The 246,240-nt window shown below is 45.4% G+C and overlaps 3 protein-coding genes and 2 long non-coding RNA genes across 10 annotated transcripts; 4 read left to right on the top strand and 1 right to left on the bottom strand.

Moving 5' to 3' along the window:
* Positions 1-1,176: 1,176 nt before the first annotated feature.
* On the top strand, positions 1,177-31,479 carry LOC119124062 (1-phosphatidylinositol 4,5-bisphosphate phosphodiesterase gamma-2-like). The gene is made up of 7 exons (XM_037253701.1): positions 1,177-1,406; positions 7,841-7,980; positions 16,045-16,153; positions 16,248-16,409; positions 24,171-24,259; positions 24,332-24,504; positions 30,819-31,479. Exons 1-7 carry the CDS (start codon positions 1,268-1,270, stop codon positions 30,859-30,861), a joined length of 855 nt encoding a protein of 284 aa, XP_037109596.1. The 5' UTR covers positions 1,177-1,267; the 3' UTR covers positions 30,862-31,479.
* Positions 31,480-45,893: 14,414 nt separating this feature from the next.
* LOC119123992 (anoctamin-1) lies at positions 45,894-151,396 on the bottom strand. 4 transcript variants are annotated; one of them, XR_005098155.1, is made up of 26 exons: positions 150,967-151,396; positions 145,202-145,567; positions 132,676-132,774; positions 131,135-131,286; positions 123,247-123,301; positions 122,466-122,514; positions 121,305-121,360; positions 120,845-120,886; positions 115,341-115,405; positions 96,560-96,694; positions 94,484-94,644; positions 92,821-92,903; positions 77,460-77,471; positions 76,780-76,854; positions 73,229-73,297; positions 72,919-73,120; positions 62,325-62,436; positions 62,111-62,168; positions 60,889-60,989; positions 54,164-54,306; positions 53,240-53,392; positions 52,453-52,505; positions 50,074-50,143; positions 49,959-50,014; positions 48,244-48,349; positions 47,960-47,978 (listed from the first exon to the last, which is right to left on the bottom strand). XR_005098155.1 is itself a non-coding variant. In XM_037253526.1 (25 exons), exons 1-25 carry the CDS (start codon positions 151,060-151,062, stop codon positions 47,751-47,753), a joined length of 2,856 nt encoding a protein of 951 aa, XP_037109421.1. In that variant the 5' UTR covers positions 151,063-151,394; the 3' UTR covers positions 45,894-47,750. The 4 variants fall into 4 exon arrangements, 3 of the variants coding, with proteins under 3 accessions (XP_037109421.1, XP_037109422.1, XP_037109423.1); XM_037253526.1 differs by having other exon boundaries at positions 45,894-47,978; positions 49,959-50,143; positions 150,967-151,394; XM_037253527.1 differs by lacking the exon at positions 77,460-77,471 and having other exon boundaries at positions 45,894-47,978; positions 49,959-50,143; positions 150,967-151,394.
* Positions 75,125-96,319, top strand: LOC119124104. The gene is made up of 3 exons (XR_005098168.1): positions 75,125-75,509; positions 87,158-87,160; positions 96,309-96,319. It is a non-coding gene; the product is annotated as an uncharacterized LOC119124104 (long non-coding RNA).
* On the top strand, positions 140,627-148,898 carry LOC119124128. 2 transcript variants are annotated; one of them, XR_005098193.1, is made up of 4 exons: positions 145,655-146,066; positions 147,271-147,338; positions 147,441-147,519; positions 148,566-148,898. It is a non-coding gene; the product is annotated as an uncharacterized LOC119124128 (long non-coding RNA). The 2 variants fall into 2 exon arrangements; XR_005098194.1 differs by lacking the exons at positions 145,655-146,066; positions 147,271-147,338 and adding an exon at positions 140,627-140,846 and having other exon boundaries at positions 148,566-148,897.
* A 42,622-nt stretch (positions 151,397-194,018) lies between the features above and the next one.
* LOC119124023 (kelch-like protein 25) lies at positions 194,019-246,012 on the top strand. Of its 2 annotated transcripts, none has more exons than XM_037253606.1 (10): positions 194,019-194,123; positions 199,028-199,132; positions 208,156-208,401; positions 208,860-208,949; positions 216,793-216,956; positions 217,067-217,214; positions 228,292-228,488; positions 229,287-229,392; positions 229,533-229,676; positions 245,326-246,012. In XM_037253606.1, the coding sequence occupies exons 1-10, from the start codon at positions 194,034-194,036 to the stop codon at positions 245,710-245,712; spliced, it is 1,677 nt and encodes a 558-aa protein (XP_037109501.1). In that variant the 5' UTR covers positions 194,019-194,033; the 3' UTR covers positions 245,713-246,012. The 2 variants fall into 2 exon arrangements, with proteins under 2 accessions (XP_037109501.1, XP_037109500.1); XM_037253605.1 differs by having other exon boundaries at positions 194,019-194,215; positions 199,027-199,132.
* The last annotated feature ends 228 nt before the right edge of the window (positions 246,013-246,240 follow it).

Raw genomic sequence — 246,240 nt, 5'->3', positions numbered from 1 at the left:
GCTTTAGAGCGTCTTGTGTTTTAGGATGGCTTTACTGCTCCCACTTGCTTTCTTTGGAGGCTTGATTAGGGGTTAATACAATCCTCAAAGTAACGAGAATACAATAACAACGAAGTCAGTCGGCATCCGGGCCGCGCGGTCGGGTTTTCTCGGGTCCTCCCGGCTCATCTCGCGAGGTTTGACCTCCGAATTTTGTTCGACAACCGAAGCAAAAAAATCTCGAATTTTTTGTTTGAATTCCGATTTGTTCGAGAACCAGGACGTTCGAAAACAGAGATTTGACTGTAGAATAAATAGATGCAGCTCACTGACAAGTGCCGCTATTTGAGCTAATTTTAGAACAGTCCTGTGGGCGACTCATGCGGTCCTCACGGGCGACCTGGTGCACGCAGGCACCGTGTTGGTGACCCCTGATTTAATGGATGCCAGAAAGATCAAGACACGTTCGTGGAGCCTTTTCTGCGAGGTTGTGGAAGAAGTTCCAACCCCCACCTCCAGTATTCCTACTCTTATATTCTTGGCCCACCACTTTGCCTAGCCCATGTGACAATGTGTAGTTCGACAGCCGTAACTGAAATCAACTAAGCATACCAAGGGTATCATAGATCAACTGGTCCCAAAACGTATGCGGGTATCTCTACTTAGGCCCACTTTAACTTATGAAAACATCACAAAACACTCAGCCTTCCCATGGCCGATTTAAAAAAGCAAGAAATGAGCAGCCAATGTGCAGTTTATGAGCCGTTTCTGTCACATCTGTCTGTTTTCTTTGCAAACACAAAGAGGCTTTTTTAAGCTCAATTATTCATATGTTGTTGTATTATACTAAAATCTGTAAGGGTTCATTTGAATTACATGGTGCTTCGGTTCAGAAGTCGAAAATTGGTCCGTAAGTAGATGAAAAAAAAATCACGAGGCTCCGGTTCGTATCTCGAAAAGTTTGTAATTATAGGCATTTGTAAGTAGAGGTACCACTGTATTTATGTCCATATCTGTTTCATGGTTTCTTTTTCAAAATAATAGCTGAACCACACTTCAAATGTGTTTATTGTTTATTTTTCTATTTTCCTTTCATCAAGAGAGGTACCAACAATTTGTCCATGTGCACAGCTCACAAAAAACACAGCTTCTTAAAATGTATTCTTTTATGACTCTCATGTATCGTGCGAACCTCACAAGCTTCCCTTTCTCTGTTTTTGCAGACTGCTACACCTGCAAAGAGGTCCGTTCTTTCGTAGAGAATAAGACACCAGGAAAGAGCCTTTCCATGGACTTTCTGCAGTACAATCACAAAGCTCTGAGTCGAATTTACCCAAAAGGCCAGCGTGTGGAGTCTTCCAACTATGACCCTTACCCACTATGGACAGTTGGCTGTCACATGGTGGCTCTTAACTTTCAGACGGCAGGTACTAATTATCTGGGTTGAGCTACAAATGCGATCATTTTAGAGTTGTGTTTAAAGACCTTTTCAGAACCAAGATATACTGACATGTCAGATATAAAGCAATAATCAACCACACCTTACAGGAACCTCTGAGGATACATTTTTTAATAATTTTCATCATGGTGCTAGTCAGTCCTGGGCCTGGGACACTCTCCACAGGCTTTCCCATTGTGTTCTATTTTGATCCAGGCTTTTGAGCATCCTTGCGTTTTATGGATCTTGTCGCTTCGTGCTTGACAACTGTTCTGTTTTTGGCTCTTGTCCCAGTCTCCTGTCACACCTTGCATCTGCACTGGTGTGCAACCAACATCCAGAACCTTCAGCTGTAGAAACAAGAAGGCTCCACTGATGGGATTGGCCTGGTGATTGCTGGGTCCCTAGCAAATAACCCCTCAGTCTTAGGCCCCTATCCCACTGAGTGGTGAACAATTGTGTTTTCAAAGGCAGCAAATGTTACACTCATGTCAGAGTTTGTTGGGGTTCGTACAAGGTCGCAATATTCCCAAAACATTCGCCAGACGTGCAACAATTTTTGTGATTTTCTTGTCGCAAATTTTACACATATTCGAAATTCATCGGAATGACAAAAAAGTATAAGCGAATGTTTAGCAAATATCTGCCGACTGTTTGGCGAACCTTTACAACCTGAAACAAACCCTGAGAAACCTTGTTGAGAATGCAACATTTGCTTGCAATTGCTCGCCGCTCATTAGAATCCCTGACTTTGCATTTCTTCTTAATAACAGAGACCTGGGCGTACACCAGTAACTCTGCTTTCCTCTCCAAGTTTTTACCACGTGACTGTAATTACAATTCCCCAAACATATTGGGCAGAGGAGACTGTTTTTAAAAATGTGAAACGTAAGCAGCTGTTTCTACTAGTTAATTTAAATAGCTTTTGTCAGGAACGAGGCAAGGCAACCAAGTGCAACTGTCACGGATGGAATGGAGCCAGGGCGACCAAATCCAGCTTGGAACAGGGTTTATTGAGGAAGAAGGGAGTTGGAGGGGAGGACGAAGGGGAACCGACAGAGACACAGGTGGGATAGAGACTCACATCCAGCAGACAGACAGACAGAAGTCCATTGGACACCGAAACAGATTCTGACCGCGAGCCACCAGACAAGACCGGGGGGAAACATACGAGCAGGACAGGTACACTAGGCGTGGACACGGACGGGAAGCAACAGAAACAGACAGAGACTAGACAGGACAGAAAGACGAGCGCCTAAAACGGCGAGAGACGAGAACAATCCGACAGGGTAGTGAGAGGCAGACAGGATTTAAATACAAGACAGGTAACGAGAGGCAGGTGACTGTAATTGATGTGTGAGTAGACACAGGAGGGGAGGGACGAGTACTCAGAGACGCAGACAGAAACCATGACAAAATATAGAGAGACACAAGGAAATTACCGGGAACGAGTCGTGACAGCAATACGAACAATAATTTATTTGATAAGGGGAAAAGGGGAAGTGGGAGAATGTAACGAGCAACAGATCAGTTCGAATCGCAGTCAACAGTGCGAGCCAATGGACCGTGGTTGTGAATCGTTAAAACATCACAAAACAGGCAAACGTTTGAGCAGGGTCCTGGGCACTCAGTCCGGGCAGATGGTGCGCCTAACTAAAACAAACGGTTGTATTGTATCGCTATCAGCCAATCACACTCATGGATGATCAGAATTGATATCGCCAGTGTTAAATCCTGATCGTAACATGCAAAATGTGCATTTTCGTAATAACTTTTTGGCGAATTTTATGATTTCTTTTGTAGCGTTTCCATTCAGGTTTATTTTCCACAATTCTTGAAATTTCTAATTAAAATAGGTAGAGGGAATTCCTGTGACCACCTCAGGTGGCACTGCATTAAAAATTGCCATCACAGTGTTAATGATGTTACGTTGGCTCAGTAAACATTGTTAACATGGTTCATCCCTACATACACAAATGCAAATTAAAACCATCCTCCATCTTCTTCCGCTTATCCGGGGTCGGGTCGCGGGGGCAGCAGCTGTAGGAAGGACTCCCAGACTTCCCTCTCCCCAGCCACTTCATCCAGCTCATCCCGGGGGATCCCAAGACGTTCCCAGGCCAGCTGAGAGACGTAGTCTCTCCAGCGCGTCCTGGGTCATCCACGGGGTCTCCTACCGGTGGAACATGCCCGGAACACCTCCCCAGGGAGGTGTCCAGGAGGCATCCTGATGAGATGCCCGAGCCACCTCATCTGGCTCCTCTCAACGTGGAGGAGCAGCGACTCTACTCCGAGTCTCTCCCGGATGACCGAGCTTCTCACCCTATCTCTAATGGAGAGCCTGTACATCCTGCGGAGGAAACTCATTTCGGCCGCTTGTATCCGGGACCTCGTTCTTTCTGTCATGACCCATAGCTCGTGACCATAGGTGAGGGTGGGAGCGTAAATCGACCGGTAAATTAAGAGCTTTGCCTTTTAGCTCAGCTCTCTCTTTACCACGACAAACCGATACAGAGTCCGCATTACTGCCGACGCTGCACCGATCCGCCTGTCTATCTCGCGCTCCATCCTCCCCTCACTCGTGAACAAGACCCAAAGATACTTGAACTCCTCCACTTGGGGCAGGATCTCATCCCCGATCTGGCGAAGGCATTCCACCCTTTTCTGACCGAGGACCATGGACTGGAGTTGCTGACCCTCATCCCGACCACTTCACACTCGGCTGCGAACCACTCCAGTGGGAGCTGGAGATCACGGCTTGAAGAAGCCAACAGCACCACGTCGTCTGCAAAAAGCAGAGACGCGATGCTGAAGTCCCCAAACCGGACACCCTCAACGCCTCGGCTGCGCCTAGAAATTCTGTCCATAAACATGAACAGAATCGGTGACAAAGGGCAGCCTTGGCGGAGTCCAACCCTCACTGGGAACGAATCCGACTTACTGCCGGAAATGCGGACCAAACTCTGGCATCGGTGATACAGGGACCGAACCACCCTTATCAGTTGGCTCGGCACCCCGTACTCCCGAAGCACCCTCCACAGAACCTCCTGAGGGACACGGTTCGAACACCTTCTCCAAGTCCACAAAACAAGTGTGGACTGGTTGGGCGAACTCCCATGCCCCCTTGAGGATCCTGCCGAGGGTGTAGAGCTGGTCCACTGTTCCACGGCCAGGACGAAAGCCACACTGCTCCTCCTGTATCCGAGGTTCGACCTCCCGACGGACCCTCCTCTCCAGCACCCCTGAATAGACCTTACCAGGGAGGCTGAGTGTGATTCACCTGTAATTGGAACACACCCTCCGGTCCCCCTTCTTAAAGAGGGGAACCACCACCCCAGTCTGCCAATCCAGAGGCACTGTCCCCGATGTCCACGCAATGTTGTAGAGGCGTGTCAGCCAGGACAGCCCCACAACATCCAGAGCCTTTAAGAACTCCGGGTGGATGTCATCCACCCCCGGGGCCTTGAGGAGTTTTTTAACTACTCAGTGACTTCGACCCCAGAGATTGGAGAGTCCGCCTCAGAGTCTCCAGGCCCTGCTTCCACAATGCAAGGCGTGTCGGTGGAATTGAGGAGGTCTTCGAAGTATTCTCCCCACCGACTCACGATGTCCCGAGTCGAGGTCCAGCACGCCATCTCCACTGTACACAGTGTTGACAGTGCACTGCTTCCCCCTCCTGAGACGCCGGATGGTGGACCAGAATTTCCTCGAAGCCGTCCGGAAGTCATTCTCCATGGCCTCGCCAAACTCCTCCCACGCCCGGGTTTTTGCCTCAGCAACCCCCGAAGCCGCGTTCCGCTTGGCCATCCGGGAGCTGTCAACTGCCTCCGGAGTCGCGTAGGCCAAAACGGCCCGATAGGACTCCTTCTTCAGCTTGACGGCATCGCTTACCGCCAGTGTCCACCAGCGGGTTCGGGGATTGCCGCCATGACAGGCACCAACGACCTTACGGCCACCGCTCCGGTCGGCTGCCTCAACAATGGAGGCGGGGAACATGGTCCACTCGGACTCAATGTCCCCCGCCTCCCTCGGGACGTGGGAAAAGCTCTGCCGGAGGTGGGAGTTGAAGCTCTTCCTGACAGGGGATTCTGCCAGACGTTCCCTGCAGACCCTCACAGAGCGTTTGGGTCTGCCAGGTCGGACCGGCATCTTCCCCTACCATCAGAGCCAACCCACCACCAGGTGGTGATCAGTTGACAGCTCCGCCCCTCTCTTCACCCGAGTGTCCAGAACATGCGGCCGCAAATCCGATGACACGACTACAAAATCGATCATCAAACTGCGGCCTAGGGTGTTCTGGTGCCAAGTGCACACATGGACACCCTTATGCTTGAACATGGTGTTCATTATTGACAATCGAGCACAGAATTCCAATAATAGAACACCGCTCGGGTTCAGATCGGGGGTGCCGTTCCTCCCAATCACGCCCTTCCAGGTCTCACTGTTATTGCCCACGTGAGCATTGAAGCCACCCAGTAGAACAACGGAGTCCCCAGAAGGAGCGCTCTCCAGCACCTCCTCCAGGGACTCCAAGAAGGGCGGGTACTCTGAGCTGCCGTTTGGTGCATAGACACAAACAACAGTCAGGACCCGTCCCCCCACCCGAAGGCGGAGGGAGGCTACCCTCTTGTTCACCGGGGTGAACCCCAATGTGCAGGCGCCCAGCCGGGGGGCAATAAGTATACCCACACCTGCTTGACGCCTCTCACCGTGGGCAACTCCAAAGTGGAAGAGAGTCCAGCCCCTCTCGAGAGGGCTTGTACCAGAATCCAAACTGTGTGTGAAGGCAAGTCCGACTACTTTTCTGCCTCGCACACCAGCTAGGGCTCCTTTCCAGCCAGAGAGGTGACATTCCATGTCCCAAGAGCCAGCTTCTGCAGCCGGGGATCGGACTGCCAAGGTCCCTGCCTTTGGCCGCCGCCCAGCTCACAATGCACCCGACCCCTTTGGCCCCTCCCACAGGTGGTGAGCCCATGGAAAGGGCGACCCACGTTTCCTTTTCTGCCTGTGCCCGTCCGGGCCCCATGGGCGAAGGCCCGGCCACCAGACGCTCGCCTTCGAGCCCCACCTCCAGGCTTGGCCAAATTAAAACCCTACGATGCAAAGCAAAAGCCATTGCCTTTTTCAACTACAACCAGAAGTCCCGGCGTCTTTAGGCCTAACCCAGATATGGGCAAACAACGGCCCGCGGGGCCATTTAATCCGCTCGCCAACCCTAAATAAATTGTATTATTAAACATGTTTTTTGGTCATTTTCCCTGCAATGACTGCGTTTCCCCAGTTGATGGGGAACCGCCGCCCGCGCATTTACTACCGGAGGCCGTGTCAGAAAGCTCGGTGCACACTCTCAAGTGCGTGTAGGTACTCAGTAGTACGGACAGGCCGCTCTCCGTGCTCTATTTCTATCAGTGCCGAATTTAGAGTGTGGGCTGTGACATCAGCATTCTCGTAATTTGCGCGCTGAGCTTTCAGATACAGTTTTACGCTGAAGCCACCCACAAACCTTCCCCTGGAATCCTTCCATTAAAATGAGTGGCCCAAGGAAAAGAAAGATGGACACTGAGTGCCGAGTGTTTAAAACAGAGTGGACAATTTGGCTCGATCTATGCGACGTGACGTTCAGCCACATGAACAGCAACATCAACCCATCACAGATCTAGGTTAACGGACCAACACCTTGGCTCTATCCTAAGAATTGCCACAACAATTTTTAATCCAGACTATGATGCACTAGCAAAAAAAGGGAGACCAACAACACTGTTCCCACTGAAAATGAAGGGGAGTTTCTCAAGTTTGTTGTAAAAAAAAATGCATTTTGAATATAATTTGTACAAATAGCAGGGATTGAAACTAGCGACCATTCTCATTTTCAAACAATGCAGGATGCTCAAGGACATTGATGCACCACCTGTTTGCGACTAATCTTAACTTTCAAAGTTCTTGAGGCCAACTTTAAGAAAGTGTTTCCCGTTTCCTCACCTCTGTCACCAGGTGTTTGAGTTAAAGCTCTGCTCTGATTTTCAGATATTCGTCACACTATTGCCATTTTGATTTCTTTATTACTTTATTTAGATGTATTCTTTCAGTGATTCTTCAAGATGATGTATTTGGAGCAAGACAAAATATGTTAGTATAGTCTCCGGAGCAAGACAAAATGCTTAAGCCTATGCGATAATGTGTGCACTGACAGTTTTGTCAGGGAACACCCCGATTTCATGGTGTCTCCACTCAGAGTGTGTTCATTTCATGATGGTGAGCAAGTGACACAATTAAGTCTATCGGAGGATCTGTGCAGCAAGAAAAAAATGGTCAGCAGTGTGCCTTGTCTGACTTAAACACATGCTTAATACGTAAAGTCACCTGAAAATGGAAATAAATTACTCTATCATTGAATAAATATTCTATGATCGTGTGTTCCCCCAGATAAATACATGCAGCTGAACCATGCCCTCTTCAGCTTGAACGGACACGCTGGTTACGTTCTACAGCCAGAGCTCATGCGCTCTGATAGTTATGACCCTCACCAAGAGAAGAAAGTCGTCAAGTACAGCATTGCTATTAGGGTAGGTTGGATCACACGTACTGTAAATACATGCACTCAACTAAATAATAATTTATTTCTATCCATCCATCAAGCCACATACCGTATTTTATATATACGTCGCATTAGCCATAAAATGCACAATAACGTGAAAAAAAACATATAAGTCGCTCTGGAGTATAAGTCGCATTTTAGGGGAAATGTATTCGACAAAATCCAACACCAAGAAAAGACATGAACGAGCAACAACAGGCTAAACGATAGGTATACTAACGTGACATAAACACAAACGAAGAGCTGAGAACGGGCCTGACGTAACATTCAGAGTTATTCAAATAACTATTACTTAAATAACACGTTTATAAAACGATCTGTGTCACTCCAATTCATTAAATCCATCGATCGTCCTTTATGTCAACAATGGGTGCGCGCCGCTGACGGCGCTTGCACTTCAAAATATTCCACAGGCCCATATAACGATATATAAATTATATATCAAATAACTATTATATAAGCAATAATATTATCAAACCATCTGTGTCACTCCAAATCATTAAATCCATCGATCAAATTCCTCGTCCTTTGTCAACAACGCCGCGCGTGCGCCGCTGACGTCAGCCTCGTCGTTATTCCACAGATCTAGTATATAACTAACTATATTGTAGCGTTAACAAAGTACCAGGAAAGACGTGGGTTTGGTAAACGGCTCTTTATTTAACAAAACAGAAGTTCAACGAGCCAACAACTACTGAACTGTAACGATAAAAACATATACAAGTTGCTACACGAAATAAAATATATCAAATAACTATAACATAAATAGTTCACCGCCACACCCCCCAGGCACCGGCGTCGACTTCCAGGCGTTGACTTCCAGCCACGGAGGTGGCACTTCCAGCCACGGAGGTGGAAGAGAGCTCCATAGAATAGGACCGGGCGTGCGTAAAACCCATGTCTGAGCCCCATCCATCGTCCCCGGCCAGCCACCGGGCCGAGCGCCGGCCCCCGACTTCCATCCACGGAGGTGAAAGAGAGCTCCGTAGAGTAGGACAGGGTGTGCGTAAAAGCCATAATAATTTTTCAAACCTTCTGTGTCACTCCAAATCATTAAATCCTTCAAACTCTTCGTCCTCCGTGTCACTTACAAACAAAGCCGCTCATGATGCCGGTCGTACGTGGGGCCCTTCGTCATCTTCGTCATCCCGTAATCGAATCTTTGTCCTTTATGTAAACAACCGCCGCGCCGCTGACGTCATTTGAAATTCAAATTACAGTAATCCCTTGCTACATCGCGGTTTCACTTTTTTTTTTTGTATTTTGAAAATTTGTGAAAAAATTCACATATAAGTCGCTCCTCAGAAAAGTCGTCCCCCCACCCAAACTATGAAAAAAAACGCGACTTATAGTCCGAAACATTCGGTACTCTGGTGTGAGTACCGTATTTTCCGCCCTAAAAGGCGCACCTAAAAACCTAAACTTTTCTCAAAAGCCGACAGTGCGCCTTATAGGCCAGTGCGCCTTATATGGATCAACTGATGAATTTGTTGATCCATACTGGTTGTACACAGTGCTCTGCCAAAATGTTTCAGTACGTTTTAGTACGACTAGTAAATTACAAGGTCGCATCGCTTCCCAGCATTACGGCAACTGTAGTCAGGGGGCGTCACCGAATAGCTGTTGTACCCGCGAGGCTATTTCATTTCAAAATAGGCTGCTCTGTTAATGTTTCGAGTAAATTTACGGATTGATATGGAAGGGAAACATAGGTAAGTAGTACCAATGCGTTAGATCGAACTTTAGTCAGTTCCGATCATTTTATAGGAGATCGTTTGAGAAACGCGATTGTTTACACTTTGCTGAGGCTCATGGAGATTGCGAGCTGAGGCTCGTGAGACTTTGCGGATGGCTAATGCTATTGCGATAGCTGCTATACGTACCAGGCTATTTCATGTCAAAATAGGCTGCTCTGTTAATGTTTCGAGTAAATCTACGGATCGATATGGAAGGGAAACATAGGTAAGTAGTACCAATGCGTTAGATCGAACTTTAGTCAGTTCCGATCATTTTATAGGAGATCGTTTGAGAAACGCGATTGTTTACACTTCGCTGAGGCTCATGGGAGATTGCGAGCTGAGGCTCGTGAGACTTTGCGGATGGCTAATGCTATTGCGATAGCTGCTATACGTACCAGGCTATTTCATGTCAAAATAGGCTGCTCTGTTAATGTTTCGAGTAAATCTACGGATCGATATGGAAGGGAAACATAGGTAAGTAGTACCAATGCGTTAGATCGAACTTTAGTCAGTTCCGATCATTTTATAGGAGATCGTTTGAGAAACGCGATTGTTTACACTTTGCTGAGGCTCATGGGAGATTGCGAGCTGAGGCTCGTGAGACTTTGCAGATGGCTAATGCTATTGCGATAGCTGCTATACGTACCAGGCTATTTCATGTCAAAATAGGCTGCTCTGTTAATGTTTCGAGTAAATCTACGGATCGATATGGAAGGGAAACATAGGTAAGTAGTACCAATGCGTTAGATCGAACTTTAGTCAGTTCCGATCATTTTATAGGAGATCGTTTGAGAAACGCGATTGTTTACACTTTGCTGAGGCTCATGGGAGATTGCGAGCTGAGGCTCGTGAGACTTTGCGGATGGCTAATGCTATTGCGATAGCTGCTATACGTACCAGGCTATTTCATGTCAAAATAGGCTGCTCTGTTAATGTTTCGAGTAAATCTACGGATCGATATGGAAGGGAAACATAGGTAAGTAGTACCAATGCGTTAGATCGAACTTTAGTCAGTTCTGATCATTTTATAGGAGATCGTTTGAGAAACGCGATTGTTTACAGAGGGCTCGTTGGTTATTGGCTAGTGGATGCATACCGCAACCCTAGTCAACCTCAGTTTGATGCAGTATAGCTTCTATTTTATGCGCCTTATAATCCGGTGCGCCTTATATATGGACAAAGTTTTAAAATGGGCCGTTCATTGAAGGTGCGCCTTATAACCCGGTGCGCCTTTTAGGGCGGAAAATACGGTAAGCTGATATCAGCAGTGATGCCCAAACTTTGCTGTCATTCTATTTTTATTTTTTATTATCCTCATTATTGTGTAATGAGCATTTATTATGCTCATTATGCTCATTATAGTCCCTCGAGGGAAAATTCAACTCACAATCCGTATATGATGTACTGTATATCATGTTGCACTATAGACACTTAACCATATCACACAAATGCAAGGGGAGATTCAGAATGAAAGAGCTGTGCAAAAAGTGCTGCACCACTTGGTAATGGGGACGATGGCTTACTCAAAGGTACTTGAATGGTAGCCAGCAAGAAATCTCTCTAACGACCGGTCTCCATTTTAATATTATTGTACACAGTAGGACATGAACCCATGCCCTGTGACAAAGCTCAAGGTCTGACAGACTAAGGTACTGACACCTAGCTCTCATCATGTCTCATTCGTGAGACGTAGTTCCTCCAGTAATGCTTTTTTTTCATCAGACATACTCAGAAAAACTCACACACCTGACTAAACTCACACTGGGCCATTAAAACCATGTCGGTCTTTTACATCGGGCTTGGTCGCTCCTCCCATTTTTGTCCCCCAATGGAGTGCTGCTACAATACTCTTTAACCATTTGGGCTTCAGCTTGTTTAGGTGTGCCATCAGGTTTTTGTACTACAACGTGGTGGTTGTCCTCAGACGAGCTTCCATAGTAGAAGCTATACATTGCGCATTAGTAATGACTGTGGGCGCAGCTCCTCACGGCATCCCCAATCCAACCCTTAATGCTGAGTGTCAAGCAGGGAGGCATCGGGTTCCATTTTTTTTAGTCTTTTTGGTATGACTCGGCCGGGGATCGAACCCACGACCTCCCAGTCTCAGGGCGGACACTCATACCACAAGGCCACTGAGCTGGTAGTTCATTAATAACTGGAAAGAGCAGTGCTTTCATAATCATTTGACACAGCCAAGTGGATTTTAAAAGTCTACATCTCATAAAATGTCAAGTTTGGAATTTAGCTCCTCACGAAGGCTTATTGAAAAAGGGAACCAAATGGATGTGATAACTGAAACTATTGTGATGATACTAGGTTTATTCCTGGGATAAATGATTCACAGCAATATGTGCAATGGTTGTATTGGATAAGCTGCAAAGTTAGGGGCTTGATTTGGACTACATTATGGGTCATTAACCTTCTAGAAATTTAGTGATACTTCTAAGGAATGAATTCATTCGAAGGGCTACCAGTTTTATACAGGCTTCATAAAATATCATTTCTCAAGTTACTGGTAGTTATAATGATGTGATTAATTGGTAATGATACTAATATCCGTCAAGATGAAAACCGTGATAAAATGTTCTCACACAAACAATATTGATACCTAGAAATAAGGCATTAGAATGAGTATCGTAATTTTCGGACTAAGTCGCGTTTTTTTTCATAATTTGGGTGGGGGACTTATAATAAGGAGCGACATATATGTTTTTTTTTCAAAGATTTCCCCCCCCAAAAAAAGTGAAACCGCGATAAACGAACCGCGATGTAGCAAGGGATTACTGTAATTTGAATTTCAAGTGACGTCAGAAGCGCGACGCGGCGTGGCGCGGCGGTTGTTTACATAAAGGACAAAGATTGATCACGGGATGACGAAGATGACGAAGGGCCCCACATACTACCGGCATCATTAGCGGCTTTGTTTCTAAGTGACACGGCGGACGAAGAGTTTGAAGGATTTAAGGATTTGGAGTGACACAGAAGGTTTGAAAAACTATTATGGCTTTTACCCACGCCCGGTCCTACTCTAAGGAGCTCTCTTTCACCTCCGTGGTTTGAAGTCGGGGGCCGGCGCTCGGGGGTGGCTGTCCAGGGACGGTGGATGGGGCTCGGACATGGCTTTTACGCACGCCCGGTCCTACTCTAGGGAGCTCTCTTTCACCTCCGTGGATGGAAGTCGAGGGCCGGCGCTCGGCCGGGTGGCTGTCCGGGGACGGTGGATGGGGCTCGGTCATGGCTTTTACGCACGCCCGGTCCTATTCTATGGATCTCTCTTCCACTTCCGTGGCTGGAAGTCCACGCCGCCACACGCCTGGAAGTTTGTTTCGTTAAATAAAGAGCCGTTTACCAAACCCACGTCTTTCCTTGTACTTTGTTAAGGCTACAATATAGTTATATACTAGATCTGTGGAATAACGACGAGGCTGACGTCAGGGCTCACGCGCGGCATTGTTGTCAAAGGACGAGGAATTTGATCGATGGATTTAATGATTTAGAGTGCACAGATGGTTTGATAATATTATTGCTTCTATAATAGTTATTTGATTTCTAATTTCTATATCGTTATATAGGTCTATGGAATATTTTGAAGTGCAAGCGCCGTCAGCGGCGCGCACACATTGTTGACAAAGGACGATCGATGGATTTAATGAATTAGAGTGACACAAATGGTTTTATAACGTGTTATTTATGTAATAGTTTTTTTTAAATAACTGAATGTTACGTCAGGGGCGGCACTGGGTAGCACGTCCGCCTCACAGTTAGGAGGGTGCGGGTTCGATTCCACCTCCGGCCCTCCCTGTGTGGAGTTTGCATGTCTCCCCGGGCCCGGTGGGTTTTCTCCGGGCACTCCGGTTTCCTCCCACATCCCAAAAACATGCTTGGTAGGCCGATTGAGCACTCCAAATTGTCCCTAGGTGTGAGTGCGCTTGCGTGTGGTTGTTTGTCTCTGTGTGCCCTGCGATTGGCTGGCAACCGGTTCAGGGTGTCCCCCGCCTACTGCCCGATGACGGCTGAGATAGGCTCCAGCACGCCCGCGACCCCCATGGGGACTAAGCGGTACAGAAAATGGATGGATGGATGTTACGTCAGGGCCGTTCTCAGCTCTTCGTTTGTGTTTATGTCACGTTAGCATACCTATCGTTTAGCCTGTTGTTGCTCGTTCATGACTGTTCTTGGTGTTGGATTTTGTCGAATAAATTGCCCCCCAAAATGCGACTTATACTCCGGAGCGACTTATATATGTTTTTTTTTCACTTTTTTGGGCATTTTATGGCTGATGCGACTTGTACTCCGGAGCCACTTATAGTCTGAAAATTACGGTAATAAAAACTACCATTGACCATGAAGTTGTTGATATATGTAGGAAAGCTTATGATTGGAAAAAAATTGCAAAATAATGTCAGATCTATACACACGTTTAATGTCATGTTGAAAGTTCCTACCTCTTTATACTATGTAAACAGGTAAAAGAAGTGAGAGTTAATGTAAAAAAGTAAACAGGACACATCCACTGGATTCAGGATCTGGATAAAATTTAATGTGTAACCATGGATGTCGCACATTGAGGTCTTGCTGGGGAAAGGAAGCAATAATGTAAAGTTTGGTCAATATCTGGTGACCCTATTTTGTGTCTGGTCTTGTATTTGGCAAAATAATCCCTCTCTCTACCTTAAATGGACAGCACCATGTTGGAACCGGAGTAACGTCATATCATTTACCCACCACCTGCGACTGTATGGATAGCCAGATTGCTTGCCTATGGATGGAAATCGTTTCTTTTTCACTAGGTGACTTTAATAAACTGCCACATGAGAGAAAAAAAGTTCACTGTATGCCAGGCAGGCCGCTAAGCAATCACTTTGACACTGCCGCGGCCTCACCGCTGCTGCCAGCAACATCTGCTTCCTTGTTCATCTTGAGATGTCAACAACATCCACACGGCCTGGGCAGTAGACATCACACGTTTCTAACAAATCAGAGTAATTCTCCTAATTTTGCAGCACCAATTTTGACGAAAGGTTCGTCACTGTGCCATTGAAAAGCCGCCACATGAAAGATAAAAAAAAGCTGACTGCCTGCATGCTCATAGGCGCCATGCAGCGCCACCACTTGTTTTCTTGTTCGGCATGTTGTCTACTTTACCCGAATCTGAGTTATCCTCATAATTTTGTCCGAATTGAAAAAAATGTCTGTCAATCTGTCACTGATGACATTCTCTCTCTGTCACGAGTGGGGTTGAGACGTTCAACGAGGATTCTGATTGATTTACAGGTTTAATGAAATGCTTTGACCTGTTTGAAGAAAGTGGGAACATCTCAGTCTTCATCATCACCATTTTAGCAGAGCAGAAGACACCTCATGCAAATGGTTAACCCATTCTCATTGGATTGACAGTTTTCCCACCCTTTTGGAAAACAGTTAACACAGATGGCATTCAAGATGTAAAAACTCCATTGTTTTAGCTGTGGTTACAGAACAGAAACCATATGCTCCGAACTCTTAGAAACTCCCTGATCAGTATGCAATCACTAAAAGCACCTTTCTGACACTTGACAAAATTTTTCAATTTGCAATTAGTCTTCAGACCTGTGTTCTTTGCAAGCATGGATCAAGGAGGTATAAGGCAGATGAGGGGTAGAGTGAGAGGAACAGGTAGAGGAATCAGAGGAAGAGGAGTCCGTGTGCGACATGGATGTATAGCTGGAAGGGCTCCGAATTAGAGACAGAAGCGTATCACACGTGGCTGGCTATCTCTTATACTCTTATAGTTTAGGCCTACTATAGATTTTTTTATTTTCCTAATTTCTCACACAGCAATAGATTTTATTTGTATTTCTATGTATTCTCTGTGTGAACATTTCATTTGTCAGCCACAGTCTGAAAAAAATAATGTAATCAATAAAATGTGCATCAAACATATTTGATTCTGGATGCATTTTTTTGTAAGAGGACAAAGTTGACTACAAACGGCACTGGCATGTAAGCTACGTAGAGTCATAGGCTGCAATGACAAGCAATAGGTGCACTGATTCACACGTGCTGTATTTTGTTGCACATTGTGTAATGATTGATAGGTGGCGCTCATACACTTGTGTCAAAGTTGAGTTGTTTGAAGGCAAAATTTACACACGCACACACACACACGCATGACCAAGCAGACACACACACACACGCATGATCAAGCAGACGCAAGCCTACCATGGTCATGCGTGTGACATACTAAGTACGTTCTTGACCCCGACCAAATACAAAACAAATTTGTTCAAAATTAATTCATCTGTCTTTTGCAGGTGATTGCTGCCAGACACCTGCCGAAGCTAGGCCGCTCAATTTCTAGTCCTTTTGTGGAGATTGAACTGTGCGGTCACACTGAAGTAAAGTCCAAGACCACTGTCTATCGTATGCAAGATAATTTTAACGTTTTCATAACCACAAACAAAATGTGACACCACGAGTTCAATAATATCGAATGTCTGTCTTCTGCTGACTGTAGGAGATAACGGTCTGAACCCAGTGTGGAAAACTCAGCCTGTGTGCTTCAAAGTGTATGAGCCCGAGCTCACCTTTCTGCGCTTTGTAGTCAATGAGGAAGACATGTTTTCAGATCCGAACTTCCTCGCTCAGGCCACGTTTCCTGTCAAAGGTATATGTTCAGGTAAGAACAAGCTGCACATCTGCTTTTCACACAAATCTCTATTTCCTAGTAATTACATACTTTAATTCATTAACTCTGATGACTTAATTATCTTAAACTCTTTTGAAACAATCCAGATTACATTGTGCACATGCGTGTGTGCATGCGTGTGTATCTAAAAATTAAGTTTTTGATTTGTGGGGAAAGACCAGACCTTAGGGAATAAAATGATGGATGTCATGTAAGTCAGTAAAATTCTGCAAAATGGCATTATGATGCTATGAGGGACCCTACCTACCGAAATTACCAAATGTAATTTTTTTAGAGGATCCGGTACCAAAATTTGTGAGTTCACAAAACCCTGAGAATCCATCTTGTCCCAACTCCCGCAGAGTCCGAGCCATACCACTGGTGGTGTTGAGCAATCACAAAGGATCAATGTGTTTTGGGGTGTGATATGTGGCTGTTGCAAAAACAAGAAAATGCAGAGGCCAGGACAAATGAACAAACCAAACATGGCGACACGGGTGGATGCTGGAACTGATACTGTTCTCGCACAATCAGTTTTCTTTTGAAACAGCCAGAGGTGATTTGTTCAATTTTAGCTGGTACGATTATTATTATTAGCACATCTGCTTCACAGTTAGGAGGGTGCGGGTTCGATTCCACCTCTGGCCCTCCCTGTGTGGAAATTGCATGTTCTCCCCGTGCCTGCGTGGGTTTCCTCCGGGAACTCCGGTTTCCTCCCACATCCAAAAAAAACATGCATGGTAGGCTGATTGAGCACTCCAAATTGCCCATAGGTATGAGTGCGAGTGTAAATGGTTGGTTGACCTGCAATTGGTTGGCAACCATTCAGGGTGTCACCCGCCTACTGCCCGATGACTGCTGGGATAGGCTCCAGCACGTCCGTGACCCCCGTGGGGCCAAGTGGTACAGAAAATGGATTGATGGATGGACTATTTTATTATTACGATCATTATTATTACTACCGTATTTTTCGGACTATAAGTCGCGTTATTTTCATAGTTTGGGTGGGGGGGCGACTTATGGAAGTCCACGCCGCCACATGCCTGGAAGTCGACGTCGGTGCTTTGGGCCGTGTGGCGGTGAACTATTTATGTTATAGTTATTTAATATATTTTATTTCGTGTAACAACTTGTATATTTTTATCGTTACAGTTCAGTAGTTGTTGGCTCGTTGAACTCTTGTTTTGTTAAATAAAGAGCCGTTTACCAAACCCACGTTTTTCCTGGTACTTTGTTAACGCTACAATATAGTTATATACTAGATCTGTGGAATAACGACAAGACTGACGTCAGGGCGCACGTGCGGCGTTGTTGACAAAGGACGAGGAATTTGATCGATGGATTTAATGATTTGGAGTGACACAGATGGTTTGATTATAGTATTGCTTATATAATAGTTATTTGATATATAATTTATATATCGTTATATGGGCCTGTGGAATATTTAGAAGTGCAAGCACCGTCAGCAGCGCACACTAATTAAGTTCGGCATTGTTTACATAAAGGACGATCGATGGATTTAATGATTTGGAGTGACACAGATGGTTTGATAATATTATTGCTTGTATAATAGTTATTTGATATATAATTTATATATCGTTATATGGGCCTGTGGAATATTTTAAAGTGCAACCGCCGTCAGTGGCACGCACCCGGCCGGCATTGTTGACAAAAAGGACGATTGATGAATTGGAGTGACACAGATGGTTTTATAAACGTGTTATTTATGTAATAGTTATTTGAAGGACTCTGAATGTTACGTCAGGCCCGTTCTCAGCTCTTCGTTTGTGTTTATGTCACGTTAGCATACCTATCGTTTAGCCTGTTGTTGCTTGTTCATGTCTGTTCTTGGTGTTGGATTTTGTCGAATAAATTTCCCCCAAAATGCGACTTATACTCCGGAGCGACTTATATATGTTTTTTTCACGTATTGTGCATTTTATGGCTAACGCGACCTATATTCTGGAGCGACATTTAGGCTGAAAAATACGGCCTTATTATTATTAGTGATTTTAGCTGGTATTATCATCTGTCACCGTCAAAACAAAAATTTGGTCGGCGTGCACAAGTTGCCGCATTACCCAAACAGCTCAGCTATTGTACTGTATGTCCCATCTTTCCCAACAGGTCACAGTGAACCTGTCCTGGATTAATACTGTGGAGAATTCCCTTGAGTGATTTATGTATATTTGGCTCTTGCCAGGTTGAGAATACACTGTGGCAGTATGAAATACAAGCACCTGACTTTCCAAACACATCTTTATTCCGAGACTGCCAACAAGATACTGACATGAAAGATAAAAGTCACACTTTTTGACCTATTACTCTGTGTAAAGCACACAGAAAACCAAAACAACGGTTTTATTTTTGCTTTTTCAACCCTTTATAACAAAATACATGTCACTTTATTCTTGATCTCCTAACTTTGCTTGGGGAAGGGGGAAACCTGTTCTAATTTTCTATACTTGCTAAGAAATACCCCCGAGAAGACACAGAAAAAGTTAGGCTAATAAATTATTGTATTTGTCCACGTACTCCCTACAACGTGTTCATGTGTTCTTACTTGTCATTACTTTTTGGTGCAATTAATGAGTTTTCCGACTGTGTCAGTGGTCACTGAACGCAGAATGCGAGTGAAAACTTAAAAAAAAAAAGGAACTTAACTTCTAAACAGTGAGATTGACAAACACAGAACTGTGTTCTTCATGTTTTTAATGAAAACAAGCTAGTACTGTATGCCGCACAGCAACGGCTTCCGCCTTTCACTCAATGCGGGAGCGCTCCTGCAGCAGGTTATACCTACTTTGGCACCACTCCCACCACCATACACCGTTGCAAGCTCGACGATACGCATGCATTCACCAGTCATGTCGATAGTCTTAGGAGACATACTCGACTCTACTAATTGTATTTTACACTGCTAACACGCCGAGACGAACAAGGAATGGCAAAGCAAAGGAGACAATCCAGCAGTGGAGGGGTGGTTGTGATGTCGGTTCGGAAGTTGAAAACTGGTTCGTAAGTACTGTAAGTTTCCATGTATAATACGCCCCCATGCATAATACGCACCCTAAACATGGCATGTCGCTGCTGGAAAAAGCCTGTACCCATGTATAATACGCACCCAAATTTGGACTCTTACTTAAGTCCGTAAACGTAAAATTATTTCAGAAAAAGATCATCTTTGGGAACAACAGCAGAGAAGAAAGGAACAAGGCAAAGTGTTGTGAATAAAATATTACCTGTAATACGCATTTTGTTATTTGCTGATTGAAACTGCTAATTAAACTGTGAATTGAAACTAATAGGTAGAGAACTGAACTCTCGCTCTTTATATAGCTGACGTGTCTTGCGCATCCGTTCTGCGCATACTGTCATGGCGGCCTCCGTATGATATCCGGTCTGCGATGGAGATTAAAAAACAAACAATATTTGACAATAACACACCATCAAGGATTGCACCATCGCAATCAAACGATGTGTCGTCAATTATGAATTTTACTGACTAAGTGTGTTGGGCAGGATGGCTGAATGCGATGCGCGATTGACGTGTCTTGCGCATCCGTTCTGCGCATACTGTCATGGCGGCCTCCGTATGATATCCGGTCTGCGATGGAGATTAAAAAACAACAATATTTGACAATAACACACCATCAAGGATTGCACCATCGCATCAACGATGTGTCGTCAATTATGAATTTTACTGACTAAGTGTGTTGGGCAGGATGGCTGAATGCGATGCGCGATTGACGTGTCTTGCGCATCCGTTCTGCGCATACTGTCATGGCGGCCTCCGTATGATATCCGGTCTGCGATGGAGATTAAAAAACAAACAATATTTGACAATAACACACCATCAAGGATTGCAACCATCGCATCAAACGATGTGTCGTCAATTATGAATTTTACTGACTAAGTGTGTTGGGCAGGATGGCTGAATGCGATGCGCGATTGACGTGTCTTGCGCATCCGTTCTGCGCATACTGTCATGGCGGCCTCCGTATGATATCCGGTCTGCGATGGAGATTAAAAAACAAACAGTATTTGACAATAACACACCATCAAGGATTGCACCATCGCATCAAACGATGTGTCGTCAATTATGAATTTTACTGACTGTGTTGGGCAGGATGGCTGAATGCGATGCGCGATTGACAACAAACAAGAAGAAAGGTGATTTCAAGTTTTATTTCGAGGGAGATTTTCTTCAAAAATTGTTGTACCCATGCATAATGCGCACCCCAGATTTTAGGACAGTAAATTAGTTAAATTTTGCGCATTATGCATGGAAAATCACGGTAGATGCAAAATAATTGCGAGACTCCGGTTCGTATCTCAATCTTATCTTTCTTACCGTATTTTTCAGACTAAAAGTCGCTCCGGAATATAAGTCGCATTAGCCATAAAATGCACAATAACGTGAAAAAAAAAACATACGTATAAGTCGCTCCGGAGTATACGTCGCATTTTGGGGGAAATTTATTCGACAAAATCCAACACCAAGAACAGACATGAACGAGCAACAACAGGCTAAACGATAGGTATGCTGAGAACGGGCCTGGCGTAACATTCAGAGTTATTCAAATAACTATTACATAAATAAAACGTTTATAAAACCATCTGTGTCACTCCAATTAATTAAATCCATCGATCGTCCTTTATGTCAACAATGGGTGCGCGCCGCTGACGGCGCTTGCACTTCAAAATATTCCACAGGCCCATATAACGATATATAAATTATATATCAAATAACTATTATATAAGCAATAATAATATCAAACCATCTGTGTCACTCCAAATGATTAAATCCATCGATCAAATTCCTCGTCCTTTGTCAACAACGCCGCGCGTGCACCCTGACGTCAGCCTCGTCGTTATTCCACAGATCTAGTATATAACTATATTGTAGCGTTAACAAAGTACAAGGAAAGACGTGGGTTTGGTAAACGGCTCTTTATTTAACAAAACAAGAGTTCAATGAGCCAACAGCCACTGAACTGTAACGATAAAAACATATACAAGTTGCTACACGAAATAAAATATATCAAATAACTATAACATAAATAGTTCACCACCACACGGCCCCAAGCACCGGCGTCAACTTCCAGCCGTGTGGCGGTGTGGACTTCCATCCCCGGAGGTGGCACTTCCAGCCACGGAGGTGGAAGAGAGCTCCATAGAATAGGACCGGGCGTGCGTAAAAGCCATGTCCGAGCCCCATCCACCGTCCCCGGACAGCCACCCAGCCAAGCACCGGCCCCCGACTTTCATCCACGGAGGTGAAAGAGAGCTCCGTAGAGTAGGACCGGGCGTGCGTAAAAGCCATGTCCGAGCCCCATCCACCGTCCCCGGACAGCCACCCGGCCGAAGCGCCGGCCCCCGACTTCCATCCACGGAGGTGAAAGAGAGCTTTGTGGAGTAGGACCGGGCGTGCATAAAAGCCATAATAGTTTTTCAAACCTTCTGTGTCACTCCAAATCATTAAATCCTTCAAATTCTTCGTCCTCCGTGTCACTTACAAACAAAGCCGCGCTGCTGACGTCACTTGAAATTCAAATTACAGTAATCCCTTGCTACATCGTGGTTCGTTTATCACCTTTTTTTTTTTTTTTTTTTTTAATTTTGAAAATTCCCTGAAAAGATTCACATATAACACATATAATTCACATATTATTGGTGCTTCACTCCCCTCCTTGAAGGACATTTACACCTCCCATCTCACCCGCAAGGTGACCACGATTGTGAGTGATGTGAGTCACCCCGCTCACTCTTTGTTCGATCTTCTGCCCTCTGGGAAGAGGTACAGGAGCCTGCGCTCCCGCACCACCAGACTCACCAACAGCTTCATACTCCAGGCTGTTAGGATCCTGAACTCTCTCCCCCCTTCTGCGTAGCGTCCTGTACTTTTGCGCTATATTCTGACTGTCTGCTGTATGCACACTTGCTCCGTTTTGCTCCTCTTATTTATTGTGTTATTTGTTTATTTATTATTTATTCATCACTCTTATTATTCATTGTTTGTGCCTTCTTGTTTTTATTTTGTGTTGTTTGCATGTATGTACGTCGTGTACTATGTCTTGTCACCGTGGGATAGTGGAAACGTAATTTCGATTTCTTTGTGTGTCTTGGCATGTGAAGAGATTGACAATAAAGCAGACTTTGACTTTGACTTTGATATAAGTCGCTCCTCAGTATAAGTCGCCCCCCCCACCCAAACTATGAAAAAAACTGCGATTTATAGTCCGAAAAGTACGGTATCTTCGTAAGTATAGGCGTTTGTAAGTAGATGTATCACTGTACTCGTGTTGTTTCTCTTGCAGCCTGTAACTAAAAAACGCAAGGAGCTGTCACACACTGGCTACCAGCTGCTCAATTACCGTACTAACAGCAACATCAGACGTGTCGGTCGTTAAAGCCATCACCGCCGTAGACATTAGGTGGGTGAAGAGATCTGTATTTGCGAGGGCGTCCTTACCCTGTTGAAAAGCTCGTCCCCGCTGCGGAAACCACTCGACCGGGTCAGTAGCCTTTCTTTTTTTCAAAGCACCGTATAGAGGCTGCAGAAGGTGGGCTGCGTGGGGAAGGAAGCATCCATTCATCCATTTTCTATACCGCTTGTCCCCACGGGGGTTGCGGGCGTGCTGGAGCCTATTCCAGCGGTCATCGGGCAGTAGGCGGGGGACACCCTGAACCGGTTGCCAGTCAATTGCAGGGGGAAGGAACCAGTTATGAAAATTAGCCATCTCCAAAAACTCCTGCAGCACCTAAACTGAGGCAGGACGGGAAAGTCCACCACTGCCTGCACTTTAGCGGACAACAGGACCGCACCCTAGGCTGACATTCAGTGGCCCAAAAAGTTGATTACACATTACAGGCAGACCAAAGTGACACTTGGCTGGGATTACAATAAGGCTGTGTGGATCAAGGTGCTTGAAAACTTGCATTAAGTGTGACAGATGTTCCTCTGGTGAGGGACTGGGCTACAGAATGTTGTTGAGATAGACAAATACAAAGTTGAGATCATGTAACACAGAGTCCATCAACCTTGAAAAAGTATGTGGCACCCTCTTTAGTCCAAAAGGCATGCACAGTAATTCAAAAAGCGTAAATGAGTTTATCACATCACGTCGGGGTCACCAATGAGGCAGTATGAAACACACACATCTGAATTTGTAAACATTTTTAATCCAAGACTGCCAACAAGATAATGAACAACATGAAAGTTAAAAGCACATATTGTGTCACAAAAAACATAAATAGAAACATGCCCCCACCATGTGCCTGCAGGGTGAGAGGCCTGTTCTAATGTCTGCCACAACACTACTTAAAATGAAGAAGACTTTTACTCACCATACCTTTGACTTAAAGCAACCTAGACATATTTAGTGTGTATGGAATAACACATTCTTGAGATTCTTGTACAAGGCTTCCTTTCCGGAGCAGGTTTGCGAATCAATGACTTCTTTTGAAAAGGAACTTCCTAACTTTTTAGAGCAATCTCCACCCTGACCCGCCCTGGGTTTTGGTGGGTCTTTGTGGGAGATCGGGGGTCTCAGGATGAGACCAGTGAGAACGCTCCTCTATTAGTGTTTTCAATTATTTACACTGCCTTTGTTTGAACAACTGACTGTACCTAAATCTGTGGGACACTGTTTAAAAACAAACAAAAAAACTCAGTTTTTAAGTTTTAGGAACTCAAAGTGTGTATCTGAAGGTTTTATCAAATCTGATTTAACGTTTTTCTTTTTTAAGGTTACCGCTCTGTGCCTCTAAAGAACGGCTACAATGAAAACTTAGAATTAGCCTCTCTTTTAGTTGACATACAAGTACTACAGCCAGAGGTGAGTACACAAATGATATCAGAGTACACAAACCTACTTGAAATACTGTCTTTATCCTTTCATGTTTCTCAGAACACAGAAGAAGAACTGTATTTCTCCTCCAATCAACTGAGAAAAAAACAAGCAGAGTTCAGCTCAGAAGGACTCCTGTACAATACACACACAAACATTAAACTTTCCCCCGCCCCTTACGAACCTTCCACATCAAATCATTTTGTTAGAGAATGCAGCACAAGTGAGAACAGGTAAGCCTTTTTCATATCAAAGGAAAATTTACAGTGCAGTGAAAAAGTATTCTCCCCATCCTGATTTCTTTGTTTTGTTTTTGGTGCATATTTCTCACATTTCTTTGTTTTGTTTTTTATGCATATTTATTACACTTAAATGTTCACGTCATGATGCCAATTTTGATATCTCACAAAAACAACCTTAGTATAATTTCTGTTGACTAATTTACTCATAAAGGGCCTTACATGCAAAAATGATTGCCCCTCTTGAGTTAAAATGATACCACAGATTTTAGAAAGCTGAGTCCAATTTCCCTGGCACTACCCAAATCTGATTACCATCATATTTGTTAAATTATGAAATTACTCAAATAGTAGCTGTCTGATAAAGTTAATTAAGATGATGATGATGATGATAGAACTTTATTCATCCCACAGCGGGGAAATTTACTTGTCACAGCAGCATACAAGAGCGCAAGAATACAAGTGCCAAATTTAAAAAAGGATAAATAACAGACAAGGACAAAGACAAGTGCCACTAGTAGTGGTAGAGACGAAACACAATTTTATCAGGCGCCACGCATGTTGTAGAGTCTGACAGCAGTGGGAATGAAGGACCTGCGGAATCTTTCCTTCCTACACCATGGGTGTAATAGTCTACTGCTAAAGAAGATGCTCAGGGACCGCACAATGTCATGGAGGGGGTGAGAGGTGTTGTCCATGATGGATTTCAGCTTAATTAATTACAAAATATCAATATTAAACCATAATCTAAATAAATTATGAATGAAAGAACAGCAGATGAACAGAGTGATTGAAATCTATTTTAAGAGTGTAATGAGACGGTGATCACAAACGTACCAAGAACATTTAAATAACTGCCAGTCTCATTGGCTTATGTTACTTCTTGTGTGCACTGAACATTCAATGCCTTTCTTCACTTCTTGCCCACGCATTTCAGCAAGAAGTACAAAGTTACTTGTTCTAATGGTGAAATCATTTAACATTATTGGATTGAAAATAAAATAAAGATTAAAGATTAAAGTCCCAATGATCGTCACACACACACCTGGGTGTGGTGAAATTTGTCCTCTGCATTTAACCCATCCCCGTGTGATTTTAATCCATCCCCTGGGGGAGAGGGGAGCAGTGAGCAGCAGCGGTGCCGCGCTCGGGAATCAGTTGGTGATCTAACCCCCCAATTCCAACCCTTAATGCTGAGTGCCAAGCAGGGAGGCAATGGGTCCCATTTTTATAGTCTTTGGTATGACCCGGCCGGGGTTTGAACCCACAACCTTCCAGTCTCAGGGCGGACACTCTACCACTAGGCCACTGAGCTGGTAAAATGTAAAGCATTGACCTTAGAACTAAGTTATTAACGTCAGAAGCATTAATACGTATGCATATACATATTAATGAGGCAACACTTCATACCTGTCAGCTTTGACAATACTTGTCGCAGACTTCCCTCTCCCAAGCCAATTTGTCCAGTTCATCTCGGAGAAGCCCAAGGCGTGCCCAGGCCGGAAGGCAGACATAGCCTCTCTAGCGTGTCCTGGGTCGTCCTCTGGGTCTCCTGCCACTGAGACATTCCTGGAACAAGTTCAGCAAGGTGTCCAGGAAGCATCCTAATAAGATGCCTAAACCACCTAATCTGGCCCCTCTCTACGCAATGGAACAGCAGCTCAGGTCCAAGCCCCTCCCAGATTACTGAGTTTATCACCCTATCTCTAAGGGTGAGCCCAGACATCCTGCGGAGAGAACTCATTTTGGCCGCTTGTATCTGGGATCATGTTCTTTCGGTCATGACCCATAGCTCCTGACCATAGCTGAGGGCAGGAAAGAAGATTGACCGGTAAATCGAGAGCTTTGCAATTTGGCTAAGCTCTTTCTACACCACGACAGACCAGTACAGCGTCCGCTGTGTACACTGTTTCATGACCGGGATGAATGCCACTATTCCACCTGAATTTGAGATTTGAACTCCAGATGGGCCCTCTTCAATACTGAATAGACCTTACCAGGGAGGCCGCAGAGTGTGAGTCTCCTGTAACTTGAACACACCATCTGGTCCCACTTCTTAAAACGGAACCACCACCCCGGTCTGCCAATCTAGAAGTACTGTCCCTGATATCTGTCCCTGATGTCCATGCAATGTTGTAGAAGCCTTTCAACCAGGACAGCCACACAACATACAGAAACTTTAGAAACTCTGGGCAAATCACATCCACCCCCTGGGGCTTTGCCACCAATGAGTTTTTTAACCACCTCAGTGACTTCAACCCCAGAGATTGGAAAGCCCAACTCAGAGTCTCCAGGCTCTGCTTCCCCAAGGAAAGCATTTGTGTGGAATTGAGGAGGTCTTTGAAGTAATCTTCTCGCAACACACAACAGCCAGAGCCTTTAGGAACTCCGGGCGTGTCTCATCCACCCCCGGGGCCCTGTCACGGAGGAAAATTTTAACTGCCTTGATGACTTCAACCCCAGAGATAGACGAGTCTAGCTCAGAGTCTCCAGGCTCTGCTTTCTCAATCGAAGGCGACACACAATTCACCGACTTGGAGGAATTGCGGATGTCTTCAAAGTATTCTCCCCATTGACTCACGACTTCCCGAGTCGAGGTCAGCAGTATCCCATACACAGTGTTAAAGGTACAATGCTTTCCCCGCCTGAGATGCCAGATTGTGGACGGACCAGAATTTCCACAAAGTCATCTAACGCTTCCCATGCCCGACTTTTTGCCTCTGCTACTACCGAAGCTGAGTCGTCACCTTATCGTGGTGGAGGGGTTTGCGTGCCCCTATGATCCTAGGAGCCATGTTGTCTGGGGCTTTATGCTCCTGGTAGGGTCACCCGTGGCAAAATGGTCCTAGGTGAGGGGCCGGACAAAGCACGGCTCAGAAGACCTCTTATGATGAATGAAATATATGGACCTAGTTTTCCCTCGCCCGGACGCGGGTCACCGGGGCCCTCCTCTGGAGCCAGGCCTGGAGGTGGGGCTCGAAGGCGAGCGTCTGGTGGCCGGGCCTTCGCCCATGGGGCCCGGGCGAGCACAGCCCGAAAAGAAATCGTGGGTCCCCCTTCCCATGGGCTCACCACCTGTAGAAGGGGCCAAAGGGGTCGGGTGCAAAGCAAGCTGGGCGGCGGCCAAAGGCGGGGACCTTGGTGGTCCGATCCCCGGCTGCAGAAGCTGGCTCTTGGGACATGGATTGTCACCTCTCTGGCTGGAAAGGAGCCCGAGCTGGTTTGTGAGGCAGAAAAGTTCTGAATAGACATAGTCGGACTTGCCTCCACACATAGTTTGGGCTCTGGTACAAGACCTCTCGAGAGGGGCTGGACTCTCTTCCACTCTGGAGTTACCCACGGTGAGAGGCGTCGAGCAGGTGTGGGCATACTTATTGCCCCCGGCTGGGCGCCTGCACATTGTGGTTCACCCCGGTGAACAAGAGAGTAGCCTCCCTCCGCCTTCGGGTGGGGGGACGGGTCCTGACTGTTTTTTGTTTCTATGCACCGAACAGCAGCTCAGAGTACCCACCCTTTTTGGGATCCTTAGAAGAAGTACTGGAGAGCGCTCCTTCTTATTCTTATTCTGGAGACTCTATCGTTCTACTGGGTGACTTCAATGCTCACATGGACAATGACAGTGAGACCTGGAAGAGCGTGATTGGAAGGAACGCCCCCCCCGACCTGAACCCGAGCGGTGTTCTATTGTTGGACTTCTGTGCTCGACAGGGATTGTCAATAATGAACACCATGTTCAAACATAAGGGTGTCCATGTGTGCACTTGGCACCGGGACACCCTAGGCTGCAGTTCGATGAGCGACTTTGTAGTCGTGTCATCGCATTTGCGGCCGCATGTTTTGGACACTTGGGTGAAGAGAGGGGCGGAGCTGTCTACTGATCACCACCTGGTGGTGGGTTGGCTCCGATGGTGGGGGAAGATGCCGGTCCGACCTGGCAGACCCAAACGCACTGTGAGGGTCTGCTGGGAACGTCTGGCAGAATCCCCTGTCTCCGGAAGAGCTTCAACTCCCACCTCTGGCAGAGCTTTTCCCACGTCCCGGAGGAGGCGGGGGACATTGAGTCCGAGTGGACCATGTTCCGTCCCTCCATTGTTGAGGCAGCCGACCGGAGCTGTGGCTGTAAAGGAGTCGGTGCCTGTCGTGGCGGCAATCCCCGAACCCGCTGTTGGACACTGGCGGTAAGGGATGCCGTCAAGCTGAAGAAGGAGTCCTATCAGGCCGTTTTGGCCTGTGGGACTCCGGAGGCAGCCGACAGGTACCGGATGGGCAAGCGGAATGCGGCTTCGGCGATTGATGAGGCAAAAACCCGGGTGTGGGAGGAGTTTGGCGAGGCCATGGAGGATGACTTCCGGATGCTTTTGAGGATATTCTGGTCCACCATCCAGCGTCTCAGGAGGGGGAAGCAGTGCACCGTCAACACTGTTTACAATGGAGATGGCGTGCTGCTGACCTCGACTCGGGACGTCGTGAGTCGGTGGGAAAAATACTTCGAAGACCTCCTCAATTCCACCAACACGTCTTCCATTGTGGAAGCAGGGCCTGGAGACTCTGAGGTGGACTCTCCAATCTCTGGGGTTGAAGTCACTGAGGCAGCTAAAAAACTCCTCGGGGGCAAGGCCCCAGGGGTGGATGAGATCCGCCCGGAATTCTTAAAGGCTCTGGATGTTGTGGGACATCAGGGATGGTGCCTCTGGATTGGCAGACTGGGGTGGTGGTTCAAACTACAGAGGAATCACACTCCTCAGCCTCCCTCCTCAGGTCTATTCAGGGGTGCTGGAGAGGAGGGTCCGTCGGGAGGTCGAATCTCGGATTCAGGAGGAGCAGTGTGGCTTTCGTCCTGGCCGTGGAACAGTAGACCAGCTCTACACCCTTGGCAGGATCCTTGAGGGGGCATGGCAGTTCGCTCAACCAGTCCACATGTGTTTTGTGGACTTGGGGAAAGCGTTCGACCATGTCCCTTGGGAAGTTCTGTGGAGGGTGCTTCGGGAGTACAGGGTGCCGAGCCAACTGATAAAGGGCGGTTCGGTCCCTGTATCACCGATGCCAGAGTTTGGTCCGCATTTCCGGCAGTAAGTCGGATTTGTTCCCAGTGAGGGTTGGGCTCCGCCAAGGCTGCCCTTTGTCACCGATTCTGTTCATAACTTTTATGGACAGAATTTCTAGGCGCAGCCGAGGCGATGAGAGTGTCGGGTTTGGGGACCTCAGCATTGCGTCTCTGCTTTTTGCAGACGACGTAGTGCTGTTGGCTTCCTCAAGCCGTGGTCTCCTGCTCTCACTGGAGCAGTTCGCAGCCGAGTGTGAAGTGGTCAGGATGAGGGTCAACAGCTCCAAATCCGAGTCCATGGTCCTCGGTCGGAAAAGGGTGGAATGCCCTCTCCGGATCGAGGATGAGATCCTGCCCCAAGTGGAGGAGTTCAAGTATCTTGGGGTCTTGTTCACGAGCGAGGGCAGAATGGAACGTGAGATCGACAGGCGGCTCGGTGCAGCGTCGGCTGTAATGCGGACTCTGTACCAGTTTGTCGTGGTGAAGAGAGAGCTGAGCCAAAAGGCAAAGCTCTCAATTTACCGGTCGATCTCGGCTCCTACCCTCACCTATGGTCACGAGCTATGGGTCGTGACCGAAACAACGAGATCCCGGATACAAGCGGCCGAAATGGGTTTTCTCCGTCGGGTGTCCGGGCTCTCCCTTAGAGATAGGGTGAGAAGCTCGGTCATCCGGTAGAGACTCGGAGTAGAGTCGCTGCTCCTCCACGTTGAGAGGAGCCAGATGAGGTGGCTCGGGCATCTCATCAGGATGCCTCCTGGGCGCCTCCCTGGGGAGGTCTTCCAGGCATGTCCCACTAGTAGGAGACCCCGTCGACGACCCAGGACGCGCTGGAGAGACTATGTCTCTCAGCTGGCCTGAGAACGCCTTGGGATCCCCCGAGATGAGCTAGATGAAGTGGCTGGGGAGAGGGAAGTCTGTGAGTCCCTCCTAAAGCTGCTGCCCCCGCGACCCGACCCCGGATAAGCGGAAGAAGATGGATGGATGGATGGATGGATGGATGGATGGATGGATGGATGGATGGATGGATGGATGGATGGATGGATGGATGGATGGACTACCAAAGCTGCATCCCACTTGGCCAGCAGGCAAAGAATTTCTCCGCATTAGAAAGTTTTCAGAGGGTAGAAAAACTGCTCCACAAAAAAAAAAATTGTTACGAGCCTTGATCAGTTATGGGTCAAACATGTTTTCACAGCACTGTATATGGTTGAATAATAGCATATCTTTTCTATATGTTTAAATCCATATTTTTATCTTCTAGAGCAAAACAAAAGAAGCTAAAAAGCAGTACATTCTATTCCTGAGAATGGAGCAAACCTCACTTCCTCCTGCTGCATAACAAGAAGACACACTGACAATAAAAGAAATTGCAATGAGTCCCACGAAATCTCAATCCAAACATCTGTGCCTTGCCTTTAATTTCCAAAGCTTACCGATTCAGACACACTGTTATTGTTGTTTATTTTTCTATCTTATTTTCTCTTATCAAGTCAGTGTCAGGTTCTCGTTTTTTCCTACTTTATTTTTTGTTTTTAGAGTTTGTTAGTAATTTCGATATGTAAAACCATTAAATAATGCTAATTGTGCAAAGTCACTTAAAGAAGATCATAAATTTGTTGTCATTCTTGCTGTCATTCTTGCTTTCTTATGTGCAATTTGGCCAAAGCATGTCACAGACAAGAGACTGGAAACTTTCAATTTTTTATTTAAATTTTTTTATTAATTTGAGTTAATGCATAGTCTCCTTAAATGTTGTATGTTGACGTGATAGTGTACATCTCCACTGAGAGACTAAGATATTCAAATTTTGGATAAAGCTGCAATTAGCCTTGGTTGTTAGTGGAAGTTACAGAAAGTCATTTCTGCATATATATGTTTTTGCTCCATTGAGTGGCCATTAAACATCTCACGCTATCAAAGTATGAAGCTATCTAATTGCTTCACTCTTGCTGCAGTAGTTCCTCTACAAACGCCTGTACTCACGAACTTTTCGAGATACGAACCGGAGCCTCGCGAATTTTTGCATCTTCATCAGAACATCCGAAGCAAAGCATCCACAAATATTACAAATATGTAAACCAAAGTGCAATCACATTTGTAAATGAATGACTTCTGGTTTTTGAAATGTAAATAAACCAATCTACTGTGATAAAACTGTTAGGGTTTGCAGAACATCTTCATCGTATGATTATGTTGGAATGTAACCTGTAATAATTTACCTAGCTTGTCCTGTCTTACCAAAGTAGTAGACCAAAGTGCTAAGATATTTTCACCTGATTGACTAGCTGCAGAGGAAGCAATCAAAGTTGCTTTGTTTCCACAAAGTCGTAAAAGGCCCCCTGCTATGCTTTGATCAGCAGGGGAGCGTCTTCACCCCTTCCTGGGTTCTCACACCCCCACTTTCAACCCCACTGTGTTTCTTCTCAATAAATATGCACCTGATGAGGCCTGACTTCAGACTTCATTCGACCATCGCTGTAAGCACAGCGACGAGTGAACTCTCCGCCTGCAGGTGTTTGAAACGACTAACTTGTCTCCAGTGTGGTTCTTGCAAAATAAGTTAGAGTGAACACTACCCTAACATTTTGGTGCCGAAACCCGGGACCCTCATACCCGCCATCTGGCCGACGGAGGACGACGCGCTGTACACCGTCGACGGGCCAGCGTCCATTAGGAGGACCTGGTAAAGAAAGACCTGGGAAGGAAATTCTTCACTGGGCCAGCATCTTAGGTCTGCCTTCGTCTGACAGAGGTGGATTGACGGGACCCGGCAGTGCAACGAACCAGGGGACAAGTAAGTTAACGCCCTAAAGTTGTGTGATTGTGTTGTTGTGAAACGCGTAAAAGGTAGAGGTGCACGGAATATAGCTTGGGTTCGAGTCCCAGGGGAAGTAACAGACTAAGAAAAGCAGAGCTTCTTTTTCGTTCATCGAAGAAGTGCGTAGATTCTTCTTTGTCTGTTCTTCCAAGCTGAGGGATCTGGCTTGGGTTAGAGTCCCAGTGGAAGGAACGTGCTAAGAAACACGGAGCTTCTTTTTTGTTAATCAAAGAAGGGTGTAGATATTTCTTTGTACGTTTCTCCGGCCAAAGAACAGCTTGGGTTCAAGTCCCAGTGGAAGGAACGGGCTAAGAAAGAACAGAGTTTCTTTTTCCTAATTGAAGAAGGGCGTAGATTCTTTTTTCTGTCCGTTCCTCCAAGCTGTGTTGTAGGGTTTTACACCCATCCTGGATAGGCCTAAAAATAAAAAGCGCTGGTGTTTGTGTGGTTGAGAGTGCGACTGGTAGGATAAATTGACTGCAAAGAGAATTTGGTGGAAGGTCGTTTTAAACCTGCATTGAGGATCCTCAAAGAAAATAAAAATAAAAATAAATTGTATAAACCTAAAATACCGAATTAAGATGGGAAACAAAACCGGTAAATCCCTAGCTCTTGAAGGAGATGAGAAGTACATGGCGAGTAAATTTCTTAATTGTATGCAATACATGCCAAAGTGGAAGAAAAAGTATGGAGTAGAAGGGAAGTTGAAAGTTGAAGTGTGGAAGGTAGTGGTTGATGTTTTGGAGGAGAGTGTGAATAGGAAGTCAAAGGGACTGAAAAAGAAAAGTAAAGAGAAAGAATTGATTTGTGCTAGAATGTGGTTGAATGCTTCACAAGAGAGAAGAGAACAAATCCAAAAGACAAAAGACAGAAAGTTGAAAAGTGATGAGGCAGCGACTATGTTTGTCAGGCCGGAAGACAATGAGGCCACAGTGCGCAGGCGCACTGTCCCGGCCACGGCTCCAGCCGCAGCTGGGAATGCAGCTCAAGCGGAGCAAGCGGGATCATCCGCTTGTATGCAAAACTTGTATCCGGGTTTAACAGACCTGCATCCTCCCCCATATAACAGAAAAAAAAATCAGGGTCACATTACTAGAAGTCCTGTACAAACACGAAGTTTGACCACTGCTGCTAGATTTTCCCAAAATTTGGACAATGTTGATGTGTGCCCAATGATACAGGTGCCAAACCCTATTGTAGGGGAAGGCCAACCTCCACATACGTATGTTTTTCGGCCATGGACTTTGGAAGAGGCAAGAAAAGCAGTTGAAGGGGTTACCCCTGTTGCCGAAGACCCAGATAAATGGGCTGAAGACATGGCTGGAATCATACATTCCTATAGACTGAATGGGCATGAAGCAGGCGAAGCTGCAATGTCTTCCTTGGGAAAGGACTGGGCAAAAGTTAGAGGTCATTATACGGGTAGAAATAATCAAGGGCCCTTTCCCTATCCCGTTGAGGGAAATCAATTGGTAGGAGAGTATGCAGCACAATGGAATGATCTTGTGCAAAGAGTGCGAACTGTATTTCGAAAACGAGCGAATTATGGTCATTTGGCAGGAATTAAACAGAAGCCTGGGGAAGATACTGATGATTTTCGCTTAAGATTTGAAAAAGAATTCAGGGTGCATAGCGGCATCCCATTCAATGATGCAGCTGAGAGTGCTTATCAGCAACAGCTTAAAAATGCGCTCCTTACTAACTTCCGCCCTGAAATTGGCAACTGGGTGAGGAAACATTTGGTGGAAGTAGATATTGCAAGTGTGACAACAACTATGCAATGGGCCAGACATGCTGAAAAAGTGATCAAAAGAGGCAAAAGTTCTGATGTATTTCATCTAGGCGATGATGATGATGTTGACCTAGATGAAGATACAACAGTCTTCTTTCATGGGTCCCAGCAGGCCAGAGGAAGAGGTCGAGGCCAGCAAGGTCGCAGGCCGCCGTATAATTCAAAACCCCCATCAGATTCAGAGACCTGTTGGAACTGTGGGAGACGGGGACACTTCGCAAGAGAGTGTCGTCAGGCAAAACGACACCTATCAAAGGGTGGAGGAAGGGGCAGAGGAAAAGCCAGATTGTCAGCATGACTAGACTCCCCCCATGTGATCTCTTGTGCTCCCACAGAGGAAGAGATAGTAGACGTCCATGCAGCATGGGACATTTTGAATGCATTAAAAGAAAAACCATATGTTACCTTAAACATTGGAGGAAGCGAAGTAGAGTTTTTGTGTGATACCGGAGCGTGTAAAACCGTAATAAAAACTAAAGTCCCAACTCTAAAGGCCTCCCTGAATACTATTTGGGTAAAGTCTGCTGATGGGCAGGTACACAAGGAGAGTATCTCCAATCCAGTTGTAGTGAGAGATGATGAAACGGGAGTCATAGCTTCAGTCTCGATTGTGCTATCCCCAAAATGTCCCATAAACCTTCTGGGACGAGATCTGATGACTAGATTGGGAATTGCAATAATCCCAGTAAAGGATGGCATGCGAGCATGTAGAGTGAGAGATGTAGACTCATATGCTGCGCAGGCAGGTGAGCGGATTTGCTGTTCCTATGACATCTCTGCTGAACAGAATCCCGAGCTACCAGGCAATTTGCTGAGGGAAGCCCGGAAACAATTGACGCGACCGGAATCAGTCATGACTTGTAATGAATTACATGTCTCCATGAACATCCTCACTGATCCACAAGATGACTATATTAAAAGCTTTCTCAGTGACACAGACGTAACTTTAACAATCACTGCTCTGTACACTGATCGCAGGTCATTTGCAGCTGCTGCTGTGCTCCTGCCCGCTCCTCAGGATGACAAATACAAGTTGTCGGCTGTACCCCACGTTTCATTGTTTAAACCTCACAGTATAACATGGGCAGATGTGGGTTGCCGGATTAAACTTGCGGATTCTGTCACAGACTATGAGGACAAAGGCGATGGGTGGAGCTACAGCACCAGTTGTGACGTGTGGAAGCAAACTGTGTGTGAAGTAGCTGTCGGTAGGGCATGCGCTTATGCGCGTCCCTGACTAGTTAACATTTGTTTGAGTGAAAAGGAGGAGGGGGAATTGGCTGGGCTTCCTGACAAACTGTGGACAAAGGGGCCATCTGATGTAGGACTGTTAACATCCATTCCGCCAGTGCAAATCAAACCAAGATCAGAGTGGCGTCCAAGAGTTAAGCAATATCCTTTAAAACAGGAGGCAATAAACGGGATTGCCCCTGTTATAAATGATCTTTTGTCAGGAGGAATCATTAGGAAGTGCTCGGATTCTCCTTGCAACACACCTATTTTCCCAGTCCAAAAGGCCAATAAAATTGATTGGCGAATGATACAAGATTTACGAGCGGTGAATGATGCAGTGCAGACAAGAGCACCTAATGTGCCTGACCCACACACACTTCTGAACACTTTGAAACCTAACCATAAGTTCTTCACAGTAATTGATCTTAGCAATGCGTTTTTCTCAGTGCCAATTCACCCAGACTCACAGTCTTGGTTTGCGTTTACCTTTAAAGGGCAAAGTTATGCGTACACCAGATTGCCACAGGGATTCGCTGATAGTCCAACTATTTTCACGCAAGCTATCATGGCTTGTTTGGCTGATTTCCAGATGTCAAACAAGAGCCAGCTTCTAGTTTATGTAGACGATCTCCTGGTGGCCTCTGAAACCGAAGCTGCTTGCAAGGAAGACTCCTTAGCATTGTTGCACTATCTCTGCAAAACAGGGAACAAAGTGAACAAGAACAAACTCCAATGGGTCAGACGGGAAGTGAACTATTTAGGACACACGTTGACAGCTTCTGGAAGACAGATACAGAAAACCAGAAAGCAGATCATTGCAGATGCACCAAAACCGGAGACAAAGAAACAAATTATGTCATTTTTGGGGCTCTGCAATTACTGCAGAGCGTGGATCCCACATTATGCGGAAAAGACGCAACCGCTGTTGGATATTGCGCATGGAGTCCCCATGGCAATGACAGAAAAAATAATGTGGACACCAGCAGCAGATGATGCTTTTGTAGTGCTGAAACAGGCTCTGATGGAAACCACATCTCTTATCTTGCCAGATTACAATAAGACCTTTGTACAAACAGCAGACTGCAGGAATGGGTTTATGACCTCAGTGTTGCTGCAGAGCCATGGCAGCAAACTACGACCAATTGCATTTTATTCAAAAAAATTGGATCCAGTGGCTCAGTCCTTGCCAGACTGTGTCCAAGCAGTATGCGCGGCAGCGCTTGCAGTGAGACAATCTGCAGATGTGGTGCTCTTTCACAGAATGGAGCTACTAGTTCCACATGCTGTAGATGTGTTGCTACTACAAAGCAAGATGAACTTTTTGTCACCTGCCAGACACCTATCCTACACTGCTACACTCCTGTCACAACCACACATTCTGATAAAGAGGTGCACAGTCCTTAACCCGGCGACGCTGATCCCGTTGCCAGGGGATGGCACCCCACATAACTGTTTGGAAGCTACAGAACATCTACAGCTGCCCAGACAAGATTTAATTGACACACCACTTGACAAAGGGGAAAAGTGGTTTGTGGATGGGTCGTGTTCGAAGGATCATAAGGGGAACAATCAAAGTGGGTATGCAATTGTGAAATTGCCGAACCAGATTGTTGAAGCAGAGAAGCTTCCATACAACAGGTCAGCGCAGGCTGCTGAGCTAATTGCACTAACAAGAGCTTGTGAATTGGCGGAAGATAAGGAAGTCACTGTCTACACAGACAGTCAGTATGCGTTTTCTACTCTGTTCTATTTTGCAAAACAATGGGAGCGCAGGGGGTTGACAACATCAACTGGTAGGCCAGTTACCCACGCCTCCTTGTTGAAAGACTTGTTGCAGGCCATTCATTTACCTGCTAAACTGGCTGTGTGTAAATGTGCTGCTCACACCACAGGCACAGACGAAGCCTCGAATGGAAACAGACTAGCGGACAGAATTGCTAAAGAAGCGGCAGCGGGGAAACATGGCCATGAATTTTTTTTAATAGATTCAGAGGACACGCAACTCATAGATAAGACTATACTGACAGATATGCAGGGCAATGCTCCAATGGTGGAAAAACGAATGTGGACGACAAAAGGAGCGATAGCGGACACAGATAATATCCTCCGCGTCGATGACAAACCTGTTTTGCCTAAGTCACTCTTTAAAGCAGCGGCAATTGCGACGCATGGGCCTTGCCATGTGTCGACAGGGGGGATGAGGTCCATCATACATCAACAATTCACTACCTTTGGTTTGGATGTTTACTTAAAAAATTTTTGTAAAGCATGTCCCGTTTGTGTGAAACATAATCCACAAGGAAACATGAGACCTAAGAGAGGCTCATTTCCAAAACCGTCTTACCCATTTCAAATCATGCACATGGATTTTATTGAGCTCACACAAAGTGGACCTCACAAATACTGCCTAGTGATGATTGATGCATTTTCCAAATGGGTGGAAATAGTTCCGTCTAAACGTGCGGATGCCTTAACAGTGGCAAAGGCCATTTGCAAAGCCATCATACCGACTCATGGCATCCCCCAAACCATTTACAGTGACAATGGTCCACACTTTGTGAACCAAGTTGTACAGAACATGGCTGTACACCTTGGGGTAACGTTAAAAAACCACTGCGGCTACCACCCGTCCAGCGCTGGCCTGGTTGAACGAGCAAACTATACTATCAAAAGCAGGTTGAAAAAATGCATGGAAACAACAGGCAGATCTTGGCCGGAGTGCCTAGACTTAGTGAAGCTCTATATGAGAATCACTCCCACTTCAGAAGGGCTAACACCTTTTGAAATCATCCACGGGAGGCCATATAGACTACCTGTGTTCCATGCAGATTTACAAAAGGCAGATGAAGAACAGTCTTTGGCAGACTACATGATTAGAACGCTCAGACTGACAGAGGTGTCAAATGCAAATTTACTGCCGCCTGATCTTTCATCCTCACAGGTCGACAACAGCGTCAAGCCAGGAGACTGGGTCTACATCAAAGTCATCAAAAGAAAGAACTGGGCCAGCCCACGGTGGGAGGGACCATTCCAAGTCCTGCTGACTACCCCCACCGCAGTAAAGATAGCTGAACGGCCAAGCTGGATTCACCTCAGCCACTGCAAGTTGCAGAGAGTGCTGGACCCCTAATTCGGAGTGGTGGGGAAGGCTAACTTCAAAGGAGTCCTATCGTTTAGGGTGGGACGTCTCAATGTTGGTGAAGAAAACAACGATCCCCACTCCGCTAGGCGAGGGGATGTCCCGGTGTCTCTGCCATCCTAGTAGCAACGGGGCTCCATATGCCAGATGGATCCTCTGCTGCGTTGTGGTTGGAGCGTGCTATGGTCTATGGACTCAACTGAACAGACCAAGTGACAATGTTGACCGTGGAAAACGATGGTCACACGATGAGAACTTTGAGGACTGGTCATGGGACCCGAGAAACCCATACGAAACCAACACGTGGTACCGCTACGTCAAATTCACTGTGAGATCGCACACACAGGAGGGCTGCTATGTGTGTTCCAAACTCCCGCCGTCCTCCACACAAGTTCACTTGGAGGCCAGAGCAATGAATGTCACTGAAGCGAAATGCATGGCATCCATGGGAGGAGTTGGATATCAACACCGTGCTGTCACAGTCAGTGATGCCGACCCGTCCCGCCCTGGACTTGCGGAAGGTACCTGTGATCAGCTTTTCTGGACAAATCTCAATGTGACTGTTAAAGGACGAACACTGCCGCAGGTGGCCTTCACAGACCGGCCACCTGGAGTGAACTATACGTGTTACGTCCAAGGAAGTGAGACCCACAAATGCATTGACAGAGACTGCTCTCCAGGAGGGAACTGGATGGGAGCTTTGGACATCGCCACTGAGTGTCAAGATAAGAGAGCCATTTCAGGTGGTGAGGGCTCTCCGACCAACATGGCTGCACCATCAAACGGAACATACTTCATACAGAACGGCTGGTGGCTTTGTGGTCACAAGGTTTATCCGATGCTGCCCGCCAACTGGACAGGAGTGTGTGCACCAGTGTGGGTGACAGACCACACCTACAGGATTCAACATCGTCAGCTGACGACAGCACACAACTCTTCTGGACGTCGCCGCAGGGCGATTACAACCTTTGACCCCCATGACCCTGTCTGGGGTGCAAATGTTCCGGACGACCATAAAATATGGCCTGTCGGAAACAAAGTTGTTCATGCGCTTTTTCCTTGGATCGGAGTTGGAAAACAATCTCTCTTCATCGAGACACTGAACTATCGTTTTCAATCCTTTGTGAACCTCTCACTGCAAGTCGATGATGGACAAAATAGAGAGATCCAGGCTATTAGACTAATGGTCTTGCAAAACAGGATGGTTCTGGACTTGTTGACGGCAGCACAAGGTGGTGTGTGCCACATCATTGGGACTTCCTGTTGCACATACATTCCAGGAGATAACGACACGCACATCAAGGAAGCCATGAACTCACTGAGGAATTTACAGCAGGCCATGTCGGAGGATAACATCCCACATCAATGGGATTTCTTTTCATGGCTATTCTCTGGCGCGTGGTGGCAGTTGCTGTTGAAACTTGTGACTCCTGTGCTTGCTGTGCTGGTATTGTTGTGCTTGTTTACGACCTGTGTTATCCCGTGTTTGAAGTCTGCTGTGACAAGGTTTGTGTCTTCTACCGTGGCACAAGTGCATATACAACTCCTTAGAGATGACGGATGTGATGACTATGATGTGCTGCGAGACGTGGATTGCGTAGATGCTGTTTAGCTCAGCATTCTTTTACAGAAACTTGATGATTTGACCATCGAAAATGCCTTGCAAGTGATGGGTACAATGATGTACTGTTTCTGTGTTTTTCTTTTTCTTTTTTTATTGATAACATTCTGGTCGCCTAAGGCAAAGGGGCCGTGTAACTCTTTTCCTGCATTTAATCTGCCGCAGGTTTTTCAGTTGCACACAAAATTTGGACTGGAGGATTGAGGGGAATGCCTCGTCTTCACTGGAAATTATTGCTGTCATTGTATTTTCTTTCTTATGTTTGAGTGATCGGGTTTGACATACTCATATGATAAAACAGGGGGGATATGTTAGGGTTTGCAGAACATCTTCATCGTATGATTATGTTGGAATGTAACCTGTAATAATTTACCTAGCTTGTCCTGTCTTACCAAAGTAGTAGACCAAAGTGCTAAGATATTTTCACCTGATTGACTAGCTGCAGAGGAAGCAATCAAAGTTGCTTTGTTTCCACAAAGTCGTAAAAGGCCCCCTGCTATGCTTTGATCAGCAGGGGAGCGTCTTCACCCCTTCCTGGGTTCTCACACCCCCACTTTCAACCCCACTGTGTTTCTTCTCAATAAATATGCACCTGATGAGGCCTGACTTCAGACTTCATTCGACCATCGCTGTAAGCACAGCGACGAGTGAACTCTCCGCCTGCAGGTGTTTGAAACGACTAACTTGTCTCCAGTGTGGTTCTTGCAAAATAAGTTAGAGTGAACACTACCCTAACAAAAACAACAAAATTGCAATAACTGCATTAACCATCAAAGTGAAGTCTAATTGTAACTGTAGTCATGAAGCAAATCTGAATAAGGAAAAACATTGCAATAAAGTAATGCAAACTGCTACCGCTATTGTTGGGGAGCCTGAGGACTGTATAGGGGGTTGGCACGGATGGTTATGCTCTTTTCGTCCCCGGGTGCCGGTCAGAACACCGGAGGGAAGACGTGGTTCAGTTTTGATTGCTTTACTGAATTATTGGCAAAAAAGTAACAGGCACTGTGGCTCATAGGGGCAAACTGGCAAAAGGGTATTGTGTGAAGGGTGTGTGTGGTTCTGCAACAGACAGAACTACAGCACGTCAACCCTCATCTTCTGACGTCACACAACACTCGTAGACGGCACACATTACATAACTAACTGCGCGTAACGGTTCCGCTATACTAAATAACCATAAATGAAATACTCTTTGCAACACACCAAACATAAGTCATCGAGATAACAAAATAAATTTGCTGGCGACCGTTAGTCGCCGTGCCGCTGCGTAACGGCTACTCGTACGATGCGAGGCAAACTAAAAGGAGCGCGCCGAAGCTGTCAATCAAACGGCGCGCACACGAAGCAAACCGCGATCGGACAAACAGCACAACAGTGGACAGTAGTAACAATGAAATGTATATACTCACTTTGTGTCAAAGACGCACACGATCACAGCAACATACTCAGTCTATCGACTGCAACCTTTAACTTACCGCTGCGCACAAGCTCCAACAATCGCGATAAGCTGAGCTAACTCACGCGAGACGTAAGTTAAAGTTAAAATTAAGGTCCCAATGATCGTCACACACTCATCTGGGTGTGGTGAAATTTGTCCTCTGCATTTAACCCATCCCCGTGTGATTTTGATCCATCCCCTGGGGGAGAGGGGGGCAGTGAGCAGCAGCGGTGCCGCGCTCGGGAATCATTTGGTGATCTAACCCCCCAATTCCAACCTTTAATGCTGTAAGACGCGGTGACGTAACGTCACTTTAAAGGTATCTGGCGCCATTTAGTGTTGTGAATGGTTATATTGTCTAGACCCCGAATGTAAGGCGACCCCCACTTTTTTAGTCTTATTTCAATGCAAAAAACATCGTCTTATATTCAGGCCAATACAGTACATCATTTACATTATTTAGGCCTCTCACCAAAATGCCCTGCTGTTACCTTTTTCTTTTGTTTTTGTCTTTGTTGCTTTGCTTTGATGACTTGTATCTTTCGCACTTATCGGTTTCCTTTGTGGTGCCGTTGTGAGTGGCAGCCTTTATTAGAAGCCTATTGAGTTGCACACATGTCATCAGTATGTCTTTTATATCCCCACTTTTTGGTATAAATGCTGCTGGAAACCTGAATTTTCCCCCAGGAATCAATAACGTATCTATCGACCGACCGATCCACCGACCAATGTACCTACCTATCACACAAAATATACTTTCTCATGGTAGAAGAGCTAAAGTCCCGAAATAATGTCCCAAAAGTGTATCAATGTGAGCGAAAGGATGGCAATTGTTTACAAATAGCTCGGTGGTTATCGTGTGAACTCAACTCTTCATCGTGCACCCCTTCCCCCCCATGATTTTGTGATATCCATCCAACCACCCAAACAACCGGCAATCAACTATGAACTTTTCGTTTTTGGAACAATGAACTTAGTTAAAAAATATATATAATTTTGATTACTGTATTTTTCGGACTATAAGTCGGGTTTTTTTCATAGTTTGGATGGGGGGGCGATTTATAATAAGGAGCGATATGTGAATTTTTTCACAAATTTCCAAAATTAAAAAAAAAAAAAAGTGAAACCGCGATAAACAAACCGCGTTGTAGCAAGGGATTACTGTAATGTGAACTTCAAATGACGTCAGCGGCATGGCGCAGCGGTTGTTTACATAAAGGACAAAGATTGATCACGGGATGACAAAGATGACGAAGGGCCCCACGTACTACCGGCATCATTAGCGGCTTTGTTTGTAAGTGACACGGAGGACGAAAAGTTTGAAGGATTTAATGATTTGGAGTTACACAGAAGGTTTGAAAAAGCTCTCTTTCACCTCCGTGGATGGAAGCCAGGGGCCGGCGCTCGGCCGGGTGGCTGTCCGGGGACAGCGTTAACAAAGTACCAGGAAAGACGTGGGTTTGGTAAACGGCTCTTTATTTAACAAAACAAGAGTTCAACGAGCCAACAACTACTGAACTGTAACGATAAACACATATACAAGTTTTTTACATGAAATAAAATATATCAAATAACTATAACATGAATAGTTCACCGCCACACGGCCCCAAGCACCGGCGTCGACTTCCAGGCGTGTGGCGGCGTGGACTTCCATCCCCGGAGGTGGCACTTCCAGCCACGGAGGTGGAAGAGAGCTCCATAGAATAGGACCGGGCGTGCGTAAACGCCATGTCCGAGCCCCATCCACCGTCCCCGGACAGCCACCCGGCCGAGTGCCGGCCCCAGACTTCCATCCACGGAGGTTAAAGAGAGCTCCGTAGAGTAGGACCAGGCGTGCGTAAAAGCCATCATAGTTTTTCAAACCTTCTGTGTCACTCCAAGTCATTAATTCCTTCAAACTCTTCGTCCTCCGTGTCACTTACAAACAAAGCCGCTAATGATGCCGGTAGTACGTGGGCCCCTTCGTCATCTTTGTCATCCCGTGATCAATCTTTGTCCTTTTTGTAAACAACCGCCGCGCCACGCCGCGCTGCTGACGTCACTTGAAATTCAAATTACAGTAATCCCTTGCTACATCGCGGTTCGTTTATTGCGGTTTCAGGGTTTTTTTTTGAAAAGTTTTGAAAAAATTCACATATAAGTCGCTCCTCAGTATAAGTCGCCCCCCTCACCCAAACTATGAAAAATAAACGCGACTTATAGTCCGAAAATTACGGTACATTGTTTTATCTTCCAATATTCAAGGTCAACACGTTTATTTTCAGTTTCAAGTTTTATTTTTTCAAATACAAAACTTCTGACCCAATCTGACTCCATAGGGATGGCCTTTTAATATGTGAATATTTGAGATCTGTGTGTTTGTGGAGCTCTTAAAATGACATTACATTTGTGTAAAAAATAAATGCACGTGTCCACTGATCCACAAATGATCATTTGGCAATTCACATGCAAAAATTAATGTTTACAAATGATAAGTCGTTACAAATGTACACACAATAAAAAAATGTTTAAAAAAAATGAAAATTGCGCAAATATTTAACTGTCCGGGATGGACTGTTGTGAGGCTGTCAGACTATCAGTTTTATGGTGTTGGTGATTAAAAATGAACAGCTCCCATTTCTCCTGGTTTGCATTCACTTTTGTTTCTCAGATGCTTCTATTTCTGGACTAGTAAGAGGCCATTTCAACAACAAAAATCTTGTCTCGAACACTCAAGTGAAGGTAGGGGCAGAGATATATAAACTGATTCTATGGTGTGTGTTGGATTGCAGGGATTTTCCCACACTGTTATTGTTATGAATGAAATCTGATGACTTTCACTATACACATCCACCGAGTGCAAAATCTGTTTGCCTGTGCCTCCATTAAATAACCAAAATTGCATTTTGTCACCTTCGCAGAGTTGAACGAGGTTTCACTGAGACTAGTTTACACTTTGTAACCAAATTTGCTACATGATCGCTGCACTGGGGGGTGCAAGCAGGAATGCCCAGTAAGGTGTTTACCAAATTCACAAACACACTGAACTAAACCGGTGGCCCGGCCCAAAAATAATGATGGTCTGGTTTTTACGACAGTCAGAGACTACTTTCTGTTACCAAATTGTCGGATGAGTCGGGGCCGAGGCAACACTGTGTGCTTGAATGCTCAGAAAACCACAACTTGGCCCCAGATATGGCAGACTAGACTTGCTATGGCACAAAAATGAAGTTACGCCCATTTTCACATGAGCCCAGGATTAGCGGGTCTACCAAAATAGGACCCTATGTGCGCAGTTTATGCAAGTCCAAGCAATAGGCAAACCAGTCCAGGACACACTCGAATCTGGGAAAAATTGTAATTCTAATTAGTTACTGTATTTGTTATTAGTTACTGTTATTGTCTGTACAAGTTGTGAAACTTAAGGTTAGATTCATCTCAAATCAGGGAAAAATTGTAATTCTAATTAGTTACTGTATTTGTTATTAGTTACTGTTATTGTCTGTACAAGTTGTGGAACTTAAGGTTAGAACCATCTAAATTGAATTAATGAATATAATGAACAAAATTAATAATATTGTAGATGATCATATTATATATTCAAACAAATGATTACATAGAAGATTAACTTTGATTAGGGTTAGGGTTAAATATGACAACAAAAATATTTGTGTAGCAGGCATTCGTGGTTGAAGAGTCCATCCATCCATTTTCTGTACTGCTTTGTCCCCATGGAGGTCGCGGGTGTGCTGGAGCCTATTCCAGTGGTCATCGGGCAGTCGGCAAGGTACACCCTGAACCGGTTGCCAGCCAATTGCAGGCAGGGCACACAGAGACGAACAACCATCTGCACTCATACCTAGGGGCAATTTGGAGTGCTCAATTGCTCTACTATGCATGTTTTTGGGATGTGGGAGGAAACCGGAGTGCCCGGAAAAAAGCCATGCGAGCACGGGGAGAACATGCAAACGCCACACAGGGAGGGTCGGAGGTGGAATCGAACCCACACCCTCCTAACTGTGAGGTGGACGTGCTAACCAGTGTCCCACCGAGCCGCCCTGGTTGAAGAGTCATCAGAGTAAAATTGCAATATGGTAATTTTGTCACATGCTGTGCCATCTGTCACTCAGCTGGTGACTTTCCACCAGCCACTCACTCACAGCCCCCGCCCCATCTACTCAATCAACACCTGTCAGCCGCTCATCAGCCTTCCTATTTAAACCCCGCTATCCCGTCACTTCCTTGCCAGTCTGTCCTGTGATGCCACTCTCAAGCTCACTGCACGCTCTCCCGTTGCAGACCTTGTCTGTTCACTGACCTGTCTTGCCTTGCCTGCCGTTGGTCCTGGCCCATTGCTCGTTTATGACCACGCTCTGATCGCCACCCGTCCCGACTTTCTGCCTGCCCCTGACCACGATCATACCCAGCGCCCCATCCTGCTGCGAGCTCGGTCTGCTGCTCTCTCCACCAGGTCGACTCCTGTCCATCACCACCCCAGCATAACGTAGCGAGTGTCCCACGGCGCCGCCGCCGATTCCGGCCGCCAGTCACGCTCCGATTACACCATCACCTCAACCCAGCTAGAGCTCCAGCACTACACCTCCCCTTTCCCTATCCTCAATAAAGTCTGTCGCTCTGTACTTGGTTGCCCAGTCTGATACAGTTCTAAAGGTGTACACAAAAACACAGCACCATTCACCTGAAGAGTTTTGCCCAAAAATAATTCTACGATTTGAAGATCAACTGAAAAATTGTTTTCCCACCACTGCGAAGGACTGGAATCCAGTTCAGGGTGTCCCTCGCCTACTGCCCGCAGTCAGCTCAGATAGGTTGCAGCACGCCCGCGACCCTCATGAGGAGAAGCAATTAAGAAAATGGATGTATGAATGGACGTCCCCTACCAAGTTTCTCAAAACTATATCCTTTGGACGTATTCATAACTGATGCTTCCCGACCAAGTTTCTCAAAACCAAAACTGCCCGCAGTCAGCTCAGATAGGTTGCAGCACACCCGCGACCCTTGTGAGGAGAACCAATTAAGAAAATGGATGTATGGATGGACGTCCCCTACCAAGTTTCTCAAAACTATATCCTTCTTTGGACATATTCATAACTGATGTTTCCCGACCAAGTTTCTCAAAACATATCCTTCTTTGGCTATATTTAAACTGATGTTTCTTCGATCGCTGTTAAAATCATATTGAGAAAAACTTGCCAACTGGTTGTGGATTTGATGCAAAAGTGATGTACAGTACATAGATGACATTAATGACATTAAATGGAATGTTACATACTCAAATACATTTCTTAGGCACATTCTCAAAACAGCATATGCTTTAGTATTGAGAATGTCCACACAATTTTAATATGACATCTTTCGATTTATATTGCTCACACAGCTCTCTTAACCATTGGAATGTTTAGAATTATTTTGGCAATTAAGGCCCGGTACACACAATTCTTTTTTCAAATCTTACAAGATTGTTTATCTGTTAGACTTCAAACGTAAAGATTAAAAAAATCTGACACTTTGGTCATATCGTGTGTGGTAAGCACTGATAATTCTACACAGAGCACCACATGTTAAGATTCTCTTCCACCACCGGTTTAGAAAGAAACAGAACTCTAGCTTGTTCACAAGGGATTTCACCAAAACAAAGAACAGACACTCCCGGATATGCACCATTTCTACCTGCGTGTTACCAGAAAGGACCTGAGGCGGAAGCTATTTAAAATGGCTATGTTGTCAAGAAACAAATTGCTTTGGAAAATACTTCTTGCTGTCTGGGAAGCTCACTGCTATGCAAGTATATGGTCGGACACATTTTGTTTTATTTATTGTAGCTTCTTTCATTGGATACATTCTGTTCACGTCACAGTTCATGGACTCAGTGACTCTAGAAAATGTTTGCTTTTTCCATTCGCGGGAAGATTTTCGGTTGCAATTATTGAAAACGTTTATTATTTAAGATTGTCAAACTGACCCAATGTGGACCCTATTATTGGGACAAATCTACTTGCAAACAGAAGAATAATCTTTTGGGACAATCTTATAACACCCAAGACACTAAGACGTACTTGGTTGGGAATGGGCAAAATTTTGACAAAAACAGCCTGATTCTCTATGTGTGTACCCAGCCTTAGACGCCAATAATTTCATTGCAAATTGTGTCATGTGTGAATTTGTGAGAAAAAATAGATCTGTTGTGTTGTGTTGTTGTTCCTGCTGTGCTTGCTCGTGGCAGAGGCACTGTTCTCAAGGTTGATGCTCTTCACTTGCTCTTCTTTCATGAATAGATCGACCAATAAAATCTTCTCCTTGTGGATCTGGAGGCTGATGTCTTTTGGGATGTCTGGTATTAGCCAGTCCACAAGGTCATTCATCAACATGACAACATTCTGAAAACAAAGAGAAGATCAGATGTGTTTGTTGTCTGTCATAATCAGTCCGACTGACAATTAGTCTTTTAACACTGCAGTAGTGTCGCAAAAATGTGTTGGAAAAGTTCCAGTACCAGTGTCACGAAAGATATACAATATTTAATATACCAGCGGGTTCGCGGGTTGCCCGAAAAGTCTGGTCCCGGAGTGACAATCCCAGCCCCATCCAGCACAACTTTGTACACGTAAACCTACAGTAAATCTCCACATAAACACACGTTACCTGGAAAATAATTACAAAGGCCAGCCGAATAGCTAGTACTGCCCAGAATTCCTTTGAAATCTCATACGGAGTTGTTGACCAAGGTGGTTCTCTGTAGTCCTTGTATCTATAAAAATAAACAGAACTTATTGTGTTATGATACTGGTAATATTAGATCATTAATCATTTCTCACACTTGTGGTGGTGGTATGCTGTGGAGAAAGTCTGCCTCAGAAAAACATTTCGAGCATAAGCGTTTATACAACATATTAATGATTGATTATATTGTTAATGGAAGTAAAAACTGAAAATAATGATTGTCATTTGTTTATTTTTGATTTTACAATTTAGAATACATATTAACAATAGGGTTGGTTATCTTTGTGACCCTTGCACTACGTATACACAGGTCACAATATGATATGTACCTCGATATTATTCGATTCAATTTTACACAATGCGATACCATACAATAATATACAGCATGGCCTTAATACTCCTTAGTTTATGTTGGACACATCCATATACCCAACAAAATAGAAATGTGCATTCAATATATTGAGGAAAGAAAAATCCTCAACTTTCCTCATTCAGATTGTTGGAGAGCCCTGAATGTACAGGTGACCATATAGGTGTGTTGGCTCAATTGCTCCACTCTACTCTGCTGCCCACAAACAGTGCCACTCCCCAGCCTCCTACTACCCGGGAGCCCCTCCTCACCTCGCGAGTGACATCATGTTACAGCTACTATCGCTCACGTGTAACGCACGCACGCAAGCACACACAATGGAGAGCGCGATGGATTGTTGCAATTGCTGCTTGTTTTGTGGCTAATCATTTCAACCAGAGGACAGACAGACAAATAAATGAGTCCATCAAAGGAAGGTTATGGAAGTGAAAGAAAACATGCTTATGAAGTACCACAGACTTTTTTTTGTTCATTTGTGTAACATGGAACAATCACCGTGTGTAGGTTTGGCTATTATGAACATTACATCAAACCCAATTACAGACGCGACCGTGGGAGTGCACACTGCCCAACTCACAGTAGAAATGATGCGCCAAACAAGCACAAAACATGCTAATAAGTGCACGGGTCTTAACTGCAGCTCTCTCCCTTTCCCTGACAGAGAAAAGATCTGGTGAACATTCACTTGTCGTGTTTAAGACACTAAAATAGATACGTGGTGAATTTCAAAGCTAAATAGGTCACAGAAACTGCAATACACACAGCAGCGCAACAAATCCAAATATAATCTATCTATCTATCTATCTATCTATCTATCTATCTATCTATCTATCTATCTATCTATCTATCTATCTATCTATCTATCTATCTATCTATCTATCTATCTATCTATCTCCCTCTCCATCTGTCTCTCGCTCTCTCTCACCCTCCCTCTCTCTCTCTCTCTCTCTCTCTCTCTATCTATATCTATGTCACTGTTTAGTGTACTCACGTTGGTTCAGAAACGCACACGATCACCAGAGATATCTGATGATGGTGGCGTCAAAATCTAAACTGCACAATACTGCCGCACAACAGTATTGATATTAAAACATTGATATGATGTTAATATCAGTACATATCTAGGTATATTTTGAATTAACAACAATGGTTATTCTCCAAAACTTGTTTTTCTGGCTGGAAAATTTTAAACCTTGGCTGTCGTGATACATTTGATCTCCTATTGTTTTTATCTTGCCGCAACTGTGAAGTGAAATTGAGTTCCCACCTGCATATCTCAACTGCATAGCCAAGTTGCATGAGATCCATGGGCTCTTTCCCATCCTGGAAGTTGCTGACATTAAAATATGAGAGGGTATGATTGACAAATCCATGCATGGTACCATCGGGGCTGTACATGTACTGGTACACCATCCGAGGGATGAAGTCTGAGGTGAAGGAGATGACAAATGCCTGGGAATTGTAGGTGAGTAGGTATTGTTATAGGTGGTATTCAAAGATTATATGATTAATACTGTTAATGTTTGATAAACAGTGCATTTTGCACGCATATGAAAATGGGCATGTATCATAAAAAAATACACACAATGACTATCTCTGTCCTGTCTGTCGATCCATCAATGCAGCCACCCCAACCATCCACCCATATCCATCCATCCATCCATCCATCCATCCATCCATCCATCCATCCATCCATCCATCCACCCTATCCCTTCCTCCCTCCATCCATCGTGGTCCAGTACACAATATTAAAGCTTTTTAATTCATCCCCAATACTTTTACGCTCCATAAACCTTTCCAATTCCCTGAATAACCATTCCCACACTGTTCTGTGCATGTATTGTACCTTTACAGCAAATAAAAGAACAAACGAGTCCCGACTTTTTCTTTTTTTGTCCGTTCGGTGCTTGTTCCCTCGCATATGGCGGAATGCTGCCTCCTGCGCTTGAACTCAGTCACGTCTGCAGTGACGCACATTGCTCAGAGGCACGCCCCGCGCTATCAGCGCTCATGGCCGCTGTCCCGACTCCTGAACGGCAGTGCTTTTTTCCTACCCAGCGCTTGACCTCAGTGAAGGACATTGCTCAGAGGCACGCCCCATGCATATTCGCTGTCCCGACTCTTTCTGCACGGCGGTGTAATTTTCCTTCATGTGCAGCTGTGTTATGTCTCCACTTTCGCCCTGCTGGCCGGTTGATGCGCCTTTCGATCTCTCGGGGGTGCTCGTCGCCAATACGGAACTGGCCGTGCTAATCCGCGCTGATCGCCACCACCTGTCCGGTGTTACCCGCTGATTAGGGCATGTATATAGACACCATTTGTCGCCAGTGTTGTCAGTCCTCGCTGTTTCATCTGCTTTGATACATGCACGCCTGCCACCTTATTCGCTGTTGCCTGATCCGCTGTGTAGTGGTACGCCTGGCTGGTTGTCTTCCTTGACACACGCACGCCTTCCACCTGATCCGCTGTGTAATGAGATGCCACCACGACGCGAGCTCGCTGACCGACTCGTCAGTCGCCTCGTGCGCCCGCTGTGCTGGCGTTCTAGCCTCCCTTTTCCCCTCAGTGGCATAGTGGTAGAGTGTCCGCCCTGAGACTGGAAGGTTGTGGGTTCAAACCCCGGCCGGGTCATACCAAAGACTATAAAAATGGGACCCATTGCCTCCCTGCTTGGCACTCAGCATCAAGGGTTGGAATTGGGGGGTTAGATCACCAAATGATTCCCGAGCGCGGCACCGCTGCTGCTCACTGCTCCCCTCTCCCCCAGGGGATGGATTAAAATCACACGGGGATGGGTTAAATGCAGAGGACACATTTCACCACACCCAGATGTGTGTGTGACGATCATTGGGACTTTGACTTGACTTTAACATTTCGCATACCCTAAATAAACAGTCCGTATTGTACATAGTTGTCCTGCCTCGTTCGTGGCTGGCTGCTGCGCTTCCCGCAATGCACGTTGTTCAGAGGCAAGCCCCACGGTATCCGCGTGTGTTTAAATGCCGTTCTCCCATCACGAAGTAGCGCATTCGCGAAAAATGAAGCTCGAAGTGGCGAGGGATCACGGTATATAAAGTCCGTATATGTGCATGTTCAAGTGAGACAGGGGGCATAAACTTCAAGAAAGTTCTGATCCCATCAACAAATTCATCTGTCGTGGGCATCAAAACCGATGTACCCTGTGCATCTAGCATCGCACTGGTTGTACTTCACAGATGGAAAGAACAAATTAAATTGAAAATTCTATTGCTAGAACTTTTTCAATACAGGAATTACATTACCCAATAAAATACTATGAAAAGTCCTAATACTTGAATTCTACTTGATTATAATGAGTGTTGTGGTTTAAAATACAATTTTATCATATTTGAATGATGGCGGCACGGTGACGCACTGGTTAGCACGTCCGCCTCAGTTCAGAGGGCGCTGGTTTAATTCCACCTCTGGCCCTCCCTGTGTGGAGTTTGCATGTTCTCCCCGTGCCTGTGTGGGTTTTCCTCAAGAACTCCGGTTTCCTCCCACATCCCAAAAACACGCATTACCATGCATGGTAGGGCGACTGAGCACTCCAAATTGCCTGTGTGAGTGCGGATGGTTGTTCGTCTCTGTGTACCCTGCGATTGGCTGGCAACTGGTTCAGGGTGTCCGATAACTGCTAGGATAGGCTCCAGCACGCCTGTGACCCCGTGGGGACAAGCGGTACAGATAATGGATAGATGGATGGATGTTAAAGTGAAGTAAGAAAGTTTGCTTTAACTTACGTTGATAATGACAGCCACTTTGGCAACTCCTCTTAGGATATTGTACCATATACCTAAAGAGAAAATGTAAAATATATTTTAAAAATGTAATACGTGGATTTCTGCAGAGTCTGCAAGTCACTGCAATATGTTTGTATGTTCTTAAGGAACGTAATATGATACCATTGGTGCGGGATGAAAAAAGGATGTGAGTCTTTAGATGTGCTAATTTGTTGAACCTCATTTGGCAGCAATAACCTCAACCAAAAGTTTCCCAGAGTTGCAGATCAGCCCTGCATAGTGGTCACAGGGAATATTCCATTTCTCTTTACAAAGCTGTTATTCTTAAAATGTCTTGTGTAAATTGTTCTGTTGACGTAATGACAATTTACTGATTGATCGATTGATAATAGAAACACTCTGAGATCGGCATCATTTTTCTTTTTAGAGTTTTGAATTATTTTTAGAAGGGTGATGAGGATGGAGCTGCCAGGTGAGGTTGAAAGATGTAGTAAGGGAAGACATGTGGGCACTTGGTGTTACAGAGAAGGAAAAGGATGACAAGCTGTTTAACAGGACAGAGAGAGAGAGAGAGAGAGCGAGAGAGAGAGAGAGAGAGAGAGAGAGAGAGAGAGAGAGAGAGAGAGAGAGAGAGAGAGAGAGAGAGAGAGAGAGAGAGAGAGAGAGAGAGAGAGAGAGAGAGAGAGAGAGAGAGAGAGAGAGAGAGAGAGAGAGAGAGAGAGAGAGAGAGAGAGAGAGAAAGATAGATAATCAAACGATTATTAGGTACTGTATATAGTTGACCAACCAATGTCTTTGGCTCTTGCCGCCACTGGTCTTCGCAACTCAGTCACAAACTTCTTTGCATCAAGTCGTATTTCAATTATGTTGTTGAGCAGAGCAAACAATGGAGCCAATGGGAAGGATGCCACAAATAATGTGACAAAACCAAACTGGATTACTGGGGAAAACAGAGACAAAATATATCTTAATGAATGAATCAAACTTGACTATATTCCTGAGGGTTTTGTGAGCATTAACTAGAAGACACCCTGTGAAGGAAAATAATTTCCACAGCTTGTCTTTTTGACCTTATCCTTTTGAGAACAACACAGAGCTTGTCACCCCATAGGTGACAATGGGCACATACTAGAGAGCAAGGGGTAAATTGAGAGCTACATGTTTTGGCTCAACTCTTTTGAAATACCGCACAGATCCATCAGCTCTTTTTTATAAATAAATAATGAAAATACAAACCCCAATGCCAGTGAAATTGGGACATCCTTTTCGACCTATATTCATATGAATACATCACAACGGCAACATATTTAATGCTCAAATTGACAATTCTATTGGGGTTTTTTTTCGTTTGTTTTATGTTTGTTTCTTTGTTTGTTTTGCAAATATTTATTGATTTTGAGGTTGATGCCTCATTGCCTGCAACATGTTTTGATGTACTCACACCACTAGTAGAGTCTCAGAGACATCACTGGGCAATAATATCCTGTTCTTGCCACCTAAATGTTGTTAGTCACCTGAATGTTGTTAGTCACTTATATGTTGTACAGAGGCTGAGATCAACCGGAGTCAAATTCCTTGTTTGGCATGCACAAACTTGGCCAATGAAGCTGGTTCTGATTCTGATGTTTTAAAAAAGCTGGGCATGCTTACCAAAGTGTTCCATTACTTTTCCTTTAACAAAGAAAATTAGATTTTGATATGTGATACTCACTCATTTCCATATATTCAGGTGTTAACCCTGAAAATGGCTCCAGGAAGCGGTCCATTTCATATCTCTGCAACTTCTTCTGCCTTTCTTCCTCTTGAAAAGTGCCTTGCTTTGACTGGATGTAGCGAATAAGCTTCTTTAGCTTGCTGAGGAATGTACAAATACACACTAAGATTGAGATAATTTGATGATTTCAATGCTTTGAATTTAGAAAGGATATTGTTTCGTGTTTATCTATAAAATACCATGGTTTTTTTTCTATAAAATACATGGATTTGTATCTATAAAATACATTTATTCACACAATTTTCATCTGATCTTCCTTAAAGGACCTCTTAAGTGAACAAAAAATGTCAAGCCACAAAGAAGAGTGCTGTGAACCAGAAGTAGGCATTTCATTGGTCTGTCCATACCTCCCGGATGGTTGCACATTTTAAGAGACCAAAGTTGAAGAGTTGAGGCATTTCAGACCATTATTCATAATTTTACTTATCTATTGATCACTTCAGAGTATGTGGCCATGGATAAACATTGCCCACTGGAATACATTTGTTTATCCAAAGTAAACTATGCACACCACAATATATTTGCAAATGCATGCTTATTTAAACTGTTTTAAAGGATCAGGTCAGGTGATCTTGATCTGTTTATTAATAAGAACGGTGTGACTGGAGGAGGCTGCAGAGATGACCAATCAACAGTTGAACTCAAATGGCATGATCAACCGAACCCTGAACCTGGCCTGAGCATGTTATTGAAGGATATCTGGACATATGCAAACATCTGCTACCTTTAAATGTACATACTGGAAAAAAGACAATGCTCCTTCTCCCCCATCTGCACAGCTGGTGTTAGCACGAAGGGAGAGGCCAGATATCTGTAACTTTTACTCTAAAGATAAAAGACAGAATAAAATGGAATTCTGTGTTGAATTTCTTATTGGTGACTCTTTGGAGAAAAGCGCACACTCATTTGTGAGTGAGGCAAGAGTGTACTAATTTGGGCATTAGTGTGATCATTGGGCTTTGGGTAAAAAAAGATGAAGATGCCACACCGCCATACGACAATGAGAACATTAAAAATAGGACTGACTGAAGACGGACGGGAGTGGATTGTCGTCTGTCTCTGTAATTGTCGCTATCCGGGTCAAGTGCCGACTAAACTCTTTGTCTGTTCGACAGACCATTTTGACACACTAATATGGAATCTGCCAAAAATAGTTTTCTGTTCCCGCTATGTCTCGCGTGTGTGATCTGTACGTTCAGACCAAATGTGAAGTTTAAAAAGAAAAAAGATAACCTTGACAGAAATAGATTAAACTCTTTTCAGTTACAGTCAACCAAATGTATCTAGTGGTTGTTTTGTGTCACTGCAGTGTCTTCTTTGTCATCAAATAAAGTTTTCATCTATCCATCCATTTTCTGAACTGCTTTATCCTCATGAAGGTTGCGGATGGGCTGGAGCCTAACCCAGCAGTCTTTGGACGTAGGCCGGGGTACACCCTGAACTGGTTGCTGCCCAATCACAGGGCACATATAGAGACAAACAACAGCGTCATTCACTTTGACAAACACACCTACGGAGAATTTGGAGTGGTTAGTCAGCCTACCATGGAACGTGGGAGGAAATGGAGTACCCGGAGAAAACCCACGCAGATACGGGGAGCTGATGAATGAAGAAAATGTGAGAGATAAATGGTGGGATGATGTGGAGAGACTAAATAAGGATGAGGTGAGGACAGCTATTAAGAGGATGAAAAGTGGAAAGGCAGTTGGCCCAAATGACATTCCATTGGAGGCACGGAAATGTCTAGGAGAGATGGCAGTGGACGTTCTAACCTGATTGTTTAATAAAATCATTAAGCGGATGCCTGAGGAGCAGAGACAAAGTGTGCTGTTTTTTATTTTTTTAGAACAGAGGTGATGTGCAAAACTGCAGTAACTACAGAGGCATAAAGTTGATCAGCCACAGCATGAAGTTAAGGGAAAGAGTCATAGAAGTGATGCTTAGAAAACAGGTTAAGATCTGTGAGCAGCAATATGCTTTCATGCCAAGAAAGAGCCCTACTGATTAATTGTTTGCTCTGAGAATACTGATGGAGAAGTATAAAGAAGGCCAGAAGTAGTTGCCCTGTGTGTTTGTGGATTGAGAAAAAGCTTATGACGGGTTTCCGGTTTCCTCCCACATCCAAAAAAAAAACATGCATGGTAGGCTGATTGAGCACTCCAAATTGCCCATAGGTATGAGTGCGAGTGTAGATGGCTGGTTGACTCTCTGTGCCCTGCAATTGGTTGGCAACCATTCAGGGTGTCACCCGCCTACTGCCCGATGACTGCTGGGATAGGCTCCAGCACGTCCGTGACCCCCGTGGGGACAAGTGGTACAGAAAATGGATTGATGGATGGACTATTATTATTATTACGATCATTATTATTACTACCGTAATTTTCGGACTATAAGTTGCGTTTTTTTTCATAGTTTGGGTGGGCGATTTATACTGAGGAGCGACTTATATGTGAATTCTTTCACAAATTTTCTAAATTAAAAAAAAAAAAAAAAAAAAAAGTGAAACCGCGATAAACGGACCGCGATGCAGCAAGGGATTACTGTAATTTGAATTTCAAGTGGCGTCCGCGGCGCGGCAGTTGTTTACATAAAGGACATAGATTCGATCACGGGATGACGAAGATGACGAAGGGCCCCACGTACTACCGGCATCATTAGCGGCTTTGTTTGTAAATGACACGGAGGACGAAGAGTTTGAAGGATTTAAGGATTTGGAGTGACACAGAAGGTTTGAAAAACTATTATGGCTTTTACGCACGCCCGGTCCTACTCTACGGAGCTCTCTTTCACCTCCGTGGATGGAAGTCGGGGGCCGGCGCTCGGCCGGGTGGCTGCCCGGGGACGGTGGATGGGGCTCGGACATGGCTTTTACGCATGCCCTGTCCTACTCTACGGAGCTCTCTTTCACCTCCGTGGATGGAAGTCGCAGGCCGGTACTCGGCCGGGTGGCTGTCCGGGGATGGTGGATGGGGCTCGGACATGGCTTTTACGCACGCCCGGTCCTATTCTATGGAGCTCTCTTCCACCTTCATGGCTGGAAGTGCCACCTCCGGGGATGGAAGTCCACGCCGCCACACGCCTGGAAGTCGACACCGGTGCTTGGGTCCTTGTACTTTGTTAACGCTACAATATAGTTATATACTAGATCTGTGGAATAACGACGAGGCTGACGTCAGCGGCGCACGCGCGGCGTTGTTGACAAGGGACGAAGAATTTGATCGATGGATTTAATGATTTGGAGTGACACAGATGGTTTGATAATATTATTGCTTATATAATAGTTATTTGATATATAATTTATATATCGTTATATGGGCCTGTGGAATATTTTGAAGTGCAAGCGCCGTCAGCGGCCCGCACCCATTGTTGACATAAAGGACGATCAATGGATTTAATGAATTGGAGTGACAGATGGTTTTATAAACGTGTTATTTATGTAATAGTTATTTGAATAACTCTGAATGTTACGCCAGGCCCATTCTCAGCTCTTCATTTCTGTTTATGTCACGTTAGCATACCTATCGTTTAGCCTGTTGTTGCTCGTTTATGTCTGTTCTTGGTGTTGGATTTTGTCGAATAAATTTCCCCCAAAATGCGATTTATACTCCGGAGTGACTTATATATGTTTTTTTTCACGTTATTGTGCATTTTATGGCTAATGCAACCTATATTCCGGAGCGACTTTTAGTCCGAAAAATACGGTACAAGTCTCGATTGTTGTTGTCGATTGAACAAACAACAATAATTCCACTCACCAATCTCAATAGAGCAAAAATTATTCAGTCTCGAAGTTCTCTCGATTGAAAACTCAAAATCAGATCGGTTCTCCTTGTTCCAAAAATCCGAATTCTGTTTAAAAGGACAGGCTGGCCTAACGGAGGGAGAGGACAACGCCTTAAAAATGGCTCCTTTCTGCTGCACCGAGGTCCACATCTCCTAGCCTGTCTTCACGCTTAAAATTTGACAAAGTCCAATTCGAAGACTCTAGAAATTAATTTTAGTAGATTTTGGTCTAATCTCAAAAAGAACGAAAAATCTATCTTCGTCTAATCGGCGTTCTTGGCCCACGGGCAGCCCGCAGGGGCAAAGCCCTGACGGGGAGCGCGAGCGAACCAGCGAGCGACCAGTCCTGTTCTTTGTCAAGACGACCTCTTTATAGGCCTCCGTATGTGGGTCCTACGCCAGCTTGGTCACGTACCAGTTTTTCCATTACGTCATATACCTGTGTTTCCCAGGACTGATTCTAGAATAGACTGCAGCTGCATCTCCAACCTCAACCGGATGAGCTAACCTCTGGGTCAGGCTCATGAGTCATCCGCAGTACTCCACCAAGTAGCATCACTGTTAACGTTACATCTGCAATCATCAATCGGATGAACGTGACCTCGGGTCACGCTCATGCGTGGGACCCAAGCCTTTCCACCACACAGTATCACTATTAACCCCTGCCTCCTTCCTTTGCTCACATTTATACATCCATCCATCCATTTTCTGAACCGCTTAGTCCCCACGGGGGTCGCGGGTGTGCTGGAGCCTATCCCAGCCGTCATCGGGCAGTAGGCGGGGGACACCCTGAACCGGTTGCCAGCCAATCGCAGGGCACACAGAGACAAACAACCATTTGCACTCGCACTCACACCGAGGGACAATTTGGAGTCTTCAATCGGCCTACCAAGCATGTTTTTGGGATGTGGGAGGAAACCGGAGTGCCCGGAGAAAACCCACGCGGGCCCGGGGAGAACATGCAAACTCCACACAGGGAGGGCCGGAGGTGGAATCGAACCCGCACCCTCCTAACTGTGAGGCGGACGTGCTACCCAGTGCGCCACCGAGCCGCCCCACATTTATACATTCATGTGTAAATGGAACATCAATGTTGAATACATGTTGATTAAACATTGCAACAATAAAACATGTTTTCACAATAGTCTCTTTAACACATAATTGTAACCATGATCATGGGTTCTCCTAGTTAGCAGATTAAAATACTCAAGCTGTTTCAAAGTACCGTTTTTTTCCGTGTATAATGCGCCCCCATGTATAATACGCACTCTAAAAATGGCATGTTGATGCTGGAAAAAAGCCTGTACCCATGTATAAAACGCACCCAATTTTTTTTTTTTTTTTTTTTTAAGTCCCAATGATCGTCACACACGCAGGGAGGCAATGGGTCCCATTTTTATAGTCTTTGGTATGGTCTTAACTAGGCTGGATGTATTTTTTTTTGTTGGCGTTGATTTCTCCGACTGCCCGTAAAGGCACCACCGCGATCAGATGAAAAGAGAGGAAAGTGACGTGCGGACATGTGAAAAAGGCGGCTCTGTATGGGAGAGACGTTGAAGAGGAATAAAAACACCCTTGGAAACCAAAACTTGCCCCTCGTCGTGACTCGGAGCCGCAACAAATGTTTCGGATTTGTGTAGGGTACATTGTGACACCAAACGAGCAGGTGATCGAGCAAGCGTCTGATACGAGAGCATTGCGTTCGTATGGAGCGTGTTTGAAGTGAACAGCAGAGACGAAAGGAACAAGGCAAAGTGTTGTGAAATAAAATATTACCTGTAATACGCATTTTGTTATTTGCTGATTGTATTAAACTATCACATTCATTGTCAGTCAAGAAGAGAAGAGGACTATTATCCCTTCTTTGACGAAATGACCAGAGCACAGTACAAACACACTATTGTTCTTGTAACGTGTTTTGTATTTAAGTCCTGTCTGCCCCTCGCTCACCGTCGGATCATTGCATGTGTTACTGTCATGATGTCTGTTTGGTTTCTGTTCCTGTCTTTGGTAATGTCACCCTGTCTTTTTGTTCCACGTCTTTGTCGGTCAGTCCTGTTGTTGGTTTTGTTGTACCATGATTTTCTTAAAAAAATATATATAAAAATTAAAAAAAAAAAAAAAATTAAAAGAAATTTGTACCCATGTATAATGCGCACCCCAGATTTTAGGACAATAAATTAGTTAAATTTTGCGTATTATACACGGAAAAAAACGGTATATTATAGCAAAACAAAATAATATAAAATAATCCAAAATTGTGTGATGCTATGCGTAATTCAGACAGGTCGTGTTTCTCTAGTCACTAACAATTTAACAATTTAACTTATCTACTAGTTTCCATCAGGTTACCCCTATGTCAAGTCAATCTAACTTTGGCACCATCTTCTGGTGAAATTTGGAACGGCAATGGAGGTTGACTGGTTCAACCAACAAACTTTACCAGTTTACCAATAGTTAATTTTGATGAACTTGAAGAACTAACTTTTAAGTAAGCCTTACTCGGGCCCCCTCCTTCAGGTCTCCCATGTCAAGCTTTGTCACCATCTTCTGGTGAAATTTGGAATTTCATCTGAGCCAATTCGTCTGGGCCAAATCCAATACACATTCACGCACCATCTTGTACCATCCTAACCACCATGTAATTTGACAGTTTTCAAGACTTTTGCTGTGGTTGAGATCTGTGTTAGGTAAGCACATTTTTATTGCATGATTGCTTGGCAGCGACTGCTTACTTTCGTCACAACCATATTCTTGTGATTTACAGTTCGTTGAAGCATTCCTCCCTGAATAAATATATTCAGGAGAAATTTCAGTACATAAAATTTTTAAAATGGAAATGTATTTTATATTACAATTAGTATCTGATGAAAACTTACGGTATTCCAATCTCAAAAAGGTTGTTCTGAATTAGCTGCTTCCCCAACATGGTGATACTCAGCTGAATGCACAACTCCATCAGACAGCCTCCATGAGTACACTATGAATTCAGAATAAAGTTGTGAAATAATGTCAACTCTTAAAAGAAAAAACTGTCACACAACAATCATGGCACCCACTGAAAAAGAAACTATTTTACTGCTACTAACGATTATTTTAAGAATCGATTATTTGATGAATCAGATGAAAAACGCTTCGATTCCAATTTTCATCTTTTTACTAAAAAAAATTGTTTAAATTAATAGTTCAGAAAACATAAATTACTGGTTTGGTCTGGAATATTTCAAAGAATAGGCAAAAATGTTTTCCTTGTTTTCCAAAGAACTCACAGAAAGTTTTATTTTGATTAAACGCAAAGATAATCAGTCTGCTATCATGGATTCTTTACTGTTTAGAGGAGGGGTGTCAAACTCATTTCTTTCGCGGGCCGCATTGTAGTCATAGCTTCTTTCGGAGGGCCATTATGACTGTCAACCCAAATAAATGTATGAGCACCTCATATTATATACAGTAAAAGCTACAAAACAAACCGACAAATAACTCGTTTTCAAATCAGACGAGTAAAAACTGGTCAAATATAAAAAAAAAAGATATTAAAAGTGAAGACAATTTGCAATTCTAGTAATGACACCAATTTGATACACAATTTGTCTTCGCGGGCCACATAAAAGGATGTGGCGAGCCGTATCTGGCCCCCGGGCCTTGAGTTTGACATCTGTGGTTTAGAGGCTGGAATTCAGAGCATCTGAGGAACTTCTAAATTAAAAATGGTAACTACACCATTGATTATAAAAAATATCAATTAATTTGACAATTGATGAGTTGTCGATTAGTTAATTGAATAATCGTTGCACCTCTATCTGTAATTAATTTGAAACAATATACATCTCAGAAAATTAACAGGAAAAAGAAATCACGAATGTTGTTTTCAACACAATCGATTACACGTCCATTGCTTTGGGCATAGAGCTTGAAAGTTGTAAGTGGGATATTTCCTACTTCCCAGGACTCTGGAATGGTGCATCAGTCAGTACATTTGTACATACAAGCTGGGAAAGTCAAAGCTACCAGGGGTCAATTGATTCAATACCATTATTTATAATAGAGTGCAACAATATTTTCAGTCACAACTTTTGTTTTCAACAGAATTGCACGACTTACCTCTTCCATTCTGTAGGATTCAAACACATACAAATAGTTGCCTGGTCGGCCAACCAGCCTGATAAGACAATGAAAGGATTCGATTATTATGTTTAATGGTAATGCATTCTTTTATCATTTGTTTTTTTTAACATTCAGTCTTTAGTGCTACTAAGTGAAATAAACATGAAAAACATGAAATGAAATAAACCAAAATTGCAGTGAGACAACTAACCTTCCCCTGAAGAAAGCAATGTAGATAATTGGTGTGAAAGCATTGACAAACTTCAGAATGAAAGTCTTGAATATGAGTCTCTCCTCAAAATTCTTGTCAGTTTTTGGAACCTCTAAAATAGAAAACACATTTTGGTTTGCAAGGTTTACACTTCCTTCACTCAATTTGTGTCAATTGTGACTTCCAGTTTACCTAAATGAGTGAAAAGGCACACAGTATGATGTGTGTAGGTTATTAAGGTGCCTAAAATGTATCACACAGCAACGTGCGCTGTTGTAAAGTTTCACTTGCTCTAATACAGTATATAACTGTGCTTAAATCCAATGCAATGGACTTGACTAAATGCATTATACTGCAATTAAAGATGGTAGATCATGATAGCTAACAAAAAAGACAATTTTATTAACTCCCTAAACTGAAAACAAAGGGCAAGATTTATCTGTCCGTTAATAGTCAACTGTGAGTTTGCCATTTGTGCCTGTTTTCTCAAAACTCGTACACATTTATTATGAAATTCGTATTTATGTAATTATGTATTTCTGAATTTGGTAGACAGGCTAAGCCTCACCGGGCATCCCTGCGCTTCCTGGCAAACTTGTTTACAAAAAGTAAACCAGATTTTAGACTCAATAAAAACAGGTTTAACTTGTGGTGCAGATACTGTAACACAATTTTAGTGTATTTGACTGAGGCGAAGGCAAACAATTTGGCGCTCCTCAGACGTACGTGGTGGATGTTATCTATTTCGTAAATATGACACCAGTGAGGTACAATCACTCTGAATCATTGTAGAATCAATTCCTTCAATGAATTACAATCTTTATCACAATAGGGTTATGTTATGAGTTATTTACTGTGTTGATTACTAAGGAAAATAAACCTGCAAGTACAGCAATCCCTCGTTTATTGCGGATAATTGGTTCCAAGACCACCCGCGATTGGTGAGAATCCGCGATGTGGTGTAGCCCTCTAATTTTTAACATACATATAATTTTTGTGTATCAGTAAATGTATATTAAACCATATATAAGTACATATGTTATCATTAAAACATTAAATAATAGTTTCAAACATGTAAATACTATATCAATACGTAGTATAAATGACATACAGAAAATAATGTATAAATAGTATAAATATGATACGTATGTGTGTGTGTGTGTGTGTGTGTGTGTGTGTGTGTGTGTGTGTGTGTGTGTGTGTGTGTGTGTGTGTGTGTGTGCAACATGTAGATGTAGCTAAAGTATACATACTGTAAATATGTTTTTAGAACTCTTATTATTATAACAACTTTTTTATAACAAGGTACAAGTGTACATACTGTAAATATGTGTTTAGAACTCTTTTATTATTATAACAATTTAAACAAGGTACAATAACAATACTGTAAATATGTTTTTAGAACTCATTATTATAAGAACTTTTTTATAACTTAGACTTAGACTTAGACAGAACTTTATTGTCATTTTGTCAACACTAGGTGTGTACAAAACGAAATTTCGTTGCATACGGCTTTCAGCAATGTAGAGGTATTTCGGCTGGTTAAAAAAAGTGACATTCTATATAAAAATATGAAATAAGATAATTATAAAGTACAAAGTGCAGCAGTGATAAAGTATGTGAACAGTGCAGGAGACAAAAGCAGTATTTACAAGTGTGCAGAGGAATGCTACGTTTGAATGTTCAACAGTCTGACGACAGCAGGGAAAAAACTATTGCAGAACCTGGTGGACCTGCAGCGGATGCTGCGAAACCTCTTCCCAGAGGGCAGCAGGGAGAACAGTCCATGGTGGGGGTGTGATGGGTCACTGATAATATTTCGGGCTCGGGACACGCAGCGCTGGGATGACAAGTCCTGAATGGAGGGAAGAGGAGCCCCGATGATCCTCTCTGCTGTCCTCACCACTCTCCTCAGGTTCTTCCAATCGGAGGCGCTGCAACCTCCACACCACACCGAGAGACAGCTTGTCAGAATGCTCTCTATGGTGCTTCGGTAGAACGTCCTCATGATGGGTGGGGGCAGGTGGGCTCTCCTCATCCTCCGCAGGAAGTACAAGCGCTTCTGTGCCCTCTTGACCAGTGTTGTGGTGTTCACAGTCCAGGTGAGGTCGTCTGTGATGTGGACTCCCAGGAATTTAGTGCTGCTGACCACCTCCACAGCTGAGCTGTTGATGATCAGTGGAGCGTGGTGAGGCTGGTTCTTCCTGAAGTCGACGATGATCTCCTTCGTCTTCTCCACATTCAGGATCAGGCTATTTTCTCTGCACCAGCCCACCAACTGCTCCACCTCCTCTCTGTAGTCCAGGTCGTTGTTGTCCCTGATGAGGCCCACCACCGTTGTGTCGTCTGCAAACTTCACGATGTGATTGGTGGTGAACCTGGGGGCGCAGTCGTGTGTCATCAGGGTGAACAGCAGGGGGCTCAGGACGCAGCCCTGAGGGGAGCCTGTGCTGAGGGTGATGACATCTGAGGTGTTCTGTCCGACCCGGACTGACTGAGGTCTGTTGGTGAGGAAGTCTAGCAGCCAGTTCCGAAGGGGGGTGCTGAAGCCCAGGTGTTCCAGTTTTTTCCACCAGATGTTGTGGAATGATGGTGTTAAACGCTGAGCTGAAGTCCAGGAACAGCAACCGCACGTGGGTGTTCCTCTCCTCCAGGTGAGCCAGGCTCAGGTGAAGAACGGAGGAGATGGCATCCTCAGTGGAGCGGTTCTGCCGGTAGGCAAACTGGAACGGATCGAATGTTGGGGGGAGTCTGGAGACGATGTGATCTTTGAGCAGCCTTTCGAAGCACTTCATCATGATGGGAGTCAGTGCCACAGGTCTGTAGTCATTCCATGAGGTGATTTGAGGTTTCTTCGGCACCGGAATGATGGAGGCAGCCTTGAAGCACACTGGCACTTTGGCTTGGTCCAGCGAGATGTTAAAAATGTCTGTGATGACACCAGCCAGCTGGCCTGCACATTCCTTGAACACCCGCCCAGGTATGTTGTCGGGGTCTGGGGCCTTACGTGGGTTGACTCTTCTCAGAGTCTTCCACACGTCGGCTGAGTCAAGGCAGAGGACCTCCTCTTCCTGGTGGGGAACAGTTTTAACTGCCGGAGTGCTGTTTAGTGCCTCAAAACGCCCAAAGAAGTTATTTAGACCATTTAGGAAGTCAGCATCAACCTCACCCACCGGGGGGGAGGGTGAGTTGTAGTCCGTGATCGCCCGTATGCCTTGCCACATACTCCTGGTGTTATTGGCGTCGTGGAAAAAATCCTGAATTTTCCGACTGTGGCTTCGCTTCGCTAGCCTGATGGCACGGTTCAAGTTGGCTCTCGCTGTCCTCAGTGCCTCCTTGTCGCCAGACTTGAAGGCTGAGTTCCGTGCTCGTAGCCTATGACGTACATCCTCAGTCATCCAGGGTCGTTGGTTGGCTCGGGTGATGATGTTCTTAGTGGTGCTGACGTCCTCGGAGCATTTGTTGATGTAGGCTGACACAGTCATGGCGTACTCATCAATGTTGATCTGATTGTCATATGTTGCTGCTGATTTGAACATGTCCCAGTCAGAGCACTCAAAGCAGTCCTGGAGTGCCTCCATGGCCCCCTCAGACCACACCCTCACCTGCTTCACTGTGGGTTTTGCTCTGATCAGCAGGGGCCTGTATGCAGGGGTTAGCATAACAGATAGGTGGTCTGAAGAGCCGAGGTGGGGGCGGGGGGCTGCTCTGAATGCATCCTTTATATTTGTGTAAACCAAGTCCAGAGTGTTCTCTCCCCGAGTTGGAAAATCCACGTGTTGGTAAAAATGAGGGAGAATAGTCTTCATGCTAGCCTGGTTGAAGTCCCCAGCAATGATGAAAACCCCCTCTGTGTGCGTGGATTGCAGCTCACTGATTGTCCGATAGAGAACCCTCATGGCCTCTTTAGTGTTAGCGCTAGGAGGCACGTACACAGCCGTGATGCTAACAACAGTAAACTCTCTGGGCAGGTAGAAGGGTCTGCAGTTAACAGTCAAAAACTCGATGTCCGAAGAGCAGAAGCTGGCGACAGATCTAGCATTTTTGCACCAGTTGTTGTTGATGTAGACACACAGCCCACCTCCTCGGGATTTACCGCTTAGCTCGCTGTTTCTGTCGGCGCGGAATGTAGCGAGCCCCTCCAGGCTAACGGCGTTGTCCGGCATTGATGAGTTCAGCCATGTCTCCGTCAGGATGAGAGCGCAGCAGTTTCTAACTTCCCTCTTTGAAGAGAGTTCCAGTTTTAGATGGTCCATTTTATTATCCAGTGAGCGGACGTTGGAGAGGAAGATGGATGGAAGCGGCGGTTTGTAGGGGTTAGCTCTCAGCTTAGCCGTTAGCCCACCTCGACAGCCGCGCTTTCGCCGCCGGTCACACCGCCTACGCTTACTCCTCCTCCGGCGTGTGCTGCCCGGCGAGCCCGCTGCGTCGTGAGCTCCTGGGGCTAGCGCCCTAAGCACTCCGAGGCTACGCAAACAGACTAGGGTAGTTGTGGCTACGAGTCCGAAAACACTCGATGACCGTACCTCCAGCAGGCGCTGGCGATCGTACACTACTCTACTGGATGGATAAACTAAACTTTGTGTTGTTTGTAGTGTCCTAGGCGACATATTTTGTGAATATCCTCGTCGATTGCTGAGACGCGTAGCGGCCGCGGCCAGCTGGGGCGCCGCCATCTTGGAAAACAAGGTACAAGTGTACGTACTGCAATTGTGTGGGCACTCCCTGCCTTCTGCTGGTGTGCGGGCAACTTGTGTGCCATAATTCCTCAATGTAGAATTTTTATTTTGAATTTTTGAAAAAATCCGCGATGTACTGAAGCCGCGATAAGTGAACCGTGACGTAGCGGGGGATTACTGTATTCGTAACACCTTCACCAACAGAACTCTTCGTCTGTTTACGTTCGTATTTTCAAGTGCAAGGCACACATCCCAACACTCCATTTATCAGTCCCGGGAAGCGACTACATAAGGTTTAGTCACTTCAGACGCAAAAAAACATTACACCCAATTCTACCTGTACAACGTCTAGACCAGGGGTCACCAACCTTTCTTAAACCGAGAGCTACTTCCTGGGCACTGATTAAGGCAAAGGTCTACCAGTTTGACACACACTTCTGAAATAGCCAATTTGCTCAATTTGGCTTTCACTATGAGTTATTATTGTCATTTCCAGTTCACATGTAAGTGTGATTTTAACAAGAATAGCAAAAATACAGTCAAACCTTGTTTTTTGACCACAATCCGTTCCAGAAGTCGAATTCGGTCGAATTCCGAATCTATTTTTCCCCTTACAAATAATGGAAAAAAATGTCATCCGTTTCAAGACAAAGAAACCCCGCCTTCTTTAAGCATTTTTTCATTTGCGCATATTTGTCCGATCGCGCAACTGCAGCGCACCGCCAAACGCGCAACCGTAGCGCGTTGCCCACCGCGCAACTGCACCGCGCTGGTTGCATTATTGTGACAGAGCCTTCGCTGAAATTTAGAAAACATTTTTAAAGTCCTGATGTGCTTTCCAAAATTTAAGTGGACCTAAGTGCGCAGGGAGCTTAATTTTGTCCCATCGCGCAACTGCAGCGCACCGCCGAACGCGCAACAGTAGAGCGTCGCCGACCGCGCAACTGCACCGCGCTGGTCGCATTATTGTGACAGAGCCGTCGCTAAAATTTAGAAAATGTTTTTAAAGTCCTGATGTAAGTGGACCTCAGTGCGCAGGGAGCTTAATTTGGTCCAATCGCGCAACCGCAGCGCGCCAGGCGCTTACTGTCGCATTGCTTTAAGAGCGTCTTTGTGTTTTAGGATGGCTTTACTGCTCCCACTTGCTTTCTTTGGAGGCATGTTTAGGGGTTAATACAATCCTCAAAGTAACGAAAATACAATAACAACGGAATCAGTCGGCATCCGGGCCGCGCGGTCGGGTTTTCTCGGGTCCTCCCGGCTCATCTCGCAAGGTTTGACCTCCGATGTTTTGTTCGACAACCGAGGCAAAAAAATCTAGAATTTTTTGTTCGAATTCCGATTTGTTCGAGAACCAGGACGTTCGAAAACCGAGGTTTGACTGTAAAATAAATAGATGCAGCTCACTGACAAGTGCCGCTATTTGAGCTAATTTTAGAACAGTCCTGTGGGCGACTCATGCGGTCCTCACGGGCGACCTGGTGCCCGCGGGCACCGTGTTGGTGACCCCTGGTCTAGACAAAAAAATGAAAAGAAAGAAAACATAAGAGCACAGTTTAAGATGCTTGGAACGGAAAGAGGGCCCATACAGTCAAATCTCAGTTCTACAATTTCTTTTGTTAATGAGCCTAGTCCTCCTTCTAATCCAGTGGTTCTTAACCTTTTTCCTTGTTCGCACCCCATTCAATTCACCAACCAGTTCTCGCACCCCTAACCCGAAATAATTATTATAATAATAATTGGTTTACTTTACAGCTATAAGGCTTAATTAGCATTATCCTTAATGCCAATTAACACAGTGACTTCTTGATTTCCAGAATTTTTCACTTTTTTCGGTTACCCGACCATTATCCCCGAAAAATTGTAAATTTCCCCCAGGGTATCCTCGCACCCCCTAGGAAGCATTCTCGCACCCCTAGGGGGTGAACATTTATTCAGAGTATCCATCCATCCATCCATCCATCCATCTTCTTCCGCTTATCCGGGGTCGGGTCGCGGGGGCAGCAGCTTCAGGAGGGACTCCCAGACTTCCCTCTCCCCAGCCACTTCATCTAGCTCATCCCGGGGGATCCCAAGGCGTTCCCAGGCCAGCTGAGAGACATAGTCTCTCCAGCGCGTCCTGGGTCGTCCCCGGGGTCTCCTACCGGTGGGACATGCCCGGAACACCTCCCCAGGGAGGCGTCCAGGAGGCATCCTGATGAGATGCCCGAGCCACCTCATCTGGCTCCTCTCAACGTGGAGGAGTAGCGACTCTACTCCGAGTCTCTCCCGGATGACCGAACTTCTCACCCTATCTCTAAGGGAGAATACTCATTTCGGCCGCTTGTATCCGGGATCTCGTTCTTTCGGTCTTTCGGACCCATAGCTCGTGACCATAGGTGAGGGTAGGAGCCTAGATCGACCGGTAAATTGAGAGCTTTGCCTTTTGGCTCAGCTCTCTCTTCACCACGACAAACTGGTACAGAGTCCGCATTACAGCCGACGCTGCACCGAGCCGCCTGTCGATCTCACGTTCCATTCTGCCCTCGCTCGTGAACAAGACCCCAAGATACTTGAACTCCTCCACTTGGGGCAGGATCTCATCCCAGATCCGGAGAGGGCATTCCACCCTTTTCCGATCGAGGACCATGGACTCGGATTTGGAGGTGTTGACCCTCATCCCGACCGCTTCACACTCGGCTGCGAACCGCTCCAGTGAGAGCTGGAGATCACGGCCTGAAGAAGCCAACAGCACCACGTCGTCTGCAAAAAGCAGAGACACGATGCTGAGGTCCCCAAACTGGACACCCTCAACGCCTCGGCTGCGCCTAGAAATTCTGTCCATAAAAATTATGAACAGAATCGGTGACAAAGGGCAGCCTTGGCGGAGTCCAACCCTCACTGGGAACGAATCCGACTTACTGCCGGAAATGCGGACCAAACTCTGGCATCGGTGATACAGGGACCGAACCGCCCTTATCGGTTGGCTCGGTACCCCGTACCCCCGAAGCACCCCCCACAGAACTTCCCGAGGGACACGGTCGAACGCCTTCTCCAAGTCCACAAAACACATGTGGACTATAACCGCATAGTTATATGCCGCGAACTCCCATGCACCCTCGAGGATCCTGCTGAGGGTGAAGAGCTGGTCCACTGTTCCACGGCCAGGACGAAAGCCACACTGTTCCTCCTGAATCCGAGGTTCGACCTCCCGACGGACCCTCCTCTCCAGCACCCCTGAATAGACCTTAACAGGGAGGCTGAGGAGTGTAATTCCCCTGTAATTGGAACACACCCTCCGGTCCCCCTTCTTAAAGAGGGGAACCACCACCCCAGTCTGCCAATCCAGAGGCACTGTCCCCGATGTCCACGCGATGTTGTAGAGACGTGTCAGCCATGACAGCCCCACAACATCCAGAGCCCTTAAGAAATCCGGGCGGATCTCATCCACCCCCGGGGCCCTGCCACCGAGGAGTTTTTTAACTACCTCAGTGACTTCGACCCCAGAGATTGGAGAGTCCGCCTCAGAGTCCCCAGGCCCTGCTTCCACAATGGAAGGCGTGTCGGTGGAATTGAGGAGGTCTTCGAAGTATTCTCCCCACCGACACACGACGTCCCGAGTCGAGGTCAGCAGCATGCCATCTCCACTGTAAACAGTGTTGACGTTGCACTGCTTCCCCCTCCTGAGACGCCGGATGGTGGACCAGAATTTCCTCGAAGCCGTCCGGAAGTCATTCTCCATGGCCTCGCCAAACTCCTCCCACGCCCGGGTTTTTGCCTCAGCAACCGCCAAAGCCGCGTTCCGCTTGGCCATCCGGTACCTGTCAGCTGCCTCCGGAGTCCCGCAGGCCAAAACGGCCCGATAGGACTCCTTCTTCAGCTTGACGGCATCCCTTACCGCCGGTGTCCACCAGCGGGTTCGGGGATTGCCGCCACGACAGGCACCAATGACCTTACGGCCACAGCTCCGGTCGACCGCCTCAACAATGGAGGCGCGGAACAAGGTCCACTCGGACTCAATGTCCCCCGCCTCCCCCGGGACGTGGGAAAAGCTCTGCCGGAGGTGGGAGTTGATGCTCTTCCTGATAGGGGATTCCGCCAGACGTTCCCAGCAGACCCTCACAGAGCGTTTGGGTCTGCCAGGTCGGACCGGCATCTTCCCCCACCATCGGAGCCAACCCACCACCAGGTGGTGATCAGTTGACAGCTCCGCCCCTCTCTTCGCCCGAGTGTCCAAAACATGCGGCCGCAAATCCGATGACACGACTACAAAGTCGATCATCGAACTGCGGCCTAGGGTGTCCTGGTGCCAAGTGCACACATGGACACCCTTATGTTTGAACATGGTGTTCATTATAGAAAATCCGTGTCGAGCACAGAAGTCCAATAATAGAACACCGCTCGGGTTCAGATCGGGGGGGGCCGTTCCTCCCAATCACGCCCTTCCAGGTCCCACTGTCATTGCCCATGTGAGCATTGAAGTCACCCAGTAGAACGATGGAGTCCCCAGAAGGAGCGCTCTCCAGCACTTCCTCCAGGGACTCCAAGAAGGGTGGGTACTGAGCTGCCGCTTGGTGCATAGACACAAACAACAGTCAGGACACGTCCCCCCACCCGAAGGCGGAGGGAGGCTACCCTCTCGTTCACCGGGGTGAACCCCAATGTGCAGGCGCCCAGCCGGGGGGCAATAAGTATACCCACACCTGCTCGACGCCTCTCACCGTGGGCAACTCCAGAGTGGAAGAGAGTCCAGCCCCTCTCGAGAGGGCTTGTACCGGAACCCAAACTGTGCGTGGAGGCAAGTCCGACTATATCTAGTCTGAACTTTTCTGCCTCGCACACCAGCTCGGGCTCCTTTCCAGCCAGAGAGGTGACATTCCATGTCCCAAGAGCCAGCTTCTGCAGCCGGGGATCAGACCGCCAAGGTCCCTGCCTTTGGCTGCCGCCCAGCTTGCACTGCACCCGACCCCTTTGGCCCCTCCCACAGGTGGTGAGCCCATGGGAAGTTATTCAGAGTAATTAAATCAAAAGTGGGATATACTTTGCCAGGAAATCTGTCATTGCTTAAACTGCTCTTAAATATGCGTGATGATATGCACACTGGAACACAACACTGTTCATGTTATTGTTTGTGTAATGTTTGGAATGGCAAAAACATATCTTTTAAGAGGCTATAACTTTTGTTTTTACTCGAGTCTTTGCATAGACTGCTGTGGATTTTCCCTAAACCCAGTGTTTTGTGCAAAGATACACTTTTGAATACAAAATCAAAAAAAAAAAAAAAAGGATGCTGGTTTGAATCTCGTACAGGTTGAGTCTTGTATATTTTTTATGATTTAACTTGACCCTGCCAGATGTATTAGTATTGCGTCACCCCTCAGAGAATGCCGTCCTGGGTGGCTGCCTGTCACGTCTCCGCTCCCCGGTCGCGCCAATCGCCCCGCAGATGGGCGTTTCTGCTGCACTCTCTCCTGCTAGTCCCGCATGTGTCGCACCCACGTGTTTGTTGTGCTCTCACCCCTTCCTGCCTGTGCATCTCCCGTAATCACCGCAATCACTGTCACCTGCTCCTTGTTAATTGTTGTGCATTTAAGATTAAAGATTAAAGTCCCAATGATCGTCACACACACACCTGGGTGTGGTGAAATTTGTCCTCTGCATTTAACCCATCCCCGTGTGATTTTAATCCATCCCCTGGGGGAGAGGGGAGCAGTGAGCAGCAGCGGTGCCGCGCTCGGGAATCAGTTGGTGATCTAACCCCCCAATTCCAACCCTTAATGCTGAGTGCCAAGCAGGGAGGCAATGGGTCCCATTTTTATAGTCTTTGGTATGACCCGGCCGGGGTTTGAACCCACAACCTTCCAGTCTCAGGGCGGACACTCTACCACTAGGCCACTGAGCTGGTGTAAATGGTTCATATATTTAATTACACTTACCTAAAACAGTAAGCCATCGTGCCACAGCTCCATACACCTCATCTAGTATAAGGATGACCACAAGGTTGATAATGGCTGCTGTTGTTTTGACTGTAAGTTGTACATGGTTCCGTGTCACTGGATTGGAGCTCATATGAAGAGCAGCTTTTGTGGAGATCCGGTATATGATCACACCAAAAACAATGGCAAACGTAACACCCATCTAACAACACAAAAATGCACAGTTACACAGATACAATGTACATCATATCATACTATATGTACAAGACTATCACAACCAATTACAAAGATACATGTAGTAACGCCTTACCATCAACAACATTGTGACAACATTTGTCATGTAGGCAGGAAGGCGATCTCGACATGTCAGCTTTTCCATCTGAGGAAATATAAGGGCTTTTGAAAATGCAGATTTTAATAAGTGCACTATCATTAAAGGTGGTCAGTGGTCAGCGAAGGACATAATGGCCACGAAGTAAAATGTATTCAAGAATGTTCAGAAAAAACAAACTAAATAAACGGACAAAAATGTTACCCCAAAAAGTTTTTTTCAAACTAAAATTATGAAAAGAATGAACACTGTCAGTTGTAGTTCTTTGTTTTCAAATGTTTGTAAAGGCTTTTGACTGTTCTACTTTAAATAATGTATGCGCTGCATGTTCTTAATAGGAGAGGAAAGGCACTATTTGTATAGCACAAGGTAACTTTGTATAGCACAAGGTAACTCAGTGCTCTTTACATCCTTAAAAGAAAGAACTGTGTGTTTTTTAACAAGTGTTTCTTTGTATAACTGCCATGCATTCTACTATGGAACACTGTTGGCTGGTAACCAATTCAGGATGTATGCCACCTACCGTCCTAAAACAGCTAGGATAAGTTTCAGCATGCTCGCAACCCCCGTGAGGATAAACGGTTCAGAAAACGGATGGATGGATGGATGGATGGATGGATGGATGGATGGATGGATGGATGGATGGATGATGGAGGGAGGTAGGGAGGGATGTAAGGACGGACAAACAGATGGATGGTTTCTGAGTAGTTCCAAGATCATCAAATTGCTTACGATTAAACTGTTCGTTTGTTTGGTCATTCATCTTCTGAACCGCTTATCCTCGCGAGCGTCGCAGAGGTGCTGAAGCCTATCCCAGGTGTTTTAGGACGGTAGGCGCGGTATACGCTCCTAGTTTACAACCGCACACATTTCATCCTCCAGGACGCTTCTTCACGCACATGCACATTTTACATACAGACGTCACAAATACATACACAGCCGTCAAGTCTCACACAAGCTGTCACAATCATACCTTAAACATTTTTTTAAATGACATATTTTAACTCGGATTGCATTCTACATTGTAGCCTAAGGTAATATGAAATCCAAGTCAGTTATTGCAATGTCATACAAAATATTATTTCGCGGCCATCAGTGGCATCCTAAAAATAAGAAGACATTCATACTGGGGTAAGCGGCTTTCATTTTTTGCCATGTCCGACAATGCGAGAGAGGCTAAGGGCAGAGGTTTCACAACAAATTTAAGATCAGGTTGCTAATGTAAAGCTCAATACGTAGCTGGCTAATTTACGATTCACATCCACTTCGGGCATCCACTTCTGGGTTAACATTCAAATTCAGTCTGAACATACTGAATTGGCATATTACACAAGTGAGATAAAGAACAGAAACCCTTGTCTTTGGCAGACTTCCATATTGGTGTGCCAAAACTGTCTGTCAGACCAACTGAAAGGTTAGTTGACATTTGACCCGGATAGGGGACGATTACAGACGCCCAAAAAAACCTCAGTTCATTCTCAGTCAAACGCACTGTTCCAACCTTGAGACAGAATGCCCACCTCTGACTAAATGGGGGGTAACACTAATATCAACTTATTGCTTATTTTTCAACGTTATAAGTGACACCATGAAACATACACTGAGTGACAATTACACAAACAAAAACACATTTTTTTAAACTAGAAAATGCAATTTCTGGAGAAATTGCGTGTGTAGGCGAAGACCATGAATGGGAATTTAAAAAAAAATTGCGCCAACATTTCAAAAGTTGAAACGGGTTGAATCGGACAAAAATTATAAAAGTTAGAGTAAATGTTATATTTAGGTCACTTCTGGTTTCATTTAAGGCACTTCTTGTTGAAATAAGGTCAATTCCGGTTTATTTGGGGCACTTCCGGTTTAATTTAGGTCACTTCCGGTTTAGCAGAGGTCACTTCCTGTTTATTTGGGGTCACTTCCGGTTTAAAAAGGTCACTTCCGGTTTAAAAAGGTAACTTCCGGTTTACGTGAGGTCACTTCCGGTTTGATTTGGGCCACTTCCGGTTTACCTGAGGTAACTTCCGGTCTATTTGGGGTCACTTCCGGTTTGATTTGGGGCACTTCCGGTTCATTCTGGGTTCATTGGGGGCACTTCAGGGTCAATCCAAGATGGCCGCCACACTGGAAGTGGGGGTCAAGGGTTGAATTGTGTAAGCATAGTGGAAGTGGGGGTGAATGGGGGTAAATATGGTAAGCATAAGGTGAACAAAGTGAATAAAGTTGGAATGGGTTGAATCGGTCGAAAAATGTAGAAATTAGAGTAGAAAACGTAATTTTGGAGAATTTGGTTGAATTTCAAATTTGAAAGTTTGGAATTTTTGGTAAGTGGGAAGTTGTGGAATAGGTAGGCAAAAGACGAATAGTTGAAAGTTGGAATGGGTTGAATCGGTTGAAAAATGTAGAAATTAGAGTAGAAAAACGAAATTTTGGAGAATTTGGTTGAGGAAGTTGTGGAATAGGTAGGCAAAAGATGAACAGTTGAAAGTTGGAATGGGTTGAATCGGTTGAAAAATGTAGAAATTAGAGTAGAAAAACGAAATTTTGGAGAATTTGGTTGAATTTCAAATTTGGAATTTTTGGTAAGTGGGAAGCTGTGGAATAGGTAGGCAAAAGATGAACAGTTGAAAGTTGGAATGGGTTGAATCGGTTGGAAAATGTAGAAATTAGAGTAGAAAAACGAAATTTTGGAGAATTTGGTTGTATTTCAAATTTGAAAATTTGGAATTTTTGGTTGGTGAGAAGTTGTGGAATAGGTAGGCAAAAGATGAACAGTTGAAAGTTGGAATGGGTTGAGTCGGTTGAAAAATGTAGAAATTAGAGGTGAAAAACGAAATCTTGTGAAATTTTGTCGAAATTCTAAACGTGAAAACGTGAAACTTTTGAATTTGGCAATTTTGGGAATGTCGAGAATCTTTCCGAATGTGATTCAAATGTGCTGAATGATGTGAATTTCAAATTGGAACGACGTAAATGTGAAATGTCGAATGTGCCATTAAGAATGAATGGGGAAAAATTTGTCGGAATCTTGCGAATTTTGCGAAAACGGAAAAAGGCCATTGCCTTCACACAATAATAGAGAATGGAGTAGAATAACATATGTGTGAAGGCCATCGCCTTCACACAATAGTAATAATAAAGTGAATGGTGTAGAACAGGGGTCACCAACTCCGGTCCTCAAGGGCGCCAATCCAGCCTGTTTTAGGTGCAGCCCTGCAACAACACACCTGATTCAAATGATCAGCTCATCAGCAAGCTCTATTAAGGCTGATAGCGATCCTGATTATTTGAATCAGGTGTGTTGCAGGGGGGATACATCTAAAACAGGCTGGATTGGCGCCCTTGAGGGTGAGTTGGTGACCACTGGTGTAGAATAACATATGTGTGAAGGCCATTGCCTTCACACAATTAAGTGTCAAAATAAATGTAGCTTCAAAATCACTGAACCTACCTGGGTCATTGAATGGAGAAAGGCATACAGATACTATTAACAGGGTCTAAGACTAATGAAAAACCACAAAAGCATGTATTACCTTATATTGTGTTTTGTGATCTCTGCTTAAAGACTTCTTCATGACTTGGAATTCATACTCAGCTCTGGGATGGTCCTGTGGTAGTGATGGACAGAAAAATAACTGCTGGGTGTGAAAAGGGATTGGGGTAAAGTAAATAAGAATGCATAAAAAAGATGGATAGAGACCCTGCGGAAGAAGAAAGTCATATTTAAATGATAAGAGAGACACTTAAGTAATTTAATCATTGTTAACCTTTATAACCATCACTCAAGATGAGGTATTGTAATTTTGGTTTAATCTCAATTAAAAATGAACAGTTTGGTAATGCTGCAGGACTCATTCAAGAAATTGAATGTGTAACTCATGTAGAATACCTTTTGTATTATGTATTATGTATGTATGTATTATAAATAACCTTACCTCAGACTATAAGGACTGAGAAGGAATTCATTCACCACACTTACACATGTGAATAAATTCCAACACTGCTAATCAGCCCTTGCAAAACCAAGGTACAAAAGTACCGCCAAAAATCATGCTCATTGGTCCAGCTATAAGTTATTTTGTTGTTTGTTTTTCAATTGTTTTTATTAATAGATTTATTATAATATTTAGCGAGAAGGAGAAATTAATATGGATGTAGAAAAGAGACAGAATAATAATGTTAGGGAGAAAAAAGTGAAATACTTTATCCAAACCTTGAGCGCTTCCTGTGAAAAATAAACCAAAAGAGACAGAGGGGGGTGAAGGGCAAAGATCTATTGTTAGTAAAAGCAATCAGAATCCTTACGGTAATAATAATTAATACATGCAATAATAAAACAATAATGTACATTATTGTAAATTGGTATTATAAAAGTTAGGAAGGTGCGGGTTCGATTCCACCTCTGGCCCTCCGTTTGTGCAATTTGCATGTTCTCCCCGTGTCCACTTGGGTTTTCTCCGGGCACTCCGGTATCCTCCCACATCCCAAATAACATGCTTGGTAGATCGATTGAGCACTCCAAATTGTCCCAAGGTGTGAGTGCAAGTGCGAATGGTTGTTCGTCTCTGTGTGCCCTGCGTTTGGTTGGCAAACGGTTCAGGGTGTCCCCCGCCTACTGCCCGATGACTGCTGGGATAGGAATCCCGCGACCCCCGTGTGGACAAGCGGTATAGAAAATGAATGGATGGATGGTAATATAAACAAAGCGGCTCATTCACACATTGATTACAAAACAGAGGCAACTGGGAGGTTCAGTCTCTTGCTTGAAGAGTTGAAGGCTGTGAAGGTATAGAATGGCCGCATCCTCTAAGTTAAGAAATATCCACTCTAACACCTGGGCCAAATACAGTACTGTATTAATGCAAATGATGTTAATTGAGTAACAGCTATCTTGTTGAGGGAAGACTATATTTGTACAAATGCAATTTCAATGTAGTTGGGACATTGTGTAAAACGTTTTATACTAACAAAAAATGCAAACCTCCATCAACCTACTCTATATTAAATTCATTACACTGCAAACACAAGATATTTATTGTTGACTTGATAATGTGTGTGTGTGTGTGTGTGTGTGTGTGTGTGTGTGTGTGTGTGTGTGTGCGTGTGTGTGTGTGTGTGTGTGTGTGTGTGTGTATGTGCTTGTGTGTGAGCAATTAAGCGTGAATGTTCTATGTAACGTGGCTTTGAATGTTTAGAAAAGCGCTATATAAAACCGATCTATTATTATTATTATTATTATTATTATTATTATTATAGACACAAAGTAGTCTCTGTCCTTTAAGTAGGATTCAAACCACTTAAGTGCTATGCCAAAAAGTCCCACCCAGTTCTAGTGTATGTATATGTTGTGGTCAACTGTGTCAAATGCAGCACTTAGATCCAGTAATACTAAGACTGAAATTTTGCTACTGTCTGTGTTTAAATGAATATCGTTGAAGACCTTAACGAGAGCCGTCTCAGTGCTGTGGTGCGGTCGGAAACCTGACTGGAAGACATCGAAACAGTTGTTTAGTGCCAGTCAGCTGCTTAAAAACAGCATTTTCAATTACTTTACTTAAGAACGGTAGGTTTGATATGGGCCTGTTGTTATTCATCACTGAATTGTCTAAATTATTCTTTTTTAGGAGTGGCTTGATGACTGCAGTTTTCAGGGCCTGTGGGAACACACCTGAGACAGAGATCTGAGGCCATGCAGTTAGAAACTGTTTTCAAAAAGCTTGTTGGCAGAATATCCAAACAGCAGGAGGAGGATTTCAGATGTTGTCCTCCAGGTTTGTATGGTTGATTGGATCAAATTGTGTCATCCCATCACAAGTGATTTTGGGTTCACACTGGGCTGACACATATCCTGTACCTGCAATGGAGGTAGTGACCGTTTGTCTAATTTTCTGAATTTTGCCAGTGAAGAAAGAGGCAAATTCATTGCCGGCCCTAGTGCAGGCTTCGGGAACCTATGGCTCGCGAGCCAGATATGGCTCTTTTGGTGACGTTATTAAAAAGAATACATTAGTACACTCCAAAAAAATCATTTGGTCTTAATTCAAGTACATGCATTTAATTGTATCTAGCCTATCGTTTTTTTTAAATGGTATGGCTCTCACGGGAAATGATTTGTAAAAAAATGGGCATGTAAGGCTCTGTCCGCCAAAAAGGTTCCCGACCCCTGCCCTAGTGGATAGAAGTTCAGGGGTTACTGACACAGGAGGATTTGTTAGCCTGTCGACAGTAGCAAACAGGGCATGTGAATTATTATTGTTTTTGGAGATGATGTCAGAGAAAAAGGACTGCCTTGCATTTCTCAATTCCAGATTATAAATATGAAGTTTCTCTTTATAGATGTCATAATGAACATGATTTGTTTTTCGCCACCTGCGTTCAGCTTTTCGGCATTCTCTTTTATCGATACAGCTCAGTGGCCATAGTGGTAGAGTGTCCGCCCTGAGACTGGAAGGTTGTGGGTTCAAACCCCGGCCGGGTCATACCAAAGACTATAAAAATGGGACCCATTGCCTCCCTGCTTGGCACTCAGCATCAAGGGTTGGAATTGGGGGGTTAGATCACCAAATGATTCCTGAGCGCGGCACCGCTGCTGCTCACTGCTCCCCTCTCCCCCAGGGGATGGATCAAAATCACACGGGATGGGTTAAATGCAGAGGACAAATTTCACCACACCCAGTTGTGTGTGTGACGATCATTGGGACTTTAACTTAACTTTAACTAACCAGGGTGTCATTTCTCCATGGAGATTTCTTCTTGCCAGAGATCACCTTCACCTTCACTGGTGCAATGGCGTCAGTAAAATTTGTAACTTTAATGTTAAATTTTTTCACAAGTTCATTAACTGTAATGCAGGAGAGGGCAGTTGTCGGAGAGAAAAACTGGATAAACATTTCTCTAGTGTTATCAGTGATGTACCGTTTTGAGATTACCTCCGTTTGAACACTTCTATGTACAGAGAAAGTGCTTTTAAAGAACACACAGGAATGGTCAGACAGACCAACGTCAATCACCTCAACCTTAGAAATGTTTAAACTTTTAGAGATAATTAAATCCAAAGTGTGACCTTTGATATGTGTTGGTTCTGTCACATGTTGAATTAATCCATGATTTTCAAGGATGCAACACAGCTCTCTAGCGCTTCTGTCCTGAGCATTGTCCACATGAATATTAAAATCACTAACAATAATAACACAGTCAAATTCAATGCAAATTGTGGACAGTACAGTGGAGCCTCGGTTTTCGACAGCAATCCGTTCCAGAAGGCTGTTTGAGAAGTGAATCGTTCGAATTCCGAATCATTTTTCCCATTACAAATAATGAAAAAGAATTAATCCGTTCCAAGCCAAAAGAAATGCTTTTTTTAGAGCATTTTTTTCATTATTTTACACCATAAACTGCATAAATAAGTGAGTAGATAACGTATAAATAAATAATATAAATAATAAACTGAATTGATAGAGTAGGCTAGGCTGGGGAATGTATTGCCGTATCTGTAGCAACTCGCTTGTCTGTTTCATTCTAATATATAGTAAAAGATATCTTTTTAAATTGTGAGGGGAAAAAAAGGACAACAAAGCGCAAAGGTTTGTTGGTAAACACAGTCGCCCCTCTCGCAACATCACTTCCTTTAAGAGCGTCTTTGTTTTTCAGGATCGAGCTTATTGTCAATTTTGCCATGCAAAACTCCTGCGCCAACTCTGACGCACGCACACCGGACTCATATTTTGCGATTATTTCTTTTTTAAATTCAACCGTTTTGCGCACTACTTTCCTCTTTTCGCCATGATCAGCTTTACTGCTCCCACTTGCTTCCTGTGGAGGCATGATTTGAGTTGATGCAATCCTCAGAGTAACGAGAATGTAATAATGAACTGTTGGCATGCGGGTCCTCTCGGCTCATCTCGCGAGTTTCGACAACCGAAATTTCGTCCGACATCCGAAGCAAAAAAATCTCGGATTTTTTGTTCGAATACCGATTTGTTCGAGAACTGGGACGTTCGAAAACCGAGGCTCCACTGTAGTTCAGAAAAGTCATCAAAAAAGTTTGCACAGAATATAGGTGGCCTGTAGATATTTAGGAAAACTTTTTTTTTTTAGTTTATTTCGATCAGCAAAATATATACATCATATTCAGTACGAAAATATCCACAGAAAGCGAATAAAAAATCAATAACACAGAAACAAAACAAAACAAAATGAAAAGAGCCCTAAAGCTCAATGTTCAGAAGGCTGACCAAAAGGGTTAAGGCTAGGGGTGTAACGATTCATCGATACACATCGATTAATCGATACAATGCTCTACGATTTGTTGGCATCGATGCTAAACGTAAACATCGATCTATATCGCCCGTTTTTGACCTCGGACATTAGACGCGACTTTATTTTGAAATCCAGTTCATTGTTGCTTGCTTCCTCTTTCCGGGAGCAGTGCGCGGCGTGTTGTGTTGTGAGCAGAGCAGGCACGTGAAAGGGGAGCCGACAACTACGCGGCTCCTGGGCTGGTGCTATGGCTAGTGTCCAAGAAGTTAGTGTATAGTTCTCTGGTATTGCAAGAGAATGTGTTTTTTTTTTTGCATTTGGATTAGAACATATGGTCAAGGTGTAATGTTTACTACATTCATTATAAAGAACTTATTTTTGTTTTGTAATTAAATAGTTCAGTAATGCACTTTAAAGTTAATGGTATTACAAAAAAAGAAAGAATATTCATTTTTCTTTACTTACTTATATGAGAAAAAATATAGGAATTTGATAAAGTTCAGTGTTAAAATAAGCACTTTGTATACTACAATACTCTTGTAATTTCCTAAATAAAGAGTTTGCAGTACCTTGTTGATTTTGCGTATGAATTGTTATAAATCAGGATATTGTTCTATATCGATCGTAGAGCACTATATCGTGATGTATTGTGATTCATATCGTGCTTCTTTGTATCGATATGATATCGTATCGTGACAAAACCCGCGATTTACACCCCTAGTTAAGGCTGAAGCTATGTAGCTTGTAAATGCCCTAACCTGTTTACCTTTAAGTATTACATGTAGGCATATACAGTACACATGCATACATCTAAATACACACATGTATATATTTACAACACCTAGTTCATACATATACATACCGTATTTTTCAGACTAAAAGTCGCTCCGGAATACGAGTCGCATCAGCCATAAAATGCACAATATGGAGGAAAAAAACATATATAAGTCGCACCGGAGTATAAGTCACATTTTGGGGGAAATTTATTCGACAAAATCCAACACCAAAAACAGACATGAACCAGCAACAACAGGCTAACGATATGGTATGCTAACGTGACATAAACACAAACGAGAAGCTGAGAACGGGCCTGATGTAACATTAACACTTATTCAAATAACTATAACATAAATAACACCTTTATCAAACCATCTGTGTCACTCCAAATCATTAAAGCCATCGATCGAGTTCGTCCTCCTTTATGTAAACAAGTCTGACGTCTGCGGTGCGTTGCAGTTCAAATTTTTCTACAGGCCCATATAACAATATATAAACTATGTATGAAATAACAATAATATAAACAACAATTTTATCAAACCATCCGCGTCACTCCAAATCTTTAAATCCAACGGAATCTTCGTCTTGTGTCACTTAAAAAAAAATTCTCTGTGTCAAAAAACAAAACAAAAAACAGCTGTCGATTCCGGACCTACGTGCGCCGCTGACGTCAGCCTCATAATCAGCTGCGGCCCCAATTATTCCACGGATCTACTATATAACTATATTGTAGCTTTACCAAAGTACCAGGCAAGACGTGGGTTTGGTAACCGGCTCTTTATTTCACAAATCAAGAGCTCAACATATGAGCCAACACACGCAAAAACAAGATGGCGGCGCCCCAGTTGGCCGCGGCCGCCACGGTGCTCAACAACCGACGAGTATTTTCACAAAATATGTCGCCTAGGACACTACAAACAACACAAAGTTTAGTTTATCCATCCAGTAGATTAGTGTATGATCGATCGCCAGCGCCTGCTGGAGGTACGGTCATCAAGTGTTTTCAGACTCGTAGCCACAACTACCCTAGTCTGTTTACGTAGCCTCGGAGTGCTTAGGGCGCTAGCCCCAGAAGCTCACGATGCAGCGGGCTCGCCGGGCAGCACACGCCGGAGGAGGAGTAAGCGTAGGTGGTGTGACCGGCGGCGAAAGCGCGGCTGTCGAGGTGGGCTAACGGCTAAGCTTAAAGCTAACCCCTACAAACCGCCGCTTCCATCCATCTTCCTCTCCAACGTCCGCTCACTGGATAATAAAATGGACCATCTACAACTGGAACTCTCTTCAAAGAGGGAGGTTAGAAACTGCTGCGCTCTTATCCTGACGGAGACATGGCTGAACTCATCAATACCGGACAACGCCGTTAGCCTGGAGGGGCTCGCTACATTCCGCGCCGACAGAAACAGCGAGCTAAGCGGTAAATCCCGAGGAGGTGGGCTGTGTGTCTACATCAACAACAACTGGTGCAAAAATGCTAGATCTGTCGCCAGCTTCTGCTCTTCGGACATCGAGCTTTTGACTGTTAACTGCAGACCCTTCTACCTGCCCAGAGAGTTTACTGTTGTTAGCATCACGGCTGTGTATGTGCCTCCTAGCGCTAATACAAAAGAGGCCATGAGTGTTCTCTATCGGACAATCAGTGAGCTGCAATCCACGCACACAGAGGGTGTTTTCATCATTGCTGGGGACTTCAACCAGGCTAACATGAAGACTATTCTCCCTCATTTTTACCAACACGTGGATTTTCCAACTCGGGGAGAGAACACTCTGGACTTGGTTTACACCAGTGGTTCCCAAAGTGGGCGGTACCGCCCCCCTGGGGGCGGTGGAAAGATCTGGGGGGGCGGTGAGGAAGAAAGGGGCGGTAGGGGGGCGGTAGGGGGGCGGCAGTCGATTTGTACACAACACGCCGCTCTGGCCCAGTCAGATCCGACAGCATAGACTACAAAAGCAAAAGCTCAGGTTTGTAATTTCAAGCTTGTAATGTTCAGAATTTTATCTTATAATAAAAACCGCATTCTGGCGGTCAACATCATCTTGAGTTCAAGTCAACATGAAATTGGGGACTCGCCAGAATGCGCCGTGTTGTGTTGTGTTGTGTTGTGTTGAGCTGGTTAGGGCAGTGGTCCCCAACCACCGGGCCGCGGACCGGTACCGGTCCGTGGGTCACTTGGTACCGGGCCGCCAAGCCGCACAGAATTTTTTTTTTATCGACGATCAATTAATTCAGGTCAAGACACTCGTCCCGGTCACGTGACATGTTTCCCCAGTCGAGCCCGCAAAGCTAATATGTGGCGACAGGCTAACTAACCAGGCAGTGAAGCATTCAAAACTGCTTCAACACATGGAGACCAACACATGGTGTCATTGTCTCCGATTACGTCTAGATGGGACCGGCTCGTTTCTGAGAAACAAACTCAGGGCTCCCACTAATTCAACGTAATGGTAATGATATTATAAATGTATTATTTATTTATTTATATAAATGTATTATTTATTTATATAAATGCCGGTCCTTGGGGGGGGGGGGGGGGGGGCGCTAGGAATTCACTGGAGAGCCAAAGGGGGCGCCAGCCTGCAAAAGTTTGGGAACCACTGGTTTACACCAATATAAAGGATGCATTCAGAGCAGCCCCCCGCCCCCACCTCGGCTCTTCAGACCACCTATCTGTTATGCTAATCCCTGCATACAGGCCCCTGCTGATCAGAGCAAAACCCACAGTGAAGCAGGTGAGGGTGTGGTCTGAGGGGGCCATCGAGGCACTCCAGGACTGCTTTGAGTGCTCTGACTGGGACATGTTCAAATCAGCAGCAACATATGACAATCAGATCGACATTGATGAGTACGCCATGACTGTGTCAGCCTACATCAACAAATGCTCCGAGGACGTCAGCACCACTAAGAACATCATCACCCGAGCCAACCAACGACCCTGGATGACTGAGGAGGTACGTCATACGCTACGAGCACGGAACTCAGCCTTCAAGTCTGGCGACAAGGAGGCACTGAGGACAGCGAGAGCCAACTTGAACCGTGCCATCAGGCTAGCGAAGCGAAGCCACAGTCGAAAAATTCAGGATTTTTTCCACGACGCCAATAACACCAGGAGTATGTGGCAAGGCATACGGGCGATCACGGACTACAACTTATCCTCCCCCCCGGTGGGTGAGGTTGATGCTGACTTCCTAAATGGTCTAAATAACTTCTTTGGGCGTTTTGAGGCACTAAACAGCACTCCTGCAGTTAAATCTGTTCCCCACCAGGAAGAGGAGGCCCTCTGCCTTGACTCAGCCGACGTGTGGAAGACTCTGAGAAGAGTCAACCCACGTAAGGCCCCAGGCCCCGACAACATACCTGGGCGGGTGTTCAAGGAATGTGCAGGCCAGCTGGCTGGTGTCATCACAGACATTTTTAACATCTCGCTGGACCAAGCCAAAGTGCCAGTATGCTTCAAGGCTGCCTCCATCATTCTGGTGCCGAAGAAACCTCAAATCACCTCATTGAATGACTACAGACCTGTGGCACTGACTCCCATCATGATGAAGTGCTTCGAAAGGCTGCTCAAAGAACACATCGTCTCCAGACTCCCCCCAAGATTCGATCCGTTCCAGTTTGCCTACCGGCAGAACCGCTCTACTGAGGATGCCATCTCCTCCGTTCTTCACCTGAGCCTGGCTCACCTGGAGGAGAGGAACACCCACGTGCGGTTGCTGTTCCTGGACTTCAGCTCAGCGTTTAACACCATCATTCCACAACATCTGGTGGAAAAACTGGAACACCTGGGCTTCAGCACCACCCTTCGAAACTGGCTGCTAGACTTCCTCACCAACAGACCTCAGTCAGTCCGGGTCGGACAGAACACCTCAGATGTCATCACCCTCAGCACAGGCTCCCCTCAGGGCTGCGTACTGAGCCCCCTGCTGTTCACCCTGATGACACACGACTGCGCCCCCAGGTTCACCACCAATCACATCGTGAAGTTTGCAGACGACACAACGGTGGTGGGCCTCATCAGGGACAACAACGACCTGGACTACAGAGAGGAGGTGGAGCAGTTGGTGGGCTGGTGCAGAGAAAATAGCCTGATCCTGAATGTGGAGAAGACGAAGGAGATCATCGTCGACTTCAGGAAGAACCAGCCTCACCACGCTCCACTGATCATCAACAGCTCAGCTGTGGAGGTGGTCAGCAGCACTAAATTCCTGGGAGTCCACATCACAGACGACCTCACCTGGACTGTGAACGCCACAACACTGGTCAAGAGGGCACAGAAGTGCTTGTACTTCCTGCGGAGGATGAGGAGAGCCCACCTGCCCCCACCCATCATGAGGACGTTCTACCGAAGCACCATAGAGAGCATTCTGACAAGCTGTCTCTCGGTGTGGTGTGGAGGTTGCAGCGCCTCCGATTGGAAGAACCTGAGGAGAGTGGTGAGGACAGCAGAGAGGATCATCGGGGCTCCTCTTCCCTCCATTCAGGACTTGTCATCCCAGCGCTGCGTGTCCCGAGCCCGTAATATTATCAGTGACCCATCACACCCCCACCATGGACTGTTCTCCCTGCTGCCCTCTGGGAAGAGGTTTCGCAGCATCCGCTGCAGGTCCACCAGGTTCTGCAATAGTTTTTTCCCTGCTGTCGTCAGACTGTTGAACATTCAAACGTAGCATTCCTCTGCACACTTGTAAATACTGCTTTTGTCTCCTGCACTGTTTACATACTTTATCACTGCTGCACTTTGTACTTTATACTTATCTTATTTCATATTTTTATATAGAATGTCACTTTTTAACCAGCCGCAATACCACTACATTGTTGAAAGCCGTATGCAACGAAATTTCGTTTTGTGTACACCTAGTGTTGGCAAAATGACAATAAAGTTTGTCTAAGTCTAAGTCTCTCTAAGTCTAAGCAAGCGCTCTGGATCGCTCTTCCGCCCCCCCCCCCTGCTTCCTTCACGGCCTCCCTAGACAATCGGAAATTACTGAAATCTAACAACATACACGTTGCTACTCTAAATAAACTATATGTCAAATAACTATGACATAAATAACAAGTTTATCAAATCATCTGTGTCACTCCAAATCATTAAATCTCCCGACTTCGGAAGTCAGTGAATGGAACTCATTGTCAGTGAGGCTCCAATTATTCCACAGTCACAGTGCACCCTCATGCGGTTTAAAGTGAAAATAACATGTGAAGTGATCAACTATACTAGTAAGTAAAGTGTTAATGATCAAGTAAAAATTTGTGAAACAATTCACATATAAGTCGCTCCTGAGTATAAGTCGCCCCCACACCCAAACTATGAAAAAGAACGCAATTTATAGTCCGAAACATACGGTACATGCCCATATACACGCCACCTACCACCTATACATTGAAATACACATACACAAATAATAGAAATACAAAATGTCCCATAGGTCCTGATTTATCTACCATCATATTTGTACTTCTCTAGAATAAAGTTTTTGTACTTTTTTTTTTAACTGGACAAGAGATTTACATTCCTTGATCTCTTCCGTCTAAAGTAATCTTTTATATTTTGAAAATTTGTATATAAGCTTCTGCTGTTTAAGTGTATAATCGATACTCCATGTTCAAGATTACATTTACTTTTAAATTGGTCATCAGTGTAGTAATTAAAATGTATCTCATTATTAAAGAAGTTACTTTCTGGATCAATATCAGAATTTAAGTCCTGCATAATGTAGGGATGAGAATCTTCCGCGGATCTGCGGATTTCCGTGTTTTTTTCCGTCGGGAGTATCATTTTCGTGTATCGTGTAGATCAGGGGTGTCAAACTCATTTTTTTCACGGGCGGCATTGTAGTTATAGCTTCTTTCCGAGGGCCATTATGACTGTCAACCCAAATAAATGTATGAGCACCTCATATTATATACAGTAAAAGCTACAAAACAAACTGACAAATAACTCGTTTTCAAATCAGACGAGCAAAAACTGGTCAAATATTAAAAAATATATATATATTATTAAAAGTGAAGACAATTTGCAATTCTAGGAATGACACACGAATTTGATGCACAATTTGTCTTCGCGGGCCACATAAAATGATGTGGCAGGCCGTATCTGGCCTTGAGTTTGACACCTGTGGTGTAGATCCATCCATCCATCTTCTGTACCGCTTTGTCCCCACGGGGGTCGCGGGCGTGCAGATCCGTTGAGAAAATTGTTTTTATGGGGGGGGCTGGCAGCAGTATTCCGACAACAGCTGCCTTATTTTCGGCAGCATTTTGGCGCTACTTCGTCAGATCATTTGACTACTCATTTGCCTAATTAGCAAAAGTTTTAGCCAGCACGGAGAATGTTTTAGAGAAAAAAGACGAGGATAGTGCCAGGGAAATAGACAAGTCGAACGGGATCAGGAACTGCTTCAGATGGGCATGCCTCGAGAGCAGTGTCATCTTACAACTCGGAACACAAAGACGCTCTTAAAGCAATGCGACAGTGAGCGCCCGGCGCGCTGCGGTTGCGCGATCGGACTAAATTAAGGTCCCTGCGCACTGAGGTCCACTTAAATTTTGGAAAGTACATCAGGACTTTAAAAATATTTTCTAAATTTCAGCGACAGCTCTGTCACAATAATGCGATCAGCGCGGTGCAGTTATGCGGTCTGCGACGTGCTACGTTTGCGCGTTCGGCGGTGCGCTGCAGTTGCACGATCGGACAAAATTAAGCTCCCTGCGCACTTAGGTCCACTTGAATTTTGGAAAGTACATCAGGAGTTTAAAAATATTTTCTAAATTCCAGCGACGGCTAATGGGGGGGCGGGGGATGTTTATGCGCTGGATAGATTTCTTGTGCGCTGAGAACGTGCGGGCAGTGCGCGATTGCGCACGCGCGCAGCTTAGAGGGAACATTGGTCCCGACTCACCTAAATGTTGAACAGAGGCTGTGATGTACCAAAGTCAAATTCCTTGTTTGGCATGCTCAAACATGGCGAATAAAAATTCTTGAATCTTGAATCTTGAATATCGTTATCATAGCCTGGACCCGGCACATATCAATCACACTCATAGGCGACATGTTTCAGAGGAGGTTGGGGGGCTCTGTGACATTTTGGTGATGGCTCTTTCCAGTGCAGTGGAGTTGGAGGGGCTGTACTATGAAGGGGGTTAAGGGAGGAAAATATGGGTTTTTGGAGCGGTGTGTATTGCGTTCCAATAGAGACAAGGTCGTTCATCCTGTCAGTGAATTTCAGGAGTGGGGAATCCATAGAGAGTGAGGGACTGGGTGGGGTCCAGAGGGGTTGTGGGGTTAAGGAGAAGTTCTCTCAGGCACCTATACTCATCCATCCAGATCCCAAGAAACAATTCACCCTAGAGGTTGATGCATACAACACAGGAACAGGGGCAATCCTTTCACAACACCGACGGCAAGCTTCACCCCTTAGCGCTCGAGGAGTGGCGCCATTGGCTGGAGGGCACCGAACATCCCGTGTTGATTTGGACCGATCACAAGAACCTATCCTACCTACAGTCCGCTAAGCGCCTGAATGCCCGACAATCTCGCTGGTCCTTGTTTTTCTCCCGGTTCAATTTGTCCATCTCCTATCGGCCCGGCTCTCAGAACACAAAACCAGACGAGTCAGAAGAGGAACCAGCTCCCATTCTTCCCCCCAGTTCCGTCATAGGCGCCCTTTCCTGGGATATCGAGAAAGTAGTTGCTCAGGCTCAGCTTCAGGAACCCGATCCGGGTACGGGTCCCTCAGGGAAGACCTATATCCCTTCCTCAGTCCGCTCGCGCCTCATTCACTGCTTTCACTCTGCCAGGTTCTCAGCCCATCCCGGGACCAGTCGCACCATTGCGCTAGTCGCCAGACGCTTCTGGTGGACATCCATCGACAAGGACGTCAGGGAATATGTTCTCGCCTGTCCCATCTGCGCACAAAACAAAGCGACCCACAGACCCCCACTGGACTTCTACAGCCTCTCGCCATACCCAAACGTCCCTGGTCCCATATCGCGCTGGATTTCATGACAGGCTTACCCGTATCACAAGGAATGACCACCATCCTCACTATCATCGACCGTTTCTCAAAATCATGTCATCTAGTCCCTCTCAGAAAACTCCCCTCTGCGTTCCAGACTGCCCAACTCCTAGTCAAGCACATTTTCCGTCTCCATGGCATCCCACAGGAGATCCTTTCCGATCGAGGCCCTCAATTTATTTCCCAAGTTTGGAAGCAGTTCTATTCAGCTCTTGGTGCAAAGGTCTCTCTAACATCCAGCTACCATCCCCAGTCAAATGGACAGACGGAACGCATGAACCAAGAACCATAAGCCGCACTCCGATGTCTGACCTCCGATAACCCGTCCAAGTGGAACAAGTTCCTGCCATGGGTGGAATATGCACACAACTCACATGACTCCGCTGCCACAGGCTTATCCCCGTTTGAGGGGTCACTCGGCTATCGACCTCCACTATTCCCAGCCGACGAGAAGGAGATTTCGGTCACTTCTGTTCACCACCACATGCGCCGCTGTAAGCAGATCTGGTCCAACACCATCAAGGCCCTCCAACGCACTGTCGAACAGAACCGCAAATATGCCGACCGAAAACGTACACCCGCTCCGCAATATTCCCCTGGTCAAAGAGTCTGGCTCTCCTCCCGTGACATTCTCCTCAAGTCCATATCAAAGAAACTTGCTCCACGCTTCATTGGCCCGTACGAAATCATATCTGTTGTCAGTCCCTCAGCAGTCCGTCTCCGTCTACCTCTGAACCTCCGGATTCATCCCACGTTCCATGTCTCCCAGGGACTTTGAGGGGCACCCAGTCTACCCGGTCCGACGGATCGTGGACTCCCGTCGGCAGGGCTGTGGTTGGCAGTACCTCGTCGATTGGGAGGGCTGTGGTCCCGAGGACCGGTATTGGGTGCCCCGTTCTTACATCTGTGACCCTTCGCTGATTTCGGACTACTTCTGGGCCACCAGGTGGCGGCCGTTGAGGTGGGGGTGGTGTCAGGGTCTGGGAGCTTTCTCTTTTGTCCTCAGGGGGTTATCCGTGACCAGGGTGGCTGAGGACCCATAGGTGTGGCTTATCAGGCTCATAATGTGGAGGCTCTTAAGGAGTGTGCTGCCAGCAACTCGTCGTGTTAGACGATGTTGGTCACCTCTACAGCTGTAGAAACCACGTTCCCTACCCTGCTTGCCTACGCCACGACTCCTGGCTCTCCGGTCGGCCCGTTTGCCCTCCGCCGCATACCATCGAACAATCTGACAGAGCGATTTTGTCTTTCAGCTCCTGGACCCCACTCGCAGATCTCCGCTAAGATCCACTCGTCTCTGGCGACGCTTCACGCCCTCCCCCATCAAGGAACCAGCCCGGCCACTCCTGTTTCATAACCTGGCTCAACTGCCAACCGTAACTCAATAAATCCTTAACGATCACTTTGGTCTCTCTGAGTTCGTTCTGTATGTGGGTCAAAACAATCGCCCGCACCATGTCAGTTTAGGCCAGCAAGAACACAATTTTACTTAATTCTTGATTTTGATTAACTGTGTCTTTTTGGGGATGGTCCTTTTATACCAAATCGTAACACCGGACTGTTTTCAATTAACCTGTAGCATTTTCTAGGAAGGTGTTTTTGAGCATTCCTCAATGTTCCTGGTTGGTTTTTTAATGTTACACCGTTTTGAATGAGAGTACATGGACACTAAAAAAAAACCAGTAATGTTCATCCTTTGAACATTAACATTTTGCTTTTGTTATGTAGTTGATTGAATAAGGGCAGAAATAGATTAGTAAATTATGGTTTTCTGTTTTTACTTATGTTTTTTATATTGTCCCAACTTCATTGAAAGTAAGGTTTGTACTTGAAAAAGGGTTTTTCCATATCTTGTTTAAACAGTGGAAGAGAAGGAAACAAGTACAAGATGAAAAATGCAAAGTTTCATCTGTGCATTTTCACAAGGCTGCTATATAGTTTTTTTCATCTTCATTCATCCTATTCAAGATGACTAGGTGATGGATGGAGTATACTCTGAACTGGTCGGCAGTCAATCGTAGGACATGGTTAAAACAACAGTTCAAAATCACATTCACACTCAATGAAGAGTTCTCAATTGATAATAATCACATGCATGTATTGGGAATGTGGGAGGAAACCCACTCAGCATGGGGAGAGAACATTGCAAATGCCAGACAGGAAGGTTCAAGGGAAGACTGGAGCCCAGACCCTCTCGATGGTCCTCGTGAGGAAAAGAGCTTCAGAAAATGGATGGATGGAAGGATACTATTTTTCATCCATTCATAAATTTTCCAAACCGCTTGTCCTCACTAGGTTCGCGGGCGTGCTGGAGCCTATCCCACCTGACGTCGAGCAGCAGGTGGGGGACACCCTGAACTGGCTGCCAGCCAATCACAGACTATTTTTCATATTGTAACAATTAGAAGACAATATATTTGCTTTGCCCAGTTGTATGTGTGAATGACTTTGCTACTGACTTTGAAAAACCTAGGCGATCATGGTTTAATTGGATTGGCCATACAAATAACCTAACATTTAAGCCTTACCTCCTCGTCTTCAAATCCAGTCAGGTCCCATTCATAATTAAGTCTCATTTGCCTCCTCTTCCAATGCTCCATGAACATGGCAGCTTATGTTTAAAGACAAAATAGAGGACAATCGTCAAAGATCGTCAAAAAAGGAATTCGGAAGATGTATTCTTATGTGCAGGGTATTTCTTTTTGTCATGGGAAATGCACCTGTCGTGACATGTTTACATCTCATAAATTCCAGTGCATTGTGGTTGATTAAATACAGTCAAACCTCGGTTTTCGAACGTCCCGGTTCTCGAACAAATCAGAATTCGAACGAAAAATTTGAGATTTTTTTGCTTCGGTTGTCGAACAGAATTCGGAGGTCGAACCTCGCGAGATGAGCCGAAAGGACCCGAGAAAACCAGACCACGCGGCCCGGATGCCGACTGACTCTGTTCGTTATTGGATTTTTGTTACTTTGAGGATTGTATTAACCCCTAATCATGCCTCCAAAGAAAGCAAGTGGGAGCAGTAAAGCCATCCTAAAACACAAAGACGCTCCTAAAGCAATGCGACAGTGAGCGCCCGGCACGCTGCGGTTGTGCAATCAGACCAAATTAAGATCCCTGCGCACTGAGGTCCACTTACATTTTGGAAAGTACATCAGGACTTTAAAAATATTTTCTAAATTTCAGCGACGGCTCTGTCTCAATAATGCGACCAGCGCGGTGTAGTTGCGCGGTCGGCGACACGCTACTGTTGCGCGTTTGGTGGTGCGCTGCGGTTGCGCGATCGGACAAAAATGCGCCAATTAAGAATGCTTAAAAAAGGCGCTTTTTTTAGTCTTGGAACAGATTAAAATTGTTTCCATTATTTGTAATGGGAAAAGTAGATTCGGAATTCGACCGATTCACTTCTCGAACCGCCTTCTGGAACGGATTGTGGTCGAAAACCGAGGTTTGACTGTAATTTGAATCATATTAATCATATCCCACTCAAATATAATCAGGTGTAAAGCTTAATTGAAAGGGTTGACAGTCAGAAAATACCGTTCTGAATATTGGATCCCTCTAAATGAATTTAGTATTTGAGTCAATTAAAAACAAGATTCAACTCACAACATCATATAAATTCATTTTCACTCAATTCACTTGTATCCTATACACAATAACTTCCTTGTAAAGACTAAATCCTTCAGACTGTTTATTGTTAGCTTAATTTTCAGGGCAATTCATTATAAAGAAACTTTTTTTTTTAAATATTAGATTTACAATATGAAATCAGCTAGAATTTCCTTTTGACACACACACACGCGCACGTACGCATACACACACGTGCGCGCACACGCATGCACGCACACACACACACACACACACACATACACAGTTCCAAGTTATTAGGCATTAGCTGTATTTGTTTTCCTAAATAGTCAATGAGATTTACAAATGACACTAATCAATAACAACAATCACAACAATGTTTTTCAAGCAAAATTACTCTAATGCTGTTTGAGATTGACATCAATAATTTAAACCAGCATCAGAATCAACATACAGCATGCTAAAATGTCAGGAGAGAAGCTAAAATGCAAATATTTAAAATATTTAAAATATTCTGTGAGTGTGCGTGTGTGCGTGCATGCGTGCGTGCGTGCGTGCGTGCATGCGTGCGTGCGTGCGTGCATGCGTTCACCCACCCCAAAGAGCCATGAATATAGAGAAGAATACGGTTGCTGGGTTGTCGAATAAGTGACTGGCTCTTGCAGTTCCACAAGCAGAACTCAGCTTCCAGTAGCTGCACACTTTATCACACAAAGGACACATTGTGATGTTGTTTTTTTCGTGGCATATCTCCATGCTGTAAGACACAATTTGAATATAAAGTTCAATATAAAGGTCTTAAAATTAGCAAAAGTGAAACTTTAGGTTAAAAGGCACCAATGTATCAGCTGCAAGTTTGATCACGTTTTAGGCAGCTGAAAATATCCCAAGGAGTGAACATACTATCAAGATTTCTTTATCTTGTTCTGTTCAGCTAAATCAGGGGTGTCAAACTCATTTTTTTCGCGGGCCGCATTGTAGTCATAGCTTCTTTCGGAGGGCCGTTATGACTGTCAACCCAAATAAATGTATGAGCACCTCATATTATATACAGTAAAAGCTACAAAACAAATAACTCGTTCTCAAATCAGACGAGTAAAAACTGGTCAAATATTTTAAAAAACAGATATTATTAAAAGTGAAGACATTTTGCAATTCTAGTAATGACACGAATTTGATGCACAATTTGTCTTCGCGGGCCACATAAAATGATGTATCTGGCCCCCGGGCCTTGAGTTTGACACCTGTGAGCTAAATGGTCATGAAAAAGTGGTGGATCTGGGTTTTTTTTTTGTGCTGGAACAATTTTTCTTTGCGGGAGGGGGGTTTATATTGTGAAGTTTTTTTATTTGAAAAAGCAGATCGATTGAAAGATAAAAGATTCACAAAATATAAAAAATTCACAAAAAGCAATTGCATTCCATGCTAGAGATGGGTAGAGAAGATCTGCAGCAAGATCTTAAATTGGCCAGACTATAAATACAGTGCTGGTAACGCATGAAAAACCATTGAGGTGGCCGGCTTGTTCTTGGTTCTTGGTGGTCATTGTGGAAACCAGCCAACGGCTGCTTGACTCGAGCTGAGGCGACGGCAAACAAACGCCGCTACCGACTGGACTGTCCTTTTTGTGTTATTGCACCCGATCTTCAGCGGTCTATCAAAATACACAGAAGCGGTCTGTGGTGCAAAAATCATTGCTATCAGACGGATGCCATTGACTGTTTTAAAGCAGCTTGCTGTTTCACTCATTCTCATACACGGTCATATACTTATATAGTTAGCCACTGATTGTTTATCCCACTTAAAATTATGACAGAGGTCTGTAATTTTCATCATAGGTACTATTGAACTATACGAGACAGGATGTGAAAAATAGATCCCTGGAAATCACATTTTAGGATTTTTAGATGTCGCTCTGATGAACTCTCATCACTCATAGAGACTCGGAGTCATCATTGTGCATTAACATCCTGTTCTCGTCACTTAAATGTTGTTAGTTACCTGAATGTTGTTAGTCACTTAAATGTTGTACAGAGACTGAGGTCAACCGGAGTCAAATTCCCTGTTTGGCATGCACAAACTTAGTCAATATAGCTGATTCCTATCCTGACAAAACCAAAATAGTGAAAGATCTGCAGCACAAATTGTCTCATCAACCTGTTATTTGGCACATGTTTCAGTGCTGCCCAGAGCCCACAGGATGTTGCTAATGGTTTCAACAAGTGATCTCTTCCAAAGTATAAGTAACATAATCACCAATACTAGACGTGTGTTTTGTCTCTACACTGAAGACAAATGGCAGCATGTGTCATAATATCCTGTGCGTGATGAGAAGCAGAGGCCTTAATGTCTAAAATCAAATAACTTTACTTTCATATTTTCATGTGACGCAGGGAGCCATGGCTGAGTGGCTACGAACAGTCCCTTCTAATGGAGGGAACACAGTTCACGGCCTTGTGTAAGTTTGGTGCCCTTGAGCAAGGAACGGGTAAAACTGTGGCAGTGGCTAGCATATCTGAGTCACACTCTGTCGGTTGTCGTCTCAAATATACATTGCTGAGTGGAGTTTGCGTGTTAACGTTTTTGTGGCAGCAACATGTAGTCCCAGCAATGTATAGTTTTTACATGCGTGTCGTGTTTGAGGAATTTTATTCTACTGTGATGAAGTTTACCTTGGAATATTGTCATCAACTGTTGCACATCCATACAGAAAAACGATGACTCCCACGAGGGAAGCAGGAATCAGCATCTGGGTGTAGAGTCCCAACCAGGCAAAGTACAGTCCAATCTTCTCTCCAAAGTACTTCCTGAAGAAAATGACAAAACAACATGTCAAATAACCCTTTCAAGCAGGTTGGAGGGAGAGGGGGAGAGAGAGCGAGAGGGAGAGAGACAGACAGACGACAGACAGACAGACAGACAGAGAGACAGAGAGAGAGAGAGAGAGAGAGAGAGAGAGAGAGAGAGAGAGAGAGAGAGAGAGAGAGAGAGAGAGAAAGGGGCCACATTACCTTTTTATTAACTTCCCCGAACCGCAATACATACCATAAATTTTGGACTATAAACTGCGACTTTTTTCTCAAATTTCGCACCCTGCGGCTTATAGTCCGGTGCGGTTTATATAGGATTTTTCCGTGATTTTTGTGATGACTTGATCGCTTTTATACACTCGTAAAAAGGCTGTGGACCGCTGTTGTGCGGCACCGCTTTGCTGGGCGGAGGGATATGTGACACGGCCACTGGGGAGAAAAGTGGCGTGTTGATCGCATGTCCATCCGCCAGGCAAATAGTGCCGTATAATTCACACAAAGAAGAGACAGAACGAGATTAAGACGGACATTACTGAAAGGAAGCTTTTATACACAAACTGTCAATATGGGGGACAAAAGAAATGCATATTATACCGCTTTTAAGTTAAAGGCAGTCGATTTGGCCCATTGTTGATGACATCGTTTTCACCTTTTCTTTCTTTATTTCCCAGTCACGTCTCCTCTCGAGCTATATGTGTTAGTGATGTGCATTTCAGTTCTTTTAGGTGAACTGGAACTTTAGAATCAGTTCACTCAAAAGCATCGTTCAAACGAATCGTTCAATGAATCCTCCCTAATCCTCATCATCATCATCATCATCGGCGGTCACTCGGGACGAGTATGACTGTCTTCTTCTCAGGGTCGTCTACTTGTGGGTCCGCAGGTGGGCGTAGAGGCCGATCCGGGATCCACATATTTTTGTGCAGTGTGGGCAGGGGAAAGTGGTGGTGGGTTGTGGTCGTGCTGGAGCCTGTTTTTGTCTTTCCTTTCGGAGTTGTCGTTTGGTTTCTGCGACACGGCGGAGTTCCTTTTCGTGATGTGCTGCACCTTCTTGCACCGCTGCCCTCCAGCAGTTCCTGTTCAAGGCGATGCGCTCCCAGTCCCGAGATGTTATTTGGAATTTCTTGAGATTGGTCTTGAGGTTGTCCTTAAAACGTTTCTTTTGCCCGCCCGGGGCTCGCGGACCTCTCTCCAGCTGGGAGTATAACATCTGTTTGGGGAGGCGGGTGTCCGCCATGCGGATGAGATGTCCTGTCCATCGAAGTTGGTGCTGCATTATTAAGGTGGTGATGCTCAGTATCCTGGCTTCCTCCAGAACGCTGATGTTTGTGCGTCTGTCCTCCCATTTGATCCTGAGTATTTTCCTCAAGGTTCTCTGGTGGTGTTGTTCAAGAGCTCTTAGGTGCCTGCTGTAGGTTGTCCATGATTCTGCCCCGTAAAGTAAGGTGGGGAGAACCACAGCTTTGTAAACCAGGAGCTTGGTGTCAACCCGGAGGTCTCTGTCTTCAAAGACTCTTTTCCGGAGTCTGGCATACGCTCACTGGCACAGCTCAGGCGATGGTTGACCTCAGAGCCAATGTCCGCTTTGGAGGAGAGAAAGCAGCCGAGGTAGGGGAAATGGTGAACATATTCAAGTGCAGTGTTGTCCACATTTATGATGGGCGGAGTAGATGGCTGGTTGGGTGGGGGTTGATGTAGCACCTGGGTCTTCTTGATGTTCACGGTCAGACCCAGGGCTCTGTATGCCTTAGCGAAGGAGTTCAGGATGCCCTGGAGGTCTTCTGCAGAGTGTGCTGCAATGGCATTATCGTCTGCATACTGGAGCTCCACGACCATGGTGGTTCTGATCTTGGTTTTGGCTTTGAACCTGTTAAGGTTGAAGAGCCTGCCATCAGTCCTGTACCATATTGGGATTCCGTGTGGTAGTTCTTTGTTGATGAGGTGGAGTATGGCGGCAATGAAGACAGAGAACAGGGTGGGTGCAATAATGCATCCCTGTTTGACCCCTGTCTCTACAGTGAAAGGCTCAGTCAAGGAGCTGTTGTTGAGCACTGTGGCTGTCATTCCGTCATGTAATAAACGCAGTATTCTGACGTATTTGTCCGGGCAACCATACCTCAGAAGGATGCTCCATAGGGCCTGGCGATCCACCGTGTCAAAGGCTTTTGTAAGGTCTATGAAAGCCATGAACAAAGGCTGTTTATGCTCACGGCATTTCTCCTGGAGTTGGCGTGCTGTAAAAACCATGTCTGCAGTGCCTCTAGATAGGCGAAAACCGCACTGCGATTCTGGGAGAATTTCCTCAGACAGTGGCAGTAGGCGATTGGCAAGAACACGAGCAAGTACTTTGCCAACTGTTGAAAGGAGCGAGATGCCCCTATAGTTTCCGCAATCCGCTTTGTCCCCTTTCTTAAAAATGGTCACTATCAGAGCATCCCTGTGCTCCGAGGGGAATACTTCTTTTTCCCAGACCTTCAGAAAGAGGGAATGGAGGTGGCGCTGGAGCTCTAGTCCACCTTCCTTTAGGACCTCAGCTGGGATCCCATCTGGCCCAGAGGCCTTGTTGTTCTTCAGGCTCCTGATGGCATCTTGGACCTCTACTAAAGTGGGAGGTTCACCCATGTCTTCCCTGATGGGACTCTGAGGGATGTGACTGAGGAAATCTGACTGAGTTGTGCTGTCACGGTTGAGGAGTTCCTGAAAGTGCTCTCTCCACCGGTTGTTTATGGACTCATTGTCCTTCAACAGCTCCTGCCCGTCTTTAGAGCGTAGGGGTTTTTGGCCGCGATGGCTTGGGCCGTAGACAGCCTTAGTAGCGCTGAAAAAGCCTCTGGTGTCACCAGAGTCTGCCAAACTCTGGATTTCCAGTGCCCTTTCTGTCCACCAGGAGTTTTTAATCTGTCTCACCCGGCTCTGGACGTCAGCCTTGGCTCTGGAGTGAGCCTGTCTCTTTGCTGTGCAGGTGATGTCATTTCGCCAGACACGAAAGGTTTCCCTTTTCTTGGAGATGAGCTGTTCTATCTCTGTGTCGTTCTCATCAAACCAGTCCTGATGCTTTCTGGCCTTGTACCCGAGAGTGGCACGGCAGGTGTCGAGGATGGAAGACTTGAGCAGGCTCCAGTGTTCTTCAATGTCCTCAGGGTATTCCTGATTGAGGCTTTCTCCAAGAGAGGCCTGAAACAGCTGCAGGGCGGCAGTGTTGTTCAGGGTCTCGAGGTTTAGTCTCTGCCGGCTCAGCTTCTTTTGCAGTCTCCTCTTCCTCTTGAGTCTGATGGACATCGTGGATCGTATCAGGCGGTGATCTGTCCAGCAGGCCTCTGAATCCATCATGGCTTTTGTGATGCTCACGTTGCGCTGATCCCTGGCTCTGACAATGACATAATCAATAAGATGCCATTGTTTAGAGCGAGGGTGTCTCCATGAACCCTTGAGTTTGTTCTTCTGGCGAAAGATGGTATTGGTGATGGTAAGGTCGTATTGAGCACATTTGCTAAGAAGCAAAACCCCGTTGGAGTTGATGTTTCCAATGCCTTCCTTTCCAATGGTGCCCTTCCAGAGGTGGTGGTCCCGGCCCACTCTGGCATTGAAATCTCCCAATATAATAATCTTGTCCTCCTTGGGGATTTTTGACAATACCTCATCCAGACAGGCATAGAAGGCCTCTTTTTTGTCCTCATCGGAAACGAGGGTAGGTGCATAAGCACTAAGAACTGTTGCCGTCTGGTTGTTGGCCAGCACCAGACGGAGGGTCATCAGGCGCTCACTGATTCCCACAGGGAGTTCAGAGAGCTGACTGATCAGTTGGTTCTTGATGGCAAAACCAACCCCATGGATCCTAGGCTCATCTGTGGCCTTTCCTTTCCAGAAGAAAGTGTATCCACCCTTTTCCTCCTTCAGATGACCTTCCTCTGCCCGCCGGGTTTCTGAAAGAGCAGCTATGTCAATCCGGCATCTTCTCAGTTCCCTGGCAATGATGGCGGTTCTCCTCTCCGGCCTATCACTGGTTACACTGTCCATTAGTGTGCGCACATTCCATGCTCCAAAATTCATGTTTCTGTGTTTTCGACCGCATATTGGTGATCCCTCTGAACGCGGTAATCCAGTCGGGAGGTTTGAGGCAGGCTATGTTTAGGGCACCTTTTCTAGCCCCTTCCCCCTCAGGGGTGAGCAGAGTGGATCCTAGTAAAAGGGCTGCTCAGTCGTGGATGCAGCTACCAAAGAGCTCTTTCTGCCTCGGTCCAAGAGCCCAACGATCATCTAACATCCACCGCCTGATGTGCCAGCTTGTGACTAGGGGCTTCCAGACTTCTAAGTTCCGCTTCCGCTTTTAAGTTAAAGGCAGTCGATTTGGCCCATTGTTGATGACATCGTTTTCACCTTTTCTTTCTTTATTTCCCAGTCACGTCTCCTCTCGAGCTATATGTGTTAGTGATGTGCATTCCAGTTCTTTTAGGTGAACTGGATCTTTAGAATCAGTTCACTCAAAAGCGTCGTTCAAACGAATCGTTCAATGAATCCTCCCTAATCCTACCCCCCCACACACACACACACTGATACGTTTTTGTTTTTTTGTTTTTTACATCTAGTGGAAATCAAACAATACAACTACACAACAACCCCCCAAATTATTATGTATAATAATTGGCTCGGGTAATTAACACATTTCTTTCTATAATACAACACTTAAACACTGATCCGTTGGCAACAGTCTCTCACCCGGTCGTGAACGGGAAATTGCGTCACTGACTCGTTCATGAACGGGAAATTACGTCACTCGTAAAGTCCCTCCTCCATCTATCGCTCGCTGGCGCTGCTGATTGGTCATTCGCGAAGATTCACGAGTGAGTGACAGACAGCATTGCCGCTATGCCATTGCCAGCCAACACACTTTATGCCGACATTGATGTTTTAATTTAGTTTTTGTTGGCTTGTAGTTGATGGTGTTATATATCGAATGAGTTTGTGTTTGAATAAAAGGTTGAAAAAAAAAACGTAATGCCGACATTTGTTAATTTTTGGGGATACCAACTCATATAAAACACATACATATTGTCATATAAAGCAGTTAAGCAAATGTCTGATTTTTATGTTTTGATTGGCGAATATAAAAACAAGGAATAAAACACCAGACAAGTTATAACTTAAATGTTCATTAAAATAATAATAATAATAATAATAATAATAATAATCCATCCATCCATCCATCCATCCATCCATCCATCTTCTTCCGCTTATCCGGGGTCGGGTCGCGGGGGCAGCAGCTTCAGGAGGGACTCCCAGACTTCCCTCTCCCCAGCCACTTCATCTAGCTCATCCCGGGGGATCCCAAGGCGTTCCCAGGCCAGCTGAGAGACATAGTCTCTCCAGCACGTCCTGGGTCGTCCCCGGGGTCTCCTACCGGTGGGACATGCCCGGAACACCTCCCCAGGGAGGCGTCCAGGAGGCATCCTGATGAGATGCCCGAGCCACCCCATCTGGCTCCTCTCAACGTGGAGGAGCAGCGACTCTACTCCGAGTCTCTCCCGGATGACCGAACTTCTCACCCTATCTCTAAGGGAGAGCCCGGACATCCTGCGGAGAAAACTCATTTCGGCCGCTTGTATCCGGGATCTCGTTCTTTCGGTCACGACCCATAGCTCGTGACCATAGGTGAGGGTAGGAGCGTAAATCGACCGGTAAATTGAGAGCTTTGCCTTTTGGCTCAGCTCTCTCTTTACCACGACGGACCGGTACAGAGTCCGCATTACTGCCGATGCTGCACCGATCCGCCTGTCGATCTCGCGCTCCATCCTCCCCTCACTCGTGAACAAGACCCCAAGATACTTAAACTCCTCCACTTGGGGCAGGATCTCATCCCCGATCCGGAGAGGGCATTCCACCCTTTTCCGATCGAGGACCATGGACTCGGATTTGGAGGTGCTGACCCTCATCCCGACCGCTTCACACTCGGCTGTGAACCGCTCCAGTGAGAGCTGGAGATCTCGGCCTGAAGAAGCCAACAGCACCACGTCGTCTGCAAAAAGCAGAGACGCGATGCTGAGGTCCCCAAACAAGACACCCTCAACGCCTCGGCTGCGCCTAGAAATTCTGTCCATAAAAATTATGAACAGAATCAGTGACAAAGGGCAGCCTTGGCGGAGTCCAACCCTCACTGGGAACGAATCCGACTTACTGCCGGAAATGCGGACCAAACTCTGGCATCGGTGATACAGGGACCGAACCGCCCTTATCAGTTGGCTCGGTACCCCGTACTCCCGAAGCACCCCCCACAGAACCTCCCGAGGGACACGGTCGAACGCCTTCTCCAAGTCCACAAAACACATGTGGACTGGTTGGGTGAACTCCCATGCACCCTCGAGGATCCTGCTGAGGGTGAAGAGCTGGTCCACTGTTCCATGGCCAGGACGAAAGCCACACTGTTCCTCCTGAATCCGAGGTTCGACCTCCCGACGGACCCTCCTCTCCAGCACCCCTGAATAGACCTTACCAGGGAGGCTGAGGAGTGTAATTCCCCTGTAATTGGAACACACCCTCCGGTCCCCCTTCTTAAAGAGGGGAACCACCACCCCAGTCTGCCAATCCAGAGGCACTGTCCCCGATGTCCACGCGATGTTGTAGAGATGTGTCAGCCATGACAGCCCCACAACATCCAGAGCCCTTAAGAAATCCGGGCGGATCTCATCCACCCCCGGGGCCTTGCCACCGAGGAGTTTTTTAACAACCTCAGTGACTTCGACCCCAGAGATTGGAGAGTCCGCCTCAGAGTCCCCAGGCCCTGCTTCCACAATGGAAGGCGTGTAGGTGGAATTGAGGAGGTCTTCGAAGTATTCTCCCCACCGACACACGACGTCCCGAGTCGAGGTCAGCAGCACGCCATCTCCACTGTAACCAGTGTTGACGTTGCACTGCTTCCCCCTCCTGAGACGCCGGATGGTGGACCAGAATTTCCTCGAAGCCGTCCGGAGGTCATTCTCCATGGCCTCGCCAAACTCCTCCCACGCCCGGGTTTTTGCCTCAGCAACCGCCGAAGCCGCGTTCTGCTTGGCCATCCGGTACCTGTCAGCTGCCTCCGGAGTCCCGCAGGCCAAAACGGCCCGATAGGACTCCTTCTTCAGCTTGACGGCATCCCTTACCGCCGGTGTCCACCAGCGGGTTCGGGGATTGCCGCCACGACAGGCACCAATGACCTTACGGCCACAGCTCCGGTCGGCCGCCTCAACAATGGAGGCGCGGAACAAGGTCCACTCGGACTCAATGTCCCCCGCCTCTCCCGGGACGTGGGAAAAGCTCTGCCGGAGGTGGGAGTTGAAGCTCTTCCTGACAGGGGATTCCGCCAGACGTTCCCAGCAGACCCTCACAGAACGTTTGGGTCTGCCAGGTCGGACCGACATCTTCCCCCACCATCGGAGCCAACCCACCACCAGGTGGTGATCAGTTGACAGCTCCGCCCCTCTCTTCGCCCGAGTGTCCAAAACATGCGGCCGCAAATCCGATGACACGACTACAAAGTCGATCATCGAACTGCGGCCTAGGGTGTCCTGGTGCCAAGTGCACACATGGACACCCTTATGTTTGAACATGGTGTTCATTATAGAAAACCCGTGTCGAGCACAGAAGTCCAATAATAGAACACCGCTCGGGTTCAGATCGGGGGGGCCGTTCCTCCCAATCACGCCCTTCCAGGTCTCACTGTAATTGCCCACGTGAGCATTGAAGTCACCCAGTAGAACGATGGAGTCCCCAGAAGGAGCGCTCTCCAGCACTTCCTCCAGGGACTCCAAGAAGGGTGGGTACTGAGCTGCCGCTTGGTGCATAGACACAAACAACAGTCAGGACACGTCCCCCCACCCGAAGGCGGAGGGAGGCTACCCTCTCGTTCACCGGGGTGAACCCCAATGTGCAGGCGCCCAGCCGGGGGGCAATAAGTATACCCACACCTGCTCGACGCCTCTCACCGTGGGCAACTCCAGAGTGGAAGAGAGTCCAGCCCCTCTCGAGAGGGCTTGTACCGGAACCCAAACTGTGCGGGAAGTTACGTCACTGACTCGTAAAGTCCCTCCTCCATCTAACGCTCGCTGGCGCTGCTGATTGGTCTTCACGAGTAAGTGAGTGAGTGACAGACAGCATTGCTGCTATGCTATTGCCAGGCGACACACGTTATGCCGACATTGATATTTTAATTTTGTATTTGTTGGCTAGTAGTTATTATACCGAATGTGTTTATGTTTGTGTTTGAATAAAAGGTTGGAAAAAAAATATTGTCATATAAAGCAGTTAACCAAATGTCTGATTTTTATGTTTTGAATGGCGAATATAAAAACAAGGAATAAAACACCAGACAAGTTATAACATAAATGTTTATAATAATAATAATAAGAAGAAGAAGAAGAAGAAGAAGAAGAATAAGAAAAGTACATTTCAAACCAGCAATCTAATGTGGAACTGCAGTCGATATATTGGATAACAACATTTAGGCATATATATGCATACACGTTATTTAAAACCTACAATAAGTAAATCGTAAATCTACATTCTGGCTTCCATAGTTCACGCCAGGAGACGCAACATATTCACTGACTGATCCGTTGATGCACAAGAAGGCATTTCACTCATTGACTCGTTCGCGAACGGGAAAGCCAGGATTAGTTCCCTCACTGATCCGTTCTCGCGGTGAACTGGAAATGCGAAATACTCAGTGAGTGATTCACTCAGTGAGTGATTCACTCAGTTCGTTGGTGAACGGGAAATGCAATTCACGACTCGTTCGTGAAAGGGAAGTTACATCATTTTCTTCTTCGTTTTGTTTTACGGCGAGGTAGCAGCAGCTTCAATGGGCATTACTGACACCTACTGGTTGAAGTTATATATCAAAGGAAAAAAGAACAAATCACTTTAGGAAGTGATTCGTTCATTCTCGTTCACTGAAAAGATTCGTTCTTTCTGAACGAATCGTTCACTCACGAACCAACACTAATATGTGTAGCTCGCTAGTTTAATGTAATTTAGCGCGTCGTGCATAAATAAAATTAGCATGAACAGACCCTCATCATGGAAAATCCTAGGAGAAATGCATAAAAGCGACGACGAAAGAGAGACTGAGAAAGTGTGTGGCGAAGGATATCTAACGCTATTCCAATTAGAGTCAGAGTCAGCTTTATTGTCAATTCCTTCATGCTAAGACACACAAAGAAACCGAAATACCGTTCCCCCTATCCCACGGTGACGAGACACAGTACACGATTAACACACAAGTAAAACAACGGGGAGAGAGTTCAGGACCCCAACAGCCTGGAGATCACAAACTTCGCCAGTGGTGAGCAGTGCTGGCATCCCACAACAGAGTCCCGGCACCATTCGTCACGGATGTAGACGCACAGTCCACCGCGATGTTCCCCCTCGTACAATGGCCCGGTCCGCCCGAGGGGGTGTAGGGGTGTAACGATTCATCGATACACATCGATTAATCGATATAATGCTCTACGATTTGTTGGCATCGATGCTAAACGTAAACATCGATCTATATCGCCCGTTTTTGACCTCGGACATTAGACGCGACTTTATTTTGAAATCCAGTTCAATGTTGCTTGCTTCCTCTTTCCGGGAGCAGTGCGCGGCGTGTTGTGTTGTGAGCAGAGCAGGCACGTGAAAGGGGAGCCGACAACTACGCGGCTCCTGGGCTGGTGCTATGGCTACTAGCCATTGGCTAGTGTCCAAGAAGACGAGGAAATTCGCTCCCCTTTGGGCTTCAAGTCATTCGTTTGGAAGCACTTTGGATTCCAAAGAAAAGATGGCTCAACGGACAAGACACGTGCAGTTTGTAAATCCTGCCATGCGGTGATCAAATCAGAGGCGTAGCCAGGAATTTTTACAGTAGGGGCTGTTAGGGTTTGCAGAATATCTTCATCGTATGATTATGTTGGAATGTAACCTGTAATAATTTACCTAGCTTGTCCTGTCTTACCAAAAGTAGTAGACCAAAGTGCTAAGATCTTTTCACCTGATTGACTAGCTGCAGAGGAAGCAATCAAAGTTGCTTTGTTTCCACAAAGTCGTAAAAGGCCCCCTGCTATGCTTTGATCAGCAGGGGAGCGGCTTCACCCCATCCTGTGCTCCCACACCCCCACTTTCAACCCCACTGTGTTTCTTCTCAATAAATATGTACCTGATGAGGCCTGAGTCAGACTTCATTCGACCATCGCTGTAAGCACAGCGACGAGTGAACTCTCCGCCTGCAGGTGTCTGAAACGACTAACTTGTCTCCAGTGTGGTTCTTGCAAAATAAGTTAGAGTGAACACTACCCTAACATTTTGGTGCCGAAACCCGGGACCCTCATACCCGCCATCTGGCTGACGGAGGACGACGCGCTGTACACCGTCGACGGGCCAGCGTCCATTTAGCCGGACCTGGTAAAGAAAGACCTGGGAAGGAAATCCTTCGCTGGGCCAGCGTCTTAGGTCTGCCTTCGTCTGACAGAGGTGGATTGACGGGATCCGGCAGTGCAACGAACCAGGGGACAAGTAAGTCAAAGAAAAAAGCGCTGATACGGCTTTGGTTTGTCCGAGCTATGAGATACGGCTTTGGTTTGTCCTAGCTATGAGATACGGCTTTGGTTTGTCCTAGCTATGAGATACGGCTTTGGTTTGTCCGGGCTATGAGATACGGCTTTGGTTTTTCCAAGCTATGAAACAGCTGGGATTCTAGTCCCAGTGGAAGGAACGGGCTAAGAAAAGACAGAGTCTCTTTTTCCTAATTGAAGAAGGGCGTAGATTATTTTTTTTGTCCGTTCTTCCAAGCTGTTTGGAAGGGTTTTACACCCATCCTGGATAGGCCTAAAGATAAAAAGCGCTGGAGTTTGTGTGGTTGAGAGTGCGACTGGTAGGATAATTTGACTGCAAAGAGAATTTGGTGGAAGGTCAATTTAAACCTGCATTGAGGATCCTCAAAGAAAATAAAAATAAAACAATTGTATAAACCTAAAATACCAAATTAAGATGGGAAACAAAACCGGTAAATCCCTAGCTCTTGAAGGAGATGAGAAGTACATGGCGAGTAAATTTCTTAATTGTATGCAATACATGCCAAAGTGGAACAAAAAGTATGGAGTAGAAGGGAAGTTGAAAGTTGAAGTGTGGAAGATGGTGGTTGATGTTTTGGAGGAGAGTGTAGATAGAACGACAAAGGGACTGAAAAAGAAAAGAAAAGAGAGAGAGTTGAATTGTGCTAGAATGTGGTTGAAAGCTTCACAAGAGAAAAGAGAACAAATTCAGGAGACAAAACCTGGAAAGATAAAAAGTGATGAGACTGCCATTCAATTAAGATTTGAAAAAGAATTCTGGGTGCACAGTGGCACCCCATTCGATGATGCGGCTGAGAGTGTTTATCAGCAACGTCTTAAAAACGCGCTCATCACTGTTTCCCCCCACGACTTCGGCAACTGGGTGAGGAAACGTTTGGTGGAAGTAGATATTGCAAGTGTGACAACAACTATGCAATGTGCCAAAAGTTCTGATGTGTTTCATCTAGGCGATGATGATGATGTTGACCTAGATGAAGATACAACAGTCTTCTTTCATGGGTCCCAGCAGGCCAGAGGAAGAGGTAGAGGCCAACAAGGTCGCAGGCCGCAATGTAACTCAAAACCCCCATCAGATTCTGACAACTGTTGGAACTGTGGGAGACGGGGACACTTCGCAAGAGAGTGTCGTCAGGCAAAACGACACCTATCAAAGGGTGGAGGAAGGGGCAGAGGAAAAGCCAAATTGTCAGCGTGACTAGATTCCTCCCCTGTGATCTCTTGTGCTCCTACAGAGGAAGAAATAACAGATGTCCATATGAAAGCAAGACATGTCATTTTCAGATTATTAGAACGTTTTTAGATTGTTAGAGCTCCTGTCCATGCAAGGAGTATGACAATGCTGTTGTATGCCCAATGACAAATGACCAGAGATCAAATTGTGTATGTACACTAAAGTTAAAATTTGCAAATCAAGTGGTAAATGAATGCAACTGGCTTCTAGAAGATAAAACTTAGAATGTGCTGTCCTCGTGTGCGTGGGAGGGACCAGCTCATGATCGACCACAGGAAATGGCCAGCCTGTGACGAATCATTGGTGCTGGGATCTACCTTACGCGCGCGAGAGCTGTGCATGTGTGTTAAAATGATGAAAATTGGCTGACCTTTTAGTGTACAGAAATTTGCTCGATTGTGGTCTATCCAATTTGCACCGCAGAACAGAAACGCTTTTGAAAGATAAAAATGAGAGGGAAAGAGAGACATCTGTTTGCGAGCAGAAACTGATCCACACTAGTGCATGTTAAGTAAGAACCGACAGAACATGCTTTCAGGAATTGGAAGAATCAAAATTGTGAATTTAAGACATTCACATTTAATAGAAATAATTGACTGGTTGTGTTATAAGATTATACAAACTTCTATATGCGAGCTGATTCTGAGAGATTGGGTTCTTCAAATTTAAAAACAAAGAAAGACTTCTGATTGATTTGCCAGCAGTTTTTTTTGTGTGTTGAGTTTTTTTTTGGATTGGTGGATTGTTCTATCAGGAACCTTGAGATGAAAACGGTATGTGAATGTTGTGTGGTGAGCTTGGATGAATTGGGACCGATGTGATAGAAAGTCTCCTTCTTGGAGACTGTGTGTGAGATGCAAATGAGCATTGATGACTGATTGCCTGAATGAAGGGAAAATACAGGTTGAATGGTTGACGTTGTTGGACACTACTATTGAAAATTAGTAGAGCGACTTTGAAGAAAGAGTGATTTTGAGTACGTTAAATGCTAAGGAAGAAATAAATACATAAAGGAAATAAAAAGGTTGCTTTTGGATTGCTAATTAACTAGGAAAACAAAAAACAAAAAAACAAACAAACTGGAGAACCAGTAACACATGCAGAAGATGTGTGAACTGGGAAACTTAGAAGCGTTTTGGAAAGAAAGTCAAATTAAATGATGATAGAGTCATATGTGGTAAAGAACACATCCTCCCAAAAAGTTTGTCAAGGTGTGAGACATGGGCGTCGCCATGCCTCAGAAGGAGGGAGAATGTTGTATAGAGAGTGGGAGATAAAAAAAAAAAAAACAATTATGTATATACAACACTTTACTACATATAGATTCTCTAATACATATGGCGTTGTACCATTGAGTTAGATTTTTTTTCTCAAACGTTTGCTGTAAACAATTGGAAGATGATTGAAAAGTAACTGAAGAAGCTATGAGGAAGTGGTGTAGCTGTTTGGAAGGGCACGCGCTTATGCGTTTCCCTGGCTAATCAACATTATTTAACTGATAAGGGGATGGGCAAAGGAACCATCTGCTACAGGACTTAAGGTCCGTTCCTCCAGTAACCAAGATCAGAGAATCTCCTATAAAACAGGAGGCAATAAATGGGATAGCCTCTGTCATAAATGGTCTTTGGTCAGGAGGAGTCATTCGGAAGTGCTCAAACACTTCTCGCAAACACTCTTATTTGCCCAATTCAAAAGGGCAATAAAATTGAAGAACAGTCCCTGGCAGATTACATGATCAGAACGCTCAGACTGACAGAGGTGTCAAATGCAAATTTACTGCCGCCTGATCTTTCATCCTCACAGGTCGACAACCCCATCAAGCCAGGAGACTGGGTCTACATCAAAGTCATCAAAAGAAAGAACTGGGCCAGCCCACGGTGGGAGGGACCATTCCAAGTCCTGCTGACTACCCCCACCGCAGTAAGGAGGACCATTCCAAGTCCTGCTGACTACCCCCACCGCAGTAAAGATCGCTGAACGGCCCAGCTGGATTCACCTCAGCCACTGCAAGTTGCAGAGAGTGCTGGACCCCTAATTCGGAGTGGTGGGGAAGACTAACTTCAAAGGAGTCCTATCGTTTAGGGTGGGACGTCTCAATGTTGGTGAAGAAAACAACGATCCCCACTCCGCTAGGCGAGGGGATGTCCCGGTGTCTCTGCCATCCTAGTAGCAACGGGGCTCCATATGCCAGATGGATCCTCTGCTGCGTTGTGGTTGGAGCGTGCTATGGTCTATGGACTCAACTGAACAGACCAATTGACAATGTTGACCGTGGAAAACGATGGTCACACGATGAGAACTTTGAGGACTGGTCATGGGACCCCAGAAACCCATACGAAACCAACACTTGGTACCGATACGTCAAATTCACTGTGAGATCGCACACACAGGAGGGCTGCTATGTGTGTTCCAAACTCCCTCCGTCCTCCACACAAGTTCACTTGGAGGCCAGAGCAATGAATGTCACTGAAGCGAAATGCATGGCATCCATGGGAGGAGTTGGATATCAACACCGTGCTGTCACAGTTAGTGATGCCGACCCGTCCCGCCCCGGACTTGCGGAAGGTACCTGTGATCAGCTTTTCTGGACAAATCTCAATGTGACTGTTAAAGGACGAACACTGCCGCAGGCGGCCTTCACAGACCGGCCACCTGGAGTGAACTATACGTGTTACATCCAGGGAAGTGAGACCCACAAATGCATTGACAGAGGCTGCTCTCCAGGAGGGAACTGGATGGGAGCTTTGGACATCGCCACTGAGTGTCAGGATAAGAGAGCCATTTCAGGTGGTGAGGGCTCTCCGACCAACATGGCTGCACCATCAAACGGAACATACTTCATACAGAATGGCTGGTGGCTTTGTGGTCACAAGGTTTATCCGATGCTGCCCGCCGACTGGACAGGAGTGTGTGCACCAGTGTGGGTGACAGACCACACCTACAGGATACAACATCGTCAGCTGATGACAGCACACAACTCTTCTGGACGTCGCCGCAGGGCGATTACAACCTTTGACCCCCATGACCCTGTCTGGGGTGCAAATGTTCCGGACGACCATAAAATATGGCCTGTCGGAAACAAAGTTGTTCATGCGATTTTTCCTTGGATCGGAGTTGGAAAACAATCTCTCTTCATCGAGACACTGAACTATCGTTTTCAATCCTTTGTGAACCTCTCACTGCAAGTCGATGATGGACAAAATAGAGAGATCCAGGCTATTAGACTAATGGTCTTGCAAAACAGGATGGTTCTGGACTTGTTGACGGCAGCACAAGGTGGTGTGTGCCACATCATTGGGACTTCCTGTTGCACATACATTCCAGGAGATAACGACACGCACATCAAGGAAGCCATGAACTCACTGAGGAATTTACAGCAGGCCATGTCGGAGGATAACATCCCACATCAATGGGATTTCTTTTCATGGCTATTCTCTGGCGCGTGGTGGCAGTTGCTGTTGAAACTTGTGACTCCTGTGCTTGCTGTGCTGGTATTGTTGTGCTTGTTTACGACCTGTGTTATCCCGTGTTTGAAGTCTGCTGTGACAAGGTTTGTGTCTTCTACCGTGGCACAAGTGCATATACAACATCTTAGAGATGACGGATGTGATGACTATGATGTGCTGCGAGACGTGGATTGCGTAGATGCTGTTTGGCTCAGCATTCTTTTACAGAAACTTGATGATTTGACCATCGAAAATGCCTTGCAAGTGATGGGTACAATGATGTACTGTTTCTGTGTTTTTCTTTTTCTTTTTTTATTGATAACATTCTGGTCGCCTAAGGCAAAGGGGCCGTGTAACTCTTTTCCTGCATTTAATCTGGCCGCAGGTTTTTCAGTTGCACACAAAATTTGGACTGGAGCATTGAGGGAAATACCTCGTCTTCACTGGAAATTATTGCTGTCATTGTATTTTCTTTCTTATGTTTGATTGATCGGGTTTGACATACTCACATGATAAAACAGGGGGGATATGTTAGGGTTTGCAGAATATCTTCATCGTATGATTATGTTGGAATGTAACCTGTAATAATTTACCTAGCTTGTCCTGTCTTACCAAAAGTAGTAGACCAAAGTGCTAAGATCTTTTCACCTGATTGACTAGCTGCAGAGGAAGCAATCAAAGTTGCTTTGTTTCCACAAAGTCGTAAAAGGCCCCCTGCTATGCTTTGATCAGCAGGGGAGCGGCTTCACCCCATCCTGTGTTCCCACACCCCCACTTTCAACCCCACTGTGTTTCTTCTCAATAAATATGTACCTGATGAGGCCTGAGTCAGACTTCATTCGACCATCGCTGTAAGCACAGCGACGAGTGAACTCTCCGCCTGCAGGTGTCTGAAACGACTAACTTGTCTCCAGTGTGGTTCTTGCAAAATAAGTTAGAGTGAACACTACCCTAACAGGGGCGCACGCCCACAGGAAAAAAAATCGAACATCACCCACGCCGTTCGCTGATCGCTAAAACAACATCCGGGTCCGGGAGGCAAACGGTGAATGGATAACATCGCGCACATAGAATAGCGCAAGCACATTCGCGCAAGACCGAAAGAAAAAAACGGCATGAAAATGAAGGATCGAAAAAGCTCGATTTTTTTCAACCGGGGCGCAGGGAGTCCTAACCGGGGCGCCGCCCCGGCTCGCCCCGGCTTGGCTACGCCTCTGGATCAAATATTCAGGGAACACCACAAAAAGAACGCACTATCACAAATTTCAATGCACTAAACAAACATGTGACAAACTACTTTTGATTTTGCACTACATGTTGTATTATTGGCCATATTGAACAGTTCAAAGAGTAGACACCGTGTAATGTTAAAATTCTATATAAAGAGTTATAAATTAAGTTATTTTTGTTTTATAGAAGAGTTAAATAACAACATACATATTTTATTTATGTATGCTGGTATTGCAAGAGAATGTTTTTTTTTTGCATTTGGATTAGAACATATGGTCAATGTGTAATGTTTACTACATTCATTATAAAGAACTTATTTTTGTTTTGTAATTAAATAGTTCAGTAATGCACTTTAAAGTTAATGGTATTACAAAAAAGAAAGAATATTCATTTTTCTTTACTTACTTATATGAGAAAAAATATAGGAATTTGATAAAGTTCAGTGTTAAAATAAGCACTTTGTACACTACAATATTCTTGTAATTTCCTAAATAAAGAGTTTGCAGTACCTTGTTGATTTTGCGTATGAATTGTTATAAGTCAGGATATTGTTCTATATCGATCGTAGGGCACTATATCGTGATGTATCGTGAATGAATCACAGCAGGCTTTAAGATATCGGCAAATATCGTATCGTGGTTCTTTGTATCGATATGATATCGTATCGTGACAAAACCCGCGATTTACACCCCTAATTCCAATCGGACACAGAGGAGGAAGACTTCGATGGTTTCAGTGCACAGGAGGAAGATGAAGACGGCTCTTTACTGGCTCTTTTTTTACTTTTACCGGTATGTTTTTTAAACCAGCCCTGTTAGTGCTGTGCTACCGTGTTGCTGCTGTGTTACAGCCGCGTCTCAGTGACTTTTACCGGTATGTTTTTTTTAATCCAGCCCTATTAGTGCTGTGTGACTTGATTGATTGATATCTTTATTTCGAACATCCATCCATCCATCCATTTTCTGAACCGCTTAGTCCCCACGGGGGTCGCGGGAGTGCTGGAGCCTATCCCAGCCGTCATCGGGCAGTAGGCGGGGGACACCCTGAACCGGTTGCCAGCCAATCGCAGGGCACATAGAGACAAACAACCATTTGCACTCGCACTCACACTTAGGGACAATTCGGAGTCTCCAATCGGCCTACCAAGCATGTTTTTGGGATGTGGGAGGAAACCGGAGTGCCCGGAGAAAACCCACGCGGGCCCGGGGAGAACATGCAAACTCCACACAGGGAGGGCCGGAGGTGGAATCGAACCCGCACCCTCCTAACTGCGAGGCGGACGTGCTACCCAGTGAGCCGCCCTATTTCGAACATCCAAAACAAAAAAGAAAAAAAAAGAAAGAAAAAAAAAACACTCTAAAGTGCCACATATAAGTCCATACAACAAACAAACAAAAATAAACCAACAAACAGAAATAAATAAATTAAATTAATTAATTAATAATAATAATAATACATAAGTAAATAAACCAATAAAGAATGCTCGAAAAGGAGTAGGAGGAAGCATAGCTTTTTAGATTCCTACCCCTTTCTCACTTTATCCATTAAACCGACGATTCAACATATACTGTAATTCTACAGCAGAACACAAGTAGACACACTTATTTTTCTGTTTCATTTTTACTTACTTCCGTGTTGCTGTGGTATAACTGCCGCGTCATAGGCAGTGTTTGGAAAAAATGTTAAGGTATGTTATTAAAACTTTAAAAAGGCTTTCTGTGTACCATCTTTCTTTGTAAATAACTCGCGTGCATACTTCCGTGTTGCTGCGGTACGACTGCTGCATCACAGGTAGCGTTTAGAAAGACATGTTAAAGTATGTTATTAAAACTTTAAAAAGGCTTTCTGTGTACTGTCTTTCTTTGTGAATAACTCATGCGCACGTGCGGCTTATAGTCCGGTGCGGCTTATATAAGAAAAAAAACTAAAATAACCCAGAATTTTAGCTGGTGCGGCTTATAGCCCGGTGCGGCTTATAGTCTGAAAATTACGATAATTTAATGTGCATCTAAAAGATAACCTTAAAATGAGGGCACAACTAGATACGATATGCTTTATAGTGTGTTATATGTTTTTCAAGGTAGACGAATGGACCGATGGGTAGATAAAAAGGTACATGGACAGATATTGTTGATGAAATGAGAGACAGACAGATTTACCTCACAAGTCCAATGGGCTGGTACTTGTAGAAGACACTGTAGTTTGCCCACTCCTCGTACAGTAGCTGAGAAAGACAGTAGACCACAGTTGTTAACCCAGCATGTCAATGTATGTCATTCCAAAGAACTCATGCAGTCAATACATATACCGTATCTTCCGGACTATAAGTCGCTCTGGAGTACAAGCACCAGCCATAAAATGCATAATAAAGAAGAAAAATACATATTAAGTTGCACTGGAGTATAAATTGCATTTTTGGGGGACATTTACTTGATAAAATCCAACACCAAGAACAGACATGTCATCTTGAAAGACAATTTAAAATAAAAATAGAATAGAAGCAACAACAGGCTGAATAATTGTTTCCATGACACATAAACAACGAACTGAGAACGTGCCTGGTATGATAACATAACATATTAAGAGTTATTCAAATGACTATAGCATGAATAACATGCTGACAAGTTGACCAAACCATCCGTGTCACTCCAAATCACTAAATCCAATGAAATCTTTATCCTCTGTGTCACTTATAAACAACTCCGCGAACCCCGGAAGTAGAAGATGGAGCGCTTCCTCTTCTACCTGACTTACGTCAGACTCATCGTCAGTTGCAGTTCCAATTATTCCACAGGCCTAGAGCGCCCTCTTGCCGTTTAGTGTGAAAATAACATGTGAAATGATATAACGTGTTAATAATTTCACACATAAGTTGCTCCTGAGTACAAGTTGCACCCGCGGCCAAACTATGAAAATAAAACTGCGACTTATAGTCCGGAAAATACGGTACATTCGATACAAAATGCATGGTTTGCATCATGTATTTTAGACAGTTTTTAAATATCTTTTCTTGTTCACAACCAAAACACAATTACCGTAATTTTCGGACTATAAGTCGCGGTTTTTTTCCATAGTTTGGGTGGGGGGGCGACTTATAATAAGGAGCGACTTATATGTGTTTTTTTTCAAAAACTTTCACAAAAAAAAAAAAAAAAAGTGAAACCGCGATAAACGAACCGCAATGTAGCAAGGGATTACTGTAATTTGAATTTCAAGTGACGTCAGCAGCGCGACGTCGCGTCTCTTTCACTTCCGTGGATTGAAGTCGGGGGCCGGCGCTCGGCCGGGTGGCTGTCCAGGGACGGTGGATGGGGCTCGGACAATGCTTTTACGCACGCCCGGTCCTACTCTACCGAGCTGTCTTTCACCTCCGTGGATGGAAGTCGAGGGCCGGCGCTCAGCCGGGTGGCTGTCCGGGGACGGTGGATGGGGCTCGGTCATGGCTTTTACGCACGCCCGGTCCTATTGTATGGAGCTCTCTTCCACTTCCGTGGCTGGAAGTCCACGCCGCCACACGCCTGGAAGTTTGTTTTGTTAAATAAAGAGCCGTTTACCAAACCCACGTCTTTCCTTGAACTTTGTTAACGCTACAATATAGTTATATAGTAGATCTGTGGAATAACGACGAGGCTGACGTCAGGGCGCACACGCGGCGTTGTTGACAAAGGACGAGGAATTTGATCGATGGATTTAATGATTTAGAGTGCACAGATGGTTTGATAACATTATTGATTATATAATAGTTATTTGATATATAATTTATATATCGTTATATGGGCCTGTGGAATATTTTGAAGTGCAAGAGCCGTCAGCGGCGCGCACGCATTGTTGACAAAGGACGATTGATGGATTTAATGAATTGGAGTGACACAGATGGTTTCATTAACGTGTTATTTATGTAATAGTTTTTTGAATAACTCTGAATTTTACGTCAGGGCCATTCTCAGCTCTTAGTTTGTGTTTATGTCACGTTAGCATACCTATCGTTTAGCCTGTTGTTGCTCGTTCATGACTGTTCTTGGTGTTGGATTTTGTCGAATAAATTGCCCCCCAAAATGCGACTTATACTCCGGAGCGACTTATATATGTTTTTTTCACTTTTTTGGGCATTTTATGGCTGATGCGATTTATACTCCGGAGCGACTTATAGTCCGAAAATTACGGTATACAGTAATTAAGGTAATGACATTATAAACAACATTTTGTGCAAGACAAAATCCCAAGTTTTAATGCAATGACAAGAAAAGTCGACTCCCAGGAACTTCACATTGTTGACACCATCTATAAAGTACCATCAGAATTTAGTGGCGTATGCTAGAGTTTGCTAGCGCTCTTACCTTTCACCAAACTACACTGTATACTGTGGAATCTACACTACAACACAGCATTACCTCTATACTGTGTGCAGATTTGCCATTGTTATTGATTAAACCCACCAGGGTTGTGTCATTCACAAACCTAATGATGAGGTAATTGCTGAGCAAGCTAAATAGCAGGGGATTGAGGATGCCATACTTTCAGGCGGGAAAGCCTGATTTTCAACTCTATCTCCAACGCAAGTCTGGACCAGTCATTTCTCCCGCTAATCTAATTTTACAGTAAACAGTTTACATTGTCGGAAACGTGATGAGACGCAGCTTTTCTTTGCCGAGGGGAGAGACTGCTTCGCTCAGACTCACTGTCAGAAGCTTTTCAGCAACTACTCATCCTCAGACATAGCCTCACCAGTATTTTTAATGCCTCCTCTACTGTATATTTTAATAGACAATAGTGACCTACAAATTTTCGCAAAAATCAATGATGCTGCTCATAAAAACTCGGCGGCGACGGCCCAGCAGTGCAAACGTTTTTTTTTTAATGAATAGGGCCGTTAAATTGACGGTTGCGGTAGTTGAAGGAATAATGAGTCATAAATATAATTTTTGGGGAAGCGAGTGTTGAATTCCTGTTGTTCTGCTACTGTTATGATAGAAAGTTGAGGACCTACTTGCAGGTGCCAGTGTCTACCTTTTACAGCCGGGTGCGCTTTTTCACTCAAATAGGTCAAATAATATTTACCTGACTGTTGTTTCTGCGCTGCATTATTGGAGATTATATTAGTTTTTACTCGGGCAAAAATTGGTCCGCCAACTTTTTTTCAGGCCCACCCTATTAAAACTTCTAGCGACATCCCTGCGCACATGTGACTGTTTTCAGTGTGGATGCGCACTTGCGTACCACTTATGTGCACTTCTGCAAAGAAACTTATGTCACTTAATGAGGAAAACGCATTAATAAAATGGAAAATATAGGGGCAATCATTCTAACATTTTCAGAGGTTGGTGTGCGCACAAGCTAAGATGTCCACATACATTTTGGCTATGTCTCTTGACGTGTGACATAGAGGTTAAGATGGTGTGTGAATAAGTGTTGGATTTGGCCTAGACGACTGGCCTAAATGAAATTCCAAATTTCGCCAGAAGATGGTGACAAAAGCTTGACATGAGAGACCTGAAGGAGGGGGCCTGAGTAAGGGTAGTTTAAAAGTTAGTTTTTCAAAATTAATAATTATTAAACCGGAAAAGAGGGGCTTGTTGGTTGACCCAGTCAACCTCCAATGCCATTTCGGACTTCACCAGAGGATGGTTCGAAAGTTAAATTGACCTGATAGAAGATCAGTAGTCAAAATTGTTAAGTGACTAGAAAGACTTATTCTGCTAACTAGGAAAGCCCATGATCATTGTTAAGAGATGAGAATGTTAACCACAAGTAGAGAAAGCTGAAATACACTTTATTATATCTTGCTTTGTCATAATATAATCTGGGCACAAAAAGATGATTGTTTGTTGAATTGACTATTTGAGAACATGTTGTTATAAGTTGCAATGTTAACGTTAAGGTTAAACATGTATGTAGCACTGATGTGCCATTTACACATGAATGTACTAAGAGTTGAGTAAGGATGAGGGAGGGGGAGTGCTGTTTGATGGAACACAAGTGAGAGAGAGGGCCGATTGCAAATGTCACGCTGACACAAGTCGACGGACATCGCATACTAAATTGAGCATTGGAAAATTAGGGAGTCGGAAAACACTCTGATGGACTACAGCAAGTTCATGGAAATTTGGGTTAAACCGGTGCTCTAGCAACAGGATTTGTTAACCGCCGACCCACTAACAAAAATAAAAAATGTATGGTTGTGAAGGTACATTTAGAGTAAAACATATCTTTATAATTTTTGGTTCAGTTGTTTTTCCAGAATTTATTTTAGTTGATGTACTGTTATTTACTACATTGTTTGTAATATTTATTTCTGTGTATATTTATTGCCAGTATTTATCAAAAGATCAGTTATTCACAAACCCTTCACTTTGTGATTTGAAAATTAAATTAATTAATTAAACTATGTATGACTATGACTGTGTATTTATTACCAGCGTTGTATTGATCAAAGTGTGTGTGTGTGCTTGCACACAGAGCGTTGTGATGCGAAGTGCAGTGGTGTTGGAGTAGTAGTGCTCGTAGTTAGTGCATGTTGCATGCTTCTTCCTGCTTGCTACCTTCTGCTTTCAGCTACTGCCGCCGGCTAGCCCCCTGTTTCCGGGCGCGAAAAGAGGAGCCGAGTGCGTAAGTCTCCTCAGCCGGTACATAGCCTCTCCACCGTCAAGACTTCTGCATGCCTCCTCGTGGCCACACATGGTAACTGGGTGCCTCACGGCTCCAGGCCAAATTGCAGGGGATCGATCGGGGGAGCAACAGTGGGCCCCTAGGCGTGACGTACAGGCCCACCGGCGTGTGGATGTCCTGGCGCCCGCTAACCACTGTCCCAGCTATGGAGGAAATAGCACCCCCGCTGCCTTGTGGGTATCGTCTGGAACGAAAAGGCTAAGGGAGCAAACCCCGACAGGAAACCCGGCTCGGACTCCGTTAGGCAGACTCATGCTTTAAAAAAGCCTTGTTCTGGCAACTCCTGCAGCCAACCTGATGCCAAATGTATCGGTTCACCGTTCCTTTGGATGACAACAGGAAGGCCGAGAGGGAAGCCCTGATGCCTGGGAAACTCAAGGCTTCCATAAAACTTGCCCAGGCTTCTTGCGCACTGGAGAGGCTCACCAGCCACAGCAGACGCTGTGCAAAGAACACCTAACCTCCAGACACAAGAAATCTATGGTCTTTCGAGACTGTGATGCCGATGAATTGATCAAAAGATCAGTTATTCACAAACCTTCTCTTTATGATTTGAAAATTCCATCCATCCATCCATTATCTGTACCGCTTGTCCCCACGGGGTCGCGGGCGTGCTGGACCCTATCCCAGCAGTCATCGGGCAGTAGGCGGGGGACAACCTGAACTGGTTGCCAGCCAATCGCAGGGCACACAGAGTCGAACAAACATTCGCACTCGCACTCACACCTTGGGAAAATTTGGAGTGCTCAATCGGCCTACCAAGCATGTTATTTGGGATGTGGGAGGAAACCGGAGTGCCCGGAGAAAACCCAAGCGGGCCCTTCGGAGAACATGCAAACTCGACACGGGGACGGCCGGAGGTGGAATCGAACCCGCACCCTCCTAACTGTGAGGCGGTCGTGCTAACCAGTGTTCCACCGAGATGCCTGATTTTAAAATTAAATAAATTGATTAAATCTCAAAAGACTTTGAGGGGGACTGTCATAGCAATACTTACTTTTCTGTCATTTGGCTCTGCACTTTCTTCATCAATATCTCCCTATAGACAGAAAGATAAAGATATTGTACCATAAAAACACACTTACAACTTGGAGTGCAAGATTTTGACGGTGCAACGTTTTTGGGGTACTGTTTTGCCAAGACTTTAAGACTGCTGCAAATATCGGTATACAGAAACCTCAAAGTTGGTCGCGCTCTTGCACTGAAAGAAATTAATCCCTGAAGTATTGGTGAATTGCAGAAAATTGTAACACTTATGGATTTGACATTTCATTTACCCCTGCAAAATAAGATATCACCTATTAATACTCAGTAAATAAATCATTCACTTAACAATATTCTAAAATGTTCTGAAGGTGTTTGAGAATTGCAAACTTTTACATATGTTAGTTTTTGTATTATCATTAACTAATTACGAGACTAACATTAGGTTTTGTTGTTTTGCAAAGTCTACTCACATCGTGGAGAGGATAAGCAGCTGTATAGACACCACTACCTAAGAGACTGGTGATACCTGCCGGTGAAGAAAAAGTGATCATAAAATTATTATAAATCTATGGTATTAATAATAATGATACCCCCCCCCCCCAATAAATAAATAAATAAATAAATAAATACACTGAATCTCCCCTAATTTGCTCAGCGGAATCCATTAACTAATAGTGAGGCTGTTTTACATCATAACCACCCTCCCACACTGAGTTTCTTCATCCATGACTGGATCAGCCATCCTGGCTGAAGACCCAGTTTGACTTTCAAGGACAGCAGTGATACTTTGCACTGAAAGGTTATAATACAGAAACAACCACATAGTATAGTAACCACATAGACCTAGTATCATGCTCGTGCAAAAGGGTGGGCAGAGCTGCATTGACATCGACAGGAAAATTGATTCACAAATTTATTCAGAAGTTTGGCTGAAGAACACAAAACCATCTTTCACTTGAAGTGGAACTGAGAATAGGAGATGCAACAGGACAATGACCCAAACGGCAAAAGTAAATCAACAACTGAATGGCTTCAACATAAAAAAAAAAAAATTCTCAGTCAACTCAGCCAAATTCACCCAGCAATACTGACCTGCTAGGGGCCAGCTGGACCCTACCGATCTCCTCCTGGCAAGGCCCCAGCAACAGGCTGGCCATGCTGGGTGACTTTGGCTCATTTCATAGCGTGACTGAAGGTTTGGCTTTTCAAATTTTAGCTGCTTTTGCTGTTGGTCTTGCTGTTGACACCAGGTCAGCATGAAAACACAACCAAACCATGCTGGCCAATGTTGTTTTTTGTTTGTGTTTTTTCGTTTGTTTATTTTTCTTTAGCAAGGATACCAGCAAAGATGTGTAAATCAGCCTGTAATATACTGGAATTTTGTGGAAATTATCAAGGCCATAAAGGTTGTGAATATTCTGAAAGCTGATGTTTGGATTGGACTGGACATTATATGACACAACAATAAAAAACATTTCGAGACTGGAATGTTAAATGGTAATTAATATAGTAGTAAATGAATTCATTTAAAAATTGTAGTAAATAAATAAAGCAGTCAAAATAAAAGTAAATTAGTAGGTTTGCTTTGATCTTGTCTTCTGAATTGTTTCTTTTAAAGCTGTCAGACTTACTCATGCTGTACTTGGCCTTGCATTTAATCCTTTTTAGGATTTCATAAACCTAAAAGAAAAACAAAGTGATTAATGCATTACGATAGAAATATTGACAAAATGTGTCGTTCAACACTGATAGCAAGGACAAGCCATTTTTTGGTTTGGGTTCAGTTCAGCTGAGATGCCATCTCAGAGTGTTGCGACCTTCACCAAGTTAAACTGATTTTTGATCAAATGTGTTTGCATGAATTTGTTTTGTGTTTCTAACCAGCTAAACCTGGGGGCCACTGAAGGTAGAGTTTGGGATGAGGCTGGGCCGAATTGTGTTTTTTAGGCTCAGATAAAAACTTTTACACCCCTGTTCTCAAAATTAAACCACAACTTTAACATTGTAGGCTCCTGCCTACTTCTTGCTGCTAGAGAACTGGCAGAGCTTCCTCTCCCATAGTTGAGCCACATTTGGTGTGAAGGAGGAAGTAGTTGAGACCCTGAAGATGCTCATCAGTAAGTCTGGACCTGTACTTGGACTTATTGAAGTTCAAGGTAGAAAAGAGGTTTTCGCACAAGTACTATGTGCTCCCCAAAAAGACACATTCCAATCAGCACCGCACACAACCATACATATCAGAATTGCGGGTCACACTAACATTAAACTTTCATAATAAGGCGAGGGCCGCAAACTATCATCCCACAGGCCGCAATTGGCCCACAGACTGCGGGTTTGAGACCTATAAGCTAAACCAACTAAAACATTGGCAGTTGATATCCTTGTATCACTAACAGACCTCAGTTGACTTACTATTGAGCTCCTGGTTTTACTGTCAAAAAAGGAATCTTTGTCTGAAAGATCAAACCTGTTGACAGAGACGGACACAAAAGTATTACTATTTCGTCATAATAGGACAGCACAAATCCTCAGCAAGGAAAATCACTGTCGGCTGTGATGAAAGTGGCGACGAGCTAGATAGATGGATGGATGGATGGATGGATGGATGGATATGGATGGATGGATGGATGGATGGATGGATGGATGGATGGATGGATGGATGGATGGATGGATGGATGGATGGATGGATGGATGGATGGATGGATGGATGGATGGATAGATAGATAGATAGATAGATAGATAGATAGATAGATAGATAGATAGATAGATAGATAGATAGATAGATAGATAGATAGATAGATAGATAGATAGATAGATAGATAGATAGATAGATAGATAGATAGATAGATAGATAGATAGATAGATAGATACCGTATTTTTCAGCCTATAAGTCGCGTTTGTTTTCATAGTTTGGGTGGGGTGGCGACTTATACTGAGGAGCGACTTATATGTCAATGTTTTCACAAATTTTCAAAATAAAAAAAATAAAAAAAGTGAAACCGCGCTAAACGAACCACGATGTAGCAAGGGATTACTGTAATTTGAATTTCAAGTGACGTCAGCGGCGCGGCGGTTGTTTACATAAAGGACAAAGATTCGATCACGGGATGACGAAGATGACGAAGGGCCCCACGTACTACCGGCATCATTAGCGGCTTTGTTTGTAAGTGACACAGAGGACGAAGAGTTTGAAGGATTTAATGATTTGGAGTGACACAGAAGGTTTGAAAAACTATTATGGCTTTTACACACGCCCGGTCCTACTCTATGGAGCTCTCTTTCACCTCCGTGGATGGAAGTCGGGGGCCGGCGCTCGGCCGGGTGGCTGTCCGGGGACGGTGGATGGGGCTCGGACATGGCTTTTACGCTCGCCCGGTCCTACTCTACGGAGCTCTCTTTCACCTCCGTGGATGAAAGTCGGGGGCCGGCGCTCGGCCGGGTGGCTGTCCGGGGACGGTGGATGGTGTTCGGACATGGCTTTTACGCACGCCCGGTCCTATTCTATGGAGCTCTCTTCCACCTCCGTGGCTGGAAGTGCCACCTCCGGGGATGGAAGTCCACGCCGCCACACGCCTGGAATTCCACGCCGGTGCTTTGGGCCGTGTGGCAATGAACTATTTATGTTATAGTTATTTGATATATTTTATTTCGTGTAGCAACTTGTATATGTTTTTATCGTTACAGTTCAGTAGTTGTTGGCTCGTTGAACTCTTGTTTTGTTAAATAAAGAGCCGTTTACCAAACCCACGTCTTTCCTTGTACTTTGTTAACGCTACAATATAGTTATATACTAGTTTTTTTTTTTTTTTTTTTTTTTTTTTTCTTCATGCGCAGTGATTCATCGTCTCCTTGTTGTCTTCCGGGTTAGAGCACGCTGGCGTCAAACTTGTTGACTGCCGCTTCTCTCCCGGACCGTGTCCGTTACTTGTTTTTCGTTTTCCTGTTTTCAGTGCACCCGTCTCTTCTTTTATTTTTCTCGTGTTGTCCTCCGTCCATTTCGCATTCCCGCAGCTCCGCTCTCACCTATCTGTTTCCTCTCCCTTGGACTACCAGCTACGTTAGCCAGCTAGCCAACAGCCAACTGGCCAAAACCACCACCGGACCCTCCTGCCTCCCGACTCTGAGCCTGTGGCCGCCTGCTGTGGACTCTACGGCAGCTCTGGCCTGGCTCTCTGGCCTTCCGTCTGGCGTTCTCGGGCGACGGGCTCCACTCCCTGCGGGCTCCACTCCCTGCGGGCTCGCCAACCGTGGCTCTGCTGTGTGCCGCCGTGGTGCGTTGGGGCCTGCCGTTCGAGCGGGTGCAGTCGAGGTCGACCGGCATCACCATCTGGTCCATCTGGACCGGCACTTCCCCGATGGCTCACCCATCTCCTCTTTTTGGACTACCAACCCCCCGTCACCCCCACCTCCCGTACTGCCAACTTCAACAACATCCGCTTCCGCCCCTCCTGCTCCTCCATCCATCTCCTTTGCACTGCTGACCGATGTCCTGTTATTAACTATATCCCATTGTCTCCCCCCCCCCCATACGTACCCCCCCCCTTTTTTTGTTATCTGTAAAGCATCTTTGGGTTATTGAAAAGCGCTATATAAATTGAATGAATTATTATTATTATTATTATCTGTGGAATAACGACGAGGCTGACGTCAGGGCGCACGCGCGGCGTTGTTGACAAAGGACGAGGAATTTGACTGATGGGTTTAATGAATTGGAGTGACACAGATGGTTTGATAATATTATTGTGGATATAATAGTTATTTGATATATAATTTATATATCGTTATATGGGCCTGTGGAATATTTTGAAGTGCAACCGCCGTCAGTGGCGCGCACCCGGCCGGCATTGTTGACGTAAAGGACGATTGATGGATTTAATGAATTGGAGTGACACAGATGGTTTTATAAACGTGTTATTTATGTAATAGTTATTTGAATAACTCTGAATGTTGCGTCAGGCCCGTTCTCAGCTCTTCGTTTGTGTTTATGTCACGTTAGGATACCTATCGTTTAGCCTGTTGTTGCTCGTTCATGTCTGTTCTTGGTGTTGGATTTTGTCGAATAAATTTCCCCCAAAATGCGACTTATACTCCGGAGCGACTTATATGTTTTTTTTCACGTTATTGTGCATTTTATGGCCAATGCGACCTATATTCCGGAGCGACCTTTAGTCAGAAAAATATGATAGATAGATAGATAGATAGATAGATAGATAGATAGATAGATAGATAGATAGATAGATAGATAGATAGATAGATAGATAGATAGATAGATAGATAGATAGATAGATAGATAGATAGATAGCGTATTTTCGGACATCTGTTACCTCTTTCCCCTTGGTAATGTCATCCGCAAACTCAATCTGGACTTCCACTGCTACGCTGATGACACCCAGATCTATACACGCACCACACCAACCCAAAACCCTCCCCTCACCCACTTTGAAACCTGCATCTCTACAATAAAAACGTGGCTGACCCACAACTTTCTCAAACTCAACAGTGACAAAACAGAGCTCCTTCTCATAGTCAAAGTCAAGTCAAAGTCAGCTTTATTGTCAATCCCTTCATACGTCAAGACACACAAAGAAACCGAAATTCCGTTTCCTCCATCCCACGGTGACGAGACATACAAGTAGGCGACACAAAACAAAAACAAGTAGGCACAAACCATAAATAATAATAGGCACTAAATCCTCCCTTAATAAAACTGGATCCATCACACTCACCACTGACTCCTCAAACATCACTCCCTCCCCTCTGGCACGCAACCTTGGCGTTATTTTTGACCCTACACTGTCCTTCCACCCTCATGTTAGCTCAGTTGTTAAGACCTCCTACTTCCACCTCCGACGCATCGCCAAAATCCGGCACTGCCTCTCTCTCCCTGCCGCTGAATCCCTCATCCACGCCTTCATCTCATCCCGGCTTGACTACTGCAACTCCCTTATCACTGGAATCACTGCTCGCTCACTCCATAGACTTCCACTAGTCCAAAACTCTGCTGCCCGCCTCCTTACCCACGCCCGGTCCCGTGAACACATCACTCCTGTTCTCCACTCTCTTCACTGGCTCCCCATTAAGGAGCGTATCATCTTCAAGATACTCCTCCTCACCTTCAAAGCCCTTCACCACCTGGCTCCCACTTACCTATCCGACCTCCTTGTCCCCTTCTGCCCCAACTGTCCCCTCCGATCCTCCAATACTTCATGTTTGACAGTCCCAAAATCTAAACTCATATCCTTCGGTGACAGAGCCTTCTCCTGCACACCACCCCGACTCTGGAACTCTCTCTCTCAGTCTGTCTGTGACTCACCCACACTCCCCATATTTAAGTCCCATCTAAAAACGTAGCTCTTCTCTCAAGCCTATGACTTCCCCTCCCCATAACTGGTTTCCTCTTCTTAATTTTATCCCATTGTCTCTTCCCCGTCCCCCTCCCCTCCTGTATGTCTTTGCCTTGTTCCCTGTAAGCATCTTTGGGTTTTTGAAAAGCGCTATACAAATTGAATGAATACTTATTATTATTATTACTATAAGTCGCGTGTTTTTCATACTTTGGGTGGGGGGTCGACTTATACTCAGGAGCGACTTATATGTGAATTTTTTCACAAATTTTTACTTGATCATTAACACTTTACTTACTAGTATAGTTGATCACTTCACATGTTATTTTCACTTTAAACCGCATGAGGGCGCACTATGGCTGTGGAATAATTGGAGCCTCACTGACAATGAGTTCCATTCACTGACTTCTGAAGTCGGGAGATTTAATGATTTGGAGTGACACAGATTATTCGATAAACTTGTTATTTATGTTATAGTTATTTGATATATAGTTTATTTAGAGTACCAACGTGTATGTTGTTAGACTTCAGTAGTTTCCGATTTTCAGTAGTTTCCGATTTTCTAGGGAGGCCGTGAGGCAGCAGGGGGGGGGAGAGCGATCCAGGGCGCTTGTGTGTGCTCTTGATTTGTGAAATAAAGAGCCGGTTATCAAACCCATGTCTTGCCTGGTACTTTGGTAACGCTACAATATACCGTTTTTTTCCATGTATAATGCGCAAAACTTAACTAATTTATTGTCCTAAAATCTGGGGTGCGCATTATACATGGGTACATTTTTTTATTTTTATTTTTTTTAAGAAAATCATGGTACAACAATTTTTTAAGAAAATCTTGTCACGGATGGTTCTTTACAACGTCACTTTCCTCTCTTTTCATTTTAACCTAACTGATCGCGGTGGTGCCTTTCTGGGCAGTCGGAGAAATCAACGCCAACAAAAAAAATACATCCAGCCTAGTTAAGAAATCACCAGAAAGATCACCATGACAATTGTGAATAATAAATAAATAATTATTATATATATTATATATATTATTATTATAATAATAAATAATTGTGATAAATAACTGGAACATCACTCAAATATTGGTGATCCCGTTGAGAGTCTCACATATTTCTTCGCTATCGAGTTTGCTACTGCATGCGCAGTGATACTGACCGGCAGAATAACATCCGGTTGTTCCCAAAGATGATATTTTTTCTGAAATAATTTTACGTTTACGGACTTAAGTAACCCGGCCGGGTCATACCAAAGACTATAAAAATGGGACCCATTGCCTCCCTGCTTGGCACTCAGCATTAAGGGTTGGAATTGGGGGGTTAGATCACCAAATGATTCCCGAGCGCGGCGCCGCTGCTGCTCACTGCTCCCCTCTCCCCCAGGGGATGGATCAAAATCACACGGGGATGGGTCAAATGCAGAGGACAAATTTCACCACACCCAGATGCGTGTGTGACGATCATTGGGACTTTAAAAAAAAAAGTCACAATTTGGGTGCGTATTATACATGGGTACAGGCTTTTTTCCAGCATCGACATGCCATTTTTAGGGTGCGTATTATACATGGGGGCGCATTATACATGGAAAAAACCGGTAGTTATATAGGTAGATCTGTGGAATAATTGGAGCCGCCAACTGACAACTCAACTGACCCAAACATGGCGAATAAAAATTCTTGAATCTTGAATAAAATTGTTGTTTATATTATTGTTATTTAATACATAGTTTATATATTTTTATATGGGCCTGTAGAAAAAAATTCGATCGATGGCTTTAATGATTTGGAGAGACACAGATGGTTGGATAAAGGTGCTATTTATGTTATAGTTATTTGAATAACTGTTATTGTTACATCAGGCCCGTTCTCAGCTTCTCGTTTGTGTTTATGTCACGTTAGCTTACCGTATCGTTTAGCCTGTTGTTGCTCGTTCATGTCTGTACTTGGTGTTGGATTTTGTCGAATAAATTTCCCCCAAAATGCGACTCGTACTCCGGAGCGACTTATATGTATCTGTTTTTTTTCACTTTATTGTGCATTTTATGGCTGATGCGACGTATATTCCGGAGCGACTTTTAGTCCGAAAAATACGATAGATAGATAGATAGATAGATAGATAGATAGATAGATAGATAGATAGATAGATAGATAGATAGATAGATAGATAGATAGATAGATAGATATACTATACAGTAGCTACATAAATTGTAAAAACATGCAAAATAGCATGAATTAATAATCGATTAACATTAAATACATGAATAAATAAATAGACAATATAAACATTGGGCACGACAAACAAAATAAGAAGAGAGGAACAAAATAAGAGGAACAAGCTACAACAAGACTTAAGTTGAGTAGTTTTGAGTCACTAGTCACTTAAAAAAGTTTTTACTAATGACAATACATTCTTTAACAAATTGTGCAGTAGATGTGTATAATGCATTTGCTCTGAAATAGAGTCTTAAACTTAGTCAATAAATTATGAATTATGAACAATTAATTGAACGAGTTCATTTTGAAATTTGTGAACTGAACTTTGAACTAATCCCTGTAGAAAATGAACCTTCCCAACACTGCACCCTATAATGCGGTATGTGTGGATTAAGTACAAATTAGCCCCTGCAATTGAGTATTTCAATCTGAAGTCCCTTATGGTGCGGAAAATACGGAACTCAATATGACAATACGATGCCAAGAAAAGAAACGCAAATTCATGGTCCACAGATGATCGGAAATTACTTTTGCTTCATCACTTCAATCACTTTTTATTTTTTGTTTGTGCAACAAGATCCTTGATGCGACGTATCAACTACAAGTGTAATACAAAGCGCATAACAGCAGCTTTTCACTTTGTGTGTGTTTTCTATTTAGAATATTTCTATTTCAATATGTTGCCTATTGTATTTCAGATGTTTTTTTATAACAAGGACAGTTACCAACACTCAATCAAATATGCTGAACAGGAAATTCCATATGTGGTCCTCAAACATCAAAGCCATGGAGAGTATACCACTCGTGGGCCAGTTATGGTTAAGGCAATGCATAGACTGATTGTAGGATATAATGTAGGATATGTAGGATATGATGCTTTGCAGTATGGCAAGCCATTTGCGCATTTATCCCATATCCTTGATATCAGACCTTCGTGTTCTTCACTAGTTTGGTGTTTGTCAGCATTGTTGGACATTGAGCCACGCGAGTTACGCACTTTGTCTCTAGTTACACAGAAACTCAGTGAAACTAGTGATCCAAAATGAATTCCACTCGTTCACTAGTTAAATAAAAATCTGTTATTAGTGACTCACTCTGGACTGAACTAGTTCACTAGAAAAAAAATGTTTTTAACTAATTAACAAGTGACGCTAAAATGCGACCAAATAGTAAACTAGTAGATATCTTGATAACATTTACTAGTTAACTAGTTAACATTTTGAACCTCACAAGTCAGCTAGTAAGGTTGGGAAGAGCCCAACTAGTGGTACTAGTGGACATTTTATACCTTCCTAGTGAAATAGTGAGCAATACTTACCACCATCCTAGACTTTTAAAAACCCATTTCAGCTTTGGGGGATAAGGTACTCTCTTCTTCTCTTCTCCTTTTCTCAATCACAAGTATGACACATAAAGGTTGACAACCACTGAACAGCAGGCAATCTGGTGTCTTTGTAGTTATTAGCCCCTTTCAGACCAAACAGCCCAGGAATTTTGAGTTCCTGGAAGCAGGAGTTCCTGGTTCTCCAATATGACCAGTGGTCTCATTTTAGGTTTGGAAATGCAAAGTGTCACAGTTTGATCTGGAAGCAATTAGACCTAAAACAGAGCATCTTTTAAATAATGCAACCTAAACAAAGAATACAGAGGACCAGATGCATTGACCACGAATTTATTTTATTGTTCTTTTTACATAAACATATAAAGCTGAAAGAGTTTAGTGTAAACAAAAATGTGTACTTACAGGTGTTGCTTTTCCCTGGAAAAGGTGTGTGACAGGTGTTTGATGTTCTTTGGCTGAGGCTCCTCAACATGAGGATGAAGAGGCTCAAGAACTTTACTGACGAGTAAATTAAGCTTCTCTATCACACCACTTGACTTCTTAACTTCATATACCTACAAAAAAATCCATTTGTAAATCTGCATGGGCATGTGCTTTTACACACACGCACACACACGCACACGTACACGTACACACGCACGCACGCACGCACCTACCATGGTGACCCTGTTCAGAGCAAGATGATAAAGTAAAACTATATTTTGTGTTTCTAAAACTAACTAATTAGTGCAAAAATGTCCTCTGTTTTTCTCTTTGACAAGTACACATCACCACTATCTGTGTATATATATATATATATATATATTAGGGGTGTAACGATTCATCGATACACATCGATTAATCGATATAATGCTGTACGATTTATTGGCATCGATGCTAAACGTAAACATAGATTTATATCGCCGTGTTTGACCTCGGACATTAGACGCGACTTTATTTTGAAATCCAGTTCATTGTTGCTTGCTTCCTCTTTCCGGGAGCAGTACGCGGCGTGTTGTGTTGTGAGCAGAGCAGGCACGTGAAAGGGGAGCCGACAACTACGCGGCTCCTGGGCTGGTGCTATGGCTAGTGTCCAAGAAGACGAGGAAATTCGCTCCCCTTTGGGCTTCAAGTCATATATACTATATATATGAATCACAACTTCAATGGAAATTGTGAATAATCTTTACTAGGGGTGTAAATCGCGGGTTTTGTCACGATACGATATCATATCGATACAAAGGACCACGATACGATTATTGCCGATATCTTAAAGCCTGCTGTGATTCATTCACGATACATCACGATATAGTGCTCCACGATCGATATTTTTATTTATTTTTTTTAAATAAAAAATATAGAACAATATCCTGATTTATAACAATTCATACGCAAAATCAACAAGGTGCTGCAAACTCTTTATTTAGGAAATTACAAGAGTATTGTAGTATACAAAGTGCTTATTTTAACACTGAACTTTATCGAATTCCTATATTTTTTCTCATATAAGTAAAGAAAAATTAATATTCTTTCTTTTTTTGTAATACCATTAACTTTAAAGTGCATTACTGAACTATTTATTTACAATAATTTTAATTGTCCGTTGAGCCATCTTTTCTTTGGAATCCAAAGTGCTTCCAAACGAATGACTTGAAGCCCAAAGGGGAGCGAATTTCCTCGTCTTCTTGGACACTAGCCATAGCACCAGCCCAGGAGCCGCGTAGTTGTCGGCTCCCCTTTCACGTGCCTGCTCTGCTCACAACACAGCACGCCGCGTACTGCTCCCAGAAAGAGGAAGCAAGCAACAATGAACTGGATTTCAAAATAAAGTCGCGTCTAATGTCCGAGGTCAAACACGGCGATATAAATCGATGTTTACGTTTAGCATCGATGCCAATAAATCGTAGAGCATTATATCGATTAATCGATGTGTATCGATGAATCGTTACACCCCTAATCCTTACCCTTTTGGTGGGCATCTTTAGCTTCATGAACTCTGCTTCTCGACAGAGAACATTCCATGGAGCATGAATTTTCACAAAGCCCACGCCTGGAATCTTGGACTGTGGTGAACAAGACACAAACAATACTAATATTTCAACAGTGTACCAACATTGAAACTATGCAAATTACATTTCTTTTCAATCGCTAACAAGAGCTTAGCCATACTTTGTATAATTTTTCTAAACTCTTAGCACAGACTCACACCTACAAAACACAATTGGTTAAATGGATAATTTTATTCTCAAAAACACATTTTGTTGAATATATGCTAACTCTTTATTTCAAAATAGAACATATCTTTCTCATCACATATTAACTTTACCAAAACACTAGAAATCTGACTCAAAATAGAATTATTCTGTCAAACAATGACACTTGTTTTCACTTCACAAACTACATGCTGTCAACGAAAGTACACCAATCGTTGTACTAAGTTCATTTTGTTTTTCCTTTTTAATCACTTCACTGGTTCTTTTATCTCAAACAAATTATTTTAGGTGCATTACCTGACATGTTTCGGCTTCGGCCTCTCCACTGCGGAAGCCGGTGGGAATTTCAGAATATTTTCAAAGTGCGAGCGTGGGCTGCCGCACGTTCTGTCCGAGCCGAAATTCTGACCGACTTCCGTAGTGGAGAGGCCGAATTTTCGCCATTCGGATTCGACCGGAGAACCAGCGCGGCTCGGACAGAACATGCGGCAGCCCACGCTCGCACTTTGAAAATATTCTGAAATTCCCACCGGCTTCCGTAGTGGAGAGGCCGAAGCCGAAACATGTCAGGTAATACACCTAAAATAATTTGTTTGAGATAAAAGAACCAGTGAAGTGAAAGTACACCAAGTTTCAAAATACTAGCTATTGTTGAGACTATAAAAACTGCATAGACTTCTTTGTTTCAGTTTTACATGCAGGTATTTGCTTGCAATCAAGCATTCCGATCAAACCGATCAATACCAGCTCAGTGGCCTAGTGGTAGAGTGTCCACCCTGAGACTGGAAGGTTGTGGGTTCAAACCCCGGCCGGGTCATACCAAAGACTATAAAAATGGGACCCATTGCCTCCCTGCTTGGCACTCAGCATTAAGGGTTGGAATTGGGGGGTTAGATCACCAACTGATTCCCGAGCGCGGCACCGCTGCTGCTCACTGCTCCCCTCTCCCCCAGGGGATGGATTAAAATCACACGGGGATGGGTTAAATGCAGAGGACAAATTTCACCACACCCAGGTGTGTGTGTGACGATCATTGGGACTTTAATCTTTAATCTTTAAAAGAAAATCGTTTTTTTTTCCTTTACTATTTAAAGTTAAAGTCCCAATGATCGTCACACACACATCTGGGTGTGGTGAAATTTGTCCTCTGCATTTAACCCATCCCCGTGTGATTTTGATCCATCCCCTGGGGGAGAGGGGAGCAGTGAGCAGCAGCGGTGCCGCGCTCGGGAATCATTTGGTGATCTAACCCCCCAATTCCAACCCTTAATCCTGAGTGCCAAGCAGGGAGGCAATGGGTCCCATTTTTATAATCTTTGGTATGACCCGGCCGGGGTTTGAACCCACAACCTTCCAGTCTCAGGGCGGACACTCTACCACTAGGCCACTGAGCTGTATTTACTACAGAAGGTACAGTAGTACAGCCTCTCTTAGTGAAAGGGCTTGTCAATGATATTGGCACGAATTTCATCACTGACGAGCCCTTGCAATGCCACCACCGCACATTCTTACACCTCTACCTTGCCCTCTCTTTGGGCCTGCTCCTCTTACTGGACCTCTCACTGCTCCTGCTTCTCTGACTGAGCCTGCTCTTCTCCATGCGCCCCTTGCTCTTCCTATTCCTCATCCAGACATTACAGTGTTTGTCTTTTGCTGTTTCTGTTTCCAAAAAAAAAATTCACTCCTCAAAGACCTCCTCTTACGTAACCCCTGCCACTGAGTCTAAGCCACACTGGAATCAGCTGTGATTGGACCAATTTAATTTATCGGCTGTGTGTCAATTATTCAGTTGTTGTTTTTTTATTATCAGCTGAGATTTATGGCATTTGAACTGATATAATTGCAGAAGCAGAAGTTTTTATACTGTATCTAAGGTTTGGAATATTGTTTTTACTTTTGTGGGAAGTTGTGTGTTAACATTCGTAAATAAGACAAAACCATCGATAATTTAGTTGGGGGTATAGCTTGTCTGTTAAAGAAATGTGTTTGACTGCATATTGTGTGGAAACAACATGAAATGTGTGAATGGTATGGCCACAAAATACCGATGCTGTGTTTGATGTTTAATAAAATTGTCTTCAGCCTCAGACTGGAAGTGATGTTGAAACGAAAGTAGGACTTTTTTTCTGCTGTATTTAAGTAAGCTTGGTTTGTTAAACATGGATCAGTCAGAACTGCATCTGTGTCAGGCTGTCAGCATCAAAGCTAACCATGCAGATTAAATTTTGTTTATTGGGTTTGATTCGGCGGCTCGGTGGGGCACTGGCTAGCACGTCCGCCTCACAGTAAGGAGGGTGCGGGTTCGATTCCACCTCCGGCCCTCCCTGTGTGGAGTTTGCATGTTCTCCCCGTGTCCGCGTGGGTTTTCTCCGGGCACTCCGGTTTCCTCCCACATCCCCAAAAACATGCTTGGTAGGCCGATTGAGCGCTCCAAATTGCCCCTGGGTGTGAGTGCGTGTGCGGATGGTTGTTCGTCTCTGTGTGCCCTGCGATTGCCTGGCAACCGGTTCAGGGTGTCCCCCGCCTACTGCCCGATGACAGCTGGGATAGGCTCCAGCAAGCCCGCGACCCCCGTGGGGATACAGCGGTACAGAAAATGGATGGATGGATGGATGGATGGATGGATGGATGGATGGATGGATGGATGGATGGATGGATGGATGGGTTTGATTCCGGCTCTGGCCTTCCTGTGTGGAGTTTGCATGTTCTTCCCGTGCTTGCTTGGGTTTCCACAAGCTCCTCCCACATCCCAAAAACATGCATGGTAGGCCGATTGAGCAATCAAATTACTTGTAGGTGTGAGTGCTAAGGGTTGTTCATCTATCTGTGCCCTTTGATTAGTATATGTCTATCTGTGGATCGATAGAACTGCCTTTGAAAAATATTCCACTGGCAATCGCAAGCCATCTGGCAAATGGTCAACCAGTGAGCAGCTAGCTGCTAGCCGCTAATGCTGTTAATCTGCCGCTGTACTATTGTTGGAATAATTTAAGTGAAGCCTTGGCCTGCCAGACCTGGAGGCCTTGTCTTTACTAGTTTATGACTTTCCTTTTATCTAGGTTCTTCCTCTTTAAAGGCAGGGATGTCTTTTGATCCCTGTCCGCCATATGTATCCTTCCTGTCCTTTTATTATCTGTGTGTTTTTGTTCCTGTAAGAGGCCTTCACTAACAATGAGCAGAGCTTATTTGCATAGGCGAAATGTTCTTATTTGGTTCAAAGAAACTTCATTCCTTTTAGTTAACTGTAGGTTTGGTTCATAGATTGTTGTTGATCAGAACTGTTTTTCTTTGTTAAGTGTTATATACAGTTTGAAGTAGTTGCGTACAAGTTATCCTATATTTACTCAATGTTTGTTTAAGGAACTGCATACCAGTTACCTTATATTTACTTAATGTGTGTTGAAGTGTTTAGGACAAGTTACTCATTATTATTATTGTGTGTTAATTTACCAAGTAGATAAAGTTAGCAAAGGTTTAGTTGCATTGTTCCACAGGAAAGCGGCAATTCAAGTTATCTGATCACACTCGAGGAAGAGTCAGCCAACCATGGGAGAAGAACAGCTGGTTGAGGATAGAGGACAGATTCTGCGGGGGTCACGGGCCGACAATGAAGTGCTAATTCACACCGCACTACATTCCTTAGCTAATCAGCGTTGCTACAGACACAATCTCCCCTCCCTTTAGTGTAGCAACGCCTCTGTAACCAGGGCAACCAAAACATTAAATAGAGGAGCACGTGAAGTAAGGACTCAGAATTGATGGAGATTGTAACTGAGTTCCCTCTCTATCGTTCTCCTCGCGAGTAAACCTATTCTGGTTGTCTTCTCCTCTTCCTTCCAGCGTGTGGTTTAATGTCTGATGGTATTTAGACCTAACATTTATACAAATTTAATCTATGATAGCATAATTAATTTCCATTTTTTTACCATTTTTAATTAGCTATTAGTTAAAATTTCGGGATGGTGTCGTGTTGACAATTATGTTGTGTCATGAAAACACTATATGACAGCAATACAAGGTATGACAGCAGATTAAAGAATGTCAGAACAACGTTTACGAGACTGCCAACTCCCATGTCAACCTAGAGTTGGCTAGATAAGTGGTCATTGCTGAATATTTATCGACTGTGTCTGGTTTAGTTAGCTAATAAAGCGGGCAGCAAAGGCTGATACACGTCAGATTCTTACAAATTCCTATTCATGGGGGTTTAAAGACAGCAACTGAGTTATGTTGGTAATATTGTTTTTTCCAACTGTAGGATAAGATTTTTTTTTTAAATTTCCATCCATCTATTATCTGTACCGCTTGTCCCCACGGGGGTTGTGGGCATGTTGGAGACTATCCCAGCAGTTATCGGCTATCGGCAGTAGGCGGAGAACCTGAACTGGTTGCCAGCCAATCCCAGGGCAAATAGAGACGAACAACAATTCGCACTAATGGTTGTAACAGCTAAAAATTGAAATGGTACAGGAAATTTTGCAGTCGTGTTCATAAATCTATTGAAGGGCTACTCTGAGTGTGGGTGGGACCGTATATGGCCCGCAGGGCGCCAGTTGCACGTTAGGCAATTAAAACCAGTCTAAACCACATCCAAAAATATACGATATATTTATGTGCAGTATGTAATGCACAAATATTTTGGGTTGTTTTTAAGCCCTTTGAGTGTAACTTTGACACAGTGTGGGAACTTTATTCACACAGTTTCCTGTTTGTATGCATAAGTTTCCAGAGCTTTCCCAAGAGAGTATTATTCTGTTCTCTCTTTGCATGGTGTTACAGATGCATGTTCATGCACAAACGGTTTTGAGTCATTCATCTCGCACACATGAACCTAGGATTATGGTTTCTGTTCCTTCAGGTCAACCAAGTTAGAATGACAATGTGCCTTTTCTACAAACCGGATTTGGTTGAAGTTGGGAAATTGTGTAAAATGTAAATAAAAACAAAAAATAACGATTTAAAAATCCTTCTCAACCCATATTCAATTGAATACACTACAAAGACAACATATTTAATGTTCAAACTGATAAATGTAATTGTTTTTTGCCAAATAATTAACTTAAAATTTCATGGCTGCAACACGTCTAGTAGAAGTTGGGTGAAGTGGCAAAAAATACTGAGAAAGCTGAGAAAAGCTAATCAAACACCTATTTGGAACATCCCACATGTGATCAGGCTAATTAGGAACAGGTGGGTACCATGATTGGGTATAAAAGGAGCCTCCCCAAACATGCTCAGTCATTCACAAGCAAGGATGGGGCGAGGTTCAACACTTTGTCCACAACTGCGTGAGAAAATAGTTGAACAGTTTAAGAACAACATTTCTCAAAGCAAAATTGCAAGGAATTTAGGGATTTCAACATCTACGGTCCATAATATCATCAAAAGGTTCAGAGAATCTGGTGAAATCACTGAACGTAAGCGCCACGGCCGGAAACCAAGAATGAATGACCGTGACCTTCGATCCCTCAGACGGCACTGCCTTAAAAACCGACATGAGTGTGTAAAGGATATCACCAAATGGGCTCAGGAAAACTTCAGAAAACCACTGTCAGTAAATACAGTTCGTCACTACATCAGTAAGTGCGGGTTAAAACTCTATCATGCAAAGCAAAAGCCGTTTATGAACAACATCCAGAAACGCCGCCGGGTTCTCTGGGCCCGAGCTCATGTAAAATGGACTGATGCACAATGGAAAAGTGTTTTGTGGTCTGATGAGTCCACTTTTCAAATTGTTTTTGGAAACACTGGACGTCGTGTCCTCCGGACCAAAGAGGAAGCGGACCATCCGGACTGTTATCAACGCAAAGTTCAAAAGCCAGCATCTGTGATGGTATGGGGGTGCATTAGTTCCCATTGCATGGGTGACTTACATTTCTGTGAAGGCAACATAAATGCTGAAAAGTACATACAGATTTTGGAGCAACATATGCTGCCATCCAAACGACGTCTTTTTCATGGACGCCGCTGCTTATTTCAGCAAGATAATGCCAAGCCACATTCTGCACGTATTACGACAGCGTGGCTTCGAAGTAAAAGAGTCCAGGTTCTCCCCTGGCCCGCTTGCAGTCCAGACCTGTCTCCCATTGAAAATGTGTGGCGCATTATGAAGCGTAAAATACGACAGGGAACACCCCGGACTCTTGAACAACTGAAGCGGTTCATCAAGCAAGAATGGGAAAGAATTCCACAATAGAAGCTAAAAGAATTAGTCTCCTCTCTTCCAAAACGTTTATTGTTATTAAAAGGAAAGGTGATGTAACGAAGTGGTAAACATGCCCTTTCCCAACTTCTACTGCACGTGTTGCAGCCATGAAATTCTAAGTTAATTATTATTTGAAAAATAAAATAAACTTTATGAGTTTGAGCATTAAATATGTTGTAAATTTATGACATGTCAATGCCTTGACTTTCACACTCCGGAAACCGGGGCGGATGTCGTAGTGCAAAAAAAAAAACAGGTTTACCCTGTACATTTTCATCATTTGGATAACAACTTGTACAAATAGAACAAGCAATTTTATCAGTACCGTATTTTTCGGACTAAAAGTCGCTCCGGAATATACGTCGCATTAACCATAAAATGCACAATAAAGTGAAAAAAAAACATACTATATAAGTCGCTCCGGAGTATAAGGCGCATTTTGGGGGAAATTTATTCGACAAAATCCAACACCAAGAACAGACATGAACGAGCAACAACAGGCTAAACGATACGGTATGCTAACGTGACATAAACACAAACGAAGAGCTGAGAACGGGCCTGACGTAACATTGACAGTTATCCAAATAACTATAACATAAATAACACCTTTATCAAACCATCTGTGTCATTCCAAATCATTAAATCCATCGATCGTCCTTTATGTCAACAATGCCAAGTGCGCGCCGCTGACGGCGGTTGCACTTCAAATTATTCCACAGGTCCACATAACGATATATAAATTATATATCAAATAACTATCATATTAGCAATATTATTATCAAACCATCTGTGTCACTCCAAATCATTAAATCCATCGATCATCCTTTGTCAACAATGCCGCATGCGCGCAGCGCCGCTGACCGCGGTTGCACTTCAAATTATTCCACAGGCCCATATGACGATATATAAATTATATACGTATCAAATAACTATTATATAAGCAATAATATTATCAAACCATCTGTGTCACTCCAAATCATTAAATCCATCGATCGTCCTTTATGTCAACAATGCCGGGTGCGCGCCGCTGACGGCGGTTGCACTTCAAAATATTCCACAGGCCCATATAATTATAAAAAAACACTTTCATCAAACAATTTCTGTCACTCCAAGTCATTAAATCCCGTGATCGAATCCTTTGTCCTTTATGTAAAACACCGCCTCGTATGCGCCCCCCCACCCAAACTATGAAAAAACCCGTGACTTATAGTCCGAAAAATACGTTACTATTTTAAAATAGCGTGATTGGATATGTACAACAGCCAAATTAATTTACACCACATTCAAAGGCACAGACAGAATGCCATCTTTTTTTTTTTATACAGGGCAAAGTTTATCATTGGACAATGGTTCATTTGAATCTTGCAGCTAACATTTTCTTCATTTTGCAACAGCGAGGAAGTGAGTGTGAAACGCCCATGACAGGGAAAAGTAAGAGGTTTTTTTTGTAGGCATTAGTCATTTAAAAAGAGGTCATAGCTACAGTAATTTAAGTGAGTATTTTATTTCTATTTCTCTTTATTCTCAGTTTCTGAAGGTCATCGTGGAGCCCCTTCTGGCAATCCCTGGGCTGAGGAGCCTCAACTCTCGTTCAGAATGTGACGCGGAGAGTGGACGGTGCCCATGACTGATCTGGAGACCTTTGACATGATGTCCAAGGAAATAAATGACAAACAGGATGCAAGACTGAATGACAGAATGATTAAGCTTGCAATTGGTTAATCAAAATTTTGGATGTCTCCCCCTCACTCTTGATAGCTTACAAATGGAACCTATAGGGTTCTGTTTGGTTTAATTGCTGTACTATCAAAGTTACTGACTTTTAGGTTATTTTTTGCTTGATTTACAAGAGAAAAAAAGTCCTCAATTCAATGTTGTCTACTCTTAATTCCACTTTTCTGAGACACTGTTCATAATGCCTTGTATACAGATTGCAAAGCAGTCTTCTGTTGGGAGGGGCTGATTTGAAGACCTGCATGTTTCCAAGACCATGGACAGGTATTATTAGTTTGACATCTGTACTGTAGATTAAAAAAGGACAACAGTGAAGGCTTACTATGCGATGGCTGCGCACAATGTTGAATTTTTTTTTCTGTTGTAGACTCTACACCAGGGGTCACCAACTCCGGTCCTCAAGGGCGCCAATCCAGCCTGTTTTAGGTGCAGCCCTGCAACAACCCACCTGATTCAAATGATCAGCTCATCAGTAAGCTCTATTAAGGCTGATAGCGATCCTGATTATTTGAATCAGGTGTGTTGCAGGGGGGATACATCTAAAACAGGCTGGATTGGCGCCCTTGAGGACCGGAGTTGGTGACCCCTGCTCTACACAAATGACAATGACAACGTTCAATATGTGTGCTCGTGTGACTTGTGCAGAGGGCCCTCAGGAAGACTGCTCTGATAGCGCTGGTAAATAAAAAAATAAACCTGTCTGCTCGTTCCTGTGTGATTGCTTCATGTTCGAAATGTGCGACTGACATGAGATCAAGGAAAAACTATTTTACAGGTAGTCGTCCCACTCCCCCACCCCCATTCATATTCCTTATACAGAGTACAGTGGAGCCTCGGTTTTCGAACGACTCGGTTCTCGAACAAATCGGTATTCGAACAAAAAATTCGAGATTATTTTGCTTCGGATGTCGGACTGAATTTCGGTTGTCGAACCTCGCGAGATGAGCCGAGAGGACCCGCATGCCAACTGACTCCGTTTGTTATTACATTCTCGTTACTCTGAGGATTGCATCAACTCTAATCATGCCTCCAAAGGAAGTAAGTGGGAGCAGTAAAGCCATCCTAAAACACAAAGACGCTCTTAAAGCTATGTGACAGTGAGCGCCCGGCGCGCTGCGGCTGCGCGATCGGAACAAAATAAGCTCCCTGCGCACTGAGGTCCACTTAAATTATGGAAAGTACATCAGGACATTAAAAATATTTTCTGAATTTCAGAGACGGCTCTGTCATAATAATGCGACCAGCGCGGTGTAGTTGCGCGGTCGGCGACGCACTACTCTTGCCCGTTCGGCGGTGCGCTGCAGTTGCGCGATCGGACAAAATTAAGGTCCTTGCGCACTGAGGTCCACTTAAATTTTGGAAAGTACATCAGGACTTAGATTAGATTAGATAATCCTTTATTATTCCCTCAATGGGGAAACTCCTGTGTTAGCAGCAGTACACTTAACATATATACACACTAGGGGTGTAAATCGCGGGTTTTGTCACGATACGATATATCGATACAAAGAACCACGATACGATATTTGCCGATATCTTAAAGCCTGCTGTGATTCATTCACGATACATCACGATATAGTGCTCTACGATCGATATAGAACAATATCCTGATTTATAACAATTCATACGCAAAATCAACAAGGTACTGCAAACTCTTTATTTAGGAAATTACAAGAGTATTGTAGTGTACAAAGTGCTTATTTTAACACTGAACTTTATCAAATTCCTATATTTTTTCTCATATAAGTAAAGAAAAATGAATATTCTTTCTTTTTTTGTAATACCATTAACTTTAAAGTGCATTACTGAACTATTTAATTACAAAACAAAAATAAGTTCTTTATAATGAATGTAGTAAACATTACACATTGACCATATGTTCTAATCCAAATTCAAAAAAAAACATTCTCTTGCAATACCAGCATACATAAATAAAATATGTATGTTGTTATTTAACTCTTCTATAAAACAAAAATAACTTAATTTATAACTCTTTATATAGAATTTTAACATTACACGGTGTCTACTCTTTGAACTGTTCAATATGGCCAATAATACAACATGTAGTGCAAAATCAAAAGTAGTTTGTCACATGTTTGTTTAGTGCATTGAAATTTGTGATAGTGCGTTCTTTTTGTGGTGTCCCCTGAATATTTGATCCAGAGGCGTAGCCAAGCCGGGGCGAGCCGGGGCGGCGCCCCGGTTAGGACTCCCTGCGCCCCGGTTGAAAAAAATCGAGCTTTTTCGATTCTTCATTTTCATGCCGTTTTTTTCTTTCGGTCTTGCGCGAATGTGCTTGCGCTATTCTATGTGCGCGATGTTATCCATTCACCGTTTGCCTCCTGGACCCGGATGTTGTTTTAGCGATCAGCGAACGGCGTGGGTGATGTTCGATTTTTTTTCCTGTGGGCGTGCGCCCCTACTGGAAAAATTCCTGGCTACGCCTCTGATTTGATCACCACATGGCAGGATTTACAAACTGCACGTGTCTTGTCCGTTGAGCCATCTTTTCTTTGGAATCCAAAGTGCTTCCAAACGAATGACTTGAAGCCCAAAGGGGAGCGAATTTCCTCGTCTTCTTGGACACTAGCCAATGGCTAGTAGCCATAGCACCAGCCCAGGAGCCGCGTAGTTGTCGGCTCCCCATTCACGTGCCTGCTCTGCTCACAACACAACACGCCGCGCACTGCTCCCGGAAAGAGGAAGAGGGGGGGGGGGGGGGGGTTGCAGGGGGGGGGGGGGGGTTCAGTGGAGTTGAGAGTGGGCTGGGGGGTTTTGGAGGGGGAGTAGCAGGGGGCGGGGTTGAGGTGAGAGTCCTCGGAGCAGAAGAGGCTCCAGTCGGGGGAAGTTGCAGCAGGGCTGGGTGGGTGGGGGAAAGAGTGGATGGTTGTTCAAACCGGTTGAAGAACCGGTTCAGGTCATTCACCCACTCCTGATCCCTGTCCAGCGCAGGTCTGGAGTTGCTACGTCCTGAGATGGTGTTCAGGCTCCTCCAGACCCCGCTGACGTCGTCCCGCTGCAGTTCGTCTTCCATCCTCCTCCTGTAGTTGCTCTTCCCCTCCCTGATCCTCTTCTTCACGTCCCTCTGCACCGTCTTCAGCAGGTCCCTGTCTCCTGATTTAAAGACCCTCCTTTTGTCCCTGAGCAGGTCTTTAATCTCAGGGGTGATCCAAGGTTTGCTGTTTGCAAAAACTCTGACTGTTTTGGTGGGTATGGTGGAGTCTACACAAACGTTTATGTAGTCTGTGACACAGCTGGTGAGACTGTCGACTTAAAAAATATTTTCTAAATTTCAGCGACGGCTCTGTCAGAATAATGCAACCAGCGCGGTGCAGTTGCGCATTCGGCGGTGCGCTGCAGTTGCGCGATCGGACAAAATTAAGTTCCCTGCGCACTGAGGTCCACTTAAATTTTGGAAAGTACATCAGGACTTTAGAAATATTTTCTAAATTTCAGCGACGGCTCTGTCACAATAATGCGACCAGCGGGGTGCAGTTGCGCAGTCGGCGACGCGCTACGGTTGCACGTTCGGCGGTGCGCTGCAGTTGCGCGATCGGACAAAAATGTTTAATTGTTAATATTTGTTAATTGTTCAATTAAATAGCCCCCATTTTTAATATTTATGTATATTTTTACATTTTTAAACATTATTTAAATTGATTAGTGATGGTTGGATAATGTTTGAAAAAATATTTTTATTTAGGTTCAATTATCGTTTTCGTTAATTTTAGCATCAAAAGGTGTACTTATATCTGCAGCTAACATAAGTATGACTGTTACTGAAACCTATTTTTGTATTTAAAAAAAAAAAACGATGTCAATTTTCACACCCTGGACCATCACTAATCAAATGCATTTTCACAACATCCTGGAACTACACAAAGGTAAGGATCACAGGTTAAATGTATTGAAGAGAACCTCAATGTTGAATAGACGTCTCGCTGTTCAAATGATCAGTAGCTATTAGCGCGATTAGCGCTATTAACCGTATTCTTATTACGTCTAATAGACGTCTAATAGACGTCTAATAGATGTCTAATAGACGTCTATCCCGTAGACGTCTAAAAAACCTTCACATATAGACGTCTAACAGACGTCTAATAGACGTCTATACTATAGACGTCTATTCTCATTACACTTTTAGACCATTTTTAGACGTGTTTTAGCCGAGACGTCTGGGTAGCATATACGTCTAACAGACGTCTATTAGACGTCAAAATGCTCGCAGGATTAGGGTTAGCTGATATGCATGCAACTCTACAAACATCATAAACTCAGTGCCTTTTGAATCCTTAAATTACATTCATAATTACTATAAATAAACTGAATAAAACTTACGTCTTCATCAAGCTCCAGTTCCAGGCCCATATCTCGAAGTTTCCCTTCAAACTCCTCCCTTCTGAAGTTTTTTTGATCCTCTTGGCCACTAAAGTTCTCTCCTAGGTAGTGTAGATCAACATTGGACAGTGTTGAGGTTTGTGAAGATAATGAACCTTTTTCAGCAGAGGGTGGATGATGGCTACGTCGCAGGCTGCGTGCAACAGCATTTTCTGTCAGCAAATGTGTTGAGTATCGAATAGAACGTCCCGTCGACGATTTCTTCAAAGCATAGGTGAGAACATAGTCCACATGCCGCTGACCATCTTGAAAGTAGAGACCGCGTTGACAATGTGCATTTTCCTCTGGGGTTAGAGTCTTCAGCAGCTAACAATATTTACAAAAGACAGGCAGACAGTGAGAAAGATAGTTACAGTTGAGATATATATATATATGCTTTTGCAGATATCAGCTGCTCGCTTTCAAAATTCGCCATGGCTATTATAAAGGAAAAAAACAAGATCAAACAGTAAGTATAGATCTCAAATTTGAGATTTTCTGATGGCATGGCAAAGATGTAATTTCCCTTTTTACCCATGTTGTGATTTGTGACTCCAGATTTAGCTCAAGAAGTGGCACGTGAAAAGGTAGGTTTTTATCTTCTGATGTCTTTAAAATGTGCACCTAAATTTGTTTTGCGCTCAACAGGGCTCGGAACTCTAAGGCAAATCACTTCAAAAGTTAAAATTGTGTTGTGTTATGTTATTAACAGTGGTTAATGGGTGAATTGTCAAATCAGACATCTTTTTCCCTTTCCCTCTTTTTCAGACTCCAAGCCTGGAGAAAAGAGGAGCATCTGTATTAAAAACTGTCCGGACTCCACAAGGTACAGATTGATTTTTGATTTATTCTTGATTGTAGAAGTAATCACAACTGCCTTGCGTTATCTTTGGGAATGTATCTGTTATTGGTGGTTTGAATATACTTATGTATGCTTAGCTACTGTCGAGCATATGCAAAAAGCGTATGTCGTAATTGCAATCTTCAATATGGAACTTGCATTTATGACATGTCAATGCCTTGAGTTTCACACTCCGGAAACCGGGGCAGATATCAAAGTGCAAAATAAAACCCAGGTTTACCCTGTACATTTTCATCATTTGGATAATAACTTGTAGAACAAGCAATTTTATTTCTAAACAGTACTATTTTAAAATAATGTTATTGGATATGTAGAACAGCCAAATTAAATAATAAATAAAGAACAAGCAATTTTATTTCTAAACAGTACTATTTTAAAATAATGTTATTGGATATGTAGAACAGCCAAATTAAATTGCAGCATATTCAAAGGCACAGACAGAATGCCATAATCTTTTTCAAACCGGGCAAAGTTTATTAGAAAATTGTTCGTTTGAATCTTGCAGCTAACATTTGCTTTATTCTTCAACAGCTAGGAAGTGAGTGTGAAATGCCCATGACAGGGAAATGTAAGAGTCTTTTTTTTTTTTTTTTTAGGTATTAGTAATTTAAAAAGAGGTCATAGCTGCAGTATTTAAGCGAGTATTTTATTTCTATTTCTCTTTATTCTCAGTGTTTCTGAAGGTCATCATGGAGCCCCTTCCGGCAATCCATGGGCTAAGGAGACTCAACTCTCATTCATAATGTGACGCAGAGAGTGGACGGTTGCCCATGATTGATCTGGAGACCTTTGACATGATGTTCAAGGAAATAAATGACAAACAGGATGCAAGAATGAATTCTGTCATTCATTAAGCTTGGAATTGGTTAGTCAAAATTTTTGATGTTGTGGTCCCCCCATTCACTCTTGATAGCTTACAAATGGAACCTGTAGGGGTTTTATTTGCTATACTGTCAAAGTTACTGACTTTTCAGTTATTTGTTTGCTTGATTTACAAGAAAAAAAGTCCTCAATTCAATTATGTCTCCTCTAAATTCCACTCTTCTGAGACACTGTTCATAATTCCTTGTATGTGTTATTTATTTTAATCTTTTGTAATGTGTACCTTTTTTTCTTTGGACCCAAAGTTTTATACTTTTGTCAATAAACTAACTAACTAACTATACAGATTGCAAAGCAGTCTTGTGTTGGGAGGGGCTGATTTGAAGACCTGCATGTTTCCAAGACCATGGACAGGTATTATTAGTTTGACATCTGTACTGTACATTAGAAAAGACAACAGTGAAGTTTTACGATGTGGTGGCTGCTCTCAATGTTGAAATTTGTTTTCTGTTGTAGATTTTACACAAATGACAATATGCGTGGTGGTGAAACTCGTGCAAAGAGGGCGCACAAAAAGACTGCTCTGATAGCGCTGGTAAGTGTGGTAAATAAAAAAAAAACTTGTCTTCTCGTTCCTGTGTGATTGCTTTATGTTCGAAATGTGCGTGACACCATACATCCATCCATCCATTTTCTGTACCGCTTAGTCCCCACGGGGGTCGCGGGCGTGCTGGAGCCTATCCCAGCCGTCATCGGGCAGTAGGCGGGGGACACCCTGAACCGGTTGCCAGCCAATCGCAGGGCACACAGAGACAAACAACCATACGCACTCGCACTCACACCTAGGGACAATTTGGAGTGCTCAATCGGCCTACCAAGCACGTTTTTGGGATGTGGGAGGAAACCTGAGTGCCCGGAGAAAACCCACGCGGGCCCGGGGAGAACTGACTACGACTTGAAGGCCCTGCAGCGCATAGTGAAAACGGCTAGTAAGACTATTGGTGCTTCTCTCCCCTCCTTGAAGGACATTTACACCTCCCATCTCACCCGCAAGGCGACCAAGATTGTGGGTGATGTGAGTCACCCCGCTCACTCTTTGTTTGAACTTCTGCCCTCTGGGAGGCGGTACAGGAGCCTGCGCTCCCGCACCACCAGACTCTCCAACAGCTTCGTACTCCAGGCTGTTAGGATCCTGAACTCGCTCCCCCTTTCGGCGTAGCGTCCTGTTCTTGCTGTCTGCTGTATGCACACTGGCTCGGTTTTGCCGCTCTTATTTATTGGTCTATTATTTATTCATCGCTCATTTTATTTTATTTATTATTTATTGTTTATGGTTTGTGCCTTCTTGTTTTTGTTTTGTGTTGCCTACTTGTATGTCTCGTCACCGTGGGATGGAGGAAACGGAATTTCGGTTTCTTTGTGTGTCTTGACATATGAAAGGATTGACAATAAAGCTGACTTTGACTTTGACATGCAAACTCCACACAGGGAGGGCCGGAGGTGGAATCGAACCCGCACCCTCCTAACTGTGAGGCGGACGTGCTACCCAGTGCGACACCGAGCCGCCTGTGACACCATACATCAAGAAAAAATATTTCATAGGTCGTTTTTTTTTTTTCCATATTCATATTTCTTTTACAGAGTAATCCCAAGGTCTACAATGGGTGGTGCCTGATGTCCATCGGGTTCATCTTTGTAGAAGCTGTTGACGCACTCACAGAGCCCACGGATGATGAAACAAGGACCGCAATGGCTTCAAAATTAAAACAGGCTCCAGCGCTGAGTTGCAAAGGGGGCTATCAAAACCCCACAAGAGAGTGATGTTTATATTGTTTCCCCCTTGTGTTTCGCCGAGCTGGTCGTTTTGTTAATTTGATATGTCCTACATAAAATATGTATATATTTATATTGTAACTTAGTAGTTTTGTTCTATTAAATAGCCCTCATTTATTAATATTGTATGTATATTTTTACATTTTTAAACAAGATTTAAAAAATTGCACGTTTATATTTGTGATGGTTGGATAATGTTTGAACAAATGTTTTTATTTAGGTTCAATTATCGTTTTGGTTAATTTTAACATCAAAAGGTGTACTTATATCTGCAGCTAACAAGTATGACTGTTACTGAAACCTATTTTTGTATTTAAAAAAAAAAAAAAACGCTGTAAATTTTCACACCCTGGACCATCACTAATCAAATGCATTTTCACAACATCCTGGAACTACACAAAGGTAAGGTAATAAAGGTAAATGTATTGAAGAGTACCTCGATGTTGAATAGACGTCTAGATGTTCAAATGATCACTAGCTATTAGCGTGATTAGCGCTAATTGCGCTAATAGCTATTAGCCATCATTCGGACGTCTACGCAATAAACGTCTAAAAAAAACTTGCATATATAGACGTCTAATAGACGTCTATCCCGTAGACGTCTAAAAAACTTTAACATATAGACGTCTATCCCGTAGACGTCTATAGTGTAGACGTTTATTAGACGTCTATGCTATAGACGTCGACGGCATAGTCGTCTATAAACATTTCACCTTTAGACCGTTTTTAGACGTGTATTAGCCGAGACGTCTGGGTAGCATATAGACGTCTAATAGACGTCTATTAGACGTCAAAATGCTCGCTGGGCATATTTTTAATCAAAGATAAAACGTGTGTTAAAAGCTAGATCAACCAAGCAAAAATTAGACCGTTTTCTAAACTAGCTCACCACAAGATAATTCTTGTGATGTAGATGAGAATTTGTGGCCTAAAAGCCATGTTCACATTTCTAATTTTTTGTCTTATTTTCTTGGTTCTATGCAGGGCTGTCTTTTCTTTTCTGCATTGTGACATGGGAAATTACGATACAAACAGTAAACACTAAGTGTGTCTAATCTCTCGGAATCAGTCTTCCACAGAGATTAAGGTTAAACAATTCAAATAATGATTATCAAAACTTGCTCGCCAAAGAAATGAACATCCCACCTAACAGTGAACACACTATTAACAACATGATTAAGCACATTGACTGTCGGTGACTCTAGCATTTGTGATTCTCACGACACAGACATGTTCATTTACACACATTTACTTTTGAGAGACGAACTAAGAATCTTGAGAAAGCAATTGGCTGTTTCAGGTAATCCATGATATTTTGCTGTTTGTACAAAATGGTTTGAAAAATGCACATACTGTTTGCAAATTTCGAGAATGATTTAAAAAATTTAACAAAGCGTCTGAGAAAAACTATAATAATGATGATATCCTTATATATTGATCTCCTTATATACTCCCTTTAAAAAGGGGAAACTATCAAAACTGAGACTAAATGGACAAGAGAAAACAGGATTCCATTGCACTGTTATTACACACTTCAGCCATTTGTTTCTTTTTCCACAATCAAACAAAATTACTAAAACAAATGAAGAAAAATGTCACCACTGTCTGTCACTATCGATGTCAGGTCATCTATGAGATCACTTCCACTTTTAACTTCTGGCAACACTTAGATGACTAAACCTCCCATGAAGTTGCATGCGTAGGTACCCCACCCATTAAGAACTCAATATATTGCGCAGAAGGGTAGAGCTCTAATAAGCTTGTTTTATTTGGATTGATGTGCTTTGAGAAAGAAAAAAAACACATGGAATAAACTATCATATTCACAAACTGATTTTGTACTTCATCACATGGAACAAAGACACACATATTGCAGACGCCACACAGCTGTCGGCTAACCATACATCTGAAATTCACTAGGTTTTGTGACGCACAGCAATTGTTTTTAGTAAAATGTCCCAAAATCAAAATAGGGAATGAATTCTTTTGCATGTTCAATATTTTCCAGGAGATGAATGTCAAAGGGGCTAGATGATAACAGCATCAGACTACTACTACTACTACTAGTACTACTAGTACAGGCTTCCACTTTTATAAGACTATAGGTACATTACTTTACAATATCAGACAAAACTGCATCACCCAGTAGAGTGAACATTCCTGTAATGTAATGTAAAAATAAAAGTACAACTGTGTGCCTTACACTCACCTCAAATTTGCCATGGAAGACAACATCTTGCAGAAAATGTGGAATCTGCTGCACTGAAGATCCTGAAAGGTCTGTAAGTTCTGCCTCATCTTTCATTGTTGGTAGTGACACTGATGTGTTGAAGAGGAAATAGTAAGGTTGAATATCCTAACTGTCTTTCTCCTTACATGTGTTGTCTGCTAGTTGACATGTTTCATCTTTCAGTGGATCTGGAGTCAAATTATCCTTATACCTCTGGCATGATTGTCCCCCTTAAAGCTCATTGTAAAGAGAGCTGCTCTCCGTCTGTTTCTGTCACCATGTGGAGCGGCAGTGCTGACCCGCAAGCCTTGCTACTTGAGAAGCTGAATTTGAGCCAACATCTAAACTTAGACAACCATAAAACCCTGATGAGCACAAGGCAAACTCCCTCACTTCCTGTCAAAATCAACATGACCCTCTGTCTTCCTCCTTCGCTTACAGCAGTGGGAGGGGACAGATGCTGAAAGGTCAACTGTGATTCAAACATTTTGAAGAAATAAAAAACCTCCATACAGGAAATGACAAACAGTCCCTGCCTATCTCGTCATAAGTCAAAGAATGCTGATAAAGGAGTGTCATCACAAATTGTACTGTATTGTTTTATTTTTGATTATTTTTATTTCTTTATTTAATCTTGACTTATCTAAGTGAGGTAAGTGTGTCGACTTGGCAGCAGACAATAGAATAAAACAAAACAAATTTAAAGCAAATACAAACACATAAATTGTACAGTACGATACAGTTGCATAATGCACTGAATGCATGTGCGTCAAAATTTACAGGTTAAATTAAGCAAAAAAAGATCGGCTGGAGTGCAATTTTTGGTTTGAATTGTAAATGGACATTTATTTCCTCTCCCTTCTCTTTTGTAAGTCAGTTGATATTGTAGCAGGTAAAATGCATTAGTGAATGAAATGCACATATAACAGCATGTCCAAAGTCCGGCCTGCGGGCCAAATCCGGCCCCTGGTCTGATTTCATATGGCCCGCAGCTACGGCCTTAAATGTATTATTTATGGCCCGCCTGCACTCTCAAACTGGATTAAAAAAAAAATATCATGAAACTTGAAACTGTAATTCCTCCTATTACCAAAAGGTGGCAGCACCACCCCTCTCCGCTCATTTCTGCCATGGCGACTGCAAAGAAAACGAGGAAAGTTGACATCGAGGGCCGTCGCTTTCGAGAGAAATAGGAATTACAATACTTCACTGAAAATCAAGGCAATTGTGTTTGTCTAATTTGTAAAGAGACAGTTGACTTGTTTAAGGATTTCAACCTAGACAGATCTGATCTTAAACTCCCAAGAGGGCAAGGAAAATCTCAAAACTCCTACGAGGGGAAATGAGAAACCTTGAGAAGGGACCACAGATGGGAGGATCCCTCTTCCAGGATGACCAGGCTGCAATGGATGCAGAGTGGACACATAGTACACATAATATAGACCAGGGGTCACCAACACGGTGCCCGCGGGCACCAGGTCGCCCGTGAGGACCGCATGAGTCGCCCGCAGGACTGTTCTAAAATTAGCTCAAATAGCGGCACTTGTCAGTGAGCTGCATCTATTTATTTTACAGTCAAACCTCGGTTTTCGAACGTCCCGGTTCTCGAAATAATCGGAATTCGAACAAAAAAAATCGAGATTTCTTTGCTTCGGTTGTCGAACAAAATTCGGAGGTCGAACCTCGCGAGATGAGCCGGGAGGACCCGAGAAAATCCGACCGCGCGGCCCGGATGCCGACTGACTCCGTTGTTATTGTATTTTCGTTACTTTGAGGATTGTATTAACCCCTAATCATGCCTCCAAAGAAAGCAGGTGGGGGCAGTAAAGCCATCCTCAAGCCAGCTCTTAAACCAATGCGACAGTGAGCGCCCGGCGCGCTGTGGTTGCGCGATCGGACCAAATTAAGCTCCCTGCGCGCTGAGGTCCACTTAAATTTTGGAAAGTACATCAGGACTTTAAAAATATTTTCTAAATTTTAGCGACGGCTCTATCACAATGATGCGACCAGAGTGGTGCAGTTGCGCGGTTGGCGACGCGCTACTGATGCGCGTTCGGCGGTGCGCTGCGGTTGCGCGATCGGACCAAATTAAGCTCCCTGCGCACTGAGATCCACTTAATTTTTTTAAAGTACATTAGGACTTTAAAAATATTCTCTAAATTTTAGCGACGGCTCTGTCACAATAATGCGACCAGCGCGGTGCAGTTGCGCAGTCGGCGACGCGCTACTGTTGCGCGTTCGGCGGTGCGCTGCAGTTGCGCGATCGGACAAAATTAAGCTCCCTGCGCACTTAGTAGGTCCACTTAAATTTTGGAAATTACATCAGGACTTAAAAAATATTTTCTAAATTTCAGCCACGGCTCTGTCACAATAATGCGACCAGCACGGTGCAGTTGCGCGGTCGGCGGCGCGCTACGGTTGCGCGTTCGGCGGTGCGCCGCAGTTGCGCGATCGGACAAATATGCGCAAATGAAAAACTGCTTAAAAAAGGCGGGGTTTTTCTGTCTTGAAACGGATTAAAAAAATTTCCATAACAGTGGAGCCTCGGTTTTCGAACATCCCGGTTATCGAACAAATCGGTATTCGAACAAAAAATTCTAGATTTTTTTGCTTCGGATGTCGGACGAAATTCGGTTGCCGAACCTCGCGAGATGAGCCGAGAGGACCCGCATGCCAACTGACTCCGTTCGTTATCACATTCACGTTACTCTAATCATGCCTCCAAAGGAAGTAAGTGGGAGCAGTAAAGCCATCCTAAAACACAAAGACGCTCCTAAGGCAATGCGACAGTGAGAATTTTCTAAATTTTAGTGACCGCTCTGTCACAATAATGCGACCAGCGCAGTGCAGTTGCGCGGTCGGCAGCGCGCTACAGTTGCGCGTTCGGCGGTGCGCTGCAGTTGCGCGATCGGACAAAATTAAGCTACTTGCGTACTGAGGTCCACTTAAATTTTTTAAAGTACATCATGACTTTAAAAATATTTTCTACATTTCAGCGACGGCTCTGTCACAACAATGCGAGCAGCGCGGTGCAGTTGCGCGGTTGGCGACGCACTACGGTTGCGCGTTCGGCGGTGCGCTGCAGTTGCGCGATCGGACAATAATGCGCAAATGAACAAAGGCTTAAAAAATTTTTTTTTTGTTGTTGTTGCTTGGAACGGATTAAATTTTATTCCATTATTTATAATGGGAAAACATGATTCGGAATTCGAACGTTTGACTTCTCGAACAGCCTTCTGGAACGGATTGTGGTCGAAAACCGAAGCTCCACTGTATTTGTAATGGGAAAAAAAGATTCGGAATTCGACCGATTCGCTTCTCGAACCGCCTTCTGGAACGGATTGTGGTCAAAAACCAAGGTTTGACTGTATTTTTGCTATTCTTGTTAAACTCACATTTACATGTGAACTGGAAATGACAATAATAACACATAGTGAAAGCCAAATTGAGCAAATTGGCTATTTCAGAAGTGTGTGTCAAACTAGTAGCCCTTTGCCTTAATCAGTACCCAGGAAGTAGCTCTCGGTTTAAGAAAGGTTGGTGACCCCTGGTCTAATATATTAGACTAAACATGCTAACACATACGACAAGCTAACAGGGAGTGACCACGCTGATAAAGTGAAGTAGCTCCAAGCTGAACTGGCATCACAACAACGATTTTTCATGCGGGGCTGTGAGTCAAAAGTAAATCAAAAGTAAATATTAGGTCATATTAAATAGTTCGATGTGGCCATGGTACTGTTGATGTTATGAACCTGTAGATTTGACACAAACTATTACTTTCTGAAGGATATTGTAATTGACTAGAGCAAAATTCACTTGTTTTAAGTTGTAATAATAACAGACAACTTTGTATTACTTATAACTCCTGTTTAAAATGTTCATCAGGCAAAACTAATTTTAAACTCATGTAAATTTAAGGTATTTCATACAGTTTGTTCAATGTTATTTGGCTCTTCAGATATGAATGAAAGGCAGAATTTGTGTTTTTAGAGTGGTTCACATCTGCCTGAGTGGCTTATAATTGGTTATTTTGTCATTTAAAAAAAAGACAATTGGGACAATGAAATTTGTTTTATAACCGTGTGTATTTTGCATGAAATATTTGTAGTTAAAAAATGGCCGAAAAAACAATTGGCCCCCAGGCCCCTTCACTTTATCAAATTTGGCCCTCCTTGCAAAAAGTTTGGACACCCCTGACATATATATATATACATATATATATCCTTCCATCCATCCATTCATCCATCCATTTTCTTCCGCTTATCCAGGGTCGGGTCGCGGGGGCAGCAGCTTTAGGAGGGACTCCCAGACTTCCCTGTCCCCAGCCACTTCATCCAGCTTATCCCAAGGGATCCCAAGGCGTTCCCAGGCCAGATGAGAGACATAGTCTCTCCAGCGCGTCCTGGGTTGTCTACGGGGTCTCCTACCGGTGGGACATGCCCGGAACACCTCCCTAGGGAGAAGTCCAGGAGGCATCCTTTTGAGATGCCCGAGTCACCTCATCTGTCCTCTCAATGTGGAGGAGCAGCGGCTCTACTCCGAGTCTCTCCCGGATGACCGAGCTTCTCACCCTATCGCTAAGGGAGAGCCCGGACACCCTACGGAGAAAACTCATTTCGGCCGCTTGTATCCGGGATCTCGTTGTTTCAGTCACGACCCATAGCTCGTGACCATAGGTGAGGGTAGGAGCGTAGATCGACCGATAAATTGAGAGCTTTGCCTTTTGGCTCAGCTCTCTCTTCACCACGACAAACCGGTACAGAGTCCGCATCACAGCCGACGCTGCACCGAGCCGCCTGTCGATCTCATGTTCCATTCTGCCCTCGCTCGTGAACAAGACCCCAAGATACTTGAACTCTTCCACTTGGGGCAGGATCTCATCCCTGATCCTGAGAGGGCATTCCACCCTTTTCCGACTGAGAACCATGGACTCAGATTTGGAGGTGTTGACCCTCATCCTGAGCGTTTACACTCGGCTGCGAACCGCTCCAGTGAGTGCTGGAGATCACGGCTTGAAGAAGCCAACAGCCCCATGTCATCTGCAAATGCAGAGACGCAATGCTGAGGTCCCCAAACCGGACACCCTCAACTCCTCGGCTGCACCTAGAAATTCTGTCCATAAAAGTCATGAACAGAGCCGGTGACAAAGGGCAGCCTTGGCCGAGTCCAACCCTCACTTGGAACGAATCCGACTTACTCCCGGAAATGCGGACCAAACTGGCATCGATGATACAGGGACCGAACCGCCCAATCCAGTTGGCTCGGCACCCCGTACTCCCGAAGCACCCTCCACAGAACTTCCCGAGGGACACGGTCGAACGCCTTCTGTAAGTCCACGAAACACATGTGGACTGGTTGAGCAAACTCCCATGCCCCTTCAAGAATCCTGCCGAGGGTATAGAGCTGGTCCACTGTTCCATGGCCAGGACGAAAGCCACACTGCTCATCCGGAATTAGAGGTTCCACCTCCCGACGGACGCTCCTCTCCAGGAACCCTGAATAGACCTTACCAGGGAGGCTGAGGAGTGTGATTCCTCTGTCGTTAGAACACACCCTCCGGTCCCCCTTCTTAAAAATGGGAACCACCACCCCAGTCCAGAGGCACCGTCCCCGATGTCCACGCAATGTTGCAGAGGTGTCAGCCAGGACAGCCCCACAACATCCAGAGCCTTTAAGAACTCCGGGTGGATCCGAGGAGTTTTTTAACTGCCTCAGTGTCTTCGACCCCAGAGATTGGAGAGTCCACCTCAGAGTCCCCAGGCCCTGCTTCCACAATGGAAGGCGTGTCGGTGGAATTGAGGAGGTCTTCGAAGTTATCTCCCCACTGACTTACGATGTCCCGATTCGAGGTCAGCAGCATGCCATCTTCACAATAAACAGTGTTGACGGTACACTGCTTCCCCCTCCTGAGACGCCGGATGGTGGACCAGAATTTCCTCGAAGCCGTCCGGGACATGGTCCACTCGGATTCAATGTCCCCCGCCTCCTTCAGGACGTGGGTAAAGCTCTGCCGGAGGTGGGAGTTGAAGGTCTTCCTCACAGGGGATTCTGCCAGACTTTCCCAACAGACCCTCACAGTACGTTTGGGTCTGCCAGGTCGGACCGGCATCTTCCCCCACCATCGGAGCCAACCCACCACCAGGTGGTGATCAGTTGACAGCTCCGCCCTCTCTTCACACGAGTGTCCAAAACATGCGGCCGCAAATCCGATGACACGACTACAAAGTCGATTATCAAACTGCGGCCTAGGGTGTCCTGGTGCCAAGTGCATACATGGACACCCTTATGCTTGAACATGGTGTTCATTATTGACAATCCGTGTCAAACATAGAAGTCCAACAATAGAACACCGCTCGGGTTCAGATCGGGGGGCTGTTCCTCCCAATCATGCCCTTCCAGATCTCACGTGAGCATTGAAGTCACCCAGTAGAACGATGGAGTCCCCAGAAGGAGCGCTCTCCAGCACTTCCTCTAAGGACCCCAAAAAGGGTGGGTACTCTGAGCTGCTGTTCGGTGCATAGGCACAAACAACAGTCAGGACCCGTCCCCCCCACCCGAAGGCGGAGGGAGGCTACCCTCTCGTTCACCGGGGTGAACCCCAAGGTGCAGGCGCCCAGCCGGGGGGCAATAAGTATACCCACACCTGCTCGACGCCTCTCACCGTGGGCAACTCCAGAGTGGAAGAGAGTACAGCCCCTCTCGAGAGGGCTTGTACCAGAACCCAAACTGTATGTGGAGGCAAGTCCGACTATGTCTGTTCGGAACTTTTCTTCCTCACACACCAGCTCGGGCTCCTTTCCAGCCAGAGAGTTGACATTCCATGTCCCAAAAGCCAGCTTCTGCAGCCGGGGATCAGACTGCCAAGGTTCCCTCCCTTGACCACCGCCCAGCTCACTACGCACCCGACCCCTTTGGCCCCTCCCACAGGGGGTGAGCCCATGGGAAGGGGGACCCACGTTCCCTTTTCGGGCTGTGCCCGGCCGGGCCCCATGGGTGAAGGCCCGGCCACCAGACGCTCGCCTTCAAGCCCCACCTCCAGGCCTGGCTCCAGAGGGGGGCCCCGGTGACCCGCGTCCGGGTGAGGGAAAATTAAGTCCATACATTGTATTCTTCATAAGGGGTCTTTTGAGCCTTGCTTCGTCTGGCCCCTCACCTAGGACCCTTTTGCCATGGGTGACCCTACCAGGGGCCTGAAGCCCCAGACAACATGGCTCCTCGGATCATAGGGACACACAAACCCCTCCACCACGATAAGGTGACGACTCACGGAGGGGAGAACACCCTCCAAGGATTCCAAAAAGGATGGGTACTCTACACTGCAGTGAGGACCCATCCTTCCACCTTCCTCACATCCACTGGGGTGAACGCTAATGTATAGGTGCCAAGCTAAGGGGCAATATGTATGTCCACTTCTGCTTTGCACCTTTCGCTGTGACTCCAGAATGGACAAGAGTTCAACCCCTTTCGAGAGGACTGGTACCAGAACCCAAGCTGTATAGTTGGAATTTATTTGCCTCGCACACAAGCGTGGGCTCTTTCCTTATCAGAGAGGTGACATTCCATGTCCCTAGAGCTATCCTCTGTCCGCCAAGGACCCCGCCTTTGAAACACCCGCTCACACAGCTTACATAGTACTCGACGTCGTTTTTCAGTCGTTGTTTATTCCTTTTGTCAGGAACTCTCTATTTTGGAGTTCTTTGCATTTAACCTTTTGCAGTCCCTGTTTTTTCTCCTCGCTAGGAGGGTTAGGGTTTTCTCTTTGTTTAAATGAATTATTGCCTTGACAGCCAGTTAACTCAAAGTGTAGGATTATGGCCTGATGTAAATACCTATAGTGTGTCATTATGTGGCAAAAATCATTCCAGGATATTTCTGGCTTCACTCCATTACAGTAGACATTCCTATCCTTACGAATATTAATAGAATCGGTTTCCCTTAATCAAGAGCACAGAAAAATTTTAATATTCCATCTCATTAAAGAATGGCAAATGCTAAAGTTTGAAGTTAAATCTGGACAATTTCCCCTGTGAAGTATTTCCAGGAAACTGTTCATCTTCCCTGACTGTTTACTTTGAGCTAAGCCCCTGAAGTCTTCATTGCCTCTATCCATGCTTAAGACTATTTTTAGATTTTAGAGGGAAAAAAATTGTCAGATTCAAGAAAAGGAAGAGCACAAACTGTCAAAGTCTCAAGGGGACAGTATGAGTATTATTTCATGACGAGCATAAGATTTCATTCCCAAAGGGCAGATCTCACAGGATATAGGAAGTCATATTTGGATACCAACTGCTAAATCATGTTGTACAACTAGTGTGAGTTAAGAAGATTATCAAAGTTGACACATTTTTACTACAAACTTAAAATGTGATTATAGTGAAAGTTATTATCCATAAGAGAAAACCTGAAATCAAATGTCTACAAATTGGTGATTGAAGACATGAATGTGTAACAATTTTGCAAATGCGTTGATTGATTTGTATGCATAAGTGTGTGATCTGCATACACGGAGACTCAATTTTGATTGGCTGTACTCAGAGCCGGTTCAGACCTCCATGGGGTCCTAAGCAAAAATATGTCAAGGGGCCCCCCTAATTAAAGTAGTCCAGTACCCGAAGACCAGACAGACATAAATTGAGTTTAATGTGAAAAAAATTAAGAATTGCTCAGTTTTAAATAATCAGTTTATCCACCTCCTACTCAGTACCAGCATCTACACAAGTGTACAAATACGAAAACAAGAAATACAACTTTATTCAACAAAACATTGGGAGACTGGCCGATTGCTCCTCATTGCAGCGTCCAATCACGCAGTCCGTCAGTCAGTCACACACACACACACGCACACACACACGCACACACACACACACGCACACACACACACACACACACGCACACACACGGCACCCCTTCCTCTCACACTCCCTCCGCCGTTGTTTCGTTTGCACTGACGTTTCATTGGCTAAACGAATGGCTAGTCAGCTGATGGTTCTCAACTCCTACAACTTTTGAAACAACAGAAAAACATTGACAACAAAACACCCTTTCCTCTCACACTCTCTCCCCTGTTGATTCAATTGCACAGACTTAAGTTGCACAGGCTAAACAAAAACGAAACGCGAGTCAACTGGTGGTTCTCAACTACTACCTTTCAAAACAACAGTAAAACGTTAACAATAAACCGTAGTTTACAATGCATTTACATACTGACTGACCGAAGACCTGGGCACGTTTTAACTCAGCATTGTGCAAGATTTTCACTCATGTTCCATACGAAATTAACCACAGAAGAAGGGCAATGGGTAGCCTAACCATAAAAAGAGAAGGGTTACGTTTAGGGTGACCAGACGTCCTCTTTGTCCCAGACATGTCCTACTTTTGAGCCCTAAAAAAATGTCCGGTGGGAGTTTCTAAATTGTCCGGGATTTTGTTGGACTGTCTCAAACATATTACATGTATAGTACATTGTCAATAGAATTGCCACTCCGTTCCATTTCACTCAATTTCAGGTTATTCTGTATCGTTCGCAAATAAGTCACAGCCTTCTCCTCAAATCTAGTCACTTTGCTACGAAGTAGGATGGGCTGTCCAGTCTACACCGAGTGTTTACAAGCAATGCCTAAACGAAAATTCACGTTCATGGAGGAGGTGAGTAAAAAAACTCCTGTGCTTTCGCCAGGGTCGTGATCCTTATGAAGCTGAGTGCTTGACATGCAAGGTAGGCACTTACGTGTCTGTGGCAACTAAAGGTGCCAACACGCCCCGCAAGAGGAGGACTGAAGAGGAGCCCTTTGTTTTCTTCAAATGGTGCACCGATGGCCGTATTTCTTTTGTCTTTTTTTACTTAGTGTACCACTATAAAACTAAAAAATGTCAGTGCACACATATGTTTTTGTTAGTGTAAATATGTTTTTGTTATTGTATATATGTTGTTTTGTGTTATTCAGGCCGATAAATGCAATTGCTATACAGACATCATGTCATTAGTGTCATAACATCCATCCATCCATTTTCTGTACCGCTTTGTCCCCGCGGGGGTCGCGGGCGTACTGGAGCCTATCCCAGCCGTCATCGGGCAGTAGGCGGGGGACACCATGAACTGGTTGCCAGCCAATTGCAGGGTACACAGAGACAAACAACCATCCGCACTCGCACTCACACCTAGGGGCATTTTGGAGTGCTCAATCGGCCTACCAAGCATGTTTTTGGAATGTGGGAGGAAACCGGAGTGCCCGGAGAAAACCCACGTGGACACGGGGAGAACATGCAAACTCTACACAGGTAGGGCCGGAGGTGGAATCGAACCCGCACCCTCCTAACTGTGAGGCGGACGTGCTAGCCAGTGTTCCACCGAGCCACCCTGTGTCATAACATATGACACAAATGAAAAAAAAGGTGTCCTCTTTTTCAGAAACCCAAATCTGGTCACTCTAGTTACGTTGCCTTGCTTACCTGACAGCTGTTGTCTTTACTCATTGTCATAAAGACACCTCTTTCTTGTTTCATTCCACGATTTAAAATGCCGCAACATCTTTGCGACTACGAGTCTACAACAGGCTGCTGCAAGCCATGCAGCGCGACTAGTCTACAACAGTGGTCCCCAACCTTTTTTGCGCCACGGACTGGTTACACCTGCGTGAAGCTGGCCCCCCACCCCACGCAAAATTTAAGCAAAATAGTCTGTTTCGTTTGTGCTTCGTTTGTGCTGGTTTGTGCAGCAAAAATGTTCGTTTGTGCTGCTATGGTTTTTTAGTTATGAACGATTATTTTATAGGTCATCCAGAGTTCACCCAGCCCTCCATCTGCTCAAAATGAACCCCAAATGGTACAGTTCGTTTGTGCTTCGTTAGTGCTGGTTTGTGCAGCAAAATTTTTCGTTTGTGCTGCTTCCGTTTCGGAGATATTACACATTTATTTTATAGCGATGACGTCACCCAGCCCCCCATTTCTCTCCAAATGGACCCAAAATGGTACCGTTCGTTTGTGCTTCGTTTGTGCAGGTTTGTGCAGCAAAAAGTTTCGTTTGTGCTGCTTCCGTTTCGGAGATATTACACATTTATTTTATAGCGATGACGTCACCCAGCCCCCCCATTTCTCTTCAAATGGACCCAAAATGGTACCGTTCGTTTGTGCTTCGTTTGTGCTGGTTTGTGCAGCAAAGATTTTCCTTTGTGCTGCTATGGTTTTTTAGTTATGAACGATTATTTTATAGGTCATCCAGAGTTCACCCAGCCCCCCATCTGCTCAAAATGGACCCGAAATGGTACCGTTCGTTTGTGCTTCGTTTGTGCAGGTTTGTGAAGCAAAGATTTTCGTTTGTGCTGCGTCCGTTTCGTAGATATTACACATTTATTTTATAGCGATTACGTCACCCAGCCCCCCATTTCTCTTCAAATGGACCCAAAATGGTACCGTTCGTTTGTGCTTCGTTTGTGCTGGTTTGTGCAGCAAAGATTTTCGTTTGTGCTGCTACGGTTTCGTAGATATTACACATTTATTTTATAGCGATGACGTCACGTAGCCCCGTCCCCCTATTTACTTCCAAATGGACCCAAAATAGTGCCGTTCGTTTGTGTTTCGTTTGTGCTGCAAAAAGTTTCGTTTGTGCTGCTACGGTTTTGCAGATATTACACATTTAATTCATAGCGAAGACGTCACCCAGCCCACGTCACTGTATTTTGTCGTGAATTTCAAGCTCCTGGAATGCTCCTGATGCAGGACGAATACAAGGTAAATATGTTCTTAGCCTTTTTTTTTCTTTTCTTTTTAGCTTACAGAAAACTTTCACTGCGGGGAATGGCTTTTAGTACGAGGATATTTCTGTAATTATGTTTGTATCGTGCTCATTGATTAATTTCCTTGTTTTCAATAAGCCTATATGATAATCTTTTTCAATTACATCTGACATGCAAAAGGTTCACCGCAACCTAAATACCTGATGAGTCTATGTCTGCTCCAAAACATTAATTAATGCAACAATTAATACATGTATGTGAAGTTGATGACAGCCAGAAAAAGAAACTTGAAAACGTGAAAAAATAACTTTGTCAAAGGGAACATTATCAAAAAAAAATTTCCAACAATTCAAACAATGCATCACTGCACTGTGTAGAACACAGCATGTGGGAAGATCTTAGTATTTACTGATGCTGCTTTCACTCCACTTTCCAGGTCATTATAGATCTCCCAGGCATATGCAGTCCTCCTGCAGTATGCCACATAATGCCCAAGAGAATCCTGGGTCAGTCCTGGTTCAAAGGCAATGACTGCTCTCAAATTAAAAGTCTTCTCTTTTAGCTCCAGACTGGAGGGAAATTCAAGCAAGGCAACTTCCTTGCAACTGCTACCAAGGTCAGTGTCAATCCACACAAACTCTCCCAGATTGTAGCTGTGAGTAACATTACCTGAACACAGAGCCTTGCCTGTATTGTTGTCCTGTGTTTTGAATGAAGACGGACACTGGGAAGGATTTTCAATTGGCCTGAGGCAGAGAGAGTCAGGAAGGCTGAGTCCCTCTTCAGCAGCAGTCTGAAGAGAAGCCATGCCACAGGTCTGCAGGACAGCAATGTTTGCACAAACAAGTGAAACTTGCCTTGTTACTTGTTGGCTTAAACTGCAGTACTGTGAGAAGCATTGTTTTATCAAATAAACACTTGGGATATTCCTCATTGCGCTCTCAATTACAGTGGAGATGTCAGAATCAAATGCACAAGTATTGAGCACAAACACTTTTGATGTGCGAAGTTTAACAGGCTGTTGATGGTTCCCGTTTTTCAACAATGGTACCTTGACTTTTTTCCAGCCCACTTGTGTATCAATATGCAGCCATTCAGGACAAGGAGAGAGATATGAAGTTATCTTTCTTTTTTTCGGTGGGACCACTAAACCTCTCCAGTTTTCAACTGCACTGTCAGTAGATGCATCTGGCTCCGCTTCAGGATGAGATTTTTTTTCCCTTTTGTTTACTACTTCAGTTTGAGAAGTACTGCAGACATTGTCAGGCTCTTTGACAGTCGTGGCATCACACATATCCTTTTCACTTTTTTGTTTTGCAGAGCAAATCCGCATGATTCCCTCAATGAAGGAAAGATGACGAGCAACAAACCGGTCCACACAAATGGGTAGGCTTTCATGCTTGAAAAGGCCTTTTTTTATATTTTTGAACTCTGCTTCAACAGCTGAGGAACTTGCAGTGATGCTGGTGCTTTTGAAGAGAGGACCATTATTGCTGTCCAGAGTGGCAAGTAACTTCCAAGTCTTGTTATTTGGGGAATAATCTCAGGGAGGAAGTGGATGTTGTCTCTATCCCCATCAGCCATGGCAAGTGACCTGCTCTCCTCACATATTTATGTCACCCACTGTCGGACATTAGTCTGGATGTGCTGATTTAATGCATCACCTGGTTCTTGTCCCTCAACTTCCTCATCTGAAATGGGGACAAATTCCTCTGCGATTTGCGCTCTCAAGTATTTCTTGCACTTTTCTGATGGGATAGGGGCTCCAGAATTGTCATTACCCTCTGTCTCACTCAGTGCCACAATGGTGATAGCACGAAGAAGTTCTTTTGCATGTTGCAAACATTGTGACTTAAGAAGCTGTGCTATTGACCTAACAAAGAAATCCTTAACATGAGGTATTTTGTTTTTCAGGCAGTCCCATCAGCAGATCATCTTAATACAGTGTGCTACATCTACCCTGACAAAACATGGGGGTAGATGTCCAGGTTGATTCCCACGTGAAATGTTAAAGCACTCATTGATGTAGCTCTTCAGATCAGGATGAGGGGTAAAAGCTTTGATTAGAGCTCCAAGAATTGGCAGAGAAAAGTCACTCACTGCTTCTTTAGGAACAGATGCACCTGCATGGATCCATTCCTTCAGCCACTGTGTGATAGCATGAACATCATGCTTCTCTGACAGCATCTGCACGACTGGGACACTGGAGCTGGTATCCCCTGTCATAACACCCTGATACAGGAAGATATGGCAAGACATGCTTTCTGTCACTCACTGTTATTAAATCTTCGGAGATAGTTGTGCATTTGTCGCTTGAAAAAGTTGCACGTCTTTGTTTTTCGCCACCCTGTTGCGATATGTCTTACCGGCCTGCAGAGGTCACTTTGCATGGTAATTAGTTGGATAATACATGTGTAAGAATTGAGGAGTTATCATGATGTCAAGTGAAAAAGAATAAAATACATGACAGGGGGTTAATGAAGATGCATGATTTTAATAATGAAAAATTGCAATGGCACAAACAAATGGTTAATTAACGATCCATGGAGCAAGGATTTGACATCTCTAGAAAATAAATTAGTATTAAATAAATGACAAATTGAATGATTCACTGAACGCCAACTAATTTTTTTGCGGCACAATCGGTACCATTTTTGCAGCACAAACCAGCACAAACGAAACACAAACGAACGGCACTATTTTGGGTCCATTTGGAAGTAAATAGGGGGGCGGGGCTACGTGACGTCATCGCTATAAAATAAATGTGTAATATCTCCGAAACGGAAGCAGCACAAACGAAAATATTTGCTGCACAAACCTGCACAAACGAAGCACAAACGAACGGTACCATTTTGGGTCCATTTGGAGAGAAATGGGGGGCTGGGTGACGTAATCGCTATAAAATAAATGTGTAATATCTCCGAAACGGAAGCAGCACAAACGAAAATTTTTGCTGCTCAAACCAGCACTAACGAAGCACAAACGAACGGTACCATTTCGGGTCCATTTTGAGCAGATGGGGGGCTGGGTGAACTCTGGATGACCTATAAAATAATCGTTCATAACTAAAAAACCATAGCAGCACAAACGAAAGTTTTTGCTGCACAAACCAGCACAAACGAAGCACAAACGAACGGTACCATTTTGGGTCCATTTGAAGAGAAATGGGGGGCTGGGTGACGTCAGCGCTATAAAATAAATGTGTAATATCTACGAAACGGAAGCAGCACAAACGAATTTTTTTGCTGCACAAACGAAGCACAAACGAACGGTACCATTTTGGGTCCATTTGCAGAGAAATGGGGGGTTGGGTGACGTCATCGCTATAAAATAAATGTGTAATATCTCCGAAACGGAAGCAGCACAAACGAAAATTTTTGCTGCACAAACCAGCACAAACGAAGCACAAACGAACGGTACCATTTTGGGTTCATTTTGAGCAGATGGGGGGCTGGGTGAACTCTGGATGACCTATAAAATAATCGTTCATAACTAAAAAACCATAGCAGCACAAACGAAAATTTTTGCTGCACAAACCAGCACAAACGAAGCACAAACGAAACAGACTATTTTGCTTAAATTTTGCGTGCGGTGGGGGGCCAGCTTCACGCAGGTACTGGTTACGTGTCAGAAATATTTTCGCGGACTGGCCTTTATATAAATAAATAATACATTTATATAAATAAATTATCCATTTATAATGAATATATAAATACGATCAAATAAAATGATACGACTGGCATAAAAACAAGTAAAATGACATAAAAATAAAACTCACCATTACGTTGAATTAGTGGGAGCACTGAGCTTGTTTCTCATAAACGAGCTGGTCCCATCTAGGCGTAATCTGAGACAATGACACCCGAAGTGGTTAAGGTTTGTCTTTTAATACAGGATGCTTGGTCTCCATGTGCCAAAGCAGTTTTGAAGGCTTCATTACCTCGTCAGCTAGCCTGTCGCCACATATTATGCAGAGTGGGCTTGGCGCGTCAGAGTCATCTGTGGCAATAAATCCATATTTTAAGTAGGACTCCAGAAATTTTCTTTTAAATGCAGCTTTCCTTTTCTTAGAACTTGTAGCCTCTTCTTCCGTCTCTTCATTGGGCTTTTTTCCCTTTCCGAAGAAGCTTTCCAAACATCTCTGTTTCTTGCTCATATTTGCTTGCTTCGCGGGCTCGACTGAGGTGACATGTCACGTGACGAGCGTCTTGACCTGAACCGACGGATGTAATTGGGAGAGAATCGCCAATTTTGTTTTTTTTTCTTCAAAATAAATTCTTACTCATTTTTGCTAGCCATGCGGGCTCGACTGGGGAAACATGTCACATGACCGGGACGAGCGTCTTGACCTGAATTAATTGATTGTCGATAAAAAAATATATATACGTATATATTTTTCTGTGCGGCTTGGCGGCCCGGTACTGGTCCGCGGACCGGGAGTTGGGGACCCCTGGTCTACAACACACGTGACATTAGTTGACTGGTTCTTTCATCACAGACAAATGATTTAGGTCTGACATGTTTCGGCGTGTACCTTCGCCTTCATCAGAGTGTCACTGTTGTAGGTGTGACGCGTCTTTATCAGCTGATGAATGAAGGCAAGAAAACAAACATCAGTGTTGGATCAGGGAGGCCATCGAGATCCACAAGCAGGGCCCGCGGACAACAGGGATGAGGGAGCTTTCATGCTCCCTACCACCTGGAGCAGCATTCTGGAAGGGTGAACGGACAGCAGAGGGCGTGACTCACCTGTCAAATCTGACAGGTGAGCCACGCCTTCATTCATCAGCTGATAAAGACGCGTCACACCTACACTAGTGACACTCTGATGAAGGCGAAAGTACACGTCGAAACATGTCAGGTAAATAAAACAACCTAAATCGTTTGTCTGTGATAAAAGAACCAGTCAACTAATTTATAAGTGAAGACAAAATGAACTTAGTACAAACACACGACAGTATCAATAATGACGACACGCGCGTCGCGCAATGTCTAACGCTTACAGCATAGTGCGCGTAGCGCGCCGCTACAGCCTGTACTCACTTTTGCCACGTTTGTCTGCCGTACAGCCCCAGCCCGTGTGTGGCTCCGTAGCTACACGTTCAGCCCACAAGGAGATGCTAATATTCCCAATTTGGCTGCAGTTTTGTTTATCTGGCCAGCCACGGTATTTCATTTCATTTTGTGTGTTGCAGAGACACGGAACATGGATGGATCTTCTTTTGACCCATGCATACAAGTCAATGTACACATTTGCAAATTTGTTACACATTTGTGACTTCTGTCACACATTTGTAGATTTTTGTCACACATTTGTGACCATGGTTACAGATACTGAGTATTTTAACATATGCACGTGTTGATTGAATTACACATTTTTTTAATTACGGACATTTACTACAATATTGGCCCGATATTTGGAGAAACATGGCCCATTTACTTGTCGCCTTCCACATGTGGTGAATTCTCTTCGATGGTCAGCTGGTCTTCCAAACAAACGGTGAAAAAGTGGCTGGCTTGGGGAAGGAAAACTTCAGTCACACACGGCTGATTGGGGAAAGATTTTATTCAACCGATGTCAGAGAGAAGTGTCTCGCGCCCTAGCCAAGATGTCGAGTCCCTTTGTCTACTCTCGCCCTAAAACCTATACCCCCGCGCTTCCCTTCACTCGGGTGCGCGCACACGGGGCTGTTGGATGATCTATGACCCCCCAGTCAGCCTCCCTAACTCTACACGGTGCATATCTTAGCAGTTGTTAATGGAAACCAGATGTGTCTGGTGCCAATGAGCCTACATTCCTGGACCAAGCCCCAAACAATCCCGCACGAACCTGACCCGAACATGACCCGGTCACACTTAGGCTTACTAGTGAGATATACATTGCATGATACCAGAATAAAAATGTACAACATTCCCCCCTGACAGGGCACAACAACAACCCGACAAGAAATGACATCGGTACATCCAAAAACCTTCCCCCAACCATTTTATGGTTTTCGTCTACAATTTGGACCTATTTGTCTCATCCTAAATCATGCTCAAGGCATGCTACTTAAGGTTACATTAACTAGGAAAGCTCAACCTAATTTAATATCGAATTCCTCCCTGACAGCAATCTGAGGCCTCTCAGGAACCACACTTGACCAAGATTGAATCCCCCAACCCCATTAACTGATTGACGCCGTCCGCACACCCCCCTTCGGTAATATATCAACAACGCCATCAATTTGGAGAGGAAAATTTTGCAGTGGCCCGTTAGAAGCCCCAAAAAGTTGCCGGAACGCCGTCGAAAAAACCTCGCCAATCTAATGACGAGGAAAAAGAGGGAGGCCCATTCTACACCCCCAGAGACGCCTCTCACCTGGCGAGAGCCAGGTGAAGGGAGCTCCGCCACACACCACATTCCACAAAGCGTAGCGCAAGCCCCAAAAACAGCAACAAACAGAACCACGCCCCTCAAATACAAATCGGTCAAAATGCAATGTTGTATGGTAAACATGCCACGGGGTAAACAAATGAGGTCACATAAAGTAAATAACATGGCAAAACAACGAGGTAACACAGTGAGGTATATAAAAACGAATCATCAAAGCATGCAAGAAAATTAAACCCCCCTTGCATGTACAAGCGCGTGCAGATGTGAAATCCAGTCCACTGAGCCGTCAGTGGGGAGTAGCACTAGACGGCACTGTCCCGGGCCGGCTGTCTGTTCAATGTCCTCCTGTTGCTTATGATGGCCGTTGAATCCCGTGCAAGGCCCCGGTCAGCAGCCAGGCGACCTACGACAAGCTATAGCTTTACTACTGATACTGTCTGTATCAAGTGACGTTAACAGTGCAAACATGTGGAGTCATAAAGGCAGCAGCCCAGGCCGGACGTCCTTCCGGCCCCGTCAGCCACCGCTGGCGGGGCAACACAACCCAATGGCTCCAGTGTTACCGGCCCCCTCAAATAATTCTTTGCCGATGATGGGGCAACGGGGAAAAGGCTGTGTCAATCGTCTCATCGAAATCTCATCAGAACGCCCGAGGGCTCCCGACACCTACCCCTCTTTTCCAGAGGCCCACGCGGTCCCTGAAACAAACAAACAAACAAACAAACAAACAAACAAACAAACAAACAAACAAACAAACCTAGCACTCCAGGACTCATAAATCATTCCCTTCATTTCTCGTCGTGCCGACAGCGTCGCTAGATCCCCCCAGTCACAATGTAAATTCTACCTGTTCCTGGTAGCCTTTCCTGCCGCAGATGTCACTGTCTCAATCACACTGTCATCTTTCTGAAGTCCCGTCAGTCATGTCACTTCAATCGCTCTTTTCCCCGTCCAAATACTATTTTCCACCCCCAAATTCCTTCTTCAGTTTAAAGATGCATAGCATTCTCAAACTGGTACCCCTCACAACACTGTTGTTCCCTAGATCTGTACATTTATGTATCCATGCCTTATGTTCGAGCCACCTCACTGTTCAAATCAGTCATCATTCTGAAACAACGCTCATGTAATCTTTCCAAAATGGTACAACCACTCAAATCCTTTCATTATTCGTTATGCAAACTAATCGTCCTAAAATGTATAATTAAACATTTGGCCTGTAATAGCAGCTTTAATGCAGTCACACGTTCAGAAATTTCCCCATTCCTTGTTTCTGGCCCCGTCTTCCTCCGACATTCAATGACCTTCCAAACCTTCGTTGTGTATTGTGCCACTGTCCATTCCCTAATCACTTTATGATTTGTCCTTCGTGCTTTGTCATTGAAAAACCTTAAACCTTATTGTCACTAAATTGTTACCACGCTTCGCATCAATTCCAGGTTGTTGTCTCCCGTTAACTCCCTTTCTTTCAAGATGCTTCTTCTGCTCCTTCCATCACTGCTAGTTGAATTCTGGCATGTCCTGTTAAAGCTTAAAATACACGTGAATTTGGAAAAAAAACTTTGTATATCACAATTACAAATTGAAACCTACTCACCCATTTCTATTTTACCACTACCCCTTTGACACATTCACCCAATGTGTCATTACGTATCAAAAGGAACCTGCAAAGTGTCCCCCCTAATCACCACACTCATTGTAGCCAGGCCCGCGGAACCTCTAGCTCCCATCTGGGCCCCGGGACCGTCACCCCAAGTCCTTGAAACTTGACTGTCCACCACACACTCGGCAACACAAACAAAAATCATCGCACTCCTGTCAGTGAGCTTATAGCCCTGCTGACAGCGGACATTTGTACACACAAAAACAGACATCCAGTATCAAAATAAAAACAGTCATAAAATGAATCCTGGCGCCCGCGGATCATGTCCTGAAAACCATGTCATCAACAAGTTCATCATAAAAACCAAAAGGGCAAGGGTTAACATATTCTTGTAAATTCAACACAAACTTTCCACGAACGCAATCGACAACCTGCAAGAACGAAAACAAGTTACGCAAGCAACGTGCAATCCGCTCCTTGGCTGGTGGCTGATGCTGCAAAAAAATCAAGTCACACAGAAAAACAAAGCAGAGTGTGCTCTTGTCGCAAGTCCGTCACCCCGTCGGGTGAGCTCAAAGTTGTCACACGTCAAATCGTCCAAAGTCTTGATGTTCGATACTAGTTCTGTCTTGTCTGACCATATCACTGAAATGAGCCTTCTCCATCGAACCGTTTTGTTGTCGATGGTGCCCCTGATTGATCATTGAACCATGGTTCCGGTCAGAACTCATCACTTACCAGTTCCAGTCCCTCCGATCTGTACCACCCCTTCAGGTGAGAGGAATTGTATCCTCAATTGCAAACACATCACCCCAACTTCAGACCTCTCTGGCCAATCATACTGCGCACACACAGTCATAGACGATCACACGCGCACGCACCCATCCACACACTCACAGACACACTCATTCGTCTCTATCACTCAGCTCTCCTCCCACAATAAGCAAAGTTAGTATGTTAGTGTGCAGGAAAACATTGACTCCTAATAGTAACTCTTCACATTCGGGCATACTCGTTGTGTGTCTTGACATATGAAGGGATTGACAATAAAGCTGACTTTGACTTTGACTTTAACATGACCTATTGTAAAATCTCCAATTCAATTTTCCATAAACTCGCCCGTCAGATTCATCGCAAATTGTCATATATGTCTACCTGAGGGGCTAACTGTGGGACCCGCGTTTTGGGGAGCCTCCATAACCTCAGATTGCTCCTACAAACTCGATCTCTATTACTTATCCGAATTAAATTCAATAAAGATGGGTCAGACTATTCCCTCAGGCTTTTTACGTCATCATTTGGCTCTCCCCCTTTTTCCTGTTGTCTAGCTCAAATATGTTTCTCAGTCTGCTTCTCTTTATTGCCCCTCTTGGCGAGTCTCACTCCCCCCTTATTTTTATTTTTTTCTTCCTAAAAATCCTGCCTGTCACACCATCCAGCACCTCTCCCTGCTTCCTTACGTCGTCGCCTATTACCACTCCTTTCATCCACTCACTCGCGCGGTCCGCCCCCCTCTGCAAATCTGCAGCTCCACACAGGGAGCGCCAAGCCCTCTCCCTCGAATGAGCAGTTTTTAATGTAATTTACGTCATTGCTGTCCAGATCTTCTATCCTCAATCTCCCTTGCTGTCAATCCCTGTTAAAATGCCAAAATGCCCCCGTTCCTCCTCGCTCTAATCCTATCTTTGACAATGGAGTTTGCCCTTATCAAACCTCCGAATATCTACGTCCTCCTGTTATCTTCACATCCACCTCTTAATACTTCTTTTGATAGAATCTCCTATTGGTAACTCTATAGCGGACTGTTTAGCATATAATCCCTTACTCAGCTCTCTTGCTTCTACTTTGCCATGTCGGTGCAGTTGAAATTGAGCCCTATCTCAGTCATTATCTTGTTACCTGTGGCCTTGTGCGACTCCTATGCATGATTGTGTGAAAGTCAAAAATTTAATGTATCCAACTTTCTGACCACCCAACCTCCACTATGGTGCAACAAACTTCTATCGTGTTGAGTAGGTACATTGAGCGTCCTAGCTTCCTCTTGACTGAATCCACTTTAGTCCAAATGTCCTATTCTAAAATTTATCTAACTCGACTTCTACTTCTTAAGCCTGACGAGCCAAAATATCAGATCTCGCTCTTGTTTCTTACCGTTTTAGCCTATTTGTTTTATCCAAATCTGTTCAATCTCTGACTATGATGCTTTTCTCTGTAGCTGTACGCAGTATTCAATTTTTTATCAAATCTCCTCAGTTCTGTCAAACTCAGTGCACAATGAAGATGCTGTCCACTTTGACTCAAGCGCCACCAAGTTTAGTAACGCCACAGCAAGGAGTGCGATTTGGTTGTCAGACACTTCATGTCCATGTGTCATTTGCAGCACCTCACCCTCTCAAATTGGTGTTCTTTTGTTGTTGCTTCAGAGCCAACCCATCCATCACTCTCGAATGAGTCCATTGTTCAAATGAGTCCATTTTCAACATAGTGAGTTCCTCCGCCTCTCGCTGTCTCTTCTCGTCCCTGAGGATGTCGTCTTTCCTCCGGAGTGTACTTGCCCCCTCCAAGCACAACAACAGTCTTTCTTTGTCCTTGCCAAAGGTCAAAGGTGCCTCAAAGCCAGGCACCGTTTTGTAGTCGTCCATGGCTGCAGGCAGAGTCTCGCGATCGAGTTTCAGGGATCCTGGCACTGAGAGTGACAGACTGGGACATCAAACTTGTAAGACTATCTACAAATGTAGCTGCTGCCATCAATTCACGAGTAACGTTTGTTTACCAAATGTCAAATTCTCCTAGTAACAGCGATCTCGTCTTTATATTGTAAGTCCTGCAACTCATCCTATTTTCGAGCTACGTTTCGTCTATAGTTCCAATTTAATGGGACAGTACATTGTATCTTCAGTATCATTATTCAAAATTAACTCATCGAGGTCTGCGTTCCACATCTAGCTCTGATCTATGTCTTGATCTCTCAAACGTTGTTACCTGTGTCATGCTTGCTCAAAAATGTGACTTAGAATATGGTGCTGTGAATTTCCAATCTCCCCGATCAAATTGGATCCCGCTTCTCAGCTCTTCTTTCTCATGCTCCTGTTAGCCTGCAATTGTCCAAATCAAAAATTTTATTTTATTTTAACTGTCTTTCTTTTGAACCTCTAAATCTCTCGTGTTGCTAACCTATCTACACCAGGAAACCATTTAAAGGGTCTTAAAGAAAGGACCAACAGATTACTCCCAATATCTCCTCATTATTTACGAGTTAGCTCCCCTTTCTTCACTCACTCCCTCTTTCTATCTGTCTCGGGCCACATTTGTGGCGTCCTGCCATAAATTAGTGCTGCCACGGCCTAACTGTTTTCTTAAGACACACAGATACACATACATTAGTATTTTATTGAGTATTGCAAGCATGCCCCTCTCTCGCCTATTTGCAAACCGTTAAACATTAGTGCCAGTGATGTTTCAGTTTCAATCATGCACGTTCGCTGTTGGTCATGCACCCTTTGCTCATCAACATTTGATCTCCCCTCGTCTTGCCTCAGTTCTCCTCAACATTGACCTTTCCCGGGGGGACCTGGCTCCGCCTTTGCGGACTCCTCGGCACAGCGCACAAGGGGGGGGGCAGCGTATCAATGTTGACGCCACGGTCTGGCCAGGCCCGCGCATCCCGCCGGCCCCCACCCCCGTCGGTATAGCACCATTCCACGCCTCGGAGCCCACCGCGCCCCCTTCTTTCTTGAACATTCTCTAATCCATGCCGTCTTCCTCCTCACACGCCACACAGGGTGTGCACATAAACGCACACACACCGAGCGCGCACACAACCGCACACACACACACACACATCCGCACGCACGCACGCACGCCCAATACACAAAGCGCGCACACAGAGCTCAGACGAACGACGACAGACTGACACAAACTTTACAGAGATTACACACAAACACAGAACACACAGACAAAGGGTTTCGAATCCATCTCTCATGTAGCTTCTTACTAACCGCTTCCATGCGGTTTGGTCATACTGTGGCTTCTTACCGTGCGCAGGTGCACTTACAAACATGCCCTTTGCACTTCTTGTCTTTGTTTCCCCTAAGAGCGCTTTGTACTTCCCCTTATACTGCAGATTTTTAACTTCAGTGTGCACACAAATTATTTTTCTTACATGGTATACCAATATTAAACCCCCTGAGGCCTCTTTTTCCACGTTTGCCAATTTCTATCGGCTGCGCACTCCTCCGCTCTGCCAATTGCGGTCTGCTGCAAGCCGTAAATTTCATCAGACTTTGACAGGCGTGTGTGCTATTACAGTGCGCCTCGACAATCGGGATCGAACCGTGTCGACTTGGGTACGACCGCAGCGCACCAGTTCACCCCGGTAAGTTGCCCAAAGAGTATCTCTCTAAGAGGCTAACGCGCCAGCGGTCAGCCGTGGGAACTGCGCAACCCGCACAAACTCCTGATCTGATCAGTGCCCAAATAACGTGATCTGCGCGCTTCATTCTCTTCGGCACTCATGGTCGCAGACCCAGCCGGTATTTCTCCCACATTCATTCACACAGCTACGGATGCCAAGGCTGCACACTCCTCCGCTCAGCCAATCGCGGTCTGCAGCAAGCCTCCCTTTTTTGTGCGACCTTTACAGAGACAAATGCCACCACCGAACATCTCAACGATCACACTCGGCCCGTACGGCCATTGGGTGCGATCTCAACGTCCCAGCACGACCCGGGAATTGTGCCCCCGGTGGCTTGGTGGCGGACGTCTCGTCGCAAACAGTTTTCAATCGTATCTGTGCTTCCGCCCCAGTCATACAGCTAAAATTTCAATCCTCCTGTCGCCAAAATAAAGTCCACGTTTTATGGGACTTCCTATTCTTCTTCTCTCGTGACAGCGGATCAGCGATGTCCCAGACATCCTGTCCTGTCCAACCTGCCCTCTCGCTCGGGGCATTTTTCTTTCTCATTCATCATTCACACCAGACATGTCACTCACACTATTGTGCACATTCCCCATTAAGTTTTATGCTATTTCCCCATTTTTGTTTGCCTTTTTTCTTTTTACTATTTTTATTAAACATTTTCATTTTCCTATTGGGGCCACTCCCCCCTTTCAAAATCTACATTTCGTCGACATTCAGCTCGGGGAGACAACTCCCCTCCTGCCAGCCACTGGGACACCAGTTAACTGTCCCCCTTATGAGCCCCTCTGTCCCCCCCACACCAGGCACGAGCACATCGCGATACTGCGAGTGAAAGCTTCTCACCTCAAACTCAGCCTGCCGGCCGGACGCTAGATACTCGCACCCAGGCGGGCGAGGGCCCCCCGAAGAACACGAGAACTGTTCGTGACGCCAAAAATTGTGGTGAATTCTCTTTGATGGTCAGCTGGTCTTCCAAACAAACGGTGAAAAAGTGGCTGGCTTGGGGAAGGAAAACTTCAGTCACACACGGCTGATTGGGGAAAGATTTTATTCAACCGATGTCAGAGAGAAGTGTCTCGCGCCCTAGCCAAGATGTCGAGTCCCTTTGTCTATTCTCGCCCTAAGACTTATACCCCCGCGCTTCCCTTCACTCGGGTGCACGCACACGGGGCTGTTGGATGATCTATGACCCCCCAGTCAGCCTCCCTAACTCTACACCAGGGGTGGCCAACCAGTCAGAGACTAAGAGCCACATTTTTTACTGTGTCATCGCAAAGAGCCACATCATACACATGAGCACACATGAACATTCCCCCCCACACACACACACTCACACACACGCACACACACACACACACACACACACACACACACACACACACGCACACTCACACGCACAAACGCGCGCGCGCACACACACACACACCTCTGCTCAGCCAAATTTATTGTGTGACATTATCATGTCACGCACCAACATGATAATGACAAATTGACTCCTACAGTACTAAAACCACAGACCAAAGACCACATTTTCAACAATGAACATTGTGTGCATTGTCTCACACAGACAAACTCTCAGTTCAACAAATTCCACAAACAAAAACATAATAAGTTTTTTCACTTACTTCGTTTTAGTTTGTCGTTTTCAGGAGACAAGATTTCAATAACGTCACTGAGGCATTTTTTAACAAACTCCACTTCATTGTATGGCTTTTTAGCCCGTGCAATGTTCCAAGCCAGTTGAAACAATGCAAGCGTGACAGTCTCTGAGTGCTTCGTAATTTTTTTGAAAAACTGTACCTATTTTTCTGCCTGACTTTTCAAAGTGTCCAAACTTGTGCTTGCGAAATTCAGTCCCTTTTGGAAAGTCCTTATCGATATTGGCATGAAGTGAGCTGAAGTGGCGCTGAACATTTGAAGCTTTTGTAAGGGATTGGACAGTACAGCCAAGTGCGTAGCGATAGAGACTTTATTGCGGGCGTGGGTAGCTGGAGCTGGCGCTGGATCGGCGATCAGGCTGGGACAAACAAGCTCTTCTGCTGTATCTTCGATTCTTCAAGGACGTCAGTTTGTCGTGGACCGGAGAGCGAAGCAATCTCATGGGACAGACGGACACTCGGGTCTGCGCTGGCGGCGTTGATATAGCGCTGCCCATGAGCCTGTGGCAGGTGGCGGCGATTCCGCTGATAGGGGGGCGTGGTCCTGTCACCGGTGGCGCCGGTACGTGACAGAACCCCCCCCACAAGGGACGGCTCCCGACGTCCCCAGAGCACTAAAACCAAAAAGACCAGAAGGCAGAGGAAGGCAACCCCCCGGACGACCAGGCGGGGGGGTTAGTACTCCGTCGAAACGTCCGACTCCTCGTCGGACGTAGGATCGACGGACGCGGGGGCAGAAGACTCCGGCACCGGCGGACAAGGCCGTCCCGGGCCCTTACCCCTGGGCCCCTCGACCGTTCTCGGCCGCCCGCGCCGGGGGCCCGGTTGGTCCGGGTGACAGCGATGGAACTCCGTGATGAGCGAACGGTCAAGGATCCAGCGGCTCGGAACCCAGGAGCGGTGGGCGTCGTCATAGCCCTCCCAATCCACCAGGTATTGGAAGCCACGACCGCGCCGCCGCGATCGGAGCAGGGAGCGGACGGCGTAAGCCGGGCCCCCTTCGACGAGCTGGGGCGGCGGCGGCGGCACGGGCGCCGGCGCCAATGCGCTCTCAAAGACGGGCCGCACACGGGAAACGTGGAACCTTCATGGACTCCGGAAGGAGGAGACGGACGGCGGACGGGCTGATCACCTTCTGGATGGGGAACGGTCCAACAAAGCACGGCGCCAGCTTGCGGGATCCCGTTCGCTGCGGCAAATCCTGCGTCGAGAGCCACACCCGCTGGCCCACTCTGTACTCCGGAGCCGGCGACCGGCGCTTGTTTGCCTGGCGGGCGTAGCCTGAAACAGAACGGAGCAGAGCGGTCCGGGCCCTCGCCCAGGCACGACGACAACGGCGGACACAAGCCTGGGCCGACGGGCACGCCGTGTCCTGTTCCTGGTGGGCGAACAAGGGTGGTTGGTACCCGAAGACGCAGTGGAAGGGCGACAGTCCCGTAGCCGAGCTGGGGAGGGAATTGTGGGCGTACTCCACCCAAGGCAGCTGTTGGACCCACCCACGCTGGTCCCCGGCGGCCATGCATCGGAGGGACCTGCCCAGCTCCTGGTTCAGACGCTCCGCTTGACCATTGGACTGAGGGTGAAACTCCGACGAGAGGCTGGCCGTAGCGCCGAGGAGTCGGCAGAACTCCGCCCAGAAGGTGGACGCGAACTGCGGGCCACGGTCCGACACGATGTCCTGTGGGAGGCCGTGGTGACGAAATACCTCCCGCACCATGATGGCCGCAGTCTGCTTCGCGGACGGAAGGTAGAGGAATGAAGTGCGTCATTTTACTGAACCGGTCCACCACTGCGAGGACCACCGTGTTCCCCTCTGAGGGGGGAAGGCCCGTGACGAAGTCGATGGACAGGTGAGACCAGGGACGCCGGGGAACCGGCAAGGGTTGGAGTAGCCCGGCCGGAGGACGAGTAGAGGTCTTACAGCGGTTGCATATTGAGCAGGCTCTGACGTAATCGCTGGTGTCCCCTTGCCAGGTGGGCCACCAGAAACGCTGCGCCACCACGTACCTCGTGCGCGCAGCTCCGGGATGACAGGCCAGGCGTGAGTCGTGTGCCCATTGCAGCACGGACGAGCGCAGGCCCTCAGGGACGAACAGGCGACCCTCCGGGCAGTTGCTGGGACCGGGTTGATCGCGTGATGCGGCTTCCACTTGGCGCTCAATCTCCCATGACAGTGCCGCCACCCGCACCGAGCTCGGGAGAATAGCGGGAGGCGGACCCCGTCCCTCCTCCCCGCCAGGAAACGAACGCGACAGGGCATCCGCCTTCGCGTTGCGGGAACCCGCCCTGTAAGAAAGAGAGAACTCAAACCGGTCAAAGAACAGAGCCCACCGTGCTTGCCTCGCGTTCAGTCTCTTGGCCGATCTCAGGTACTCCAGGTTGCGGTGGTCGGTCCAGACGATGAACGGCGTGGTGGCGCCCTCCAGCCAATGTCGCCACTCCTCCAAGGCCAACTTGATGGCGAGGAGCTCTCGGTTGCCAACGTCATAGTTCCGTTCCGAGGCCGACAAGCGGCGAGAGAAAAAGGCGCACGGGTGGAGGCGATCGTCCTGGCAGCTGCGTTGGGACAGCACCGCCCCAACACCCACGTTCGAGGCGTCCACCTCGACCACAAACCGCCGGTCAGGATCGGGGACTCGGAGGATGGGAGCGGACGTAAACCTCCTCTTGAGCTCCTGAAACGCCTGTCCTGCCCGTTCCGTCCATTTGTACGGGGAGGCGGGGCTGGTGAGGGGCGCGGCCACCGTGCTGTACCCACGGATGAAACGGCGATAGAAGTTCGCGAACCCCAGGAATTGTTGCAGCCGCTTGCGTGTCTCGGGGATAGGCCATGACGTGACCGCTTGCACTTTCTCTGGGTCCATCTCGACTGATCCCTCGCGCACCACGTAGCCGAGGAACTTGACAGAGGAGGCGTGGAACTCGCACTTCTCTGCCTTCACGTAGAGCGAATTTTCCAGGAGGCGGCGTAGCACCGTCCGAACATGCTTGATGTGTTCAGGGAGCGAGCGGGAGAAGATGAGGATGTCGTCCAAATAAACGAACACGAATTTGTCCAGCATGTCTCGTAGCACGTCGTTTATTAAGGACTGGAAAACCGCTGGGGCATTGGTGAGCCCAAACGGAACCACCAAGTACTCGTAGTGGCCGCTAGGGGTGTTGAAGGCAGTCTTCCACTGGTCTCCCTCCCGGATGCGGATCAGGTGGTAGGCGTTGCGAAGATCCAGCTTAGTGAAGACGGTGGCACCCTGAAGGCACTCGAAGGCGGAAGACAGAAGAGGCAGGGGGTATCGGTTCTTAACGGTTATCGCGTTTATTCCCCGGTAGTCGATGCACGGGCGGAGCGTGCCCTCCTTCTTTTCCACGAAGAAGAACCCCGCTCCCGCAGGTGATGAGGACGGCCGTATGATGCCGGCCGCCAGGGACTCCCGGATGTATTCCTCCATGGCCCGGCGCTCAGGAGCGGACAGGGAGTAGACGCGTCCCTTGGGGGGGAAGGTGCCGGGCAGCAGGTCAATGGCGCAATCGTAAGACCGGTGGGGAGGAAGGGAGGTGGCCCTGGCCTTACTAAAAACCTCTTTTAGTTCGTGATAAACCGCCAGTACGGTGGAGATGGCTGTACCTGGGCGGGGCTCCACCGAGCGGGCTGGTGGCCGCCCTCAGGCACGTCCGATGGCAGCGTTCGCTCCACTGCCGAACCACCCCCACCTCCCAGTCCAGTACCGGGTTGTGCTGCCGCAGCCAAGGGTGCCCCAGGATGAGCTGCTGTCCTGGGAGGGGAAGAAGAAAAAACTGGATGGTCTCGTGGTGATTGCCGGAGAGCAGTACCTTGACTGGCTCTGTCACGAAGGCCACCTCTCCGATCAGACGGCCATCGATGGCGCGTGCGGGAATTGGCGGGTTCAGAGGCAGGAAGTCAATCCCCCACTGGCGTACCAGGCGACTGTCCATGAGGTTACCCTGCGCCCCGGAATCCACCAGGGCAGCCACGTTCCGGTCGCCCGCCGCGAGCTGGACACGTGCCTGTAACGTGAGCGTACTGGGACTGGGAGAGCCTGTGCTGGTCGAGCTCACGCGGATTCCCCCACGCCGCGTGAGCCCCGGCCTCCTGACGGTCACCCCGTCACTCGATGACCCCCCTCCCAGATCCATGGGCTCGGCGGGTGGTGCGGTTGGCGGGTTTCGCAGGGACCTCCGCTCCCGATCGCGCTGCCGCGTCCGGATCCGCCGGTCTACTCGGGCCGCCAAGTTCATCGCGTCCTTCAGGGTTCGCGGCCGATCGCGGGAAACTAGCTCGTCCTTCATGTACTCCGCGAGACCGTTGAGGAACGTGCTGACGAGCGCCGGCTCGTTCCACCCGCTGCTGCCGGCCAGGGTCTGGAATTTGAGGGCGTAATCTGCGACCGATCGGCTACCCTGACGCAGCGTCGCCAGTTCCTCGGCGGCGTCTTCGGCGGCAGAGCCCAGGTCGAACAGGCAGAACAACTCCTCCGCGAATGCGTCGAACGCGTCACAAGCCGGGGCCCCCCTCTCGTATTCGGCCAGCCCCCACAGCCGCGCCTTGTCCGTGAGGTGGGTTAGGGCGAACCCGACTTTGGCAGCCTCCGATGCAAACGTCAGGCTGGAGATCAAACATTATACGGCAGTTAGTCACGAACGCCCTCACGTATTTGGGATCTCCGCTGAACTTTTCGATGTTGCCGAGGCGGGGCTCCGGAACGTCCACGAGCCTCCTGGCCTCGGTCGACGGGCGGGGCGGGGGTGCCGTGAAAGCCGGGGCGCAGCCACCGACAAACTCTGGAGGGCTTGGGCCATTTCCTGCTGCTGTTGCTGTTGCCGTAGGTCCACCTCGATCAGGTTCCGGATGTCGGCGGATAGGCTGCTAATGGCGGTCTCGGCTCGCTCCAGTCGGGTGAATGCCGTCTCTTCGTTCGCTGGCTGCATAGTGTTGGTCCGTCTGTACTGTAAGGGATTGGACAGTACAGCCAAGTGCGTAGCGATAGAGACTTTATTGCGGGCGTGGGTAGCTGGAGCTGGCGCTGGATCGGCGATGAGGCTGGGACAAACAAGCTCTTCTGCTGTATCTTCGATTCTTCAAGGACGTCAGTTTGTCGTGGACCGGAGAGCGAAGCAATCTCATGGGACAGACGGACACTCGGGTCTGCGCTGGCGGCGTTGATATAGCGCTGCCCATGAGCCTGTGGCAGGTGGCGGCGATTCCGCTGATAGGGGCGCGTGGTCCTGTCACCGGTGGCGCCGGTACGTGACAGCTTTTAAATGCGCTAATGACGTCCGCCATATCAGGCAGAATGGCTTGCCATTGCGTTCAACAAAAAACAACTTTAACTCTGTTAAAAACGTCCTGTGTTCATCCTCATATATTCGTTTAGCTGTGCATTTTTTCCTTGCCATTTTTAGAGCGAAATTGACACTCCTCAAATGGGTTTGTCCCTCCTCCTTCGCGGGATTTCACCTCACGCGCATGCGCGTTTGACCAAAATACCATATTGAACTCAAGCGAAGCAAATACGCACAAAAAATAAACACAAATGTTGATATGAACGTAAAAGACCCGCATGGAACCAGCCAAAGAGCCGCATGCGGCTCGCGAGCCGCGGGTTGGCCACCCTTGCTCTACACGGTGCATATCTTAGCAGTTTTTAATGGAAACCAGATGTGTCTGGTGCCAATGAGCCTACATTCCTGGACCAAGCCCCAAACAATCCCGCACGAACCTGACCCGAACATGACCCGAACATGACCCGGTCACACTTAGGCTTACTAGTGAGATATACATTGCATGATACCAGAATAAAAATTTACAACATACATATTTGCCCAAGTCATATTTCAATATTTTGGGTAAAACGAGAAAAAACACAATTTTTACAACACAAACTGGTATTTTTCATTTTCCGCGTTTCCTTCTGCTCGATTGTTAACATATCTGGTTGAACTTTTTGTTACAATACCAATTAAAAGTAGACTTCAATCACTTCACTGGATCTGTAGAGATTGAGTACTGAGGGGTTCAGTCCGTGGGGGTCCATGCAAATCGCAATTTTTACCTTGACTCGTGCCAAAATGACATATTCAAAGTGCATTGCATTGTTATAACATGACACCATACTATCTATGTGTATCCGTTTTTTTTCTTTGTGTAATGTTTTCTTTTTTATGCTTTATGCTTTTTTATACTGTGAATTAAAAAAATGAATGAATATACCTATGTTGAATGAAAAAGTACTGCCTGTCTCCAATTCTTTGCCTCAGCCTCTTTCCGCAAAAAAACGTAGGAGGCATATATTTCAGCAGTAAACGCAACCAAATTCGTGGATTGGCCAGAAAGACATTCAGTCATAGTAACAACAAATGCCATTGGTTCGCTCATTTTCATTTTGGAATGGGGGTTTCGAGCTTCAGTCTCCCTCCCCTCAGTCGTCTCAACGGGATCTGGCTACTACTGTGTGGGAGGTAGGTACCGAGCTATTTTACCTTCCAGCCCGATGCGCAATCTTCAGGTGATTTTACATTCCATTCGGAATTGTGAGCATAGTAAAGCAAATGTTTGTTATTTTGCATTCGAACGTTAACACCGACCTAACTGGTTTAGACTCCATCGTATAGCTCTTCGAGAAATTAGCACATAATTCGATAGTGTTCTATCTTTTGACTACACTTGCTGAACTTCGCACACATTGAGCCTTCTTGTCACACTGAGATGGGTTGTTCAGTTTTTGCCATCTGCAAAATTACGACACTACAATGCTTGCGACATTTAGCAACATCAACACGTTTTCCTCTCAACTAAAAATTATGAGCTTCCTATGTATGGCCTCATCTAAGTCACTGCTCTGGGAATCTATACGAAAAAGAAAACTTTATATGCTATCCTAAATGATACCTATGCGCTAATTCAGTTTTGGTGTATTTAGACAATGTCAACAGACTGGTCTTTTGGTCTTGTTCTTTTATTTTTTAATGTTGTTGTTGCCTTGTTTTTATTATTGTTGTTTTTAATCAAGGCTTTTGTGTCATTTATGCACTTTGGAGCTTGTTTAGACAAGCCAGCGCATACGTTTTTCCAATCCATATACAGTCGTATGCAAAAGCTTGGGCACCCCTGATCATTTTCATGATTTTTCTTTATAAATCAGTGTTTGTTCGGATCAGCAATTTCAGTTAAATATACGTATCATATAGCAGACAAACACAGTGATATTTGAGAAGTGAAATGAAGTTTATAGGATTTACAGAAAGTGCGCAATCATTACTTTAACAAAAGTAGGCAGGTGCATTAATTTGGGCACCCCAACAGAAAACCATGTATCTCCGTATGGGAGAATAATGCGGCAGAAGTGCACATGCCACAAACAGTCACTTTAGGCATGCTAAAGCACATTTGGACAAGCCAGCTTCATTTTGGAATAAGGTGCTGTGGACTGATGAAACTAAGATTGAGTTATTTGGACATAACAAGGGGCGCTATGCGTGAAGGAAGAAGAACACAGCATTCCAGGACAAACACTTGCTACCCACAGTCAGATTTGGTGGTGATTCCATCATACTGTAGGGCTGTATGGCCAGTGCAGGTACTGGCAATCTTGTTAAAGTTGAAGGTCGCATAGATTCCAGTCAGTATCAGCAGATTCTTGCAAACAATGTTCAAGAATCAGTGACAAAGTTGAAGTTGCGCAGGGGCTGGATACCGCAACAAGACAACAACCCCAAACACTGCTCAAATTCTACTAAGGCATTCATCCAGAAGAACAACATTCTGGAATGGCCATCTCGGTTTCCAGACCTGAAAATTATTGAAAATCTGTGGTGTGATTTAAAGCGGGCTGTCCATGCTCGGAAACCATCAAACCTGACTGAACTGGAGATATTTGCCAAGAAGAATGGTCAAAATTACCTTCAACCAGAATCCAGACTCTCATTGGAAGCTATAGAAAGTGTTTAGTTTAGTGTTTAGTGTTTCTGCAAAAGGAGGATCTACTAAATTTTTCTGTTGGCGTGCCCAAATTTATGCACCTGCCTACTTTTATTTACGTCATGATTGCACACTTTCTGTAAGTCATATAAACTTCATTTCACTTCTCAAACATCACTGTTTTTGTCTGCTATATGATATATTTAACCGAAATTGCTGATCCGGACAACCAATGCTTTGTAAAGAAAAATCTTGAAAATGATCAGGGGTGCCCAAACTTTTGCATACGACTGTATCTACGTATGTGTATTTGATTCCTGGTTTTCCTAATTGTAGTTCCCAGCCCCTCCACACACACATTCACTATTTACCGTACTTTAAGAACTTTGTTGATCTCAACCAGATACTAAACCATAAATAAACACATATAAAAGCACTTGTGAATGTAGACCTTTTCCTTGGAAGCCTCGATCTTTTATTCATTGTGAAGGAATATTTGTGGCGACTTGAGGTAACTAAGTAGCCACAATAATACACTCTTGTTTTGTTTACATTGAAAGAAAGTGTATGTTTCCCCATAGACCAGTGGTCCCCAACCACCGAGCCGCGGACCGGTACCGGTCCGTGGGTCACTTGGTACCGGGCCGCGGAGCCGCACAGGAAAAAAAAAAAAAAAAAGAAATCTTTTTTTTTTTTTTTTTTTTTCATTGACGATCAATTCATTCAGGTTAAGACGCTCGTCCCGGTCACGTGACATGTTTCCCCAGTCGAGCCCGCAAAGCTAGCAAAAATGAGTAAGAATTTATTTTGAAAAATATAAAAAATTTGGCGAATCTCTCCCAATTACATCTGTCGGTGCATCTGAAAAATAAGGACTCTTGAGACAGGGCGCTCGTCTCGGTCACGTGACATGTCACCACAGTCAAGCCCGCGAGGCAAGCAAAAATGAGCAAGAAACAGAGAAGTTTGGAAAGCTTCTTCGGAAAGGGAAAAATGTCCAATGAGGACACTGAAGAAGAAGAGGCTACGACTTCTAAGAAAAGGAAAGCTGCATTTAAAAGAACATTTCTGGAGTCCTACTTAAAATATGGATTTATCGCCACAGGTGACTCTGACGCGCCAAGTGCACTCCGCATATATGGCGAAAGGCTAGCTAACGAGGCAATGAAGCCTTCAAACCTGCTTCGGCACATGGAGACCAAGCATCCTGCATTTAAAGACAAACCTTAACCACTTCGGGTGTCATTGTCTCCGATTACGCCTAGATGGGAACGGCTCATTTCTGAGAAAAGAGCTCGGTGCTCCCACTAATTCAACGTTTTATTTTTATGTGGTTTATATTTGTTTTTATGCCAGTCGTATCATTTTATTTCATCCTATTTATATACACTACCGTTCAAAAGTTTGGGGTCACAAAATTGTTTGGGTGACCCCAAACTTTTGAACGGTAGTGTAAATATTATTATAATAAAATATTATGAATTAAATATTATAAATTATATCTTATATTTGTATAAGATTATAAAAAATCTATGAATATAAGTATACATATATATTATAAGATTTTTTACACAGAAGATTATATATATAATCTATAAATAATTATCTAAATAAATATATACACTACCGTTCAAAAGTTTGGGGTCACCCAAACAATTTTGTGACCCCAAACTTTTGAACGGTAGTGTATATAAATATTTAAATAATAAATATATAAATATATTTATTTATATAAAGGCCGGTCCGCGAAAATATTTCTGACACGTAACCGGTCCGTGGTGCAAAAAAGGTTGGGGACCACTGCTCTAAATCATTAAATCCATCGATCAAATTCCTCGTCCTTTGTCAACAACGCCGCGCGTGCGCCCTGACGTCAGCCTCGTCGTTATTCCACAGATCTACTATAGAACTATATTGTAGCGTTAACAAAGTTCAAGGAAAGACGTGTGTTTGGTAAACGGCTCTTTATTTAACAAAACAAACTTCCAGGCGTGTGGCGGCGTGGACTTCCAGCCACGGAGGTGGAAGAAAGATCCATAGAATAAGACCGGGCGTGCGTAAAAGCCATGACCGAGCCCAATCCACCGTCCCCAGACAGCCACCCGGCCGAGCGCCGGCCCCCGACTTCTATCCACGGAGGTGAAAGAGACCTCCGTATAGTAGGACCGGGCGTGCGTAAAAGCCATGTCCGAGCCCCATCCACCGTCCCTGGACAGCCACCCGGCCGAGCGCCGGCCCCCGACTTCAATCCACGGAAGTGAAAGAGAGCTCCGTCGAGTCAATCTTTGTCCTTTATGTAAACAACCGCCGCGCTGCTGACGCGACGTCGCGCCGCGCCAGCAGCGCGGCAGTTGTTTACATAAAGGACAAAGATTGACTCGACGGAGCTGCTGCTGACGCGACGTCGCGCTGCTGACGTCACTTGAAATTCAAATTACAGTAATCCCTTGCTACATTGCGGTTCGTTTATCGCGGTTTCACTTTTTTTTTTTTTTTTTTGGAAGATTTTTGAAAAAAAACATATAAGTCTATATAAGTCTATATAAGTATATATTATTATAAGTCGCCCCCCCGCCCAAACTATGACAAAAACCGCGACTTATAGTCCGAAAATTACGGTATGTGTTTTTTTTTTTACGTTATTGTGCATTTTATGGCTAATGCGGCCTATATTTCGGAGCGACTTTTAGTCCAAAAAATTCGGTATATGACTCTTGTAGTTTTGAATCTTGTATTTATCTAGCTTGGTCGAACAGCATGGTGACCATCATGGTCACATGAAGGCCGCATGCATGCATAGGGATGAATATCGATAAAATTTGATCAATACTACAACTCTAGACAGTACTGCAGTGCTTATTGACCCGGTGCCTTAGCGGTATTGTTAGTACGTTTTTGTTTTGAAAAACACCAAACCAAAAATATTATAACTTTTTTTTTAAATACATGTACTTGTCTTGTAACTACATTAATGTAAAATACATTAAAAAAGATTGATTAGAATCAATTACTATTCCAGTCTCCAGGCACAATCACTTGACACCAAGAATAACCACACTTTTACTTTTTTTTTTAACGGTTGCATTGAGGCTACAATATAATACATAACCATTGAACAGCTAAATCAATTGGTGAGTGAAATGCTCAGCTGCTGCTGACTTGCTGTTCATAGCAGCGTAGGTAACCCAATGTAAGTGAGACAAGCTTGTGCTAGTGTATGTTATTAAAATCTTATTGCTCATAGATGTACAAACCGGATTCGGTTGAAGTTGGGAAATTGTGTAAAATGTAAATAAAAACAAAATACAACGATTTGAAAATCATTCTCAACCCATATTCAATTGAATACACTACAAAGACAACATATTTAATGTTCAAACTGATAAACTTAATTGTTTTTTGCCAAATAATAATTAACTTTCATGGCTGCAACACGTCCAGTAGAAGTTGGGAAAGGTGGCAAAAAATACTGAGAAAGCTGAGAAAAGCTCATCAAACACCTATTTGGAACATCCCACATGTGATCAGGCTAATTGGGAACAGGTGGGTACCATGATTGGGTATAAAAGGAGCCTCCCCAAACATGCTCAGTCATTTACAAGCAAGGATGGGGCGAGGTTCACCACTTTGCGTGAGAAAATAGTTGAACAGTTTAAGAACAACATTTCTCAAAGCAAAATTGCAAGGAATTTAGGGATTTCAACATCTACGGTCCATAATATCATCGAAAGGTTCGGAGAATCTGGTGAAATCACTGCACGTAAGCGCCACGGCCGGAAACCAAGACTGAATGACCATGACCTTCGATCCCTCAGATGGCACTGCCTTAAAAACCGACATGAGTGTGTAAAGGATATCACCAAATGGGCTCAGTAAAACTTCAGAAAACCACTGTCAGTAAATACAGTCCGTCACTACATCAGTAAGTGCGGGTTAAAACTCTCCCATGCAAAGCAAAAGCCGTTTATGAACAACATCCAGAAACGCCGCCGCGTTCTCTGGACCCGAGCTCATGTAAAATTGACTGATGCACAATCTTCTTCTTATCGTGGCTACAAGGCAGTTAGTTACAGGCTTGGCTAGATGTGGTTCAGCCACAGCTGAACACATTTCTGTCCCTTCTCGTTAAACTCTGCTAAATCCGATGCTGTGCAAGGATGTTCCAGCAGGGGGCATATGAGGTGTTGCATGGTCTGTGGTTCAGTGCCACAGTCACACTCAGTGTTCCGATCATCCAGATGTCCCCATTTGGCGAGAGTGACTTTTGCACGTCCAACACCAGATCTTAGTCTATTTAGGCATTTCCACGTTGCATAGTTGGTGTCTGCTCCTGGGGGCATTGCCTCGCTTGCCATAAGCTCCATTGTAGTTTCTGGGGGAAGATTGTCAAGTCTTTCTTCCCATCGAGTGACTCTTTCACTGCCTATGCTCGGTGTTCTGAGGGGTGGGACACTTTTCAGAAAACTTTTCCTGGACTTAAGGCGGCTTTTCAAAGTCAAAGTCAAAGTCTGCTTTATTGTCAACCTCTTCACATGCCAAGACACACAAAGAAATCTAAATTACGTTTTCACTATCCCACGGTGACAAGACATCGTACACGACATACATACAAGCAAACAACACAAAATAAAAACAAGAAGGCACAAACAATGAATAATAAGAGTGATGAATAAATAATAAATAAACAAATAACACAATAAATAAATAAATAAGAGGAGCAAAACGGAGCAAGTGTGCATACAGCAGACAGTCAGAATATAGCGCAAAAGTACAGGACGCTACGCAGAAGGGGGGAGAGAGTTCAGGATCCTAACAGCCTGGAGTACGAAGCTGTTGGTGAGTCTGGTGGTGCGGGAGCGCAGGTATTTGGCTGGTATTTCAAAGTCAAAGTCAAAGTCAAAGTCAGCTTTATTGTCAATCCCTTCATACGTCAAGACACACAAAGAAACCGAAATTCCGTTTCCTCCATCCCACGGTGACGAGACATACAAGTAGGCGACACAAAACAAAAACAAGAAGGCACAAACCATAAATAATAAATAATAAATAAAATAAAATGAGCGATGAATAAAAACAGACCAATAACCCATTGAATATGAGGGGCAAAACCGAGCCAGTGAGCATACAGCAAGAACAGGACGCTACGCTGAAAGGGGGAGCGAGTTCAGGATCCTAACAGCCTGGAGTACGAAGCTGTTGGAAAGTCTGGTGGTGCGGGAGCGCAGGCTCCTGTACCGCCTCCCAGAGGGCAGAAGTTCAAACAAAGGGTGAGCGGGGTGACTCACATCACTCACAATCTTGGTCGCCTTGCGGGTGAGATGGGAGGTGTAAATGTCCTTCAAGGAGGGGAGAGAAGCACCAATAGTCTTACTAGCCGTTTTCACAATGCGCTGCAGGGCCTTCAAGTCTTGGTCAGTGCAGCTGCCACCCCAGACAGCAATACAGCTGGAGAGGACGCTCTCAATGGTGCCGCGGTAAAACGTAGTCATGACGGCCGGAGGAGTCCCCGCTCGCCTGAGTTTCCGAAGGAAGTACAGGCGGCGCCGGGCCTTCTTCGCCAGCGACGCGGTGTTGGTGGACCAGGAGAGATCCTCACTGATGTGCACCCCCAGGAACCTGGCGCTGCTCACTATTTGGCCGAAGAGAGGATGTCTTTGGTCAGTGGACTGTTGTTGCCGCTCTTCCTTGCTTGCTGCTTGTCTACGTATCTCTGGTGGGGCTATTCCTGCCAGGATGTACAGGCGCTCTGTAGGCGTTGGTTTTAGACAGCCAGTGATAAGACGGCAGGTAGCATTTAGGGCGGGGTCCAGCTTCTTGGCATGGGCAGCTCGCTCCCATACTGGCCAAGCATACTCCGCAGCTGAGTAGCAGAGAGCAAGTGCAGTTGTCTTGAGAGTCTGTGGATTAGCACCCCATGTTGTGCCAGTGAGCTTTCGGACAATGTTGTTCCTCGCAGCTACTTTGCACTTAGTCTTCTCAATGTGGGTCTTAAAGGAGAAGCATCTATCCAGGGTTACCCCTAGGTAGACTGGGTGCTCACAGTGTTCAACGGGGGTTCCTGACCAGCTGACCTTCAGTTGGCGCTTAGCTTCACGATTTCGCAGGTGGAAGGCACACACCTGTGTCTTAGATGGGTTTGCACGTAGTTGGTTTTCTTCATAGTAGGGTGTTAGCTCTGTCAGCATTGGAGAGTCTGTCACGATTTTGAAATCAGTGGCTTGTGCACCTATGCCAAGATCGTCTGCATATATGAAGTGACGTGTGTCTGCACTTTTTGGTTGGTCATTGGTGTAGATCTTCAAGAGAAGTGGTGCAAGCACACTTCCCTGTGGGAGGCCATTCTTGAGTCTTCGCCACCTGCTTTTCTTTCCGCCAAGTTCAACAAAAAAGCGCCTGTTTTCAAGCATGCTTTCAATCAGCTCTGTCAGACGGATGTCTCTTGTGGTCTCCAGGATCTTGCTGAGGAGACGTCTGTGGTTGACTGTATCATAGGCAGCTGAGAGGTCGACAAACACCACACCAGTTACCATCCCTTCCTCATAACCATCTTCGATGTACTGGGTAAGGTTGAGTACTTGGTAGTTGTCGACTTGCCAGGGCGGAAACCTGCTTGTTCAGGGATGAGGTGTTCGTCAACAAGGAGCCGATTCTGTTGAGGATTAGACGTTCGAAGAGCTTGTAGGTGTGACTCAGAAGTGAGATTGGTCTAAAGTTCTTGGGAGCGGATAGGTCTTTCCCAGGTTTCAGCAGTGCTATAATGTGGGCCTTCTTCCAGATGTTGGGGAGCTTGTGTGTTGTCAGGCACTCAATGTAGAGCTGTAGGAGCCATGTCTTGGCCTTGTAACCGAAGTGCTTGATCTGTTCGGTTGTGATGTTATCCAGTCCAATGGCTTTTCCTGGTTTGAGGGTAGTGATTCCCCCTTCCAGCTCTTCCATGGTGAGCTGTCTTGCAAATGCAGGGTCCTCGATGTATTTCTTGCGGTTCAGTTTGATCTTTTTCGCGCTCTTTCCACTCTTTCCATTTTCAAGCAATTGGTTGGCAACTTGGTTGGCAGTGACTTTTGGGCGCTGAGGAGCTGCTTTAGGGTCACCCCGTAGCTTCCGAATAAGTGTCCATGCTTTCTTGCTGTTTTTTGACATGTCTGTGGACTCAATAAGAGCATTCCAAGTCTTGCTTCGCTCTTGGGCAATGCTTTCCATCACCTTCTCACCTTGGGCAGTTGTCTCCTCTGAGAGGGGATCTAATTCAAACATGCTGATATAATTATCATAGAGTCCTGCACAGTCCTTTGAGAGACCAGGTATATATTCAACTCTACAGCCACGGGGGATATGTTTCCGAGCAGTTTTCAGCACCAGGTTAGCAAAAAGGTCATAGTTTGTGCTAACTGGTATTATATTCTTGATCTTCTCTTCCAGCTCGTTGGTGAATCCTTCCCAGTCTGCTTTCTTGTAGTTGAATCGCCTTTTGAAGGGCACGATGGTTGGGACTACAGGCGCGTTGATTTGGATCCCGATGGGACGGTGTTGGCTTGATGGAATAGGGTCCAGCGCAGTCTTTTTACACAGTCCAGCGATGTTATTTGTGACCATGGTGAGATCTGGATTATAGCCCCGTTTCCAGTGAGCACTAAGGAATGAGTGTGGTAGCTTGGGGTCATGGATAAGACTTAGTTTGTTGGCCTCTATCCATTCCTCAACTGCTTCTCCATCCTTGTTCATTTCAGGGTAGCCCCACTGGATACTGTGGCTGTTGAAGTCACCAATAATGATCTGGGGTTTGTTGTGTACTTTGGGGATTGGCTGGGGGAATATGAAGTCTACAGGTGGTGGTTTATAGACAGATGTTACTACAGCACTGCTTAGCTCGACAGATAGGACTTCGATATCATGGTCATCTGACATGTCTGTGTCTTCTATAGCTAAACCTGTTTTTACAAATATGGCACTGCTGTACTGCCTGTGAGGTCGTTCAATGGCCAGGACCATTCCTGGTGTGGTGGGGCGATTATTTTCACTCCCTCCGTGCGTCTCTTGCAAGCAGAGCACGTCACAGTGTTGTCTGCTGCATAGATTGGCTAAGATTGTTCGTTTTGCAGAGGAGAACCCTTCGATGTTCACAGATCGGACCGTCAATCAAGGCCGGCTCTACGCAGGGGCAAGAGGGGGCGTTGCCCCCTCAAACAGATGTCCTGCCCCCTCTAATCAAACTTTTAGAAGTGAAAAATCCGCTGATAGAAACACACGTTAATCAGCCCCCTCTCTTCTCTCATGTCGGTGCAGTGTGTGTCCTCCCTCACACAGCCTGCTGTCAGGACTCCCCGCCCCTCCGCAAACATCCAATCACTGTGAGTATGCAAATGAGGCAAGACGCAGCCAGAGAGTGTCAGGTTAGTGTCAGCGCGGTAGGAGTTGGAAGAAGCAGTAAAAACGCCACCAAACTCGTCGTAATGACCCGTGATATAACTAATGATTAACGACAACTCAAATAATAGTTAATATAACATTCATATTATATGTCCCCCCCCCCCCCCCTGAGAGATTGCCACCTTATTGTGTGGTCAGGGGGTTTGCGTGCCTCAGTGACCCTAAGAGCAATACCAGCAGAAGCTTTAATCTTCAGGTGGGACACCCAAGCTGGACAGGTCTTAGTGTAGAGACCTGACAGAGTGCAATCCACTTCTCCAGGTTGAGATCTGGACACACAGCTAACAACTGCCGTGAAGAAAACACTAACGGTGTTAAAAATGTGTAAAAAAAAAAAAAAAAAAGAACATGCCCCCTTCACATTTCTGACTGCCCCCTCTTACGTGCATTCCTAGAACCGGCCCTGCCGTCAATGCTGGTCGTGAAGAGGTTCCTTGTTTCCAAGGTCGACCTTTGTGTCTATCTACAGCAGGGGTGTCAAACTCATTTTCTATTAAAAGGAAAGGTGATGTAACGAAGTGGTAAACAAGCCCTTTCCCAACTTTTACCGCACGTGTTGCAGCCATGAAATACTAAGTTAATTATTATTTGTAAAATAAAATAAAGTTCGTGAGTTAGAGCATTAAATATGTTGTCTTTGTAGTGTATTCAATTGAATATAGGTTGAAAAGGATTTTTAAATCATTGTATTTTGTTTTTATTTACATTTTACACAATTTCCCAACTTCAACCGAATCCGGTTTGTAATAATTTGAATTCCTTAAAATAACATTTTGTCTGTGCAGCAATTTATAAAGTTAGTGCACATACAGTAAGCATAGTCCTTAATGTTACATAAATGCTTTTCTATTTTCTGCCCTTTAACTAGAAAACATCTGAGTGAAGACAGCCACCATGTCTGTGACTGTTCATGAGAATCGGAAATCCCGTACCAGCACGGGATCTATGAACATTTCACTGTTCCACAAGCCATCACACCCTGATAGTGTCTTGACTCATCTAAACACAATGAGGAAACAGAGCGTGTTCACAGATATCACGTTGAGAGCTGGGGACCGCTCCTTTCAATGTCACAGGTAAGAGAATTGTTGATTTAAATATAATTGTTCCTATTGTATGTGCAAATATACCGTAATTTTCGGACTAAAAGTCGCTCCGGAATATAGGTCGCATTAGCCATAAAATGCACAATAACGTGAAAAAAAACATATATAAGTCGCTCCGGAGTATAAGTCGCATTTTGGGGGACACCAGGAACAGACATGAACGAGCAACAACAGGCTAAACGATAGGTAAGCTAACTTGACATAAACACAAACGAAGAGCTGAGAACGGACCTGACGTAACATTCAGATTTATTCAAATAACTATTACATAAATAACACGTTTATAAAACCATCTGTGTCACTCCAATTCATTAAATCCATCGATCGTCCTTTGTCAACAATAGGTTCGCGCCGCTGACGGCGCTTAAACTTCAAAATATTCCACAGGCCCATATAACGATATATAAATTATATATCAAATAACTATTATATAAGCAATAATATTATCAAACCATCTGTGTCACTCCAAATCATTAAACCCATCGATCAAATTCCTCGTCCTTTGTCAACAACGCCGCGCGTGCGCCCTGACGTCAGCCTCGTTGTTATTCCACAGATCTAGTATATAACTATATTGTAGCGTTAACAAAGTACAAGGAAAGACGTGGGTTTGGTAAACGTCTCTTTATTTAACAAAACAAGAGTTCAACGAGCCAACAACTACTGAACTGTAACAATAAAACCATATCCAAGTTGCTAAACGAAATAAAATATATCAAATAACTATAACATACGTAAATAGTTCACCGCAACATGGCCCCAAGCACCGGTGTTGACTTCCAGGTGTGTGGCGGCGTGGACTTCCATCCCCGGAGGTGGCACTTCCAGCCACGGAGGTGGAAGAGAGCTCCAGAGAATAGGACCGGGCGTGCGTAAAAGCCATGTCCGAGCCCCATCCACCGTCCCCGGACAGCCACCCGGCCGAGCACCACCCCCGACTTCCATCCACGGAGGTGAAAGAGAGCTCCGTAGAGTAGGACCGGGCGTGCGTAAAAGCCATGTCCGAGCCCCATCCACCGTCCTCGGACAGCCACCCGGCCGAGCGCCGGCCCCAGACTTCCATCCACGGAAGTGAAAGAGAGCTCCGTAGAGTAGGACCGGGCGTGCGTAAAAGCCATAATAGTTTTTCGAACCTTCTGTGTCACTACAAATCATTAAATCCTTCAAATTCTTCGTCCTCCGTGTCACTTAGAAACAAAGCCGCTAATGATGCCGGTAGTACGTGGGGCCCTTCGTCATCTTCGTCATCCCGTGATCGAATCTTTGTCCTTTACGTAAACAACTGCCGTGCGGCGCTGCTGACATCACTTGAAATTCAAATTACAGTAATCCCTTGCTACATCGCGGTTCGTTTATTGCGGTTTCACTTTTTTTTTGAAAAGTTTTGAAAAAATTCACATATAAGTCGCTCCTCAGTATAAGTCGCACCCCACCCAAACTATGAAAAAACCGCGACTTATAGTCTGAAAATTACTGTAGTACAGTGATCCCTCGTTTCTCACGGGAGATGCGTTCCACAACCAGCCGCGAAAAACGAAAGTCTGCGAAGAAGAAACAGTATATGCATTATTTAGAAATTTAAATACCAATGTATTGAAATGTCCAACACATAGTGTTTCTTGTTGGCCGCTAGACGGCATGGGTGTATTGTAAGTCAATTAAAAGTATGGTTTTCTTAGTTTTAGTTTGTTTTCTTTGTAAACAACGACAATGCTGACTCCGGAAGTACATGCGGCGCTGACGTCAGACTCATCGTCAGTTGTGGTTCCAGTTATTCCACAGGCCTATATAACTATATATAAACTATATATCAAATAACTATAACATAAATAAAAATTTTATCGAACCATCCGTGTCACTCCAAATCATTAAATCCATCCAAATCTTCGTCCTCTGTGTCACTTAAAAAAAACGCCGCTGCTGACTCTGGAAGTACATGCGGCGTTGACGCCGGACTCGTCAGTTGCGGTTCCAGTTATTTCACAAACCTATATAACCATATATAAACTATATATCAAATGACTATAACATAAATAACAATTTTATCAAACCATCCGCGTCACTCCAAATCATTAAATCCATCGAAATCTTCGTCCTCCGTGTCACTTATAAACAACTCCGCTGACTCCGGAAGTCAGTGGATGGATTCAGACTCATTGTCAGTTGTTGTTCCAATTATTCCACAGGCCGAGAGCGCCTCATGCGGTTTAAAGTGAAAATAACGTGAAGTGGTCAACTGTACTATAATAAGTAATGAGTAAGTTGTAAGTAATAAGTGTTAATGATCAAGTAATAATGTGTTAATAATTTCACATATAAGTTGCTTCTGATTATAAGTTGCACCCCCGGCCAAACTGCAACTTATAGTCCGGAAAATACGGTAATTGGGTTCTATGTACATCAGGGGTGCCCAATACGTCGATCGAAATCGAGCTACCGGTCGATCGCCAAGCCACTATTGGTCGATCGCGTGATATTAAAATGTTTTTAAATTTTTTAAAAAAGTTCTTTCGCACTTGACGCGTGTACAAACAACGGCGCTAACAACACAACACAAACACGCTAGCTCGCGAGTTCCCTCCAATTGTCAGAACCCTGTTTTTTCTCTTAAACTTAAGAAAGGGTATAAAAATGAGTGGGGCAGCTGGCCATAGTAAGAAGTATCACTTTCATAGGGAATGGGAGTAGGACTTTTTTTTCACGATGACATATATATATATATATATATATATATATATATATATATATATATATATATATATATATATATAAACAAATGTTTTTTTTAGTGGGTAGATCTTTGTGACTTGGTCATTTCAAAAGTAGCTCGCGAGCTGAAAAAGTTTGGGCACCCCTGATGTACATAATCGAGGCCAATCCATTACCAAAGGACTTATAGGAACATAGTGTATTTGAGGTAAGTGGTGTAAACTCCAAAATTAGATACTAGAGAATCACTGCATCCTACGGGTCACTCAGTGGGCCAAATTTGAACTGCTTGCGCATTGACTTGACACTGACGATTAATTGCCTTAATTCAAATAATTTATTCAAAATATTAAAGCAGGCGTGTCCAAAGTCCGGCCCGCGGGCCTCGTTTGGACTTTCTAAATTTGCCCGAAGCATTGTGTCATAAAATCAATAATAAGTGGCCGGCTCGCACTGTCGCAGGGACCTGCGCGCCCCAGAGCGAGTCACAGAAATGAAACTCGTCCGAACGGGAACGCACACATGAGCCAGCGCTCATGATCGGTTGCGAGCGGGTCTCCTCCGTCCCTTCCCAGTTCACGTGCACACAGGTATCCGTTTGCAAGATAATCAGTGACACAGACACTTCCTCATTCAGATGTCCACACACCAAGGACTAAGGCGACGCTAAAATCAGATGCTGCAAGTGACGCTCCACAGGGAAAGGCAAAAAAAAAAAAACACGGACTACTTGTGAGATCTGTACTAACTCTACACACTGCTATGTGTCCGCGCCGCCCACTCACAGTGATCGCAAACAACAAAAAGACCATGGATTATTATTTTGTGATTATGAAGTAATTTGTTGCGTCTGAAGTTGAAATAAAAAAGATAAAATGGAGAATGATTTAATTTGGATGAAAAATCTTACGTGATGCAACCTGGCCTGTGTACTATAGTCACAAACACCAATATCACCCTTCTCATTAATACAACGATAACAATAATAAAACAAACTTATTACATCTAATACAAAATTCATTACACTTTCATAAAATTGTTCATTTGTATTAAATTTATTATTATTTTAATCTTTAACTTTTCTGGTCGTGCTTTTAACAACAGATTCTCATTTGTAATGTCAACCTATCTGCAGACAGCAAAGGATATAGTTACATATTTACAAGTTAATTTACAATGGTAATAGTTCGAGGGATGTCGGTGCGAATGGTTGGCCCCTAGACATTTTCATCTCCCCAAATCTGGCCCGCTTTGCAAAAAGTTTGGACACCCTGCATTAAAGTGACAGCCCTAGAAAACACTTAGTACTCAGTACCTGTTTGATGCTCAAATTTCTCTTTGGAATACTGAAAGCCTCTCAAAGACAACACATCACTGTCTGCATTCACAGTATATGTATCACCTCAGTACTATGAATTGTGGCTTACAGACGTTAGTATACACCTGGCGCTCCCACATTGAGGCCTTGATGGGTAAAGGCAGCAATGCTTTAATTTTTGATAAATATCCAGTGTTCCCATTTTTGTGCCTAGTTTTGTGCTTGCAAAAAGAATCATTATGTTGTTTTCTTTTTAATGCACGGTTTCATGTTGGATCGAATTTGACGTCAATTCGTTTACTGGACTGTCCCTTGCTCCAAGCACTTGCGGTTGAGTGATAAGCCAGATTGCTTAAAAAAGATGACATAACTTGTCATAAACAAAACAGACCTAATTACTAGTATATGTCAAGTTGTCATGACAAAGATATTTGAAATAATATCAACACTGCATCAAAAGTGACACAATTCACATGACATCAAATGACATTTAATGACATCTGTCCTAAGGATTCATTCATGTTCATGATGGGTGTTTTTCCATGATTACGGCAGTCTTTTGACAATGGCAGTCTTTTGACAATGTTATGAACACAATTTAAATAAAGTGTTACCCCAGAGGACCAATTTCATGGTTACTTACTGGGGAAAAAAAAATCACAAATATTGCAAAGATATGGAAACTTATTAGCACAACTGTAGTGATGTTGGCAACTTTTTGGAGGTGTCTAACATAACATTTTAAATCTTCCAGGGCCGTATTGGCAGCTGTCAGCCGTTACTTTGAAGCCATGTTCAGTGGAGGACTACGAGAAAGTATGGACAGTGAAGTCAATTTTAGAGACAGTATACACCCAGAGGTACTAATATTATAGTATTACAATTGCAGTGAACTGCTGTGTATGTGAACTGCTACATATTTGTGTTTAGGCATTTGTAAATTTGTTACTTTACTTTTTTTTTCAAAGCTATTCTCTATTATTTGCTGAAAAACTCAACTTCTCACTGATTATGTTTACATGCAGTCAATATTCACGTCAAGGTCAAAATTCTGTTTTCTGAAACATTTGGAACACCGTATTTTTCGCACCAAAAGGCGCACTGGATTATAAAGCGCACCCTCATTGAATTTTTTTACAAACCGGGTTCGGTTGAAGTTGGGAAATTGTGTAAAATGTATATATAAAACAAAATACAATGATTTAAAAATCCTTTTCAACCTATAGTCAATTGAATACACGACAAAGACAACATATTTAATGTTCAAACTGATAAACTTAATTGTTTTTTGCCAAATAATAATTAACTTAGAATTTCATGGCTGCAACACGTGCAGTAGAAGATGTTTACCGCTTTGTTACATCACCTTTCCTTTTAATAACACTCAATAAACGTTTTGGAAGAGAGGAGACTAATTCTCTTAGCTTCTCATGTGGAATTCTTTCCCATTCTTGCTTGATGAACCGCTTCAGTTGTTCAACAGTCTGGGGTCTTCTTTGTCGTATTTTACGCTTCATAATGCGCCACACATTTTCATTGGGAGACAGGTCTGGACTACAAGCGGGCCAGGGGAGAGCCTGGACTCTTTTACTTCGAAGCCACGCTGTTGTAACACGTGCAGAATGTGGCTTGGCATTATCTTGCTGAAATGAGCAGCGGCGTCCATGAAAAAGACGTCGCTTGGATGGCAGCATATGTTGCTCCAATATCTGTATGTACTTTTCAGCATTTATGTTGCCTTCACAGAAATGTAAGTCACCCATGCCATGGGAACTAATGCACCCCATACCATCACAGATGCTGGCTTTTGAACTTTGCGTTGATAACAGTCCGGATGGTCCGCTTCCTCTTTGGTCCGGAGGACACGACGTCCAGTGTTTCCAAAAACAATTTGAAAAGTGGACTCATCAGACCACAAAACACTTTTCCATTGTGCGTCAGTCCATATTACATGAGCTCGGGTCCAGCGAACCCGGCGGCGTTTCTGGATGTTGTTCATAAACGGCTTTTGCTTTGCATGGTAGAGTTTTAACCCGCACTTACTGATGTAGTGACGAACTGTATTTACCGACAGTGGTTTTCTGAAGTTTTCCTGAGCCCATTTGGTGATATCCTTTATACGCTCATGTCGGTTTTTAAGGCAGTGCCGTCTGAGGGATCGAAGGTCACGGTCATTCAGTCTTGGTTTCCGGCCGTGGCGCTTACGTGCAGTGATTTCACCAGATTCTCCGAACCTTTTGATGATATTATGGACCGTGGATGTTGAAATCCCTAAATTCCTTGCAATTTTGCTTTGAGAAATGTTGTTCTTAAACTGTTCAACTATTTTCTCACGCAGTTGTGGACAAAGTGGTGAACCTGGCCCCATCCTTGCTTGTGAATGACTTAGCATTTTTGGGGAGGCTTCTTTTATAGCCAATCATGGTACCCACCTGTTCCCAATTAGCCTGACCACATGTGGGATGTTCCAAATAGGTGTTTGATTAGCTTTTCTTAGCTTTCTCAGTATTTTTGCCACCTTTCCCAACTTCTACTGGACGTGTTGCAGCCATGAAATACTAAGTTAATTATTATTTAGCAAAATCGATTAAGTTTATCAGTTTGAGCATTAAATACGTTGTCTTTGTAGTGTATTCAATTGAATATGGGTTGAGAAGGATTTTCAAATTGTTGTATTTTGTTTTTATTTAAATTTTACAGAATTTCCCAACTTCAACCGAATCCGGTTTGTATTTTACAAATTATTTCATATATAGGGCGCACCGGATTAAAAGGCGCATAAAATAGAAGCTATCCTGCAACAAACTGAGGTTGACTAGGGTTGCGGTATGCATCCACTAGCCAATAACCAATGAGCCCTCTGTAAACAATCGCGTTTCTCAAACTATTTCCTATAAAATGATCGGAACTGACTAAAGTTCGATCTAACACCTTGGTACTGCTTACTTATGTTTCCCTTCCATATGGATCCGTAAATTTACTCGAAACATTAACGGAGCAGCCTATTTTGAAAGGAAATAGCCTCGCGCGTATAGCAGCTATCATTATAGCATTAGCCACCCGCAAACTCCCATGAGCCTCAGCTCGCAGACTCCCATGAGCCTCCGCAAAGTGTCGTGGCAGCCCCCTGTAAACAATCGCGTTTCTCAAACTATCTCCTATAAAATGATCGGAACTGACTAAAGATCAATCTAACACATTGGTACTGCTTACCTGTGTTTCCTTTCCATACCGATCCGTAAATTTACTCGAAACATTAACAGAGCAGCCTATTTTGAAATGAAATAGCCTCGTGCGGATAGCAGCTATCATTATAGCATTAGCCACCCGCTAACTCCCATGAACCTCAGCTTGCAGACTCCCATTAGCCTCAGCAAAGTGTCGTGGCAGCCCCCTGTAAACAATCGCATTTCTCAAACTATCTCCTATAAAATAATCGGAACTGACTAAAGTTCGATCTAACACATTGGTACTGCTTACCTGTGTTTTCCTTCCATATCGATCCGTACATTTACTCGAAACATTAGCGGAGCAGCCTATTTTGAAATGAAATAGCCTCGTGCGTATAGCAGCTATCATTATAGCATTAGCCACCCGCAAACTCCCATGAGCCTCAGCTCGCAGACTCCCATGAGCCTCAGCAAAATGTCGTGGCAGCCCCCTGTAAACAATCACGTTTCTCAAACTCTCTCCCATAAAAGTGATGGGAACCGACTAAAGACTGATTTAACACATTGGTGCTGCTTATTTATGATTCCGTTGGATATTGATCCGTAAACGTACTCGAAAACATTAACGGAACAGCCTATTTTGAAATGAAATAGCCTCGCGGGTACAACAGCTATTCAGTGACGCCCCCTGACCACAGTTGCCGTAATGCTGGGAAGCGATGTGACCTTGTAATTTACTAGTTGTACTAAAACGTACTGAAACATTTTGGCAGAGCGCTGTGTACAACCAGTATGGATCAACAAATTCATCAATTGATCCATATATGAGGCGCTCTGCATTATAAGAAGTACTGTGGTTTTTTGTAAATTTTAAGTTTTTAAGTGCGCCTAATAGTGCGGAAAATACGGTACAGTAGAACCTCAGACTTCGGCCATAATTTGTTCTAGAGAACTGGTCGGACCCCGATTAGGTCCGATTCAATTTTTCCCATAAGAATGAATGGAAAATTGATTAATCCGTTCTGACAATGGACACTTTTGCGTAATAATTTGTGATGTCTAATACATCCATCCATCCATTTTCTGTACCGCTTTGTCCCCACGGGGGTTGCGGGCCTGCTGGACTCTATCCCAGCCGTCATCGGGACACCCTGAACCGGTGGCCAGCTAATTGCACGGCACACAGACGAACTACCATCTGCACTCGCACTCACACCTACGGGTAATTTGGAGTGCTCAATCAGACTACCATGCATGCTTTTGGGAAGTGGGAGGAAACTGGAGTGCCTGGTGAAAATCCACACAGGCACGGGGAGAATATGCAAACTCCACACAGGGAGGGCCTGAGGTGGAATCGAACCCGCACCAGTGCGTCACCCTGCCACCACCTAAACTAATAAAATATATTTTATTTTGCTATTTCTGATATGTGTGGATGTGAGGAATGTTTGGGGTATTCCTTGTCGCGAGATCGTTTCGCAAAAACTCACAAAATTAATTTTCTAGCATCACACAGGCACTCTTCTTCTGAACTGTGAGTCGAACATATTAACCAGTGCACACCTTACGGCCTTGCCGCCTTATGTCTAATACACTCCTTAGCAAAAAGGTTGTGGACCGCTGTTGTGCGGCACCGCTTTGCTGGTGAGAAGAGTGGTGTGTTGATCGCATGATCGTCCACCAGGCAAATAGTGGCACACAATTGACACGAACAAGAGACTGAACGAGATCAAGACGGACAAGAAAGGAGAAAGGAAGCTTTTATACACAAACCCTCATTATGGGGGACAAAAGAAGTGCATATGATGCCATTTTTAAGTCAATGGCAGTCGATTTGGCTCTTAACGAAGGAAATAGAGCTGCTGCATGTACTGTAGAGGTACAGTGTCTCGCGAAAGTATTCGGCCCCCTTGAACCTTTCAACATTTCGCGACATTTCAGGCTTCAAACAAAGGTATAAAAGTTTAATTTTTTGTCAAGAATCAAAAACAAGTGGGACACAATCGTGAAGTGGAACAAAATTTATTGGATAATTTAAACTTTTTTAACAAATAAAAAACTGAAAAGTGGGGCGTGCAATATTATTCGGCCCCCTTGCGCTAATACTTTGTAGCGCCACCTTTTGCTGCAATTACAGCTGCAATTCGCTTGGGGTATGTCTATCAGTTTTGCACATCGAGAGACTGGAATTCTGGCCCATTCTTCCTTGCAAAACAGCTCGAGCTCAGTGAGGTTGGATGGAGAGCGTTTGTGAACAGCAGTCTTCAACTCTTTCCACAGATTCTCGATTGGATTCAGGTCTGGACTTTGACTTGGCCATTCTAACACCTGGATACGTCTATTTGTGAACCATTCCATTGTAGATTTGGCTTTATGTTTTGGATCATTGTCCTGTTGGAAGATAAATCTCCGTCCCAGTCTCAGGTCTTTTGCAGACTCCAACAGGTTTTCTTCCAGAATGGTCCTATATTTGGCTCCATCCATCTTCCCATCAATTTTAGCCATCTTCCCTGTCCCTGCTGAAGAAAAGCAGGCCCAAACCATGATGCTGCCACCACCATGTTTGACAGTGGAGATGGTGTGTTCAGGGTGATGAGCTGTGTTGCTTTTACGCCAAACATATCGTTTTGCATTGTGGCCAAAAAGTTCGATTTTGGTTTCATCTGACCAGAGCACCTTCTTCCACGTTTGGTGTGTCTCCCAGGTGGCTTGTGGCAAACTTTAAACGAGACTTTTTATGGATATCTTTGAGAAATGGCTTTCTTCTTGCCACTCTTCCATAAAGGCCAGATTTGTGCAGTGCACGACTGATTGTTGTCCTATGGACAGACTCTCCCACCTCAGCTGTAGTTATCTGCAGTTCATCCAGAGTGATTATGGGCCTCTTGGCTGCATCTCTGATCAGTCTTCTCCTTGTTTGAGATGAAAGTTTGGAGGGACGGCCGGGTCTTGGTAGATTTGCAGTGGTCTGATACTCCTTCCATTTCAATATAATTGCTTGCACAGTACTCCACAACAGTATCTCGGACCTGCCTGGTGTGTTCCTTTATCTTCACGGTTCTCTCTGCGCTTTAAACAGAACCCTGAGACTATCAAAGAGCAGGTGCATTTATACGGAGACTTGATTACACACAGGTGCATTCTATTTATCATCATCAGTCATTTAGGACAACATTGGATCATTCAAAGATCCTCAGTGAACTTCTGGAGTGAGTTTGCTGCACTGAAAGTAAAGGGGCCGAATAATATTGAACGCCCCACTTTTCTGTTTTTTATTTGTTAAAAAAGTTTAAATTATCCAATAAATCTCGTTCCACTTCACGATTGTGTCCCACTTGTTGATGATTCTTGACAAAAAAATTACAATTTTATATCTTTATGTTTGAAGCCTGAAATGCGGCGAAATGTTGAAAGGTTCAAGGGGGCCGAATACTTTCGCAAGGCACTGTATGTACATACCGTGTTTTTCAGACTATAAGTTGTGTTTTTTTCCATAGTTTTGGGTGGGGGGCGATTTATACTGAGGAGCGACTTATATGTGAACACAAATTTTCAAAATTCAAAAAAAAAAAAAAAGTGAAACCACGATAAACGAACCGCGATGTAGCAAGGGATTACTGTAATTTGAATTTCAAGTGATGTCAGCAGCGCGGCACGGCAGTTGTTTACATAAAGGACAAAGATTCGATCACGGGATGACGAAGATGACGAAGGGTCCCACGTACTACCGGCATCATTAGCGGCTTTGTTTGTGACACGGAGGACGAAGAGTTTGAAGGATTTAATGATTTGGAGTGACACAGAAGGTTTGAAAAACTATTATGGCTTTTACGCACGCCCGGTCCTACTCTACGGAGCTCTCTTTCACCTCCGCGGATGGAAGTCGGGGGCCGGCACTCGGCCGGGTGGCTGTCTGGGGATGGTGGATGGGGCTCGGACATGGCTTTTACGCACGCCCGGTCCTACTATACGGAGCTCTCTTTCACCTCCGTGGATGGAAGTCGGGGGCCGGCGCTCGGCCGGGTGGCTGTCCGGGGACGGTGGATGGGGCTCGGACATGACTTTTGCGCACGCCCGGTCCTATTCTATGGAGCTCTCTTCCACCTCCGTGGCTGGAAGTGTCACCTCCATGGATGGAAGTCCACGCCGGTGCTTGGGGCCGTGTGGCGGTGAACTATTTATGTTATAATTATTTGATATATTTTATTTCGTGTAACAACTTGTATATATTTTTATTGTTACAGTTCAGTAGTTGTTGGCTTGTTGAACTCTTGTTTTGTTAAATAAAGAGCCGTTTACCAAACCCACGTCTTTCCTTGTACTTTGTTAACGCTACAATATACACTGCTCAAAAAAAATTAAAGGAACAGTTTTTTATCAGGGCATGGCATGAATTCAATTAGACTTTTCTGATAAGGTTTTGGTCAGGTACGTGGCAGAGGGGGTTGTTAATCAGTTTCAGCTGCATTGGTGTTGATGGAATTAAATACAGGTGCACTAGAGGGGCAACAACGAGATGGTCCCCAAAACAGGACTGATTTTGCAGGTGGAGGCCATTTCAAGTTCCTCCCTCTTGATCTTTTTTAACTGTTTTTCCACAAGTGTTGGCTTTAGCTAGAGTCATTATCACGACTGGGAGCATGAGGCGATTTCTTAACCCTCCTGAAGTTGCGCAGATTGTCCAACTCCTCCAGGATGGCACATCCATGCGTGCTGTTGCAAGAAGATTTGATGTGTCTCCCAGTACAATCTCCAGAGTATGGAGGAGATTCCAGGAGACAGGGCCGTAGACGGTCCTCATTCCATCAGCAGGACCGATATCTGCTGCTTCGTGCTAGGAGGAACAGGTTGAGCACTGCCCGAGCCCTACAGAATGACCTCCAGCAGGCTACTGGTGTGAATCTCTCTGCCAAAACAGTCAGAAACAGACTTCACGAGGGTGGCCTCAGGGCACGACGTCCTGTAGTGTTTCCTGTGCTCATTGCTCAGCACCGTGGAGCTCGATTGGCATTTGCCATAGAACAGCAGAATTGGCAAGTCCACCACTGGCGCCCTGTGCTTTTCACAGATGAGAGCAGGTTTACCCTGAGCACCTGTGATAGACGTGAAAGGGTCTGGAGAAGCCAAGGAGAGCGCTATGCTGCCCGCAACATCATTCAGCATGACCGGTTTGGTGGTGGGTCAGTGATGGTCTGGGGAGGCATTTCCATGGAGGGACAAACAGACCTCTACAGGTCAGAGAACGGCAGTCTGACTGCCATTAGGTATCGGGATGAAATCCTTGCACCCATAGTCAGACCCTACGCTGGTGCAGTAGGTCCTGGGTTCCTCCTTATCCAAAACAATGCCTGGCCTGTTGTGGCAAGAGTACGCAGACAGTATCTGGAGGATGAAGGAATTGACACAATTGAATGGCCCTCACGATCACCTGATCTAAACGCGATAGAACACCTCTGGGACATAATGTTTCGGTCAATCATACACCGCCAGGTTGCTCCTCAGACTTTACAGGAGCTCACTGATGCCCTTAGACAGATCTGGGAGGACATCTCACAAGACACCATCCGTCGTCTCATTAGGAGCATGCCGCGACGTTGTCAAGCATGCATACAAGCTCGTGGGGGCCACACAAGATATTGAAAAGAATTTTGAGTTGCAGAAATTGAATTTAGACAAAAAGGACGAGCCTGCCATATCATTTTTTCACTTTGATTTTTGGGGTGTCTGTATACTGAGCCCTCTGTAGTCTGAAAACTTTTATTTCCATCAAAAGATGTGGCATCCTTTTGTTCCTGAGACATTAAACTGTCCATATCAGTATAGATATCCCCCCAAAAAATTTCACCATTGAAACCTGATGTGTTTTCAAAGTGTTCCTTTAATTTTTTTGAGCAGTGTAGATATACTAGAAGATGGATGGAGCCAAATATAGGACCATTCTGGAAGAAAACCTGTTGGAGTCTGCAAAAGACCTGAGACTGGGACGGAGATTTATCTTCCAACAGGACAATGATCCAAAACATAAAGCCAAATCTACAATGGAATGGTTCACAAATAGACGTATCCAGGTGTTAGAATGGCCAAGTCAAAGTCCAGACCTGAATCCAATCGAGAATCTGTGGAAAGAGCTGAAGACTGCTGTTCACAAAGGCTCTCCATCCAACCTCACTGAGCTCGAGCTGTTTTGCAAGGAAGAATGGGCCAGAATTCCAGTCTCTCGATGTGCAAAACTGATAGAGACATACCCCAAGCGACTTGCAGCTGTAATTGCAGCAAAAGGTGGCGCTACAAAGTATTAGCGCAAGGGGGCCGAATAATATTGCACGCCCCACTTTTCAGTTTTTTATTTGTTAAAAAAGTTTAAATTATCCAATAAATTTTGTTCCACTTCACGATTTGTATTTGTTGTATCTGTATTTATTGTATCTGTAATCAAAACAGAAAGAAACTCCCTTGTCTAAGAATTCTAAAGATGCAACATAATTGGATGATTTTTAACCCACGGGATAAAAATTTTACTTTAGTGGTAATCAAGTTTGTGCGTGCATGCGCGCGCGTGTGTGTGTGTGTGTGTGTGTGTGTGTGTGTGTGTGTGTGTGTGTGTGTGTGTGTGTGTGTGTGTGTGTGTGTGTGTGTGTGTGTGTGCGCGCGTGCGTGCGTGATTTTGTGCTTGAGAGGGGTGACGCATCAATGTTAATTGTTTACTGTTACAGGTCTTGGAGCTTCTGCTGGATTATGCCTATACATCTCGAGTCATTATAAATGAGGAGAATGCCGAATCGTTGTTGGAGGCAGGAGACATGTTGCAGTTTCATGACATCCGGGATGCCGCAGCACAATTTTTAGAAAAAAATCTTCATTCTTCCAACTGTTTGGGTATGATGCTATTGTCAGATGCTCATCAGTGTAGAAGATTATATGAGCTGTCATGGAGGATGTGCTTACAACACTATGAAACGGTAAACAGACTCACCCTCAACACACATTTGTTAAATGTATGGTATGATAATTGTATCAATGATCTGCCATCTCTAAAGAAGGTAAACATGGGAAACACAGCTACTGGTAGTAGCCCGCAAACGCCCCTTGTTGTTGCATGGCAAACAAAAACAAGCGAGACGAGCGGCACTACCCAGTATTTCGTGTCTGGTCTGAATTTAACGTAATCGTGCTAAAGCAAATAAGCATACAATACAATTCGAATAAACTATTTAACATACTAAGATATCGATCACAAAGATAATGTGCCTTATTTATGAAAACATTTAAAACAGACCCTTCATTGTAATTGCTCCTCATAATATCTAATGGTCAGAAAAGTCTAGCATATGTGAAATTCTGGTTGGTTATGTCTAAATGAACAAATATTGTTCATTTAAGTACATAATTGTTTTACAAAGTGTTACATGTACTTTAGATACGAGAATCTGAGGACTTCAATAGCTTGACTAAAGAAAAATTGCTGGACCTTGTGCTTAGTGATGAGCTGGAGATAGAAGATGAACAGGTAAGTTTTTACTTTTCAATTTTAGCTACTTTTTCTCAAATGTAAATGCTGTCGAATAGAAAAGGCCTTTGTGTCCCACATAGGGATAGGCCAAGTGGACAGGAGCAGCACAAAAGAATTTTAAAAAATCCCCCATACATCACATTGACGCTTTACTGGTAATAGTCTGAAATGTTTTATTCCTTTTACAACTTTTGAATTCCAACAAATTCCATCACCAACCTCATAGACATTTATAAGCCTCGTTGCTAGTTTAAACAGGCTTAGTAACGTAAGTCAGTCTTTTTTTTTTCATATTTAATTCTTCTTTTTCCTTGTACTATATTGCAGTGTACAATCAATTTCCAGTCTACAAAACAGTTTTCCTTCTTGTATCCTTTCAAAAGTAAAGCTTGGGCATAAACAGGTAATGTTGAAATTAAACACATAAAATTACATTAAGTGTGGCAAAAGGGTGAATTCCGAATGTCATTTTACCAAATCTTGCCAGTCCATCCTTTGTCCACAACCTGGGCATTCTTCCGCCCTCGTCCGTCAATCCGTGTTCATGATAGAATAATTTCTCCATCTGTTGCTGTCCTTCCTCATTATTTTAAAAGCACTTCCGTTACCGGTCCTTCCCTCTCTACATCGTCAGTCCAAAAGATGAGAAACCTAATTTTACTAAAATGGTGCAGTGCATACTTCATCAATGTGTATACCATACAGTGGCTGGCAAAAAGCTTTAAAATGCCTCATATTTATTTATTTATATTTAAAAAGCAAAAAACGAGCTCGAAATAAATCAAACATGCCAAAATAAAACTATAAAAACACAAAACATACTTACCCATGGTAGAAGAGCCAAAGACCCGGAAATGATGTTCCAAAAGCGTATCAATTAGAACATTAATTACAAGTCGCTCTCTTTTACTTGGTATTTATCGCATGAACTCAACTCTTCAGCGTGATCTTGTGGTCTCCTGGGCGGAGATGTCTGGAGAAGTGACGCGGCTTGTCGCCGCCGGTGTGAATAGCAGTCGTGGGTCATAGAAAAGTCAGAGCTCCACTAACAGTGTAAGGACACCATTCTGCACTCCTCGGCATTCAGCATGTGTGTATTGTTTTATGAGAGACTAATAAAATAATTGACCAAATTTGAGCTGCTGTTGATATTTTTAAAATAGCTATAGTTGACTGATTGACTGAAATTTTGTCCATATTGCACAAACTTATATAGGGCAGTATAAGAGACAGTGTATTGCACAATGAAGGCATGTTTGCCATGTAGTGGTGACTAGTGAAATTACATCGTAAAACTACAGTCCATCCCTGTCAATTCGTAATTTGGCACTCCGGAATTGTCAAATTTGCAAATTTTCTTTTCTGATTTTTAATATTTCTGGATTGCTTCCCACTCATTTTCTCCCTCATTTTCGAGGAAACCGTGTATTGAATATTTGTCCACTCAGTGTGGCAGCCCGCGGGCAATTGTCCATCCCTGCTCGACTTACAACTGCTGTTAGGGTAGTGTTCACTCTAACTTATTTTGCAAGAACCACACTGGAGACAAGTTAGTCGTTTCAGACACCTGCAGGCGGAGAGTTCACTCGTCGCTGTGCTTACAGCGATGGTCGAATGAAGTCTGACTCAGGCCTCATCAGGTACATATTTATTGAGAAGAAACACAGTGGGGTTGAAAGTGGGGGTGTGGGAACACAGGATGGGGTGAAGCCGCTCCCCTGCTGATCAAAGCATAGCAGGGGGCCTTTTACGACTTTGTGGAAACAAAGCAACTTTGATTGCTTCCTCTGCAGCTAGTCAATCAGGTGAAAGATCTTAGCACTTTGGTCTACTACTTTTGGTAAGACAGGACAAGCTAGGTAAATTATTACAGGTTACATTCCAACATAATCATACGATGAAGATATTCTGCAAACCCTAACATATCCCCCCTGTTTTATCATATGAGTATGTCAAACCCGATCAATCAAACATAAGAAAGAAAATACAATGACAGCAATAATTTCCAGTGAAGACGAGGTATTTCCCTCAATGCTCCAGTCCAAATTTTGTGTGCAACTGAAAAACCTGCGGCCAGATTAAATGCAGGAAAAGAGTTACACGGCCCCTTTGCCTTAGGCGACCAGAATGTTATCAATAAAAAAAGAAAAGAAAAACACAGAAACAGTACATCATTGTACCCATCACTTGCAAGGCATTTTCGATGGTCAAATCATCAAGTTTCGGTAAACTAATGCTGAGCTAAACAGCAGTCGTCCGGAACATTCGCACCCCAGACAGGGTCATGGGGGTCAAAGGTTGTAATCGCCCTGCGGCGACGGCCAGAAGAGTTGTGTGCTGTCGTCAGCTGACGATGTTGTATCCTGTAGGTGTGGTCTGTCACCCACACTGGTGCACACACTCCTGTCCAGTTGGCGGGCAGCATCGGATAAACCTTGTGACCACAAAGCCACCAGCCATTCTGTATGAAGTATGTTCCGTTTGATGGTGCAGCCATGTTGGTCGGAGAGCCCTCACCGCCTGAAATGGCTCTCTTATCTTGACACTCAGTAGCGATGTCCAAAGCTCCCATCCAGTTCCCTCCTGGAGAGCAGTCTCTGTCAATGCATTTGTGGGTCTCACTTCCTTGGATGTAACACGTATAGTTCACTCCAGGTGGCCGCTCTGTGTAGGCCACCTGTGGCAATGTTCGTCCTTTAACAGTCACATTGAGATTTGTCCAGAAAAGCTGATCACAGGTACCTTCCGCAAGTCCAGGGCGGGACGGGTCAGCATCACTGACTGTGACAGCACGGTGTTGATATCCAACTCCTCCCATGGATGCCATGCATTTCGCTTCAGTGACATTCATTGCTCTGGCCTCCAAGTGAACTTGTGTGGAGGACGGAGGGAGTTTGGAACACACATAGCAGCCCTCCTGTGTGTGCGATCTCACAGTGAATTTGACGTATCGGTACCAAGTGTTGGTTTCGTATGGGTTTCTGGGGTCCCATGACCAGTCCTCAAAGTTCTCATCGTGTGACCATCGTTTTCCACGGTCAACATTGTCACTTGGTCTGTTCAGTTGAGTCCATAGACCATAGCACGCTCCAACCACAACGCAGCAGAGGATCCATCTGGCATATGGAGCCCCGTTGCTACTAGGATGGCAGAGACACCGGGACATCCCCTCGCCTAGCGGAGTGGGGATCGTTGTTTTCTTCACCAACATTGAGACGTCCCACCCTAAACGATAGGACTCCTTTGAAGTTAGTCTTCCCCACTACTCCGAATTAGGGGTCCAGCACTCTCTGCAACTTGCAGTGGCTGAGGTGAATCCAGCTGGGCCGTTCAGCGATCTTTACTGCGGTGGGGGTAGTCAGCAGGACTTGGAATGGTCCTCCTTACTGCGGTGGGGGTAGTCAGCAGGACTTGGAATGGTCCCTCCCACCGTGGGCTGGCCCAGCTCTTTCTTTTGATGACTTTGATGTAGACCCAGTCTCCTGGTATGACGGGGTTGTCGACCTGTGAGGATGAAAGATCAGGCGGCAGTAAATTTGCATTGACACCTCTGTCAGTCTGAGCGTTCTAATCATGTAATCTGCCAGGGACTGTTCTTCGTCTGCTTCTTGCATATATTTTATCATTCACCAGTTAATTTTATTGCCCTTCTGAATTGGGCAAATAAGAGTGTTTGCGAGAAGTGTTTGAGCACTTCCGAACGACTCCTCCTGACCAAAGACCATTTATGACAGAGGCTATCCCATTTATTGCCCCCTGTGTTAAAGGAGATTCTCTGATCTTGGTTACTGGAGGAACGGACCTTAAGTCCTGTAGCAGATGGTTCCTTTGCCCATCCCCTTATCAGTTAAATAATGTTGATTAGCCAGGGAAACGCATAAGCGCGTGCCCTTCCAAACAGCTACACCACTTCCTCATGGCTTCTTCAGTCACTTTTCAATCATCTTCCAATTGTTTACAGCAAAAGTTTGAGAGAAAAAAAAATCTAACTCAATGGTACAACGCCATATGTATTAGAGAATCTATATGTAGTAAAGTGTTGTATATATATAATTTTGTTTTTAATTTTTTTTATTTTTTATCTCCCACTCTCTATACAACATTCTCCCTCCTTCTGAGGCATGGCGACGCCCATGTCTCACACCTTGACAAACTTTTTGGGAGGATGTGTTCTTTACCACATATGACTCTATCATCATTTAATTTGACCTTCTTTCCAAAACGCTTCTAAGTTTCCCAGTTCACACATCTTCTGCATGTGTTACTGGTTCTCCAGTTTTTTATTTTATTTTTTATTTTTTATTTTCCTAGTTAATTAGCAATCCAAAAGCAACCTTTTTATTTCCTTTATGTATTTATTTCTTCCTTAGCATTTAACGTACTCAAAATCACTCTTTCTTCAAAGTCGCTCTACTAATTTTCGATAGTATGTCCAACAACGTCAACCATTCAACCTGTATATTCCCTTCATTCAGGCAATCAGTCATCAATGCTCATTCGCATCTCACACACAGTCTCCAAGAAGGAGACTTTCTATCACATCGGTCCCAATTCATCCAAGCTCACCACACAACATTCACATACCGTTTTCATCTCAAGGTTCCTGATAGAACAATCCACCAATCCAAAAAAAAAACTCAACACACAAAAAAACTGCTGGCAAATCAATCAGAAGTCTTTCTTTGTTTTTAAATTTGAAGAACCCAATCTCTCAGAATCAGCTCGCATATAGAAGTTTGTATAATCCTATAACACAGCCAGTCAATTATTTCTATTAAATGTGAACGTCTTAAATTCACAAGTTTGATTCTTCCAATTCCTGAAAGCATGTTCTGTCGTTTCTTACTTAACATGCACTAGTGTGGATCATTTTCTGCTCGCAAACAGATTTCTCTCTTTTCCTCTCATTTTTATCTTTCCAGGTTTTGTCTCCTGAATTTGTTCTCTTTTCTCTTGTGAAGCTTTCAACCACATTCTAGCACAATTCAACTCTCTCTCTTTACTTTTCTTTTTCAGTCCCTTTGACTTCCTATTCACACTCTCCTCCAAAACATCAACCACTATCTTCCACACTTCAACTTTCAACTTCCCTTCTACTCCATACTCTTTCTTCCACTTTGGCATGTATTGCATACAATTCAGAAATTTACTCGCCATGTACTTCTCATCTCCTTCAAGAGCTAGGGATTTACCGGTCTTATTTCCCATCTTAATTTGGTATTTTAGGTTTATACAATTTTTTTTTTAATTTTATTTTTAATTTCTTTGAGGATCCTCAATGCAGGTTTAAATTGACCTTCCACCAAATTCTCTTTGCAGTCAATTTATCCTACCAGTCGCACTCTCAACCACACAAACACCAGAGGCCTATCCAGGATGGGTGTAAAACCCTCCCAAACAGCTTGGAAGAACGGACAAAAAAAAGGATCTACGCCCTTCTTCAATTAGGAAAAAGAGACTCTGTCTTTTCGTAGCCCGTTCCTTCCACTGGGACTAGAATCCCAACTGTTTCATAGTTTGGAAAAACCAAAGCCGTATCTCATAGCCCGGACAAACCAAAGCCGTATCTCATAGCTAGGACAACCCAAAGCCGTATCAGCGCTTTTTTCTTTAACTTACTTGTCCCCTGGTTCGTTGCACTGCCGGATCCCGTCAATCCACCTCTGTCAGACGAAGGCAGACCTAAGACGCTGGCCCAGCGAAGAATTTCCTTCCCAGGTCTTTCTTTACCAGGTCCTCCTAATGGACGCTGGCCCATCGACGGTGTACAGCGCGTCGTCCTCCGTCAGCCAGATGGCGGGTATGAGGGTCCCGGGTTTCGGCACCAAAATGTTAGGGTAGTGTTCACTCTAACTTATTTTGCAAGAACCACACTGGAGACAAGTTAGTCGTTTCAGACACCTGCAGGCGGAGAGTTCACTCGTCGCTGTGCTTACAGCGATGGTCGAATGAAGTCTGACTCAGGCCTCATCAGGTACATATTTATTGAGAAGAAACACAGTGGGGTTGAAAGTGGGGTTGTGGGAACACAGGATGGGGTGAAGCCGCTCCCCTGCTGATCAAAGCATAGCAGGGGGCCTTTTACGACTTTGTGGAAACAAAGCAACTTTGATTGCTTCCTCTGCAGCTAGTCAATCAGGTGAAAAGATCTTAGCACTTGGTCTACTACTTTTGGTAAGACAGGACAAGCTAGGTAATTATTACAGGTTACATTCCAACATAATCATACGATGAAGATATTCTGCAAACCCTAACAACTGCTGCAAACTGCATCGTTGTTCAGCTGCTTGCATACAATGACAGTGTAACATAATAACTACCGTAATTTTCGGACTATAAATCGCGTTTTTTTTCATAGTTTGGGTGGGGGGGGCGACTTATAATAAGGAGCGACTTATATATGTTTTTTTTCAAAAATTTCCCCCCCCAAAAAAAAAATGAAACCGCGATAAATGAACCGCGATGTAGCAAGGGATTACTGTAATTTGAATTTCAAGTAACGTCAGCAGCGCGACGCGGCGTGGCGCGGCGGTTGTTTACGTAAAGGACAAAGATTGATCACGGGATGACGAAGATGACGAAGGGCCCCACGTACTACCGGCATCATTAGCGGCTTTGTTTCTAAGTGACACGGCGGACGAAGAGTTTGAAGGATTTAAGGATTTGGAGTGACACAGAAGGTTTGAAAAACTATTTTGGCTTTTACCCACGCCCGGTCCTACTCTAAGGAGCTCTCTTTCACCTCCGTGGATTGAAGTCAGGGGCCGGCGCTCGGCCGGGTGGCTGTCCAGGGACGGTGGATGGGGCTCGGACATGGCTTTTACGCACGCCCGGTCCTACTCTAGGGAGCTCTCTTTCACCTCCGTGGATGGAAGTCGAGGGCCGGCGCTCGGCCGGGTGGCTGTCCGGGGACGGTGGATGGGGCTCGGTCATGGATTTTACGCATGCCCGGTCCTATTCTATGGATCTCTCTTCCACTTCCGTGGCTGGAAGTCCACGCCGCCACATGCCTGGAAGTTTGTTTTGTTAAATAAAGAGCCGTTTACCAAACCTACGTCTTTCCTTGTACTTTGTTAAGGCTACAATATAGTTATTTCCTAGATCTGTGGAATAACGACGAGGCTGACGTCAGGGCTCACGCGCGGCGTTGTTGACAAAGGACGAGGAATTTGATCGATGGATTTAATGATTTAGAGTGCACAGATGGTTTGATAATATTATTGCTTATATAATAGTTATTTGATTTCTAATTTATATATCGTTATATGGGCCTGTGGAATATTTTGAAGTGCAAGCGCCGTCAGCGGCGCGCACACATTGTTGACAAAGGACGATCGATGGATTTAATGAATTAGAGTGACACAGATGGTTTTTTAAACGTGTTATTTATGTAATAGTTTTTTCTAAAGAACTGAAGGTTACGTCAGGGCCGTTCTCAGCTCTTCGTTTGTGTTTATGTCACGTTAGCATACCTATCGTTTAGCCTGTTGTTGGTCGTTCATGACTGTTCTTGGTGTTGGATTTTGTCGAATAAATTGCCCCCCAAAATGCGACTTATACTCCGGAGCGACTTATATATGTTTTTTTTCACTTTTTTGGGCATTTTATGGCTGATGCGACTTGTACTCCGGAGCGACTTATAGTCCGAAAATTACGGTATGGCATCAAAAGATGTAGTTATTTAACAGAACTGATAAGAGTTATTTCTCATGTCATTTTCATAAATTCTTAGCATTGACTCAGGAAGTTTTACATGGCTGTGTTAGCTAGTGTTCGACGCTTAAAATGTACTTATTACGGTAGTTATTGTGATTGTTTGTCTGTTTTGCTTCATTTGTAGGTCGTGTTTAACTCTGTGATCCGATGGGTTCGAAATGACTTGGATAATCGGCGTCACCATTTACCAGAGCTGCTTCAGGGCATACGGTTGGCTCTTCTTCCCTCTGAATGTCTCCTGGAGGCTGTTGCGTGCGAGGAACTTGTCATGGCTGACAAGAAGAGCAGGTACCATTTTTAATGTGTCAATTTGCTTGTTATTTTTTCTCCAATTTGACATTTTACATTACATCAAGATAATTGTTAATAAATATTGCTAAGTGATTTCCTGTTTGCAGGGTAATTGTAGAAGAGGCAATGCAATGTAAAAAAAGAATTCTTCAAAATGATGGAGTTGTGACAAGCCCCTGTGCTCGACCGCGCAAGGCAGGGCACACGTTGCTGATATTGGGAGGCCAAACCTTTATGTGTGACAAGATATATCAGGTAAAATGTGAAGCGAACATCCTGCCATGAAAAATTACTTGTGTTACACTAAAAAAACAGACCTTTCACTTTAAATAACCTTGGGTTTAAATGATCAGAAAAGAAGTGCTGATCCAATACAGTGGTGCCTTGAGAGACAGTCAAGTCACTTGACCCCGTTAAAATGAATTGAAATGGCATTGAGCTATCCAGTCTCCTCCCCCCAAAATAGCACTCTATAAAACATTGAGTAATAACATAACTACCGTTTTTTTCCATGTATAATGCGCCCCCCATGTATAATACGCACCCTAAAAATGGCATGTTGATGCTGGAAAAAAGCCTGTACCCATGTATAATACGCACCCAATTCTTTTTTTTTTTTTCCCAATGATCGTCACACACGCAGGGAGGCAATGGGTCCCATTTTTATAGTCTTTGGTATGGTCTTAACTAGGCTGGATGTATTTTTTTTTGTTGCCATTGATTTCTCCGACTGCCCATAAAGGCACCACCGCGATCAGATGAAAAGAGAGGAAAGTGACGTGCGGACATGTGAAAAAGGCGGCTCTGTATGGGAGAGACGTTGAAGAGGAATAAAAACACCCTTGGAAACCAAAACTTTGTTGTACCATGATTTTCTTAAAAAAAAAGAAAAAAAAAAAAATTAAAAAGAATTTGTACCCATGTATAATGCGCACCCCAGATTTTAGGACAATAAATTAGTTAGATTTTGCGCATTATACACGGAAAAAAACGGTAAATACAATATAAAGAATTAAACAGCTATTTTTTATCGCGCTACTCCCAAGTGCGCATGTATAACACAGTCATTAATGTATGTAATGTAAAATAATATTACCGTAATTTCACAACCATAGAGCGCACATAAACTCGTTTAATTTTCTCAAAAAACGAAGGCGCGCCTTTTAAGAGGCAACTGCACCGTGCTGGTCGCATTATTGTGACAGAGCCGTCGCTGAGATTTAGAAAATATTTTTAAAGTCCTGATGTACTTTCCAAAATTTATGTGGACCTCAGTGCGCAGGGAACTTAATTTGGTCCGATCGCCAATCGCAGCGCGCCGGGCGCTCACTGTCGCATTGCTTTAAGAGCGTCTTTGTGTTATCGTTTTGGCGATTGATTTGACCCACATGCAGGAAACCAACTCAAGTTCAGAATGAGTGATGAGTGTTTATTGGAGGAGATGCGGTGGAGGCTGAGCGGGCGGAGCTGAGCCAGGACAAGGAGCGGGAGGAGCAACGGCGGAGCGTGTGGAGTTCAGCCAGACGGGGTGGATCTTGGCGGTGAGCCATGGAGGGAATCGGAGGATCAGGAGAACGTGGCGTCGATGAGCAAGAGGGTATCGAGGAGCTAGAGACACAACCGTGGAGGTGATCACAACAGGTAGGACACTCAGGCGACGAGTGGTTGACAGCGCGCTCCTTAAGAGCCCTCCTCTAACGAGCCTGATGAGCCGCACCTGGGCCCTCTGCCACTCTGCTCACGGTTGCTCCCTGTGGAAAAAGGAGGGACACCACCCCGGACCCTGACCCCCCCCCCCCCTCAACGGCCACCCCCCGGCGGCCCAGAAGAGGAAGACGTGAGCAATGACCAGTAGTCCGAGATGAGGGTAGGATCGCAGCTGTAGGAACGGGGCACCCACGACCGGTCCTCGGGACCGTAGCCCTCCCAGTCGACGAGGTACTGCCACCCACGGCCCCGCCGACGGGCGTCCACGATCCGTCAGACCGGGTAGACTGGGTCTCCACCAAGATCCCGGGCAGGAGGCGGGTCTTGGCCGAAGGAAGGAGCGCGCTGGACTCGACTGGCTTAATCTGTGAGACGTGGAAGGTGGGATGGACCCAGAGGCTCGGAGGAAGACGGAGACGGACCGCTGAGGGACTAATCACCGCCAGGATCTCATACAGCCCGATAAAGCGGGGGGCCAGTTTCCGTGACACAGACTTGAGGGGGACATCCCGAGAGGAAAGCCAGACCTTCTGACCCGGGGAATAAAACGGGGCAGGCGTGCGTCGCTGGTCGGCATACCTGCGGTTCTGCTCGATGGAGCGGCGAAGGGCCTTGACGGCGTTGGACCAAACGTTCTTGCAGTGCCGTATATGGTGACGAACCGACGTGACCGCGATCGCCTTCTCGTCGGCTGGGAACAGCGGCGGTTGATAACCTAAAGAGACTTCGAATGGAGAGAGACCTGTGGCAGTGGAGACCAGGGAATTGTGTGCATACTCCACCCATGGAAGATACTTGTTCCACTCAGCCGGGTTATCGGAGGTTAGGCATCGGAGCGCGGCCTCGAGCTCCTGGTTCATGCGCTCGGTTTGCCCGTTGATCTGGGGATGGTAGCCCGACGTCAGGGAGACCTTCGCATCCAGGGCCGAGCAGAATTGTTTCCACACCTGGGAAATGAACTGTGGACCTCGATCGGACAGGATCTCCTGTGGAATGCCATGGAGACGGAATACGTGCTTGACGAGAAGTTGAGCTGTCTGGAACGCAGAGGGTAGCTTCTTGAGCGATACAAGATGACAAGACTTGGAGAAGCGGTCTACGATGACGAGGGATGGTGGTCATTCCCTGTGATACGGGCAGGCCCGTCACAAAATCCAACGCAATATGTGACCAGGGACGCTTGGGTATGGCGAGAGGCTGTAGAAGTCCAGCGGGGGGGTCTATGGGAGGACTTATTGCGAGCGCTGATGGGACAGGCGAGAACGTATTCCCTGACCTCCTTATGGATGGATGGTGTCAAACCTGCACTTTTTATTAAAGTGACCGGCTTCCCATTAAAGGGTTCGATAGGCCGGGGTGAAGGGACTTGTCCGTCTCTGACCACCTGAGTTAAATTAATTCTAAAAGAATCAATATAATCTCTTTATGACGCCAATCCCTCTGAAGTCAAACGACGCTTGTGCTGAGTAACTTAAATTTGAGGCACGTCGTCAGAATAACCGCGCCATAATGATGGCTCCCTTCGGTTGTTTGAGGCTTTTGTTATGTTACGGATATTTTTAGATGTCTTTGTTAAAACCTCAGGGATTCGTTAATTTACTAGAGCGCACTCGCCCTAGCTGAGCTCAAGATAACTACTTCGAACCAGATCTGACAATTCCTGATGTTAAGGATTAAAGCTGTCTTCACTTTAAAAAGAATTGAACGGATTTAAAGAATGACTATGATAGGGAAATAAAGACATTTTAAAGTTCTAATTGCTGCATATAAAACATGCTCAACATAGTTAATACAAAATAATCGATAACCGAATTAAGGATTAAGAAGAGATTTAATGAATAAGCACCAGTCCAAATGGCCCTACTGGTTTTCGAAATAGCTTGAACGGCGCACGGCGGCGACTGGGGAAACAACCGCACTCGGCGGCGACTTGGGGGACAGAACTGCACGCAGCGGCGGTCAGGGGCCCAGGGCCACAATTGCGGCACACACTGGGGGCCTGACGCGCAATCGGCAGCAACTTTGGGGGACATGAACTGCACTCGGGTGGCGACTTGGGGGGACATGAACCGCACTCGGGCGGCGACTTGGGGGACATGAACCGCACTCGGGCGGCGACTTGGGGGACATGAACCGCACTCGGGCGGCGACTTGGGGACATGAACCGCATTCGGGCGGCAACTTGGGGACAGAACCGCACAGAGGTACATTGATGTACGTCTCCATAGCTTGTCTCTCGGTGCGTGAGATATTGTAGAGTCTACTGGATGGTAGTGGGGCTCCGGAAAGAAGCAATCATAGGGGCGATGTGGCGGTAAGGATGAAGCCTTGCTCTTGTTGAAAACCTGTCTTAGGTCATGGTATTCTCTGGGCACTTGTGAAGATCAATCGGACCTGATTCCTCGGGTGCTACTAGGGGCGGGCGAGATGGAACTGCAGACTGAAGACAAGAGGACAAGCACATCGTGGACCAGGACTCGATACGGCACTCTGACCAGTTGATCTGGGGGTTGTGTCTCCGTAGCCAGGGGAACCCAAGGACAAGGGTCGACTGTCTGATTGGAAAGACATGAAATGAAATCAGTTCTCGATGGTTGCCAGAAATGAGCAGCTCCAAGGGTTTGGTGCATTGGGTAATGCTGGAGAATCCCCTCCCATCCAGGGCAGAGACAGAGAGAAGAACTGAGAGAGGTTCCGTCTCGATCGGGCTCGGGAGACGAATTCCTGGTCGATCAGGTTTCCTCTCACACCCGAGTCGACCAGCGCGGTTTAGCTGTAGCTATGGTTGTGGACAGAAATTATGGCGGGTAGGGAGGAGCGAGGAGTCTTAATACTTGGAGGATGGTGCGGCGGTCCTCCCCTCATGACCGTCGGACCCTCTCTTTTGGCCGAATTGGACAGCTGGCGACAAAATGATCCGGGGAGCCACACTCGGCGCTGCTGCAGTTCCTCCGGAGATAGTCAAACCCGGCCAACCTGCATGGCCTCAGGCTCTGGAGAGGACTGGTAAGGTGACTGCCCAGGCGGACTGGGCCTGGCTAAAAAGGGCTGTGATCTACCTTCTTTTCGCTTCTCCGCCTCTCCCTAATCCGATTGTCCAAACGAATGGCCAGGGAAATTAGGTCGTCCAAAGTGTCTGGTTCTTCCAGGACTGCCAATTCGTCCTTTAAGGACTCATCCAAGACTTGAAAGAAAGCCGTTATCAAGGCTACAGGGCCGCACCCGGACGCAGCTGCTAAAGTACGGAACTCAATAGAGAAATCTGACACGGGGTTGTTCCCTTGCCTAAGCCCCCACAACCGGCGATACACACCGGTCTGATCGGTCTTGGTCGAAAAGGTCTGCTTAAATTCCTTTAAAAACTCTTTGTAAGAACAGCCAAAATGCCTGCAGTCAGAAATTCGGGCTTCTGCCCACTTTTAGCGCCTTGCCCGTGAGGAGTCCAAAATAAACGAGATCTTAGCTCCGTTGTGGGAAAAAGACTGGGGAGACCGATTTAAAAACTAGTACACATTGCAGGAGGCTACCACCCTCTCCGGAGAACTTCTCAGGATGAGGGGAACGAACCTCGCCGAAGTGCAGACTCTGCGGCAGGACTGAGGTGCTCGTGGCGCCAGCTGGCGGCAAGGGGGTTTCTCTGACCTGGGTGTCTTGAAGTAATCTGGTCACTTGTTCTTGGTGAATGTTGGTTCGCTGCTGCTGCTCCAGGAGGGCTTGGAGAGTGGACTCGTGGGACTAGAGTTGCTGTTGCTGTTCGGCAAGTGGCTCTGCTGGGTCTGATTGGCCTGAGTGTTCTGTCATCGTTTTGGCGATTGATTTGACCCACATGCAGGAAACCAACTCAGAAGTCCAGAATGAATGATGAGTGTTTATTGGAGGAGATGCGGTGGGGGCTGAGCGGGAGGATCTGAGCCAGGAGCAAGGAGCGGGAGCAGCAACGGTGGAGCGTGTGGAGTTCAGCCAGACGGGGTGGATCTTGGCGGTGAGCCGTAGAGGGAATCGGAGGATCAGGAGAACGTGGCGCCCAAGAGCAAGAGGGTATCGAAGAGCTAGAGGCACAACCGTGGAGGTGATCACAACAGGTAGGACACTCAGGCGACGAGCGGTTGACAACGAGCCTGATGAGCCACACCTGGGCCCTCTGCCACTCTGCTCACGGTTGCTCCCTGTGGAAAAAGGAGGTACACCACCCCGGACCCTGACACTTTGTGTTTTTTAGGATGGCTTTACTGCTCCCACTTGCTTTCTTTGGAGGCATGATTAGGGGTTAATACAATCCTCAAAGTAACGAAAATACAATAACGAACGGAGTCAGTCGGCATCCAGGCCGCGCGGTCGGGTTTTCTCGGGTGCTTTCGGCTCATCTCGCGAGGTTCGACCTCCGAATTTTGTTCGACAACCGAAGCAAAAGAAATTATCGTTCGAATTCCGATTTGTTCGAGGACCAGGACGTTCAAAAACCAAGGTTTGACTGTACTGTAGTTTAAAATGGATTACCTCAGGTAGAATGCTGATTCGCATTTTGCCCGAAGGTAGAATCCTGCCCCTCCGTGAGTCGTCACCTTATCGTGGTGGAGGAGTTTGCGTGCCCCTATGATCCTAGGAGCCATGTTGTCTGGGGCTTCATGCCCCTGGTAGGGTCACCCATGGCAAACGGGTCCTAGGTGAGGGGCCAGACAAAGCACGGCTCACATTAGCCCCTTATGATAATAAAAACAAATGGATCTCGTTTTCCCTTGCCCAGACGCGGGTCACCGGGGCCCCCCTCTGGAGCCAGGCCTGGAGGCGGGGCTCGAAGGCGAGCGTCTGGTGGCCGGGCCTTCGCCCATGGGGCCCGGCCGGGCACAGCCCGAAAAGGAAACGTGGGTCCCCCTTCCCATGGGCTCACCACCTGTGGGAGGGGCCAAAGGGTTCGGGTGCAGTGTGAGCTGGGCGGCGGCCAAAGGCAGGGACCTTGGCGGTCTGATCCCCGGCTGCAGAAGCTGGCTCTTGGGACATGGAATGTCACCTCTCTGGCTGGAAAGGAGCCCGAGCTGGTGTGCGAGGCAGAAAAGTTCCGACTAGATATAGTCGGACTTGCCTCCACGCACAGTTTGGGTTCCGGTACAAGCCCTCTCGAGAGGGGCTGAACTCTCTTCCACTCTGGAGTTGCCACGGTGAGAGGCGTCGAGCAGGTGTGGGTATACTTATTGCCCCCGGCTGGGCGCCTGTACATTGGGGTTCACCCCGGTGAACGAGAGGGTAGCCTCCCTCCGCCTTCGGGTGGGGGGACGGGTCCTGACTGTTGTTTGTGTCTATGCACCAAACAGCAGCGCAGAGTACCCACCCTTCTTGGAGTCCCTGGAGGAAGTGCTGGAGAGCGCTCCTTCTGGGGACTCCATCGTTCTACTGGGTGACTTCAATGCTCACGTGGGCAATGACAGTGAGACCTGGAAGGGCGTGATTGGGAGGAACGGCCCCCCCCTATCTGAACCCGAGCGGTGTTCTATTATTGGACTTCTGTGCTCGACACGGATTTTCTATAATGAACACCATGTTCAAGCATAAGGGTGTCCATGTGTGCACTTGGCACCAGGACACCCTAGGCCGCAGTTCGATGATCGACTTTGTAGTCGTGACATCGGATTGCTGGCCGCATGTTTGGACACTCGGGCGAAGAGAGGGGCGGAACTGTCAACTGATCACCACCTGGTGTGGGTTGGCTCCAATGGTGGGGAAGATGCCGGTCCCGACCTGGGAGACCAAAACGCTCTGTGAGGGTCTGCTGGGAACGTCTGGCAGAATCCCCTGTCAGGAAGAGCTTCAACTCCCACCTCCGGCAGAGCTTTTTCCCACGTCCCGGGGGAGGCGGGGGACATTGAGTCCGAGTGGACCTTGTTCCGTGCCTCCATTGTTGAGGCGGGCCGACCGGAGATGTGGCCATAAGGTCCTTGGTGCCTGTCGTGGCGGGAATCCCGAACCCGCTGGTGGACACCGGCGGTAAGGGATGCCGTCAAGCTGAAGAAGGAGTCCTATCGGGCCGTTTTGGCCTGCGGGACTCCGGAGGCAGCTGACAGGTACCGGGTGGCCAAGCGGAACGCGGCTTCGACGGTTGCTGAGGCAAAAACCCGGGCGTGGGAGGAGTTTTGGCGAGGCCATGGAGAATGACTTCCGGACGGCTTCGAGGAAATTCTGGTCCACCATCCGGCGTCTCAGGAGGGGGAAGCAGTGCAACGTCAACACTGTTTACAGTGGAGATGGCGTGCTGCTGACCTCGACTCGGGACGTCGTGTGTCGGTGGGGAGAATACTTAGAAGACCTCCTCAATTCCACCTACACGCCTTCCATTGTGGAAGCAGGGCCTGGGGACTCTGAGGCGGACTCTCCAATCTCTGGGGTCGAAGTCACTGAGGTAGTTAGAAAACTCCTCGGTGGCAAGGCCCCGGGGGTGGATGAGATCCGCCCGGATTTCTTAAGGGCTCTGGATGTTGTGGGGCGGTCATGGCTGACACGTCTCTACAACATCGCGTGGACATCGGGGACAGTGCCTCTGGATTGGCAGACTGGGGTGGTGGTTCCCCTCTTTAAGAAGGGGGACCGGAGGGTGTGTTCCAATTACAAGGGAATTACACTCCTCAGCCTCCCTGGTAAGGTCTATTCAGGGGTGCTGGAGAGGACGGTCCGTCGGGAGGTCGAACCTCGGATTCAGGAGGAACAGTGTGGCTTTCGTCCTGGCCGTGGAACAGTGGACCAGCTCTTCACCCTCAGCAGGATCCTCGAGGGTGCATGGGAGTTCGCCCAACCAGTCCACATGTGTTTTGTGGACTTGGAGAAGGCGTTCGACCGTGTCCCTCGGGAGGTTCTGTGCGGGCTGCTTTGGGAGTACGGGGTACCGAGCCAACTGATAAGGGCGGTTCGGTCCCTGTATCACCGATGCCAGAGTTTGGTCCGCATTTCCGGCAGTAAGTCGGATTCGTTCCCAGTGAGGGTTGGACTCCGCCAAGGCTGCCCTTTGTCACCGATTCTGTTCATAATTTTTATGGACAGAATTTCTAGGCGCAGCCGAGGCGTTGAGGGTGTCCGGTTTTGGGGACCTCAGCATCGCGTCTCTGCTTTTTGCAGACGACGTGGTGCTGTTGGCTTCTCAGGCCGTGAGCTCCAGCTCTCACTGGAGCGGCTCGCAGCGAGTGTGAAGCGGTCGGGATGAGGGTCAGCACCTCCAAATCCGAGTCCATGGTCCTCGATCGGAAAAGGGTGGAATGCCCTCTCCGGATCGGGGATGAGATCCTGCCCAAGTAGAGGAGTTTAAGTATCTTGGGGTCTTGTTCACGAGTGAGGGGAGGATGGCGCGCGAGGTCGACAGGCGGATCGGTGCAGCGTCGGCAGTAATGCGGACTCTGTACCGGTCCGTTGTGGTAAAGAGAGAGCTGAGCCAAAAGGCAAAGCTCTCAATTTACCGGTCGATTTACGCTCCTACCCTCACCTATGGTCACGAGCTATGGGTCGTGACCGAAAGAACGAGATCCCGGATACAAGCGGCCGAAATGAGTTTTCTCCGCAGGATGTCCGGGCTCTCCCTGAGAGATAGGGTGAGAAGTTCGGTCATCCGGGAGAGACTCGGAGTAGAGTCGCTACTCCTCCATGTTGAGAGGAGCCAGATGAGGTGGCTCGGGCATCTCATCAGGATGCCTCCTGGACGCCTCCCTGGGGAGGTGTTCCGGGCATCTCCCACCGGTAGGAGACCCCGGGGACGACCCAGGACGCGCTGGACAGACTATGTCTCTCGGCTGGCCTGGGAACGCCTTGGGATCCCCCGGGAGGAGCTAGATGAAGTGGCTGGGGAGAGGGAAGTCTGGGAGTCCCTCCTGAAGCTGCTGCCCTCGCGACCCGACCCCGGATAAGCGGAAGAAGATGGATGGATGGATGGATGGATGGATGGATGGATGTTACGTCAGGCCCGTTCTCAGCTCTTCGTTTGTGTTTATGTCACGTTAGCATACCTATCGTTTAGCCTGTTGTTGCTCGTTCATGTCTGTTCTTGGTGTTGGATTTTGGTGGATGGATGGATGGATGAATGGTAGAATCCTGGTCGATAATTACGTCTTTTGCCCTTGTTAGTAGTGAATCCTTTTGTTGTGACTGCATACTAGCGGCGTTAGCAAACTTTCGTCACACATAAGTTGTCAAGATGCTTCTTCTTCCTCTATTTCTTCCAATTCTTCCTTTTTTTCCATAGCCTGTTTGGCAACTACTAGTACTTCTACTTCAACAGGTGTCAAACTCAAGGCCCGGGGCCAGATACAGCCCGCCACATCATTTTCCGTGGCCCGCGGAAGACAAATGTGGCATCAAACGTCAACAAGACCAAGGAGATTGTTGTTGTTCCGGAAGGGTCACAACCCAACACCTGCCGCTGACCATCGACGGTGCTGTGGTGGAGAGAGTGAGCAGCACCAGGTTCCTGGGGGTGCACATCAGTGAGGATCTCTCCTGGTCCACCAACACCGGCATCACTGGCGAAGAAGCTCAGCGCCGCCTGTACCCTCCTGCGGAAACTCAGGCGACCTAAGTGCTCCTCCGGCCGTCATGACTACATTTCTACCGTGGCACCATGAGAGCGTCCTCTCCAGTTGTATCGCTGTTTGGGTGGTAGCTGCACTGAATACAACTTGAAGGCCCTGCAGCGCATAGTGAACACGGCTGGTAAGATTATTGGTGCTTCACTCCCCTCCCTGAAGGACATTTACACCTCCCATCTCACCCGCAAGGCGACCACGATTGTGAGTGATGTGAGTCACCCCGCTCACTCTTTGTTTGATCTTCTGCCCTCTGGGAAGAGGTACAGGAGCCTGCCCTCCCGCACCACCAGACTCACTAACAGCTTCATACTCCAGGCTGTTAGGATCCTGAACTCTCTCCCCCCTTCTGCGTAGCGTCCTGTACTTTTGCGCTATATTCTGACTGTCTGCTGTATGCACACTTGCTCCATTTTTGCTCCTCTTATTTATTATGTCATTTGTTTATTTATTATTTATTCATCACTCTTATTTATTCATTGTTTGTGCCTTCTTGTTTTTATTTTTTGTGTTGTTTACTGTATGTATATTGTGTACTATGTCTTGTCACCGTGGGATAGTGGGAACGTAATTTCGATTTCTTTGTGTGTCTTGGCATGTGAAGAAATTGACAATAAAGCAGACTTTGACTTTGACTTTGAAATCCGTGTGTCATTACTAGAATTGCAAATTGTCTTCACTTTTAATATCTTTTTTTTTTTTTAATATTTGACCAGTTTTAACTCGTCTGATTTGTAGCTTTTACTGTATATAACATGAGGTGCTCATACATTTATTTGGGTTGACAAGTCATAATGGGCGTCCGAAAGAAGCTATGACTACAATGCGGCCCGTGAAAAAAACGAGTTTGACACCGCTGTTCGACGTCCTTTGAAGGTAGTTAAGGTAATCATTTTAAACTAAAAAAAAAAACGGATCCATAATTATAAGTGAATGTTTCGTCCTCGTTTGATCCTGTCAACACAAGATGTGTTTCAAACTGCCCCAACGCCACTCCTGTTACCACCACCTTGTTATTGTTTTGTTAGTTATTTTTGGGAATTAACTTGTGTTTCTAATTAATACTTAAGGTTGATCACAAAGCCAAGGAGATTATACTAAAGGCAGACCTTCCTAGCCCGAGAAAAGAATTCAGTGCATGTGCCATTGGCTGTAAGGTTTATGTGACTGGAGGAAGAGGATCAGAAAATGGAGTCTCAAAAGACGTCTGGATATATGACACAGTTCATGAAGAATGGTCGAAAGGAGCACCCATGCTTATAGCAAGGTCTGTTATAATGTAATTAAGAATAATAGAGCTTAAGCCCCTATCCCACTGAGAAGTGAGTGAGTCTTTTTAAAGACAGCTCATGTTGCGTTCACGTCAGAGTTTGTCAGGATTCGTTCAAGCCCTCAAATAATCGCAAAATGTTTGCCAGACCTTTGTCAACAGTTTTGGTGATTTTTCTCATTGAAAGGACATTTTTAACATGTTCAACATTTCCTTGCAACAAGGCGAAGAGCTGCCTACTGTTTACCTGACCTACTCTGACGTGAACGCATCATTTGCTACCTTTGAAAACACTCAGTTACTAGCTGCTTCGTGAAATAGAGGCTTTACTATTGTTTCAAACAGTGGATGTGATACTGTGTTGTATGGAAGAGTGGGATGGGAGCCATAATGATACAATGAAAATATTTCGTATCATTTCTTAACCAATGTTTCCACACTGTGAGAAGATAAGTTGAATTGAAGCACATCCTTGGCTTCAGAAACCAATTTCTCAAATGTTATGCCAGGGGTTAGGAACCCTGGTCCTATGAGCGCCATATCCTGCCTGTTTTCAATGTCTTGCTGCTGCAACATATCGGATTCAAACGATCATAATAATTTCAGATTTGTACAGAGCTTGCTGATGAGCTGATCATTTTATTCCCGTGTGTTGCAGCAGGGAGAGATGAAAAACAGGCAGGATATGGCTCTTGTGGGACCAGGATTCCCGACCCCTATTTTATGCAGTTGATCTTCAAAGGCACAAAAGACACGACTCACTTTGTTTTTTCCTTTTGTCACTTGCATGTTCAGATTTGGTCATGGTTCAGCTGAACTGGAGACCAGCCTGTATGTAGTTGGAGGTCATACAGCCATTGCCTTTGTTTTTCCTGCCTCTCCCTCTGTCTCTTTAAAACAGGTAAGACAGAGGCTTTCATTTGATCTGTTTTTAATTTAATTAATCTTGATGAATTTGAATTTTTAATGAGTTTTGATTTATCTATTTTTAATCTTTACCCAGAAAAATTGGTGAAGTATATTGTGTCCTAATATTTTCAGGTTGAACGGTATGAGGCTGGCAGTAACAAGTGGACGATGATGGCTCCCTTAAGAGATGGTGTCAGTAATGCAGCAGTGGTCAGTGCCAAATCAAAACTGTTTGTTTTTGGGGGCACCAGCATACACAGAGAGAAAGCCTCTAAGGTTGGTCGAGCTTGATGTACATTAGCTGTTGGATTATTTTGTTTTCTGTTTCAATGCCTGCATAAACGAGTGGACAACAGAGGATCCTTGTCTGTGCCATAGTTTTTTTGGGGGTGCAAGGGGCAGCACTGTTCTTTGTGTAGTTAATGTTGATAACCCAGCTATTCATTTTCTGAACCACTTATCCTCACAAGGGCTGCAGGTGTGCTGAAGCCTGTCCTAGAGCAAATAAATTAGTTAAATAAATCAACTCAGTATTACATGGTGTACACAATTATTAAGCAAGTGTGTATTTTGACCATTTGATCATTTTTATGCCTATTTTCCAACTCCATGCGGTATGAGCTTGAACGCTTACTCAATACAAGCATATGAAGTGATGTGTATTTATAGAATGAAGGACGATGGGGCCTAAGGACATCAACACCCTACATCGCAGTGTGCATAATTATTAGGCAGCTTGTTTTCCTCAGGCAAAATAGGGCAAAAGAAGACTCTGAAAAATTCAAAATCATTAAAAGTCTGTCAGGGGGTTGCAGCATTCTTTAAAATGCTAAGACAGAGGTGTGATCACAGAACCCTCAAACATTTCATTGTGCTACCATATTCCGGAACTTCAACCCAACTGGAGTGCCCAGAAGTACCAGATGTTTAGTGCTCAGAGACAAGGCCAAGGTACAAGGGCTGACACCCCACCACAATTTACAAGACATACCGTAATTTTCGGACTATAAGTCGCGGTTTTTTTCATAGTTTGGGTGGGGGGGCGACTTATACTCAGGAGCGACTTATGTGTTTTTTCTTTTCAAAAAATTTCAAAAAAAAAGAAAAAAAAATGAAACCGCGATAAACGAACCGCAATGTATCAAGGGATTACTGTAATTTGAATTTCAAGTGACGACAGCAGCGCGAAACCATCTGCGTCACTCCAATTCATTAAATCCATCAATCGTCCTTTGTCAACAATGCGTGCGCGCCGCTGACGGCTCTTGCACTTAAAAATATTCCACAGGCCCATATAACGATATATAAATTATATATCAAATAACTATTATATAAGCAATAATGTTATCCCCCTCCGTGAGTCGTCACCTTATCGTGGTGGAGGGGTTTGCGTGCCCCTATGATCCTAGGAGCCATGTTGTCTGGGGCTTCATGCCCCTGGTAGGGTCACCCATGGCAAACGGGTCCTAGGTGAGGGGCCAGACAAAGCACGGCTCATCAGCCCCTTATGATGAAAAAAATGAATGGATCACGTTTTCCCTCGCCCGGACGCGGGTCACCGGGGCCCCCCTCTGGAGCCAGGCCTGGAGGCGGGGCTCGAAGGCGAGCGTCTGGTGGCCGGGCCTTCGCCCATGGGGCCCGGCCGGGCTCAGCCCGAAAAGGAAACGTGGGTCCCCCTTCCCATGGGCTCACCACCTGTGGGAGGGGCCAAAGGGGTCGGGTGCATTGCAAGCTGGGCGGCGGCCAAAGGCAGGGACCTTGGCGGTCTGATCCCCGGCTGCAGAAGGTGGCTCTTGGGACATGGAATGTCACCTCTCTGGCTGGAAAGGAGCCCGAGCTGGTGTGCAAGGCAGAAAAGTTCAGACTAGATCAGGGGTGGGCAAACTTTTTGACTCGCGGGCCGAACTGGGTTCTAAATTTGGACCGGAGGGCCGAACCAGGAGCAGATGGACGTAGTGTTTGTCTGAAGTAATATAAGCGACCTGTAAAGGTCATTGCATAAAAGATTTTGGCCTTTAGTAGGTAGTAAAGCATGGATATTCCAAACAAGTTTTTTTGAAAACAAATGCATTTATTAACAGCATTAAAAAAAAATCACTAAAAAACTGCTATCAGTGATTCTCATAAAATACGACACTATTATTATGAATAACAGTCTCCATCACTTCAGTGCCTGCAGGTCACATTAATGAAAAATGTTTATCTTATGAGATCACATCAAACAGCAAACATTCTGACCAAATATATCATCTTGAAGAATCGGTGAAAGCATACATCCAAATAAAGTAATCAAAACGGCAACACGGTGAGGGGTATCTGAACATCAGAGCAGAGTTTTAACTCACAAACACCTGGTAACAGAGGTGAGGAAACGGGAAACACTTCCTTAAAGTAAGCCTTAAGAACTTTACAGGTTAAGATTAGTCGCAAAGAGGTGGTGCATCAATGTCCTTGAGCATCCTGCATTGTTTGAAAATGAGAATGGTCGCTAGTTTCAATCCCTGCTATGTGTACAAATCATATTCAAAATGCATTTTTTTACAACAAACTTGAGAGCCTCCCCTTCATTTTCAGTGGGAACAGTGTTGTTGGTCTCCCTTTTTTGCTAGTGCATCAGAGTCTGGAGTAAAATTTGTTGTGGCAATTCTTAGGAGAGATCCGTTTACCTCGATCTGTGACGGGTTGATGTGGCTGAACGTCACGTCGCGTACGTCGAGCCAAATTGGCCACTCTTTTAACATTCGGCACTCACTTCTTTTCTTCGGGCCACTCATTTTAATGGAAGGATTCCAGGGGAAGGTTTGTGGGTGGCTTTAGCGTAAAACTGTATCTGAAAGCTCAGCGAGCGAATTACAAGAATGCTGTCGTCACAGCCCACGCTCTAAATTCGGGACTGATACAAATAGAGCGCGAGTGCGCCATGTCCGTACTACTGAGTACGTACGTACACGCACTTGTGAGTGTGCGCCGAGCTTTTTGACACGGCTTCCGGTAGTAAATGCGCAGGCGAGCGGTTCCCCATCTACTGGGGAAACGCAGTCATTGCAGGCAAAATGACAAAAAAAAAGTTTAATAATACAATTAATTCAGGGTTGGCGGGCCGGATTAAATGGTCCCGTGGGCCGGATGTGGCCCGCGGGCCGTAGTTTACCCACCCCTGGACTAGATATAGTCGGACTTGCCTCCACGCACAGTTTGGGTTCCGGTACAAGCCCTCTCGAGAGGGGCTGGACTCTCTTCCACTCTGGAGTTGCCCACGGTGAGAGGCGTCGAGCAGGTGTGGGTATACTTATTGCCCCCCGGCTGCACATTGGGGTTCACCCCGGTGAACGAGAGGGTAGCCTCCCTCCGCCTTCGGGTGGGGGGACGGGTCCTGACTGTTGTTTGTGTCTATGCACCAAACGGCAGCTCAGAGTACCCACCCTTTTTGGAGTCCCTGGAGGAAGTGCTGGAGGGCGCTCCTTCTGGGGACTCCATCGTTCTACTGGGTGACTTCAATGCTCACGTGGGCAATGACAGTGAGACCTGGAAGGGCGTGATTGGGAGGAACGGCCCCCACGATCTGAACCCGAGCGGTGTTCTATTATTGGACTTCTGTGCTCGACACGGATTTTCTATAATGAACACCATGTTCAAACATAAGGGTGTCCATGTGTGCACTTGGCACCAGGACACCCTAGGCCGCAGTTCGATGATCGACTTTGTAGTCGTGTCATCGGATTTGCGGCCGCATGTTTTGGACACTCGGGCGAAGAGAGGGGCGGAGCTGTCAACTGATCACCACCTGGTGGTGGGTTGGCTCCGATGGTGGGGGAAGATGCCGGTCCGACCTGGCAGACCCAAACGTTCTGTGAGGGTCTGCTGGGAACGTCTGGCGGAATCCCCTGTCAGGAAGAGTTTCAACTCCCACCTCCGGCAGAGCTTTTCCCACGTCCCGGGGGAGGCGGGGGACATTGAGTCCGAGTGGACCTTGTTCCGCGCCTCCATTGTTGAGGCGGCCGACCGGAGCTGTGGCCGTAAGGTCATTGGTGCCTGTCGTGGCGCCAATCCCCGAACCCGCTGGTGGACACCGGCGGTAAGGGATGCCGACAAGCTGAAGAAGGAGTCCTATCGGGCCGTTTTGGCCTGCGGCACTCCGGAGGCAGCTGACAGGTACCGGATGGCCAATCGGAACGCGGCTTCGGCGGTTGCTGAGGCAAAAACCCGGGCGTGGGAGGAGTTTGGCGAGGCCATGGAGAATGACTTCCGGACGGCTTCGAGGAAATTCTGGTCCACCATCCGGCGTCTCAGGAGGGGGAAGCAGTGCAACGTCAACACTGTTTACAGTGGAGATGGCGTGCTGCTGACCTCGACTCGGGACGTCGTGTGTCGGTGGGGAGAATACTTCGAAGACCTCCTCAATTCCACCGACACGCCTTCCATTGTGGAAGCAGGGCCTGGGGACTCTGAGGCGGACTCTCCAATCTCTGGGGTTGAAGTCACTGAGGTAGTTAAAAAACTCCTCGGTGGCAAGGCCCCGGGGGTGGATGAGATCCGCCCGGATTTCTTAAGGGCTCTGGATGTTGTGGGGCTGTCATGGCTGACACGTCTCTACAGCATCGCGTGGACATCGGGGACAGTGCCTCTGGATTGGCAGACTGGGGTGGTGGTCCCCCTTCTTTAAGAGGGGGGACTGGAGGGTGTGTTCCAATTACAGGGGAATTACACTCCTCAGCCTCCCTGGTAAGGTCTATTCAGGGGTGCTGGAGAGGAGGGTCCGTCGGGAGGTCGAACCTCGGATTCAGGAGGAACAGTGTGGCTTTCGTCCTGGCCGTGGAACAGTGGACCGGCTCTTCACCCTCAACAGGATCCTCGAGGGTGCATGGGAGTTCGCCCAACCAGTCCACATGTGTTTTGTGGACTTGGAGAAGGCGTTCGACCGTGTCCCTCGGGAGGTTCTGTGGGGGGTGCTTCGGGAGTACGGGGTACCGAGCCAACTGATAAGGGCGGTTCGGTCCCTGTATCACCGATGCCAGAGTTTGGTCCGCATTTCCGGCAGTAAGTCGGATTCGTTCCCAGTGAGGGTTGGACTCCGCCAAGGCTGCCCTTTGTCACCGATTCTGTTCATAATTTTTATGGACAGAATTTCTAGGTGCAGCCGAGAAGTTGAGGGTGTCCGGTTTGGGGACCTCAGCATCGCGTCTCTGCTTTTTGCAGACGACGTTGTGCTTTTGGCTTCTTCAGGCCGTGATCTCCAGCTCTCACTGGAGCGGTTCGCAGCCGTGTGTGAAGCGGTCGGGATGAGGGTCAGCACCTCCAAATCCGAGTCCGTGGTCCTCAATTGGAAAAGGGTGGAATGCCCTCTCCGGATCGGGGATGAGATCCTGCCCCAAGTGGAGGAGTTTAAGTATCTTGGGGTCTTGTTCACGAGTGAGGGGAGGATGGAGCGCGACATCGACAGGCGGATCGGTGCAGCGTCGGCAGTAATGCGGACTCTGTACCGGTCCGTCGTGGTAAAGAGAGAGCTGAGCCAAAAGGCAAAGCTCTCAATTTACCGGTCGATTTACGCTCCTACCCTCACGTATGGTCACGAGCTATGGGTCGTGACCGAAAGAACGAGATCCCGGATACAAGCGGCCGAAATGAGTTTTCTCTGCAGGATGTCCGGGCTCTCCCTTAGAGATAGGGTGAGAAGTTCGGTCATCCGGGAGAGACTCGGAGTAGAGTCGCTACTCCTCCACGTTGAGAGGAGCCAAATGAGGTGGCTCGGGCATCTCATCAGGATGCCTCCTGGACGCCTCCCTGGGGAGGTGTTCCGGGCATGTCCCACCGGTAGGAGACCCCGGGGACGACCCAGGACGCGCTGGAGAGACTATGTCTCTCGGCTGGCCTGGGAACGCCTTGGGATCCCCCGGGATGAGCTAGATGAAGTGGCTGGGGAGAGGGAAGTCTGGGAGTCCCTCCTGAAGCCGCTGCCCCCGCGACCCGACCCCGGATAAGCGGAAGAAGATGGATGGATGGATAATGTTATCAAACCATCTGTGCACTCTAAATCATTAAATCCATTGATCAAATTCCTCGTCCTTTGTCAACATCGCCGCGCGTGCGCCCTGACATCAGCCTCGTCGTTATTCCACAGATCTACTATATAACTATATTGTAGCGTTAACAAAGTTCAAGGAAAGACGTGGGTTTGGTAAACGGCTCTTTATTTAACAAAAACTTACACGCGTGTGGCGGCGTGGACTTCCAGCCACGGAAGTGAAAGAGAGCTCCATAGAACCTGGACTGTGAACACCACAACACTGGTCAAGAGGGCACAGAAGCGCTTGTACTTCCTGCGGAGGATGAGGAGAGCCCACCTGCCCCCACCCATCATGAGGACGTTCTACCGAAGCCGTATGCAACGAAATTTCGTTTTGTGCACACCTAGTGTTGACAAAATGACAATAAAGTTTGTCTAAGTCTAATTCTAAGTCTAGAATAAGACCGGGCGTGCGTAAAAGCCATGACCGAGCCCCAGCCACTGTCCTCGGACAGCCACCCGCCTGAGCGCCTGCCCTCGACTTCCATCCACGGAGGTGAAAGACAGCTCCGTCGAGTGACGCGTGAGCAGCCCTTCAGCAAAGCGCCAATCACATGTGCTTCTTCTTCTACTACTGCTTTGGGATTTGGCTTCATAGAGATACATAGAAACACTAGATGATCGCTTTAGCTGGTTGACGACGTGCAGACCTGTCCACCATCTTGAACCGGGAGTCACGGGAAATGGTCATGCTGACGTCAGCAGCGCGACGCGACGTCGCGGTCGCGCGTCAGCAGCGCGGCGGTTGTTTACATAAAGGACAAAGATCGACTCGTCCAGGGACGGTGGATGGGACTCGGACAATGCTTTTACGCACGCCCGGTCCTCCTCTACCGAGCTGTCTTTCACCTCCGTGGATGGAAGTCGAGGGCCGGCGCTCAGCCGGGTGGCTGTCCGAGGACAGTGGGTGGGGCTCGGTCATGGCTTTTACGCACGCCCGGTCTTATTCTATGGAGCTCTCTTTCACTTCCGTGGCTGGAAGTCCACGCCGCCACACGCCTGTAAGTTTGTTTTGTTAAATAAAGAGCCGTTTACCAAACCCACGTCTTTCCTTGAACTTTGTTAACGCTACAATATAGTTATATAGTAGATCTGTGGAATAACGACGAGGCTGACGTCAGGGCGCACGCGCGGCGATGTTGACAAAGGACGAGGAATTTGATCGATGGATTTAATGATTTAGAGTGCACAGATGGTTTGATAACATTATTGCTTATCTAATAGTTATTTGATATATAATTTATATATCGTTATATGGGCCTGTGGAATATTTTTAAGTGCAAGAGCCGTCAGCGGCGCGCACGCATTGTTGACAAAGGACGATTGATGGATTTAATGAATTGGAGTGACGCAGATGGTTTTATTAACGTGTTATTTATGTAATAGTTTTTTGAATAACTAAATTCTAAATAATAAAGAATTTTACGTCAGGGCCGTTCTCAGCTCTTAGTTTGTGTTTATGTCACGTTAGCATAGCTATCGTTTAGCCTGTTGTTGCTCGTTCATGACTGTTCTTGGTGTTGGATTTTGTCGAATAAATTGCCCCCCAAAATGCGACTTATACTCCGGAGCGACTTATATATGTTTTTGTTTTCACTTTTTTGGGCATTTTATGGCTGGTGCGACTTATACTCCGGTGCGACTTATAGTCCGAAAATTACGGTACATGTTGAAACGTCAAGACTGGGTCAATAAATATAAGAATACAGATTTTGCAAAGATCTTATGGACTGATGAGATGAGAGTGACTCTTAACGGACAAGCTGGACCCGTATTTAGATCAGTAATGGCCACAGAGCTCCACGTAAAATAGGACACTGGTACTGGTATGGGCTGGTAGCTGCTTGGACCTTTTTGAGTTAAAGATGGAGTTGAGTTAAAATTAACTCTAAAATCCATCCATCCATTTTCTGTACCGCTTTGTCCCCACGGGAGTCGCGGGCGTGCTGGAGCCTATCCCAGCGGTCATTGGGCAGTAGGCGGGGGACACCCTGAACCGGTTGTCAGCCGATCGCAGGGCACACAGAGACAAACAACCATCCGCACTCGCACTCACACCTAGGGGCAATTTGGAGTGCTCAATCGGCCTACCAAGCATGTTTTTGGGATGTGGGAGGAAACCGGAGTGCCCGGAGAAAACCCACGCGGGCACGGGTAGAACATGCAAACTCCACACAGGGAGGGTCGGAGGTGGACTCGAACCCGCACCCTCCTAACTGTGAGGCGGACATGCTAACCAGTGCACCACAATTCTAAAATTAAAACTAAAATTAATTAAAATTAACATATTGCCAGTTTTTAGAAGACACTTTCTTCAAGTAGTGGTACAGGAAAAAGTCTACATCTTTCAAGAAGACCATGATTTTTATGCAGGACAATATTCCATCTAGGCATCAAAGTACTCCACTTGGTAGCTTGCCAGTAAAGGGCTTAAAGATGAAATAATACCGTAATTTTCGGACTATAAGTCGCACCGGAGTATAAGTCGCACCAGCCATAAAATGCCCAAAAAAGTGAAAAAAAACATAGATAAGTCGCATTTTGGGGGGCAATTTATTCGACAAAATCCAACACCAAGAACAGTCATGAACGAGCAACAACAGGCTAAACCAGGGGTGGGCAAACCTTTTGACTCGCGGGCCGAACTGGGTTCTATATTTGTACCGGAGGGCCGAACCAGGAGCAGATGGATGTAGTGTTTGTGTGAAGTAATATAAGCGACCTGTAAAGGTCATTGCATAAAAGATTTTGGCCTTTAGTAGGTAGTAAAGCATGGATATCATCCATCCATCCATCCATTTTCTGAACCGCTTAGTCCCCACGGGGGTCGCGGGAGTGTTGGAGCCTATCCCAGCCGTCATCGGGCAGTAGGCGGGGGACACCCTGAACCGGTTGCCAGCCAATCGCAGGGCTCAATCGGCCTACCAAGCATGTTTTTGGGATGTGGGAGGAAACCGGAGAGCCCGGAGAAAACCCACGCGGGCCCGGGGAGAACATGCAAACTCCACACAGGGAGGGCCAGAGGTGGAATCGAACCCGCACCCTCCTAACTGTGAGGCGGACGTGCTACCTAGTGCCCCACCGAGCCGCCCATATTCCAAACAAGTTTTTTGAAAACAAATGCATTTATTAACAGCATTAAAAAAATAAATAATAATAATTCACTAAAAAACTGCTATCAGTGATTCTCATAAAATACGACACTGTTATTATGAATAACAGTCTACATCACTTCAGTGCCTGCAGGTCAGATTAATGAAAGATGTTTATCTTATGAGATCACATCAAACGGCAAACATTCTGACCAAATATATCATCTTGAAGAATCGGTGAAAGCATACATCCAAATAAAGTAATCAAAACGGCAACACGGTGAGGGGTATCTGAAAATCAGAGCAGAGTTTTAACTCACAAACACCTGGTAACAGAGGTGAGGAAACGGGAAACACTTCCTTAAAGTAAGCCTTAAGAACTTTACAGGTTAAGATTAGTCGCAAACAGGTGGTGCATCAATGTCCTTGAGCATCCTGCATTGTTTGAAAATGAGTGGTCGCTAGTTTCAATCCCTGCTATGTGTACAAATCATATTCAAAATGCATTTTTTTTACAACAAACTTGAGAGCCTCCCCTTCATTTTCAGTGGGAACAGTGTTGTTGGTCTCCCTTTTTTGCTAGTGCGTTATAGTCTGGAGTAAAACTTGTTGTGGCAATTCTGAGGAGAGATCCGAGATGTTGGTCCGTTTACCTCGATCTGTGACGGGTTGATGTTGATGTGGCTGAACGTCACGTCGCGTACGTCGAGCCAAATTGGCCACTCTTTTTTAAACACTCGGCACTGTGTCCACCTTGCTTTGCCTTGGGCGACTCATTTTAATAGAAGGATTCCAGGGGAAGGTTTGTGGGTGGATTTAGCGTAAAACTATCTGAAAGCTCAGCGCGCGAATTACAAGAATGCTGTCGTCACAGCCCACGCTCTAAATTCGGGACTGATACAAATAGAGCGCGAGTGCGCCATGTCCGTACTACTGAGTACGTACGTACACGCACTTGTGAGTGTGCGCCGAGCTTTCTGACACGGCTTCCGGTAGTAAATGCGCAGGCGAGCGGTTCCCCATCTACTGGGGAAACGCAGTCATTGCAGGCAAAATGACCAAAAAAAATGTTTAATAACAATTTGTTCAGGGTTGGCGGGCCGGATTAAACGGTCCCGTGGGCCGGATGTGGCCCGCGGGCCGTAGTTTGCCCACCCCTGGGCTAAACGATAGGTATGCTAACGTGACATAAACACAAACTAAGAGCTGAGAACGGCCCTGACGTAAAATTCAGAGTTATTCAAAAAACTATTACATAAATAACACGTTAATAAAACCATCCGTGTCACTCCAGTTCATTAAATCCATCAATCGTCCTTTGTCAACAATGCGTGCGCGCCGCTGACGGCTCTTGCACTTAAAAATATTCCACAGGCCCATATAACGATATATAAAGTCAAAGTCAAAGTCAGCTTTATTGTCAATCCCTTCATGTGTCAAGACACACAAAGAAACCGAAATTCCGTTTCCTCTATCCCACGGTGACGAGACATAGTACACGATAGACATACAAGTAGACGACAAAATAAAAACAAGAAGGCACAAACAATAAATAATAAATAATAAATAAATAATAGGAGCGATGAATAAATAATAAACAAATAACCCAATAAATAAGAGGAGCAAAACTGAGCCAGTGTGCATACAGCAGACAGTAAGCATAGCGCAAAGAACAGGACGCTACGCAGATAGGGGATATATATATATATTTATATATACCGTAATTTTCGGACTATAAGTCGCACCGGAGTATAAGTCGCACCAGCCATAAAATGCCCAAAAAAGTGAAAAAAACCCATATATATGTATATAAGTCGCTCCTGAGTATAAGTCGCCCCCCCACCCAAACTATGAAAAAAAACCGCGACTTATAGTCCGAAAATTACGGTATATAAATTATATATCAAATAACTATTATATAAGCAATAATGTTATCAAACCATCTGTGCACTCTAAATCATTAAATCCATCGATCAAATTCCTCGTCCTTTGTCAACAACGCCGCGCGTGCGTGCGCCCTGACGTCAGCCTCGTCGTTATTCCACAGATCTACTATATAACTATATTGTAGCGTTAACAAAGTTCAAGGAAAGACGTGGGTTTGGTAAACGGCTCTTTTTTAACAAAACAAACTTCCAGGCGTGTGGCGGCGTGGACTTCCAGCCACGGAAATGGAAGAGAGCTCCATAGAATAGGACCGGGCGTGCGTAAAAGCCATGACCGAGCCCCATCCACCGTCCCCGGACAGCCACCCGGCCGAGCGCCGGCCCTCGACTTCCATCCACGGAGGTGAAAGACAGCTCGGTAGAGTAGGACCGGGCGTGCGTAAAAGCATTGTCCGAGCCCCATCCACCGTCCCTGGTCGCGCTGCTGACGTCACTTGAAATTCAAATTACAGTAATCCCTTGCTACATTGCGGTTCGTTTATCGCGGTTTCGTTTTTCTTTTCTTTTTTTTCTTTTTTTGAAATTTTTTGAAAAAAAACACAAGTCGCTCCTGAGTATAAGTCGCCCCCCCACCCAAACTATGAAAAAAACCGCGACTTATAGTCCGAAAATTACGGTACCTCAGTGACTTCGACCCCAGAGATTGGAGAGTCCGCCTCAGAGTCTCCAGGCCCTGCTTCCACAATGGAAGGCGTGTAAGTGGAATTGAGGAGGTCTTCGAAGTATTCTCCCCACCGACACACGACGTCCCGAGTCGAGGTCAGCAGCACGCCATCTCCACTGTAAACAGTGTTGACGTTGCACTGCTTCCCCCTCCTGAGACGCCGGATGGTGGACCAGAATTTCCTCGAAGCCGTCTGGAAGTCAATTTCCATGGCCTCGCCAAACTCCTCCCACGCCCGGGATTTTGCCTCAGCAACCGTCGAAGCCGCGTTCCGCTTGGCCACCCGGTACCTGTCAGCTGCCTCCGGAGTCCCGCAGGCCAAAACGGCCCGATAGGACTCCTTCTTCAGCTTGACGGCATCCCTCACCGCCGGTGTCCACCAGCGGGTTCGGGGATTGCCGCCACGACAGGCACCAATGACCTTATGGCCACAGCTCCGGTCGGCCGCCTCAACAATGGAGGCACGGAACAAGGTCCACTCGGACTCAATGTCCCCCGCCTCCCCCGGGACGTGGGAAAAGCTCTGCCGGAGGTGGGAGTTGAAGCTCTTCCTGACAGGGGATTCTGCCAGACGTTCCCAGCAGACCCTCACAGAGCGTTTTGGTCTCCCAGGTCGGACCGGCATCTTCCCCCACCATTGGAGCCAACCCACCACCAGGTGGTGATCAGTTGACAGCTCCGCCCCTCTCTTCGCCCGAGTGTCCAAAACATGCGGCCGCAAATCCGATGACACGACTACAAAGTCGATCATCGAACTGCGGCCTAGGGTGTCCTGGTGCCAAGTGCACACATGGACACCCTTATGCTTGAACATGGTGTTCATTATAGAAAATCCGTGTCGAGCACAGAAGTCCAATAATAGAACACCGCTCGGGTTCAGATAGGGGGGGCCGTTCCTCCCAATCACGCCCTTCCAGGTCTCACTGTCATTGCCCACGTGAGCATTGAAGTCACCCAATAGAACGATGGAGTCCCCAGAAGGAGCGCTCTCCAGCACTTCCTCCAGGGACTCCAAGAAGGGTGGGTACTCTGCGCTGCTGTTTGGTGCATAGACACAAACAACAGTCAGGACCCGTCCCCCCACCCGAAGGCGGAGGGAGGCTACCCTCTCGTTCACCGGGGTGAACCCCAATGTACAGGCGCCCAGCCGGGGGGCAATAAGTATACCCACACCTGCTCGACGCCTCTCACCGTGGGCAACTCCAGAGTGGAAGAGAGTCCAGCCCCTCTCGAGAGGGCTTGTACCGGAACCCAAACTGTGCGTGGAGGCAAGTCCGACTATATCTAGTTGGAACTTTTCTGCCTCAAACACCAGCTCACACTGCACCCGACCCCTTTGGCCCCTCCCACAGGTGGTGAGCCCATGGGAAGGGGGACCCACGTTTCCTTTTCGGGCTGTGCCCGGCCGGGCCCCATGGGCAAAGGCCCGGCCACCAGACGCTCGCCTTCGAGCCCCGCCTCCAGGCCTGGCTCCAGAGGGGGGCCCCGGTGACCCGCGTCCGGGCGAGGGAAAATCATAAGGGGCTAATGTGAGCCGTGCCTTGTCTGGCCCCTCACCTAGGACCCGTTTGCCATGGGTGACCCTACCAGGGGCATGAAGCCCCAGACAACATGGCTCCTAGGATCATAGGGGCACGCAAACCCCTCCACCACGATAAGGTGACGACTCACGTAATATTCAGAGTTATTCAAATAACTATTACATAATTAACATGTTTATAAAACCATCTGTGTCACTCAAATTCATGAGATCCATCGATCGTCCTTTATGTCAACAATGGGTGCGCGCCGCTGACGGCGCTTGCACTTCAAAATATTCCACAGGCGCATATAACGATATATAAATTATATATCAAATAGCTATTATATAAGCAATAATATTATCAAACCATCTGTGTCACTCCAAATGATTAAATCCATCAATCAAATTCCTCGTCCTTTGTCAACAACGCCGCGCGTGCGCCCTGACGTCACCCTCGTCGTTATTCCACAGATCTAGTATATAACTATATTGTAGCGTTAACAAAGTACAAGGAAAGATGTGGGTTTGGTAAATGCTCTTTATTTAACAAAACAAGAGTTTAACGAGCCAACAACTACTGAACTGTAACGATGAAAACATATACAAGTTGCTACACGAAATAAAATATATCAAATAACTATAACATACAGTGCCTTGCGAAAGTATTCGGCCCCCTTGAACCTTTCAACATTTCGCCACATTTCAGGCGTCAAACATAAAGATATAAAATTTTAATTTTTTGTCAAGAATCAACAAGTGGGACACAACTTTCATCTCAAACAAGGAGAAGACTGATCAGAGATGCAGCCAAGAGGCCCATGATCACTCTGGATGAACTGCAGATAACTACAGCTGAGGTGGGAGAGTCTGTCCATAGGACAACAATCAGTCGTGCACTGCACAAATCTGGCCTTTATGGAAGAGTGGCAAGAAGAAAGCCATTTCTCAAAGATATCCATAAAAAGTCTCGTTTAAAGTTTGCCACAAGCCACCTGGGAGACACACCAAACATGTGGAAGAAGGTGCTCTGGTCAGATGAATCCAAAATCTAACTTTTTGGCCACAATGCAAAACGATATGTTTGGCGTAAAAGCAACACAGCTCATCACCCTGAACACACCATCCCCACTGTCAAACATGGTGGTGGCAGCGTCATGGTTTGGGCCTGCTTTTCTTCAGCAGGGACAGGGAAGATGGCTAAAATTAATGGGAAGATGGATGGAGCCAAATACAGGACCATTCTGGAAGAAAACCTGTAGGAGTCTGCAAAAGACCTGAGACTGGGACGGAGATTTATCTTCCAACAGGACAATGATCCAAAACATAAAGCCAAATCTACAGTGGAATGGTTCACAAATAGACGTATCCAGGTGTTAGAATGGCCAAGTCAAAGTCCAGACCTGAATCCAATCGAGAATCTGTGGAAAGAGCTGAAGACTGCTGTTCACAAACGCTCTCCATCCAACCTAACTGAGCTCGAGCTGTTTTGCAAGGAAGAATGGTCAAGAATTCCAGTCTTTCGATGTGCAAAACTGATAGAGACATACCCCAAGCGACTTGCAGCTGTAATTGCAGCTAAAGGTGGCGCTACAAAGTATTAGCGCAAGGGGGCCGAATAATATTGCACGCCCCACTTTTCAGTTTTTTATTTGTTAAAAAAGTTTAAATTATCCAATAAATTTCGTTCCACTTCACGATTGTGTCCCACTTGTTGATTCTTGACAAAAAATTAAAATTTTATATCTTTATGTTTGAAGCCTGAAATGTGGCGAAATTTTGAAAGGTTCAAGGGGGCCGAATACTTTCGCAAGGCACTGTAAATAGTTCGCCGCCACACGGCCCCAAGCACCGGTGTCGACTTCCAGGTGTGTGGCGGCGTGGATTTCCATCCCCGGAGGTGGCACTTCCAGCCACGGAGGTGGAAGAGAGCTCCATAGAATAGGACCGGGCGTGCGTAAAAGCCATGTCCGAGCCCCATCCACCGTCCCCGGACAGCCACCCGGCCGAGCGCCGGCCCCGGACTTCCATCCACGGAGGTGAAAGAGAGCTCCGTACAGTAGGTCCGGGCGTGCGTAAAGCCAAGTCCGAGCCCCATCCACCGTCCCCGGACAGCCACCCGGCTGAGCGCCGGCCCCCGACTTCCATCCACGGAGGTGAAAGAGAGCTCCGTAGAGTAGGACCGGGTGTGTGTAAAAGCCATAATAGTTTTTCAAACCTTCTGTGTCACTCCAAATCATTAAATCCTTCAAACTCTTCGTGTCACTTACAAACAAAGCCGCTAATGATGCCGGTAGTGCGTGGGGCCCTTCGTCATCTTCGTCATCCCGTGATCGAATCTTTGTCCTTTATGTAAACAACCGCCGCTCCGCGCTGCTGACGTCACTTGAAATTCAAATCCCTTGCTACATCGCGGTTTCACTTTTTTATTTTGAAAATTTATGAAAAAATTCACATATAAGTCGCTCCTCAGTATAAGTCGCCCCCCCACCCAAACTATGAAAAAAAACGCGATTTATAGTCCGAAAAATATGGTACTTGACAGAAGTTTTGCAGGTTGAGGTTTGGTGTCATGCATGCTGGGATTAACTGTTTGCACTTATCTGTAAACGGTTGTCATTTTCTGTTTTCTGTTTCTAGGTCCAATGCTATGACCCTGTTGGTAACCGCTGGAATATTGCAGCTGAATGCCCGCAACCTTGGCGCTACACAGCAGCTGCAGTCTTAGGTAGTCAGATCTTCATCATGGGTGGTGACACAGAATTCACAGCCGCCTCTGCTTATCGGTTTGACTGTGAAACAAATCAGTGGAGTCGTGTCGGTGACATGACATCCAAGCGAATGAGCTGCCATGCTGTGGCCTCCGGAAATAAGCTGTACGTGGTCGGAGGTTACTTTGGTACACAAAGATGTAAAACATTGGATTGTTATGATCCAACATCTGATAGCTGGAACTCCATCACTACTGTGCCTTACTCACTGATACCCACTGCCTTTGTCAGCACATGGACCTACCCGCCTAAGTAGAATACAATATGAGGTAAATTCGGAATTGCCGAAAAATATCAAGTATTTTTGATAGGTGCATGCTGTTTCACTGCCATTTACCAGCATACTTGGCAACTGACCATATGCATGGCAACACAAAGCATTTCCAGTCTGTGGAAAGGTTAGGAGAGTACAACTTTCTTAAGATACTGGGACACCATCTAGTTGAAATAATAATCTAATTTTATAAATGTGTGATACTATCCGGTTGTGTAATAGGTATATTGAATAGTTCGATGCTGGTGCTGTAAAAGGTCGAAATTTCATCAGCTGAGATTGGCTGGCAACCGGTTCGGGGTGTACCCATATGACAGCTAGAATAGGCTCCAGCACGCACACGCACAGATATAAGTCTCGGGCGGGCAAAACGTCTCTTTTCCTCTCCGCTCAGTGCTCATTGGTTGGCCGAACGAGCCGCTCAATCACAAGCTCTTCTCACAGGGATCAATTAACTTTTGAGCCATGAGAAAACTGATCCTGCTAGTATATTGGTGGTTCTCACGACAG

This window comes from Syngnathus acus, chromosome 6, assembly GCF_901709675.1.
Source record: "Syngnathus acus chromosome 6, fSynAcu1.2, whole genome shotgun sequence".
NCBI lineage: Eukaryota > Metazoa > Chordata > Actinopteri > Syngnathiformes > Syngnathidae > Syngnathus > Syngnathus acus.
This window is presented reverse-complemented; position numbering and strand designations above follow the sequence as displayed.

Excerpts from the sequence above, each read along its gene's own strand:
- LOC119124062 (XM_037253701.1), top strand. The coding sequence starts at position 1,268 with ATGGACTTTCTGCAGTACAATCACAAAGCTCTGAGTCGAATTTACCCA. Across the intron at positions 24,260-24,331 it reads TACAAGTACTACAGCCAGAG|AACACAGAAGAAGAACTGTA; the intron begins GTGAGTACACAA and ends CATGTTTCTCAG. Across the intron at positions 24,505-30,818 it reads TGCAGCACAAGTGAGAACAG|AGCAAAACAAAAGAAGCTAA; the intron begins GTAAGCCTTTTT and ends TTTATCTTCTAG.
- LOC119123992 (XM_037253526.1), bottom strand. The coding sequence starts at position 151,062 with ATGAAAGATGAGGCAGAACTTACAGACCTTTCAGGATCTTCAGTGCAG. Across the intron at positions 122,515-123,246 it reads GTAAAACCAGGAGCTCAATA|GTTTATGAAATCCTAAAAAG; the intron begins GTAAGTCAACTG and ends TTTTTCTTTTAG. Across the intron at positions 50,144-52,452 it reads AAGTGGCTGTCATTATCAAC|GCATTTGTCATCTCCTTCAC; the intron begins GTAAGTTAAAGC and ends TACAATTCCCAG.
- LOC119124023 (XM_037253605.1), top strand. The coding sequence starts at position 194,034 with ATGTCTGTGACTGTTCATGAGAATCGGAAATCCCGTACCAGCACGGGA. Across the intron at positions 199,133-208,155 it reads GAGACAGTATACACCCAGAG|GTCTTGGAGCTTCTGCTGGA; the intron begins GTACTAATATTA and ends TTACTGTTACAG. Across the intron at positions 229,677-245,325 it reads ACAGAGAGAAAGCCTCTAAG|GTCCAATGCTATGACCCTGT; the intron begins GTTGGTCGAGCT and ends TTCTGTTTCTAG.